The sequence below is a fragment of the Mobula hypostoma genome, chromosome 2 (genome assembly GCF_963921235.1).
Source record: "Mobula hypostoma chromosome 2, sMobHyp1.1, whole genome shotgun sequence".
Classification (NCBI taxonomy): domain Eukaryota; kingdom Metazoa; phylum Chordata; class Chondrichthyes; order Myliobatiformes; family Myliobatidae; genus Mobula; species Mobula hypostoma.
This window is the reverse complement of record NC_086098.1, coordinates 129,226,820-129,515,177: the sequence shown is the minus strand read 5'-3', so window position 1 is coordinate 129,515,177 and position 288,358 is coordinate 129,226,820. Positions and strand designations below refer to the sequence as shown.

At 43.1% G+C, this 288,358-nt stretch overlaps 1 protein-coding gene across 1 annotated transcript; it reads left to right on the top strand.

Annotated features, from left to right (window-relative positions):
- The first annotated feature begins 86,315 nt into the window (after nucleotides 1-86,315).
- LOC134342473 (leucine-rich repeat and fibronectin type-III domain-containing protein 2) lies at nucleotides 86,316-240,561 on the top strand. Its single transcript, XM_063040657.1, has 3 exons — nucleotides 86,316-87,049; nucleotides 212,055-213,447; nucleotides 235,363-240,561. The coding sequence occupies exons 2-3, from the start codon at nucleotides 212,075-212,077 to the stop codon at nucleotides 236,273-236,275; spliced, it is 2,286 nt and encodes a 761-aa protein (XP_062896727.1). The 5' UTR covers nucleotides 86,316-87,049; nucleotides 212,055-212,074; the 3' UTR covers nucleotides 236,276-240,561.
- Nucleotides 240,562-288,358: the final 47,797 nt, after the last annotated feature.

Genomic DNA, 288,358 nt, shown 5'->3' with positions numbered 1-288,358 from the left:
GCCTCATAAATCCAGTGGCCTGGGTTCAATCCTGTCATGTGCCCCATTCTGTGTGAGTTTGCACGTTCTCCCTGTCACTACATGGGTTTCCTTCAGGTGCTCCAACTTCCTCTCTGAATTGGCATCAGGGTCAGCACAGACATTGTGGGCCGAAAGGACTGTTTCTATGTTCTGTCCTGATGTAAATGGATGGTTGATACCATAAGCAGATTCAGAGGGCCAGAGGGCTTGCATACGCACTGAGTAACTGGATGAATAATCTGCCCAATCTTCTGTTTTAGAAGATATTGCCTTATTTCAGAAATAGACAAACCCTCATCCAGTAATGCATTGGGGTTAGGGTTAGGTTGACTCAGAATATCTGTGCCTAAGCAAGTCTCCTTGTGGAGATTATTGGAACTATCAACCTACAGATTCCTACAAGAACTGTGACCTCTTTTTGGGATTGTGTGCCACCGTTATCACACCCAGCACCCCCCCCCCCCCAGCAATTCTCACTGTCATTGACAGGGCCACTGATCACTGGAAGAGTGAAGGTTGCTGGGTACAGATTGTTGGGGTCCCTCAAGCCCCAAGAACACGGTGGAGCAGCCGTGAGCAATGTGAGGCTAGTGGTCGGGGTTACTGCAGGGAGTGGGTTCAGGCAGTGAGAAGATGATCTTGCAGGAAGGCGGTCTCCTTCATTCTTCTGAACTCCAGTCAATACAGGTCAAGAACCATCAAACACTTCTCATACATTATCCCTTCCATTCCTGAAATTCTTCTTGTGAATCTTCTCCAGACTCTCCCAAATGCCAGCACATCCTTTCTTAGATAAGAGGCCCCAAACTGCTCACAATAGCAATAGTGCGGTCTAACCAATGCCTTATAAAGCCTCAGCATTACGTTCTTGCTTTTGCATTCTAATGGGAGGAGGGAGGAGAAGATGGCGGCGTGACGTAGCGTGCGTGGCCGTTCCGAATGATATCGTATTTGTGAACTAGGATGCCGTGCACAATCCTGATTTGATCGAGACAGCCGAGAGAAGCATGGAGGAACACCTGGAGAAACTTCTGAAATGCCCGCTTCACTGCCGTTGCTACTGTGCGATCGAGAATCTGCAGAGGGGAAGGCCCCAAATCCTCAGCTTTGCCTATTGCCTATTGCCTTTTGCCGGGGCTGGGATTGAAGCGCTCAGCAGAGATGGTGCTTGGTGCTTGGTGTCAGAGAGCTGGTCAGAGGCTCGGAATTTTCGGACAGACTCAGAGTCGGACTGTGGTCGGATGCTTCCAGGATGCTGCATCGGCAAGTTAGCAGAGCTGGAGGTTCATCGCCTGCGTGAGATGATGGGGCTTTCGAGAGACTTTGAGACTTTTTACCATGCCTATGGTCTGTTCTTTATCAAATTACGGTATTGTTTTGCACTGTTGTAACTATATGTTATAATTATGTGATTTTTGTCAGTTTTTCAGTCGGTTTGTCTTGTGTTTCTGTGATATCATTCTGGAGAAACATTGTATCATTTCTTAATGCATGCATTACTAAATGACAATAAGAGAGGACTGCGTGTCCTCATAATCTAATCTATTCTAATCTAATTTGAAATGAATGCTAACATTGCAATAGCCTTCTTTGCCACGGACACAACCTACCACTGACTGTTGGGACATTGGTACCATAGATTACTGCAAGTCTGGTTCACTGGTTTATTAGTGAGGTCAACAGCAGGGGGCGCTGTGTGGCCTTAGTTGAAGTGCTGACCAGACCTCATGCCATGGTATCACCTGTCACAGCCACCCAGGAGAGGAGACGCAGCAAGCAGTGTGGCGTGGTGTCCATGTGGAATCGGAGACTGGCCCCTCCCATCGATGTTGCTCTCCAGTGTTCGCTCAGAGGAAGACAAGTTGGATTGCGTTCATCTATGGACTGCTGAGTGCTTGTTCAACATCCATGCACCTTCAATCTACAGGACATGATGCTCAGGGACTTGGGCTATGTACAGTATATATGTATGTTTACTGCTATCTTATATGTGCCTTGTACAGTGTATGTCTGTTGGTACAGTGTTTTGCACCTTGACCCAATGGAACGCTGTCTCATTGGCTGTTTACAAAGGTATTCATGTATGATTAAATGACAATTAAACTTGAACTTGAACTAATCAATCCCTGTCTATCCAAACATTTATATATCCAGTCCCTTAGAATTACTTTCCAATTACCTTCCAATTACTTGCGCACTACTGATGTCAGATTCACCAGCCTATAGTTTTCTGGCTTATGCTTAGAGCCTTTCTTCAAATACGGAACAACATTAGCTATCCTCCATTCCTCCAGCTCCTCACCAGTGGCTAATTATATTTTAAATATCCTTACTAGAACCCCTTTAATTTCTGCCCTGGCGTTCCACAGGGTCCGAGGGAACCCCTTGTCAGGTCTTGGGTATTTATCCTCCTGAATTTTTCTCGAGACGACAAACACCTCCTCCTCTGTAATCTGTGTATGCCCAATTACCTCACTGGTGCTTTGCCTCAATTCTATAGATGCTGTGTCAGTCTCCTGAGTAAATACAGATGCAAAAAATTCCATTTAAGACTGGGGTTCCCAACCTGATGTCTACGGCCTGCTCAGTTAATAGTAGGGGGTCCATGGCATTAAAAAGTTTGGAAAACCCTGATTTAAGATCAGCCCCATTTTTTTTTGTCCCCATGCATAGGTGACCATTTTGAACTTCCAGAGGACCTATTTCATCCCTTGCTATCCTTTTGCTCTTAATATATCTGTAGAAGCCCCTAGGTTCTCCTTCAGCTTGTTTACTAGAGCAACCCCCTGCATTCTTTTAGCCTTCCTTGATTTCCTTCTTAGGGTGGCAATGAGGAGATGCATACTATCAAAGGAGGTGTAAGGCACTCTTTCCCTCCTGGGCAAAATGTAGCACCCGCTTAGTCCCCCGATCAGGGTCACACGAAGCCATGGCAGCAAGTGGTGGATGGTCGTTTGAACAACAGGTGCATATCACAAGTCCTGGTTATGTGAACACTGACATCAGGCAGACAATCTCTGAAGAGTATTGATGATGGTTTGGATCACCCAGCTTATAAAGTCACTACCCAGTAAAAGGCAATGGCAAACTCTTCCGTCAAAAAATTTGTCAAGAACAATCATGGTCATGGAGAGATGGCACATAAAGAAGAAACAAACAATTTCCTTCTTAAGTATTCTCCTGCATTTCCTATACTCCTCAAGATCCTCAGTTGTTCCTTCTTGCCAATACCTGCTATGCAACTCCTTCTTTTTCTTAACACAGCCTCGACATTTCTCAAAAACCAAGACTTCCTAAACCTGTTATCAATGCCTTTTATTCTGACAGGAACATACAAACACCGTGCTCTGAAAATTTCACTTATGAAGGCCTCCCACTTACCAAGTGCACCTTTGCCAGAAAACATCCTGTCCCAATCCACACTTGCCAGATACTTTCTATTATCATCAAAATTGGTCATGCTCCAACTTAAAATCTCAGTCCGAGGAATAAACCTATCCTTTGCCGTAAATATTTTGAAACTAATGGCATTATGATCACGAGATGCAAAATGTTCAGCTACAAAAACGTCTGCCATCTGCCCTGCTCATTCTTTATTAGACAATCTAATATTACATTCCGTCTAGCTGGGAACTCTACATACTGATTAAGGAGACTTTATAGAACATAGAGTAGTACAGCACAGTACAGGCCCTTTGGCCCACAATGTTGTGCTGACCCTCAAACTCTGCCTCCCATATAAGCCCCCACCTTAAATTCCTCCATATACCTATCTAATAGTCTCTTAAACTTCGCTAGTGTATCTGCCTCCACCACTGACTCAGGCAGTGTATTCCACACACAAACCACTGTCTGAGTAAAATACCTTCCTCTAATATTCCCCTTGAACTTCCCACCCCTTACCTTAAAGCCATGTCCTCTTGTATTGAGCAGTGGTGCCCTGGGGAAGAGGCACTGGCTATCCACTCTATCTATTCCTCTTATTATCTTGTACACCTTTATCATGTCTCCTCTCATCCTCCTTCTCTCCAAAGAGTAAAGCCCTAGCTCCCTTAATCTCTGATCATAATGCATACTCTCTAAACCAGACAGCATCCTGGTAAATCTCCTCTGTACCCTTTCCAATGCTTCCACATCCTTCCTGTAGTGAGGCGACCAGAACTGGACACAGTTCTCCAAGTGTGGCCTAACCAGAGTTTTATAGAGCTGCATCATTACATCGCGATTCTTAAACTCTATCCCTCGACTTATGAAAGCTAACATAAGCTTTCTTAACTACCCTATCTACCTGTGAAGCAACTTTCAGGGATCTGTGGATATGTACCCCCAGATCCCTCTGCTCCTCCACACTACCAAGTATCCTGCCATTTACTTTGTACTCTGCCTTGGAGTTTGTCCTTCCAAAGTGTACCACCTCACACTTCTCTGGGTTGAACTCCATCTGTTACCTCTCAGCCCACTTCTGCATCCTATCAATGTCTCTCTGCAATCTTTGACAATCCTCTACACTATCTACAACACCACCAACCTTTGTGTCGTCTGCAAACTTGCCAACCCACCCTTCTACCGCCACATCCATGTCGTTAATAAAAATCATGAAAAGTAGAGGTCCCAGAACAGATCCTTGTGGGACACCACTAGTCACAATCCTCCAATCTGAATGTACTCCCTCCACCACCACCCTCTGCCTTCTGCAGACAAGCCAATTCTGAATCCACCTGGCCAACCTTCCCTGGATCCAAACAACAGGAATTCTGCAGATGCTGGAAATTCAAGCAACATACATCAAAGTTGCTGGTGAACGCAGCAGGCCAGGCAGCATCTATAGGAAGAGGCGCAGTCGACGTTTCAGGCCGAGACCCTTCGTCAGGACTAACTGAAGGAAGAGTGAGTAAGGGATTTGAAAGCTGGAGGGGGAGGGGGAGATGCAAAATGATAGGAGAAGACAGGAGGGGGAGGGATGGAGCCGAGAGCTGGACAGGTGATAGGCAGAAGGGGATACGAGAGGATCATGGGACAGGAGGTCCGGGAAGAAAGACGGGGGGGGGGTGACCCAGAGGATGGGCAAGAGGTATATTCAGAGGGACAGAGGGAGAAAAAGGAGAGTGAGAGAAAGAATGTGTGCATTAAAAAGAGTAACAGATGGGGTACGAGGGGGAGGTGGGGCCTAGCGGAAGTTAGAGAAGTCAATGTTCAAGCCATCAGGTTGGAGGCTACCCAGACGGAATATAAGGTGTTGTTCCTCCAACCTGAGTGTGGCTTCATCTTTACAGTAGATCTCTGGATCCCATGCCTTCTGACTTTCTGAATAAGCCTACCATGTGGAACCCTGTCAAATATCTTACTAAAATCCATGTAGATCACATCCACTGCACTACCCTCATCTATATGCCTGGTCACCTCCTCAAAGAACTCTATCAGGCTTGTTAGACACGATCTGCCCTTCACAAAGCCATGCTGACAGTCCCTGATCAGACCATGACTCTCTAAATGCCTATAGATCCTATCTCTAAGAATCTTTTCCAACAGCTTTCCTGGACATATTTGATGAACTCTATCCCATCCTTCTCTTTTACAGTTTGGGAGTCCCAGTTAATATGTGGAAATTTAAAATCACCTACTATCACATCCTTATGTTTCTTGCAACAGATTGTGACCTCTTTACAAATTTGCTTCTCTGAATCCCACAGAATGTTGGATGCTCTATAACACAATCCCATAAAGACCATAAGATATAGGAGCGAAATTAAGCCATCTGGCCCACAGAATCTCTCTGCCATTTCATCATGCTGATCGAATTTTCCTCTCAGCCCCAATCTCCTGACTTCTCCCCGTATCCTTTCATTCCCTGACCACCCAAGAAGCTATCAACCTCTGCCTTTGATATACATAAAGACTTGGCCTCCACAGCTGTCTGTGGCAAGGAATTCCACAGATTCACCACCCTCTAGCTAAAGAAATTCCTCCTCATCTCCATTCTAAAAGGAATCCCCTCTGTTCTGAAATTGTGTCCTCTGGTCCTAGACTTTCCTACCATAGGAAACAGCCTCTTCACATCTGCTCTGTCAAGGCCTTCCACCATTTGATAGGTTTCAATGAGGTCACACCTCATTCTTCTGAATTCTAGTGAATACAGGTCCAGAGCATCAAATGCCCACTATATGATATGCCTTTTAATACTGGAATAATTTTTGAAACTCCTTTGAACCCTCTCCAGTTTCACCACATCATTTATTGGATAAGAGGCCCAAAACTGCTCACAGTACTCCCAAGTGAGGCCTCACCAGTGCTTTATAAAGTCTCAAAATTTCATCCTTGCCTTTATATTCAAGTTCTCTTGAAATGAATGGTAACATTGCCTTGGCCCTCTTACCACAGACTTAATGGGCAAATGAGCCTTCATGGAATCTTGCACAAGGACTCCCAAATCACTCTGCACTTCAATTTTTTTGTATTTTCCCTCCATTTAGAAAATAGTCAACCCTTTCATTTCTTCTAGCCAAGTGCATGACCATATACGTCCTGACACTGTATTTTATCTGCCATCTCTTTTCCCATTCTCCTAATCTACTGGAGTCCATTTTTGCCTCTGTATTTCAGCAGAACTACTTGCCCCTCCACCTACCTTCATATCATCAGCAAACTTTGCAACAAAGCCATCAATTCCATCATCAAATTCATTGACGTATAACATAAGAAGAATTGGTCCAACTACAGACCCCTGTGGCACACCTCTGGCCACTGGCAGCCAGCCAGAGAAGGCTCCCTTTATTCCAACTCTTTACCTCCTTCCAATCAGCAACTGCTTTATCAATGCTAGAATCCTCCCTGGAATACCATGGGCTCATAGCTTTTTAAACAGCCTCATGTCTGGCACCTTGTCAAAGGCCTTCTGAAAATCAAAGTACACAACATCAACTAATACTCCTTTGTCTATCCCGCTTGTTAATTTTTCAAAGAATTCCTACAGATTTGTAAGACAAGGTTTTCCCTTGAGGAAATCATGCTGACTACAGCCTATTTTACAACATACCTCCAAATATTATGAGACTTCCTTCTTAATAATTGACCCCAACATCTTCCCAATTACTGACGTCAGACTAACTGGCCTATAGTTTCCTTTCTTCTGCCTCTCTCCCTTCTTGAAGAGAGGAGTGACAATTGCAATATTCGAGTCTTCCGAAACCATTCCAGAATCTAGTGATTCTTGGAAGGTTGTTTCTAATGCCTCCATGATCTCTTCAGCTTCCTCTTTCAGAACCCTGGGGTGTACACAATCTGGTCCAGGTGACTTATCTACCTTCAGCCCTTTCAGTTTCCCAAGAACCTTCTCTCTCATTATAGTAACTTCACACACTTCATGCCCCCTGACAACTGGAACTTCCGTCACACTGCTAGTGTCTTCCACAGTGAAGACTGACGCAATATCCTTATTCAGTTTCTCCGCCATTTCATTGTCCCCCATTACTACCTCTCTAGCATCATTTTCCAGTGGTCTGATATCCACTTTCACAGCTCCACTTTATGTATCTGAAACAACTTTTGGTATCCTCTTTAATATTATTGGCTAGCTTACTTTTGTATTCCATCTTTACCTTCTTAATAACATTTTTAGTTGCCTTCTGTTGGTTTTTAAAAGCTTTCCAATCCTCTAACTTCCCACTAATTTTAACTCTATTATATATCCTTTCTTTGGCATTTATGTTGGCGTTGACTTCTCTTGTTAGCCATGGTTGTGTCATCTTTCCTTTAGAATACTTCTTCCTCTTTGGGATGTATATATCCTGAGGCTTCCAAATTGCTTCCAGAAATTCCAGTAATTGCTGTTCTGCCGTCATCCCTGCCAGTGTTCTTTCCAAATCAATTCTGGCCAACTCCTCTCTTGTGCCTCTGTAATTCCCTTCACTCCATTGTTATACTGATATGTCTGACTGTAGCTTATCCTTCTCATATTTCAGGGTGAATTCAATCATATTATTATTACTTCCCCTAAGGGTTCTTTTATGTTAAGCTCTCTAATCAATTCAGGTTCATTGCACAATACCCAATCCAGAATAGCTATTCCCCTACTGGGCTCAAACATGAGCTGTTCTAAAAAGCCATTTCGTAGGCACTCTGGAAATTCCCCCTCCTGGAATCCAGCACCAACTGATTTTCCCAATCTCCCTGCATATTGAAGTCTCCCATGATTATTGTAACATTGCCCTCTTGGCATGCATTTTCTATATCCTGTTATAACTTATAGACCACATCCTTTCTACTGTTTTGGGGTCTGTGTACAACTCCCATTAGGGTCTTTTTATTCTTGCAGTTCCTTACCTCTGTCCACAATGATTCAACACCTTTCAACCCTATGTCACTTCTTTCTAATGATTTGATTTCATTGTTTACCAACAGAGCAACACCACCCCTTCTGCCTAACCTTTTGGTAGAATGTGTATCCTTGGTCATTAAGCTACCAGCTGTAATATTATTTCAGACATGATTCAGTGATACCTACAGCATCATACCTGCCAATTTGCAACTGTGCTGCAAGTTCATCTATCGTATTCCATATACTGCGCTTATTCAAATATAACACCTTCAGTCCTGTAGTCACCCTTTTCGATTTTGTCTGCCTTTTACATTACAACTCATCCTGTAGTCTGCAATTTTGCCTTATCAACAGCCTCTCCTCACTACACATTTCCTCTATTTGTAAACCATCTATCTCAGCTTCAGCACTATCATCCGTCTTTCCTACGATACTTCTTGAACTGAAGTATAGGCGGCTCAGGACACTAGTCGCACCATGCTTAACCCCTTGATTTCTAACTTTGTCTGAGGTCTTACCAATATCTGCCTCCACAAACTCTCCACTAACTGTTCTGGCAATCTGGTTCCCATCCCCCTGCAACTCTAGCTTAAACTCTACTGTGCAACATTAACAAACCATCCTGTTAGGATATTAGTCCACCTCCAGTTCAGGTGCAAACCATACCTTCTGTACAGCTCGCACCTTCTCTGGAAGCAAACTCAATGATCCAAAAAACTTATGCCATCTCTCCTACACCAAATTCTTCCTAGTTCAGGCCTCACTAACAAGTGGCAGGGGTAGCAATCCGGAGATCACAACCCTGAATGTCTTGCCCTTTAACTTAGCACCAAATTCGCTGAACTCCCCATGCAGAACCTCGTCACTTCTCCTACCCGTGTAATTGATACCTACGTGGACCATGACCTCTGGCTGTTCACCCTCCCATTTAAGAACGCTCAGTCTGAGATATCCCAGACCCTGGCATCCGGGAGGCAACATACCAAGCAGGAATCTTGTTTTCTTCCCCACAAAACCTCCTGTTCGTTTCCCTAACTAAACAATGTCCTATCATCACAGGGTACCTCTTCTTCTCCCTTCCCTTCTGAACCTCAGAACCAGAATCAGTGCCTGAGACCCGACCACTGTGACTTTCCTCTGATAGGTCACCACCCCCGCCCCCCCACGGACAGTATCCCAAGTGATATTCCTGTTGTTGAGGGGGATAACCAGAGGGTACTCTGCACTGGCCTCTTTCCCTTTCCTGACCGTCACCCAGTTTCCTGTGTCCTGCACCTTCGGTATAACTACCTTTCTATATTTCCTTCGTATCATCCCTTCGTCCTCCCAAATAATCCGGATTTCATTCAATTCAAGCTCCAACTCCTTAACGTGGATTGTTAGAAGCTACAGCTGGATGCACTTCTCACAGTTGTAGTCATCAGGTACACTAGAGGTCTCTCTTCCTTCCCACATGCCACAAAAGGAGCATTCAATTATCCTACCTGGCACCTCTACTCTCCTAGCTGAGCAGATATAAATTTGGCAAGGAGAAAAAAAACTTAACCTTGAGATTTTCTTTACTTTTGCTTCCTCTGATTGAAGCCCCTCTGTTCTGAAGCCCCAAAAAGCTAATGTGGTCATCGATTTTCTACTTCTCAGTTCCATCCATATTGCCTCAGTAGACACGCTCTGTCCTGTCTGAGCGTTGCCGTGACATTTTTCCTGAGTAGTAATACCACCGCTCCCCTTTTAATCCCTCTGGCTCTATCACATCTAAAACAGAGCCACGGAACATTGAGCTGCCAGTCCTGGCCCCTCCTCCAACCAAGTCTCACAAATGGCTACAATGTCTTACAGCGTTCTCCTAAGATCTTAAGGAATAAAGACCTAGCCTGCTCACCGTATCCATTTAACCCACTCATGGAAACACCTTCATTAGTCTTTTGTGCACTCTTCCCAAGTTAATGAAATCTTTCCTATAGCAGGGTGACCAGAACTGAACACAATACTCTAGGTACAGCCTCTCCAGTGTCTTGCAAAACTACATCATAACAGTCTAACTTCTACAGTATACTTAATACCCCGACTGACTGGGAATGCCAAACACCTTCTTTGCCATCCTGTACTTATAATCCTAAATCCTTCTGTTCTACATTACTTCCTAGGGCCATACAATTCACCATGAAAGTCCTGCACTGTGTTGTTTTCCCAAAATATAACACTTCATTCTTATCTCAAATAACTTCATTTGCCATTCCTTGGCCCACTTACTCAGCTGGTCAAGATCCTGCTCCATTCCTTTGTAACCTTTGTTCACTGACTTGTGAAGTTCGACCTGTTTTACCTGATGGAAACTGATCTTCACATAAAGAGGAAGTGGGACACTACCATTGAATCAAATAGTTGCCTTGGTACCTAGCAACATATCCTTTCTGAAGTGAACATTATCCTCTGGCCACATCCCAGTACTTATACTGGAAATTGGCATGCCTACACCCAGTTTAATATATGGAGAGAAAGCCAAGATTGCTTGAAGTTAACACCCACAGGAACATGTATTCAGGCACCAGACTATCAACTATCATGCAGGGAAAAATATTAGCAAAAATATTCCAGGTCATCAAGGAGAAGATGCCAGAAAAGTCCTGCATGGGAGTCACAGACTCAAAGAGTTAAGAAACACATTTACCACAGCCATACCTACCATTAAGTAACGGTCTACATTAATCCCATTTACCAACACTTGACGTGTTGCCATGACAATTCAAGAGCATGTCTAAATGGCTGTTAAATGACCATGGTAAATGTTGTCAGTCTCTGCCTCCATCACACCTCTAGATGAAGGAAGAGTTCATCAGATCCCTGCTAACCTTCTCACCTCTCACCCTAACCCTAGAGCTTCTGGTTTTAGACAGACTATTGGTTGTGCATGCAGGATTTATTGTGACGGTCGTGAGGTAAGATGTCCTTCTGGGCATTTCCCCAAGGATCTAAACACCTAATTGATGGAAAACCAAACAGAATGTTGCTTTGTGTAGAAGTCATTTCCAGAGATTTTCTCTTCAGATACTTGTAATCAGATAGAGAGGCGTCCTCAAAGACAACAGAATCAAAAACAGATTTTGTTCAATACTCAACTACACATCCTACCAGCCTTGCCACATCAACTATCAATGAGTTGCTCACTCAAACAGACCCCAATCAGTAAGGCTTGGTAACAACTTCTCCTCCTCACTGACAACCAACACAGATGCAACTGAAGGCAGAAGGCAGAGTTAGTGGCAGGATTCTTAATGCTGTGGTGGAACGGAAGGACTTCAGGGTCCGAATCTATCGATCCGTCAAAGTTGCCGCACAAATTATTAGAGTTGTTAAGAAGGCATATGGTATATTGACCTTCATTAGTCAAAGATCAAGCAGATAGCCAGCAACTTTTTATCAGGGCGGAAATCGGTAATACAAAGGGACATAATTTTAAGGTGATTGGAGGAAAGAATAGGAGGGATGTCAGAGATAGGTTTTGTACAGAGAGAGTGGTGGGTGTATGGAATGCTGGTGCACGGAGCGGTAGTAGAGGCATATTGGGATATTTAAGAAACCCTCAGACAGGCACATGGAATATAGAGAAATAAAGGAGAGAAGGGTTAGATTGATCTTAGAGTAGTTTAAAAGGCTGGCACACCGTAATGGGCCAAACAGTAGTGATCTATGTTCTATGAAGGATGCCTGCTTAGTCTCCTGCTCTACTCCATACACACGGCTGTATGGCTAAGCAGAGCACTGATACCATACACTAATTTGAAGATGATACCACTGTTATTGGACAAATCACGAGTGGTGACGAGTCATCGTACAAGAATGAGATAGGACACCCATCTTTAAATTCCTCGGCGTTAACATATCGGATGATGTGTCCGGGGCCCAGCACATAGATGCAATCACAAGAAAGGAGCACCAGTTTCTTTACTTCCTTAGAAAGTTAAGGAGATTTGGCTTCTCACCAAACACTCTCTGAAGCTTTTACAGATAAATACTGTTGAAAGTATCCAGACTGGTTACATCATTGTCTGGTATGGGAATTAGAAGGCACAGAATGTAAGAAGCTGCAGAAAGTAGTGGACTCAGACTAATACATCACGGGCATAACCCTTGGTACCATTAGTAGTATCTACAAGAGGCAATGCCTCAAGGCAACATCCATCATCAAAACTCCCCACCATCCAGGCCATCCTTTCTTCTCACAATTACTATTTGGCAGAAGATACAGAACCTTGAACTGTCACATCACCAAGTTCAAGAACAGCTGCTTCCTTTCAGCCAATGGAATAAATGTTACAACTTAATCACTTCCTTGATATAGCAACACTATGTCCGCATTGGTCATTTTGCACTTCAATGGACTAGTATTTTTTGTTCTAATTGTGTCTCTTTCTCATATAATGTTGATTAAGTTATGTTCTTAATTTATACTTTTTTTGAGAATTTTCAGGACCTGTGCCCCTGCTGCAAGTAATTTTTTTCTTTGCAGCTGGTTCTGCAGATACTAGCACATATGACAATAAACTTGAATTTGATGTGATGAGTCATTGATTGATTGAACAGTTAGCTCATTTGTCTGTGCAATATGTTGTTGTGAAGTCTGGGTGATATATTCTATAGGATGGGGACATACTGAGCAGCCCCAAAATACAAATGAAAGAAGTAAAAGTGGGAGAGGAATGGTGGACAAAATGGAGACATGGAGAGATTACAGATTTTAGAAATCTGGAGCCACACACAAAATGCTTGAGGAATTCAATGGGCCAGGCAGCATCTATGGAGGGAATGGACAGACAATGTTTCATAAGACCATAAGACCATAAGACATAGGAGCAGAATTAGGCCATTTGGTCCATTGAGTCTACTCCGCCATTCAGTCATGGCCGATCCTTTTTTTTCACTTCCTCAGCTCCACTCCCCAGCCTTCTCCCCGTAACCTTTGATGCTGTGTCCAATCAAGAACCTATCAAGCTCTTCCTTAAATACACCCAATGACCTGGCCTCCACAGCTGCATGTGATAACAACTTCCACAAATTCACCACCCTCTGGCTAAAGAAATTTCGATGCATCACTTTTAAATGGATACCCTTCTATCCTGGGCTGTGCCCTCTTGACTTAGACTTCCATACGATGGGAAATATCTTTTCCACATTCGAAAGGTTTCAATAAGGTCCCTCATCATCATTCCAAACCACTGAGTACAGACCCAGACCTACCAAACATTCCTCATATGATAACCTTTTAATTCCCAGAATCATCCTTGTGAACATCCTCTGAACCCTCTCCAATTTCAGCACATCTTTTCTTAGATAAGGAGCCAAAACTGTTCACAATACTCAAGGTGAAGCCTCACCAGTACATTATAAAGCCTTAGCATTACATCCCTGCGCATATATTCTAGACTTCTTGAAATGAACGCAAACACGGATGCTAATCATTGTTTTAGTTGCTCTCTGTAGGTTTTTAAAAGCTTCCCAATCTCTATCTTCCCACTAATTTTTGCTTTGGTATATGCCTTCTTTTTTGCTTTTACTTTAACTTTGACTTCCCTCACCAGCCATGGTTGTACTATTTTGCCATTTGAGTACAGTATTTCTTCATTTTTGGAATACATCTATCCTGAATCTTCCTTATTTTTCCCAGAAACTCATACCATTGCTGCTCTGCTGTCATCCGTGTCAGCATCTCCATCCAATTTACTGTGGCCAGCTCCTATCTCATACCCTGTAATTTCCTTTACTCCACTTAAATACTGTTACATCATACTTTACTTTCTTCCTATCAAGTTTCAAGTGGAACTCAATCATATTGTGATCCCTCCTTCCCCAGGGTTCTTTTATCTTAAGCTCCCTAATCGCCTCCGGTTCATTACATAACACCCAATCCATAATAGCTGATTCCCTAGTAGGCTCAACGACAAACTGCACTAAAAAGCCATCTCGCAGGCATTCAACAAACTCACTCGCATGATATCCATTACCAACCTGATTTTCCCAACCTACCAGCATGTTGAAATCTCCCACGAGTATCATAACATTGTTCTTTCGACACATTTTTTCTATTTCCCATTGTAATCTGTCGTCCGCATCCCAGCTACTGTTGGGAGGCTTGTATCGAACTGCTATCAGGGTCCATTTACCCTTGCCATTTCTTGACTCAACCCACAAGGATTCAACATCTTCTGATCCTATGTGATATCTTTCTACTGATTTGATAACGTTCTTTACCAGCAGAGCTGTGACTCCCCGTTTGTCTACCTTCCTATCCCTCTGATACAACATGTAACCTTGGACATTCAGCTCTCAACTAAACCATCCTTCAGCCACAATTTAGTGATGGCCACTGCATCATACCTGGCAATCTGCTATAGTGCAACAAGATCATCTATCTTATTTTTTATACTCTATGCATTGAGAGATAACACTTTGAGTTTCCTTGTTGATTCTACATCCCTAATGCACTGATACTCATCCTGCTGACTGCAATGATGTCCTATGATCTGCCTGCCCTTCTTGACAGTCTGACTGCACACTATCTTTGCTTTTTCACCATCCGTCCTATCCTGAGTCCCCTCACTCCTGTTCTCACTCCCCTGCCAAATTAGCTCAAGACCCTTTGGGATGAAGGCAAAAGTTGAGCAGGAAAAGATTTTGATATAAACAGAAATAAAAATGAGGTGTTGTTCTTAAGCTTAAGTTGGGACTTGTTATAATATTGCTGGAAGACACAGAAACAGAGGTCTGAGTGAGCATGGGATGGTACAGTTGTCCATTTCTATTGTCATTAATGGTGTCTTAAATGGTATTGATCTTCATTGCTGTTAATGTGCATAACTGGGATACAATTTCCTATAACTCAGTCAATATTTGGCCAAAATTCCTGGCACGAGTCTGCTTATTGACAATTGCAATGTGTTCAGTACTGCACTTCTCTTTTATTCTCATTCTGGGAACACTTTAAATGTGAGCTCAAAATACTTCTTTAAAATGTCCCAGGTCAGTTGATAATGCCTGCTGAGAATTATGAAATGGCTGTAATGCTACATTTGGATTTTTTACACACTGGTCCATCCATAAAACTATCACAGTTGGATTGTAGTCATGCTTTAGTATTCCACACAGAACATTCTGGAAACACACACAGATCATGCAAGATCAGTGGAAAGGGAAACAGTTAGTGTTTCATAACTGAGATATCTCAGCAGAATTATTCAGACTGGTGAAGGGTCTTTGACCTGAAGTGTTAATTTTGTCTCCGTTCACAATGCTGCTTTATCAGCTGAGCCTCTCCAGCATTTTCTGTTTGTTGTCCATATTTCTAGTGACTACACTTTTTGTTATGATTTTCCTTTGGTATTACATCTCGCTCAGTCACCTGATTACTCTTTCTGGCTGTAACCAGAAAGTGCTCATTAATTTGCGATCAAACGTGGAGTCATACAGCATGGAAATAAGTCATTCGGTGATGATAAAATGTCATCATTTTGGTCATCATGGAAGTCACAAAATTGAGGCATTAAGTGTCTAACAAATTCTATTGAAACCTACCTTAGGCCCCACATAAACCTGTCCTAAAACTCTCCAAAGGAACAATAGCTTGACAGGTATTTGTGGGTAATGATATAGATCGGTCTCTATTTTGCCCAGCTGTTGGTGTAAGTGTGTGACAGTCCTTTGTTGAAATGTCTGTGGCTGAAAGCCACAGGTTTCTGGGTGTCTACATTCTGGACTCACTAACCATGAAGAAGGCATGCCATTGTCTCCAGTCTCTTAGAAGCTTAAGGAGCTTTTGCTCCTTAGCTGACAAATTCTACAGACGGAGAATGGAAAGCATTCTGACAGGTCACATTATGGCTTGTTTTTAGACAATAGACAATAGGTGCAGGAGTAGGCCATTCAGTCCTTCGAGCCAGCACCACCATTCACTGTGATCATGGCTGATCATCCACAATCAGTATCCAGTTCCTGCCTTATCCCCATAATCTTTGATTCTGCTATCTTTAAGAGCTCTATCCATCTCTTTCTTGAAAGCATCCAGAGACTTGGCCTCCACAGCCTTCTGGGGCAGAGCATTCCATATATCCACCACTCTCTGAGTGAAAAAATTTTTCCTCAAATCCTTTCGAAATTGCCTACCCCTTATTCGTAAACTGTGGCCTCTGGTTCTGGGCTCACCCATCAGCGGGAACATGTTTCCTGCCTCCAGCGTGTCCAATCCCTTAATAATCTTATATGTTTCAATAAGATCCCCTCTCAGCCTTCTAAATTCCAGAGTATATAAGCCCAGTCACTCCAATCTTCCGACATATGACAGTCCCGCCATCCCAGGAATTAACCTTGTGAACCTCCGCTGCACTCCCTCAATAGCAGGAATGTCCTTCCTCAAATTTGGAGACCAAAACTGCACACAGTACTCCAGGTGTGGTCTCACCAGGGCCCTGTACAGCTGCAGAAGGACCTCTTTGCTCTTATACTTAATTCCCCTTGTTATGAAGGCCAGCATGCCATCAGCTTTCTTCACTGCCTGCTGTACTTGCATGCTTGCTTTCAGTGACTGATGTACAAGAACACCTAGACCTCGTTGTACTTCCCCTTTTCCTAACTTGACTCCATTTAGATAATAATCTGCCTTCCTGTTCTTACCACCAAAGTGGATAACCTCACATTTATCTACATTAAACTGCATCTGCCATGCATCTGCCCACTCACCCAGCCTGTCCAAGAAACCCTGCATTCTCATAACATCCTCCTCACATTTCACACTGCCACCCAGCTTTGTATCATTGGCAAATTCGCTAATTGTACTCTTAATTCACTCATCTAAATCATTAATATATATTGTAACCAGCTGCGGTCCCAGCACTGAACCCTGCAGTACCCCACCGGTCACCGCTTGCCATTCCGAAAGGGAGATGTTAATCGCTACTCTTTGTTTTCTATCAACCAGCCAATTTTCAATCCATGTCAGTACTCTGCTCCCAATACCATTTGCCCTAATTTTGCCCATTAATCTCCTATGTGGGACTTTATCAAAGGCTTTCTGAAAGTCCAGGTACACTACATCCACTGACTCTCCCTTGTCCATTTTCATAGTTACATCTTCAAAAAATTCCAGAAGATTAGTCAAGCACGATTTCCCCTTCGTAAATCCATGCTGACTCAGACCAATCCTGTTACTGCTATCCAGATGTGTCGTAATTTCATCTTTTATAATTGACTCCAGCATCTTTCCCACCACTGACGTCAGGCTAACTGGTCTATAATTCCCTGTTTTCTCTCTTCCTCCCTTCTTGAAGGGAGGAACAACATTAACCACCCTCCAATCCACAGGAACTGATCCTGCATCCACGATTTCTAAAGCCACTTCCTTAAGTACCCTGGGATGCACACAATCAGGTCCCGGGGACTTATCCACCTTCAGACCCAACAGTCTATCCAACACCATTTCCTGCCTAATATAAATTTCCTTCAGTTCATCCATTACTTTAGGTCCTTTGGCCACTGTTATATCTGGGAGATTGTTTGTGTCTTCCCTAGTGAAAACAGATCCAAAGTACCTGTTTAACTCGTCTGCCATTTCCTTGCTCCCCATAATAAATTCACCCGTTTCTGTCTTCAAGGGCCCAATTTTGGTCTTATCTATTTTTTTTTTCCTTTTCACATACCTAAAGAAGCTTTTACTATCCTCCTTTACATTCTTGGCTAGTTTACCTTCGTACCTCATTTTTTCTCCCCGTATTGCCTTTTTAGTTACATTCTGTTGTTCTTTAAAAGTTTTCCAATCCTCCGACTTCTCACTTGTCTTTGCTATGTTATACTTCTTCTCTTTTATTTTTATTCTGTCCATTACTTCCCTTGTCAGCTACGGCCTCCCCTTACTCCCCTTAGGATCTTTCTTCCTCTTTGGAACGAGCTGATCCTGCACCTTCCGCATTATTCCCAGAAACACTTGCCATTGCTGTTCCACTGTCATCCCTGCTAGGGTATTGTTCCATTGAACTTTGGCCAGCTCCTCCCTCGCAGCACCATAGTTCCCTTTGTTCAACTGTAATACTGACACTTCCAAGTTTCCCTTCTCCCTCTCAAATTGTAGATTAAAATTTATCATATTATGGTCACTACCTCCTAATGGCTCCTTTACCTCGAGATCCCTCATCAAATCCTGTTCATTGCACAACACTAAATCTAGAATTGCGTTCTCTCTGGTGGGCGCCAGTACAAGCTGTTCTAAGAATCAATCTTGGAGGGACTCCACAAACTCCCTTTCTTGGGGTCCAGCACCAACCTGATTTCTCCAGTCTACCTGCATGTCGAAGTCCCCCATAACAACTGTAGCATTACCTTTGCGATATGCCAATTTTAACTCTTGATTCAACTTAGACCCTACATTCAGACTACTGTTTGGGGGCCTGTAGATAACTCCCATTAGGGTCTTTCTACCCTTAGAATTTCTCAGTTCTATCCATACTGACTCTACATCTCCTGATTCTATGTCCCCCCTCGCAAGGGACTGAATATCATTCCTCACCAACACAGCTACCCCACCTCCTCTGCCCATCAGTCTGCCCTTTCGATAGGACGTATACCCTTGAATATTCATGTCCCAGGCCCTGTCCACTTTGAGCCATGTCTCTGTTATTCCCACAATATCATACTTACCAATTTCCAGCTGTGCCTCAAGCTCATCCACTTTATTTCTTATACTCTGTGCATTCATAAAATATGAATTTAAAATATGATTGCACAGAAACACAAGAGACTATAGAGCAGGGGTTCCCAACCTGGGGCCATGGCCCCCTTGGTTAATGATAGGGGACCATGGCATAAAAATGTTGGGAAACCCTACCTTTGAGAGTTATGGATAATACAGCTCTTACCAACACTAATCACATCTATAAATGGCAGTATCTCAGGAAGAAGCATCCCCTACCGCGCCCCCCCCCCCATCAGAGCCATGACCTTTTCTCAACGCTGCTGTCAAGTGGAAGTACAGGAGCCTGAAGACCCACACTTCAAGGTTCAGCAACAACTTGACTGAAGTATGTTTGACCTGAAATGTTAATTACTTCTCCCTCCACAGATGCTGCCTGATCTGCTGAGTCTTTCCAGCAATTTTTATTTCTATTCCAGATTTCCAGAGTTTGCAGTTTTTTTTTAATTCTTCTCCTATTACATCTTACTGAGTCACCTGATCACTCTTTCTGGCTGCAACCAGAAAATGCTGTGAGATTCTTGATGAGCTGTCCTGAAAAAAACCTAATTCTACCTTGGACTATATTGCTTTATCTCTCTCCCTTGTTCTAGTGCTGTATGTTTACTTATTCATTCACATTTTCTGTGCATTAACTTACATTTATCGAGCTTGTGATGAACTGTGCTGCTGACACAAAGAGCTAATTTTTGTGGCATTTATACCTTGTGCTGTATGCCAATAACAATACACGAGCTTGATGATATGTGTCAAATTTAGAGCTCTCTGCTATCTCAAATAGTGATGCATTAAAGTATTCTCCAATCTCTGAACTACTCCCGCAAACAAGATTACTGAAGCTTTCTGTGGAGCTTCTGAAATTTGTTAGTATGCAATTCACTTTGGAGCCAGTTATTTTCCTGGGTGACATGGTTATCTCTGTTCTCTCTCTGCTACGTTCAACCCATACCGTTCAGCACTCTCCTCAGCATCAGGAAAATTATTAGTCTGGAAAACATCCTCTTCAAATAGGACATGAACAATTCACATGCCAAGTTATACCCTCAGGCTGTCTAAAAATCTCTTGTTCTTGCATTATTACTTTCTTCCTTTTTTTGGTGAACACAACATCCAAGTAATTTAGTAATGAAGTTGGGGGAAGATTGGATAGGCTTGTTTTTGGAGTCTGAGGAGAGAAGTATATAAGATTAACAGGGGTATAGATAAAGTAAGTGGTCAAAATCTTTTTCTATTGGTTGGGGTGTTCTTTATTTCTTTGGCTATCCAAAGCTGGTTCTCCACACCCTTACTATCCTTGCTATTAATTGGAATATATTTTTGCTGAGCACTGTAAAAAAAAATTTTACAAGCCTTCTACTGTTCCTCAACCATCCCACCACAAAGCCTGTGTTCCCAGTCTATGCTAGCCAACTCCTCCCTATCCTGGTGTAGTCTCCCTTCTTTAGGCATAATACATTGAATTATTGCACCCTCCACATGTATGAGAAATTCAGTCATACTCTGGTCACTTTTGCCAAAAGCATGCTTCACCACAAGATCATTAATTTTACCTGTCTCATTGCACAGGACTAGATCTAAGATAACATTTTCCCTTGTAGATCCAATAGCACGGTGTTCAATAAAGCTAGCACAGATACATTCTATGAAGTCCTCTTCAAGACTGCCTTGATCAGCTTGATTCGCCAAATCTATATATGAGATAACGTCTCCAATGACAACTGCTGTTCCATTTCACATACATCAGAAAGTTCTTGGTTTATTATTTATGCCACTGTAAAGTTATTATTTGCTAGCCTACAGACAACTCATCTTTTCTATTCCCAAGTTATACCCAGAAGGACTCTATTTCCCGCTCCTTAGATCTCACATTTTCTTTCACTATCACCCTGATCGCATCCTTTTCAAAGAGTGCTATCCCACTTCCCTTACCTTCCTGCCTATCCTTCTGTATTACCTGATACCCTTGGATATTTAACTCCCAATCATCTCCACCATGCAATCACTCAATCATACAATTTTGAACTGAATTATGCCAGCAGTTCTCTGAGCTTGTTTTGAATACTACACACCTTCAGATAAAGAGCCCTTCCAATCATTGTCTGTTCAATATCTCGTATTATTTATGTCTTTCTCATTTGAATTTTCTGTACTCTTCTCACTTCTAACTTCAGCATTGGACTCTGCATTGTTTCCTCTCTCTTCTTGCATGAATTCTAAAACCCCTGCCATATTAGTGTAAACTTTCCCTGACAGCAGTAGTAAACAATCCCCTTAGGACATTGATCTCAGCTCTGCACAGGTGAAGACTATGAAAGAAACAACTGTGATTCATTTTCAATTTTGTCTTAAGTTTTCTGATTATTCTCATTATTTTTTATGTATCCTAAACTTGATACATTGATAATTACAGTAGACCAGAGCTTTGGACAAGTGTTTACTCTAACAGCAAGGAATTCAGTACATATGGGGAATACAACATAGGTGTATATTTATGTACAGATGGACTCATACAGTAACACAGCACGGAAACAGGTCCTTGGCCCAACCCTTTCATGCCAACTTATCTGTTAACTCTAAGCAAGTCCTATTTACCCATGTTTGCCTCATATCAGCATTTCCTATCAATGAATCTGTCCAGGTGTCATCCGTAAGGCCAGTGATGTTGTGGGGGTGGAACTGGACTCACTGACGGTGGTGTCTGAAAAGAGGATGCTGTCCAAATTGCATGCCATCTTGGACAATGTCTCCCATCCATTACATAATGTACTGGGTGGGCACAGGAGTACATTCAGCCAGAGACTCATTCCACCGAGATGCAGCACTGAGCATTATAGGAAGTCATTCCTGCCTGTGGCCATCAAACTTTACAACTCCTCCCTTGGAGGGTCAGACACCCTGAGCCAATAGGCTGGTCCTGGACTTATTTCCTGGCATAATTTACATATTACTATTTAATTATTTATGGTTTTATTACTATTTAATTATTTATGGTGCAACTGTAACGAAAATCAATTTCCCCCAGTATCAATAAAGTATGACTATGACTATGACTATGACTAAATGTTGAATTGGGGTGTAAGGGGTGTCTAGGGAAGGGTAGCACCTCTGGTATGGGGCTTGTCATGCCCATCCTGGGCAGTTCACTCTCTTCTGGTCCCCACCAGACACTCAGCTCTCATCTGTGGCCCCAGGTAGCTGCCTGAGTGTGACAGCATCCACACCCCGGTACACCACTTCATCAGGTGGACTAAACCAGGTGGGGATAGTTAGCAGCCTCATACCCCAGTGAAATAGAGACATGTCTGTCCCAGTATGTGAAGTCAGTTCTGGCAGACTGGGTAGATGAGACCCAATGGCTAGGAAAACAGTACTGCAACACTCCATGGAGAGCATAGGGCATGAAAAGGCACAGAAGACCATAAGACATAGGAGCAGAATTAGGCCATTTGGCCCATCATGTTGCTCCACCATTCAATCATGGCTAATCCTTTTTTCCCCTCATCAGCCCCACTCCTCAGCCTTCTCCCTGTAACCTTTGATGCCGTGGTCAAACAAGAATCTATCAATCTCCACCTTAAATACACCCAACCACCTGGCTTCTACAGCTGACTGTGGTAACAAATATGAAAAATTCACCACCTTCTGGGTAAAGAAATTTTGATGCATCTCTGGTTTAAATGTATGTTCCTCTATCCTGAAAGCTGTGCCTTCTTGTCCTAGAGTACCCATGATGGAAAACATCCTTTTCACATCTACTCTGTCTAGGCCTTTCAACATTCAAAATGTTTCAATGAGATCTGCCATCATCTTTCTAAATTCAAGCAACTAGAGGCCCAGAGTGATCAAACCTTCCTCATGTGATAAGCCTTTCATTCCCAGAATCATCCTTCTGAACCTCCTCTGAAACCTCTCCAAAGCCAGCACATCTTTTCTGAGATGAGGAGCCCTAAACTGTTCACAATACTCAAGGTGAGGCCTGTCCAGTGCCTTATAAAGCTTCAGCATCACATCTGTGCTGTTGTATTCTGGACCTCTTGAAATAAATGATAACATTGCATTTGCCTTCCTCACCGCTGACTCAACCTGCAAGTTAACCTTTAGGGTGTTCTGCACAAGGACTCCCAAGTCCCTTTGCATCTCAGTTTTTGGATTTTCTCCCCATTTAGAAAATAGTATGCACATTTATTTCTTCTACCAAAGTGTATAACCATGCATTTTCCAACATTGAATTTAATTTGCCACTTCCTAGACCATTCCCCTAATCTAAGTCCTTCTACAACATACCTGTTTCATTAATACTCCCTGCCCCTCTACCAATCATTGTATCATCTGCAAACTTGGCATTAGAGCCAACTATTCCATCATCTAAATCATTGACATACAGCATAAAATAAGAGGTCCCAACACCAAACCTTGTGGAGCACCATGAATTACCAACAGCCAACCAGAAAAAGATCATTTTATTCCCACTCGCTGCCTCCTACCAATCAGCCAATGCTCTAACCATGCAACCAACTTTCCTGTAATACCACGGGCTCTTAACTTGGTAAACAGCCTCCTGTATGGCACCTTGTCAAAGGCCTTCTGAAAATCCAAATATACAACATGCACTACATCCCCTTTATCTGTCCTACTTGTAATCTTCTCAAAGAATTCCAACAGGTTTGTCAGGCAAGATTTTCCCTAAAGGAAACCATGCTAACTTTGTCCTATTTTGTCCTGTGTCACCAAGTACTGCATGATTGCATCCTTAACAATTGACTCCAACATCTTCCCAGCCACTGAGGTCAAACTCACTGGTCTATAATTTCCTTTTTGCTGCCTCCCTCCTTTCTTAAAAGGTAAAGTGACATTTGCAATTTTCCAGTCCTTCAGAACCATGCCAGTGTCCACTGATTCTTGAAAGATCATTAGAATCTATAATCTATACCCTTACTTCTTTCAGAACCTAGAGTGCAGTTCATCTGGTCCTGGTGACTTATGCCTCTTTAAGTCTTTCAGCTTTTTGAGCACCTTCTCCTTTGTAATAGTAACTGCACTCATTCTTCCCTCGCACCTTTCAACATCTGGCACACTTCCCATGTCTTCTACAGTGAAAACTGGTGCAAGATACTCATTTAGTTCATCTGCCATCTCCTTGTCCCCCATTATTATTTCTCCAGCCTAGCAGTCCTATATCTACTATCATCTCTGTTTTATTTTTTATATACTTGAATAAGCTTTATCTATCCACCTTGATATTGTTTGCTAGATTGCTTTCATATTTCATCTTTTCCCTCCTAATGATTCTTTTAGTTGCTTTATGTAGGTTTTTAAAAGCTTCCCAATTCTCCACCTTCCCGTTAATTTTTGTCCTGTTGTATGCCTTCTCTTTTGCTTTTACATTCACTTTGACTTTCCTCATCAGCCACAGTTGTACTGTTTTTGCCATTTGAGGACTTCTTTGCTTTTGGAATACAACTATCCTGCACCTTCCTTATTTTCAAACCATTTCTGCTCTGCTGTCATCCCTGCCAGCATCTCTTTCCAGTTTACGTTGGCCAACTCCTCTCTCATACCACTGTAATTTCCTTTACTCCACTGAAATACTGCAATGTCAGACTTTACTTTCTACCCATCAAATTTCAAATTGAACTCAATCATATTATGATCACTCTCTCCTAAGGGTTCCTTTACCTTAAGCTTCCTAATCATCTCTGATTCATTACTTACCACCCAATTCAGTATAATTGACCCCTTAGTAGGCTCAACGGCAAGCTGCTCTAATAAGCCATCTCATAGGCATTCAACAAGTTCACTCTCTTGAGACCCATCACAAAGCCGATTTTCAGAATCTCCCTGCATGTTAAAATCTCCCATGACCATCATAACATTCCCCTTTTGACATGCCTTTTCTATTTCCCATTGTAATCTGTTGTCCGCATCCCAGCTACTTTTGGGAGGCTTGTATATAACTGCCATCAGTGTCCTTTTACCTTGTTGTTTCTTAACTCAACCCACAAGGATTCAACATCTTCTGATCCAACGTCACATCTTTCTACTGATTTGATGCCATTACTTATCAACAGAGGCACACCCACTACCCCTGCCTACAATGTCCCCTTGGGCATACAGCTCTCAACTACAACCATCTCTCAGCCACAATTCAGTGGTGGGCACAATATCATACTTGTCAATCTGTAATAGTGCAACAAGATCATCTACCTTATTTCTTACAGTCAATGCATTCAGTACCCTTGTTGATTCTACATCCCAAATGCACTGATACTCACCATGCTGACTGCAATGATGTCCTGTCATCTGCCTGCCCATCCTGACAGTCTGACTGCACACTACCTTTGTTTTTTCACCATCCGTCTTGTCCTGAGTCCCTTCTCTCTGATTCCCACCCCTCTGCCAAATTAGCTTAAACCCTCCCCAACAGCTCTAACAAACCTGCCCGCAAGAATATTGGTCCCCCTCGGGTTCAGGTACAAGCCTTCCTTTTTGTAGAGGTTATACCTCCCTGCAGAAGAGATCCCAATGATCCAAGAACCTGAAGTCCTGCCCCCTGCAGCAGCTTCCCAGCCTCATATTCATTTGCCGGATCATCCTATTTCTACTCTCACTGGTGCGTGGCACAGGTAGCAATCCAGAAATAACAACACTGGTGGTCCTGCTCCATGGCTTCTACCTAGCTCTCTAAATTCTCTCTTCAGGGCGACTTTGCATTTCCTTCCTATATCATTGGTTCCAATATGTACCAACACAGTTGGCCGTGCTCCCTCTCACTCTAAAGTGCTGTGGCCATGATCCAAGACCTCTGATCCTGGCACCTGGGAAGTAACATACCAACCGGTTGTCCCATTCACATCCGCAGAATCTCTTGTCTGTTACTTTACCTATTGAGTCCCCTATCACTACCACTCAGCACCATTCCACGCTCAGTGCCAGTAACCTGGTCTCTGTGGCATTCCCCTGGGAGGTCATCCCCCACAAGGATATCCAAAATGATGTACTTATTATTGAGGGGAATGGCCATGCAGTGCTTTGTGTTAACTGCCTATTCACCTTCCTGTTCTTTCTCCTGACAGTCACCTCGCTACCCGCCTCCTGTAACTCTGCTCAATGATCCCCTCAGCCTCATGTCATGGTAATCCACTGCAACCAATGAAGACCTCAGTTTGTGGCGCCGCACCTGGACTTCCGAGGTCGAGAGAGAGAGGAACTGCCCCAGTGCAAAGGCCTTTCCATCCTGCATAGGTTTCCTGTCATCATCAGACTCAAAGAGCAACCACCAAGACCAAGAACGTAGCTGTCTTAAGGATTTCCTCTGGCAGCCTGTTCCATTTGCAACACCCTCTGCGTAAAGAACTTGCGCCTTAGATATCTCGTTCTCATCCTAAGCCAGTGGTCCCTGAATTTGATGAGTTGGGCCAAAGGGCCTTTTCCAATGTTTATTACTCTATGACACTTTACCTAAAGCCCATGGATTGATATATCAGCAAGGATTTTGAGGGGAAAATAATCCACCCGGAACTGACGGCCCTTCAAACCTTGCGTTGACAGCTTAATCACGTTTAAGATGTGCCGGGATGCGTGTCTGAGAGAGCAAGGTCACGTTAAGGGGGATGGGAAGTGGGGAATGTACTAAATTATAACATTAATTGGCATTTGAACATGTCCATGAATAGGAAAGGTTCTGGGTGATATGGGCCAAACGCAGGCAAATGGGACTAGGTTAGATAGGCAACTTAGTCGGCACAGGTGAATTGGGCGAAAAGATCTGTTTCCATGCTCTACAGCTCTGACTACTCTTCCTCAGCCAATATGTCCCAAATGGACTCAGTGGCTTCCTGTTGTGCAGTAATTACTGATGACACAACTGATGCCAAGAAGGCATACAGGAGCAAGGTATATCAGCTAGTTGAGTGATGTTTCAGCAACAACCTTACACTCAGCATCAGTAAGGCCTAACAATTGATGATGGACTTCAGAAAGGATAAGACAAGGGAACACACAGCAGTCCTTACAGAGGGATCAGAAGTGGAGAGAGTGAGCAATTTCAAGTTGCTGGGTGTCAACATCTCTGGAGATCTATACTGGGCCCAGTATATGGATGCAATTACAAAGGGGGCATGGGAGTGGCTATATTTCATTAGGAGTTTGAGGAAATTTGGTAAGACACGAAAGACACTTGCAAGTTACTACAGATGTAGTGTGGAGAGCATTCTAACTGGCCACACCACCATCTGGTATGGGGGCAACTACAGCAGATTGAAATAAGCTGCAGAATGTTATAAACTCAGCTGCATCATGGGCACTAGCCTCCGCACTATCTTCAAGGAGTGATGCCTCAAAAAGGTGGCTTCTGTTATTAAGGACTCCCATCACCCAGGACATGCCCTCTTCTCACTTCCACCATCAGGGAGGTGATACAGGAGTCTGAAGCCAAGCACACAACAATTCAGGAACAGCTTCTTCCCCTCTGCCATCAGATTTTGGAATGGACATTGAACCGACAAACACTGCCTCACTACTTTTTTTTTGCTGGTGATGTTAAATGTGATTCTGATTATTTTTGTATGATTCTATAATACACAATCGAGCACTCAGTGTTCATATGATTTAACAAAATGCAGAGGCAGTTTACAGGGTCCTAAGAGGCAGGACTTCCTCTTGTCAAAGTTAACTGAGCATGAATGGCTTGAGAGTTATAGGATGACATAAAAGTGAAAGAAGAGCCATACAGAAGACAAAAAACAGGCTCTGATCCCAGTGATAGGATACCAAGACCAACAAATGACAATAAAATAAATAACAAGGATTATTACCAGAGAGTGTAGTTTAAAAATGTGATGTTCAAATAAAATATGTCTACAAGTGTGTTAAGAGGCTGAAATTATATCCAGCCTCTCTCCGGCTCTCAAGGTGGGGCTTGGAGGGATATGGGCCAAACACAGGAAATTGGAAGTAGCTAGGCAGACACTATGGTTGGCATGGTCTCATTAGGCTGCAGGGCCTGATCTGTGCTATATTAATCCGTGACTCTATATCTGTAGTTACCATGGACTTGCGGAGCCGAAGGGCATGTAGCCGTGCTGTAGTTCTCCATGAATCTATAACTGTGATCACCATGGATGTGATGGGCTGAAGGATCTGTCTCTGTGCTGTTAGACTATATGACAACCTTTTGTTAAGAGATCCCTGTGCACTTTGAGATATTTCAGGGGCTTGAACCCTAGGCTAGTCTCACACCATCAAAGCCAGTGTCAGCACAATCCATTGACTGGTCATGATAAGCAATAAAAAAGGAGCTGTTAAGTTAAGATACATATATATATAAAGCATTAACAAGATCAATTTCAATGCGATTCAAAACAACCTGAAGAGATTATGTATCCAAAGGCGGGTGCAATATTATTATTTCCCTATTGGGATTCCACAATGAATTCAGTCCTTGCCAATTGGATGGAGATTTCTTGGCTCTGGTGGCTAAGTTAAATAAATCTGCAACACTTTCAACTTCTTTCCTATTTAAACACAACTCCACATTACACAGCCCCCAATAACTCATCTCTTAATCGCTGACCTAACTCAGAGAGGTCACTGGATATGGCATAGGTGTCAAAATGACTTGCATGAATTCATGTTGCTTGTATATATAAATCTTCCCTTTTCCTTTGATATTGCTGCTACTGTCATTGCAGCGACCTGTATAAATCTCATCCAGTCTCTGAGAGAAGGTGCATAATGTGACTGACTGGCCCTCACACCCATAGACACTTCATAATTGTAACTTGACAGAAACATAAAACTTGCCTGAGTCATTCCCAGTGAGTCTTAGTCGCTTAACAATTTGTCATTTTCTTCCCATTTTCTCCAAGCTCAATTTTGGTTCCTCAGGTGCATGAAAATGAGTTATTTCCAAGAAGAATTCTTTTCAGCTATTAGCTCAACAAACAGTAATAAAAAAAAGTTGCTAATTTATTCACTAGTACAGACATTGCAGACCATCCATTCACTTATAAGGACAGAAGAAACAGGAGTAGGAATAGGCCACTCGGCCCCTCAAACTGATCCCACCTTTCAGTATGATCTTACCTAGGCTTCAACTTCTTTGCCCTCGGTTCATTGATCTGTTAACTCTTATTTACCACTTCTTCTAATACTTCCAATGATCCTGCTTCCTCAGCCCTTTGAGACATTAAGTTATATTACACAAAGGCAGGTCTTTCAGACCCGCTTGTCTGTGTCAATCTAGTTAGCTAATTCTATTTGTCTGCAATATGTCCCTCTCAGCCTTTTCTACCCATGGAACTCCCTAAGTGTCTTTTACACAATGTCATTGTAGATGCTTCTACCTCTTCCTCTAACTGCTTATTCCATATACCCTCTATGTGAAAAACTTGCCCCTTTGGGGCTGAGAATTCCAGAGATTCACTACCTTACAAATGGCTGCCCTCTCACCTTGTAACTAGATCTCGTTACTAAGACTTTTCAGGAGGCACTTTAGCTTCAGCTATTTTGCTCTGAGTCTGTGTTCACAGAGTAACTGGAAGGGGTAATGCAGTGGCACACAGCACTGGTAGAGCTCCAGTGACCAGGGTTCGATCCTGGCCTCCATTACTGTCTGTGTGGAATTTCCACCTTCCTCTGTGACTGGCAGGGCTTTCTCTGAGGTGCTCTGGTTTCTTCCCACATTCCAAAGACATGCAGATTGGTAGGTTAGCTGGCCACCATAAATTATCTTGAGCGTATAGGTGAAAGCCGGAATCTGGGAAATGTTGATGGGAATAAGGGGAGGATAAAATGGGATTAATATAGGAAAAGTGGAAATAGTGCTTGATGGTTAGCATTGGCTGAAGGGCCTACTTCTGAAGTGGTAAATTAGCTAGTTATCTTCACATGTACTGAGACACAGTGCAAAACTTTGTTTTGCAAGCCAACCACATGTACCATTGCATTACAACAGCGTATTGAGATAGTACAAGATAGTGCAATAACAAAACCCAGAATAAAGTGTTACAGTTACAGAAAGAGTGCAATGCAGGCAGGCCATAATGAGCAAGGTTCCAAAGAGGTAGATTGTGAGGATCAAGTGATGTTGTTTTAGGAACTGCCAGCCTCTCTTTCAAAACTAGCCACTTACTCTATCCCCAGTCCACTCCCCTCTGCAGATTCAAATCTGCATTTCACAGTCCCATGCAAATTGCTAATTATCTCACAACACATAAACATCATTCTCTCTGTTTGAACCATTCAAGGTCATGACATTTTGGACCACAAAATAAGGACCCTAATTATAACTTTCAACATGGTGTTGCAGCTGTATAAAACTCCCAGTAGGCTACATTTGGAGTATCAGGTGCAGCAGTTCTGGTCACCCCATTAAGGGAAGGATGCTCAGGCTTTTAGAAATGATGCAGAAATGGTATAAATGGTTTATAGAGATGCTGCCTAAGTAGAGGGCACGAGCTACAAGGGGAGGCTGGAAAAACTTTGATTGTTTTCTCCAACATGTCGGAGAATGAAGGGAGAACTGATAGAGGTTTATAAAATTATGAGATGATTAGATAGGTTGGACAGTCAGAATTTTATCCCTAGAGTAGAAATGGTAGAGGACACAATTTTAAAGTGAGAGAGAATATTTAACGGAAATGTGCAAATTTTAAGCGCCTGGAATGTGCTGCAAGAGGAAGTGGTGGAAGCAGACATGATAATAATGCTCAAGGCAATTAGACATGCAGCTGAAGTAGTTCTGGAAGCAGAGCTGGGTGTCTAGTTGATGATCTGGGGGGTTGTTCCATAAGCTGCTTGTCAATATGGAGAGACAGAGTGATAAGGATTTCGAGGTGGGCGAACATCTCCTGGGTAGACAGTTCATCTTTCAAGTGCTCTAAAAGGCCGTGGTGGTAATAGGCCAGCAGCGCTTCTGGATTCCAAGTACTCTCTGCCACGAAGGTCCTGACTTTCACAGTGTAATTCAGCACAAAGCATGAGCCTCGATGCAGATGAAGTATCATACCCGCTGTCTCCCTTAGACTTCCTGAATGGTCGAAAAACTGATGCATCTCAATGGTGTATTCCTCATATTTGTTGCAAATAGTGGCTTTATTGTCCCAGCTAGTCATGGTCCAGGTCAGAGCTGGGTCAACTGATGGTTCAGTCATCCTGTCAGGAAACGTAGAGGAGGCTTAATCCAAAAGCAGAGCAGTGGAGATAATTTAGCAGTGAACAATACCTTTAATAATAGACCAGAAAAATAACACAGCCATAGGGGGGCACAAAACAACAGAGAACAGAAACTGAACAAAACATGCAACAAGGTAAACTTTAGGCAGCCAGAGTGAAAGCTGGGAGCGATTGGTTGAAGCCGGCTGACTTGATGAGTGAACAAGGGCTGTGGGTGAGAACTGGATTAAATAGGCTGCAGGTGATGAGTCTGGGATGAGTGACAGGTGAATCATGTTAGCTGGAAGGAGATGGGTGGTGCCTACACGTGCAGGCCGCGGGGTGCCAGTGGGAGCAGGCCTGAAAAGAGGCTTCTGGATAGATACATAAAGGAGCAGAGAATAGAGGGATATGGACATTGCGTAGTGCTTAACTACTCATTTAATTAGTTCCCCCAACAGCATATTCCTGTGCTGTACTGGTCTATGTTTATGAAAAGACAGAGAATGAAGGAATATAGATCATGTTCAGACAGAGGTGCAGTTTAAGTTGGCATTATGGTTGGCATAGACATTACAGGCCAAAGAGCCTGTCCTTTGCTGTACTGCTGTTGGTTCTATGATCTATGACAATGTGACAACTTATACCTCACAGTCCTTGTAGTCCTTGCTCTGAGTTATTGTTAGCTGCAAGAAAATACCTTTTCCCTCCCCTCTTCTATGCCCTACTTGGCCCTCTTTCCTCTTCTTTCCTGCCTGTCACCTCCCACTGGTTCCTTTCCTCTTTCCCTTTTTCCTATGGTCCACTCTCCACTCCTATCAAATTCCTTCCTCTCTAGCCCATTAACTTTCCTACTCACCTGGCATCACCTATCATCTTCTAGCTCTCCTCCTTCCCCACCCCCACCTTTTTATTCTGGCATTTTCCCCCTTCATTTCTAGTCCTGAAGAAGGTGTCTCAGACCAAACCATCAACTGTTTATTCATTACCATAAATTTTGCCTGACATGCTGAGTTCCTCCAGTAATTTCTATGTGCCTTTTCTTTCATTGCCTCTTTTCACATTGTCGAACTCAAATGGGGAGCACTTGCCTTGTTCCATTATGACCTATTGGTGTAATCAACACTGGAGGAAGACATTTTGTTGTCTCCATTCTGGTTTGGATGAATGCAGCACCAGCAGTGCTTAAAAAGCTCCACGGGACAAGGTAGTCTGTTTCATTGGCATGCTCTTCACTTCCCTGAACAGTCATTCTGTCTACCATTGCACCACGGTGCACTCAGTATGTTACATCTACAAAATGCACTACAGTTACTCTTCCAGGATACTCTGGTAGAGTTATGAAGTCAGACCAACCCATGATTCAAGCCAGCTTTCCTCCCCAACTACACCTACACTTAATGCTGCATTGGGAAACCAGACAACATAATGAAGGACTATTCCCAACCCTCTCATTCTTTTTTCTCCCTTTTCTCCTAACAGGCAGAAAATACAAAAACCTGAGAGCATGAACATGCAGACTCAAAGCTCAAAGACAGTTTCTATCCTCCTGTTTTCAGATTCTTGAATAGACCTCATGTATGCCAAAGAAGAATTCTTGACTTATTGATTTCCTAATCTACATCATCATGGCCCTTACGCTTTATCTGTCTACCTGCATTTCACTTTTCCTGTAACTACAACACTATATTCTGCATTCTATTTTTTTAAAATCTTTAGTGCTACCTTGGTGTATTTTGATTAGAAAAATCTGCCTGAAATGCAGACAAAAACTTTTCACTATATCACAATCCACGAGACAATAATAAACTAATTGCCAATTATCTTCCCTATCTTCCATGCCCTAACATTGCTTATTTAGAATTCTCACCATTTTAAGCTCAGTCTCAGCCTGACCTCTTCATCCAACACTCTTCGAACAGTACTGAACCTCCCTTCCTGCCTCCACTAACTTGCATCAACCTTTCTCAAACCCCTCCACTGCAGACTGCACCCCTCACAGTCTACAGGTACACCCTGGCATTCCCTTACTAAACCGCCTACGTACCCTCTCCTTCAAGAAATTTTCTGTGCCCTACTATGATGAAGGTATGCCCCCTAATGCCACCTCTACATGACACATATTTTTGGCCTACAATTATTATGGTTCATCACACCCATTGACAGCATTGACCAAATATTTAAGGTGCAGAAACCCAATGGGTAAATCGGATCATTTGTTTCTAGGCAAATGCTAACTCATAAATGCAAGGTCCAGTAAATACAACAATACCAGACTGGGTCACACTACTTTATAATTATACAGAATGCCAATGTTTTACTACATATGCAGTGTAATACTGTTGACAATATAAAATATATCATTCACATTTATACATGGAAAAGGAATTTATCACCACAGAAAAAAGCAGCTGGAATTTCACCTGTTCTTCCTCCATATCGACTACTGCTCAGCATTCAATATGATCAACCCCTCAAAACTAATCAATAAGCTTCAAGACCTTGACCTCAATGCGACCTTGTGCAATTGGATCCTCAATATCCTCACTTGTAAACCCTAGTCAGTTCAGATTGCCAGCAACATCTCCTCCACAATTTTCATCAGCACAGGTGCACCACAAGGCTGTGTGCTGAGCCCCCTGCTCTACTCGCTTTATAGTTATGACTGTGTGGCTAAGCTCAGCTCCAATGCCACATTTGGGTTTGCTCATGGCACCACCGTTGTCGGCCAAATCAAAGGTGATGACGAATCAATGTACGGGAGGGTGAATCAAAATCTGCCTGAGTAGTGCCACAGCAACAAACTCGCACTCAAGGTTGGCGAGGCAAAGGAGCTGATTACTAACTTCAGAAGGAAGAAAGTAGAGGTCCATAAGTCAGACCTTATTGGAGGATCGGAGACGGAGAGGGTCAGCAACTTTAAATTCCTCGGTGTTATCATGTCAAAGGACCTGCCCTGGACCTAGCACGTAAGTGAAATTCTGAAGGAAAAACTGCAGTGCCCCTATTTCCTTAAAAGTTTGCAAAAATTCAGTGTGACATTTAATCTTTTGACAAATTTCTATAGATGTGTGGTGGAGAGTATATTGACTGGCTACATCACAGTCTAATATGGAAACACCAATGAACTTGAATGGAAAATCCTACAAAAAGTTGTGGATTCGGCCCAGTCCATCATGGGTAAAGCTCTCCCCACTACTGTGCACATCTACACAGAGTATTATCATACTGTATTTGTCTCTACACTTTCTCTGTAACTTTCACATTATATCTTCATTCTGTTTTTAATACGTAGATACACTTATATACAAAATAATCTGTCTGGATAGCATGCAAACAAAAGATTTTCACTGTATCTTGGCACATGTGAGAATGATAAATCAATTACAATCATCTTAGTTCCTGCCATATATTCTCCAGACATAGTGTCTCCATTTTCACATATCACATAGAAGGAAGATATTCAGGCCAGCAAATCTAACCTATCCTTTTAAGTAATCTCATTCTGCACTATTTTTCCTTGTAACTTATTCTCTCAACCTACCCAATTAGGGTCAACTACAGTGGACAACTAACTTACTAATCCTCATGCCTTTAGGATGTGGAGGAATCTGCAATTCCAGAGGAACGTCAAAGGAAGAATTTGTCATGATTCAGCACATCATGGAAACCAGCCTCCCCTCCATGGACTCTATCTGCACTTCTTGCTGCCAGAGTAAAGCAGCCAATGTAATCAAAGACCTCACCCATCCTGGATATTCCCTCTTCTCCCCTCTCTCATCAAGCTTGTTATGGCCCTGCCATCATATTGGCTTGCTTGCATGGCACTTTCTCTGTAACTGTAACAGTTTATTCTGCATTTGGTCATTGTTTTCCTTTGTATCACCTCAATGCACTGTTATAATGAAATCTTCTGTATGGGTGGCATGCAAAACAAAGTTTTTCACTATACCTCAGTATATGAAAGAATATTAAACCAATTTACCAATTTATCAAAATTCTAGGCAATTGGCACCGGAGGCTGGGATCAAACCCTGTTAACTGGAGCTGTGAGACAACAGCTCTGCCAGCAGCATCGTGTGCCACCCTCAGTGGAAGGTGCTAAACAATGTTTGCAGATTACCTCCTTTCCACCACCTGTGTGTACTATATACAGAATGTGTTACCCAAGCACACCCATCATTTGGCCTGGTTCAATTTACAAAATTAAGTTCTGTAAAATTATTTGCTTTGAAGCTGTCTCTTCCTTTGGTAATCAGATTGGCAAATTGCTGATTACAATCTGAAACATTATGTTGCCTATTGAGAGCAAATGCTTTTGTTGTACAAACAGAGCAAGAGCGCACAAAAGGTTAACTTCGTCATACCTCTCATCACTGGCAATGAAATAAAAGATGCTCATTCACAAGGAAATAGTTGACACACCAAATCAGTCAAACCAAAAAGATTGATTTCTTCGGTATAAGTAAAATGGATTTTGTTGATTCTTCTGGTAACATTTGTAATGAAGGGACTGATTGGCAGAACAGTTTAGATGCTAGCCTTTCTCTTCTGGGACTTACAGTCAAATTGAACTATGAACAATGGATGGGAAAATGTTCTCTGGCTGTCTTTGAGAAACCTATATGAAGCTAATTCTAGTTGTCATGGCAACATGAGAATGTACAGAATTGGAAAAGACTAACTGTAATCCACTTGGCTGGTTCAGAGTTTCAGCCATTTCAAATAGCTCTAAGGGGCATCAGTCTACAAACAATATTGACCTAAAATTGCACACTTTTTCATTCACTGTTTGGGATCTGCCCATCTTTCACTCAGCCAACATTTACTGTCTACGCTTAATTGCCCTTGAGAAGGTGATGATGAGCTGTCTTCTTGAACTGCTGTACTCCTTCAATGCTGATGGGAAAGAGTTCTAAGACCAAGAATATATTTCTAAGTCAAGAGGGTGTGTAACTTGGAAGGAACCCGCATATGGTAGTGAACCTGTTGCCCTTCAATTTCTTGGCTGGTAGGGATTGAGAAATTAGGAGATGCTATTATAATAACCTGGGCAAGTAATTGCAGTGCATTTTGTAAACAGGATACAAAGCAGCCACAGAGTGAAAGTGGTAAAGGGAAAGAATGTCTAGAGCTGCAGATGGATGTAAGTCTGAGGAACCATGTAAATATCTGTACTATATATGGTGATTGGCTAGCCTCCTAAAATAACCTAACTCCTCTTTTTGCTTTCAAAAGGATCAAAAGCTTCACATTTCTGGAGCGAACGTAAGACCATAAGATATAGGAGCAGAATTAGGCCGTTTGGTTCATTGAGTCTCCTCTGCTATTCCATCATGGCTGATTTATTACCTTCATCATGGCTGATTTATTATCCCCCTCAAACCCATTCTCCTGCTTTTTCCTTGTAGCCTTTGACACCCTTAATATCAAGAATTTATCAATGTCCACTTTAAATATACCCAATAACTTGTCATCCGCGGCTATTGGTGACAATGAATTCAACAGATTCACCACCCTCAGCTAATGAAATTCCTCCTGATCTCTATTCTAAAGGGACATCCTCTGTTCTGAGTCTGTACCCTCTGGTGCTAGACTCCCCAACTATAGGAAACATCCTCTCCATGTCCACTCTATCTTGGCCTTTCAATATTCGATAGGTTTCAATGAGATCCCACATCATTCTTCTAAACTCGAACAAGTACAGGCCATTTTACTGTCCGTATGAAGTTGTCATGTTCTCCCTGTGAACACGTTGGCTTTCTCCTTCACCCAAAGATATGCAAATTTTAAATGCTTTTCTTGCAAAAAACTCTTTGTGTGGACAAAGGAATCCATCCTTGTTTAACCATGTAGATGCTTTGCAAGAAAGCCCACCAGTGCCTCTACTTCCTCAAGAGGCTAAAGAAGCTTAGCCTTTGACCCTCGGGTTAACTTTATCAATGCAACATAGGGCACATCCCATTCCACATCTCATGGCTTCTTACGGGAACCGTTCTGCCTTAGACCATAGGAAACTGCAGAAGGTGTGGACGCAGCTCAGAACATCACAGAAACCAGCCTCCCTCTCATGGACTTTGTCTACACTTCTCATTGTCTCGGTAACACAGCCATCTTAATCAAAGTTGTCATCCACTCTGGATATTCTCTTTTTGTCCCATCCTATCAGGCAGAAGATACAGGAGCAGGAAAAATGAACCACCATGTTTAAGGACTGCTTCATTTCCACTGTTAAAAGATTATTGAATGGTTCCCTGGAGTTTTGCATTTAATATTTTGGTAACGTTTGGGTAGTTTTGTAAATATATTGTTTGATCAAACATTCTTGTTCATTTCAATAGTTCATTATGGGTTATACGTGTAAATGTGTGAATTGCATACATCATTATGTGCGTGCCTTACTTAAAGTAAAGAATGAAGTTAGATTCACATTGCAGACTCCTGTGTCTTCCTTTGAATACAATTAATGTTTTGATGTGGCGACAAGGTACTTTTAAAACAAACCTGAGATGGCTAGCGACCTGTTGAAGTGCAGTGAGCAACAACAAGTAAACACACAGTGCAACACATGCAGAAACTGTCAAGTTAAAAGAGTGGTACAACACAGAAGAATTTGTGGGTTCATAAACAATGAGAACCAGGTGACAATAATCATTAAGAGAAGCAGAAATGGCTGTCTACATTGGAAAGATCGACACTTTTGATTACACAACAGATAACTGGTTCACAGATAATGAGCTAATTGAACAGACCTTTGAAACAAATGAAATAGCCAATGAAAAATGAGTACACTTTTGCTAAGTGTGTTGGGTTTAAAGGCATACAGTTTGTTTTAGAGTTTAATTGCTCCAACCAAACCAGATCAAATGAGCTTTGCTCCTATTGTCAAAGTAATGCAGAATCATTTAGAACCAAAAGCATTGTTGATTGCAGAATGCTTTAGGTTTCATAAGTGCAATCAAAAGGAAGGGGAGTCTATTTCAGCATATGTGGCTGAATTGAAGAGATTATCTGAGTATTGTCAGTTCGGTAATGAGCTTAATGATGCACTGAGTATGTAGAATCTGACAAGAAAACATTCAAAAATGGGTTCTACTGAAGCACAACTTACATTTAAAAGAGCAGTTGACACAAAATTGCAAAGTCTAAACAAAAACCAAACAGGCTGAACAAATTGTGTTACCATCGTGGCAGGGACTCACATACACCACACCAATGCAGGTTTAAAGGCAAAAATTGCAAGAAATGCAACAAAATAGGACATGAACAAAGAGCATATTTGGCAGACCAAAATAAATGGACTGCACAGGGAAGAGAAAATTTTAAAAAGTCAGGTTGCCATTTCAAAAAGAGCACTAATCTGCATCTGCATGCAGTTGATGAAAAATCTGATAATGATGAGAGTGATGCAGGACTAGGCACCCTTGAGGTTTATGGTGAGAAAACTAACAATAAACAAGCAATATTGCTTATACCAGAAGTGACTGACAAATTAATTAAAATGAAATTGGACACTAGTTCAGCTGTTCCAGTCATTCCACAAATTGAGTTTGAGCAGCATTTTAGAGATACTAAATTGAAGGCTGCAGATATCCAACCAAAAACTTATACTGGAGAAAAAAGATATCAGCTGTGGGAATGACATTTCTAGCAGTGAAATACAGCAATGCACAAGACACATTGATCTTGTATGTGGTAAAAGCAGGAGGACCAGCATTGTGGGGCATGATTGGCTGAGTAAACCACAACTTCATTGGAGACTTGTTCGCCATTTGCATGCCACATCCCCTGCAATAGGGTCAACTGAAAGCAAAATAAGAAAGGCACTGGGTGATGCCATAACTGTTTTCATGGTGTATCCTGAACCGTTGGTCAACAGAGGGTAAACGGGTGCTACTGCCAACCTCTGTGTCTCTGGTTGGAAGCATGAAAGAACAATGCTGCTCAGAGGAATCATGAAAACAGTGACCCAGCTACAACAGTTTTCGTAGGCAATATATCTGAGCAAGCTTCTGATTTGTCACCATGGACTGTTACTTGTGAAATGTGGCTTGGTTTTAAGCTGGAAGAAAGTTCAAGGAGCTTCAAGAAAGTTGCAAGTAGTCATTCAGCTTTTGTGAGTATATAGAACCGGAATCTACTCTGCATGGATTCAGGTTAGTGCATGGAGTTCAAGAGGGAGACAAACAGCTGCTTGTAAAAGTCGATGCAAAGATCAAAGCCCAGCGGGATGAATGGAAGGCCAGAAAGAAAGGAGTCAATGGAGCTACGAAAACAGAGGATTCATCGGCTGATGCTGTGGATGAGGAAAACAAGTGGAGCAATCAGCTCGTAAAGGGGGCAATAGAAGGATTAATAAGAGAATAACTCCAGTGAACTGAATGTACCTTCCCAAGATCAAGATGCACAAACCAGAAGAAGAAAAAGGAAGGAGAAAGAAAAAGATGTCCAGAGCTGTCAGAACCATTTCCTGCAGTCTCAGAGTCAACTCCTACTGCCAAAGAGGAGGCCCCAGAATATGAGATAGTTTCACAGCTGCAAGTCTCACTTGCCAAGAAGAGTGATCCCCCTTGTCAAGAAAGACATTATCCCACAAGAGTAAGAAACCCTTCACAGCAATGGGACAATTCAAATGGGACAATTTAAAATTTACTATGCTGTGGATGTCTATATATGGTAGTTGTACTATACATTATATTGTGTATATAGCTGAGATGCATTCTCTATTGATTTGGAGTTTAAAGCCAAGCAGGGAGGAGTGTTGTGTATTTAATTGTTCAGTAATATTTGAGTAATCTTGTAAATATATTGTTTGATTAAGCTTTCTTGTTTGTTTCAATAATTCACTATGCATCATATGTATACGTCATGACGCTACCACAGGATATGTGCACGCCTCAGTTAAAATAAAGAACGAATTTAGACTCACATTTCAGACTCTCGTGTCTTCCTTTGAATTATTTTAATGTTTTGGAGTTACAAAAGAAACAACAAAATAAACTCCTGTCCTCACAATCTATCTCATTGTGCATTTTGGCCTTGCACCTTCTTGTCTATCTGCACACTTACTCTGTAACAATAATGCTTTATTTTGTATTCAGTTGCTACTTTTCTGTTGTACTCGTTTTACTGATGCAATGAAATTATCTGTGTGGATAGCATGCAAAACAAACCTTTTCACTGTACTGCAATGTATGTGACAGTAATTTACAATAAATAAAATAAATTCAAGAAATTCCTCAGGAAACTATAAACATAAGACATTCAATAAAGGCGAAGATAGCCTTCATTTGAAGCCATCATCAATAGTCAACAAAACTGTGCCAACCAGACAGCATAGATTACAGTAAAAATCAATCTGCTGGAGGAACACAGTGGTAGGGGTAATTGAGAGGGCAAGGCAGGGACTGGTAGGTGATGGGTGAAATCAGGTCTATTATATCGTTACAACACCTACAATCATTTGTTTTTCTGTTTTACAGCTCCACCGTGAACTCTTCAAGGTATGCCTGTTTATTCTTCCAGCTTTCAATCAGAATGCTTTAAACCTTCTCATGTTACTCCATCCTCTGTAGTTTCTACAGCTCTTCTACTCTTTGCCAATGTGTTCATTTCTGTCCTCACCCGGCTAGACCTATCGCCTATTAGGCGCTGCTTTACAACCACCCCACCCTCACTCCTTTAGAGCAATACAGTCATACTCCTCCCATCCTTCTACCTACCCAAATTTCTCTTAAATGTTGAAATCAACCCCACATCCATCACTTGGACTGGCAGCTTGTTCCACATTCTCACTGCCTGCAGATGAAGATGCTCCCCCTCATATTCCCCTTAAATATTTTGCTTAGCCCATGACCTCTAGATATAGTCTCACCCAACCTCAGTGGAAATAGCCCGCTTGCATTTATTCTATCTATATCACCTATAAATTTGTGTACCTCTATCAAATCTCCTCTCCATCTTTTACATTCCAGGGAATAAAGCTTTAACCTATTCAAATTTTCCCTATAACTCAGATCCTCATGTTCCGGCAAAATCCTTGTAACTTTTCTCTGCACTCTTTCAATCATATTTACATCGTTCCTGTAGGTAGGTGACCAAAACTACTCACAATACTCCAACTTAGGCCTCACCTACATCTTATACATTTTTAACATAACATCCCAACTCCTGTTCACAATACTTTGATCTATAAAGGCCAATGTGCCAAAAGCTTTCTTTAGGAACCTATCTACCTATGATGCCACTTTCAAGGAATTATTGATCCATATGCCCAGATCCTTCTGTTCTACTGCACTCCTCAGTGCCCAACCGCTCATGGTGTAAGACCTACCCTGGTTGGTCTTCCCAATCTACAAACAGTTGTAGGCAATAAATCCCACCTGCCATTTTTCAGCCCATTTTTCCAACTGGTCCAATCCATCTGCAATTGTTGAAAGCTTTCCTCGCTATCCACTACATCCCCTATCTTGGCGTCATCCACAAATTTGCTGATCCAGTTTACCATATTATCATCCAGATCAATGATACAGATGACAAACAATAATGGACTCAGCATTGATCCCTGTGGCACACCACTAGTCACAGTCTTCCAATCAGAGAAGCAGCCATCTACTACCAGTCTCTGGCTTCTCCCACGAAGCCAATGTCTAATGCAATTTACTATCTCATTCTGAATGCCGAGTGACTGAAACTTCTTGACCAACCTCCCATGTGGGGCCTTGTCAAAGGTCTTGCTAAATTCTATGGAGGCAACTTCCTCTGCTTTGCCTTCATCAATTTTTTTCTGGTAACTTCCTTGAAAAGCTCTATAAGATTGGTTAGACATGACCTACCAAGCACAAAGTCATGCTGACTGTCCCTAATCATTCCCTCGCCATCGAAATACTTACATATCCAACTCCAAGAATATCTTCTATTAACTTTCCCACTGTTGATGACAGGCTGACCAGCATATCATTTCTTGACTTATTCTTAGAGCCTTCTTTAAACAACAGAACAGCGTTAGCTATCCTCCCATCTTCCAGCAGCTTACCTGTGGCGAAGGATATTTTACGTATCTCTGCTAGGACTCCTGCAATTTCTGCACTAAAATGAGAAAAATCCCATCTGCCATTTTTTTGCACTACTTTCTGCCAATTTCTGCACTAGCCTCCCACAGGTTCTGAGAGAACACCTCTATCCACCCTAATTTTCCTCAAGACAGCAAACACCTCCTCCTCTGTAATTTGCAAAGGGCCCATGAGCTCACTGCTGCATTGGCTCAAATCTATAAACTCTCTCTATCTCTCGAGTAAATACAGAAGCAAAAAAATCCATTTAAGATCTTCCCCATCTCTTTTGGCTCCATGCATAGGTGATCACTCTGATCTTCCAGAGGATCAATTATATCCCTTGCTATCTTTTTGCTCTTTATATATCTGTAGAAGCCCTTAGGATTCTCCCTTACCTTGTCTGCTAGAGCAAACTTATACCTTCTTTTAGCTATCATGATGACCTTCTGAAGTGTCCTCTTGCATTTCTTATACTCCTCAAGTACCATATTTATTCCTACCTGCTATGCACTTCCTTCTTTTTCTGAACTAGGGTCTCAATATCTCTCAAAAACTAAGCCTCCCTGGAACCGGTTATCCTTGCTTTTTATTCTGACAGTAACATGCAAACTTTATTTCCCCTCTACACTTTTAGTCCTGATCCAAAGCATCGACTTTCCCTCTGCCTTCACAGATGCTATCTGACCCACCCAATTTCCTTCAGCTGTTTGCTTTTTGCTCCCAGATCCAGTATCTGCAGTATCTAGCATTGGAATGGATTGCAGTAATGGGTGAAAGATGACTGAGGGCAGCTGGGCAATGCTTTACACCCAAATTAGTAGGGATTTGTAACACACTGCCGAAAAGGGAGTTAGACTCACAGAGTTTACTTACATTTAAAGAGCACTTGAATGAGCACATCTTGTGGGGGTAATTTACAGACTACAGACTGAAGACTGGCAAGTGAAATCACTCTTGAGAGATTCCCATAGGGTGGGAAGGTCACAATGAATTGTCAATGAAGAAAAATTAGACAGACTAGGTTTGTATCTACTGGATTTCAGAAGACAGAGAGGTGACAACTGAAATTTCCAAAGGGAAAATCTAGAACTCAGAATTACTGTTTAAAAAAGGAATCATCCGCTTATGAGAGCTTTTCTTTCTCTAAGGGTTGTGATTCATTGAAACTTTTCCTCAAAGGGTGGTATTATGAGAGTCTTAAGGTTTTTGTGAAGGAAACGTCTGACAGATTTTTAATAAGCATGATGGTAGACAGGAGATGAAGTCGTACACAAGTCAGCAATGATGTTAAAGTATAGTGCAGACTCAAAAGGTTGAACTATTCCTGTTCTTAATCTGCACGTCGGTTTATCTGTATGGGGCCTGCTTTTAGACTTCAAACTTGGAATATAGAATGGGACGTTAAGTTGCAGTTGCATAAGCTGTTAGTGAGGCTGCACTTGAGATAGTGTGTACAGTTTCGGTCACCGTATTATAGGAAAATGTGCTTAAACTGGTAAGAGTGCAGAAAATATTTACTTTGCCAGCTCTAGTGAACCCGAGATATCAGGGGAGGTTGGCACGGCTAGATCTTTATTCCTTGGAATGCAGGGTGACTTTATAGAAACGTTTACAGTTCTGAGAGGCTCAGATAAGGTGGTTGTTAACAGTCTTTAGGAGTCCAAAACTAGGGGACATAGATTTAGGATGATGAGCATGTGGAATGAGTTGCCAGTGGAAGTGATTGAGGAAGCTACATTTACAGTAGGAAACACAGGGATAGGTACATGGAGGGTTGGGACTGATGGACTGAACACAGGAAATCGGGACTAGCTGGGTGACCATCGCGGTTGGCATGACATGGTTAGGATAAAGGACCTGAATCTGTGCAATGTTGCTTTATGACCCTATGATTCTAATTTTTTCCTTTACAGCTTGGGTTAAGATGAAGGAGAAAGGCTGACACTCTGGTGGGTATATTGACAGTGAAGTTTGGGGTCCATCCAGCAAAAAGCATCTACTCAAGTCCAGGACTGAGGGGACGTCAGGAACTTTAACGTGCATTGGCTCAGAACAGAAGTGGTGGTCCTGAATCAGAAGATTGTGGGTTTGAGCACCACATCAGAGGCTCGAGTAGTGAAACTTCGACTGTTAAAAAGAACTGATGCCATATACACGTCTGTCATGTTAAAGCAGAGGGAAATGCTTTGCATTGACATTAGTATGCAGAGGGGTATCATTGGGCCAAATAGTTTGCTTCTGTGCTGTATGTCTCTATGATAAAACTAAGTGCTAATTAGTGAGAATTTTTTGATGCAGTCAGATGCTGAATTTAAATTTCTTTTTCGTGGAGTCATAGATACAGCCACGGAAACAGGTCCTTCGGCCCACAGTGTGTCTATCATCAATGATCCAGTTACACTAATCCTCTGTTAATCCTGTTTAACTCTTTCCACTTTGCCATCAACTCCCCAGATTCTACCCTTCACCCACACAAGAGGGGCAATTTTCAGTGGCTAATTTACCTATAAATTTGCACATCTTTGGTATGAAGGAGGAAACCCACGTGTTCACAGGGAGGACATACCATCTCCACAGAGACAGCACCTGATCTCTGGCACTGTGAGGCAGCGGCTCTATCAGCTGCATGGCTTCACTACCTTCATCACAGTGCTGGCCTTGACGTGCTTCATGGTCATGCTGGGATGCCATGAAAGTATGAAAGGCAAGCGACAGGTGCAAAATCCACTCTTCCGCATCCAAAAGATGAGTGATATGTCAAAGAAGCTTCTTCTTGATGGAACCTTGATTTGTCCTTCAGCCCACAGTGAACTTTAATTCCTCAGTCTTATCATTTCAGAGGATCTGACCTGTGAAGAAGGCACATCAGCACATCTAAATCCTGAGAAGTTTTCAAAGATTCAGCATGTCATCCAAAACTTTGACGGACTTCTGTAGATGACAGTGGATAGTATACTGACTGGTGCCCCATGGAAACACCTATGCCCTAGAATGGAACAGCCGACAAAAAGTGGTGTATACAACCCAGTTCATCACAGGTCAAACCCTCCCCACCACTAAGCACATCCAAGGAGAACTGTCGTTGCAAAGCAGCATCCATCAGCAAGGACCCTTGCTGCTACCATCAGGATGGAGGTACAGGAGCCTTAGGTGCCAAACCACCAGCTTCAGGAGCAGTTATTACCCCTCATCCATCAGGCTCCTGAACCAGAAGGGATAACTTCACTCTCCCCAACACGGAACTGATTCCACAAAAAATAGGCTCACCTTCAAGGACTCTATAACACATGTTCTCAATATTTATTTATCTATTATTATTTAATACTAATATTAGATTAGATTATGGGGACACGCAGTCCTCTTTTATTGTCATTTAGTAATGCATGCATTAAGAAATGATACAATGATTTTCCAGAATGATATCACAGAAACACATGACAAACCGACTTAGACTAACAAAAACCACATAATTATAACATATAGTTACAACAGTGCAAAGCAATACCATAATTTGATAAGAACAGACCATGGCACGGTAAAAGTCTTAAAGTCTCTCGTAAGTCCCATCATCTCACGCAGACGGTGAACCGCTAGCGCCGCAAACTTGCCAATGCAGCATCCTGGAAGCATCCGACCACAGTCCGACTCCGAGTCCGTCCGAAAACTCTGAGCCTTCGACCAGCTCTCCGACATTGAGCACCGAGCACCATCTCTGCTGAGCGCTTCGACCCTGGCCCTGGCAACAGGCAATAGGCAAAGCCGAGGATTTGGGGCCTTCCCCTCCGGAGATTCTCGATCGCACAGTAGCAGCGGCAGCGAAGCGGGCATTTCAGAAGTTACTCCAGCTGTTCTTCCGTGCTTCTCACGGCTGTCTCCATCAATTCCGGATTGTGCACGGCCCCCTAGTTAACACATAAGATATTCATTCAGAGCGGCCGCGCGCACTGCGTCGCGCTGCAATCTTCTCCTCCCTATTTAGATTTTCTTTTTGCATTTGCACAATATGCCATCTTTTGTACATTGATTACTTGACCATCCTTGTGTGTAGTATCTCATGATTTTATTGTGTTTCTTTGTATTTACGGTGAATACTTGCAGGAAAGCCAATCTCAGTACAGTATATGGTGACAGATATGTACTTTGATGATAAATTTACTTTGAATTTAGTTTGGACATTGTCCATGCTTTGGTCAGGAACTCCCCTTGCAGCTGCTGGATTTACGGCACACCTTTAGACAAGAAATGGCACTAAATCTCAATAACAAGAGGGGCAAGGTTAATTAAATCTGGAATATCAGTCCTTTACCTCCTACAACTAATACAGAGCAAGTCTCTCTGTTTTAACATGGCAAATAGCAACACAGCATCAGCTTTCATTCTGGAGGACAGCTTTTCTTATTCCAAAAATAGATTTTATTCATGATAAAAAAAATATACAAAAGGAAAAAAAGAGAATAAATACCTTTTACATTCTTTGTCATTACATTACATAGTATAAACTTTAAAAAGAGATGGGGAAAAAACACAAACATAGCACCACCACCTTTTAATATGCAAGGGGCTTCCCCTCCCGACTCAGCTCCTCCCTATGTGATAGTGGCAGGAGTCTGTACTGTAGTCCTTCCCTACTAGGGTTGAGCATTGGCCTGTTGCCAATCTTGGTTGCACTGCTCAAGTCTCCGATGTGGTGTTTGAGCACACAATCTTCTGACTCAGAGCCTCCAGTTCTGAGCCAATGCACATTCAAGATTATGAAGTCCCCTCAGCCCTGAACTTGAGTTGCTGGATGGATCCACTGTACCAACCAGTGCATCTGCATTTCACTTATATCCTAACCCAAGCCACAGATTACACTCAGGCAAACTATTAGAGATATACATGGCAGGAAATGACCTCACAATCTACCTTATTATGATTTTGCACTTTATTATCTGCCTGCTCTGGCACTTTGTTTGTGGCAATTACACTTTACGCTGCATTGTTACTGTTTTACCTTGTTCTGCCACATGGCGCAGTGTAATGATTTGATCTGTGTGAACAGTACATCAGTCAAGCGCTTCACTGTATTTTGGTACATGTGACATTGCTGCTGCCATCAGGAAGTTGGTACAAGAACTTCATAACTCCCACCACCAGGTTCAGGAACAGTTATTACCCCTCAACCAGCAGGAATACTTCACTCAGCTTCACCAGACCCTACATAAAAATGATGGACTCACTTTCAAGGACTCTTCATCTCACGTTCATGATATTTATTGCTTATTTATTTCTTATTGTTTCTTTGTTTTTGTATTTGCATAGTTTGTTGTCTTTTGCACACTGGTTGAATACTCAACTTAGTGCAGTCTTTCATTGATTCTATTATGGTTATCATTCTGTTATGGATTTATTAAATATGAATCTCAGGATTGTAAATGGTGAAATATATGTACTTTGATAATAAATTTACTTTGAACTTTAATAAATCAATACTAATATTAATGCAGATAGCATACAAGCCCTTTCATGCATTTGAACATACAAATTACAAGAAGGCCGTTCAGTCCTCAAGCCTGCTTCACCATTTAAAAAAAATCATGCCTGATCACACATCTCACCACCATTTCCCAGTCATTTTCCTACATCCCTTTGTGTTTATCCTGTATTGGTGTTCTTAAGATTTGGAAGGTTGTGCGGAGTATGAGGGAATGAGAGCAGCTCTTTCACAGTGGCAGAGCATATGAAGGGCCTGCTGTGCTGTGTATTTCTGTGATTCCACCAGGAGCTGTTATATAACCCATCTGTTGCACCAAGAGTTACACAGAATTATCCTTCATTATGCACGAGATTTAGCCACAACCCCTACTCTTTTGCAGAGCTTGTAACTCCTGCCGCATATTTTTCGATCAAAGCCAGTCCATGGGGCCACATTGACCAGAGCTGGCTTACGATGACTCCATGGGCAATTCTTACTAATAGCCTGCACATTGAACACATCTGACCATTAGATGTTACAGATTATGCAAGATCCCAGCCACTCGTGGACCAATGGAACAGGACAATTACTGTCCATTAAATATTTCACAGAGTACTTTACATGCTCGGCTTATCCCAAAAACAGCTTAAAGCTGAGAGAGCATCTCCAGAGTATAGTCACTCTTATAATGCAGAAACACAGGATCAGTTGGCATGCAGCAAGCTCCCCCAGATCTGCATTGTAGGCACTATTTATTTATCTGTAGGATTAGAGTTTGTTGTCATGTCCTGCTTTTATCATACTTACCTAAATCCTTTCTTATTCAAAACTGTCAGAGGAAATCCTGCTGCTGTGAGACTGGAATCATAGACAGGGTACAGACAGTAGGCTTCTTCCCGCATGAGACTTTCGAAAACCAGCTAAGTTTTTTGCAATGGTGGATGAAAACCCCCCAAAACATGGCAGATGCTGGAAAACAGTCGATGCTGCTAACACTTAGAAGGGGAGGCAGCATAGTGCAGAGTGAGACAGTTAATACTTCACATCTGAGATTCTGAATGAGAACTGGAAAAGAGAAACAAAGTTAGATTAATTATTATTATCATCATCATTATTTAAGATGGAGATGCATTTGTCACAGCAGCTTCTACAGGCTCAACCAAAGGTGTTATTGTCCTTTTTAACTGTACTTTTATATGCTCACAAGACCCTGCTGGACATTAAGAACTTAAAGTACTGCTGGTCTACCCCATCAGCGAGCTGCTCATTGGCAGGGAAACTGAAGGAGCTGGACTTGGAGGGGATTGTGCGGCTGCCTACATCAGGGGCATCGGAGAAGTCAGTGCGCGAAGGGGGTGTAACGGTGAATGATCATTTAGTTGCTTTCCTTGTGACCACAAGACCCTTTTGAGACATCGTTAATGTGGAATGCTGCAAGTCCAGTTCACGAATTCATTGGGGGATGGCGGGGGATCTGTGTGGCACTGGTCATAGGAAGGACTAAGTCTCAAGACACAGCCTGTTTACAGCCACACAGGAGAGAGGCATCAGAGTTGGTGTGCTCCATTGGAGATGACATGGTGCAGCATCCATGCTGGAATTAATACTGACCCCAGTGTTTGCTCGGCTGAAGTCAAGCCGTATTGTGTTTGACTGCGTACTGCTGCAGCATTCATGGACTCGAGGACTTTGGACTATATATTTTTTGTGTGACTATCTGTCACTGATGTCATATATGCACTTGCTAACTTACAAGTGCTTTATATGCCTTGTGCTGTGTGTAACTGCTGGTGTTGTGTTTTCCACCTTGGCCCTGGAGTAACGCTGTTTCACCTGGCTGTATTGATTGGTACTACGTATGGTTGAATGACAAATAAACTTAAACTTGAGAAGGTGGGAGAATGGGTTTGAGAAAAAAAAATCAGCTATAATTGAATGGTGGAGAAAATTTGATGGGCAGAAAGGCCTAATTCTGTTCCTATATTAGTTCCTAGCCCTAGCAGAGGTATTTACTGACAGGTGAGGTACTGGGTGTTGGCACGTGGCCAAGTGGTTAAGGCGTTCGTCTGGTGATTTGAAGGTCGCTAGCTCAAGCCTTGGCTGAGGCAGCGTGTGTGTCCTTGAACAAGGTACTTAACCACACATTGCTCTGCGACGACATCGGTGCCAAGCTGTATGGGTCTTAATGCCCTTCCCTTGGACAACATTGGTGGCATGGAGAAGGGAGACTTGCAGCATGGGCAACTACTGGTCTTCCATACAACCTTGCCCAGGCCTGCGCCATGGAAACCTTCCAAGGCTCAAATCCATGGTCTCATGAGACTAAAGGATGCCTAAAAAGAGGTACTGGAAGATTGTAGGATAACTATTGTTGTTCTGTTGTTTAAGAAAGGCTCTGAGAATAAATCACGAAATTCTAGGCCAGAGAGCCTGATATCAGTAGTGGGAAAGTTATTGGAGGGTATTCTAAGGAACCAGATATATAAATATTTTGATAGACAGGGACTGATTAAGGATAGTCTGCATAGCTTTGTGCATGGTAGGTTATATCTAAACAATTTTACAGAGTTTTTTGAGAAAGTTACCAGGAAACGTGATGATGAAGGCAAGCTGGTGGATATTGTCTACATGGACTACAGCAAGGCATTTGACAAGGTCCCACACGGGAGCCTGGTCGAGGAGGATCAGTCACTCGGCATACAAGATGAGGTAGTAAATTAGATTAGACACTAGCTCTGTTGGGGAAACCAGGCAGGGGTGGTAGAAGGTTGCCTCTCTGACCGGAGGCCTGTGACTAGTGGAGTGCTACAGGGATTGGTGCTGGGCCCATTGTTGTTTGTCCTCTATATCAATGATCTGGATGATAATGTTGTTTACTGCATCAGCAAATTTGCGGATGATACATGATTACGGGTATAGTGGACAGCAAGTAAGACTATCAATGTTTTCAGTGGGATCTGAAACAGCTAGAAAAATGGCCTGAGAAAGGCAGGTGGAATTTAATGGAGACAAATGTAAAGTGTTGCACTTTGGGCAGACCAACCAGGATAGGTCTTAAACAGTGTGCGGTCAGGCACTGAGGAATGCAGCAGAACAAAGGGGTCTGGGAATACAGATCCATAATTCATTGAGAGTGGCTTCACAGGTAGATAGCATCATTAGCCTTTATTTCCTGTGGAGCATCAAGAAAGCTCACCTCTGTCCCAGGATACTGACGGACTTTTACCGCTGTACCGTTGAGAGCATACTCACCAACTGCATCTCAGTGTGGCATGGCAATTGTCCCGTATCAGACCACAAAGCACTCCAGCGTGTGGTGAAAACTGTCCAGCTGATTATCGGCACCCAATTGCCCACCATTGAAAACATCTACCATAAACGCTGCCTGGGCAGGGCGAAAAGCATTATCAAGGATGCATCTCACCCTAACCATGGTCTTTTTACTCTCCTCCCATCCAATAGGCACTACAGGAGCCTCCACTCCCACACCAGCAGGCACAGGAAGAGCTTCTTCCCTGAGGCTGTGACCCTGCTGAACCTCACATCACAGCGCTAAGCAGTATTGCGCCCATATTGTTCTGCCTCAGTACTTTTATATTTGCGTGCTGTAGCACTTACTTGTTGTTCACAGTTATTTTGTAAATAACACTATTCTTTGCATTTCTGGTTAGATGTTAACTGAATTTCATTAGCTTTGTATCTGTACTCGGCACAATGACAATAAAGTTGAATCTAATCTAATTAAGAAAGTTTCTGGCACATTGGTCTTCATAGACCAAAGTATTGATTACAGGAGTTGGGATGTTATGCTGAAGTTGTATGAGACATTGGTGAGGCCTAATTTGTAGTATTGTGTGCTGTTTTGCTCACCTATCTACAGGAAAGATATAATAAAAATTGAAAAAGTACAGCAGAAATTTACAAGGATGTGCTGAGACTGGAGGACCTGACTTACAAAGTTCAAATTTCAAAGTTCAAAGTACATTGATTATCAAAGTATGTATACATTATGCAACCTTAAGATTCATCTCCTTACAGGCAGCCACAAAGCAAAGAAATCCAAAAGGACCCATTAAAAAATATATCGTTAAACACTCAATGTGCAGAGAGAGAAAACAAAGCATGCAAACAATAAATGTGTTCTGAACTGAAGAGAGTCACAAAGAGAGTCCTTCCACAGACCTTTAGTTCAGTGCAGAGTGAAGCAGTGAGCTGAACCAGCCCATCCCTTGCTTCAGGCCCTGACACCCGGAACTTTACAATCTTTCTTTTTCAATCTTTTTATTAGTTTCATAAAAATAAACATAACATGGTAATGGTACGAAGTTATTGGGAATACATTGTTATAATTAACATAAGTGATTATAAAGCCAGTTAACACTTAAATGATAGAACTCCCAATCATATAGGATACAAATGAATAATATAAAACAAAGAAAAATATCTAAAAAAATCGTGAAAAAGGAACCCCCCCCCAAAAAAAACTAATCTAAACAGAATTAATCAACGAAACTAAAAAAAGACCTGGGCTGTTTTGTAACATCGTAAAAAAAAAAGAGAAAAGAAAAAACCTTAGTGTCAACGACTCTGTTCCTCTCAATCGACATTACAAAGAAGTAAAATATGAAAATATATATGAAAATGTTGAATAAATGGCCTCCAAGTCTTTTCCAATTTAATAGAGGGATCATAAACAACACTTCTAATTTTTTCCAAATTTAAACACAGCATAGCTTGAGAAAACCAATGAAATGTGGTAGGAGGATTGATCTCTTTCCAATTCAGCAAAATGGATCTTCTAGCCATTAAAGTAAGAAATGCAATCATCCGACGAGCTGAAGAGGTTAAATGATTTGATTCTATCACCGGTAACCGAAAAATAGCAGATTTAAATATTTTTCAGAAAGGTGTTGTAGCAATTATTTATAATATAATTATGAATTTATGTCCTGATGTATCTAATAAAATTAAAACTGATTGGGAAAGAGAACTTAAGATCACCGTACCGATTGAAAAATGGGAAAAAGTTCTTCAATTAGGTAACTCATCCTCTATATGTGCTAAACACGCATTGATACAGTTTAAAGTAGTGTACAGGGCTCATATGTCCAAAGATAAATTATCTCATTATTACTCTTATATAAATCCTATGCGTGATAGATGTCATTCTGAGATAGCTTCTTTAACTCACATGTTTTGGTCATGTCCTTTGTTGAAAAAATATTGGAAAGATATTTTTGGAACTTTACAATCTGATCTGGCACCTATATCGTCGTCCAAACACTGGATTCAATTGCTTTGATACTCTCTGGGGCTCGGCACTCGCCGCCTCAATTTGGCTCGCACCTGACCTTTCCAATTTGTCCCGGTGCTTAAATTGTCATCCAAACATCAGGTTTAGTCACTTCAGTACATTCTGTGGCCTAGGCCCCACCACCTCAATTAGACCTGAACCCGACCTTTGCAATTTGGCCCGGCACTTAATTTGATTGAACTTCAGCTTTGGGCCTGCTGCCACACTTTGCCTCGGCTCTGCAGCACTGTATTACCTCCAAGTCCAAAAGTAAGTTATAGGCTATTGTTAGAGATGATTGTTTACCAGAAAAAGAGTTATTAGCAAAGCATTTAGCTGTTTTCTTTGTTTCATTGACCACCAGTCAGAAGTCGCTGCGAGATTGAATAGTTTAGGAATTTATTCCCTAGAATGTAGAAGATTTGATGGAGGTATACAAAATTGAGCAGTATGGATAGAGTAAACACAAGCAGGCTTTTTCAATTGAGGTTGGGAGAGACTACAACTAGAGATTATGGATTAAGGATGAGAGGTGGAATGTTTAAGGAGAAAATGAGGGGAAATCTCTTCACTCAGAGGGTGATGAGAGTGTGGCATGAACTGCCAGCGCTTTCGATTTCAACATTTAAGAGAAGTTTAGATAGTTACATGGATGGGAGAGGTGCGGAGGGCTGTGAGACTATGCAGTTTAAATCATTCAGCATGGACCAAATTGGCCAAAGGGCCTGTTTCTGTGCTGTAGTTTTCTATGACTCTATGACTCTGTATCTTACTTCTTATGGTCTTATTATCTTTGAATTACCTTTTTTATTATTTTTTTGTAATTTATTTTTTATTGAATTTCATCATCAAACATTTAATTACTTGAACTTGAATGCTCAGTAGTCATGTTCCATCAGGAAAACCAGCCTCCTTTTCATTGACTCTGCCTATGCATCTCACTACCTCCAGAAAGCAACCAATATAATCAAGGATCTTTTCCTTCCCAGTTATTCTCCCTTCTCTCTCTGTCCTTTGGATAAGAGACACAAAATCTTGATAGGATGCACAACCAGGCTCAAGGACAGCTTCTATCCCACTTTCAAAAGATTCTTGAGAAGATCTCTGGTCCAAAAAAGAACCTCTGATATCTCCGTCCACACGTCATGACCCCTGCACTTCATTTAACCACCTGCACTGTACCTTCCCTGCAATTGTAACATTATATTTTACATTCTGTTATCGTTTTTCTTTTCCCTTTGTTCTACCTCAATGTACTTCTATATGGAACAATCTGTATAGGTGACATACAAAACAAAGCTTTTCACTGTAACGTGGTACATGTGACAATAATAAGCCAATTAACAATTGACCTTTGAACTAACCGTTTGAAATCGATATTATAGCCTTCTATGTATCAGTCTAATAATGGAACTAAAGTACGTTTTTCACTTGACATGGGTCTGGATACAAGGGATGATGTCCTTGAAGCACCATTTGATGATTTTAGGTTCAGACAAGACCTTCTACCTGAAACAAGCTGACCTTCTATAACCTCTCTACAGGGTGTGTGTATTTCCAACTGATATTTTGCTGGCATTGTTGTAGGATGTAGTCAGTTCCCGCTGGCTGCAGAGTGAAGTGGCAGCCAAGTTTGTCAAATCTAATTTAGAAACAGCATCCTTCAGTGTTTTGGAACCATTGCAAAATGGAAGGAGGCTATTTGTAGAACAATCCATACTATTTCCAACTTATTTCACCACAGAGGAGGCCATTTAACCCATTGTGTGTATGCTAGCTCTTAGCAAATAATTTCCATCATCCAATTGTTCCCCTGTGACAGGGCTATCAATCTTCCATTGGTTTCAATTTACTTATGGGGTACATAAGGGTAACTTACAGTAGGCAGTTAACCTGAAGTGTGCCAGTGCTAATGGCTTCCAGTGTGTAGATAAACAGCAGACTCTGGGGAGAGTTGATAGAAATGTCAGGTGTCTGAGTCCATCTCCCAGAGTGGAACTGTCAAAGCATAGCTTTAAGGTGAGAAGGGAAAAGATATAGGAGATTTATTGGACAGGTTTTCATAGAGAGAGAGAGAGAGAGGGCCTGGAACATGTTACCTGAGGTGGTAGTGCCAGCAATATTTAGGAGACAATTAGATAAGCACATGAATAGACAGGGAATGGAGGGGTGGTGCAGGCAAAAGGATTGCATCAGAGTCAGCATAGACACTGTGGGCCAAAGGGCCTGTTTCTGGGCTTATTTGTTCTATGTTCTATATTGTCCAATAAAATAGAATTCCTGTAAGATTAGTGGAAATGAATGCTTGATGGTCAGCACAGATTTAGTGAGTAAAGTGTTTGCTACTATGCTATATCTTCCTGTGACTCTATTAACTCAACAACACATTTTTATTTTGGGAGAGTGCAACATGTAAATTAACAACATAAACACAAGCAATTCTGCAGATACTGGAAGTGCAGAGTAACACACACAAAATGCTGGAGGAACTCAGCAGATCAGGTAGCATCCAAGAGGTCTCAGCATGAAATGCGGAATCTTTATTCCTTTCCTTAGATGCTGCTTGGCCTGCTGAGTTCCTCCAGCATTTTGTGTGCAAACTAGCCGCTCTGTTTGAATTATTCTAGCATGGAAACAGGTCCTTCAGCTCATCGAGACCACACTAGGGGATTGTTAGAGCTATTAAATATGTTCAAAAGTGTTTCAAGTTCTTTTAAAATGGTTTGTAGCACTTTTATTTGTTTAAGTGAATTTTTTTGAAATACTTTCTTTTTAATGTTTTACAACTTTCAAAGACATTCAGCAGATTTTAATGTTTTGACAGAGCAGATGCATTGGCAAGTAGCTGACTGGCTGCGAAAGTTGGTTTCACCATCTGACGGTTGGACATCTTTTACCCATGTCTTTGCAGTACTCATAATACAACATGAATCCTCTGTCAATACAGAGGGTCTGATCTCCCAAAATTTTTCACAACACTTTTGGCCAGAGATGCATAAGATGTCTGTGCTTACATCACAAATCTGTTTATACTACTCCTACACCAATCACATTCTACTCTCCTTACATTCCCATCAAATCATGGAGTCAGAGTGCCACAGAGTCCCTTTAGCTCAACAGGTCCGTGAGGACCAAAATTCCTCTCTAAACCTGCCCCACTTGCCCACATTTGGCCCATATTCCTCAAAACCTTTCCCCTGATTTTGGCACTGGTTTATTTTGGTCACAGGTACCAAGACTCAGTGAAAAGCTTGCACACTGTTCATACAGAAGAAATCATTGTGCAGTGAATTGAAGTAGAATAAAATAAAGCAATGACAATAATTCAAGTTTAATTGTCATTCAGCCATTTGCTGGTAGTTGTCCATTGTGTCCAACGATAAGAGTTTTTTAAAAGTGGAAAAGCCATTGCACTGGAGCAATCCCATTCTTTCGCCCGCAAAAATCCAGGTCCAGTGTTATGAAAAAGCATCACAAGCTGGGATCATGCTTGGTTGCAGTGGACGATCATGACGTACTCTATGCCTTGTCATGCTCTCCAGTCTCCACGGAGCGTTGCAGTACCTCCTGCTTAGCCATTGGCTATCACTGTAGATCTGATCCGCCCCGCCCGTTGGCACTGACTTCAGACGCCAGGGCAGGCAAGTCCCTATCTCACCAGGGTATGAGGCCCCTCGCTACCCTAACCTGGTTTAGCTCGTCTGTCGAAACAGTGTACCAGGATATGGCCGCTGTCGCATACTTGGGGCCACAGGTGAGAACTGTGTGTCCGGTGGGGACCACAAATGAGTGAACTGTCCCAGACTGGACATGACAAGCCTCTTCACCAGAGGCTTTATCTCTTCCTGGCCAGCCCTTACACTGAATACCCATGAATACAGTCATATAAAACGGTGTTACTCCAGGACCAAGATGCAAACCACAGTACCAACAGTCATACACAGCAGAAGGCACATACTGTATAGAACATATAAGATAGTAAGCAGATATAAGATATCAGTAAAACATACTTATGCAAAAAATATATAATCCAAGGCCCTGAATCCATGGATGTTGCACACTGCCAAGCGAACACTGGGGGGCAGCACTGACTCCAGCTTAAATGCTGTGCCACACCATCCCCAGCAGACCAGTGGAGTGCAGTGACTCCAATGCTACTTCCATGGGTGGCTATAAACAGGTGACAATGTGGCTTGTGGCCTAGCCTCACTGCAATGCAGAATGAAGTGTAAAAGCTACTGAAAAAAAATGAATGCAGGTAAAAGAAAAAGTAAGTGATCATAACTAGTTAGGTTGTGAGGCCAAGAGTCCATCTTAGCGTACAAGCGGTCTGTTCAAGAGTCTGACAATAACGGGATAGAAGCTGAGCCAGGTACATTAGTAACATTGAAATATACCTCTTAAGTGTTGCTAATGTACCTCCCTAAACCACTTCCTCTGGTAGTTCACTCCATATACTGACCATCCTCTGGATGAAATAAGTTGCCCCTCAGGTTCTTGTTAAGTGTCTCCCCTTTCTCTTTAAACGTATGCCCTCTAGTTCTTGATCCTCAACCCTGGAACCTTTCAGATTTTACCATTCACCACTGCTCCAGCTGCAATTTCTTCCACGTGACTTTGCAAATCCTATCCATCTACAACGCAGAAGTAGAGAATGTGATGGTATGCTCTCCGAGTGTGTGCAGCCCCAATACTCAGGATGCTCAACACCATCCAAATAAAGCAACACATTTGACTGGAGTGCACTCCATCCACCACTCTAAGCCTTTGTTCTCTCCACTTCTTTAAGCACAGTGGTCGTGATCTACAAAGTACATTGCACAGCCACACCCTGGTTAGTCCAACAACATCTCTCAACCCCACAACCGCTACCATCAAGGGAAGGGCAGCAAAGAAATGAAAACAACATCACCAGCAGTCTCCTTCCAAGTCACGTGCTATCCTGACTTGGAATTATTTCACCATTCTTTTATCTTCTAAATTTGGAAGATCTCTCCCTGACAGCACTAAAAGCCTTTCAAGAAGGAAGCTCATAACTCCCTTCACATTTGAGGAATCAGCATTAAATGTCACCCTTGCTAGAATTGTGTGCATTCACTATGCTGACTGGCACTGTGATAGTTTCCTGATAACTGGCGCTGTGATAGTTTCCTACTGACTGGCCAGTGATTCAGAGAGCCTTGACTTTCCCCGGTTGGACACACACATAATGGGAGTTCTAGAGTGATACAACATGGAAACAGGCGCTTAAGCTGACTTCATCTATTCAGACCAGGGTGCCCATATAAGCAAGTCTCATGTGCCTGCATTTGCCCCATATCCCCTTAAACCATCCTTGGCCATGTACCTGTCCAAATGTCTTTTAAATGTATATTGTACCTTCTTCAGCTACTTTCTCTAGTACCTTGTTCCATATAAATATCTGTATGAAGATGCCCTTCAAGTCCCTTTTAAATCTTTCCCCTCTCACCTTTGAACTATGCCCTCTAGCTCTTGATACCTTTTCTCTGGGAGAAAGGCTATGAGACCATCCTATCTATTCCTGTCGTAATTGCATCCAACTCTATAAGATCATGTCTCAGTCTCCTACATTGCAAGGATAAGTCCTTGCCTGCCAAACCACTCGTCTGATCCTCAGTAAGTATTGTGAAAGAGCAGATTATTACTTAAATGGTAAACATTTGCAGCATGCTGCTGTGCAGAAGGAGTTGGGAGTGCCTGTGCATGAATCGCAAAAAGTTGGTTTGGAGGTGCAGCAGGCTATCAAGAAGCCAAATGGAATGTTGCCTGCATTGCTAGAGGGATTGAATTTAAAAGCAGGGAGGTCATGCTGCAACTATGCTGGGTACTGGTGAGGCCTCACCTGGAGTACTGCATGCAGTTCTGGTCTACTTACTTGAGGAAGGATATACTGGCTTTGGAGGCAGTGCAGGTTGATTTCAGAGATGACAGGGTTAGACTATGAGGAGAGATTGAGTCGCCTGGAACTGTATTTGCTGGAATTCAGGAGAATGAGAGGATATCTTATAGAAACATATAAAATTATGAAAGGGGTAGATAAGATAGAGGCAGGAAAGTGAGACTAGAACTAGAGGACACAGCCTCAAGTTTCAGGGGAGTAGGCTTAGGATGGAGATGAGAGGGAACTGCTTTTCCCAGACAGTGGTGAATCTGGAATTCTCTTCCCAATGAAGCAGTGGAGGCTACCTCAGTAAATATATTTAAGACCAGTTTGGTTAGATTTTTGCATAGTAGGTGTATTAAGAGTTATGGGGAAAAGGCAGGTAGGTGCAGATAAGTCCGTGGCCAGATCAGCCATGATCTTATTGATGGCCTACTCCTGCTACAATTCTTATGTTATGTTCTTAAGTCTCAAGTTCCACTGGTGATATAACACCCTCGCCGATGGCCCCACTCTGATACTCTGAGCTCAGTCATCCTTTAATCTGTGAACTCACCAAATCCTAACCTGACCTGAGTCACCCACAGCCACCAAATGTGCAGAAAACTAATCCACCTCCTGAAATAACCCAGGTCCTGACCTCAACTTATGAAGCTTGAAAGCAATGATTTTGTTTGTGTGGGGCTCAGAAATGGAACAATGTAATGAGCTGGTTTCAAGAGTCACACACCTACAGGTGTTGCGTATGGAAGTTGTTACACAGGAGATGTTTATTCCAGTTGTTTAGATGGATGCTAAAGATGGAACTACTTTTTGAATTCTGGTGAATTTTTATGCTTCAGTCAGTACCACTGAAATGGAAATAGATTTTCTCTTTATTTATCCTATTTTTGCGTGTGGTAGCTTGCTGAATAACAATTGATTATCCAGTTTCTATTACTAATAATTGCTAAAAATCTGAAGAGTTACATTGGCTGCAAAGTACCTTGGAACACTGTGAATGCTGCTAATTAAATACTCTGATCAATATGTTTGATGATCTCCTCAAAAAATTCAATCAAATTAGTTGTCGGGATCTCCTATTAACAAAAACATGCTGAGTATTCCTGAACAATTACTGCCTCTCCAGGTTTAGATTAATCCCGTCCCTTGGAATATTTTCTAATTATTTCCCTACGACTGGCATTTGATTCATAATCTCCCCATAGAGGTGGAAGCAGAATCTGTCAGGTCTTTTCACAGGGAATTAAAGAAACGATTGAGAGGGAACAACTCACAGTGCCATAGAGAAATTGTTGAAGAATGAGCTCAATGGAGAGAGTTTACTAGGAGTCAGCATAAACTCAACAGGCTGAATATCCTCCTGCAGTGTGATAACAAATCAATGATCCTGTGTCATCTGCCTGAAACACTAATTCCTTTCTCTCTCCTCCACATGTACTGTCTGAGTCACTGAGTGCTTCTAATATATTTTATTTATACAGTCTATGATTACAATCATGTAATGATAGTGGTATAATCATTACCCCCAAGATCATTGTGTTTTGCTAATATCTACTTGGGTTTAAGTAGGTCGGAGCACACAATTATGTGAAGTGCTCAGACTGATTTGAACCAACATTGTGTCAGATTGTTTGAAATCGAATGTTGTGTGAAGCATGGAGACTCTGGTCACTTTGTTTTCAATATGCTGTGCCGAGAGGGTGCTGTAAGCTCTCTGGAGAGAGTTACAATAAATTATGTGGTGCCTTCAGCATGACCATGCCAGGTAAAAGAAGATCTAGAGATATGTTCACTCTGTGGCCACTTTATTAGATACCTCCTGTGCCTAATAAAGTGGCCACTGAGTGTATGTTCATAGTTTTCTGCAATTGTAGCCCGTCCACTTTATATTTTAACATCTTGTTCATTCAGAGGTGCCCTTCTGTATCTCTAATTCAATGTGGGATGCTTACTAATTTATTTACAAACTTACTAATTACCTTCTCATCTAACTAAGCACCTACACTCAGTGGCCACTATATTAAGTACCTCCTGTACCTCATAAAGTTACCTCTGAGTGTATGTTTATGATCTTCTTCTGCTGTAGCCTGTTTACTTTAAGGTTTAATGTTTTGTGCATTCAGGAACGTTCTTCTGCACACCACTGTCGTAACGTGTGGTTACTTAAGTTACTTTCACCTTCCTGTCATCTTGAATCAGTCTGGACATTTTCCTCTGATCTCTCTCACTAACAAGGCATTTTTGCCCACAGAACTCCCACTCAGTGATTTTTTTTTTTGTTTCTAGCACCATTCTCTGCAAACTCTAGAGACTGTTGTGCATGAAAATCACAGGATATCAGCAGTTGCTGAGATACTCAAAGAACCCTGTCTGGCATCAACAATCATTGGTCAAAGTCACTTAGATCACAGTTCTTGCCCCTTCTGATGTTTGCTCTGAACAATAACTAAACCTTTTAACCATGACTGCCTGTTTTTATGCAGTGATTTGCTGCCACATGACTGGCTGATCAGATATTTGCATTAACAGGCAGGTGTACAGATGTACCTGAAAGCATGGCCATTGAGTGTATGCTTATCTGGGTTCATGGGGAGGATTACTAGGGTAGCGGCCGGGAGTATAAAGTGCAGGGAGATTCGAGAGGAAAGCGAGAGTCCTTGGATCTGTTCCTCTGTATGTGCAGTTTCTGGGAGGTGATCTGTGCCTCATTTCAAGTAACTTAGTTCGATGTCCCAGGATTCTACCATGACCGGGAGGGATGACCGGGAGAAAGGTGGGATTACTAGTCACGGAATATGTCACAGCAGAGCTCAGACAGGACAGATATGAGGGCTCGTTATTGAGGTTGTATGTTGGAACTGAGGAATAAGAAAGGGATGACCACAATAATGGGATTGTATTATAGACCACCCAACAGTATGTGGGATTTACAGGCACAAGTTTGTAGAGATCACAGACCGTTGCAAGAAGCATAAAGCTGTGATAGTAGGTTATTTTAACTTTCCATGTATTGACTGAGGCTCCTATACTGTAAAAAGGCTCAGTGGGATATAGTTTTCCAAATGTGTTCAGGAAAGTTTCCTTAAATAATATATAGAGATCCCAACTGGAGAGAGTATGAAACTCGATCAGTGTTGTGCCCAGGATCCGCTGATCACTGAACACCAGACCTCGAACTGGACTCACCGATGATGAGATCCCAAACACTAGGCTTTAATATTGAGTCTGGCAGAATCATGAATCATAGTGTCATCTGACCTCGTTCCTCTTGCTTGCATGGAACTCCAACTCCAGAAACCACCAACGGTGGGGGTGGGCACCAGCACTTTTCCCGGACTTTGGGAATGAAGAACTAGAGGACATAGAGTTAAGGTTATAGGGGAGGGATTTAACGTGAAAGTGTCAGAAGACCTATTGGCCCAGAGGGTGCTCTTTGCATGGCATGAGCAGTTAGAGGAAGTGGTTGAGGTAGGTACATCAACAACATTTAAAACAGATTTGGACAGAAGCATGGATAGAAATGGTTTAGAGGATTACGGATCAAAATGAGTTAGTGGAACTAGCTTATTTGGGAAACTTGGACCAGCTACACCCAAGAGTCTCTTTCTGAACTGTATGGCACCATGATTTTAGAGGTTTAAGTCGTTCAGCTCTCTCTTTAGCATCACTATGAGAGCACCATCACTAGAAAATGCACATCCCAGTGTTCAATAAATAATGACACATTGTTGCTTACTTGTTGGGGCTAAAGACCCACCGACTGACTCCATAAAATTTTCCCACTGACCATCCAGCAGGCCTGTGAGAACCTTGATCTGTCTCAGCTGAACACACACACAAATGTGCCAAGCTCCACTGGTAAAAAAAAAACACCCTAACTGGTGGCCTCATACCTTCGGATGAATTATCCTTTAATCTGTGAACTCACCAAGCTCCAACCTGACCTAAGTCACCCACAGTCACCAACTGTACAGGAAGCTAATCTACATTGTAAAATAAGCCTGGTCCTGATGTAACTCAAGAAAGCCTCAAAGAAATTATTTTGCTTGTGTTTTTGGCTCAGAGTTCCATCTGCCCATCAACCCACATCCAGTTGTGCTTAATAGGCATCCGTTAGTCTCATGAGACCATGGATTTGCGCCTTGGAAGGTTTCCAGGGCACAGGCCTGGGCAAGGTTGTATGGAAGACCAGCAGTTGCCCATGCTGCAAGTCTCCCCTCTCCACGCCACCAATGTTGTCCAAGGGAAGGACATTAGAACTCATACAGCTTGGAATCAGTGTCGTTGCAGAGCAATGTATGGTTAAGTGTCTTGCTCAAGGACACGCACACTGCCTCAGCTAAGGCTTGAACTAGTGACCTTCAAATCACTAGACGAACGCCTTATCCACTTGGCCACACGCCAACACCTCATAACCTTCCTTACTTATTGAAATCTATCAGCCTCGTGTGTCTCTTCTTATCACCTTCTGGCCTTTTGTTTCTACCTTTACCATCACCTCTCCTCACCTGAATCCATCTGCTCATCACTCCCCCAAAGCTTGTTCAACCTTTTACTCTACAACTCTCTATACACACTCCACCGCATATTTCTATACAGCTTGTTTCCTCTGTACTCCCTCAGCCCTTATACAAAATTACAGTACAAAACATCGACCATCCCCCTGTCTCCACAGATGTTGCCTAACTTGATGAGATCCTCCAACGGTTTGTTTTGTGCTTATAAAAATAGTAGGTTTTGCTCCAACAAGACAGGATACTTAGTGGACTACACCTGGAGTACTGCATATGGTTTTGGTCCCCTGATTTAAGAAAGGTTGTACTCACATTGGAGAGAGTGATGAGAAAGTACACCAGGTGGTCTGGGTCCATTATCTTTGAACTTAAAAGAAAGCGTGTTAATATTACTACAAATTTCAGCTTTTAAGAGGGTTGACAAGGGAGTTGATGACTTAATATTTCCCATTTTGGTGAATGCAGTACCATGGAGGCATTATTTACGGATAAAGGGACAACCTTTTAAGACTGAAATTGTTTCTCTCATAGATTGTCCCAGACAGCTGTTGAGGTCAGGTCATTAAATATAGGCAACACACATCAAAGTTGCTGGTGAACACAGCAGGCCAGGCAGCATCTCTAGGAAGAGGTACAGTCGACGTTTCAGGCTGAGACCCTTCATCAGGACTCCTGACGAAGGGTCTTGGCCTGAAACGTCGACTGTACCTCTTCCTAGAGATGCTGCCTGGCCTGCTGTGTTCACCAGCAACTTTGATGTGTGTTGCTTGAATTTCCAGCATCTGCAGAATTCCTGTTGTTTGCGTCATTAAATATAGCCAAGGATGAGGAAGGTGTGTGGTGTATGGAGGAGTCAAGGGTTAAGGGAGCAGACAGGAATGAAGAGCAGGCTTCAGCAGCTTCATAAGACTATACGATATAGGAACAGAATGAGGTTATTTGGCCCATCAAGTCTGCTCCGCCATTTCATCATGGCAGATCCAATTTTCCTCTCAGCACCGATCTCCTGCCTTCTCCCGGTATTCCTTCATGCCCTGATCAATCAAGAATCTGTCAACTTCTGCCTTAAAAGTTCTGCTGGAGTGATGGAATGCTGAATAGGATGGATGGTAAAAAAGTAAAGATAGTGTACAGTTAGACTGCCAGGAAGGGCAGGCAGGTGATGGGACATAGTTGCAGCCAACAGGGTGAGTATCAGTGCATTAGGGGTGCAAAATCAAAAAGGTTAGCAAATACAGTACTCAAGGTGTTGTATCTCAATGCACGGAGTATAAGAAATAAGGTGGATGATCTTACTGCGCTATTACAGATTGCCAGGTATGATGTTGTAGCCATCACTAAATCGTGGCTGAAGGATGGTTATAGTTGGGAGCTAAATGTCCAGGGTTACACATTGTATTGGAGTGGTAGGAATATTGGCAGAGAGGTTGGCGTGGCTTTACTGGTAAAGAATGGCATCAAATCAATAGAAAGATGTGACATAGGATTGGAAGATGTTGAATCCCTATGCGTTGAGTTAAGAAACCGCAAGGGTAAAAAGACATTGATGGCAGATATATACAGGCTCCCAAACAGTGGCTGGGAGGTGAACCACATATTACAACAGGAAATAGAAAAGGCGAGTCAAAAGGGCAATCTTATGACAGTCATGGGAGATTTTAACATGCAGGTAGATTGGGAAAATCAGGCTGGTAATGGATCGCAAGAGAGTGAGTTTGTTGAATGCCTAAGAGAGGGCTTTTTAGAGCAGTTTGTCATTGAGCCTACTAGGGAATCGGCTAGACTGGATTGGGTGTTATGTAATGAACCGGAGGCAATTAGGGAGCTTACGGTAAAAGAACCCTTAGGAACCAGTGATCGCAATATGATTGAGCGCAACCTGAAATCTGATAGGGAGAAAGTAAAGTCTGATGCAGCAGTATTTCAGTGGAGTAAGGGAAATTCCAGTGGTATGACAGAGGAGTTGGCTGAAGTAAATTGGAAGGAGCTGCTGGCAGGAATGCCAGCAGGGCAGCAATGGTGTGTGTTTCTGGGAAAAATGAGGAAGTAGCAGGCCACGTGTATTCCAAAAATGCAGAAATACTCGAATGGCAAAATAGTACAACCGTGGCTGACAAGGGAAGTCAAAGCTAATGTAAAAGCAAAAGAGAGGGCATATAACAAAGTAAAAATTAGTGGGAAGATAGATGATTGGGAAGTTTTTAAAAACCTACAGAGAGCAACTAAAAGAATTATTAGAAGGGAAAAGATGAAATACAAAAGCAAGCTAGCAAATAATATCAAACTGCATAGTAAAAGCTTTTTCAAGTATGTTTTAGATGTTGAAATAGATAGCTTAATTGCCAAGTTTGCAGATGATACGAAGATTAGTGGAGGGGCAGGTAGTGTTGAGGAAACAGGTAGGATGCAGAAGGGCAGATTAGGAGAATGGAAAGAAAGTGACAAATGAAATACAGTATAATGTTGGAAAATGCATGGTCATGCACTTTGCTAGTAGAAACAAATGTGCAGACTATTTTCTAAACAGGGAGAAAATCCAAAAATCTGAGATGCAAAGGGACTTGGGAGTCCTTGTGCCGAATACCCTGAAGGTTAACTTGCAGGTTGAGTCAGTGGTGAGGAAGGCAAATGTAATGTTAACATTCATTTCAAGAGGTCCAGAATACAAGAGCAGGGATGTGATGCTGAGGTTTTATAAGGCACAGGACAGATGTCACCTTGAGTATTGTAAACAGTTTTGGGCTCCTCATCTTAGAAGAGATGTGCTGACATAGGAGAGGGTCCGAGGAGGCTCACAAGGATGATTCCAAGAATGAAGGGGTTATCAGACAAGGGACGTTTGATGGCTCTGGGTCTGTACTTGCTGGAATTTAGAAGGATGAGGAGGGATCTCATTGACATCTTTCGAATGTAGACAGTCCTAGACAGAGTAGACTTTCCCATGGTGGGAGAGTCTTGGACAAGAGGGCACAGCCTCAGGATAGAGGGGCATCAATTCAAAACAGAGATGCAGAGAAATTTCTTTTGCCAGAGGGTAGTGAATTGGTGGAATTTGTTGCCCCATGCAGCTGTGGAGGCCAAGTCATTGGGTATATTTAAGGCAGAGCTTGACAGGTTCTCGATTGGACATGGCATCAAAGGTTGCAGGGAGAAGGCCAGGAAATGGGGTTGAGAAGGAGAAAAAAGAAGGAGCAGCCAAGACTGAATGATGGAGCAGACTCGATGGGCCAAATGGCCTAATTCTGCTCCCATATCTTATTGTCTTATGGTCTTAGTTACATAAAGACTTGGTTTCCACAGCTGCCTGTGGCAAAGAATTCCACAGATTCACCACTCTCTGGCTAAAGAAATTCCTAATCACTATTCTAAATGGACACCCCTTGACTTTGAGGCTGTCTCCTCTGGTCATAGACCCTCCCAACATAGGAAACATCCTCTCTACATCCACTCTATCAAGGCCTTTCACCATTCGATAGGTTTCAATGAGGCCAACCCTTCATTGTTCATGGATGATACATGTTCTTGTTTCTTATGATGAGTTTACAACTATATTGTATTATGACTTTAATGGTTCTGAAACCACCTTGGATTGAGAGACATGAAGCATCTGATATAAATGCAACTCCTGCCTGCATTCATACCATGGTAGACTTTTCCTTGAAGACACAGAAATGTTGAGAGTGCATTTCATGCTGCCAGTAATGAACATGACAGCTTTGATCTCAAACATTCTGCAACTGGAAGCTGGGGCTGGTAAGATTCCCACATGCCTTCATGTTACAGCCGTCTAAAACTTTAGTTAGGGCCACACTTGCTGTATGGTATGCAATTCTGGTTGCCCCATTACAGAAAGGATGTGGAGGCTTTATAAATGGTACAGAAATGGTTCATGAGGAAGTGTCCAAAACTGTACACGGTACTTCAGGCATGATTTTACCAATGTAATGTATTGTGCAAGTATTCGTAGCGTCAGAGTGCGTATGATGTCAGGACGTAGAGAGGTAAAAATGGAAGTCTGTTGAATAAATGTGGTTGTTCAATCTACAGCAGTGTCTGAGTCACAACAATATTACATGGTGTCAGAAGAAATCACGAAGAAAAAAAAAGGAAGAGAAGACACGTAAAAGGTGTCACAGTTACAGCCAGCGTCAAGTTTAAGCCTACAAGGTAATCTTGCTGAGAACTGGAAAATATGGATCCAGAAGTTTGAGCAGTTTTGCACCGCTAGCGGCGTAGCTGAAAAGACGGAGAAAGTGCACTGTGGTACGTTTCTGTATGTGGCGGGGCAAGAGGCAATAAAGGTTGCAGCACATTTGTCTTCCAAGATGATGAGCAAGATAAAACTGATATGTTGAAAAAAAAGTTTCAAGATTATTGCAAACCGAGAAAAAACCTACCGTACATCCGACATATGTTTTTCACGAGGGCTCAAGGACCGATAGAGACCATAGACGCCTATGTAACAGTTTGAAGAACAAGGCAAAAGACTGTGAGTTCGGACAACTGCATGACTCTTTAATACGTGACAGGATTGTATGAGGCATACGAGATGATCAAGTGAGAGGCAGGCTATTGAGAGAGGCGGATCTGACATTAGGAAAGGCAATTGATGTTTGCCGTGCCAGCGAGATCATGTCAAGTCAGGTTAAAGTGCTCAATGAAGACACTGAAGTGCACAAAATAAAAACTGTGAAAACTGACAAGAGTAGGACAAAGCCAGCTCCACAGGATGATCAAAAGGAAGTTAACGGCAACAGATGTGGTTATAAACATGGATACAGAAAATGTCCAGCCTTTGGTCAGACATGCAAGTTATGCCAGAAAAGAAATCACTTTGCAAAGATGTGCAAATTGAAGGAACACGCAAAGAAAATGCATGCTGTGGAACACAGTGAGGGCAACAGTGACATGTTCATTGGCACAGTTGAAGTGGAACAGGAGGTACGCATCAAGAATATTGACAATGCAGAGATGGAGGATGAAGATAATTGGACTCAAGATCTGATAATAAAGAGGAGGAAAGTGACATTTAAGCTTGACACTGGGGCAAAGTGCAATGTAATGTCAGCAGAAACATTCAACTCACTGGACATCAGAGGAAGACTGAGAAAATCCACCTGCAAGCTTTTTGCATATTTTGGCCACAAGACGGCACCATTGGGCAAAAAAGCACTCACCTGTGTATACAAAGGACAAAAACACAAGATGGAGTTTGAAATAGTACAGCAACATGTTCCAGCAATACTGGGCAAAGCAACATGCACAAAGCTAGGCCTGGTGAAGTGAATCTATGGTGTTGAAAAAGAAAATGACATTCTCAAAAACGTTGATGACTTGTTTTCTGGATTAGGATGTTTACCAGGGAAACACCATATCCAGATTGATCCAACTATTGCACCAGTCATGCATGCCCCGAGAAAGACTCCAGTAACTCTCAGGGATCGAGTAGTGGAGGAGCTACACAGAATGAAACAGATGGGAGTCATAACAAGACAAATAGAACTGACCGACTGAGTGAATAGTATGGTGACAGTGGTCACAGAAAAAAGACGAGGATTTGCCTGGATCCACAAGATCTCAAACAAACCATCAAAGGAGAGCATTATCCATTGCTCACGGTTGAAGAGGTTGTCTCCTGCATGCCTAATGCGAAATACTTTTCAGTATTAGACGCAAATCGAGGTTTCTGGCAGATCAAGCTGGATGAGGAAAGTTCCAAATTATGCACTTCCAACATGCCCATAGGGAGATATCATTTCCTGCGTCTACCCTTTGGGATTTCTTCTGCATCAGAGGTATTCCAGAGATCCGTGGCACAAATGATTGAAGACCTGGACGGAGTGGTCAACATCAGTGATGATTTGCTGATATGGGGTGACACAATTGAGGAACATGATCAGAGACTGAAGAAGCTCCTAGAGAGAGCACGTGAGTACAACCTAAAACTGAACAAAAGTAAATGTAAGATCAGAACTACAGAGATCAAATACATAGGTCATGTACTCAGAGTTGATGGGCTAAAACCAGATGATGAAAAGGTCAGAGCTGTGGTACAGCTACCACCACCCGAAGACAAGCAAGAACTATTGAGGTTCATGGGCATGATACAGTATCTTGCCAAATTCATTCCCAACTTATCAGAGGTCAGCGCTCCACTCTGAAAGCTACTAGAGAGCAACACTGAATGACATTCGGAAGACAGACAAAAGAAAAGTTTTGACACATTGAAGCAGTTGGTTACCAATGCACCAGCACTCAAGTTCTATGATGTCAATAAACTGGTGACAATGTCTGTGGATGCCAGTTCGGAGGGAATAGGGGCTGTTATACTGCAGGATGGGAGGCCTGTGGCGTATGGATCACGAGCACTTACGGACTGTCAACGCCGATATGCTCAAATCGAGAAGGAATTACTGGCCATAGTTTATGGGTGTGAGAAATTCCACCAATATGTATATGGCAAAGAAATCCAGGTTGAGAGTGATCACAAACCACTTGAGAGCATCTTCGAAAAGCCACTCCACCAAGCTCCTATGAGGCTGCAAAGGATGCTTCTCAGGCTACAGAGGTACACTCTCACAGTCACCTACAAGCCAGGAAAAGAACTGTACATCGCTGATGCTTTGAGCCATGCTTACCTCAAAGAGCAAAAGGAAGAGATGCTAGGAAGAGAGCTGGAGGTCAACTGGGTTATGCCTCAGCTACCCATCTCTGAGGAGAAGTTGAACATGTTCAGGAAAGCGACTGCAGATGATCCTGAAATGCAAATGCTAAGAGCCATTACAATGAATGGAAGGCCAACAGAAAGAAAAGATGTTCCAAAGGAAATGCAGAAATACTGGACATTTAAAGAGGAAATCAGCTATGCATCAGAACTAATGTTTAAAACGGCAAAACTCATCATACCAAACCAAATGAGACAGGAAATGCTTAACAGAATTCATGAGTCACACCTGGGGATAATGAAATATAAAGAAAGAGCAAGGGACATTCTCTATTAGCCGGGCATGCCAACTCAGATAGAGGACATTGTGTCTCAGTGTGCTGTAAGTAATGAAAACAAAAACAGCAATCCAAGAGAGCCTCTACTTCCCCACCCACTACCAGGAAGACCATGGGAAAAGATTGGCACAGATCTCTTTCACTACAATGGTACAGAATATCTGCTTTGTGTGCTATTCAAAATATCCGGAGATCACCAAGTTAAGTGACACATCCAGATGAGGTGTCATTACCACAATGAAGTTGACATTCGCAAGTCATGGTATTCCAGATATTGTCGTTAGTGACAATGGTCCACAATATGCCAGTGATGAGTTCAGAGGGTTCTCAGAAAGCTGGGAATTTCAACATGTTACTTCCAGTCCAGGGCACGGTGAGTCTAATGGACAAGCAGAGAGAACTGTACAAACTGTCAAGAACATGCTCAAGAAGGCAAATAACATCAACAGTGACCCTTACATTGCTCTGCTTGAATACCGCAACACACCGATTGAGGGTGTGGGGTTTTCTCCCGCAGGGCTGTTGATGGGACGTCGTCTGAAGTCCAAACTGCCAACATCCACAACTCTACTGACCCCTGAAGGTAATGCTCAAGTACATGATGAGCAAAAGTACAAGCAAATAAAGCAAAAGAGCTACTATGACAGACATCCAAGACAGTTGCCAGATCTGCATACAGGTGAAAATGTCAGAATACAGAGAGAAGACACTTGGCAACCAGCTGTGGTTGTGAACAGACATCAGCAACCAAGATCCTTCATAGTTCGCACGCCGGATGGAAGAGTCTACAGGAGGAACAGGAAGCATCTGCTGAAGACAGGCGAGAGGGACTTTCCACGTACAGATGCACAGGACATTTCCACATATACAGACATGGAAACAAACGACACCAAGAGTGATGCAGACTGCAAAGACACAGAGGCCACTCGAGAGACTGACACAGATGAAGGACAAGCACAGTCACAGTTGTATCACACACGGTCTGGGAGACAAGTCAAACTTCCAGCTAGATACAGAGACTAGACATACGTACAGTCTCACACAGTTTGAGGCAAAGTCACACATGTCATAGGTTCCATGGTGTGAAATAAAAGGTTTATTAGTCTATGTTAGTAAAAGGAAATACACTGCTGTTAGTATTGTAAGATACAATGCAGAATACAGTACAAGAAGTTTGATTTTTTTTAGTTTATGTCATGGTTGTTGCACTGTAAGAAGGGCATACCTAGAGACATTGTTTTGGTAATTCACAGTCTTGTAAAAAACAATCTTGAGAAGGGGATGTAATGTATTGTGTGAGTATTCGTAGCGTCAGAGTGCGTATGACGTCAGGACGTAGAGAGGTAAAAATGGAAGGCTGTTGAATAAACGTGGCTGTTCAATCTACAGCGGTGTCCGAGTCACATCAATATTACAACCAATGCCTTATATAAAGGCAGCATAATATCCCAATTCTCAGATTGCCCCGACTGGTGAGGGGCATCACTTATCAAAGATGCTGTGTGAGCACAGCAGACAACCTGAAATGGGACATAACATTCCATACCACAGGTGCTAGGAGCCAAGGTCCCAGCAGAAGATGGAGCCAGAGAACACATTGGGATAATCAGCACAGCCAATAGGCAGCCACCTTGTGAGTTCAAGGCAATTATCGACCTGCCTCAATATATCCTGCAACATATTTGAAGTCACAAATACAAGTATATTATTTGCCTCATTTCTATTCAGTTTTCTACAAAGCTACTATTTAATATCCTTATTTAAAATTCAGAGAATTATGACTCGTGATACTGTGCTTTGGTGCTTGAAACAATTTTTCGACTTTATTAGTCCCAGAGTCTCAGTAATGTCTGGTCCAAGCAAAATCTCATTGATTTTAAAATCTTTCTTATTTTAAAATTCAACTTTAATTATTAAAATAATGCAAGTTAACCTCCCACCAACTCTGTGCTCATGACAGCATGACCACAAGTAAACAATCTTTAAGGGTGGAAGGCCTGCTGAGGTCCTCCAGCATTTTGTGTGTGTTGGTCAAGAGTTTCTAATTCAGCTATCAGAAAGTCTATTGACCCAAAGTCTGGGTCTAACTGATATGCAGAGTGTACAGGTGGTTTCTAGGAAGTTGACTAAGTTTAGACAGATCACCAGCTGTAGGCCACCAGATGTGGGCTGGAGCTTAACCAGTGTCAATCTTTTCCCCACAGATTAGTATCTTTCAAGCTGCAGTTCCAGACAGCAGGAAGATGTGTATTCATCCTGGCTACTGATCAAATACTTTTCCATTACTGATCAGATATAGTTCACGGGTTAGGCTGGGACCTCTCTGGGTATAACACGCGATTGGAGCTTGAAGTTCAGAATTGGAGAATTCCCTCTAACCATCGCATATGGAGCTGGTCCACATAAATTTCCTATAGCAGTGGCAAACCATGTCTCAGAACCTTCCCAGTCATCCCAAATCCTGACTCAAGGAAATTTCCAATAACAGCATTAACTTCATTATTCGGACATTCCATGATTGTCTGACTCCCTGACAGATGGAAATTCCCATTATCAGGGTTATATTCCAACCATTCCACGTTCCTTCCTTGACATATGGAAATTCCCATTCACAGCATCAGCACCTTGGCTCCAATCAGTGAACCAGTCTCGGATGATTATTAAAGATGAGGAACAAACTTTGCATGTGTTACTGGGTCAGTAAAGGTTGCAGCAGTGAATATCTGTAGACAGGTTTAACTAATCACAAGAAATGTTGGAGCTGGAGAAAGGTGTCAAGTTTCATAATAGCTGTTTCTTTTTCAGGAAGTTTATCCTGCTGCTAAAAAGGCAGCAACCACATGGAAAGAAAGCGAATTGGCCACTAAGTCGTTTTGTTTACTAAGTTTCACTGTTGTGCTTAAAGATCAGGTGCAGAGTTTTAATGAAGTTACTCATATGGGTATCTAAATATTTGGATTTCCATTATCTGCATCTTTGTTTTTGATTTCTACTTGATTCCCATTTGAATATGCTGCACTCCTCTGCTCTTTCTATCAGAGAAGGGATTATTCTCTTTTGAGCCAGCTTATTAATTTGCCTTTGAAGATCTGTTCATGGGAATTCCCTGCCTTTATGTTTCTTATGCAATCCCTTCAGAAGCACATTTATAGTGATGGTGCAGCCCTTAAACAATCAATCTAATGATCTGCAGGCCTGGGACCATTGTCAGAGATATGCATCAAGTCCCAATGTGATATCTTTGGAATATAAATTCAGCTTATGTTCTGGAGTTTAAAAACACATATTCATTAATAAGATGAATAATAGATACAGCAGTGCAACAAGCCGTTTGATTTGCCAAACTTCAAGCACTGATTTTTGGATCTTTGCAAAAATCCATCCACCAAAGTCTAACAAAGGAAGCCAGCTATACTTACCCAGGCTGGCATGTATGTGACTCCAAACCCAACAATTATATTGAATGGCCCAGAAGACCACTTGGTGTCCAAATGCAATTGGGAATGGATAATAACTGCTGGCTTTACCAGTGATGCACAGATCCCTAAAAATAAATATATATTTTTTTAAAAAGTAGGGACAGAGATTGATAGTGGATCAGAGAGAAATTGGAGCAACACACACAAAATACTGGAGGAACTCATCAGGCCAGGCAGCATCTATGGAAAAGAAATCAGTCAACATTTTGGCCTGAAATGTCGACTGTTCTCTTTTCCATAGATGTTGCCCGGCCTGCTGAGTTCCTCCAGCATCTTGCGTGTGTTGCTCGGATTTCCAGCATCTGCAGATTTTCTCTTGTTTGGGAGAGAAATTGGAGTCATCTTCCACCTAGAGAAGGAGAGGATGCTAGAATCAGATTTACTATCACTGCTTTATGTGATGTAGACTTTGTTGTTTTGTGGTAGCAGTACAGTGCAAAGAGCATGGTCTGGGTAGTGAGGATCTTTGATGATGGATGCTGCCTTTCTATGACAAGGTTTCACTTAGATGTGCTCAATGGTTGCGAGGGTTTTACCCATGATGTACTGGGCCAGATCCATTACCTTTTGTGGTATTTTCCACTCAAAGGTGTTGGTGTACCTATAACAGGCCGTAATGCAGCCAGTCGGCACACTTTCCACCACACAGCTACCAAAGTTTGCCAAGGTTTTTGATGACATGCCGCACCTCCACAGACTCATGAGGAAGTAGAAATGCCGTCATGCTTTCTTCGCAATTATACTTATATGATGGGTCCAAGACAGGTCCTCTGAGATAGTGACACCCAAGAATTTAAAGTTACTGACCATCTCCATCTCTGATCCTCTGATGATTACCGGCTCATAGACCTCTGGGTTTCCCTATCCTGAAGTCTACAATTAGTTCCTTGGTCTGATTGACATTGAGTGAGAGGCTGCGGTTACTACACCACTCAGCCAAGTGTTCAATATCCTGCCTGTATGCTGATTCATCACCCCCTTTGATACAGCCCATTACTGCGGTGTCATCAGCAAACTTGCATATGGTGTTGGAGTTGTACTTAATGTGACGACAAACCAAGTTATCAGAAGATTGATGCTAATGAGAAAGAGATAAGGGAGACAATGGAGGAATGTTCAAAATGTTAATGAGAGAGAAGAGAGAGATAACAGAAAAGAAACACAGTTCAGAATATTGACAGACCAGTTGCTGTGAACCTGAACTGTTTGAAGTTTGATGGACAGGCGATACCCCAGCAGGGGGATAAAAAAGAACAGGTTCGCTAAGGCACGACACACACCACGAGATCACGAGATAACGAGACCCTGGAAGAGCAGTGTGCCCCCACAAGTTGGTGGGAGTTTGGAGGTCCGGTTCGAGGGAACCGACCATAGACTGACAGGGTGAAAAGGTACGATCGGTGGGAACCTGGTGTGTGTGTCCGCCCTTGCCTGGGTGTCGGGTTCACCGCGGAAGAACGGTCGTATCCAGAATGGAGGGGTCACAGTCGGTGACACAGCAGGATAGAAGACATAAAAGGGTCCACCCGAAAGCCAACTGCAAAGAACATCAAAGGACTGCTGGAATCAAAATTTGCATTCTCTCTCTCTCTCTCTCTCTCTCGCTCTCTCTCTCTCTCTCTCTCTCTCCAATGGCACAACAAGCTGAACTGAACTCTGTGTCACTTAAGACTAATCATTTTACCCCTAGACTGCGATAGAGCTTGATTGATTCCTATTACCCTAGTCCATTTCTGCTGGTTTGGCGACCCAGTTACGGGGTACGTAACATTACCAACACAGTCATAGGTGTTATTTGAGTAGAGCAGGGAGCTAAGTGCACATCACTGTACTGATGGAGGTTGTGGAGGAGATGTTTTTGCCAGTCTGAACTGACTGAAGCCTATAAGTGCGGAAATCCAGGATCCAATTTCACAAGGAGGTATTGAGGCCCAGTTTGGAGTTTACTAATTAGTTTTGAGGGGATGATGGTGTTAAATACTGAGCTGTAATCGATAAAGAGCATTCTGATGTATGCGTATTTGCAGTTCAGATATTCAGCGTTGTATGAAGATCTGAGATAGTATCTGCTGTAGACCTGTTGCTTCGGTAGGCAAATTGGCATGGATCCAAGTTGCATTCAGACAGGAGGTGATCTACTTCAACATCAGCCTCTCAAAACACTTCATCACTGTGGGTGATTGTCATTTAGATAGGTTACCACACTTTTTTGGGCACTGGTATGATTGAAGCAGATGGATACCACACACTGCCGGAGCGAGAGGTTGAAGATATCCGTAAACACACCAGCCAGTTGTTCAGCACAGGTTTTCAGTACTCAGCCAAATACTCTGTCCAGACTGGTTGCTTTCCTTGGATTCACTCTCTTGAGGGCAGCCCGCATGTCATCTTCAGATACTGAGGCCAAAGAATCATCAGGGGACCTGAGGGTGCATGATGGTTCCTCCCTGTTCAGATGGTCAAAGCGAGTATAGAAGGCATTGAGCTTATCTGGAAGCGAACTCTACTATCCCCTATGTCACAAGATTCAACTTTGTAAGAGGTTATGGCATTTAAACCCTGCCACAGCTGTTGAGCATCCCTCATTGACTCCAGTCCAGTCTGGAATCTCCACTTACTTTGGATTTGAACCTTTGTCACTCTTACTAATCAAGGAACTATTAACCTCTGTTTTAAATATGCCCAATGACTTGGCCTCCTCAGCCATCTCTGTCAATGAATTCGACAGATTCACCATCTTCTGGCTAAGGAAATTTCTCCTTATCTCTGTCCTAAATGAATGTCCTTCCAGACTGAGTTGGTGCCCTCTGGTCCTAGACTCCCCCACTATATGGAACATCCTCTCTACATCCACTCTACCTTGGCCTTTCAATATTCAATAGGTTTCACTGAGATCCCCCCCACGTTCTTCTAAACTCCAGAGTGTACAGACACAGAGCTACCAAACACTCTCATACATTAATCCCTTCATTTGAGGAATGATTCTTGTGAATCTCCTCTGGACCCTCTCCAATGCCTGCATATCTTTTTATTAGATAAGGGATCAATGCCTTCTAAGGGCTCAGTATTATATCTTTTATATTCTAGTTCTCTTAAAAATGTATGCAAGCATTGCATTAAACTTCCTTACTACCAGAATTGATGGATTTATGGCCAAGTTGGCAGATGATACAAAGGTAAGTAGAGGGACAAGTAGTGTTGAGGAAGCAGGGTGTCTGTAGAAGGAATTCCAGACAGATTGGAGAATGGGCAAAAAGTGACATATAGAATATAGCGTTAAGAAGTGTATACTCATGTACTTAGTAGAAGGAATAAAGGTGTAGACTATTTTCTGAATGGTGAGAAAATCAGAGGTGCAAAGGGACTTTGAAGTCCTTATGCTGGTTTCCCTAAGTGTTAACTTACACATTAGGTTGCTGCTGAGGTAGGTAAATGGATTGTTAACATCCATTTCCAGTGACTGGAATATAAAAGCATAGATGTATTGCTGAGGCTTCAGAAGGCATTGGTCAGGCCAAACAGAGTATTATGAGCGTTTTTGGGCAACAAGCCTGAAAAAGGATGTGTTGGCTTTGTAGAGGGCCCATAGGATGTTTATGAGAATGATACTGGAATGAAAGGGTTACTGTATTAGGAGGATTTGATGGCCTTAGGCCTGTAGGCACGGGAGTTTAGAAGAGTGAGGGGAGATCTCTGTGAAGCTTATCAAATATTGAAAAGCTCAGAGAGAGTGGACATGAAGAGGAAGTTTTCAATAGTTCGAGAGTCTAGGCACACACTCAGGATAAAATTCCCTTTAGAACAGGAATGAGGAGGAATTCCATTAGCCAGAGCGTGGAGAATCTGTGGAATTTATTGCCACCGATAGCTGTGGAGGCCAAGTCATTGGGTATATTTGAAACAGCGGTTGATAGGTTCTTGATTAGAGTAGGTGTCAAAGGTTATGGGGAGAAGGCAGGAAAATGGAGTTGAGAGGGAAAATAATCCACCATGATCAAATGGTGAAGCAGACTCGATGGGCAGAAGGGTCTAATTCTGCTTCTATATCTTATAGTCTCATTCATCTCATCGCACCATCTTGCAACAACTCTATTCCTTTGATTCCTTTGGAATCGGTTAGAGTTTTGGGTACTCTCACAAAAATGCAGTGTGACTGGAATTTAAAACCTTGTAGGTGAAACATTCAAATAGTTCACTGTGCTCACTGTAAAGAAATTTTCTTTCATGTTTACCCTGAATCTCTGACTTTTTTTGAAAGTGACTGACACCCAGCTATTGGCTCCACTGCCACATCGTCCTTGAAATCTGATGTGATCAAGTTTTGTGTCATGTGCAAACTTTGAAAGTTTTTTGAAAAGTAAACATTCAGAAAATTGTATACAAGAAATATAAGGTGATGTAAGTCTTTCTTTATCTTTGTAGTATTGTCTAGTTCAATGGTACCAGTATTTACACTTCTGATATAACATTCTGATAAAGATGTGCTGGCATTGGACAGTGTTCAGAAGAGGTTCACAAGGATGATTCCAGGAATGAAAGGGTTATCATACAAGGAACATTTGATGGCTTTGGGTCTGTACTCACTGGAATTTGGAAGGATGAGGGGGGAGTCTCATTGAAACCTTTCAAATTTTGAAAGGCCTGGACAGAGCAGATGTGGAAAAGATGTGGGGGAGTCAAGGACAAGAGCGCACAGCCTCAGGATAGAGGGGCATCAACTTCAAACAGAGATGCAGAGAAATTTTGTTAGCCAGAGGGTGATGAATTTGTGGAATTTGTTACCATAGGCAGCTGTGGAGGCCAGGTCACTGGGTGTATTTAAGGCAAAGCTTGATAGGTTCTTGATTGGACGTGGCATCAAAGGTTATGGAGAGAAGGCCGGGGAGCAGGGTTGAAAAGGATCAGCCACAACTGAATGACAGACCAGACTTAATGGGGCGAATGGCCTAAATGTGCTCCTATGTCTTATAGTCTTATGGTCTTAGGCCATTTGGAATGGAGATACAAACAATAGGAAATCTGAAGATGCTGGAAATCCAAGCAATAAACACAAAATGCTGGAGGAACTCAGCAGTCCAGGTAACATCTATGAAAAAGAGTACAGCTGATGTTTCGGGTCTTGGCCGGAAATGTCGACTATACTCTTTTCTATAGTTGCTGCTTGGCCTGCTGAGTTCCTCCAGCATTTTGTGTGTGTTGGAATGGAGATAGTCCACTCTAAGCCTTGCAATCAGCTCAGATTGTTGTAGTTTGAGAGTTGGAATCTATATTTGAGGATGCAGATTACACAAGGTGAGGACAGGGACCCATTCCCAAAAGGACAAAACATAGAACATTGGTCTTTACAGTGCAGGAACAGGCTCTTTGGCCCACAATGCATGATGCCAAATTAAACTAAACCTAAACTCTGCCTGCAAATGATCCCCTAAATCCCTGCATGTTCAAGTGCCTGTCTAAATGGTTCTTCAATGCCACTGTCATATCTGCTTCCCCTGGCAGCGTGTTCCAGGAACCCAACACATCCTGCCTAAAAAAGTACTCCTCCTTTAATCTTTATCCCTCTCTGTTAAAGTTATGCCCTCAAGCACTTGACCTTCCTTCCCTGGTAAAAGTACCCTATCTGTGGTTCTCGTTATTTCATGGAGTCCTATCAGGTCTCCCCTCAGCTGTCTGATGCTCCAGAGAAAACAATCCAAGTTTATCCAATTTCTTCTTATAGTTAGTACTCGCTAATCCATTGAGCATTCTTTTGCAACCTCTCAAAAGCCTTCACATAGTTCCTGTGACAGGGTGACCGGATTGCACACAATACTCCAAATGGAGCCTAAACGAAGTCTTGTACATCTGCAATATGAATTCCTAACTCTTACACTTTATGCTCCTAGCGATGAAGGCAAGCATGACTAACACCTGTTTTATCACCATGCTTACTTCTGTGCCACATTTAGAGTGTTTTAGACTTGGCCCTAAGATCCTTCCTTACCTCAATGAGGCCTTCGGGTCCTGGTACTTTCCCCTTACCTTTGACCTCAAAAAGTTTCAACACCTCGTATTTCGCCAGATTAAACTCCACCTGCCATTTCTCCATCCATAACAGCAACTTTTCTTCTGTATGTCCTGCTGTAAGCTTTGGCAACCTTCTTCAAAATCCACAACTCCTGCAATCATTTGATGTCTTCAAACTTCTTCCTGTACAAGGGCAATCAATGTGGCAATTTAATATAGCAAACATGGAATAAGTGCAACCAATCAGTATTCCCCTTTCTCCTGTTTCTGATTCATGTAAATGTGCCTATGTGTCATTGGCAACACCCACAAGAAGTTTGTTGTGATAAAGCAGTGTGCACATTCTTGTTTCCTGCCATTCCCAGGGAACAGGTGGTCACCATGGGAACACAGGGCCTCGAATAATTGAACCAGATGATGGAGAAGTGGCGAAAAATTAATTCAAGAAGATGTCTCAACAAAATATATTATTAATCTGAGAGATTAGCACACAAGGAGTCTGAAATACTGTAAATACAATTAGACAAAGAAATTCTGTATATCATTTTTTCTTTTATGTGCTTCAAATATACTATTTGACTTGTAGAGAGACTCTTGGCAATATCTGATATATTTACAACAACAACAATCTGTATTTATGTGGCACCTTTAATAGAATAATGTGTACTGAAGTACTGTACTTCAGAAGAGCATTATAAATAAAGGATTTAATGCAGAGGACATGGAAAGAAAAAAAATTAGAGCTGATCTTAGTCAAAGATCAGGTGTTATGATTCAACTTAAGGAATGAGAGGGAGTGATGGGGAGGTAGAGAGACTTCAGAAAGGAGATCCAAGATTTAAGATTGTTTGTTGTCATTCTTCAGTACTTGAGTGTAAAGGAGAATGAAATGATTGTTACTCTGGATCTAATGCAGCATGAAAAAACACTATAAAAACACACAATAAATTTAAATGTAAAAGCAATTCTATAAAGCACAATGTACAAATAACTGTTAATATACATAGTCCGATTACATATAAATAAAGTGAAACTAGGTGATGCGTATGTAGCGGTGGTGGAAGATGGTGAGGTGGGATAATGTGCGGAGGTGTTGGTCAGCCTGATGGCTTGGGGGAGGTAACTGTTTTTGAGCCTAGCAGTCCTGATGTGGATGCTGGGCAGCCTCTTCTCTAATAGGAGTGGGACAAATAGTCCATAAGCAGGATGGGTGTGTCTAGAGCTTGGGACGGTAACAGCTGAAGATACTACCACCACTAGAGGAGCTGCTAAAGTCATTGCTGGTTAGAAGGACATTAGGAATGAGAGCAGGAATCAAGCACACAGTCCTGTTTTGTCAGTCACCAGGGTCATGGCCGATCTAATGATTGGCTTCAGCTTCACTTCTCTGCCTGTTATCTAATAATTGTTGACCTTACAGTAGTGCAGAACTTAATGTACCTCAACACTGAGTATATTTAATGATACATTCTCCATACCCTTGACCATTGAGAATTTTAGATTCTTAATCCTCTGAGAGAACAATTTTCTCCTTATCCCCACCCTAAGTGGATGACCCCCCACACCCACCTATTCTGAAACTAGCCTCCCTGGCTCCAGATCCATCCACCTGTAACATCCTCTCAGCAGCCACCTTTCCAAATCTCTTGGAATCTTGTATACTTGAATAAAGTCACTGCTCATTCGAACTCCAACCAGCACATACTGGAACCATGTAATTGTTCCGATAAGACAACTTCTTTACCTGATGAATCACCCTCACTGACCCTGAAGTGCCTTTGGTGCAAGTTTATGCATCCCAGTGTAACGAAAGGAGTTGGAGGAGCAAGTGGCAAGGGAAGAGAAGGCAGAAGTAAAAAGAGAATCAGCATTAGAGTGCCAGCCAAGAATAATAGTTTGTCCTTCTTATTTGGGCAAGTTGGCAGTGACAAGCATAACGAAATCCAAATTGATTGAGCAAGCACAATAGGAAGTCAAAGATGCAAATTAGATTCAATGTGATGAATCTGCAGGGCACAATAAGCATCTTATGGCATTATCAAACACAGCATGATACTCAGTTCAGATTTAACAACTCCCCCATCTGTAACCAGCCCCCAAATTTGGCCAGTTAGCTGTGGAAACAGAAGAGAAAATAATGAGCTGAATACAAAGAAGACCATGCAGCCCATTGAGAATATACTGACAATCAATGTGAAAATGGTCAAACTGTAAGCCTGCACTTGTGCATTCTTTGATACCTTTGGCCAACAGAAAGCAGCCTTATCATTTTATGTATGCATTTTTTTATTAATGAAGCTAAAATACAATCAATTTGAATGATGCATGGTGATTTGAATGAATGAAAGGTACTTCTCAACAGTGAGTGAGGCAACAATTTCCCTGTGCCGTATTTGAGACAAAAAAAGGAGAAATGGGATTATATAATCTTTTTATTTAATATTCATTTGTGAGACTTAGATGTTTCTGGCACGGCCAGCATTTATTGCCCATCCCTAATTGCACCTGAAAAGGTGGTGGTGAGTTGTCTCCATGAACTGCTTCAGTCCTTCTGCTGAAGGTGCTTCAATAGTGCTATTGGGGAGGGATTTTCAAGATTAAGACCCAGTGGTGATAAGGGAATGATGATGCATCAGTTAGATGGAGATCAGTTAGACCCAAATGGGAACACAGAGGCATCTTTCAATGTGCCTGATGCCCTCATCCTTCCATGATAGATGTTCTGGTTTGGCTGTGGGAGGAGTCTTGGTGAGTTGCTCCAAAGCGCTTTCTAGTTGCTTATTGCAAAGCGACAAGTAACTAAGCAAGGAAAGGACTCTTACAGGTCTTTCCCATTTTATTAATGGCTGAGATACATAGGCCATGTTTGACAGGTAGGTGGGATGAACCTGCCACCTGCTGGAGAGCAGCCAACACCTTCTGTTGGCTGGGAACCTGGACTGCAGCTACACTTTCCACTTGCAAACTCTTCAGCTACAAGAACGGAACCCTGACATAACCTGGGGAGAACTTGCATTAATACCATAATGAACAGTGAGCATCAGCAAAACAAATATGCTCCAGTTTAGATTAAGGATTTCTTCTATAGACCCAGGGAATATTAGCGCAGGCTGAACCTTATTCACATTTCTGTTTCTTTAATGCCTGCCTTCCCTTTCCAAATTGTGGAAGCATTCTTAATTTGCGAACAAGGATAATGGTTCACAACTTATATTATGGGTCATTTTTCCAGTGCTGTAGAAGGGCCTCATTGTTGGAATTCTCTTTTTTCCCTGGACACAGAACATACAACACTGCGACACTGGAAATGGCACTCATCCCATAGTGTCTCTGGTGATCATAATGTCATTTCCAACTATTTCCATCTACCTTTCTAGAGTCTGTATCCCTTTATCTCATATGAGTACCACTTAAACCTAAAATACTTCTTAACTAAGACCATAAGACATGGGAGCAGAATTAGGCCATTTGGCCCATCGAGTGTTCTCCACCATTCAATCATGGCTGGAACTTTTTCCTCTCCTCAAATCCCTTCCCCAGCCTTCTCCCCATAACCTTTTATGCCATGTCCAATCAAGAACCCTATCAATTTCTGCTTTAAATACACCCAGTGACCTGGCCTCCACAGTTACCTATAGCAACAAATTCCAGAAATTCACCATCCTCTATTATGTCTGCTTCCACCACACCCCCTGACAATGTGTCCAGCTGCAGACCACTCTGTGTAAAAATCTTGCCTTTCAACTTATGGTCTCTAGTATTTGACATTTAAACCCTGGGGTAAAGATTCTGGCTGCCTATCCTGTCTATGCCTCTGATAACTTTGTAACCTGCTATCAGCCTCTGATGCTCTGTAGAAAACAATTCAATATTGCCCACCTTCTCCTTATTGCCAATGCTCTTTAACCCAGGCAATATCCTGATGATCTTCTTAGGCACCCTCTCTGAAATCTTCACATCCTTCCTGTAATGTGCTGGCCAGAACTGCAGACTATAATCCAAATATGGTCTAACCAAAGTTTTATACAGTTGCAGCATGACTTCCAGACTTTTAGACTCAACACTCCAAATGATGAAGGGAAGTGTGCCATGTGCTTTCTTTACCACCCCGTCTACTTGTATTGGATAATCTGCATAACCCACAGCTGAGATTCATCTCCTCTACACAGCATGTAAACAACGTAGATCAAGTCTTCTGTGGAGAAGCTAGTGGAGGAACTGACTTACAAGTCAAGCCACACCTGTGTGATCCTGATCAATGCTCAGGATGTTCTCCCTGTGGTTAGGTGCATTGTCTCTGTGTGGTCTGGTGTGGGGTTCAGTGCTGGGACCACAGCTGTTTACAATATATATTAATGATTTAGATGAGGGAATTAAAAGTAACATTAGCAAATTTGCCGATGACACAAAGCTGGGTGGCAGTGTGAAATGTGAGGAGGATGTTATGAGAATACAGGGTGACCTGGACAGGCTGGGTGAGTGGGCAGATGCGTGGCAGATGCAGTTTAATGTGGATAAATGTGAGGTTATCCACTTTAGTGGTAAGAACAGGAAGGCAGATTATTATCTAAATGGAGTCAAGTTAGGAAAAGGGGAAGTACAATGAGATCTAGGTGTTCTTGTACATCAGTCACTGAAAGCAAGCATGCAAGTACAGCAGGCAGTGAAGAATGCTAATGGCATGCTGGCCTTCATAACAAGGGGAACTGAGTATAAGAGCAAAGAGGTCCTTCTGCAGCTGTACAGGGCCCTGGTGAGACCACACCTGGAGTACTGTGTGCAGTTTTGGTCTCCAAATTTGAGGAAGGACATTCTTGCTATTGAGGGAGTGCAGCATAGGTTCACAAGGTTAATTCCCGGAATGGAGAGACTGTCATATGTCGAAAGATTGGAGCGATTGGGCTTGTATACTCTGGAGTTTAGAAGGCTGAGAGGGGATCTTATTGAAACATATAAGAGAGGCAGGAAGCATGTTCCTGCTGATGGGTGAGTCCAGAACCAGAGGCCACAGTTTAAGTATAAGGGGTAGGCCATTTAGAACAGAGTTGAGGAAAAACTTTTTCACCCGGAGAGTGGTGGATATATGGAATGCTCTGCCCCAGAAGGCTGTGGAGGCTAAGTCTCTGGATGCTTTCAAGAAAGGGGTGGATAGAGCTCTTAAAGATAGTGGAATCAAAGGTTATGGGGATAAGGCAGGAACTGAATACTGATTGTGGACGATCAGCCATGATCACAGTGAATGGTGGTGCTGGCTCAAAGGGCCGAATGGCCTACTCCTGCATCTATTGTCTATTGTCTATTGTGTGGGTTAATAGATTGACTGGGCCACTTAAAATTATCTTTAATGCTTGTGATGTGAGTTGAGGACAATGGTGGAGAAGACAAATTGAGAATGTATTTCCGATTAATGTAAGTGAATGTCTAGGGTATGATGGGCCGAACGGTCTGCTTTCATGCTATATATCTCGATGACTCTTGCCCAGCATCACGTTTAAGGGTAAATACAAATACATTGCAAATACTAGTAATCTAAAATAAATGCAGAAAATGCTGAAAACACTCATCTGGTCGGGCAGCGTCGTTGGAGGAAGAAACAATTAACGTTTCAGGGTTTGGTTGCTTTCCCTTTTTTCCCCTCTTCTACACGAGTCGGTGTAGGAACCGACCTTCGGTAGCTTCAGCTTAGTCCGGCTTAGAAAGCTACTGACTCGTTGCATAAAGACACACAAATCCTCTTAAGGAAGGAGACTCCGACTGCTTTCAATGTCGGCACTCACAGCCCCTAAAAGGAAGACCCCCTTCTGCTTGCGTAGGGCCTCTCCGGGGGAGCCAGAGTGGTAGGAAAGGGTTGGGCGCCGAAAGCCCCTGGGTGGGGAGCTAAGTTAATTCCGCCACCCACAGCCAAGGCGATGAGGCGGTTTTAGGACCGCACTGTGTCTTCACCCCTCTTCTCCTGGTGTGTGTGCGTGTGTGTGTGTGTGTGTGTGTGTGTGTGTGTGTGTGTGTGGTGTGTGTGGTGTGTGTGTGTGTGTGTGTGTGTGTGTGTGTGTGTGTGTGTGTGTGTGTTTAAGAGAGAGGCAGGCAGAAAGGGATGTGCGGATGCTTCTTGGTTTCTTTCTCCGCGCTCCGCTCTGGAAAGCGAGGGAGAGTGCGTCGTTCTTCCTCTGGAACTGTGCCTCCGAGGGAAGAGTGAAGAAAGAGTGGGGGAGGGGAGTAAGGGAAATTGAAAGGGCGAGAAGGGGAGTGAGTGAGAGGGAGTGGGTGTGAGGAGGGATAAAGGGGTGAAAGAGGACCAGAGGGGTAAGGGCTTGGAAAGGGGAAGGAGGGAGGGGATTAGTGCGGAGGGAGTGGGGGCTGAGAGAGAGTGTGAGGAGAGAGAAAGGGAGGAATGGGAGATAAGTGGTGAACGAGTCTGTGTGTGTGAGTGAGAGAGAGAGAGAGAGAGAAAGCGTGAAAGAGAGGAAGTGAAACGGCGAGAAAGAGAAGGGAAAGGAGTTCGAAAGAGGAAAATAGGAGAGCGAAAAGAGGAAGAAAGTAAGAGAAGGGCGGGAGTCCGTGAGGCCAGCGAGTGGGTCAGCTTCTTTCTTCGTACGCTGTTTTTCTGGGAGAGAGATCGAGGGAAAGCGAAGGAGAGCGTGTCTCATAGCCTCTCCTCCGTGCACCGCTCAGGAGTCAGGACTTGAGGAGGAAGGTGTGTGTGTGTGTGTGTGTGTGTGTATCACGCTGGTTGCTTATTTTGTCAGTATGGAGAAGTGGATTCTTCAGAACCTCTCAGGTGCAGGCTTGAGTTACTCAAGACCTTTTTGACATACACAAGCACACAGACACACAGACACACACACACACACACACACACACACGCTAACGAGTCAGAGTGTGGGGGAGAAGGAAGACGGTCACAAGCAAACTACAAGAGGATATAAATGGAATCTCTGTGGTGAGGACGAGCAAGAGGAGACCGTGTAAGCGACAGCGTTGACTTCGCGGCACGGGAAGGATGAACGGCTCGGGCTTGCGGACTGCGCCTCCGTTGGACTACACGTGATGGGCAGTTTGAACACCAACTTGCACCCTGCCTTCGTATCCAGCTGCCAACTAAGGCTGCAGGTTCCCGTTTAAAGGTAAGGACTTCGTCTTCCTGGGCGGTGTACTGGCGATTTTAATCCCGGGTGCTGAAGGGTTCCGAAACTCAGACCGCCCCTAACCCCTGCAGTCTGGCACAAGGGCGGCAGCAGTGTCGCCGAGAGGTGGGGTGGGCAGGGCGCAAGGTATTTCAATGTGTGGAACCGTGTTAACTGTGAGAGGCGAGTGGCTCAGTTATCAGCGGCGTTATCTTCTTCCTACAAGAAACGTGAATGTGGCTCGTATACCAATTCAAGGGCTTCTGGTTGGCGCTTTGAAGTTTACATCAACCCTTCCATTCAACACTTTTAGGATTTGTAGCTGCGCCGGATGTTTTCTGTTTCCCTCGCACGCAAGGCTTCAGGACTTTTTCTCAGAAAAAGAATCCTAAACAACAGCTTGGGGATGATCTTAACTTAGAAGCACAATCGGATCAAATTGACTGCTCCGAGAGTGTCGGCGTGCGTGTGATGATTGCCATGTGTATAACGCCTCTCACCTGTGAGGACACTATGCAGTAGTCACAGAGCAGATCTCGATCACTCCGACCAGCTGCTCTGTGCCGTGTTTATGGTTGACACCAGTCTCCACCTACCTGCCTCCGTTTCACCCTATCACCACGTTCTTTTCCTTTTCCCTCTCTTTACAGACACTCGTTCTTTAACTGCGGTTATGCCATTGCTACAACTGCTTGTACGCTCCTATGTGAAGGACGCCCTGAAACTAATCCCCCCCCCCCCCACCACCACCACCACCCTTCTCTTTACTGGAGTTTCAATATTCATGGCCCGGGGTCTTGCTCTACCCACAAGGACCCACACTGTAGAAAGGAGGCGATTGCACTAGACAGCTTGAAGAGGAGGTTCGACAAGATGTTGCCAGGGGCGGAGTGTTTGATTTATGAGGATAAATGGACAGGCTGTAGTTGCCATGGAGGGAGGAGGCTGAGGGGCGTCAGTTCCCCGCAGTTGTGAGGGGAATAGATAGGTTAAATATTTGGATGTTCGTCTATAGAATGGTGGACCGAAGCAAGCCACGCCCACAAACTGCTTGAAGAAGTCAGCAAGTCAGGCAGCACTTATGGGGGAGAACAGTCGACGCATCGGGCCGAGACCCTTCATCAGCACTGGGAAGGAAGGAGTTCAGTGGCCCGATCAGGTGGGGGAGTGGGAAGAGTACAAGTTGGCAGGTGATAGATGAGAGCAGGTGAGGGGAAAGCTGGGTGGATGGGGGAGGGGTGGAAAGAAGTAAGAAGCTGGGGAGGGGGGTGATAGATAGAAGAGGTAAGGGGTTGAAAAGGAGTCGAACATAAGAAGGCAGTGGATCGTGGATTGAAGGGTAGGAGGAGGGAAACCAGAGGGAGATGAAGGGCAGTTGAGCAGAAGAGACGGGGTGAGAGGGGAACCAGAATGGGGAACGAAATAAATAAAAGTGGAGGGGAGAGTAATTGCCGGAATTAAGATAAATCGATGTGCGTGCCAAGTTGGAGGCTACCCAGACGGAACACGAGGTGTTGCTCTTCCACCCTGAGTTGGTGGCCATGGACAGGAATGGGAAGCTGAATTGAAATGGATAACCACCTGGAAATCCCGCCTTGTTTTGCCTGCGTGTGGCCCTTATCCCTCCAACGATTTCCTATTCATTAACCCGCCCAATTTTGGTTAAGTGTCGTTATTGTATCGGCCATTGCCACTTCCCCAGGTCGTTCGTTCCATAAAACCACCACCCTCTGTGTAAAGAACTTAACACTCGGGTCCCATTTATTTTTATCTCCTCTCACCTAAAACTTATACCGTTTAGTGACTGTTTCCCTTTTCTCGGGGACAAATAAGACTGTGTGTATTCACACTATCTATGTACCCTTCAAGATTTTATACAACTTTATGACATCATGCATGATTATAAGATATCTAACACTACCGCTTTTGGAGTGAGGCGTGAGAGGTTTAGATGGAATATGGAGGATTTTTATTTCACCCAGAGGGTGATTGTAATCTGGACCAGGACTATCATAACAGTTGAGGCATACTTAGGCAGGCAGTTAAGGCTCTGGGTCAAGTGTCAGAAATGGGATTAGTACAAAGGTCGGCATAGCGGTGATGGGCTGAAGGGCCTGTTTCTGGGCTGTATGCCTCTCTAAGACTCTATAAGCACGCTATCAAATGTCTGACTAACATCAGTTTGCTCGGTTGGCAGTGTGAGCTGTCTAGCCCTGGGTGAGAATCTCCCTCTTCTGTCACCAGTCTCGACAAACCCGTTATTCTTCGCTCTTGCAACAACAACAAAAAAGATTTAGGAGGATGGAATTATAATCGGCTCAGGCCCAGGAGAGACCAATAACAGGAACTTCTCCCGGTAAAGCTAATCGCTCTTGTTTCCCCACCTACTGTTAACCCTTCAGGTGCTTGCCCCGAGGCAATCCGAGCTCTCGTCTCTATAGCCAGCGCAAGCAGGAAGGAGAGGTGAGGGTAAAGTCTCGGAGTGGCCTTCGAAAGAAAAATATAGACCTAGTCTCCCATCAAACCCATTTTTGATCCTTCGGTCCTTTCTGACTAGGCTAGTCCTTCAAAGAAGACCTGTGCTGTATTTTTGTCAGTTGAAGTTCATAGATTTCAGCTCTGCCCAAACCTGCCTGCTGTTTTATGCGCTGAGTGCGGATGGAAATCTGCTTTACAAATTACGAGGAAAAGTTGACTGCTGTACACCGGAAGACAAATTTCTACTCAGAGTTGCTCAAATTAAACGGAGCACAAATCAATCGGAGACCGGAGCATCCGGAGGTAACATGCAGACTCGGACAGGGCCCGAGATCAGGATTAAACCTGGGACTCTGAAGAGGTGAGGAAGCAACTCTGCTACCTGGAGTATACTGTGGGACCCCGAGTTCTGGTGCTGCCTATGTGGAGTTCGCACGGTCTCTCATCGGGGTTGTCTTGATGCTCTGGTTTCTGGCGCGGGTTGGTAGTTTAATCGACCACTCTAATGTGTAGAAAAGAACTGAAGAGAGAATAGATTACAAGGACAGAATTGTGTGTGTGTGGAGGGGGAGGGGGTGAACCGGCATTGTCTGGATGGGCCGAATGATCTGTGTCGTATGGAAATGTGGATTTAAGTAGCTTTATAAATTACTTAAAAATTATGGTTCGGAACACCCGATCAAGTGGGTATTAATTCCAGAGAGGCTCCCCGAAGCACAAAACAGCCAACGGAAGTTGTAATCCCAGGTCTTCCTGAGAGCCAGCACGTGGGAATGACATCCAGGTCCACCCTCATCGGATGGGGCATCGTTGCCGGGAATTAACATCGGTTCAGTCGCGATAAGGAAATGAATCCAGCCCAGTTATCCACTGTAGAGATGCAAGCTGAAGAAACGAAGTGGCTTTGCAGTATTAGGACGGCGTGCTGCAAGACAGCAAAGCGATTTCCAAAACAGAAAGGTCCTCCCAGCGGCTGCGTTTGGTCGATTAGGTATCAGGGTTGTCAAAGGCGAATTGAGCATTGAACCGTTCGAACGCAGGAACAGGCCCTTCAACTCAACGTGCTTCAGTGAACTACTCTGCCCAATGAAACTAATTCCTTCTACCCCCACCCCCACCCCCCGTCATTCCCTGTATATTCATGTACTTGTCTAAAAGCATCTTAAGCCCACTGTGGTATCCTTTTCCACCTCTCCCCCATTCCAGGAACTCGCTATACTATGTAAAACACCTCCCACTATTATTTGACTCTTCCCCCCACCCTGGAGTGACCGTTTGAGCAGGTGCGTGTAGAGAGGGCGAAATATCTGACCAGATGGCTCTACTGGCTGTCGGCTAGAATCGATGGGGCGAACGGCTTCCTTCCGTGCACTATCCATTCTGTCCCCTCTCCTAACATTGCTGCCCCGCACTCTTCCGTCCCTTCAAATCCACTTATTGATTGTGCTCCCCATCAAACTCCCGGGTAGAAACCCGGGAGATCGCTAATACTAGGATACAGAGCAAAACACAACCTGCATGAGGAATTCGGCGGGTCGAGCAGCATCTGTGGGTCGGGAAGATTTGTCGACAAGTTTGGATGAGGACTGATGCAGACAAGGAAACTGCAAAAAAAAACACCCACTTGCTGCATTTAAAACATAACCCTCCTCTTCTCTCCCGTGTGCCAGAATCAGGTTTGATATCACTGGCATATGTCGTGAAGTTTGTTGTTTTGCAACCGCAGTATAGCAATACATATTAGTAAAAACTATAAATTACAATAAGTACAGTTAAAAAATAAATTAAATGAGTAGGGTACAAAGAAAGGAAGAATGCAGATGGTGTGTTCGTGGGTACATTGTCCATTCAGAAATGTGATGACGTAAGGGATGAAGTTGTTCCTGAAACATTGGATGTTTGGCTTCGGGCTCCTTTATAGTGGCATGTCCTGGACGACTGGGGTCCTTAATGATGGATGCTGCCTTTCTGAGGCACGCCTTTGAAGGTGTCCTCGATGCTGGGAAGGCTAGCACCTATGATAGAGCTGGACGTGTTTACAACTTTCTGCTGTTTTCTCCGATCCGTGCAGTGGACCCTCCATACCAGACGGTGATGGAATCAGTTAGAATACTCTCCTCTGTATGTCTGTAGAAATTTGTGAGTGTCTTTGGTGACATACCAATTCTCCTCAAATTGCTAATGAAATATAACCACTGTCGTGCCTTCTTTGTAATTGCATCAATATGTTGGGCCCAGAACAGATCCTCAGAGATGTCGACACCCAGGAACTTTTTAAATGCTCAGCGACGGCAGAGCACGGATAAAACTCCAGTCACTTCCCTCTTGCAATTGGAAGCAGTTTTAACTTACTCTAAGGAAACTGCCAGTTTCTAATCCTAACATCCGGGCTGCAGCCGCATCCCGACGTTCCAATACTCCTACTTAACGCGTATTGGTCGCGGTATGTAACGTTGTCAGGGCATAGCCGGAGTGAGGGGGAAGTGGGAAGGTACTCCGCAGTCTGCCTGCCTTCCAAGGTATACACTCCACTTCCTCCACCCTCAGCTCTAGCTACACCCGCTACCCCTCCCGTTAGTCAGCCACACGGGAAGATTTCGTCTGGCGCTTGCGCTGGTTCAGGCGGCCGGGGAACCGAGGGACTCCGGCGTACCCCCACTGATCCCTGCAAAAATCCTTGTTGGGTCAGACTTCACCATCAGTGACCAGTGATCACTAGCCTGCCCCAATGTCTTCCTTACACTCGGGAACGAGAGCTGAACGGGCTAAATGTTTCCATCTGGTCTACATTGATGTTCCTGATTTGGTCTCGGATTAGCACAGCATCCGGCTACGGGAGAGGGAATAATCATGTTCAGAAAGGGAGGGGTATTAGGGTTTACCTGGGTGGGAAATTTGAGGAGATCCTGAACTGCCCGATAGTTGAAAGCTAGATGGCAGTATGGATTGTAAGGAGGAATTGGAGCGTTTTCAAAGTTCAAAGTAATGTAAATCTATTATTAAAGTACATATATGTCACCATATACAACTCTGAGATCCATTTTCTTGCGGACATAATAAATCCAGTAACTATGACAGAATCAATAAAAGACCTTCCAGTGTGCAAAAGGCAACAACTGTGCAAATACAAAATGAAATTAAAAATAATAAATAATTAATAAATAAATAAACAATAAATATTGAGAACATGAGATGAAGAGTCCTTGAAAGTGAGTCCATAGATTTTGGGAACAGTTCAGTGATGGGGCAAGTGAAGTTATCCTCTCTGGTTCAAGAGCTGAGGGGTAATAACTGTTCCCGAATCTGGCGGTGTGAGTCCTGAGGCTCCTGTACCTTCTTCCTAATGGCAGTAGCGAGAAGAGAGTATGATCTGGATGGCAGAGAAATGGACAGGTAAAGCGAATGGGCACGGGCTGCTAGGTGGACTACAATGTCGAGGAATCTGAGATCATACTCTTTGACAAAAAATAAGAAAGGTGGTGTATTTTTAATGGCAAAAGACTGAATATGTCAGAAGACATGGGTTTCGATACTGCGATAACTGTGCTAACATGCAAGGTCTGACGAGCAATTAGGAAGACAGTCTCATTACTGCAGAGGAGACCACACCAAGAACACCGGATGCTGTACATAAAGCAGGGGATAGGAACGTAAAAGACTGCCACACCTGGAAATTTGGTTTAGGGCTTTATAGTGGAGGGGATGGGGTGTGGGGGTTTGGAGATAGGTGTAGGGACAGGTGTTACACGTCTTGTGGTTACAGGGCCAACCAGAGAGGGCGGGGAAGGATAGACGGGCTCCGGAGTCACACATAGGTGTGATCACGGTTCAAAGCGGAAAGGGGAGGGAAGGGTTGGTTGTCTATTTATACAGAACCCGGAAATAGATCTGGTTGCCCTGCCTAAGGAAGGGTATCATTGTGACAGGAGGAGTTCACAGGTCTATCAGATCTATTTATGAGATGGCGATTAAGGCAAGGCTTGGCAGACTACAACTGTACTCTCTGTTTGGCGATTGAGTCATATAGAATCGGCAGATGCGTCGAATATTTTCCCCTAGTTGGATTATCTGGAATCACGAAATGCGAAGATGTCCATTCATTCTGAGGTGAGGAGAAATTCCTTCATCCAGTGGTAGTGAAACTTTGGAATTCTTTACCAAGACGGCTGTGGAGGCTCGATGTATTTAAGCCAGTCATGACTGAATGTTTAAGTATTAAAGCCAATCGGCAAATTGAGGGTTAGTACAAGAGAGCGACGCTGACGTGAAATCTATGAGAGTGATGGATAAGGTACCAAAGACTGAAGAACCTATACCTGCTTCCCTTTCTTAATATTATTTCATGTCGCATTCTTACCTGGTAGTTCCGGACACAAGGACACAAACACACAAAAAAACCCACTGTGCACCGAGGAAGTGCTGGTGCCAAGACTGACTCTGCAAACCGAGTCCCCGAGTACCCACTCCGAGGATTGGAGAATTATGTCTGATATTTAACTTTTAATGGAGGCTTTCGTGGCGCCTGGGTCAACAATAACCTGCGTTCAAAGGCCTATAATTGGCCGTTGGATACTGGCAGTCGACATTATTCCAAAAGTATTTGACTGACTGTGAGGCACTTCAGCATAATCTGGGCTGCGAAAGGCGGATTGTAAAATGCAGGGTTTTTCTTTTGGCCAGACTTCCTGTCCGTTCTGGGGCAGAAAATTAAACCGTGATCTCTTCAGTTTATGATCATTAAATGCTTTTATTCAGTGAATAGAGAAATAGAGATTAGACATCACCCTGAACCTTGCTATTTATTAAACGGAGAGGAAATTCAAAACTCAGAGACGCAAAGGGACTTGGGAGTCCTCGTGCAAGATTCCCTAAAGGTCAACATGTAGGTTCAGTTGGTGATAATGAAGGCAAGTGCAATGTTCGCATTCATCTCGAGAGGACTAGAATATAAAAACTAGGATGTAATGCTGTGGCTTTATAAAGCATTGGTCAGACCGCACTTGAAGCATTCTGTGCAGTTTAGATAAGGATCTAAAAAGGGGATGACGGGGTGAAGATACATTCCTATCAAAGGGGGTGTAAGGCGCTCCTTCCCTCCGCTAGCCTGTAGGTCACCCTTGGGCAAGGTTAGTATCTGCTTAGACTCCCGCCCCCACCCGTGAAGCCATGGGAAGTCACGTGAAGCCATGGGAGCAGGTAATGGATGGTCGCATGTATAGCTGGTGCATTTCAAAAGTCCTGGTTATGTACCACTGACGCCAGGCAGACAATCTCTGAAGAGTATTAGCAATGGCTGGTGTAAACTGTCGTGTAAAGCAATGTAAACCCAGGAGAAAGCAATGTCGAACCACTTCTGTAGAAATATTTGCCAAGAACAATGATGGCCAGGGAAAGTCCATGACAGCTTACGTCATACGACTCGCCACATAACGAACGAACGATCTAAGAAAGGATTTGATGGCGATGGAGATGGGCTAGAGGAGGTTCACGAGAATGACCCTGGAAGTGAAAGGGTTTATTTATGAGGAGGGTTTAATTGTTCTGGGCCTGAATTCACCGGAGTTTAAAAGAATGAGGGGGGAAACCTATCGAACATTGAACGACCTAGTTAGAGTGGATGTGGATGTGGAGAGGATGTTCCCTATAGTGTCTGAGTCTGAGACCAGAGGGAACAATCTCACAACAGAAAGTCCTCCCTTTAGAACAGACATGAGGAGACACTTCTTTAGCCAGAGGGTGGTGAATCTGCGGAATTCAATGCCACTGATGGCGTTGAGGCATATTGGGTATATTTAAAGTGGAGGTTGATAGGTTCTTCGTTAGTAAGGGCGTCAAAGGTTACGGGGAGAAGGCAGGAGAACGGGATTGAGAGGGATAAAAAAAATACCCATGATGGAATGGCGGAATAGATTCGATAGGCCGAATGGCATACTTCTGCTAGTATGGATTACGTTTTAATCCTTGTCCCAGTTTTTATTAGAATATTTGGGTGTGGAATAACTGGGCACTATTCTTCATACCGGGAGATCCGGGATATTGTATTCCACCAGGGTTAGATATCAAGTAAAAATATGCAAATTAATCTTGAGATCCACAGTTAAATACAACAAAAAATTGAAATACTGTACTCGAGGTCAGGCGAGGTCTGTGGAGAGATCGCCAATATTTGGTATCGAACGCCCTTCTCGTTCCACACATGCCGTCTGACCTTTTGAGTGTGAATTTTCAGCATTTTCTGTTTTTATTTCAGGTTTCCACCACCTGCACGTTTGTTTCAATTTATTCCTGACAGATTTTGTGTTGACTGAGCCTTGCGAGGCGAGACAGTGGTTGGAGTTAAGGTGCAATCACGTGGTCTAATTGATAGCCCCCGCCTCGGTGGGCTAAATATCCTCCTCGGAAAGAGCTGCCTGCAATAAGCACACTAGCCTTATCTTGTTTTTCTCAACCTTACTTCCCCCACCCCTTCTATTTTGAGAATACTCAACAGGTTTTCATTCGGGAGTAGACGGGACACTTATTATACTTAACTGAATTTGTTTATTACTACATTCCCGATAGGATTAATTTTCTACACTTAAGTATTCATAAAGCATACCTTTAGGAATTTTGATAGAGTACGCGAGGAAGAAATATTGTCAAACAGTATAGGATTCGCATCACAGGCATTTATATAAACGTATTGGATTTCATGGGGCGAGGGATCTCGGCAAAGATCCCACACTTATAGCTTCAGGGAAAATAAATATCAAAAACAAAACAGTTTAGTTTCCAACATTATTCTTTTAACGACGATATTGCACCTGTTTTCCTATTTCTTCTGGTTTCAGCTCTCTAATTCTCATTCTCTCTCTCTCTCTCTCTCTCTCTCTCTCTCTCTCTCTCTCTCTCTCTCTCTCTCTCTCTCTCTCTCTCTCTCATTTGCAAGTGTTTTGACCCGATACATTTCGGGGTCCAGTTTGATGGGAAATATTAAGGCTCGGGCTACTTTAACATCCATCTTTCTATTCTAGGCTTTAGGTATCCTCCACTGTCCTGTAGGCTGCCAAGATCGGTCCGGCTAGGGGCCGCTGGAGAACTCTGCGTTTGCATGAGAGATTATCATGGGAAATATTTGGAGTTAACAATCTTTCAGACTTGCAACGCATTTTTTTTTCTGACGACGCCAGCGACCTAAAGGTTCTTTGGCGTTGCCTGGTTTACAGGGCTTAACGTGCACAGGGTGAGGAAGAGAGATCTGTAAGGGCAGCGACTGGGGGTATCTGCAGTATGCAGGACACAGAGCCGGCCTCGGACAGGGGCCGAGCATGCTGCACAGCGATAAACGGGGCACGACGTCTGCGGCCGTTACCTTGTCCGAGGAAATTGGTACCGGCTCCGTTCTGCGCGGGGATCTGAGCCGACCAGTCGGGGCAATAGAGTACAGAGAACTATTCACCCATCACCGGCTCTCCCCACGGCGCTGCGTTACAATCCCTCGCCTCTCATCTGCTCTTATCCACGTAGCCTCCCAGCCCAGCTACTGGTGCGGACAGCCCAGCGCATCTGTAGATGTGAACTTCCCACTATTCAGGGCATTTACAAAGACAAGTGTGTAAAAAGGGCCCGAAGGATCATTGGGGACCTGAGTCACCCCAACCACAAACTGTTCCAGCTGCTACCATCCGGGAAACGAACGGTACCGCAGCATAAAAGCCAGGACCAACAGCCTCCGGGACAGCTTCTTCCACCAGGGCATCAGACTACTTCATTCATGCTAACGCAACTGTATTTCTATGTTATATTGACTATCCCATTGTAATAAAGTTAATTCAATTCAATTCCCCCAGCCTCACGTCCCTCACCAGCTCCTCATCACCTTTCCTCCCCAGATCCCTCTCCCCATCCTCTCCCTTCCCCATCACCTCACTCCTCCCCATCTCTCTTTCCTCGTCATTCCCCCTCCCCATTTCCTCTGCCAATCACTCCCCCTTCTCATCCCATCCTCCCCTTATTAAACCCTCCCCAACAGTCCCTTCCCATCACCCACTCTTTCACTTTCCTTCTCATCATCAATACCACACCCCTCCCCTATGCTTCAATCTACAAATGACATCCCCACTCTCCAAAACTTCCCTGAGTGCAAGAGCACCACCTCATAACACTTCCCCCAATTCGTAATCATCCCCCTTTCCCCGTGCCATCCATTCCCCTTCCCCCAGCACTTCCTCTTTCACTTACCTCTCTTCATCTTTCCTTCCTCATCCTCCTTTCCCAATCTCCTTACCTGTCAATCCCACTTCATAAACTCTCTCGTCCCAAGCAGACCCCCTCACTCATCCACATCATCTCCCTCTCCTATTCCCTCAGCTTACCTCTCATCCCCATTCCACATGCTTTAAAAGGGTGACAATCGTACCAGTTCCCGAGAAGTGCAGGGTAAGTTGCTTGATAATTATCACCCTGGGGCGCTCACATCTACTGTGATGAAGTGCTTTGAGAGGTTGGCTAGAATCAACTCCTGCCTAAGCAAGGACCTGGACCAGCTGCAAGTTGCTTATAGTCACAATAGGTCTACTGCAGATCCAATCTCACTGGCTTTCCATCCGGCCTTGGATTACCTGGATAATAGTAGTTACTTGCATCAGGCTGCAGATTATTGACCACAGCTCAGCATTCAATGCAATCATGCCCTCAGTTCTAACCAGCAAGCTCCAAAACATGGGCCTCTGTACCTCTCTCTGCAACTGGATCTTTGACATCCTCATCAGGAGACCACAGTCACTGTGGAATGGAAATAACATCTCCTCCTACACCTCAAGAATGCATGCTTAGCCCACTGCTCTACTCTTTTTACACCCATAACTGTGTGGCTCAGCACAGCTCAAAATCCAACTATAAATTTGCCAATGACACAACTATTGTTGGCAGAATTTCAGATGGTGAAGGGAAAACATACAGGAGAGAGATAGATCAGTTGACTGAGTGGTGTCACAACAACAACCTTGCACTCAACATCAGTAAGATCAAGGAATTGATTGTGGACTTCAGGAAGGAGAAGTCAAGGGAACACACACTAGTTGTCATCGAGGGATCACCAGTGGAAAGAGTGAGCAGTTTCAAGTTCCTGGGTGTCACCATCTCTGAGGATCTAACTTGGGCCCAACATATTGACGCAATGACAAAGAAGGCATGACAGTGGCTATATTTCATTAGAAACTTGAGGAGAATAGGTGGGTCACCAAGCACACTCACAAATTTCTACAGATGTACCATGAAGAGCATTCTAACTGGTTGCATCACTGTTGGTATGGAGAGACCACTGCACAGGATCAGAACAAGCAGCAGAAAGTTGTAAACTCTGCCGGCTCTAACATGGGCACTAGCCTTCCCAGCATCAAGGACACCTTCAAAAGGTGATGCCTCATAAAGGCAGCATACATCATTAAGGACCCCCATGCTACCATCAAAGAGGAGGTACAGGCTCTGAAGACACACACTCAATGTTTCAGGAACAGCTGCTTCTCCTCTGCCATCAGATTTCTGAACGGACAATGATCCGATGAATACTTCCTCAGTATTTTTCCCTCTCTTTTTGCAGTACTTATTTTTTTACATAGTTACTGTAATTTATTGTTTTTATTACTATGTATAGCAATATACTGCTGCCGCAAAACAACAAATTTCATGGCATTCAGTATGCCGGTGATATTAATCCTGTTTCTAGTTCTGACATTCTATTCCTCATCATCACCTCCTACCATATTAGCAACCTAGTCCCCCACACCTCCTGCTCTGTCCCACTCCTTCCCATCCATCATATCTCCTCTCCTGTTTCATAAACTTTTTTCCTTTCACTCTGCATTGCTGAGATTATAGGTCAATCTTTATTTTAAACTTCCTGTATCAGTAGATGATATAGTCTGTTCTTAGGTTTAAAATATGCCTTCAGTCCCCGTCAAGAAACCCAGAACTAATGGCAACCATTTGAGAAAGAAAAGCCCAAAATTTGAACTTATAAAGCACTCTAGGACATTCTCATAACATATCTCACGCTGATTCCTCTTCTATCTCTTTATGACAAGCTCTCAATAATGGGAAAAGAATCTAATCTTCTGAATGGCAGAGACTATGCTTGGAGAATAACCCTCTTCAGTAAACAGTGATGTGTGTCTGAAAGAACCTGCAAGTAAAGAAATATTTCAATGACAGTTCTACATGTCTTCATCAGATCTGCACCATCCCCTTTAACCATGGTGCCTTCCGGGATGAGTGCCTAATATTTTTTGAACGCTGATCATAAGTAATTTATAAACTTGAACAAAGCCATTCTGTCCATTGAGTGAATCAATAAAAAAGTGACCCAACTTTTTTTTTCTTTTTTTTGAGTTCAATTTTGGTCACCCTGCTAGAGGAATAATGCCATTAAGATGAAAAGAGAGAGTGAAGGAAATTTATAAGGACTTTAGTAGAACTCAAGGATTGACTTATGGAGAGAGGCTGAGCAGGTTGGGACTTTGTTCACTGGAGCATAAGAAAATGAGGGGACGACCTTATAAAAATGTGTAAATTTACGAGGGGGAGAGGGAGGATGAATACACATAGTCTCTTTCCCAGGGGCAACAGCAATCTGTTGGAAGAGCAGCAAGTTAATCAACATCTGCAGGAGCAAAGGAATTACCAATGTCTTGGGTCAAAACCCAAGAACTAGAGGACATAGGTTATATGTGAGAGGGGAGAGATTTAATAGTAACTTATGGGCAGCCTTTTGAGGCAGGTACATTCACAACACTTAAAGAATACTTGACCAGGTGCACAGAGAGGAAAGATGTAGAGGGTTACGGACCAAACACAAGCAAATGGGACTAATTTAGATGGGAATCTTGGTCACCAGTTGGGCTGAATGGCCTGTTTCTGTGCTGTATGAACCTACGATTAGGACTGCAACCCTGCACACCACAGCAGTACTAATCCAAGTGCTGATTAAATGTTGAGAGGGCTTCTGCCTCCACCATCCTTACAGGCACTGAGCTACTGACTTTTACCACTCTCTGAGTGAATATCTTTGTCCTTACCTCCTTTTTTTTCTGTTTTGTTTGTTTTTAACTCCATGTCTCCTAGTTTATGATCCCCCTGCTAAGGAGGATGGTCCTTAGAATTTAGTCTGTCCAAGCCCCTCATAGATTTAAATGCCCAACCTTCTCTGCTCAACAGAAAATAACCCACATCAATCCAATAATTCCTTGGAGCTAAAACATCTACAACCTAGAAACTTCATTGTAAATCTCTGCAGCACAGTAGTAGTTTTCCTATAAAGAGGTGACCAACATGGGACATAGTTCTCAAGATTTGGCCTAACCAACATGGGAAAATGAGAGCTTCTCCACTGTGGTAGATAAAAGAGGAAACTGTCTTGTGTAAATGGTGACAGACTGGGTGACGTTAATGACCAATGAAACCTGAGTGCCATTGTACACAAGTCACTGTAAGCTAACTTGCATGTGCAGTAGGCAGTTAGAAGGCAAACAATATGTTAGTCTTACTGCACAAGAATTTGAGAACAAATGTAAAGATGTCTTATTATAATTATAGCATGGCTTGGTGAGATCAGACATGGAGTATTATGCATAGTTTTGGTCTTCTTCTCCAGAGAAAGGTGTGCCTTTATTTTCATTTTATTTTGTAGGTACAGTGTGAAATAGGCCCTTCTGCCCCTTCCAGCCGTGCCACCCAGCAACCCCCGGCAACCCTAAATTTAACCCTTACCTAATCACAGGACAATTTACAATGCCCATTTAACCTTCTAACTGCTGCTTCTTTGGACTGTGGGAGGAAACTGGAGCACCCCGAAGAAACCTATGCATCTCACAGGGAGAACATACAAACTCGTTACAGAAGGCACCAGGATTGAAGTCCAGACTCTGACACCCCAGGCTGTAACAGTGTTGCGCTCTAAGGGAGGAGTGGCTCCAGTGACCATAACCTCTGTGTGGAGTTTGCACATTCTCCCTGTGCTCTTGTGGGTTTTTTTCCTCCAGGTGCTTTGTTTTCCCACGCGGCAGAGATTTGCAGATTGGTCTGTTAGTTGACCACTGTAGGTTGCCCCCCCAGCACCCCTCCCCCACTCCCCGCCATCCCATGTGCAGATGAGTGGTAGAAAATGAGGGAGGAGAATCGACGAGAAATATTGTCACTCAGAAGGTGGTGAACTTCTGGGATTTTCTGCCCCAGTGAAGGCCCAATCCATTCAAAGCAGAGATTAATTGTTTTTTGTGGATATTTCAGGAACTGAGGGATATGGGGAATACTGTGGAAAAATGGTGTTGATATGGATGATAGACTACGATCATAGAAACATAGAAACATAGAAATCTACAGTACATTACAGGCCCTTCATCCCACAATGTTGTGCCGACCATGTAACCTACTCTAAAAACCACCTAGCCCTCTGCTTTTCTAAGCTCTATGTATCTATCTAAGTTTTTCTTAAAGGACTCTATTGTATCCGCCTCTACCACCTTTGCTGACTGTGCATTCCACACACCCACCACTCTCTGTATGAATAGCTGTGTGATAGCGTAACTCTTGACAAATAGCTGAGCAGAATCAGAGGCTAAATGGATTACTCCTGCTTTAACACCGCACTTGGATTTACATTCTATGCCTCAACTAATAACTATATTTTCTAACTGCTCTGCTACTTTTGAGGATTGACATAAAGTATACTTCATGGTATATGGTCCTGAACACTTCTCAATATCGTGCCAATTGATGAGCATTCCTTTGCCTTGTTACTCCTCACACTTCTCCAGATTAAATTCAATTTGTTTTTTTTTCTCTCTGCCCAGTTGACAAGAACACCTAAATCTTCCTGCATTTTAAACTTTCACGCTTCACTCTCTGCACAACTACCTGGTTCTTTCATTATCTGCAAAGTTCTCTTTTGAGTTTAAGTCCAAATCAATAAGAAGTACCACACAAAACAAGGGACTGAGTGTTGAGTTTTGAGGAACCTCTATGGTAACAGCCTTCCAGTCACAAAAATACTTGTCAAACAACCCCTGTTGTTTCCTGACACTAAGCTAAACCTGGATACCTGGATCACTTTTGTCCCACTTCCTGTGCTTTTTTTTATCAAGCTGTCATGTTGTATTCAGTGGCAGACCCTTTTAAGTGTATGCTCCTCAGAAATGTATGATTGTGTTCTTAACTATCTTATATACAGTTCTGTGCCTATCCTTGCTACCCAATACCTTTATTAGTGTTTGTTAAGTTCACTGTTCAATGAGGCAAACAAATGGGATAAAGTTTACCGAAATATCCTTTATTGATTGTTAGCATCACCCAACTACACGTAATGGCTGACGCATTAATTCATCAGCAGTGATGCCGCACAATACATATTGATCATAAATGCATGTCCACATGTGCTGCATTGCACTGCAGGGGATGCAATCCCTGTCCTTTCCCCTCTTCCCTTCTCATCACCTAGTCATCACCCAAGCAGTCCTTCCAGGAGAAGCAGGAATCTAGTGCACTGTATACAGTGTTCATGAAGTTTCTCCTCTACAATGGAGAAGGCGAATGCAGATTAGCAGTCACCCTGATCTTCCAGTTGCCTACCATTTTAATTCATCACCAAGCCCCACACTGACCTCTTTGTGGCTGCCTGCATTATTACAAAGAGGCCTATTTCAAATATGTTGAACAGAATTTCATCTTTTGTCTGGGCTAGTCTCAGCTTTCTGGACTCAATATCAATGCTTCTAACTTACACATTTCTTCAGGCTACATCAGGACTGAGAAGTTCTGCCTGTCATCATACTGGAGTGGTTATTTTTATTCTGTTAGTATAGTCAGCCTCACCATTTAGACAATAGAACAGCAATAGAAACAGGCCCTTCAGCCCACAAAGTCTGTGCTGACCATGGTGAAAATTTACAAGTCATTATGCAGATAAAGAAGCTAATTAACGCATTTGGTCTCGCCCTATCAGAGATATTCTCTGTGTTTCGCTCATCCTTTCTCCACCTCCTCTCTGACTGAAAAATACTTTATATAGAATATAGAACATAGTACACAGAAAATCAAATGTGGAACAGCACAAGTACAGGCCCATTGGCCCATGATATTGTGCAAACTAATTAAATTAGCATTTAAAATAACTATTATAGTAGCCCTTTTACTTCTTTTCCCGGTTCTAAGAAAACTGTTAACTGTTCCTCCCTACACAGATGCTGCCTGACCTGCTGAGTATTTTCTGGTTGCTCTTTTCAGATGTCCAGTGTGCACTGAAAACAAAATCATTTGCTGTGCTGTTTCCCCTTTGAGAAAAAAGTAACAAACCCATAACAATAGTTGCCTTTAAGTAGTTGTTTAATTAGTTACCTGTATAAAATTTATAATTATATAAATAATTATTTGTAGACATATTTGTACATAATGAATGACTATAAAAGTAATTATACATAAATGCATATAATTATTTAAATGATCATCAAATGAAATATAAACAAGCCTTAACAATTCAACAACAAGACTTGGTTAAAGAATTGTTTTATCATACATAATAATGAATACAACATTTCATAAAACTGTCTCAACACAAAAACAACTCTGACCAACAGCTCATTAACTATGACTAAAAACATTAAAATTCTGTTAAACTAGCATCTTTCTCCCTCTCCCTCTCTCTCCATTTCTCTCTCTTTCCTCCTCCTACTTTCTCCTCTCACTCTCCTTTACCTCACATCTCTCTCTCTATCTCTCTTTCTATCTTTATTTCTCTTTTCCAGCATTCATCTTTCCCTCTCTCCCCTTCTCTCTCTCCATCTCCCTCTTTCTCCACGCTCCCTCTCTCTTCTCTCACGGTCCTTTAGTCCTCCACCCTCATTCTGTCTGTCTCCTCTCTCTTTCTATCTGCTCCCCATGGTCACTGAACATCTTTGTTTCTCCCTTAATCCTTTTGAGGAATCCACACCTCTGACCTTGACCCTCTGAATATCTGCCTCTGAGCCATCATATTTCCCCGGTGCCTACTTAGCATCTGCACTGAGTAAACATTAGCACATCTAAGTCAGAAGTATCATTGTGCAAGGTATCATTTAAATCATCTCCAGGAGCAATGGAATTCCCACTCATAGTGTCCAATTTAATCTGAGCCGAGTTCCGGTCAAAGGTTTCATGAACACTTTCATCTCTTGCTCACACTTAGCGTCTCTCTTATTATCACCCTGTAGTAAGATCCCAAACTTGTACCGGCTTTCATGAAATAGGATCAGTGTAGGATCAGTGTTAGTAAGTGCTTGTTAGTCAGTATGGAATGGCCCATTTCCATGCTGTGGGGCTCTATGACTTCTAAAAATAGGCTAATGAAGAAAAACATTATGGAATTTTCTGTTAGTGTTTGCTTGCCATGACTGATTATTTCAAGTACTGATGAGATGCATGACATGAAAATAAAGAGGTTGGTTGGTAAGGGGTAAATGGGATTAATGTCCTGATATTGTCATTCTGGCTGCCAGTGGGCTGGAGGTGGATTAACCTGCACTCGACCTCCAGTAGAGAGAATGGTAGAGCACGCAGGTTAATCATCAGTTTCTGATGCTGCTGGAGTATCAGGCACAGTAATTTCCTGTAATGAGTTCCTCTAGCTCATAGTTTTAAAACAGATCGGAATAGCGTTGACAAAATTGGCTGAATGGGAAACAATTGACTTTTTACCATGTGTGTAAGGGAGGTCGGCATTTTGTAAGCAATATTTGTCAATGTCTCAGTGTTGTAATTGAAACTTTGAAGCAGGCCGACCACAGAGCAACCTGTCTTGCCTTTATCCCGGCAACAGCCAGCAGTCATGGTCCACGAGGAGAGGATCCCTATGTGATTTACATGAAATTAACAGTTCAGCAGAAGAGGACTCACTACACTCATCTCAATATAATATTTTGATGGTGCTTTTAAAATAATAAGTCATTGGAAGAAGATTTGAAGCAGGACCATTCAAGTCGTGGAGTTATACCACATGTAAACAGGCCCTTCCAAATCAATATTCCCATCTAAGCTAGTCCTATTAGCCTGTGTTCGGACCATATCCTTCTAAACCAGGGATTCCCAACCTGTTTTATGCCATGGACCTATACCATTAAGCAAGGGATCTATGAACCCCAGGTTGGGAACTCCTGCTCTAAACCTTTTCTATCATTTTATCTGTTCAAGTGCCTCTTAAATGTTATTAATGTACTAGTCTCAAACACTCTCTGTCAGCTCATTCCACACACTTACCACTCTGGCTGTTAAACTCGCCCCTCAATTTCCTATTAAACCTCTCCTGTCTCACCTTAAACCCTATGCCCTCTAGTACTTGATTCCCCAACACTAGGAGAAAGAATGTATCTGTGTACTGTATCACTATCTATGCCCCTCATAACTTTTGCATCTCTATAAAATCACTTCTCATTCTTCTACGTTCTAAGGGATAAGGTCCTAACCTGCTTAATCGGTCTCTATAACTCAGTTTCCTCACTCCTGGCAACACCTTCATAAATCTTTTCTGTATCCTTTCCAGCTCAGTGGTATCTTTCCTAAAGCAGGGTGACCCAAGCTAATACAATATCCCAAGTGTGGCCTCACCAATGCCTTATACAAATTACGTAATGTGATGTCATCATGGCTAAGTCCAGGCCATTAAAACATTAGACAAATAACATATTTTATTTATTCTCCATGGGCTGCTGATGCCACTGGCAATAGCACCAGTTTTATCACTCTCTAAAAGCCCTTTACCTGAAGGGCAGTGAAAAGGCACATTGGTGAGTCTGGAGTTTTAGTCCAAAAGAAGATGATGATAGCAATTCAGGCAGTTTCTGTCAGGAAAGAAACAGGATTAATGTTCTTTGTCAATAGCCGTTGACATGGAAAATTCATCTCATTTCTCTCTTAACACAGGCTGCCTCCACATATGTTGAGTATTTCCAACATCCTCTGTTTTTTATTCACATTTGCTGCATCTGCAGTATTTTACTTCTGCATTAAAAACTTGGTCAAAGGCCATCTGAAGATAAGCATCAAATCTGCTTCCACTATTCATACAGTCCAGTGTGTTCCAGGTCACAATAGGTGGTCTCTGATGTACACATGAAGAAGACTGCCAAAAATAAAAAGGGTTTAGGAAATGTCTTAAAGTGGTGCAATATGGTTTTAGAATGGAATTCCAGCACTTAGAGTCTTGGCAGATAAAGTGTGGCAACTCCACTGCCCAAGGCCATATAAGAAACTTCAGAGATGTGAATGCTGCCAAGTCCATTGTATAAACCAGAGGCTCCAACCTTTGTTATGCCAATGAGCCCTACCATTAATGAGAGGTCTATGGGCCCCAGGCTGGGAACCTCTGATGTAAACCAACCTCTACTCTATTGACTCTGCCAGCACTTTCCCTTGCCTCAGGAAAGCAGTCGACTTAAATAAGGACTCTCCCCATCCTGAGGATTAGTAAACCAATACCAATATCAATACCAATACCAATGCCATAGCCACTCACGGTGGAGAGATTTCCTTCCATCCAGGGTGAGGGTAGTTCTTGATCACATTTAACTGGCATTGAGAAGAGAATGTTCTTAAAATACTACCAACTTTGCAATTAAGTTCCTCCTACAGTGCTGTTCTGAATCCTGTACCCTAGTCATAAAACATAGAAGGGTATAGTAACTGAAACAGGCCATTCAGCCCGCAATGTCGTGACAATCCATTTAAGCTTATTTCCCCCTGACAGCACAAGGTCCATATCCTTCCATTTTCTGCATGTCCATGTTCCTATCTAAGAGCCTCTCAGATTCCGCTAGTGCACGTGCCTTCAGTAATACCACAGGCAGCGCATTCCAGAGGTCAACGCTGGCTGGCATTTACTAGTTGCATTCTGATTTTGGTAGGTTATACCAGCTATTTCACAAAGACAATCGCAGATTTAAGGCACTAGAGGAGAAGTGGGACCCTGAAAGAAAAATCAGAGGAGTAACATCGTGTGGATGTGGTGGGAGAATCAGCAAGGCCCTGATCAGGAGGAGCCTAGTGTTGGACCGTGATCAAGAAACCACTGACAGGGTAGATTCTCATGTTCAGGTTGGAATCCTGGATCCTTAGAGACAAGGGATTGGCTAATGCATTCTTATAGAAGAAGGGCCCTTCTACCTCTCACCTACGCACTTGGGGTAACTTAGCTAACTGGCCTACGAACCCTCGTGACTTTGAGATGTAGGGGGTGGGGGGGAACAGGATCACCTGTAGCAAACTTACATGATCAGAGAGAGAACTTGCAAACTCCACACCTGAGGTCAGGATTGAACCCCAGTCTCTGAAGCTGTAAGGCAGAGGCTCTGCCGGCTGCGCCACTGTAACCCTGTGCCTCTGCACCTCTTAGGATGCAGGAGTTATTTATTGACCCTTCTTGGTGGTAATACAATGGACATTGCCACTGGGACAATACCTTTAATCCCTCCACAGATGCAATGCAGAAACTTCTCCCGAAGCAATTGCCAGAGTCTTGTAGACACAACCAACGCTACTCCTACTTGTGTGAGACGGCTGCAGAAAATTGGCCGTTGCATTTTTCAACATAACAATAATCATTACATTTAAAGCAATTCATTGTGAATTGAAGCACCTCTGAGAGATATTGTAAGACACTGGGTAAATACAGTAGACCACTATCTTCCAGTAGCTAAAAGACATTAATCAAATTCACTTTACTTCAGGCAAATGCTTTGCGTGGATTTTATTTGTTATCTGGAGCTGAATATAAGATGAGTTAAAGTAATTGCTTATTAACTATCAAAAACGTTCTCCATTGACTGCTACAGGCTCTGGGATGTATCGGCGCCATACAAATAAGTCTTTCTTCTTTTTTTTTTGCTTTTTCCTTGCTGGCTGTTATTTATTTCACAACAGCTGTAAGATACCTAGGTCTCGCTCATAAAATATTCTGACTGCAGGTGAAGTCTGCCAAGCTGCTGACACTGATAGGCCACATGGGGTGGCTCGAGGGATTGCAAATTTGCCGATGTTTGACGCAAGGACTCCATTTTGCAAGGTTATATAATTTTGGAAGAGTTCACTAGAGCTTCCAGCAGGTATCAAAAAGCAGCTTTCATCTCTGTTTGCCCCCTCTCTTTCCAGCTAATAAAGGCAGGCACATTGACTTTAGACAACAGACTCATAACTCCCTGAAGAGCTGCATGTGAATAATTCAGCTGTTTAATAGCTCAAGCCAGATCTAGTTTATTGACAGACAAATCCCTCCATGGCTGGCACTATCATCAACAAAGTAAACACAATACCTGGAAGGTTTCACAGTGTAGCAGTTGTATGTTACTATATTACCTGTAGAGTCATAAAGTAATATAGCAAGGAAGTAAGCACTTCAGCCCAACTGGTCCATGCTAACCAAGGTGCCCATCTAAGCTAGACCCATTTGCTAGCCCGTGGCCAAAACCTTTCCTATCAATGTACTTATCCAAACATATTTTAAATGTTCTTATTGTATCTACCTCAACTACCTTCTCTGGTATTTCATTCCTTTAATGCAGTTCCACCTCAGTGAAACCCATAAGGCCACTTTAAAGTATTCTTCTCAGCTTAAATTTATGCTCGTGAGATTTTAGTTACCTCTCCCCAGGAATGACGGAATGCATTGACTCTATTTATACCTGTTCATGATCTTACACACCTATATAAGGTCATCTCACAGCCTCCTACACTCCAAGGAATAAACTCCCAGCCTGGTCAAACTCTCCCTAAAACTCAGGCCCTCAAGTGCAGGCAACAATCTTGTAAATCCTTCTAGCTTTATGACGGCCTTTCTATAACTGGGTGACCAAAACTCTACACAACACTCCAAGTGTGGTCTCACTGAAATTCTTTAGACTTTTATTTATTTATTCAGTGTTTATTGCCCAGTCCTAATTGCCTTAAGAAGGTGATGCTAAATTATCTTCTTGAATCACTACAGTGATTCTGGTGAAAATTCTCCCTTGAATTTTTTGGGGAGGTGACTTATGGATATTCAAAATTGAGGTGCATTGGAACATCTTGCAGAGGGTACTAAATCTCTGGAATTTTCTACACCATTGTGTTGTGAAAACTGGATCACTGGGGTTATTTAAAGAGGAGGTAAATGCATTTTTTGAGATTGCAGAATTGAGGACAATTGGTACAGATCTGCTTTGATCATATTGAATATTAGGGAGATTCTGAGGGACCAAGAGGCTTGAACTTCCTGGATGGCTCTTTAGATTCAACTACATCTTTGGGCCTGGAGTCACCTATTGACCTTTATTATACAGTAGCTGCACAAGGCATTGGTGTGGCTGCATTTAGGATATTGTATCCTGATTAGAGATGTTTAGAGGGATATGGGCCAAACACCGGCAAATGGAAGCAGCTTAAATGGGAATCTTGCCCAGCAAGGACCAGTTGGGCTGAAAGGCCTGTTTTCACACTGGATAATTTTATGATTCTGTGACTTTATGAGTATCTTGAGTGTAACTTTCAAGGAAGATTGAGCAAGGAAGAGCTGCACTGCTCTTGAATTGAGAGTAAGGAGCAACTTGATTGAAGTATTAAACATACTGAGTGGAACTGATGAGATAAATGGGGAGGAGCCATTCCCGCTGGTTGAAGTATGAGGTTCAGTGAAAGTAAGAAAAATTACAACATACAGCAATTATAGGAGATCAGGAGCATGCTGACAAATAATGTAACTCAGTTGTTACTTTGGAACCTGAAATAAAATTCCTGTTAACTAAAGAAGTGAAAAAAATACTGGGAAAAAGAAGCTGGGAAAGTGGAATTACAACACAGATTACCACCTGAACAGTGGAATGGGTCTAAGGAGCTAACTACGGGTCTCAGCGTCTTCTTTCTGATCTTCCAACGCTTTGAGAAGTGTCTGTAGCAAAGTATGAAATCCAAAACACTGCTCCCATGTCAATCCCTTCTGAAAAGGCTTTGTGTGTTGATTCTATATGAGGACTCTTACTCCATATAGTGAATCCAAGACAGTGGCCATCTTGACGGTAGTTTGGAGACACAAGAGACTGCAGATGCTGGAACCTGGAGCCACACACATACAGGTGGAGGAACTCAGCAGATCAGGCAGCATTTCTGGGAGAAATGGACCGCTGATGATGAGTGAAATGTCTCAACCCAAAACACCGACTGTCCATCTCCTTCTATGGAGGATGCCTGGCCTGCTGAGTGTTTTGTATGTGGCAATAGCAGTTTGGTTTGCTGTGATTTCTTAAGCCCCTCAGTGCTCAGAGGCTAGGGGACCTTTTTATTTTAAATCCTGGGAAATTCAATCCCATCCTGTTCAATTTCACCTTGATGTTTAACCTGTTTCTATGCAAATTTCACTGACCAGGTGCTGATAAATTTTGGGAACAGCACAGAGTAGGCACATTGCAATGACAAGGCACCTGGTAAGACCACATCTGGAATAGAGTAGAATTCTCTGCTATAACCAGTCATTAAATACATTCAGAAAAGAGGTAGATATATTTCTTATGCCAAAGAGTTCAAGACATATGGGAAACAGACAGAAACAAGATAATCAGCCACAATTATAACGGTGGTCCGGGCATGAAGTGGCTAATCCCATTCCTATTTTCTATCTTTCACTGAACCTCTATATTAATAGTATTTATCAATGTTCATATGTGATAAATTATGACAGGGATGTTCTCTTGAAATAAAGGACTGAATTACTGCTGTCCACCCTGACCTACATTCTCGACTGATGATGCACTGTCAGAACTGTGCTTATGGCCTTTTGTTGTACTAAGTGACTTCAGAGGGAATGACAAGTTAGCTGCTTGTTCTGGACTCCCATAAGAAGGGGAAACAAGGAAAAGTTTGAACAACTTGCTTCCTGGGAGGACAGTACTGAATGAGTTGAACTTTTATGGCAATCTGACTGCCTTAGTGGCCCTTACTTCAACGTCAAAAGAGAAAATAGTTTTCAACAATCTAGGACCAGTGTGGATTTAGGATAATCTCATATAATATAAAATACAATGTGGACATTTGGCTCATCAAGTCAATGCCAGCTCACTGAGTAATCCCATTCCTCCACTAATTTTTTTTTCCCTGGAACAACTCTCCTCTCATTCTGATCGACTCCACCCTATAGTTTAACATTTATCTGCAGCGGAGCAATTCACATTAGACAATTAACAGTCAAAAGCACATCTTCTGGATTTTGGAGGAGACCAAAGTACCTGGAACAAACCCATATGGCCACAAGACGACCTTGCAAACCCCACACAGTGTCATCTAAGGTCGGGATTGAACCCATTGTGCCAAAGCTGCGAGGCAGCCCACACCAGCCTGAACATTATGCCATTCAAAGGAGAAGTTATGATCTAGAAAGGGTTGTGTGAGGAGGTGGTGAGCAGATTCCCCTGTAAATACAGGCAAGTTTGTGGAATTAATTAGATATATCCCTCAAGGAGTCAATACAGATATATTAGACTGAGTGGTCACTTCATAAGCTGTAGAGTCATAGACATAAAATCATAGTGGGATACAGAATGGCTGACTGAATAAATTGACAAATTGGTTGTATGGTTTATTATTGCTATGTATAGTGAGGTACAGTAAAAATACTTGTTCTACATGCAATCTATACACACCATTCAATCACTTCAGAAGTTGAGGTAGATCAAGAAAATGCAGAATATAACATTACAGTTACATAGATAGTGCAGTACAGGCAGACAATTAGGTGAAAAAACATAAAAAGGTAGATTGTGAGGTCAAGAGTCCATTCTTATACTAGGCGAGCAATCAGTAGCAAGATAAGAAGATGTCCTTGAGCATGGTGGTATATTCTTTCAGGCTTTTGTATTTTCTACACAATTAAAATGTCTAAGGTGGGTGGTATCTTTGATATGTCTGCTTTACCTAGGCAATGAGAAGTCTAGAAGAGGGAATGGTTTCCATGATGCACAACTCTGCAGTGCCTTGTTGACTCAGGCAGAGCAGTTTCCATACCAAGCCGTGATGCATCTGGATAGGAGGTTTACTGTGGTGCACCAATAAAAGTGATGCTGGCGGGTGGCATAGTGGCATCCGCACCGGACCTCGAGGCGAGTGGTCCCAGGTTCAAATCTGGCTGGCGCCTTGCATGCTTTCTATTCGTGTTGGGTTGAGAGTCGAGTTAGCAATTCGACCTCATAAAAAGCAGATAAATGCTAAAGAAACTGCATGGTTGCTGGCTGATGTGCAACAAGGCAGAGAGAGGAACTCAAATGATGAAGCTTGGTCAAGGTTAAATGGGGCATGTCAAATTGCTTTAACACACAAATATAAAACATCCATCGTTACACTATCCCTTTCCTAAACAATTTTACTTTATTCTCTGGACAAACTTATTACTACTGGATAGTTAAACTATTACTACAGTTGGTGCACTGCCATTATATCTCATGCCCTCCAGTCCTCCTACAATAACTTCTATTAATCAAGAGTACAGAGTCAACTCCAACAAGCTTCATTGAGGTATTTGTCCAGGAATTTTGACAGCAAGTCATATGAGAAGGCATTGGTGTAAGAATTCTGTAAGGAACAATTTGAAGGCGGAGAGAAAGTCGGAGAGACAGAGAGATTCAAGGAGAGATTCCACAGGTTGGGAGCATGTTCAAAGTTCAAAGTAAATTCATTATTAAAATATATATATGTCATCGTATACAATGCAGAGATTCATTTTCTTGTGGGCATACTCAAAAAATCCAATATTCATATTAGAATCAATGAAAGACCACACCAATAAACTGTAAATACAAAAAGAAAGATAAAAAAAATAATAATAATAACAATAAATAAATAAATAAGCAATAAATATCACAAACATGTGAAGAAGAGACCTTGAAAGTGAGCTCATAGATTGTGAACAACGCACACAAAATACTGGAGGAAGTCAACAGGCCAGGCAGCATCTATGGAAAAAAGTATAGTCCATGTTTTGGGCCAAAACCCTTTGGAAGGACTTGACAGATTATGGGAACAGTTATCCCCTCTGGTTCAAAGGCCTGATGGTTGAGAGTTAATAGCTGTTCCTAAGCATGGTGGTGTGGATTCTGAGGATCCTGTACCTTCTTCCTGATGACAGCAGCGAGAAGAGAGCAAGAGCTGGATGGTAGGGGTCCCTGATCTCAGTCATTAGGTATGGGTTTTAGTCATACTCCTCAAATGCCCTTGGACAGTAACGGTAGTAAGGTGTCAACCATAATGGACAATCTGGACTTACATATACTTCAGACCCAAAGGATATGGTGAACCAGATGAATCTTTTCTAACAATCCAGGAATTTAATGATTGTCTTTATCGAGGCTACAAGGGTGGGATTTTAACCTTGGTTTCTAGATGAGTCATTCAAAGTTTAGTAGCATAGCCAATGTTATAAACAGTATCGATAACTCTGTACCCGCTGCTGAACAGGAGTGCAGTGGGACAGTCCAGATGTCTGGTGATTATGGAGATAAGTTGGGATAAATTCAGACAACATTATGGAGATAGAAATGATGACCTCGATGTCATCTATATGTGGCCTACATCCTGTTTTGAGGATGACTTAAGATTTGAGCATTTTCGGGCACAGATTTTTCCAGAGGCTACAAAGCTGAATCTTGGTATTTCAGTACTCTTGTCGCCATAAAAGATATTGTGGGAGATTGCCCTATTCATTGTACTGGGAGAGCACAGAAAGAGGCACTTTGTCCTACTGTATCCATGAAGAACTTTTTGCCCATCTACACTGATTTCATTTGCTGCTGTTAGAACCGTATCCTCCCATGCTTTCTCTGTTGTTGTAAATGTGTCATAAATGCAGTTATTTTATCCGGCTCAATCACCTCACATTCCAGATATCAACCACTCTCCGCACAAAAATTTTCATTAAATGTCCCTCAAAATCCTTCATCTCAGTCTCAATCTATTTCCCTTGCCTTTGACACCCTTACTAAGATGGAGTTTGATCCTATAGCATCAGTGCACATCCTTCATTCACACAGCCCTCCAGCTGTACTGTTTCCAACGAACAGCAGGAGGTTGGTAAAAACACCCACTGAAGTTCAGGTCGCACGTCTGAATAAGATGTCAGTTTGAGAATGAGACTAAAGTGATGACTGGAAACACCAAAAGCCCTAAGACAATGTCAGATGTATTGACAGTCAACAAAAACTGCAGATGTCAGAAATGTGAAATAAAACAGGAAATGCTTGAAACACTCAGAAGGCCACAGAGCAAGCGTGGAATGAAAGAAGGTCTTCAACTGAAATGTTAATTCTGTTTCTCCCTCCATAGATGCTGCCTGATCTGCTGAGTATTTCCAGCATTTCTTGATTTATTTCAGATTCTTTTCTGACCATAGTACAGGCTAACCATTTTACTCTGCTCGTATAGCTTCAGTCACACCATCTTCCCTTTGCTGATTTGAATTGTGGACTTCAGGAGTCTCCACACTGTGTGTCAATGGTGGGCTCCCTGCATCTGTTTCCCATTGGATCAAAGTTACAATATTTAAGAGGCATTTAGACAAACACTCAAGTAGGCAAGGCACAGCAGATATGGTCCTAATGTAGGCCAATCAGAATAATGTAGATAGGTTAAAGGGATAGTCTGGCCATGATGGGCCCAAGGGCCCATTTCTGTGCTGTGTGGCTCTGTGACTTCAATGACTATAGCTGTAAATGGTAAAAGTCTGGAAACACAAGAGACAGTAGGTGCTGAAGTCTGGAGGAAAAACTAAACTGCTAGATGAATTATAGTATATGTATATGGAATAGATTAAAAATTGTGCAAAAACAGAAACAATATATATTTAAAAAAGTGAGATAGTGTTCATGGGTTCAATGTCCATTTAGGGAGCAAATGGCAAAGTGGAAGAAGCTGTTCCTGAATCGCTGAGCGTGTGCCTTCAGGCTTCTGTACCTCCTACCTGCTGGTAAAAGTGAGAAAAGGGCATGGTCTGGGTGCTGAGGTGATCCTTAATAGTGGGTGCTGCCTTTCTGAGACACCGCTCCTTGAAGATGTCCTGGATACTTTGTAGGCTCGTACCCCAGGTGGAGCCGACTAAATTTACAAACCTGCGCAGCTTCTATCAGTTCTGTGCAATAGACCAACACCCCCCCCACACACACACTAGACAGTGATGCAGCCTGTCAAAATGCTCCCGAAGGTAAATCTATAGAAGTTTTTGAGTGTTTTTGTTGACATACCAAATCTCTTCAAACTCCTAATGAAGTATAGCTGCTGTCTTGCCTTCTTTATAGCTGCATCGATACGTTGGGACCAGGTTATCTGATATCTTGAGACCCAAGAACTTGAAACAGCTCACTCTCTCCACTTCTGATCCTTCTATGAGGATTGAGGTGTTCTTTTGTCTTACCCTTCCTGAAGTCCACATTCAGCTCTTTTGTCTTACTGACATTGAGTGCCAGGTTTTTGCTGAGACACCACTCCACTCATTGGTATATCTAGCTCCTGTATGTTCTCTCAATTCCATCTGAGATTCTACCAACAACAGTTGTATCATCAGCAAATTAATAGATGGTATTTGAGCTATGCCTAGCCACAGTCATTGGTATAGAGAGAGTAGAGCAGTGGGCAAAGCACACACCCCTGAGGTGCACCAGTGTTGATCGTCATCGAGGAGAAGAATTGATCACCAATTCACTCAGATTGTGGTCTTTTGGTTTGGAAGTCGAGGATCCAATTACAGAGAGAGGTACAAATGTCCAGGTTCTACAAGTTATCTATCAGGATTGTCAGGAATGATGGTGTTAAATGCTGAGCTATAGTCAATGAACAAGAAGCTTCTTCAGTCCTGATCCATGGTGGGCAGTTTACTGGCTTTTAAACTCTGTGAGTTGTTTGAAGGTATAGCAATCATATGAGGGTTGTTAAGAGTCATAGTGGTAATGAAAGGATCATTAGTCTTAACTTTGCATGAATGAAGGTGTGAACTGTTGTGGAGATGCTGAGGTAAAGATGTTTGGACTTAATTGTAAGTAGCTTATAGGTGGTTACATGTCATGTGATTGTTATACCTTTAAACAACTCACAGAGTTTATAAACCAGAAAACTAACCACCATGGATTAGAATTGAAGCAACCCCCCAGATGAGTGGCAAAATATCTTCTAGACAGCACAGCAAGTCCAGTTGCCTTGATATACTACTGCTTGATATACAATGACCTGGATGACTGAGAACCTTCATAGACTTAAGGAGACACTGGGCAGGCTGAGTATTCTGAGCAGAACATAGGATGCTGGGGATTGACCTTAGAGAAGTTTATAAAATATTGTAGATAAGACAGATAGTCAGAATCCTTTTTCCATGGCACAGACTTAATGTAAGAGGGGCGAAATGTATAAGGGTTCTGAGGGGCAAGTTTTTCACACAGAGGGTGGTGGGTATATGTAATAATCTACCAGAGGAAGTGGTAGAGGCAGAAATAGTTAACATACTTAAAAATAATTTGGATGGGTATCTGAATAGCAAAAATGTAGAGAGATTCAAGTTTAATGTGAGAGAGCAAATAAGATTATTTTTGATAGGAATCATGATAGGCATGGATGAGATGGGCTGTAATGGACCGTTTCTGAGCTGTATGTTTACAGTATATGGTTCTATGATTTATTGATTACATAGTCTCTCTGTATCTTCTCTCACTTGTTGACCTTTCTGTATCCTCCATTCATGTAGATGCTCTCCCTGTTGTAGATTTTCTTTCTTTATTGCCCTCTCTATTGTAGATGATCTCTCTTGTATCTTCCCTCTCTTGTATATGTTCTTTCACCTTCTGTCTTGTGGACTCTGTATTCCTCTCATTTGTAGAAACACCCTCTGCATCCTCCTTTTTCTTGTAGGTGGTGTCACAATGGGGGTGCTGGTAGCGGACCCAAATGCAAGACACAGACACTGAAGTACAAGGAACAGGACTTGACTAGAGTAGGGACATGACAGGATTCAGACAAAGAGCAGGGACAAGAATGCAGACTTGGGCTAGGATATGGACTAGACAGGGAACCCAGGCAAGGAACTATGCACTAGGAGCCTGGGCTTGGGCTCCAAGCCAGAGACTGGACAAGGACCCAGAACCTGGGTCTTGCTTCGGGCTTAGGCCCCAGAACCAGGCAAGGACATGACATGACTACAGGACAGGAGGCTGGGGTCTTGGGGCTTGAGCTTGGAGACAGGCTGGAGTCTTGGGGCTTGAGCTTGGAGACAGGCTGGGGTCTTGGGGCTTGAGCTTGGAGACAGGCTGGGGTCTTGGGGCTTGAGCTTGGAGACAGGCTGGGGTCTTGGGGCTTGAGCTTGGAGACAGGCTGGGGTCTTGGGGCTTGAGCTTGGAGACAGGCTGGGGTCTTGGGGCTTGAGCTTGGAGACAGGCTGGGGTCTTGGGGCTTGAGCTTGGAGACAGGCTGGGGTCTTGGGGCTTGAGCTTGGAGACAGGCTGGGGTCTTGGGGCTTGAGCTTGGAGACAGGCTGGGGTCTTGGGGCTTGAGCTTGGAGACAGGCTGGGGTCTTGGGGCTTGAGCTTGGAGACAGGCTGGGGTCTTGCGACTTGAGGCTGCAGCCTGGGATCTTGGGTCTTGAGGCTGCAGCCTGGGATCTTGGGTCTTGAGGCTGCAGCCTGGGATCTTGGGTCTTGAGGCTGCAGCCTGGGAGCTGCGGTCTTGGAATGCGGAGGCTGATAATTCGGAGGCTGAAGCTTGGAAACAAACTGGGAACTGTACATCAAAATAGAGCTGGGACTTATCCTTAGACAAGCCAGGGCTCAACTTTATCTCCACACCAAGGTGGGACAGGTCCATCCATTGAGTAATGGCAGAACAGCTAGACTTACCCAACAGAGGCAAAGACAAGACAAGACAGGTCCCCCTACAGGGCAATGGCAGAATGGCCTGACTTACCCCACAGAGTTGAGGACAAGACAAGACAGATACCGAAGAACAACAGAGAGTTCCATCTCCTCATCGGGGTTGCTCCGAGTCACAGTTATGGCCAGCAACCTAGGCTGGTTACAGAAACAGCCAGATCCCTACCTAGCTCAGAGTGGCTAACGGCCACCCAGCTGGCCCAGGAAACAGCCGAATCCATACCACAAAGACGGCTTCGACTACTGACAGCAAGGCTGCATGAAGTGATGGTTCTCTAACGCAGCCTAAAGATGGCAAGTGGCCGCTCTAGCCTTCCACCGCAGGCTGCTCCCAGGGAATCTTGACAAAACAAACCAGCAGCCCACACACAACCCCAAGGCCACTTATATTCCAAACTCCAAGATGGGAATCAGGTGCTTATGATTAACCCAACCAAAACAAAGGACAGCTGGAAGACCCGGAGTCCTGAGTCCACGGACCAGACCATGAACCGGAATGCAGAATTTACGGACCAGACCATGACAGGTGGCGTCTCCATATTCCACTTTCTCTTGTATATGTTCTCTCCCCCTCAGTCTTGCAGATGTCCTCTCTCTATCCTCTTCTCTCTTGTAGGCATCCTCTCTGCATTCTTCCTGTCTTGTAAATGTTCTATCTTCATCACCCTCTCTTTTGTAGGTGCTCTCTCAGGATTAATCACACCTCCATACATCTTTTTTAACTCTCTGCCAGTTTTGAGCCTCCTCCACTTTCTTTGTGCGTCAGCCATCTGTTATGTCTGCAGCTGAGAAGAAGAACTGCCACTTCCAAAGATTTCTACTAGGCTGATCTCCAACACGCCAACAATTTTCTCCTGACAGCTTTCTCTGACTAGAAGCTTCTGTCTATTGGTTCATTAAGTTCTCATGGCTGTGAAGTCAATCAGAGATCAGCTCAGGTACAAGATTAAAACCCAGTTTGGCCACAGCAAACCTAAACCCTTGCTTAGGATGTGCAATTTGCTTTTGTATCTGATCTGAACTTGATCACATACAACTAGCTCCCACTGGGCTCTAATCAGTGAGCTAAGTCCTATTAGAAATGATTAAAACTACTGGTAACTTTGAGGTGGTGGTGGAAATAGCAGCAGGTATTACCATTAAATACCAAAGAGAAATGTCTGGGGAATCTCCTACTCCAGGCAATTAAAAGCAAAACAGAGCAGATGGCAGAAAGCTGAATTCAAGTCAGAGAATTTTATAAACATTCAGTAGGTCAAAGGAAAGGGTAGAGAAGCCATATAGCATGTGTAACTTCATAAATCAAGGTACTTGATTTCAGAAGAATCAGAAAGATATTTTCTGGTTAGGCCCCTCCAGAGTACTGCTTTCAATTCTCATTGTTTTTCCTATTGGAAAGATGTGGAGATTATGGAGAGGGTACAGAAGAGGTTTACCAGGATGCTGCTTGGATTAGAGGGTATGATTTATAAGAAGAGGTTGTACCAGCTTACAGTAACACACACAAAATGCTGGAGGAACTCAGCAGCCCAGGGAACATCTATGGAAAAGAGTAAACAGTGGACGTTTCAAGCCGAGACCCTTCATCAGGACTGGAAAGGGAAAGGAGCAGTAAGAGTAAGAAGGTGGGGAGAAGGGAAGAAGTAGTACATGGTGGTAGGTGATAGGTGAAACCAGGAGAGGGGGAGGGGTGAAGTATAGAGCCTAGAATTTGATTGGTGAAAGAGATAAAGGACTGGAGAAGGGAGAATCTGATAGGAGAGGACGGAAGACCATGGAAGAAAGAGAAGGAAGAGGGGCACCAGAGGAAAGTGATGGGAAGGTAAGGGGATAAGGTGAGAGGGAGAAATAGGAATGAGGAAGGGAGGAGAGCAAATACCGGAAGTTCGAGAAATCAATGTTCATGCCATTAGGTTGGAAGCTACTCAGACGGAATATAAGATGTCACTCCTCCAATCTCAGTGTGGCGTCATCACAGCAGTAGAGGAGGCCTTGGACTGACATATTGGAATGTGAGTGGAAAGTAGAGTTGAAATGGATGGCTACCAGGAGATCCTGCTTTTTCTGGCGGATGGAGTGTAGGTGCTTGGCGAAGCAGTCTTCCAATCTACATCGGGACTCACTGATATACAGGAGACCAAACTGGGAGTAGCCATGTGTACTTGCATTGGTCCCAGTATTGGTTGCCCTTTGTCAGCTGCGTGGAACAGCCTGTGTTCCAAACTTACACAGGTATCACACTCCAACTCTTCCTACGCCATATCGATGACTGCATTAGTGCTGCTTCCTGCACCCACGCTGAACAAGTCAACTTGATCAACTTTACCCCTAACTTCCACCCTGCCCTCAAAATTACCTGGTCCGTTTCTGACACCCTGCTTTGGATTTCCAGCACCTGCTGATTTTCTTGTGTTTGTGGTTGTACCAGCTTAGATTGTTTCCTCAGCAGTGTCAGAGGCTAAGGGGAGACTTGATAGAAGTTTATAAAATTAAGAGACCCATAGACAGTGTAGGCAGCCGGGTATCTTTTTCTTGAGATCAATGTTTATTGGTGGAAGGCATGATTTAAGGTGACAGGGAAAAGTCCAAAAGAGGTGTGCAGGGTAAGTATTTTACACAGAGAGTGGTGGTTGCCTGGGTTGTGTTAGGAGATGTGGTGGTGGAGGCAGATTTGATAGAGGTGTTGAAGAAGTTCCTAGATAGGCACATGAATATGTAGAGAGTGGACAATATGACCATGTGCAGTTAGAAGAGATTAGGTGTCATTAGCTTAATTAGTTTCAACTGAGATCTCCATCAGCACAGGAACCTCACAAGGCTGTGTGCTTAGCTCCCTGTTCTACTTACTGTATACTTATGACTGTGTGGCTAAGCACAGCTCCAAAGCCATATTTGTTCGCTGATGACACCCCTTCATTGGCCAAATCAAAGGTGATGATGAATCAGCATATGGGGGGGGGGTGGGAATTGAAAATCTGGCTGAGGGGTGCCACAACAACAATCTCGCACTCAATATCAGCAAAATCAAGGAGCTAATTATTAACTTCAGGAGGAGGAAACCAGAAGTCCATGAGCCAGTCCTCATCAGGAGATCAGAGATGGAGAGGGTCAGCAACTTTAAATTCCTCAGTGTTATCCTTTCAGAAGATCTATCCAAGACCCAGCACGTAATTATGAAGAAAGCATGGTAGTGCCTCTATTTCCTTAGAAGTTTGCTAAGATTCAGCATATCATCTAAAACTTTGACAAACTTCTATAGATGTGTAGTGGACAGTATATTGACTGGCTGCATCACAGCCTGACATGGACACCAATCCCTTTGAATGGAAAATTTTACAAGAAGTAGTGGATATAGTCTAGTCCATCATGGGTAAAACCCTCCACACCATTGAACACATCCATGTGGACCACTGTCACAGGAAAACAGTATCCATCATCAGAGATCCCTACTGCCCAGGCCAAAGTCCCTTCTCACTGCTGCCATCTAGGAAGAAGGTACAGGAGTCTCAGGACTCACACCACCAGGTCCAGGAACAGTTATTACCCCTCAAACATCAGGTTCTTGAACCAGAGGGAATAACTTCACTGAACTTCACTTGCCCCATCACTGAACTGCTCCTATAACCTATGGACTCTTAATCTCAGGTTCTAGATATTTATTGCATATTTATTTATTTGTTTATTTACCTATTTATTTATTATTTTATATTTGCACAGTTTGTTGTCTTTTGAACATTAGTTGTTGTCCGTCCTGTTGTGTGTGGTCTCTCATTGAGTCTATTGTTTCTTGTATTTACTGTAAATGCAAAAAAATGAATTACAGAGTAGGATATGGAGACATATATGTAATTTGTAATAAATTTACTTTGATCTTTGAACTTTAGTTTGGAACAACATTGTTCCTGTGCTCTATTATACTGTGTTCTATATTCTATGTTCAATACTTAATGAAAGCGGAATTGGTTTATTATCATCACAAATATGAATATAGAGAGAAATTTTCCTCTTGGCATCCAGGCAGGTCATGACATATATCCAGCTAGTTCAAAAGAAACAGAATGCTGAATGTAGGGCGTCAGCTACATTGGAAGTGTGGTGCAGGTAGATAAATAAAGTGAAAGGCTCACAACAAAGTAGATTGGAAGGTTAACAGTTCATCTTTAAAGTATTGGGGATCTTTTTATGTGTCTGATAATATTTCAAGCTGCTGGCCTTTCTTCAGAACGGCTCTTTCATCACATCTTCATTTTTTTTCAAACTAGTGCCATAAGGCCAGGGTTTTAAGTCCATTCCAAAAGACAATGTTGTAGTTCAGCCTCTATTCTCCACTGAAAAAAGCTTTTTCGAAGTTAGGGAGGATTATAAAGTTATGAAGGAAAGGACATCATTCATGTAGATAGTCAGAGTCTTTTTCCCAGGTTAGGGGAGGGCATAGGTTAAAGTGAAAGGCCTTTTCCTCACCTCTTTATATTCCCCATCTCCCCTTTTTCTCTCAGTCCAGATGAAGGGTTTTGGTCCAAGACATTAACTGTCCATTTCCCTCCATAAATGCTGCCTGACTCTACCATTCATTTCAAGAGGACTAGAATACAAAGCAACGATGTAATGGTGAGGCTTTATAAGCCATTCGTTAGACTGCACTTGGAGTATTGTAAACAGTTTTGGGCCCCTTATCTCAGAAAAGAGGTACTGACATTGGAGAGGGCTCAGAGAAGGTTCACGAGAATGATCTCGGGAATGACAGGGTTAACATGTGAGGAGTGTTTGATGGCTCTGGGCCTGTTGCTGGAGTTTAGAACAATGTGGGGGGATCTCATCGACATCTATTGAATATTGAAAGGCCTAGATAGACTAGATGTGGAGAGGGTGTTTCCTATAGTGGGTGAGTCTAAGACCAGAGGGAACACCCTCAGAAAAGAGGAGACATCCATTTAGAACAGAGATAAGGAAACATTTGTTTAGCCAGAGGATGGTGAATCTGTGGGATTCATTGTCACAGGCAGCTGCGCATTCCAAGTCATTGGGTATACTTAAAGCAGAGGCTGATAGGTTCTTGATTAATCAAGATGTCAAATGTTACAAGGAGAAGGCAGGAGAATGGGGTTGACAGGGATAATAAATCAGCCAGGATGGGATAGTAGAGTAAGCTGAATTGGAATGGAATGGCCTAAGTTGGCTCCTATGCCTTGTGGTATTATGGCCTCATTTACTTTTATTGTTAGCACAATCTGTTTTTTTTTTCTGTGGACTTTGGGGTGTTTGATGGTCTTTTTTTTTAATAGGCTCTATTGGGTTTCTTTTTTTGGCTGCGTGTAAGGAGACAAATCTCAAGGTTGTAAAAAGTATACATACTTTGCAAATAAATGCGTATTGAACTTGGTATGACTTCCTCCAGCAGCTTGTGTTCTGCTCCTGATTGCAGCACCTTGTGTCTCTATTAGCATAGATAAGCATTTTGGTTGGCATCCATGAGTTATGTGAAGGGCCTTATCTGTTCTTTAACTCTCGGAATCTATGAAGCAGCAGCCTGGAGTTTGTGTTTTAGTGTTGGACTTAAATGTATTCCTTCTGACTCAGAAGCAAATGCACTCCCCACTGAGCAACAGCTGACATTTAGTTTTGATGTTGAGGAAGCTACTCTCTTGGCATTCTCAACCAGGTCTGAATCAGAACTGTAAGGAGTGAGCTGACTGAAAACAGCCGTGTTTAAAAGGAATGCCAGTGTCCCCCCACCACCACCGCCCACCACCTCCACCAAAATAAACTTCCTACTACCTGCCTGAATGATTGTAGCTACAATGACTTGAAGATGCTTGCCACTACTGACACCTGGCAGTGTCTTTGAGTCACACCCCATCCATGACACTTCCCAATCATTCCACAAGAAGGTAAGAAAACAGAAGCAGGAGCAAGCCACAAGACTCATCAAGCCGGTCCCACCATTCAAACTTAGCATGGCTGACCTCAAACCCTCTTTCTTGCTAGTTCCTCAGAACCTTCAAATCCTCTGTGGAGCATTGAACAGTACAGCATGGGAACCGGTCCAAAGGTACATCCTGAACACGATGCTGAATTACATCAAATTTTGTCTGTCTATACAAGGTCCATAATCCTTCATTTTTCTCATATTCATGAGTAAAAGCCCCTTACACAAAATAATCATATCTGCTTCCATCAAGAAAGGTTGCCATACCAGCTTTCCTTTAAACTCTTGCTCCAGAATATAAAACATGGAGCAGTACAGCATTGGCCCAGGCCCTTTGAAATTAAATGCCTAACTAAAGTAATCCCATATGTCTGCACAATGTCCAAATCTCCCCCATTGTCTGCACTTTCACGAGCCTATCGAAGAGCTCTTAAATGCCTCAACAATGTTTGCCTGCAGTACTGCTCCTGGAAGCCCATTCCAGGAACCCAATAGACTCTGCATAAAAAGCTTGCCCTGCTAATACTCAACTCAATTTAAATGTACACCCTCTAATAGTAGCTATTTTGGACCTGGGGAAAAATATTGGCTCTATCTATGCCTCTCTAAAGCTAATAAGTCACTATCAGGTCTCTCCTCAGTCTCTTCCACTCCGCATTTCCCCTTTCACCCCAAGTGCATGTCCTCTAGTACTTGACATTTCTACTCTAGTAAACAGATACTGACTGTCTATAAATCAATAGAAACATTGAAACATAGAAAACCTACACACAATACAGGCCTTTCAGCTCACAATGCTGTACCGAACATGTGCTTACTTTAGAAACTACATAGGGTTACCCATAGCCCTCTATTTTTCGAAGCTCCATGTACCTATCCAGGAGTCTCTTAAAGGATCCTATCAATCTGCCTCCACCATTGTTGCAGGCAGCCTATTCCACGCACTCACCAATCTCTGCGTAAAAAACCTGCCCCTGCCATCTCCTGTGTACCTACTTCAAAGCACCTTAAATCTGTGCCCTCTCATGATAGCCATTTCAGCCCTGGGATAAAGTCTCTGACTATCCATATGATCAATGCCTCTCATCATCTTGTACACCTCTATCAGGTCTCCTCTCATCCTCTGCCGCTCCAAGGAGAAAAGGCCAAGTTCACTCAACCTATTCTCATAAGGCATGCTCCCCAATCTCCTCTGAACCCTTTCTATAGTCTCCTCATCCTTCCTGTAGTGAGGTGACCAGAACTGAGCACAGTACTCCAAGTGGGATCTGTAACATTACCTCTCGGCTCTTAAACTCCAGCCCACAGTTGATGAAGGCCAATGCACCATATGCCTTCTTAACCACAGAGTCAACCTGCAGCAGCTTAAAGTGTTGTATGGACTTGGACCCCAAGGTCCCTCTGATCCTCCACATTGCTAAAAGTCTTACCATTAATACTATATTCTGCCATCATATTTGACCTACCAAAATGAACTACCTTACACTTATCTGGGTTGAACTCCATCTGCCACTTCTCAGCCCAGTTCTGCATCCTATCGATGTCCCACTGTAACCTCTGACAGCCCTCCACACTCTCCACAAAACCCGCAATTTTTGTGTCATCAGCAAATTTACTAACCCATCCCTTACTTCCTCATCCATGTCATTTATAAAAATTATGAAGAGAAGGGGTCCCAGAACAGATCCCTGAGGCACACCACTGGTCACCAACCTCCATGCAGAATATGACCCATCTACAACTCCTCTTTGCCTTCTGTGGGCAGGCCAATTCTGGATCCAGAAAGCAAGGTCCCCATGGACCCCATGCCTTCTTACTTTTTGTCCATATGGCCATACATGGTCTCCTCTACTTCCATGATGAGGCTAAACTCAGGTTGGAGGAGTAACACCTCATATACCGTCTAGGTAGTCTCCAGCCCCTTGGTATGAACATAGAATTCTCCAACTTCCGGTAATTCCCTCCCCCTCCCTTCCCCTATCCCTATGTCACTCTGCCCCCTCCCCCAGCTGCCTACCACCTCCCTCTTGGTTCCGCCTCCTTCTACTACCCATTGTGTTTTCCCCTATTCCTTCTTCACCTTTCCCGCCTATCACCTCCCTGCTTCCCTTCCCCCACCCCTTTATCTTTCCCCTCACTGGTTTTTCACCTGGAGCCTACCAGCCTTCTCCTTCCCACCCTCCCCCCACTTTCTTTATAGGGCCTCTGCCCCTTCCCCCTACAGTCCTGACGAAGGGTTACAGCCCAAAACGTCGACCGATCTTTTCCACGGATGCTGCCCGACCTGCTGAGTTCCTCCAGCGTGTTGTGAGTGTTCCTTACTTTCTCAATAAACCTTGCATGGGGTACCTTGTCAAATGCCTTGCTGAAATCCATATACACTCCATCTACTGCTCTACCTTCATCAATGTGCTTAGTCACATCCTCAAAAAATTCAATCAGGCTCGTAAGGCACGACCTGCCTTTCATAAAGCCATGTTGACTATTCCTAATCATATGCCTCTCTAAATGTTCATAACTCCTGCCTGTCACGATCTTTTCCATCAACTTACCAACCACTGAAGTAAGAATCACTAGTCTATAATTTCCTGGGCTATGTCTACTCCCTTTCTTGAAAAAGGGAACAACATCTGCAACCCTCCAATCCTATGGAACCTCTCCCACCCTCATTGATGACGCAAAGATTATCGCCAGAGGCTCAGCAATCTCCTCCCTCGCCTCCCACAGTAGCCTGGGGTATATTTCGTCTGGTTCTGACGACTTTTCCAACTTAATGCTTTCCAAATGCTCCAGCTCATCCTCGTCCTCTTGGCTGGAAGAGTCAGTGCCTCTAATAATTTTATGAACATCTGTTGGGTGTCCCGTCAGAATATTTACCTATCTCTAACTTGAACAACGTTCCCTCAATTTTGATCTTTACAGCTGCACAGACCAACTATTGCTCTGAGCAGGAACTTTTTACATAGCTTGAGAACTGCACCACACTTTGAATGTTTAAATATTAAGAAAATTCCAGTTGCTCAGCAACAAAGGCTGTGTGCACATGTGCATTTCAGTTACTGTGTGGCTGCACACCCATGCAGCTTAGAGGGAATAATGATCTGAAAGGTACTGTATTTAATGATCTGGCCTCCATTACCCTTGGGGATAGAGTATTACTGAGTTTTCTGAGACAATACATTGAAATAACTGGCTTCTTTCAACTGTATCTCCTTGTTCATGATTCTCCCATAAGTGCACAGTGATTGCAGCTTTTACCGTCTAGAAAATGCTCTGCAGTTATTCACTCAGCCTAACTCATGACCTCTACTGTCAAAAGGAACAAGCAGCAGAAACATACGGACTCCCCTCCACGTTGCATGCCTATCCTGACCTGGGAATGTATCCCAATCCCTTTTTGTCTCTGGGCCTAAAGTCTAGAAATCTCTCCCCAGCAATAATGTGGGAGTGCCATCATCAAGAGCAATTTCAACTCACCAACATCTTCTCAATTAAGGATGCAGTCTCCCTTCAAGAAGCCATCAGCTGAGTTGATTGGCAGGGAGACTCTCGATGCACGTCAGGCATCCAACCCAGTGTTGCTGTGACATCCAGGGAGGACCACAGCAATTATCACCCCGACACCTCTGCCCGGCAAACAAACAATGCTTATAAGATCACCAACTGTCAAAGCTGTCAGAAAGAAAATAAATTCTCACAACTATTACATTAAAAAAGCAATTCTTAATCTTGCTGAGAAATTATTGAAATTAAATACACACTGAAATGATAAACCACTAGAAATCTGAAAAAAATACAACAGCAAATGTTAGAAACACTCAGTATGTCAGACAGCAACTGTAGAGAAAGAAGAGGAGTCAACATTTCAGTTTGAAGCCTCTTATTTCTCATCATCCCACACCACAGAAACTAATTTCCTTGGAACAGGCCTACCTAATTAATGTTCCTGTCCATGGTCTTTTCTTCCAGTTGAAATCAGTAGGACATCTGGATCCTGACAGGTTCTATGGTTAAGTTTCCATTTGCATGGTAGCATAGCTTTACAGTACCAGCGACCTGGGTTCAATTCCTGCCACTGTCCATAAGGAGTTTGTACATTCTACTTGTGATGATGCTGAGGATGTTCTACGAGTCTGTGGTGGCCAGTGCTATCATGTTTGCTGTTGTGTGCAGGGGCAGCAGGCTGAGAGTAGCAGACACCAACAGAATCAACAAACTCATTCGTAAGGCCAGTGATGTTGTGGGGATGGAACTGGACTCTCTGACGGTGGTGTCTGAAAAGAGGATGCTGTCCAAGCTGCATGCCATCTTGGACAATGTCTCTCATCCACTACATAATGTACTGGTTGGGCACAGGAGTACATTCAGCCAGAGACTCATTCCACCGAGATGCAACACTGAGCGTCATAGGAAGTCATTCCTTCCTGTGGCCATCAAACTTTACAACTCCTCTCTTAGAGGGTCAGACACCCTGAGCCAACAGGCTGGTCCTGGACTTATTTCCTGGCATAATTTACATATTATTATTTAATTATTTAATTATTTATGGTTTTATATTGCTATATCTATACTCTATTCTTGGTTGGTGCAACTGTAACGAAACCCAATTTCCCTTGGGATCAATAAAGTATGACTATGATGTACCAGTTGGTAAGTTAATTGGTCCTTGTAAATTGTCCCATGATTAGTCTAGGGTTAAATCAAGGGATTGCTGGGTGGTGAGCTCAAAGAGCTGGAAGGGCCAATTCCAAGCTATAGCTCGATAAATAATAAATAAATCCTAGCTGTGGGAACACAGAGGAGATACAAAGTATTGCAGTTGTTGGAATCTGGAGCAATACATACAAGGATGAATAATCTCAACCCAGCGTGTCGACAGTCTGTTTTCCTCAATAGATCCTGCCTAACCTACTGAGGTTTTCCAGTGTGTTGTGTATGTCTTAGCTGTAGGAACTTTCACACCAGATTCCAGAATGAAAGTTCAACCCTCCGCAGATAACCAATCCTGAGAGAAATGCACTTCAATGGGGTGCATTGAGGAGCACAACAATTGTTCTCCCAGAATTGGTAGTGGGAGAAGTTGAGATCTCCTCTCTTTATTTGTGAACCATCGAATTTCTGAACAAAATGGCCAGTTTTTAAGCAGTTGGTGCAAACCAATGTTCCCCAAGGGCTTCTATGCATAATGGTTGGGATTAGGCATCTTCCTCCATGTTTCCATTCTGTCTGTTATTTCATAATCAGAGGGACACCTGGAATGACACCCATCACAATCCTTCTTCCCATATGCTGTGTTACTTTACCCAATTACTGCCCTTAAAAACACTTTGTTCAGCAAAGTTCAGAAAATATTTGCCAGCCTTTCCTATTCTGTGTGTATGTGATGTCAAACTATGTAATGTAATCACCACCTCAGCTTTTGGGGAGATAGATATGAGAATTCTTCTGAGTTTAAACATGGAACTTGTGGAGAAAGTGTACATTTAAATATTTATACAAATTCTAAAAAAAACCTAAACTGTCAATGAAGCAAGTCTTGGGAATTAATTGCGTTCCTAAGGATGGTTTGAATCAAAAGTGTTCTGAGGATATGATTGGCAGATGACATTTTCCTTTTCAATGATTGGAGGCAAGATTCACACTTTGCCTGGTTGGTTCATGATTCTGATGTATTGAACCATTCTGATTGGCAGGGCATTCCCTGCTGTGATGTCTTTAATACTGAAATAAAGATGTACAATATTTGGTGATATCACCATATACTGGTTCATGAGATAGCTGCAAAAAAACATGCAGGCACAGCAGGAACTTAGAAAAGTAAATGGTATGTTGCCCTTTGTTTCAATGAAGCTTGAGAATTAGAGGATATGATGGACTGAGTGGTCTCCTTTGGAGCTGTGACCAATCTGTTTCCTTAACATTGTATTGAGCTTTGACAAGATTATGAAAATTTTAAATAAACTGCTGAAATTTGGATAAAAGCAGAAAATGTGGGAAGCATTAAACTAATCAGTAAACTCCAAGAGCTTGGATTCAATACCTCCTTATGCAAATGGATCCTACATTTCCTCACTTGCAGACCTTAGTCAGTTCAGATTAACAACAATATCTCCTCTGTAATCTCCATCAGCATAGGTGCACCACAAGGTTCTGTGCTTTGTCCCCTGCTCTACTCGCTGTGCACAGTGTGGCCAAGCACAGCTCCAATGGCATATTCAAGTTTGCTGAAGACACCACTGTCATGGGTAGAAGCAAAGGTGGTGATGAATCAGGATATTGGAGGAAGATTGAAAATCTGTCTGAGTGGTGTCACAACAACAGCCTCTCACTCAGTATCAGCAAGACTAAGGAACTGATTTTAGACTTCAGGAGAAGCAAACCAGAGATTCATGAGTCAATCATCATTGGAGGATCAGAGGTAGAAAGGGTTCGGAACTTCAAATTCCTAGATGTTACTATTTCATAGGACCTGTCCTGCACTGATCACATAAGTACAATTGTGTGGCGCGTGGCCAAGTGGTTAAGGCGTTGGCCTAGTGATCTGAAGGTCACTAGTTTGAGCCTCAGCTGAGGCAGCGAGTTGTGTCCTTGAGCAAGGCACTTAACCACATATTGCTCTGCGATGACACCGGTGCCAAGCTGTATGGGTCCTAATACCCTTCCCTTGGACAACATCGGTGGTGTGGAGAGGGGAGACTTGCAGCATGGGCAACTGCCAGTCTTCCATACAACCTTGCCCAGGCCTCAGTCATCATTGGAAATCGATGGACAGCTGAAGAACAGAGAGAAGTACAATTTTGAAGAAAGCATGCCAATGCCCCTACTTTTTAGGAGTTTGCAGAGATTTGGCTGGCATCTAAAACTTTGGCAAACTTCTGTAGATATGTAGTCGAGAGTATATTGAGTGACTGCATCACAGCAGGGAATGGAAACACCAATGCCTTTGAATGGAAAATTCTACAAAAGGTAGTGGATTCGGCCCTCCATGGATAAAGCCCTCCCAACCACTGAGCACATCTACATGAAGTGCTGTCATATGAAAGCATCATCCATCATCAGGAATCCCCACCAGCCAGGTCATGCTCTCTTTTCGCTGGAAGGTACAGGTGCCTCAGGTCTCACATTACCAGGTTCAAGAAGAGTTACTGTAATTTGATATTAAATTTACTTTGAACTTTGAACTTTTTAGGTTAGGAAGCATTTGTGATAGGAGAAATAGAGTTATTTCAGATGGAAGAACCTTTGCCAGCATACCATGGTACAGAGAGGTATCATTTCAGTTACTCTCCCCACAGATGCCATTTGACTTGCTGAGCATTTCCTCATTCCATCATTTTCTGTTTTTTGTTTATGGCAAGATCACATACCGAATGCTATGTTGGTCTGTATACCTAAGGATGGATGTGCTTTAGAGTTCACGTGCTGCATATTCACCAGTTAATCTCAGGGCCAAGGAGGTTGTCCTACGACAAGAGTCTGTATACATTTGATGAGAAGATGAATGGTGATCTGATTGCACCAAGGTTCAGAGAGATCTGTCATGTAGCCGTTACATGGCTGCTTCCTAGAGATAATGAATTCTTTATGCTGAAGGTTATATGTTCTCTAGATCAGAGGGCTGTGGGTGTTTGGGGACTGAAGATGTTCAAGGCTGTGATTGAATGATCATTGGATAATCACAGGCGATGTGGAGAATATTGCTGAAAAATCATAGGTGGTCAGTGTACAGGAGCAAAATGGGACACCTGATTGAATAGTGTGACAACTACAAACTCATTCTCAATGTCAGTAAAACTAAAGATACAGCCGTGGTCTTTAAGAAGGGGATAGAGGACAAACACGTGCCTACATTGGGGAGAGAATCAGCAGCTTTAAATCCTAGTGTGCTAAAACATCAGATCACCTGTCCTGGGCCCACCACATAGGTGCAATCACAAGGGAGAAGTGCCCGCATCTTTATTTTCGTAGTTAGAAGGTCAAGGAGTTTCAGCAGATCACTGAACACTCAAACAACCTTCCACAGATGTACTGTTGAAAGTACCCTGACTGGTTGCATTATGCTCTGGCATGATAATTCAAATGTACAGGAATGTAAGCTACAGAGATTAGTGGACTCAGACCAATACATCACTGATATACTCCCCCCACCATTGAGGTATCTACTTGAGGAACTGCCTCAAGAAGGTGATGTCTGTCATCAAAGGCCCTCACCATCTGTTTTCTGCCATCATCTCACAGTTACCATGAGGCAGGAAATACAGAAGCCCGAAATCCTTCGGCACCGATTCCAGAATAGCTACCTCCCTTCAGCCATCTAGTTCTTGAAAAAATGTGGCACAACCCTAATCGCTACCTCTGTATAGCAACACTATGACCACTTTGATCCCTTTCCACTATGTCAGACTTTGCTTTATTTTAAACACGAGGAAGTCTGCAGATGCTGGAAACCCAAAGCAACACAAAGTGCTGGAGGAACTCGGCAGGTCAGGCAGCGTCTATGGAAATGAATAAACAGTCAATACTTTGGGCCAAGATGCCTCTTCAGGACTGAGAAGAAGTGGGGGTGGGGTCGGAAGACACCAGAATAAAAAGCTGGGGGGAGGGGAAGGAGGCTAGCTGGGAGGTGATAGGTGAGGCCAGGTGGGTGGGAAAGGTTAAGGGCTGGGGAAGAAGGAGTCTGATAGGAGAGAAGAGTGGAGCATAGGAGACAGGGAAGAAGGAGGAAACCCAGGGGGAAGTGATAGAAAGGAAGTAAAAGGTCAGAGTGGAAAATAGGGGAAGGGGAGGATTTTTTTTTACCAGAAGGGGAAATCGATATTCTTGCCATCAGGTTGGAGGCTACCCAGACGGAATATATGGTGTTGCTTCTCCACCCTGAGGGTGGTCTCATCTGGTCACAAGAGGAGACCACAGACTGACCTGTCAGAATGGGAATAGGAATCGGAATTGAAATGTTTGGTCACTGCGAGGTTCCGCTTATGGCGGATGGAGCGAAGGTGCTCGATGAAGAAGTCACCCAATTTAAGGTAGGTCTCACCAATGTAGAGGAGGTTGCATCAGAAGCACAAGACACAGAAAGACGACCTTGCCTCACCCGGAAAGTCTGCTTGGGCTCCTGAATGAAGGTGAAGGAGGAGTGGCCAGGTGTAGCACTTTGAGCACTTGCAGGGATTAGTGCTGTGGAGGGATGAAGGGACAAAGGCAGAGGGAGCAATCTCTGTGGAAAGCGGAGGGGGGAAGGTAAAGGTATGTTTAGTGATAGGATCTCTCTGGTTTATTTTGTTCTAATTGTATTCCTCTGGTATAATTTTTGCGTAAGTTATGTTTATCTTGCGCTTTACAGTATTTTTGTGAACGTGGTATATCTGATGATTTGTGCCTGTGATGCTCCTGCAAGTAAGCTTCTCATTACACCTGTCATAAACTTGACTTTGACTTTGAGTGGAGAAGTGCACGTGAATTTTTGGAAATTAAATTCTGGTAGAACCTGTCCAGTAAATGATAAGGATCTCATTCGAGCTGATGGAGAGATGTTGAGGTGCAAGGCCAGAGCTTGCTGGAAGTTGTACCACAGGTGGATAAGTAGTTAAGAAAGAATAGCCAAGAAACTGAATATAGGAACTAGGAGACCATGTTGCCGCTGCACAAATGTTGCTTAGTCTGCATTTGTAGTTTTGGTGTACACCTTTATAAACTAAGTAGAGCACAGCAAAAATTTAGTAGGATGTTACATAGACTCCAGAGTTATTAGGACAGCATTTTATTCCCTGGCATGTGGGATGTTTAACAATGATCTCATAGAGGTACATAAATCCATAGAGAGCGTAGACATGGTGAAAATATATATCCTGTTTTCCCCAGGGGAAGGGTACTAAAAACCAAAGGGCATACGCTTAAATTTAAAGGCAATATCAGGGACAGCTTGTACCCACAAAAGATGATATGTATTTGGAATGAGCTGCCAGAAATGGAGGTTCAGAGAGGCACATAAACGACATTTAAATCCATCTAGGTGAGTACATGGAAAATCGAGATTTGGAGGACTATGGGCCAAATGTTGGCAGATGGGATTAATTCACTGGGCAACACAGTTGACATGGACGAGTTGAGCTAAAAGGCTTGTTTCTACAGTATGTGATTCTTTGACTCTATTAGAGGATGGACAATGTAGCAACAGAATGCGGAAGAGATTCACTGAGGTGCTTAAAGATTAGATTAGATTAGATTTAACTTTATTGTCATTGTGCCGAGTACAGATGCAAAGCCAATGAAATGCAGTTAGCATCTGACCAGAAAAACAAAGAATAGTGTTATTTACAAAATAACTGCGAATAAAAAGTAAGTGCTACAGCACACAAATATAGAAGTACTGAGACAGTACAATATGGGTGCAATACTGCTTAGTGCTGTGATGAGAGGTTCAGCAGTGTCACAGCCTCAGGGAAGAAGCTCTTCCTGTGCCTGCTGGTGCGGGAGCGGAGGCTCCTGTAGCGCCTACCGGATGGGAGGAGAGTAAAAAGTCCATGGTTAGGGTGAGATACATCCTTGATAATGCTTTTCACCCTGCCCAGGCAGCGTTTATGGTAGATGTTCTCAATGGTGGGCTATTGGGTGCCGATAATCTGCTGGGCAGTTTTCACCACACGCTGGAGTGCTTTGCGGTCCGATACAGGACAATTGCCATACCACACTCAGATGCAGTTGGTGAGTATGCTCTCAATGGTACAGCAGTAAAGATCCGTCAGCTTTATTTGTCACAGTGAAATGTGTTGTTCGTGTCAAATCAAATCAGCGAGCACTGTGTTGGGCAGGCTCCCAGTGTCACCACAATTCTGCTGTCAACTCTGCATGCCCACAACTTACGAACCCTAACTGTATGTCTACGGAAAGAGGAGGAAGCTGGAGCACCCAGAGGAAACCCATGCGGTCACAGGGAGAATGTGCACAGGAACTGAACTCCAACCAGTGATCACTGGCACTGTAATAGTGTTACACTTACTGCTATGCACCCATGCTGCCCTGAATTTCAGGTGTTGCTTGAAATGGAGGAGTGTAATCTCTCCTTATGATTTAATAGGAAATGTTTATTCTCACTAGAACATTGAAGACCGAGGTGCGATATTATAAAGGTTAACAAATTTATGAGAGGCACGGATAAGTCAGATAGTCAGAATCTTTTCTCGGGGTAAGAAATCAAGAATGGGAAGTCATTGGTTTAAGGTGAGGGGGAGGAAAGTTAAAGGAATTTTTCACACAAAGGCTGGTAAGTATATGGAATAGATACCAGATGAGGTGATAGAGGCAGATATAATTACAATGTTTAAGAGACATGTAGACAGATGCTTATCCATGCTGGGAAAGACATAGACCAGGGGTTCTGAACTTTTTTTTTATGCCATGGACCAATTCCATGAAGCAAAGGGTATGTGGACCCCAGGGTGACATTGAAGGATATGGGCGTTTTACAGACAAATGGGATTAACATCGATACCTATCAATGATGGCATGGACGAGGCGGGGTGAAAGGGTCTGTTTCTGTGCTGTGAAGTTCTCTGGTTCAATGAGCCTACTCAGATTCTTACAGTGTCAGGGTTCCTAATCCTGCTTTTGTTGGCTGAGGTCTTCTTTCCTATGCTCCGTCAGTGGTGATATTCTCTCCACTGACGAATAAACTCTTCTCAGGCTTCCAGCCAGGTACAGGTGTAGATTTTAACCAACGTTTCGATGACAATCTCTGCTATCTTCATATATATAACCATATAACAATTACAGCACGGAAACAGGCCATCTTGGCCCTTCTAGTCCATGCCGAACTGTTACACTCACCTAGTCCCACTGACCTGCACTCAGTCCATAACCCTCCATTCCTTTCCTGTCCATATAGCTATCCAATTTAATTTTAAATGACAACATCGAACCTGCCTCAACCACTTCTGCTGGCAGCTCGTTCCACACAGCTACCACTCTCTGAGTAAAGAAGTTCCCCCTCATGATACCCCTAAACTTTTGCCCTTTAACTCTCAACTCATGTCCTCTTGTTTGAATCTCCCCTACTCTCAATGGAAAAAGCCTATCTACGTCAACTCTATCTAACCCCCTCATAATTTTAAATACCTCTATCAAGTCCCCCCTCAACCTTCTATGCTCCAAAGAATGAAGACCCAACTTGTTCAACCTTTCTCTGTACCCTAGGAGATGAAACCCAGGTAACATTTAGTAGCAAACAACAGGAATTCTGCAGATGCTGGAAATTCAAGCAACACACATCAAAGTTGCTGGTGAACGCAGCAGGCCAAGCAGCATCTATAGGAAGAGGCGCAGTCGACGTTTCAGGCCGAGACCCTTCGTCAGGACTAACTGAAGGAAGAGTGAGTAAGAGATTTGAAAGTTGGAGGGGGAGGAGGAGATCCAAAATGATAGGAGAAGACAGGAGGGGGAGGGATAGAGCCAAGAGCTGGACAGGTGATAGGCAAAAGGGGATACGAGAGGATCATGGGACAGGAGGTCCGGGAAGAAAGACGGGGGGGGGGTGACCCAGAGGATGGGCAAGAGGTATATTCAGAGGGACAGAGGGAGAAAAAGGAGAGTGAGAGAAAGAATGTGTGCATAAAAATGAGTAACAGATGGGGTACGAGGGGGAGGTGGGGCCTAGCGGAAGTTAGAGAAGTCAATGTTCATGCCATCAGGTTGGAGGCTACCCAGACGGAATATAAGGTGTTGTTCCTCCAACCTGAGTGTGGCTTCATCTTTACAGTAGAGGAGGCCGTGGATAGACATGTCAGAATGGGAATGGGATGTGGAATTAAAATGTGTGGCCACTGGGAGATCCTGCTTTCTCTGGTGGACAGGGCGTAGATGTTCAGCAAAGCGGTCTCCCAGTCTGCGTCGGGTCTCACCAATATATAAAAGGCCACATCGGGAGCACCGGACGCAGTATATCACCCCAGTCGACTCACAGGTGAAGTGATGCCTCACCTGGAAGGACTGTTTGGGGCCCTGAATGGTGGTAAGGGAGGAAGTGTAAGGGCATGTGTAGCACTTGTTCCACTTACACGGATAAGTGCCAGGAGGGAGATCAGTGGGGAGGGATGGGGGGGACGAATGGACAAGGGAGTTGTGTAGGGAGCGATCCCTGCGGAATGCAGAGAGAGGGGGGGAGGGAGAGATGTGCTTAGTGGTGGGATCCCGTTGGAGGTGGCGGAAGTTACGGAGAATAATATGTTGGACCCGGAGGCTGGTGGGGTGGTAGGTGAGGACCAGGGGAACCCTATTCCTAGTGGGGTGGTGGGAGGATGGAGTGAGAGCAGATGTACGTGAAATGGGGGAGATGCGTTTAAGAGCAGAGTTGATAGTGGAGGAAGGGAAGCCCCTTTCTTTAAAAAATGAAGACATCTCCCTCGTCCTAGAATGAAAAGCCTCATCCTGAGAGCAGATGCGGCGGAGACGGAGGAATTGCGAGAAGGGGATGGCGTTTTTGCAAGAGACAGGGTGAGAAGAGGAATAGTCCAGATAGCTGTGAGAGTCAGTAGGCTTATAGTAGACATCAGTGGATAAGCTGTCTCCAGAGACAGAGACAGAAAGATCTAGAAAGGGGAGGGAGGTGTCGGAAATGGACCAGGTAAACTTGAGGGCAGGGTGAAAGTTGGAGGCAAAGTTAATAAAGTCAACGAGTTCTGCATGCGTGCAGGAAGCAGCGCCAATGCAGTCGTCGATGTAGCGAAGGAAAAGTGGGGGACAGATACCAGAATAGGCACGGAACATAGATTGTTCCACAAACCCAACAAAAAGGCAGGCATAGCTAGGACCCATACGGGTGCCCATAGCTACACCTTTAGTTTGGAGGAAATGGGAGGAGCAAAAGGAGAAATTATTAAGAGTAAGGACTAATTCTGCTAGACGGAGCAGAGTGGTGGTAGAGGGGAACTGATTAGGTCTGGAATCCAAAAAGAAGCGTAGAGCTTTGAGACCTTCCTGATGGGGGATGGACGTATATAGGGACTGGACATCCATGGTGAAAATAAAGCGGTGGGGGCCAGGGAACTTAAAATCATCGAAAAGTTTAAGAGCGTGAGAAGTGTCACGAACATAGGTCGGAAGGGATTGAACAAGGGGTGATAAAACAGTGTCGAGGTATGCAGAAACGAGTTCGGTGGGGCAGGAGCAAGCTGAGACAATAGGTCGGCCAGGACAGGCAGGTTTGTGGATCTTGGGTAGGAGGTAGAAACGGGAAGTGCGGGGTGTGGGAACTATAAGGTTGGTAGCAGTGGATGGGAGATCCCCTGAGTGGATAAAGTCATTGATAGTGTGGGAGACAATGGCCTGGTGCTCCTTAGTGGGGTCACGATCGAGGGGTAAATAAGAGGAGGTATCCGCGAGTTGTCGCTGTGCCTCGGCAAGGTAGAGGTCAGTACGCCAGACTACAACAGCACCCCCCTTATCGGCGGGTTTAATAATAATGTTAGGATTAGTGCGGAGGGAGTGGAGAGCAGAGCGTTCCGAAGGAGTGAGGTTGGAATGGGGACAAGGTGCGGTGAAGTTGAGACGGTTGATGTCCCGTCGGTAGTTGGCAATAAAGAGATCCAGAGCAGGCAGAAGACCAGAGCGGGGTGTCCATGAAGAAGAGGAGGGTTGAAGACGGGAGAAGGGGTCATCGGTGGGGGTGGAAGAGTCCTTGCCGAAGAAGTAGGCTCGGAGACGGAGACGGCGGAAGAAAAGTTCCGCATTGTGGCGAACACGGAACTCGCTGAGGTGTGGGCGAAGGGGGACAAACGTGAGGCCCTTACCGAGAACAGAGCGTTCTGCCTCCGACAGTTGAAGGTCGGAGGGGATGGTAAAGACCCGGCACGGATGAGAGCTGGGATCAGAGGAGGGAGGGGGGAGGCTGGGGGTGTCAATGGAGAGGGGAGGGTTGGGGTGAGAGGAAGATGGAGCCTCTGAGGGCCCAGGAGCTGACGGTGGGATCTGAGAAAGACGGGGCTGCGGAGTGGTGGTTGGGGAAGGGGAGACGGGAGTCACAACAGCAGCATTTAGTAGATCTTCTCTGTACTCTCTGAATTTTGTTGACATCTTTCCTGTAATTTGGTGACCAGAACTGCACACAATACTCCAAATTTGGCCTTACCAATGCCTTGTACAATTTTAACATTACATCCCAACTCCTATACTCAATTCCCTGATTTATAAAGGCCAGCATACAAAAGGCTTTCTTCACCACCCTATCCATATGAGATTCCACCTTCAGGGAACTATGCATCTCCCTCTTGAGAATCTTCTCTAGCCACTCTGAGGCATCCTGGACTTTAGCACCTGGGAGGCAACACACTATCCTGGCCTCTCTTTCGTTCTCACGGAATCTCCGGTCCATCCCTCTAACAATTGTGTCTCCTACCACTATCACTCTGCCTGACTTTACACTTCCCTGCTGAGCCTCAGAGCCAGCCACAGTGCCACTGGCCTGGCTGCTGCTGCTGTGGCCTGATAGGTCATCCGTCCATGAAGAATACAAAGGGGTATACTTATCACTGAGGGGAATAGTCCTGCATGGACTGCTTACTCCCCTTACTCCTCCTAGTGGTTACCATCTACTTTCTGAAGCCTGCTCTCTGGTGTGACCACCTCAGCAAGATACTCATCTATGAATTTTTCAGACTCCCGGATGGTCCTGAGGTCATCCAGCTCCAGCTCCAGTTCTTTGACCTTTTTAGTCAGCAGCTGAAGTTGGGTGCCTTTCCTGCAGATGTAGTCATCAGGGAAATCATTTGGTGCTCTTAAATCCTACATGTCACAAGAGGAGAATTCCACTGCCTGAGCAAACATCCTGCCTTCACTTGTTATGCTCTAACTTCTCAAACTTAAGTTCTACCCTGAACCTGTTCTTGCCCAAGCCTGTTGAGCCAAAGCCTGACCACTCTAACATTGCCCACTCACACAATAGCTGCTTCACCAATATCTGCTTCGCTCAAATCCCACTTCTTTTTGCTCCTGGCTAATTAACACTAGTTACTATTAAACCAAGCAATCTCCGGCTCCACAGAATTGTCCTGACAGATCCCACTGGCTTTTTAAAACTGACGCATAAGGTCCATAAGGAACTGTATCCAACTCACTCCATGATCTCCCGTCCTACAGAAATTCCCAACAAGCCCCACTTGTGTTCAAAACTGGCGCATAAAGTTCGCAAGGAACTGTTTCCAACTCACTCCACAATCTTCCACTCAGCAAACACATCCCAACAGACCCGGTTCGTTTTTTGAAACTGGCGCATAACGTTCACAAAGAACTGTCTCCAACTACCCTGTGACCTTCTGCTCCACAGATATAAATCCATAGAAGTTTTTAACAAATGGAAAATCATCACATTAATATACAGTTGCAATTCCAGTTAGCCTTAAGCTCCCCCAATCTTTTAGTCTCTTCATGAATTGCACTTTCCAGAGCAACCTATATCAGGAAACTCTGAAGTATTCCACCCAAATACTGGCAATGCCACCCAAATACTGGCAATCCTCTATCTGGATTGCCTCCAAGACTTCCTGCCCCAACATGACTTTTTTCAGTCTGACTTGCTGCGCTATACTGGGATGACATTAGGCTGCCCATACCTGCTATGACAAGCCTCCAATACTCTTGAGTTTTTGACCTACATCAACATTGTTTTGCAGTCTTCTCAGAAAGCATTCAGCTCAATTTGGTGGGTCTGATTCTTGTAGTCACTGAACTCCTCCCTAGAAATGATGCCATTTCATTTTCTGTATTGATATCATATGGGTCTGATTCAATCAGTATCATTCACTCTGGCATCTCATCCAGCATGTACCTTTTATTTATCTTTCAACTTGTTCATAGACTCTTGTAATGACAAAGCTGTCATGGAATTGCAAAAGTGTACAGAGAAGTGAGTCATAGAGTCATACAGCACAGAAATGGGTTTCCTGGATAACATGGTTGATGTGCATCAAAATTCCATCTACCTTATTACCATTTGGCTCATATTTCTCTAAATCTTTCCAATCCACGCACCTGTCCATAGTTTATGTACTTGCTTCAGCTGTTTCCTCAGGCAGTTCATTCCATATGCAGACCACTCTCTGAGTGAAAACGTTGCCTCTTAGGTTCTTTAGGTTAAATCTCTCCCCTCCCAGTTTAAAATTATGCCCTCTTGCTCTTGATTTCCCAACAAAGTGCACTTTCATTCCATCTATGCCCCTCATAATTTTACACACCTCTATAAGGTCACAACTCATTCTCCTATGTACCAAGAAAAAAACATCCCAAACTTATTAACCTCTCTCCATAACTCAGTCCCTCAGGATCTGACAACAACCTTGTAAAAAGCCACTCACTCTTTACATCTTAATGCCATCTTTCCTGTAGCAGAGTGACCAAAACTGAATACAATATTACAGGAGTAGCCTTGTAAATATCTTGTACAAATCCAATATAATATGCCAACTTCTACACTCAATGGGGCAGCACAGTCACTTTACCAATATCTTGTACAACTACAGTATAACATCCCAACTTCTTACTCAATGGGGCGACAGAGCAGTGTAGTCATTCGCACGTTGCCTTACCACGATCGTGGATCACAGTTCACACCATGACTGTGTGGGTTTCCTTCTGGTGCCATGGTTTCCTGCCACATTCCTAAGATGTACGGTATAGGGTTAGTGAGTTATGGGCATGCTGTGTTGGTGCTCGGAACATGGTAAAATTTGTGGGCTGCACAGTACAATTCCTCGCTGACTTGATTTGACAGAAGTAATGCATTTCACTGTAGGTCTGGATGTACATATAACACATAAAACTAATTATCAACACTGACTGATGAAGGGCAATGTAACAAAAGTCTTCTTCATTACCCTATCTATGTGTGACACTACTTTCAAGGAACCATGTCTTCCTCAGTCTACAACAGTCTCCCATGTTTTTGCTGTGTACCTTTGATTTGGTAAGGAGAAATAAAAAAACCTAACAATACTATAGATATTGTCTTATATTCTCAAATTTTCTTGTAATGAAAGCCAACATAAAACTTGCCTTCTGGATTGCTGCACAAATTGTAAGTTTACAGTGACTTGTATACACTGATACCCAAGTACCTTTGAACACTAACATTTGACAATCTGTCACCATTTATAAAGATTTTTTTTGTATATTTTATGAACCAAAACTGGATGACCTCATATAGTTCCACATTATATTCCAACTGCCAGGCTCTCACCCACACAATTAGTTTGTCTACATCCTTTTGAAGCCTTTTTTCATCCTCCTCAGAACTTAATCCTACCTAGTTTTCTTTATCAACAGCAAATTGGGAAGTCTGACATTTGATTCCATCAGTTAAATTGCTGAGATAATTTATCAATAGCTGGTGCTGAAGTGCCAGTTCCTGTAGCTGTCAACCTGAGAAAGATCAGTTTATTCCCACTCTCTGCTTTCCATCTGTTAACTAATTCTCAATCTACGGCAGAACATTTCACCCATTTCCAACCTTAATAACCTCCTCTTTGGGCCTTCCCAAAAACTCTTCTGATAATGCACTACATCCATTGATTTGCTTTTATCTCTTCTGCTGTTTGCATCCATTTGTCAAACAGAATTTATATTTTGCAAATCCATGCAGACTCTTTACAACTCCATTGTCTTTTCATGGTTGTTCTGTCATTACATCCTTCATGATTGGTTCAGCAATTTCTCCCACTACTGATATTAATCTAATGGGTCAGTAGTTTCTTCTCTTCCAAAACAATGGATCAGGGCACATTTTCTTCCCCCCAAGCTGGAGAAACCATTCCAAAAACTATAGAATTTTAAAACAAGATAATGGAACATCCACATTCTATTATGATCTCTTTCATAGCTCTGAGATGCTGAATATCAGGTCTTTTGGATTGAGCCTTAGCATTTTTTTTATAACTCTTCACTTGACTAATGTGATGTTTTTCTGTTCCTGATTCTTTTCCGATCCTTGCTTCTGTAATAACTGCTAGTAGTTTCTTCTTTCTTCATAAAAACTGATGCAAAGCACTTGTTTATTCACCAAATTCATTTCTGCAAGCCCCACTGAACTCATTTCTGCCCCATTGTCTCAGCTTGCTCCTGCCCTACCGAACTCATTTCTGCATACCTCGACATGGTTTTATCCCTCTTTGTTCAATCCCTTCCTACTTATGTTCGTGACACTTCTCACGCTCTGAAACTTTTCGATGATTTTAAGTTCCCTGGCCCCCACCACTTTATTTTCACCCTGGATGTCCAGTCCCTATATACTTCCATCCCCCATCAGGAAGGTCTCAAAGCTCTCCGCTTCTTTTTGGATTCCGGACCTAACCAGCACCCCTCTACCACCACTCTGCTCCGTCTAGCGGAATTAGTCCTTATTCTTAATTATTTCTCCTTTGGCCCCTCCCACTTCCTCCAAACTAAAGGTGAAGCCATGGGCACCCGTATGGGTCCTAGCTATGCCTGCCTTTTTGTTGGCTTTGTGGAACAAACTATGTTCCAAACCTATTCTGGTATCTGTCCCCCACTTTCCCTTTGCTACATCGACGACTGCATTGGTGCTGCTTCTGTACGTATGCTGAGCTTGTTGACTTCCTTAACTTTGCCTCCAACTTTCACCCTGCCCTCAAGTTTACCTGGACCATTTCCGACACATCCCTCCCCTTTCTAGATCTTTCTGTCTCTATCTCTGGCTTATCTACTGATGTCTACTATAAGCCTACTGACTCTCACAGCTATCTGGACTATTCCTCTTCTCACCCTGTCTCTTGCAAAAATGCCATCCCCTTCTCGCAATTCCTCTGTCTCCACCGATTCTGCTCTCAAGATGAGGCTTTTCATTCCAGGACAAAGGAGATGTCCTCCTTTTTTAAAGAAAGGGCTTCCCTTCCTCCACTATCAACTCTGCTCTCAAGCGCATCTCCCCCATTTCACGCACATCTGCTCTCACTCCATCCTCCTGCCACCCCACTAGGAATAGGGTTCCCCTTGTCCTTACCTACCACCCCACCAGCCTCCGGGTCCAGCATATAATTCTCCGTAACTTCCGCCACCTCCAACGGGATCCCACCAGCAAGCACATCTTTCCATCCACCCCCCTCTACTTTTCACAGGGATCGCTCCCTACGCGACTCCCTTATCCATTCGTCCCCCCCATCCCTCCCCACCGACCTCCCTCCTGGCATTTATCCGTGTAAGCGGAACAAGTGCTACACATGCCCTTACACTTCCTCCCTCACCACCATTCAGGGCCCCAGTCAGTCCTTCCAGGTGAGGCGATACTTCACCTGTGAGTCAGCTGGGGTGATATACTGCGTCTGGCTCTCCCGATGCGGCCTTCTATATATTGGCGAGACCCGACGCAGACTGGGAGATTGTTTCGCTGAACACCTATGCTCTGTCCACCAGAGAAAGCAGGATCTCCCAGTGGCCACACATTTTAATTCCACGTCCCATTCCCATTCTGACATGTCTATCCACGGCCTCCTCTACTGTAAAGATGAAGCTACACTCAGCTTGGAGGAACAACACCTTATATTCCATCTGCATAGCCTCCAAATTGATGGGATGAATGTTGACTTCTCAAACTTCTGTTAATGCCCCACCTCCCCCTCGTACCCCATCCGTTATTTATTTATATACACACATTCTTTTTCTCTTTCCTTTTTCTCCCTCTGTCCCTCTCACTATACCCCTTGCCCATCCTCTGGGCTCCCCCTCCCCCTTTTCTTTCTCCCTAGGCCTCCTGTCCCATGATCCTCTCATTTCCCTTTTGCGAATCAACTGTCCAGCTCTTGGCTCCGTCCCTCCCCCTCCTGTCTTCTTCTATCATTTCGGATCTCCCCCCTACCCCTCCCACTTTCAAATCCCTTACCAGCTTTTCTTTCAGTTAATCCTGATGAAGGGTCTCGGCCCGAACCGTCGACTGTACCTCTTACTAGAGATGCTGCCTGGCCTGCTGCATTCACCAGCAACTTTTATGTGTGTTGTTTATTCACCTGCTGTTCCTTTATTTCCCATTTTAACTTCTCCCATCTCTGTCAGTACTGGACCCACATTTGCCCTCACTAATTGTTTCCTTTTAACATACATAGAGAAGATCTTGCAATCTGTTTCTTTTATGTTTCCTGCTAGTTTACTCTCGATATATCTCTGTTTCTTTTTCAATTGCTTGGTGTTCCTTTGCAGAGCTGTCAAATGCTCCCAGGTCTGTTAAATTTCTGACAGCATTAGAAGCCTTCTCCTTAAATCTGAATGCTAACTTGAAGTATTCCTGTCATCTGCTCATGGATCTTACTTCCTGTTCTAATTCTGTGCCCTGGAAGTATGTCATCCTTTCCGCAAATCGTGCAGTATTTCCTTTAGTGCCAGCTTCTGGCCTTCAAACTCAATATAAAATTTCCTTTTTCATTCCTTCACAATGATTATGGATTAACCCCTTCTCATTGCTCTAAAATTGTAGTTTTTTTCCAAATGATTTCCTCAGGTAGGAAATCATCTTGTAATTGAATATGCCCCTAATTTGGCATTCTAGTCAGTATAGACTGAAGCACCTGTCTGCATAATGATTGTATTACATGTTTACAAGAGCTTTTAATTTGCTGATTTATACCATACATGACATTACAACTTGTAGCTAGTGGCCTTGTTGCCTTTTGTTACCTCTGTCCAAACTGATTCTAATTCTACTTCATGTCTCATTGAGCCGTAAGAATTTCTCACCACTGCACTGATCAGATTAATATTCTACACCTCTTTCTTTCCCTTTTTGCTTCAGTGTCGGGTATCCTTAAACACACAGCTCCCAGCTTTATTCAACCTACAAATAAATCCCTAGTTACATCATTAATGCATCCACCTTACAAACAATTAGACATGACACCTTTAGTTTGCCCACTTATGATATTTCTGCACCTTAACCATGTTTGCTATTGCATTTTTTCCCTCTGCCTATTTATTTTGCTCTCCACTTTTCCAACTTTTACTTCCTACACCTGTGCCCTTGTATTTTAATGCCAGTATAATGTAAAAACTGCTTTACTTGACCAGAGATGACAGCAAGCACTGAGGACAAACTAGTCAGAAATTGGCAGGAGCTATGTTTGCAGTGAGACCCATATCTGTAAGGGGTTTTGAAGATACGATTAAGAAATAAATTTGACTCCCCCCCCCCCCACACCCGTCCATGCCTGCATTTTATTGTTGTATACCCAAGCAATTAAGTTATCTGTTAATGTTGTTGAAGGCATATCTTTGTTGGTGTTATCCACTGGTATTGCAATCCCACTTCCAGAGATATTGCATAAGAACCTAAGAACAAGAGTAGGCCACCTGGATCCTTAAGCCTGACCTGCCATTCAACATGATCAATGCTGAAGACTGAAAAATGGTAGATGAGGGTAGGACTGTTGGTGTCTATCTGGACTTCAGCAAAGCCTTTGATAGAGTCCCGGGTTTGGATAAGGAGACTGGTTTGGAATGTTAGGTCCCATAGGATCCAGGGAGAGCTAGTTAGATAGATTTGAAATTGGCTCAGAGGTCGGAAGCATAGAGCAGTGAATGAATGTTGTTGATCCAAATGGAGACTAGTAACGAGTTGTGCGTTCCACAGAAGATGTTTTTGGGATCTTTGTTGTTCACTCTTTACCGTATATAAATGATTTGAATGCAAATACACAAAGATGGGTCAGTAATTTTGCAGATCACATGTAATTAGGAAATGTTATTGATCATGAAGAAGGTTATCATAGATTACAGGGGGATCTTGATCATTTAGGGAAGTAGCCCAGGAATGACAAATAGATTTCCATCTAGATAAGGGTGAGGTGATGCTTTTTGCAAAGCCAATTCAGTGTGCGACTTTTACTGTGAATGGTAGAACCCTAGGGAATGTAATGGAACAGAGAGGACTAGGAATACAAGTATATAGATTGCTGAAAGAGGCGTCATGTAGACAGGGTGGTGAAAACTTGTGTCCACGCTGTATTCCTCTAAGACTCCATGACAAAATTCTGTGGTGTGTTGGGATCCAGGTGTCCTAATGCATAATTCATAATTTGCCTGAAGTTTCAGCAAATAGGAAAGCTAGCAGAATACTATAGTTTATGCTAGGAGAAGTGAATATAAAAATAGGAAGATTATGGTTCAAATATATTGGAAACTGTTACAGCATGTAGTGTGGAGGGCTGTCAGAGGTTACAGCGGGACATTGATAGGATGCAAAACTGGACTGAGAAGTGGCAGATGGAGTTCAACCCAGATAAGTGTGAAGTGGTTCATTTTGCTAGGTCAAATATGATGGCAGAATATAGTATTAATAGTAAGACTCTTGGTAGTGTGGAGCGATCTTGGGGTTCGCGTCCATAGGTCACTCAAAGCAGCTATGCAGTTGACTCTGTGGTTAAGAAGGCATACGATGTATTGGCCTTCATCAATTGTGGAATTCAATTTAGGAGCCGAGAGGTACTGTTGCAGCTATATAGGATCTTGGTCAGACCCCAGTTGGAGTACTGTGCTCACTTCTGGTCGCCTCACTACAGGAAGGATGTGGAAACCATAGAAAGGGTGCAGAGGAGATTTACAAGGATGTTGCCTGGATTGGGGAGCATGCCTTATGAGAATAGGTTGAGTGAACTCGGCATTTTCTCCTTGGAGCGACGGAGGATGAGAGGTGACTTAATAGAGGTGTATAAGATGATGAGAGGCATTGATCGTGTGGACAGTCAGAGGCTTTTTCCCAGGGATGAAATGGTTGCCACAAGAGGACACAGGTTTAAGGTGTTTGGGAGTAGGTACAGAGGAGATGTCAGGGGTAAGATTTTTATGCAGAGAGTGGGAGTTCGTGGAATGGGCTGCTGGCAATGGTGGTGGAGGTGGATATGATAGGGTCTTTTAAGAGACTCCTAGACAAGTATATGGAGCTCAGAAAAATAAAGAGCTATGGGTAACCTTAGGTAATTTCCCAGTAGGGACATGTTCGGCACAACTTTGTGGGCCAAAGGGCCTGTATTGTGCTGTACATTTTCTATGTTTCTATGTTTCATACCTGGAGAACTGTGTACATTCTTGGTCATCTTATTTAAAGAAGGATGTTATTGTGTTGAAAACAATTAAGAAACGGCGGTGTGGACTGAGATATGGAATGGGAGAGTTGTCCTATGAAGAAAGGTTGGACAGGCTACGCCTGGAATTGCTGGTGCAATACACAAAGAAACTGGCAAAAGATCAGACAGCATCTAGGCATATGGAGGAATTTCCAGCTTCTTCAGTGTCTTGTGTTTCTATTGGAACTGCTGTCATCAAGAAGAGTGAAAGAGGTCTTGATTGGAATTTTAAAGGTCCTGAGGGGTCTTGACAGGATGAACGGGGAGAGGGCATTTCCTCTTGGGGAAGAATGTAGAAAGAAGGCTCACTGTTTCAAAATAAAGAATTGACCGTTTAAGGCAGAGTAGAAGCAAGGCTTTTTTCTCTCATATGCATCTGAGGTTTTCTTCCTCAGAGACCAGTGGAGGATAAATTTACTTTAAGTAAAAGGGTGAAAAGTTATTAGGGGTTGGAAAGCAGAATAAAGGTCATAATCAGATCTGTATCAATCTTATAAAGGTATAGAACAGATATAAATATATATTAAATTACAGAACAGACATACAAGATAGGAACATATATATAACTTTCCTTCATTGTTCTAAGTATGCAACATCTGTATGCCTCAGTTAGACTGCTGTCTTACCTCTACCTGGTGCATTCTCACCTTTAAACGCATAGTTCTCCCCCCACAGACCAAACTTTACTATCCGCATTATCAATGGACCATGGAAATGCTCTCTTCTCTCCCCTCCCATAAGACAGAAAAGACAAAAGCTTGACAAGATGCATCACCAGGCCCAAGGACAACTTCTATTCACTGTTATAAGACTCTTGAATGGACACCTTGTATGATGAAGATGAAATCTATCCGTACCATCTTACTTTATTCTGCATTTTGTTACTGCTTTCTTTTTGTAGTACCTCAATGTATACCTGATAATTCGACAGACCAAGCGCTCTCTCTCTCTCTCTCTCTCCCTCCCTCCCTGATACGGAAAAAAGAGGTGTCCCTGTTTCACAGTGAGAGGGGAGACATAACAAACAATTTGCTGATTTACAATATTAAAAATTGTTGCATCGCTTTTTCTGAGCTCTGCGCCCAGAGAGTCAGCCCCAGAAAGGCGCAGCTCTCCGACCACACAACCCGCTGCTCCCGATGTTCCGTGTTCTTCCACAACGCTTCAATTAGGGGCACCAGCCTCGAATCAGCCCATTTCCAGAGCCATGAGAATCCAGAAACCTGAAGGCGTTCTCGCTCTCCAGCCCTGTCCTTGGGATATCAAAAAGCGGCTGGTCGTGAGGCCCTGACAACGGGTGCCATTCGCACTAAGAGTCAAAGTCAGAGTATAGCTTCAGGTCAGAGTCCTCAAAAGAACCTTGAAAAGGGAAAAAAGAGATGTCAAAAGATAGAATTAGAACCGTTTCTGAAGATGCAAGCAAAGGAGCTGCCGTTTAGTGCCATCATGACTTCGCACCGCCTCTTCATCCATCTTAAACCAATTACCAATTACAATCATCAAATTCCATCAGTACTAATGCCTGTATAACACTACTGATTCCGAATGTCAGGTCTTGACCCAAAATCCCAAATGTCCATTTCACCCCACAGATGGTATTTTACCTTTTGAGTTCTAATGTCTTGTTTGCTGTTCCATTTTGAGCATCTGCAGTTTCTTGTGTTTGCTCCAGCAGACTGTTCATTGCTCCATAAAACTATTATCCAGTTATACCAGGATGATTCTTCCTCACTCCTGATCTTCTTGAGGGTTCTTGTCTTTCCATCGGTGACTTGAACCCTTATGAACTATGAACCTCCTTATGACATTTAGAGTGTCAGCCATTCTGAGGTGAGGCACTTCCCTAACAAAGGCTGCTGACCTTTTGGTTTTCCCTGAAACACACTTGTTATGAAGCAGAAAGAGAGGACCACACTGCTATTACCATTTCTGCTGGCTCACTTCGGAACCATACTGTGAGAGAAAGTGCTGCACATTTATATGTACTGTTTCCATCCTAATCCATCTTATACCTTCCTTCAAAGGTTGATCTCCTTATTAAATAGTTCATAATGAATTCCCTTATCTGCCAATCTGCACACTGCAGTCCTCCAGACCTGAGTATTAAGAGTTTGGAAATTGTACATCTTTGTCAGGGTCTTCAACCTGTTTTATCATTATCAACATGTACCATGGTACAGTGAACAACTTGCCTTGCCTACAGTTCCTACAGATCAATTCATTGTGGATTGAGGTAAGACAAGGTAAGCAATAACAGAGTGCAGAATGAAGTGCTACATTTACAGAGAAAGTGCAGTGCTGGTTGACAGTAAGGTGCAAGACTGTAAGGAAGTAGATTTGTGAGGACGAGTCCATATTATTGTATTTGAGATCTGTTCAATTGTCATAAGAGCTGGATAGAATCTGTCCTCGACCTTGATGGAAAAAAAGATCTACAATAACTCTGCATTAAAATGCACCTTCCACATTTTCACCTCATTCTTGTATCAGAGTTCATCTATAGTTTGTGCTGTTGGCCTGTTGGCCTATTATGTCCATGTTGGGCATCAATTAACCTGCTATACTAATCCCATTTTCCAGTGCTATCCATATAAGATTGATTCAGTCTTCTTTATCGGGGTAGAATCAGACAGCATTACTGAGAACATCATACCAAACTAGGGGTTCTCAACCTGGGGTCCTTGGACTCCTTGCCTCATGGTATTGGAGCATGGCATAAAAAGTTTGGGAAACTATGTATTAAACAGTGTGGGGGAAGGCATTCAGGTTTGTTTCATACAACTGGGAATAAGTTTGAATACACCCTGTCATCCGTTACTCTTGCCTTCATACTGATATCTAAAGGGTTAGGGTAAGTTATAATTGTGATGAACTTTTTGGGACAATCATACTTTGACCTGATCTACCAACAACAGGCACTCTGGACAGTATGGAAAGCTTTAGTGAGGTTGAGAAAGGTAGCGACCAAGCTGCACTATTGTCCTTACTACTTGCCGTGAAGATCATGTCTACCGTCCACTGCCCTTCACAGACACCACACGGAGTTTCTGGAAGTAAGCTTCCACAACAGGAGTCAATCTGTTTATTGGAACTTGAATGAGGATACTATGGACAGTCGAGAATGAAGTGATCGCTTTGTGATGACAACGGACCTGATGGTTCCCCTTATGCTTATATACATGTATAAATGAGGCATCCTTGAAGTTTTTGAGTGCTCTTTGCTTGCTCCATAGCAGCCGAAGTAGCTCTGTCGGTTCCTTTGAAGCCTGTTGCCAGTGTATCACCCACTCCTAGTGCAGTTCCACATGAGAATTGTGACACTGTCTTTTGAACTTCTGCCAGGTTTGGGGATTTAGTGATAGCAAGGCTTGTTGGATGTTGTGGTTTGTGATCTATTGCTTCATCACTACTTGTAGATGGTCTATTTAGGACAGAGTTGAAATGCTAAGCCAAACTCTGTTTCTTTTTCAGTAACGAATGTCTACATATGTGCACTTAGGAAAGGAAGAACGACCAGATGGCCAAGAATCATTTACAGATTTCAGAGCAGCATAGAAATGTATCGGAGCCTTTTTGCTCAGCAAAGCTCTGTATTCATCTGCCTTATAACTGAGCTACATATGCAGAGCTTTTTGACGGACAATGCTGTGAATGCTGGAAAAAGCATCCATTTTAGCAATAGATGTAAGATCATTCTGGTATGCTCTGTGAAGTTGCAGGCAGAGACTAGATTTCCTCACAATTTTAATAAAACCTGTTGAGTTATTTCCATGTCTTTACCCCAAGACCACCATATTGTACATTGAGTTTGACTCTTGACCTCATAATTTACCTTGTCTTGGCCAATTGTCTAGCTGCACTGAACTTTCCCTATAACTATAACACTTCAATTTGCATTCTGTAATTGATTTACCTTGTGCTACCTCAATACACTAATGTGAAGAATTGATCTATAAAAGGCAAACAAAGCATTTTTCACTGTACCTCAGAACATGCAACAATAATAAACCCATTTACCAATTTAGGTAGATCTGTATTTGGTGTCTTGGAGTAGGGTCCAATCATCTGCTACATCAGCTGATGTTCTGGTTCAGATGAAGGGTTTCAACTTGAAATGTCTTCAGTTCACTTCCCTCCAGAGATGCTGACTGGTCTGCTGTTTAACTGCAGATTGTTTAATTGCAGATTTCAGCTTTTGCAGCCTCCTGTGTTTCCATCGTTTACGTCATCTAGACTGAGGTTCTTATTAGCAGCTGGTGGCCAAGTTCTGCCACTCCTTGAGTATCGTCCTTGAGCTTTGAGTTTGGAGATAATAAACCTGATATCTGTCCGGTAATTCATACACACAACCTTTGTTACTCTCACTTCTTGTTCATCAGTTTTCAATAATATTATGACATAAATATTATTACAAATTCTCCGGTGCTCCTGTTGCAGCCTTCTCTACAATGGTGAGACACGTCATAAATTGGGGAACCGCTTCGTCAAGCACTTCTGCTCCATTCGTCAAAAGCGGAAATTCCTGGTGGCCAAACATTTTAATTCCGTTCCCATTCTCATTCCAACTTGTTGGTCCATGGTCTCACCTTGTTCCATGATGAGGCCACCCTCAGGGTGGAGGAGCAACACCTTATATTCTGTCTGGGTCGCCTCCAACCTGATGGCATGAATATTGATTTCTCCTTCTGGTAAAGATATCCCTCCCCTCTCCTCTTTTCTACTCCCCACTTTGACCTCTTACCTCTTCTCACTTACCTCCCACCTCCCCCTGGGTCCCCTCCTCATTCCTTTTCTCCTGTGGTCCACTCTCGTCTCCTAGCAGATTTCTTCCTCTCTAACCCTTTATCTATTCAACCATCCGACTTTACCTATCACCTTTTAGCTACTCTCCTTTTTACTCTGGCATCTTCTCCCTTCCTTTCCAGTCCTGAAAAATGGCTTGGGCCCAGAAGTTAAACTGTTTATGAACGTCCATGGATGCTGCCTGACTTGCTGAGTTCCTCCAGCATTTTGTATGCGTTTCTTTGGATTTACAGCATCTGCAAACTTTCTTATGTTTATAGCAAGTACTGTCTTTCATCAACAAAACTTTCTTACATGAATCCATTATCCCAGGCAATATCCTGGACCATCTCCAGTGTAAGCACATCCTTCCTATAGTATAGCAGCAGGAAATGCACACAGTAACCCATTTGTGGCCTGACCAAAGCTTTTTAAGTACGTAGTATGGCCTTTCTGCTTTTATATCCTGTGCTCCAGCTAATGAAGACCAGCATTCCACGTGCCCTACTCCCAATGTATCCCTATATTTAGGGATCTATGGACTTGTAAAACAAGGTCTCTGTTCCACAATGTTCCCTATATCCCAATGATTGATAGCATACCTATGTCCTTCTGTTACTGAACTTCACAAAATTCATCACCACACACTTATTGGGATTAAATTCCATCTATGTTTGCTCCACCCAGTTTACCAGCTGTTCAATATTATTCAATAGTCTCAACACTTTGTTTCCAGCTGCATCCCAAAGACATGCTGGTCAGCAGCTTAACTGACCATCATAACATTCTCTTAGTGTGTCGGTGCAAGAATAGGTTACTGGGATAATTTATTCAGGACTGTGTTTGCTTTGTAGACTGGCATAGACTCAATGGGCCATGTTGTAATAAAAACAGTAAATGCCAATGACGGCTGCCAACTACTTCCCTAAATTTTCCACCTCTTTGCTCTCTCTTCTTTTAGTTGAAAAATAACAATAAATATTGAAAGTGCTGCAAAAGCATCTGCATATTCACCTAATAAGTTGGTATCAATCTCTTTCTCCGGTATTGCTCCTGGGTAACTCTCCACATCACAGATGCTACATAAATGCAAACTGCAGCATTATGCAGTTTCCGAATGATAATGCAATCTTGTACAATCACCTACAATGTGTATCAGCACTGGAAGGAGAGAGAGAGAGAGAGAGAGAGAGATAGAGAGAGAGAGAGAGCAGAAAACAGTGATGTAGAACCCACTACTGAAACACTACAACCTAATGGTTTGACATTACAGGAGAATTTGACCTAATTAAAGATTTCTCAACTGGTTGAATTAATGACATGCCTTCCCTTTGCATTCTCCAGTGCCAATTTGATAAATGATAGTGGAAACCTAGCTGAACAAAAAGATCATGTACTGAAGTAGCTGAATGAAGTTTTGCAGCGGATCTTTAACTCTTTCAGCTGCTGGATTTGAGATTGAAGGAAAGAACATTTACATAATTTTTTTGAAATTCTCTGCTTCTTTAAAAGGGCTTAACAGCATTTTCTCAAGAGCAATTGCAGTGGGAAAATCAATAAACAGAATAGAAGTAGCCTCTAATCAGTTGTTCAAGACTGGTGTCAAACAATTTTTTGGTTACTTAGGCGTAAGGATGTTGTTCTTGGACCCATACCGTAGTGTAGCATTAAGTTATCAGTATTGGTTTATTATTGTCATGTGTGCATTGAAAAGCATTTGTTTTGCAAGCTATCCATGATAGATCATGTCATTGTATAAATATAATAAGAAGCAGTATGCAGAATATAATGCTGGATTTACAGAGACATTGCAGTGTAGGCAGACAAGTAAGGTGCAGCAGTCACAACAAGGTAGATTGGGAGATGAAGAGTTCACCTTCTAGCAGATAAGAAATTCATTCAAGAGTCTGATAACAGCAGATTGGAAACTGTCCTTGAATCTGGAGGTTCATGCTCTCAGACTTTTGTATCTTTTTTACCGATTGAAGAGGAAGGAAAAGAGAATGGCTAGGTGGGAGAGGACCTTGATTATTTTGACTGCTTTCCCAAGATAGCAGGAAGTATGGGTGAGCTCAGTGGAGGGGAGGCTGGTTTGTGATGGACTGTGCTGTGTTCACAGCTCTCTGCAATTTCTTGCATTCTTGGGCAGAGGAGTTGCCAAACCCAGCTGTAAAGTATGCTGGACTGGTATCCAGCTTTCATTTAGAAACATATTCCAATCTCATCAAGACAGCTGGAGGATTTTAATTTCATTACAACGTGGAATTAAACAATATTGGCAAAACGTGATGTTGGAACAGTTGGATCATTGCAAAATTGCATTGGCTTCATTAATCAACTTGAGGAGAGGAAATCTACGTTCCTTCCTAGTCTGACTGGCATTTAACTCTAGACCCATGAATATAGTTTCCTCAGCTCACCGATAGTGGGGAGTGATGGCCACATCACTTCAATGAATGTAGAATATTAAGGAATGAGGAGGGGATCTGGGCATGGGATCACCTTTCACCTCGCTGAATGGCACAGGTGCTATAGCTACATGCATTATCTTGTGTTAGTGCTTGTGTTATTGCATTATTGTTATGACAGAGGTCAGGAGCACTTATAGTGGTGACTTCTGTAGGGTCACTACTGAACTTATGTACATCACCACAGATATTCACAGACTTGTAGAATTGCACAGCACAAGCTCCTCCACGCCAAATGTGATACCTATCGAGACTGATCTGATTTGGCTGTATTAGTCCCTCATCCCTGTACACACTTCCTATCTAAATACTTGTCTAAACGCCTTTTAATTATAGTATCGGCCTCTACCACATCCACTGGCAACTTATTCCAGGTAACCACCACAGTCTGTGTGACAAAGTTACGTCTCAGATCTCATTTAAATTTCTCCCTTAATCACGCCTCAATCCTCTACTCCTATTCTTGGCTCACCAAAAAACTGACCATCTATCCTATCTACCCCTGCCCTCATAATCTTATAAACCTCTATAGGGTCACCAACTGAACTTCTTATGTACCAGTGAGAATAAACTCACCTTATCTATTCAGTCCTTATAACTATAGGCCTCCATTGCAGCCAAGATGCAGGTAAATACTGTCTATACTGTATATGTGCAGGTGCTTATGTGTGGGTACATAGCATCACAGCATCAGATACACAACATTCACAAGAATGAGATTATTCATCATAAATTGTACACAATTTTACAACAAGGTCATTTGTAGTGCAGACTTCACATGTCACATGGATGGGACAGGAGGTTAGCATTGAACCCATATTCCTGAGCAGTGAGGCAGTGGCTTTACCAACTGTGGCTCTGTTGGTAAGCATTTGCCATTGAGCTAGAAAAGCAGGAGTTCGAAGCTGCACACTTGCCTTCAGCATTGAAGTTCAGGCATCTTCCTCTGCCATAGATGCCTTGAGTAGCAAATCCCATGAAAAATAAGGACTTGTCCAATTTCTAGTCTTAAAAACATATGAATATAAGAAAATAAGGTTAAAAACTGGTGATTTGGCCCCAATCCTCCTTCTCCCCCATTTGATATGATTAAGACTGATCTGGGACCTGAGATCAGCTCCTGTGGCAATTCCCTATATCTCTTGCTTTCCTGTTTTTTCAAATATTTGTCTCCTTCCTCTTTAAATATGCCCATAGTATTGTCCAGCCTCAACAATACTATGGTGTTGAAAATTCCAGAGATTCACCAACCTCTTCAAGAAGTTTTTATTCATCTCAGTTTTATATGACCGCCACTAAATCTTGTACCTGTGTTATTATGTTTGAGAGTCTCCCACTGCTGCAAAAACCCCATCACCAACCTATCATAACCTCTTTGTTCTGAACTTCAGGATTAAAGATCTCTTCCTTTCCACTCCTTTATCTTTCCCACCCACTCAGCTTCACCTATCACTTTCTTTCTCCTTCCCTCTCCCAATAATTTTATTCTGGTGTCTTCCCCCTTCCTGAAAAAGGGTCTTGGCCAGAAACATCAACTGTTTATTCCCCTCCATAGATGCTTCCTGACTTACTGAGTTCTTCCAGCATTTTGTGTGTGTTGCTTATAAATCTCATTTCTTTAGCCCTTTCATTTTCCCTATGACTCTCTTTTGAACTACCTCCATCACTCAATCATGACAGGATAAGCTCAAGTTCAAATTTACTGTCATATGCATATACATACAAGGTATAAATGTCATGAAAAGGCTTTTTGCAGCAGTATCACAGTATATATCAAACACAACAAAAACAAGTTAACATAAACTTAAATTAACATAAATTATATATAACTTACATGACAAAAATGATTATAATGACCCTATTTCAAATTGAGAGAGAGGGAAAAAGAAATATATAGTTGCCACTTTATTAGGTCTACTGTAAACCTGCTCATTAATGTAAATATCTAATCAGCCAATCATGTGGCAGCAACTCAATGCATAAAAACATGCAAACATGATCAAGATGTTGAGTTGTTGTTCAGACTAAACATCAGAATGGGGAAGAAATGTGATCTAAGTGACATGGACTGTGGCATGATTGTTGATGCCAGATGTGGTAGCTTGAGTATCTCAGAATCTGCTGATCTTCTGGGATTTTCACGCAGAACAGCCTCTAGAGTTTACAGAGAATGGTAAAACAAAACAAAATAAAAATCCAGTTAGAGGAAGTTCTGTGGGTGAAAATGCTTTGTTAATGGAAGATATCAGGGGAAAATGGCTACAGGAAGGAGAATTGCCCACTTTCTGAAACCAATGGACAAGCTCTTTTGTTTCACTGACATTGAAGGAAAGGTTGTTGTCATGACGCTATGTCACTAGCCTCTCTACCTCCTTCCTGTACTCCAAGTCATTGTTACTTGAGATACAGTCTGTTACAGTTGTATTATTTGCATGCTTGTAGATGGAGTCAGAGAAGGATCTGACCATGCAGTCGTGAGTGTAGAGAGTGTAGATTCGAGAGCTGAGGATACAGCCTTGTGGGCCACCAGCGCTGAGGATAATTGTGGCAGGGATGTCGATGCCTATCCTTACTGATTGTAGATCGTTAGTTCAGAAAGTCAAGGATATGTTTGCAAAGGGAGGATTTGAGTCCTTGGTCTTGGAATTTGGAGATGCGTTTTCCTGGAATTATAATATTGAATGGGAGCTGTTGTCAATAAACAATAATCCAATATAAAATCGACGACTGCATTGGCGCTGCTTCTTGCACGCATGCAGAACTCGTTGACTTTATTAACTTTGCCTCCAACTTTCACCCTGCCCTCAAGTTTACCTGGTCCATTTCCGACACCTCCCTCCCCTTTCTAGATCTTTCTGTCTCTGTCTCTGGAGACAGCTTATCCACTGATGTCTACTATAAGCCTACTGACTCTCACAGCTATCTGGACTATTCCTCTTCTCACCCTGTCTCTTGCAAAAACGCCATCCCCTTCTCACAATTCCTCCGTCTCCGCCGCATCTGCTCTCAGGATGAGGCTTTTCATTCTAGGACGAGGGAGATGTCTTCATTTTTTAAAGAAAGGGGCTTCCCTTCCTCCACTATCAACTCTGCTCTTAAACGCATCTCCCCCATTTCACGTACATCTGCTCTCACTCCATCCTCCCACCACCCCACTAGGAATAGGGTTCCCCTGGTCCTCACCTACCACCCCACCAGCCTCCGGGTCCAACATATTATTCTCCGTAACTTCCGCCACCTCCAACGGGATCCCACCACTAAGCACATCTTTCCCTCCCCCCCTGTCTCTGCATTCCGCAGGGATCGCTCCCTACACAACTCCCTTGTCCATTCGTCCCCCCCATCCCTCCCCACTGATCTCCCTCCTGGCACTTATCCGTGTAAGTGGAACAAGTGCTACACATGCCCTTACACTTCCTCCCTTACCACCATTCAGGGCCCCAAACAGTCCTTCCAGGTGAGGCATCACTTCACCTGTGAGTCGATTGGGGTGATATACTGCGTCCGGTGCTCCCGATGTGGCCTTTTATATATTGGTGAGACCCGACGCAGACTGGGAGACCGCTTTGCTGAACATCTACGCTCTGTCCACCAGAGAAAGCAGGATCTCCCAGTGGCCACACATTTTAATTCCACATCCCATTCCCATTCTGACATGTCTATCCACGGCCTCCTCTACTGTAAAGATGAAGCCACACTCAGGTTGGAGGAACAACACCTTATATTCCGTCTGGGTAGCCTCCAACCTGATGGCATGAACATTGACTTCTCTAACTTCCGCTAGGCCCCACCTCCCCCTCGTACCCCATCTGTTACTCATTTTTATGCACACATTCTTTCTCTCACTCTCCTTTTTCTCCCTCTGTCCCTCTGAATATACCTCTTGCCCATCCTCTGGGTCACCCCCCCCCCCGTCTTTCTTCCCGGACCTCCTGTCCCATGATCCTCTCGTATCCCCTTTTGCCTATCACCTGTCCAGCTCTTGGCTCTATCCCTCCCCCTCCTGTCTTCTCCTATCATTTTGCATCTCCCCCTCCCCCTCCAGCTTTCAAATCCCTTACTCACTCTTCCTTCAGTTAGTCCTGACGAAGGGTCTCGGCCTGAAACGTCGACTGCACCTCTTCCTAGAGATGCTGCCTGGCCTGCTGCGTTCACCAGCAACTTTGATGTATGTTGCTTGAATTTCCAGCATCTGCAGAATTCATGTTGTTTGCATCCAATATAAAGATTTTTTTACTGTCCAGATGCTGCAGAGATAGATGTAGGGTGAGGGAAATAGATCAATGGATTGTTTTAATGAAGTGAACTGTAGAGATGACACATAAAACAAAGTTTTCACTGTACTTCACTATAAGAACATAAGAAATAGGAGCAGGAGAAGGCCATTCGGCCCATTGAGCCTGCTCCACCATTCAATTAGATCATGGCTGATCTGACCATGGACTCATCTCCACCTACTTGCCTTTTCCCCATAACCCTTAATTACCCTACTGTGCAAAAATCTATTCAACCTTTCCTTAAATATATTTACTGAGCTACCACTGTTTCATTGGGCAGAGAATCCCACAGATTCAGCACTCTTTGGGAAAAGCTGTTCCTCCTTATCTCCATCCTAAATCTACTCCTCCAAATTTTGAAGCTATGTCCCCTAGTTCTTGTCTCACCTACCAGTAGAAACAACTTTCCTTCCTCTATCTTATCTATCCCTTTCATAATTTTATATGTTTCCATAAGATCTCATCTCATCCTTCTGAATTCCAGTGAGTATAGTCCCAGGCAACTCTATCTCTCCTCATAGTCTAACCCCATCATCTCTGGAATCAACCTGGTGAACCTTCTCTGTACCACCTCCAAAGCCAGTATATCCTTCCTCAAGTAAGGAGACCAGAACTGCATGCTGTTCTCCAGATGCGGCCTCACCAGTACCCTACACGGTGCTGCATAACCTCCCTGCTCTTAAATTCAATCCCTCTAGCAGCGAAGGCCAACATCCCATTTGCCTGCTGCACTTGTAAACCAGCCTTCTGCGATTCATGCACGAACACTCCCAAATCCCTCTGCACTGCAGCATGCTGCAATCTTTTTACCATTTAAATAATAATCTGATCTTCCATTTTTCCTTCCACTACATATGAGAATAATAAACCAATTTAGCAATTTATAGTATTGTGACCAAGGAAATGACTGACAAGCCTCTGCCAGCGCCTGCACCAGAGACCTTCCAGGTAGTGTTGGCCACTTTAGCAACTAAACTAAAACTAAAGAAAGCCAAAACTATCAAAGAGAATGCCTGAGGTTTTTTCACATATATAAAGAATAAAAGATAGGTGGGAGTGGATGCAGGACCACGAGAAAATGACACTGGAGATGTAGTAATGGGGGATAAAAAAATGGCGGATTAACTTAGTAAGTATTTTCTATCGTTCTCCACTGTGAAAGACACCAGCAGTATGCCAGAAATTCAGAAGAATCAGGGGGCAGAAGTGATTTTGTTGCTTTTACCAAGGTGAAGGTGAAATGTTTAATCCATTTGGTGGCTCTGGGCCTGTATTCACTAGAGTTTAGAAGAATGATGGAAGATCACATTGAAACATATCAAAAATTGAAATATCTTGGCAGAGTTAAAGTGAAGAGGATATCTCCCATTGTGGGTGAGTCTAGGATTAGAGGGCACAGCCTCAGAATAGAGGGACATACATTTAGAACGGAGATGAGAAGGAATTTCTTTAGCCAGGGGTCTTGAATCTGTGGAATTCATTGCCATGGACACCTGTGGCTGTCAAGTCACTGAGCATTTTTAAAGCAGAGGTTAATACGTTCTTGGGTAGCCAGGATATCAAAGGTTACAGGGAGAAGACAGGAGAATGGGGTTGAGAGGGATAATAATTCAGCCATGATGGAATGGTGGAGCAGACTCAATGGGCCGAATGGCCTAACCCTGCTCTTGTACGTTATGGTCTAAAACACAGGCCAAGTGATCAATGTAAAGGGCAATGCACAGAAACATTAGCCCCCAACACCGCACAGTAGGAGTTAAAAGGTAAACTAATGTAGAACTGAAAACAGAGCAGAACCATGCCAACATTCCCAAGATTCCTTGCGTCAAGGGATGCAACAGCAGCCTCCCACCATCGGAGGTGACAATGCGAGACTATGTAACACATTATACACGTGGTGGAATGTGGCAGTAAACATTTGTCAGAAGTTATAACACTTGGCAGAAGACTTCATTTGTGAGCAAGCTGTTGAGACTTACAGGTTTTTTTTTAGCCATGATATCTTGGCTGCAGATCTTCTTTTAAACTGAGTATTATTGCAACAGAAGTGGAAACAATCAGATGATGACAGGGCTTTCTTTCCCTCTTATCAGCGCTGTGTAATGGCAGCAGCTAAACTCGCCAGCCCGAGGTTGACTGCCCTACCTTGGTCTCCGGCAGTACCGGGAGGAAGCAGCTCTGATCGAAAAACCACACCTCATTTTGTTCTGAGAATGAAAATAAAAGCCTGTCAGAGATTAGAAGTGAAGACAGAAAACAGGAGAAATTCTAATTTGTGAAGGACGAGCAAGGGTCGATGTTTCAGGTCAAAGATCTGCTCCGTGTATTTTCCTCATTCAAAGGGTATGAGATTGCTGACAAGGCCATCATTTCTCATACATTCCTGAAGACCTCTGAGCTGATAGCCATCATAGAACCATTACAGAACTGGAGCTGGCAACATTGCAAGCTGCTTTCTACATATCTACAGATTACTTCTATTATAATGTTCTACTCTTTTTAAACAATTTTCTATAGCTCAAAGAATAACCAGATTGTGCATTGTTACTGCTTTTCCCTTGTAATACCTCAGTGCACTGAGGTTTTGGAAGGATCTGTATGGACGGCATGCAAAATAAAGCTTTTCACTTTACCTCAGTAATGTGACAATAACAAATCAATTCCGCATTTTACTGATATAGTCATACAGCACAGAAACAAGCCCTTTGGCCCATCTATTGTACTATATACAGTAATCCCACTTACCTGTATTAAATCTGAGTCTTCAAAGCGCCAGTTAAAAGCCAACCATGTTGCTCAGGCTGTGGAACCCCTGGAAAGCCAGATTAGGTAATGATATCAGGACTCTTTCCCCAAAGGATCTCAGTGAGCCAAAAGGGACTTGTTACTGATTCTATGTGCTAACTTTTTTCCCCCAGATTTATTTAAGTAACCATTCAAATTCCACAGCTGTTGTGGTAAGATTTGGTTTATATTTCCTGATTGATTATCCAGATGTCTAGAAGCTCCAGACAAGTAACATTGAAACTGTGATATCCTTGGTCTAAGTATACGACTGCAGCTGGATATTGGACTTCCAAATCAATCGACCACAGATAGTCAGGATTCACAATCGCTATTCATTCCCCACCATCCTTTACACAGGTGACCCAAAGGCTGTGCGCTGAGCCCATTGCTGTATGCGCTGCTCACACATGGCTGCATGGCTAAACACATTGTTAATCACATTGGCAAGTTTGCCAATGACACGACAGAGGTGGGGCTCATCACCAACAACAATGAGATGGCATACAGAGAGGAGGTGGAAGAGCCGAAGCCTGGTGCCAGGCAATTAACCTCTTCCTCAATGTCAACAAAATAGAGGAGATGGTTATCAACTTCAGGAGAGCTCACACCACTCACATCCCCCTTCACATTGGCGGCACAGCAGTGGAAACCGCGAGCAGTTTCAATCTCCTGGGAGAGCACATCTCATACAACCTCTAATGGGCCCAGAACACATCCTACACAATCAGGAAAGCTCACCAACGCTTCTACTTTCTGAGGAGGCTGAAGACAGTCAGACCTTGCACGTCAATACAGATGCATAGTAGAGAGCGTCCTAAGATGCTGCATCACTGCATGTTACAGAAACAGCACTGCGGCCGACAGGAAAGCTTGACAACGGAGAGTCAAAACTACCCAATGCATTACCAGCACCAACCCACACACCATCAAGGACATATATACAGAAAGGGGCCAGAAAGAGGCCAGCAATATCCTGAAGGATCCCACCCACTCTATCATTGACCCTCTCCCATCATGGAGGAGGTAACAAAGCATCCAACCAGGATCACAGACTCAAAAATGTCTACCTTCTCCAAGCAGTAATGCTGATAAACACCTCCACCCACTAACCTAGCCCACCAAACTCCCTACCACTACGACTTTATCATTTTCTGTCAGTGTCACCTTATGTACAGACATTCCTGTACTTAGCATCACTTTATTTAATACAATGAAGCTATGTATATAAATTATCTTATATATTTATATATATTGTCTTTTTATTATTTTGTTCTTTATCTTATTATGATTTACTTTTACTGCATTGGATCAGGAGTAACAATTACTTTATTTTCCTTTACACTTGTTTAATAGAAATGAGAGTGGTGGGTTGAAGATATGTCTCAGGCAAAGGAGGTGGAAGGCGCTCCTTCCCTCCGCTAGCATACAGGTAACCCTTAGGCAAGGTGTAGCACCTGCTTAGCTCCCGATCAGGTCACGTGAAACCATGGGAGCAGACTGTGGATGGTCATATGAGCAGCTACTGCATATCACAAGTCCTGGTTATGCACACTGGCACCAGGCAGCCAATCTCTGAAGAGTATTGATAATACTCTTATAGAGTAAGAGTTCGGCACGGACTAGAAGGGCCGAGATGGCCTGTTTCCGTGCTGTAATTGTTATATGGTTATATGGTTATATAATGGCTGGGGGTCACCCATCTTGTAAAGTCACTGCCCGGAAGAAGGCAATGACAAACCACTTCTGGAGAAAAATTTGGCAAGAACAATCATGGCCATGAATAGACCATAATCTCCTATGTCATACAAAGCGGCACATAACAAACGAATGAATAGAAATGACATTAAACAACCTTGAATCTTGATTCTTGAATGATTAGGACCAGCATGTTATTTCTATGAAATTGAAGGTCCAAGCCAGACCACTATAGTGCTGTGATATAAGCCAAAGCAGTCAGGCACTAGACCTGAGAGAGAAATGAAAGGCTGAACTGGGGTCATTGAAGCTGTAAGGCAGCTCTTCTACGAATCATGCTTCTGTTCTGTCTCTTACTTATTCAATGGATCAATAAAATACAAAAGCTCAGCTTTAAATTGACAGGTCTCATGACTTTGAAAGCTGGAAGCCACTGGAAAATGAAAAGATAGGAGAGAAAATTAGGTAATTAATTTGCGATGCTTAAATCAATAAAAGAAGTGTATGCATGACATCTTTGCGAAGCTCAGCACAACTCACGCACTTCAGTCAGCGAGGTACATTTATTTCACATTCACTTCTGGAATCAAGGGGAATCAGTATCCTGCTTGTGCAGAGGGAGATCCCACAATCAACAGAGAGTGAAGTTTGGTTTGCAGTGATGCTATCTGCAGAGCGTCATCGGCAGGGATGCAGGGGGAACCAAGTGCCTCAACACAAATAGGGCATGGGCAGAATAACTCCACGGTTGCTATCTGTTCCCAGCATGCTCTGCCTTGACTTGAGCAGTTCTGGTCACCTAGCAATAGGAAGGATGTCACTGAACTGGCACTTATGGACAAAAAGTTCATTGAAAATGTTACCAGGACTGGAGGACTGGAGTTAATAAGGAGAAGATGGATAAGTTGATACCGTTTTCCTGGGAGTGAAGGAAGCAGAGGGATGATCTCATATGGATGTTTATAAAATCATGAAAGACATAGATAAGGTGAATGGTCAGAGGGTGGAGGAATCCGAAACTAGAGAGCTTTGAAGGATGTAGGGAAAAGATTTAAAAGGAATCTGAAAGGGCAAATTTTTCACAGGAAAGATGGCAGGTATGTGGGACAAGCTGCCACAGGAAGTGGAAGAGGCAGGTACAATTACAATGTTTAGGAGACATTGGGACGGTACATGGATGGGAAACGTTTAAAGGCCCATGAGACAAATGTGGGCAAATGGAAATGGATTAGATAGGCACCTTGGTCAGCAGGGACTGGAAGGGCAGAAGGGCCTGACTCTATTTAACATGAAACTATTACTGTTGAATTTTCTTTTTCATTTCCTTTCTTGAGCTAGGTTGCAACTTTTCAACAAGCTGGCCTTCTGATCCATTGACAGCCCAGGGGCTTTCTGACACTGAACTTCAAACTCATCTCCTCTCATCCATGCCATAAATATTATGATGCGAAGTTAGTTTTGCTCGAAGGAACATTTTGCCACTTGCACGGGTACCAATTAACAACTATTTTACATGACGTATTTGGCCAGATGCAGCGAAGAGCAAGCAATTTGCATGCCTTTGATTGCCGTGGTAATGGCTTGGTGCAAAGCAGCGACACTGACTCAGCTTGCTGAATATAGCTGAGCTCCAAACTTGTGTACTGCCGTTAGAACTAACACTTCAGTCAGAAGGCTCGTGCTGTCAGGTTGTGATATTACTGAACAGACTCTGAGAGCCAGAGCCTCCCTCTTTGATTCATCCTGTTACCTAAGGAGCTGGCTCAGGGGGGTCAACTTTTAAGCAACCGTCCGACGGCACATGACTACATACACATCTGGTGCATTACCAGCCTCTGAGGTGCTGTCTCAGAGACACAGGAATTTCGGAGTTGGGCAGTACGGAGACAGGCCCTTCAGCACAATTTGTCCATGCTGACTGGTGTGATTACTTGTGCCTATCCCATATGCCTGAACTTGGCCCACATCTCTCAAAAGCAGGGGCTCCCACGTACCCCTTTCTTAATGGTATTGGTCCATGGCATAAAAAAAGGTTGGAGACCCTGCATTGTCCAAATGCCTTTTAAATGCTGTATTTGTATAGATCTCTCCCACCGGCAGTTTGTTCCACATATCTACTACACTCCGTATGGAAAACTCCCTCAGGTACGCACTAAATCATTTCTCTCTCACCATGAGCCTATGTCCTCTAGTTTCAGCCTCTCCTACCCTGGTAAAAAGGACCAGGAACATTCATTTTATCTATGGTCTTGTATGTCTCTGAGAGCACCCCTCAGCTTCTTTCACTCCAAAGGAAACAGCCCAGGCCTGTCCAATCTCTCCTAACAACTCAAGGTCTCCAGTACCAGCAACATTCTTGTGTATCTGTTCTGCACATCTTCTAGCTGAATCACATCCTTGATCACACCTACAGCTCAATCATGTGGTATTCACAGTTGGCAGGTTGTGAGATCAATCCCCGCACAAGTACTAAGAACGTAAGAAACAGAAGCAGTCCATTCTGATAACTCAGCTTGATCCACCACTCAGTGACATCCCAGCTGATCCAATCCAGGCCTCAACTCTACTTTGCTGCTCTCTCACCACACCCCTTGACGCTTTGTAGTTCAAATCTAAGCAAAATGTCAAGTGGTACCACAAGAAACTGTGTTGGTATAGGGTGTTGGTGAAACCCTGCCTGAAATTTCACTCTCCTTATCTAAGATAGAATAGAAGGGAGAGCAGCAAAGATCCACCCCAATAGTTCTAGGCCTGGTGGGATTCCTGAATGGTGAGAGATTACAGTGTCATGGAGCAATATGGCATGGAAAAAGAGGCTTTTCAGCCCAACCATGCTGACCAGAGTCCCGATGTCCTGCATTTGGCTCGTAGTTTTCCAAGCCCCACTCCTCCATACACCCATCCAGGTGTTCTTAAATGACACAGTTTTATTACCTCTACCACTTCTTCTGGAATACATTCCATATATTCACTCAACCACCTTCTGCATGTAAACGTTTCCTCTAAGATCCATTTTAAATCTTTCCCTTCACACTCTGACCCTATACCCCCTAGTTGTGGACTCCCCCAACCTGGGGAAAAGGCCGTTACCATTCGCCTTACCTATGAATCACCATTTTAAACATTTATATGCCATATTCTCCTATGTTCCAAGGAATAAAGACTAAAACTGGCCAGCCTCTCTCAAGATCTAGCAACGTCCTCAAAATTATTTTTTATGTACTCTTTCCAGTTTAACATCATCCTTTTCATAACAGGGTGACCAAAATAGTACGCAATACTCCAAATGTGGCCTCACTAGCAACTTATAAAACTGCAGCATAATGTCCCAACTCCTGTACTCATTGTTCAGACTGATGAAGACCAGTGTGCTAAATGCGTTTTTCATCACCATGACAACCTATGTTGTCATTTTCAATGAACTATGCACTTGTTCCATTATATTCCTGAGGAACCTACCATTCATTGTATAAGTCCAACACTTCCTTGACTTTCAAAACTGTATTAGAACAGGGCTACATTTTCCAGAGTCTAGAAGAATGTCAGGCGATCTCATCTGAATTTACAATATTCACCCAGAGCTCAGTAGGTTGAGTGCAGAGGGGCTGTTTCCCTTGTCTAAAGAGTCTAGTATCATGGGGTCACAGTCTCAGATTAAAGTATGGATGTTTAAGTCTGAGTTGAGGAGAAATTTCTTCACTCAGAAGATGGTAAGTCTTTGAAATACTCTATCCCGGAGGTCTGTGGAAGTTCAGTTACTGATTTCATTCAAAACACTAATCAATATCTGAAAGTATACAAAGTCATGGGAGGCAGACTGTAACTAGAGCCGACAAAAGAAAACCTACCCTGTAGTGAAGTGTTGAAAATTGGAAGGCATAGATTTGCGATAGAGCCTAAGAGATCCACTGAAGATCAGAGAAAGATTTTCTTTTCATTGTAAGTCTGTTTGGAATTTGGAACTCTTTGCCTGAAGGGCTGCTAAAGGCAGATACTCCCATAATATTTTAAAAAACTGTGTCTATACAAGCACTTGAATAGCCAGTCGTAGAAAGCACTTCTGCCTACTCCAAACCAATTATTGATACATTTAAGATCCTTAGGGGCTAGGAGATGGTTGTTGTGAATTTGTTACCACCATTGCGGGAGTCTTGAATGAAAGGCATTCAGTAGCTGCAAGACAAGGGGACAGTCATTTAAAACTCAGGAGCTTATGGACTTGATGGTATTGAATCTCGGAAAGTCTCTAACCCAGGGAAATACTGAAGAAAGTAAATAGGAAGGTTGATGAAGGCAGGGTGGAGATGTTGCTAAATGGACTTTAGTAAGGTACTTGACAAAATCCTATCAGGTTGGCAGTGCCAGAACTTTGGGGCAAATGGGATTCCAGGCAAGCTGGCAAATTGTAATGAAAATTGACCTGGTGATAAGAGGCAAATGTCTTAGGCGCATAGATAGTTAGGGTGCCTAAGACTTTTTGCACAGTACTGTATTTGTCAATGTGGAGTGGAGAGTGAGTTTGTAAATCTAGTGGGAGCAAAAGATGTTGGCAATGGTGAGGGTGAAGTGCAGCAGGAGGGGTATGGGACAGGTGGCAGAGGAGTGCCAGTGGCGGGTGGTGGCACGGGTACAGACATTCTCAGCCCTAAGACACCGGGCAAAGTCATTTGATTCCAAACAACTGGTTTATTGATCACTACAAAATGTCTCTCAGGGGCTTTCCACTCCTTCCCCTCTCCTTTCGCTTTTTCCCCTCTCCATACCTCCTTCCCACTCTCAGTCCACAATAGAGACCCATATCAGAGTCAGGTTTATAGTCACTCACATATATCATGATTTTTTTTTTGCAGCAGTACAGTATTGTGCCAAAAGTCTTTTATCCTATATGCACACATATATGTACAGTGCTGTATTAATGACTGAGATGTATGTAAGGGTTATGATTAGTAAGTTTGAGGATGATATGAAAGTTTGTTGTATTGTGGATAAAGAGTAAATTTGTGTAAGGTTGCAGTAGGATATAGATCACATGGAAAGCTAGGCAGAGGACCTGCACACAGAATTTAATCCTGATAAGTACAAGGTGATACATTCTGGGAAATTCAGATAGTGGTAGCAAATGGAAAATCAAATTGTGGGTTTCAAGACCATGGTTCCCTGAAAGTGGCAACATAGACAAGTAATGCATACAAAATGCTGGAGGAACTCAGCAGGTCAGAGATCATCTATGGAAAGGAATGAATAGTTGAAGTTTCGGGCTGGTAAGGAAGGGGGAGGAAACCAAAATAAGGTGGGGGAAGGGGACGGAGTACAAATTAGAAGGTGATCACGGAGACCAGGAGGGAGGGGGAGAGGAGGATAAAGTGAGAAGCTGGGAGCTGATGGTCGTAAAGGTAAAGGGCTGAAGAAGATGGAATCTGATAGGAGAGGAGAGTTGTCCATGGAAGAAAGGGAAGGCAGCATGGAAGAAGAGGGAAGGGGGAAAGGAAAAAAAAATACTAGAAGCTAGAGAAATGGATGTTCATGCTATTAGGTTGGAGATTATCCAAATGCAATATGAGATGTTGCCATCCAACCTGAGAGTGACTTCTCACCATGGCAGAAGAGCAGGCCTTCAACCAACAAGCCAGAATGGGAATGGGGATTAGAATTGAAATGGTTGGCAACTGGGGATTCATGCTCACTTCCTGTGGACTGAAGGTGCTCAACAAAGTGGTCCCCAAATCTACGTGGGGCCTCACCAATGTAGAGGAGCTAGCATCAAATACTGTAGACAACCCCAAAAGACTCACAGGTGAAATGCTGCCTAACCTGGAAGGACTGCTTGGGGCCCTGAATGGAGCCGAGGGAGGAGGTGAATGGATAGGTGTAGCTTTTCTTCTGTTTGCAGGGATAAGTACCTGGAGAGAGAGTAGTGGGGGGGGGGGTGGTATGGGTGGACAAGAGAACCAGAGAGAGAGCAATCGTTTCGGAAAGTGGAGAGCGGTGAGATACGTAAAGATGTGTTTGGTGGTAGGATCTCATTGAAGATGGCGGAAATTGCACAGAATGATGTCTGGATGCGAAAGCTCATGGAATGGTAGACAAGGACTAGAAGAACCCTATCTCTGTTAAGGCAAGTTGGAAGATGGGGTGAGAGTGAGTAGCTGGGAAATAGAGAAGATGTGGATGAGGGCATCATCAGTGGTGAAGGAAGGGAAACATGCATAGGTATAAAGAGTGGTGAAGAAGACAAATGGCATGCTTACTTCATAGGTTAGGGCATATAATATAAAATTTGGGACTTCATATTGCAAAATACTTTATGTAATGTGTGCATTTTGTAAGGAAAGATGTGATTGCAGTTGAGAGAATTCAGAGGAGATTCACCAGGATGTTGCTTGGATCAGAGGACTTTAGTAACAGAGAGTGACTGGATATACTGGGTTAGTTCTTTCTCAAGTGAAGGCAGCCAAGGTGTAACCTGTATAGTATTATGAGAGGCATAAATAGGGAAGATAGTCAGAATCATTTTTTCTTTTAGTTAGGGATGGCAAAAGCAAGAAGGCATAGTCTTAAGGTGAGAGAAAGAAGTTTTAAAGGGGAACTGAGGGTTAGCTTTCTTCTACACAGAGTATGACTAATGTCTGGAAAGTGCTGTCAGAGGGGTTGGAATCAGATACAACAATAGGTATTTCGACAGATAGTTAATCAGTCAAGACACAGAAAGATATGGAGCTAAATTGGTAAGTGAGATTAGTTGACATGGGCATGGACAAAGTCTTGTTTCTTCACGGCTCAACTCTACCACTTCATCTCCTCTGTATTTTTGCCTTAACATCTTAACTGGGGTTATTGTGGTAGTTAATAGTGGTATTCATATGCCACTCAGTTAGCCAGTCCCAGATGGGAGGAGTTCACATATTGCACAAGCAGCATTTTCAGTAAAGTACAGTTGAGTATCCTGCTGGTGCTTGCTCTGCGCTCTCCCTCTACAACAAACTCAACAGGGATATTCTTCTTTTGCCTATTATGCTGCTGGCATTTATGGCAGCAATGAAGGTCCTCCATCTCTGATGGTGATCATAGCTTCCTTTCGGTTTATGCAAGTCTCGGGTGGAGACTCAGGAGTACCACAGATGTAGAAGGATTCTTCACTGTTTTTTTTCTGTAATACTGTAGTTTTTTTTTCACCAGTCAGGGATGTTAGCTCTGAGCTGAACCCCTGAACCTGGAGGAACAACAGGGAACTTCCATAACACATTTTCATTTACTTTAAATTTAATCTTGAGCTGAGTCTCTGGCTTCACACAGCACTTTTTCAAGTCACATTGAGAGCCGGCCTGACCTGGTCTGAAGAAACGCCCTTGAACTACAATTGTGCACAGCAACTTGAGAGATTCTCACAATTAAGTGGATGTGGATAAATGTAAAGATCACCTCAGAATGAAGAGAGCAATTTCAGAGAAAGGATTTATTTATATAGTGCCCTTCCTGGTTTCAGAATGTTTCAATGCTCTACTCAACTGTTGCAATTAGAGCACTGTGTATTTTAGAAAGCAGAATTAATTTGTTCGCAAGTTCTAATATGTTGATGATTTTGAGGGATAGATATTGTTCAGGATCTTTGAGTACTCTGTAGAATACCTTGGAAAGTTTTACTTCTTAAGAAAGTAGATATGTTCTCTTAGTTTGAATGCATGTCTAATAATGCAAAGCTCCCATAGTAATTGGGATTTAATGATTGATTGTTTTCACTGGGATATTGGCCCACAAATTTTTGAGCCGGAGGGAAGAGCTCTGGCACATGAGATGTCATTGATGGTGAGGTGGTTCATTCCTGGGTTTTAATACAATCACCAACTCATTGACCAGACCAACAAGACTTCATTAATTCTATTGGATGAGAGCAGGGCAATGAACATTGAGTTGCTGTGGGCAAATGTCTAAGTTGATCAGAATGGTTTGGAGTAGTGAAGATTAACCTATATACATTAAATCCTTATTAAAACAGATAACTGCAGATCTGAGTCACAAGTCGGAGTTAATCCAAACTTGTCCTGTTCCTCACCAACAATCGGTGCGTGATGATCACATTACGTTAAGGAATGTGAGACTTTTGTCCTTTTGAACTCATCAGAAAATATAATTCAAGAATTCAGAAGCATTTCATAAAGCCTGTTCATCCCCAAATCGTCGTTTAGCATCAATGGGTACTTAAAGAAACATAGATAGCTAATTACAGACAGAAAATGGAAGAATATTTGGATGTAGAGATCCTATATTGTAACTGTTTAGTTACTATACAGTTACTACATAGTTAGAGAATGGCAAATTGGCAGTTACAAACAGAGTCCGTAGATAGAAAAACTGCCACTATAGACTCATTTTGTGAATTATGTTTTTCCCCACCATGGGGAGCAATCAAAATGTGATTGGTAACAGTAAGGTACACAGACTATAAGGAAATAGTTGCTGTTAGATAGACACATTAATTTTATGTTGCCTTATTACTAGAAATGTCAAAATAAAGTCAGGCAGGCAGACTCTCATTTTAGTGAAAAGAAAACAGATAGTTGGATCAATATATTAACAGTGAGATTGAAAAATCTCTGCTCTGTAGTATCTGAGCTTATGCCACAGTGGTGAGGCCAAAGTAATGAAAACAGACATTTTACCAATTTAATTTCGGGTGTGTGTCTTCCATGTTAAACCAGTTTCCTTACGTTTGCATTTGTGTGTCTACCCGTATCTTCCTGCACGTGTGGGGTTTGGTATGTGTGCAAAGGTTAATGCAATTCAGACATACGTGCATATTTGAGCGTCTGACACTCGCTTGTCGGTATGCTTTCCATGCTTTTTGTTTGTGCATATGATGCGTGTATGCACAGTCACGTGTGAACAAACACACTTACTTAAACCAAAGAGGATTTGTTCTGATGACAGCTTAAACTACAGGAAGAAGCAGTGTTAGATCACTTGCCGTCTGTACACATATGAAACAAAGCTCATTGCTGTTTTGCCGCCAATCATTTCATTGCTGCTTCTGCATGGAGCAATTGGGTAGATTGAACCAGAAACAGAATCAGATTTATTATCTCTGATTTAAATGGCATGAAATTTGTGTTTTTTGCAATAGCAGTGCAAAACATAAAATTACTATAAATTACAAAAAAATAGTTAAAAACAAAAGGTATAGTTGTCATGGGTTCATAAACCATTCATGAATCTAATGGGGGGGGGAGGGAATGCTATTTCTTAATTATTGAGTGTGGGTCTTCAGGCTCCTGCACCTCTTCCCCGACGGTAGTAATGAGAAGAGGGAACGTCCCGTACGGTGAGGGTCCTTAGTGATTGATTCTTTAGATGAATTTGATGTTTGAGAGGGTTGTGCCCGTGATGGACCTTGCTGAGTCTGTAACCCTCTGAAGCCTCTTGCGATCTGCACTGGAGGCTTCATACAGGGCTATGGTGAAACCAGTCAGAATGCTCTCCATTGTACATCTATAGAAATTTATAAGAGTCCTTCATTACATTCCAGATCTCCTCAAGCTCCTAATGAAGCAGAGCCACTGGTGTACCTTCTTCGTAATTGCATTGAGTTGACCCCAGGATAGGTCCTCCAGGATGTTGATGCACTGAAACTTGATGCTGCTCCCCTTTACACTATAGACACACCTAGTTCTTCTGACTTCCCTTTCCTAAAGGTCATTGGGTTTGCTGTTGTTGAGTGTGTTGGCGTTGATGTTGTTGCTGAGTTTGTTTTCCTTGGAGCAGAGAAGGCTGATGGGAAACCTGTTGAAGTTGTGCAGGCTGGGCAGCCATCTACGGAAAAGAGTAAACGTTTTATGATTCGGGCCAAGACCCTTCACCTGGTCTGGAAAAAAATGAGAAGTCAGAGCAAGTAGCTCAGGGGAGGGGAGGAAAAAGTACAAAGTAGTAGGTGATGGGTAAAACTGAGAGAGAGGGAGGGGTGAAGTAAAGAGCTGGGAAGTTGATTGATGACAGAATTAAAGGATGGGAGAAGGGGGAATCAGACAGGAGAAGGTGGAAGACCATGGGAGAAACGAAAGAGGGAGGAGCGCCAGAGGGAGGTGATGGGTAAGGAGGTAAGGTGAGAGAGGGAAACAGGAATGGGGAATGGTGAATGGTGAAGGAGAGGGAATCCAACATGTCAGTCCATGACCTTCACTGTGGCCTTGATGAGGTCACACTTAGGATTGAGGAGAACCACCTTATATTCCGTCTGGATGGCCTTCAACCTGATGGCATGAACAGTGATTTCTAGAACTTCTGGTAACTGCATCCCCCTCTCCGTCATTATTTCCCATTCCTGTTTCCCTCTCTCACCTTATCTCCAAACCTGTTCATCACCTCCCTCTGGTTTCTCCTCCTCCTTTCCTTTCTTCCATGGTCTTCTGTCCTCTCCTATCAGATTCCCCCTCCCCTAGTCCTTTATCTCTTTCACCAAACAACTTTGCAGCTCTTTAATTCACCCCTTCTCCCTCTCTTGGTTTCACCTATCACCTACCAGCTTGTACTTCTTTGTCCCCACCCCCCACCTTCTTACTGTGACTTCTCATCTTTATTCCAGTCCCGATGAAGGGTCTCAGCCCAAAACATCGACTGTTTACATTTTAAGCTGCCTGGCCTGCTGAGTTCCTCCAGCATTTTGTGCGTGTTGCTTGGATTTCCAGCATCTGCAGATTTTCTCTTGTTTCTCAAAGTTGTACAGGAGAAGGGTAAATTAAATAAAAAACATAGAAGGAAGAGTTATTAAGTATGCCACTGCCCCCCAGCCCATTTTGTTATATCTTTTTGTCACTGATATCGCAAAGAATACCCATATCCTCACCACTTGCCTGTATTTGGGCTATTCATCTCTAAACCTTTCCTATCCACTTACCTGTCTTTTAACAATTGCAATTGTATCCACCTTTACCACTTCCTCTGGCAGCTTGTTTTATAAACCTGCCAGCCTCTGCATGAAACTCTTGCTCCTCAGGGTCCCTCTAAATCTTTTCCCCTCTTCACCTTAAACCCATGCCCTCCAGATTTAGACTGCCTTACCCCGGGGGAAGACAGTGACCATTCACCTCACACATCCATCAAATCCTTCCTCTTCCTCTAGCTGAGTCTTAGCATGAGAAGAGGGCATCCATTTAAGGTGAGAGGAGAGACTCAGGGGGCAACATTTTTGCCAGACAATGTGTATATGCAGAATGAGATGCCAGTGGGAGTGGTAAAGACAGGTACATTAACAGCAATTAAAAAGACATTTGGATAGGTAGTTGAATACAAAAGGTTTAGAAGGCTACGGGCCAAATTCGGGTGCATGGGACTACCTTAGATGGGAATCTTAGTTGGCTTTGACCAGTTGGGCTGCAGATCCTATTTTCATGTGGTATGACTCTATGACTCAATCTCCAAGTGTCAAATTAGGACAGAAGGTAAACATTTCATTTTCTGTTCTTAAAGCTGGTCTTTATGTCTGGTACAATTTGCTATGGGTTTCCCACAGGGGGGAAACGATATTGAATATTAAGCTTTAAGGCCCTTTTTTGTCCTACATTAGCTGTAGTAGTGGGATAGTATCTCTAACAGTTCACACCCAGTCAGAGTTCTCTAAGACAGCCATGCTGAGCAATGAAAGACACAATCTCGCCACTTCTCTGATAATCAGTCAAAAGGGAGAAGACACTGAGACCCTAAGAGTCTATCAACACCAGCATACGAAAGCCCATTTCATCTCATTTTTTCTCGCTCTTTATCTTTCAACATCCTTTATCTCTGCATATGATTCTCTCACTCTTCTCTTTCTCTTTCTCTCCCTCTCCCCTTTTTTCTCTCCCTTCTTCCCTATCTCTGCCCTCTCTTGCTACTTTACTCTCTCCTTTCTCAGTCTACTCCACTCTCTCCTTTCTCTCACAACTCTCTTTCTCTCTCTTGTCTTCTCTATTCTCTCCTGATTTAATACTGCTGTTATTTTGTTACTTAATCCTGAATTCATTCTCTCTCTCCCCTCCCCCCTCTCCCTCACTCTCTCCCACCTCTCCCTCCCTCTCTCCCCCTCTCTCTCCCCCTCTCTCTCTCCCTCTCTCTCCCCCTCTCTCTCTCCCTCTCTCTCCCCCTCTCTCCCCCTCTCTCTCCCCCTCCCTCCCCCTCTCTCTCCCCCCTCTCTCCCCCCTTTTTCTCCCCTCTCTTTCTCTCTTTCTTGCTCACTCTCTCCTCTCTTTCATTTTAATTACCCCTGGTTCCTCCACTGTCTCTGTCTCTCTTAATGTATATCTCCCTGGGCGCTCAAACCCATGGGATTATTCCGAAGAAGAGAAGAGTTTCTGGCCAATATGTAATGCTCAGCTAACATCACAAAGACAGATTATCTGGATGATCAGTCTAAGACACGTGGGAGATAGTTTATGCAGATTGTCTCTATGCTGAGTTCTTGATATTCAGGGGCATGGCCTTCCTGCAGATAACACAAAACATCAATAGTATTAAGGCTTTTTCCTATGTACTCAATAGACCCTCCCAAATAAACATTAATATATTGATTGTATTGATCTCCAAAAGCAGTAATGGTAAGTTAATTGGCCTCTGTAAATTACCCTGAGTATTTAGGTGAGTGAAGGAATCAAATAGGAGTTAATGAGAATGGAGGGAGAATGTAAAATGGTATTAAAATAAGATTAATATAAATGAGTGGTTGATGGTCAGCATGGACTCAATGGGCTGAAGTGCCTGCCTGAAACCACTGCTCTATTAGCATTGCAAGTATATAACCATATAACAATTACAGCACAGAAACAGGCCATCTCGGCCCTTCTAGTCCATGCTGAACTCTTACTCCCACCTAGTCCCACTGACCTGCACTCAGCCCATAACCCTCCATTCCTTTCCTGTCCATATAGCTGTCCAATTTAACTTTAAATGACAACATCGAACCTGCCTCAACCACTTCTGCTGGAAGTTCGTTCCACACAGCTACCACTCTCTGAGTAAAGAAGTTCCCCCTCATGTTACCTCTAAACTTTTGCCCTTTAACTCTCAACTCATATCCTCTTGTTTGAATCTCCCCCACTCTCAATGGAAAAAGCCTATCCACGTCAACTCCATCTATCCCCCTCATAAGTTTAAATACCTCTATCAAGTTCCCCCTCAACCTTCTACGTTCCAAAGAATAAAGACCCAACTTGTTCAACCTTTCTCTGTAACTTAGGAGATGAAACCCAGGTAACATTCTAGTAAATCTTCTCTGTACTTTCTCAATTTTGGTGACATCTTTCCTATAATTCGGTGACCAGAACTGTACACAATACTCCAAATTTGGCCTTGTACAATTTTAATATTACGTCCCAACTCCTTTACTCAATACTCTGATTTATAAAGGCCAGCATACCAAAAGCTTTCTTCACCACCCTATACACATGAGATTCCACCTTCAGGGAACTATACACCATTAGTCCTAGATCCCTCTGTTCTACTGCATTCTTCAATGCCCTATCATTTACCATGTATGTCCTATTTTGATTAGTCCTACCAAAATGTAGCACCTCATATTTATCAGCATTAAACTCCATCTACCATCTTTCAGCCCACTCTTCTAACTGGTCTAAATCTCTCTGCAAGCTTTGAAAACCTACTTCATTATCCACAACGCCACCTATCTTAGTATCATCTGCATATTTGCTAATCCAATTTACCACCCCATCATCCAGATCATTAATATATATGACAAACAACATTGGACCCAGTACAGATCCCTGAGGCACACCACTAGTCACCAGCCTCCAATCTGACAAACAGTTATCCACCACTACGCTCTGGCATCTCCCATCCAGCCACTGCTGAATCCATTTTACTACTTCAATATTAATACCTAACGATTGAACCTTCCATGTGGAACCTTGTCAAATGCCTTAATGAAGTCCATATAGACAACATCCACTGTTTTACTCTCGTCAACTTTCCTAGTAACCTCTTCAAAAAATTCAATAAGATTTGTTAAACATGACTTTCCACGCACAAATCCATGTTGACTGTTCCTAATCAGACCCTATAGGGCACCACTTGACATAAGTGATCTGAAAGCTCATCACAGTGACTCTTTATGAAGGTTTATTTGGTCATTTATTGAAACCCATCAAAAGAAGAGGTAGTTTTCTATCTGTTAGATATACTTAAGATCTTTGTTATGCAACTAAGAGGCTCCAAGAACAATTCAGGGGTTAGAAACGCTCTACGTGATTAGTTGGGTTCATGGATCATGAATCAATAAATAGCAAGAATTGAATGTCCCTTCATTGGCTTGAAAGCACTTTGGGTCATCTTGAAAGAGGTGTGAATGGAAATTAAAATCATGCCGCAAAAACCACCCTCATACTAAACGGACTGTTGATTCATGTTGTATTCTGCCCCTGTAATTCAGAACCACATGCTGCCACAAATTTAATTGAAGGGCCTCATCCTGAAACGACAACTGTCCATTTCCCTCCACACAGTCCGCCTGACCCACTGAGTTCCTCCAGCTTCTTACTTGTTGCTAAAACATGTAAATGGGTCACTTGGAAATGTCATAGCAAGCTCCATCCTTGGAAACCCCTCTGGAAACTGATAGCTGGCAAAGTTGGTTCCCAATCTTGCAGTCTCAGAATGCTGACAGATCTTTCAACATTATTGAATGCCTCTGACAATCAGGAATTAGGGTGCCGAGAGGGATATAGGTCAAATGTGGGCAAATGGGGCTGGCCTGGTGGGCACCATCATCAGCATGGGCAAATTGGGCAAAGGGCCTAACTCCAAGCAGTATTACTCTATGACTCTGTGACTATAATAGGCTGCGTCCACTGCTCCTCAGTATAAGAGATCAAAGATGGTTTTTAAGGCATAGTCTTCCTTCTCACTAAGATAGAGACACAGCACAGAAACAAACACTTCAGCCTTCTGCGCCCACCATCGACCACCCATTTGCACAGGGGTTCCCAACCTTTTTATGCCATGGACCCCTACCATTAACCGAGGGGTCTGTGAACCCAAGGTTGGGAACCTCTGGGTGCTAATCCTACATTAATCTTGTTTCTTATTGTCCCTGCACTCTCATTAATCACATCACCCTCACCCCGCCCCAAACCCTTCCATATTCTACCACCCACCTATACACTATGGGCAACTTGCAGAGGGCAGTTCTTCTACCAACTACATGTCTTAGTGATATGGAAGGAAACCAAAATACCCAGAGGAATCCTGCAGTGCGGACCTAGTCCCACAAGACAGACAACAAGGTTCAGCATTGATCCTGGGTCTTCATCTGGGTCTATTAATATGACTGTGTTATCTCTATTCCTTCTCTTAGTCCCCCACACGCCTCAGTGTCCTGCAAGCACTTAAGCTTTAAAATTTTGCCCAATTCTCTTTACACTGCCCTGTAGAAACTGTCCCACCTCCCTTCTGTAACTGAGCATTGTAAATCACAACAACCGGCTGTGTTAAAAAATGGCTCCATTTATATTCCATAAGCTGCTTGGGATTGCCTCATTAATCCTTGCGTCATATGCACTCGGATCTCAGGAGGTTGGACGTTACTGACTTGGAAATGTTCACAGCACTTACCAATGTGGCCAGATATTTGATTAACTTTGTACAATAGGTGTACTAATGACAATTTCTTCCCTCCGTTCTCTCTGATGGCTAGGGAAGACAGGTTCTATGGGAGCTGTCCCAATACCCTGGCAGGATTTTGGCAAGAGAACCTCACAGCTCCCACCCTCAGAAGATAAAGCACTGAGCTGGTTAAAAAGCTTTAGGTAGACCTTTAACAGAATCTGTAAACCATTCTCTTGTCACAGAGTCATACAGCACAGAAACAGGCCAATCAGCATACCACATCCCTGTCAGCCATAGCCACCTATATGCACAACTCCATCTTCAAGCACTTGGCTCACAACCCTCCATGCCTGGACAATTCAAGTGCTTATCTATAAAAATGCTGTCTGCAACTTTTCTCCTTCAGATACTCAAAATTCCCTGGGTGAGAAAGGTTTCCCTTGGGTTCCCTCTTTATCTCCCTCCCCCACCAGCCTAAATCTATGTCTTTATCCACCACTAACATAGAGAAATGTTTCCTCTGTCTATCCTATCTATACCTCTCATAATTTTATATATGTCAATCATGTCCCTTCCTAACATCCTTACTCCAGAAAGAACAGACCAAGCTTCTCCAGTCTCTCCTCCACCCTAGGCAATATCCTAAAGTCGTCTCTTCAGTACATATTTCTATGTTTCCTTAGCACACAGAAGTAAGCCACTTAGCTCATCCAGTCTTTGCCATTCACAGAGTAATTCCACTCTTATTTCCCCTGTAAACTATTCTCCATAATGAGGGAGATTTAATTCTTATCCATATTTTGTGATCTTTGAGTTTCCTAACCAACAGATCTCAGATAGTCAGGATTCACAACTGCTCCTCTCTCCCCATCACCCTCAAGATGGCTGCCCCCACCCTCCACAAACACCCACAGGGCTGCATGCTGAGCCCATCGCTGTACATTCTGCTCACACGTGACTGCACAGCCAAACACCTGAGTCATCACATCATCAAGTTTGCCAGTGACACGAAGATGGTGGAGCTCTTCACTAACAATGGTGAGACAGCCTACAGGGAGGAGGTGGGTGAGCTCGAGGCCTGGTAACAGACAAATAGCCTCTCCCTATCAATGTCAACAAGACAAAGGAGATGGTTGTTGACTTCAGGAGAACCTGCACCACTCACACCCCTCCTTATATCAGTGACACAGCAGTGGAAACTCCGAGCGGTTTCAAACTTCTGGGAGTGCACATCCTGCATAATCTCTCATGGTCCCAGAGCACCCCCTACACAAACAGCAAAGCTCACCAGCATCTCTAAATTCTGAAAAGGCTGAAGGGAGCTGGACTATGCACATCTATACTCGCGTCCTTCTAGAGATGAGCAGTAGAGACCATCCTAAAAAGTTGCATCACTGCACGTTATGGAACCTGCATTGTGAGGCAGACAAGAAGGCTCTACAACGGGTAGACAAAATTGTCCAATGCATCACTGGCACCAGCCTACTGCCTTCAAAGATATATACACAGAAACTCGTAGGAAAGGGCCAGCAATATCATGAATGTTTCCACCCACCCTGCTGATGGACTGTTTGACCCACTCCCATCAGGGAGGTGGATACATAACATCCATGCCAGCATCACCAGACTCAAAGATAGTTACTTTCACCAATTAGTAAGGATAATTGAAGCCTCCACCCACTAACCCACCCCTCCACCACTACTTCATCCTTTCCTATCAGTCACCTTATGTACAGACACTCCTGTGCCTAGAATCAATTTAAGTACATACAGTACATCAGCTATCTTATGTATTTATATATTTATTGTGTTTTTTTATTGTTACATTCTTTATCTTATTGTGTTTTTTGTGCTGTATTGGATCTGGAGTAATAACTATTTTGTTATCCTTAACATTTGTGTACTGGAAATAACATTAAGCAATCTTGAATCTTGAGAGGAAGATGTATTGATATTGGTTTATTATTGTCACAGGTGCATATACAGAAAAAATCACATTTGCTTGTGTGCCATCCAGACAAATCATGCCATACATAATAAGTACATTGAGGTTGAAAAAGGAAAATAGATCACAGAATACAGTGTTGAAGATGCAGAGAATGTGCAGTGCAGGTAGAAGAAGTGCAATGACAATGTAGATTAGGAGATTAACAGTTCAACTGTATCATGTAAGAGATCCATTTAAGAAACTGCTGTTTGTGGGATAGGAACTGTACTTCAATCTGTTGGTACCTGCTTTCATGCCTTAAATATGGAGAGAGAGGTGGGGCTCATCACCAACAGCGATGCCATGGCTCACAGAGAGGAGGTGGAAGAGCTCGAGGCCTAGTCTCTTCTTCAATGTCAACAAGACAAAGGAGTTGGTTATCAACTTCAAGAGAGCTCGCACCACTCACACCCCCATTCACATCGGCTGCCCAGCAGTGGGAACTGCCAGCAGTTTCAAACTCTCGGGAGTGTACATCTTACACAATTATCATGGTCCTAGAATATATCCTACATAGTGAAGAAAGCTCACCAACATGATTACTTGCTGAAGACAGCTGGACTCTGCACATCTGTACTCACACTCTACTATGGATGCGCAGTGGAAAGCAGCATCAGTGCTTGTTACAGAAACTGTACTGCGGCAGACAAGATGGTTCTATGACGGGTAGTCAGAACTGCCCAACGCATCACTGGCACCAGTCTACCCACCATGAAGGACACATATACAGAAAGATGATGGAAAAAGGGCAGCAATACCATGTAGGATCCCACTTCCATCAGGGAGGACGATATATGGCATCCATGCCAGGATCACCACACTCAACAACAGTTTCTTTCCACAAGCAGTAAAGTTGATCAACACCTCTACCCGTTAACGCACCCCAGCACAACCTAACCATCTAGATTTCCCACAGTTTCTCTTGTTTCCTCTCACACCTAAAGACCTGTGGACTGGTTAAGTGGCCACTGTAAATTGCTTCTGGCATGGCTGGCTGGCTAAAGAATATGGGGGGTGGTTGATAATGGGCATGTGGAAGAGATAACCCCACCACCAGTACTTTATCACTTGCACTCAGAGTCACCTTATGTATAGACATTTCTGTACTTAGCTTCACTTTATGGACATATAATCAAACTGTTCCATGTTATAAGCTACAGCATCTTATGAATTTATATTTATTGTGTTTTTATTATTGTGTTCTTTATCTTATTGTGTTGTTTTCCATGCTGCATCAGATTGGGAGTAACCATTATTTTGCTCTCCTTTACACCTGTGTACTTGAAATGGCATGAAGCGATCTTGAACGTTGAATCTAGATTGTGTGGGTGGTTTGTGCGGATGTGTGTTCCTTATTTTTATGCAAAGCTTCTCTGTGTTCACAATGCATGGCCCTCTGGTCTTCAATATCAGGTGCAATGCCCTTCCCCACTTTGAGTGATGTAAAGTTGCATGGTTTTTGGTGGGGGTGTTGCTTTTCTCCAAGGAAGTATTGAGCACATTCTTGAATCTATCTCCCTTCGCACCAAAGAATCCATTGTCATGCTAAAGGTCAGAATGGACTCCCCATTCAATGAGTGACACAGTGGTTGAAGCCACTGCCTCACAGTTCCAAGTACCCAAGTCTGATCCTGACACCAGGTGCACACTTCACATGTTCTCCCGGTTACTGTCTGGGTTTTCCCAGATTCTCTTGTTTCCTCGCACATCTAAAGACCTTTTGATTGGTTCAGTGGCGATTGTAAATTTCTCCTGGCATAGGTGGCTTGCTGAAGAATTGGGGGTTGTGGTGGTCATTGGGCATGCGGAAGGGAATTGGTTGCAGAGAGCTAAGTAAAGTATTGGGAATATGAGAATGATGGATGAGTGCTGACATATTATACACCTCAAAGAGCCTGATGGCTTTTTCCTGTAGTATGAGGTTTTGAATTTTGGATACAACAGTGTATGTTTAGGAGCTCAGTACTGCAATGTTGGCCTGGGAGAAGACGTTGATGTTGATTCCATTATCCTGCTAACGGATGAGGAAAATATTTGATGATGTAACATCCTTTAAGGTGCATTATGTGTATGAAATTCATAGAATCACACAACACAGAAACAGGCCCTTCAGCCCATTATGATCCTCCTGACCATCACTGACCATCAAACACCCATTTTACACTTGAACTTATTAGGAATTGTCAGCGTGACTATGCAGACAGATCATGTCTTACAAGCTATTGATTCTGTTTTGGGGAAGTGCCAAAAGATAATTGATGAGGCACGAGCTTTAGTAAAGTATTAGAGAAGGTCTCTCCTGGTAGATTGATCCAGTTAGTAAACTGGATTCAAAGTTGGCTTGGACATAGAAGACAAAGTATGGTGATGGAGATACAGTCGACGTTTCAGGCCGAGAACCTTTGTCAGGACTAACTGAAGGAACAGTTAGTAAGAGATTTGAAAGTGGGAGGGGGAGGGGGAGATCCAAAGTGATAGGAGAAGACAGGAGGGGGAGGGATGGAGCCAAGGTGATTGGCAAAGGGGATATGAGAAGATCATGGGACAGGAGGTCCGAGGAGAAAGACAAGGGGGGAGGAGGAACCAGAGAATGAGCAAGGGGTATAGTCAGAGGGACAGAGAAAGAAAAAAGAGAGTGAGAGAAAGAATGTGTGTATATAAATAAATAACGGATGGGGTACGAGGGGGAGGTGGGGCATTAGCGGAAGTTAGAGAAGTCGATGTTCATGCCATCAGGTTGGAGGCTACCCTGACGGAATATAAGGTGTTGTTCCTCCAACCTGAGTGTGGCTTCATCTTTACAGTAGAGGAGGCCGTGGATAGACATGTCAGAATGGGAATGGGATGTGGAATTAAGATGTGTGGCCACTGGGAGATCCTGCTTTCTCTGGCTGTCAGAGCGTAGGTGTTCAGCAAAGCGGTCTCCCAGTCTGCGTCGGGTCTCACCAATATATAGAAGGCCACATCGGGAGCACCAGACGCAGTATATCACCCCAGCCGACTCACAGGTGAAGTGTCGCCTCACCTGGAAGGACTGTCTGGGGCCCTGAATGGTGGCGAGGGAGGAAGTGTAAGGGCATGTGTAGCACTTGTTCCGCTTACACGGATAAGTGCCAGGAGGGAGATCAGTGGGGAGGGATCGGGGGGACGAATGGACAATGGAGTCGCGTAGGGAGCGATCCCTGCGGAAAGCAGAGACGGGGGGGAGGGAAAGATGTGCTTAGTGGTGGGATCCCGTTGGAGGTGGCGGAAGTTACGGAGAATAATATGTTGGACCCGGAGGCTGGTGGGGTGGTAGGTGAGGACCAGGGGAACCCTATTCCTAGTGGGGTGGCGGGAGGATGGAGTGAGAGTCTTTCTCCTCGGACCTCCTGTCCCATGATCCTCTCATATCCGCTTTGCCAATCACCTGTCCAGCTCTTGGCTCCATCCCTCCCCCTCCTGTCTTCTCCTATCATTTTGGATCTCCCCCTCCCCCTCCCACTTTCAAATCTCTTACTCACTCTTCCTTCAGTTAGTCCTGACGAAGGGTCTCGGCCTGAAACATCGACTGTACCTCTTCCTAGAGATGCTGCCTGGCCTGCTGCGTTCACCAGCAACTTTGATGTGTGTTGCTTGAATTTCCAGCATCTGCAGAATTCCTGTTGTTTATGGTGATGGAGAGGTGGTTTTCTAGTTGGAGATCTGTAACCAGTGGAGATACATAAGGATCAGCGCTGGGATCTCTATTGTCTGTAATAAATATTAATGCTATGTATGAAAATGTAGATGATATAATTACTTATTTATTTAGTTTGCAAATTCATTGAAAGTGGTGGAGCTATAGGTAGCGAGAAAACAGACGGAAGCATGTGGATCAGGTGGAAATTTGGGCAGAGAAATGGCAGATAGAGTTTAATGTGGACAAGTGACTTAATTATTTACATCCTTCATATACATGAGGAGTAAAAATCTTTACATTACGTCTCAGTTCAAATGTGCAATTATAGTAATTGATAATAAATATTATGTATAACAAGATAGTCAACATAAGATAGAAATACAGTTGCGTCAGGATGAATTAATCAGTCTGATGGCCTGGTGGAAGAAGCTGTCCCGAAGCCCGTTGGTCCTGGCTTCTATGCTGCGGTTCTATTTCCCAGATGGTAGCAGCTGGAACAGTTTGTGGTGGGGGTGACTCGGGTCCCCAATGATCCTTCGGGCCCTTCTTACACACCTGTCTTTGTAAATGGCCTGAATAGTGGGAAGTTCACAACTACAGATGCGTTGGGCTGTCTGCACCACTCTCTGGAGAGTCCTGAACTGAGGGAAGTACAGTTCCCATACCAGGCAGTGATGCAGCCAGACAAGATGCTCTCAATCATGCCCCTTTAGAAAGTTCTTAGAATTTGGTGGGGTGGGGCATACCAAACCTCTTCAACTGTTTGAGATGAAAGAAGCACTGTTGTGCCTTTTTCACATTGAAGTCTATAGGGGCTAGCCTGTCTCCATTCCTCCTGTAGTCCACAATCGGCTCCTTTGTTTTTGCAACTTTGAGGGAGAGGTTGTTTTCTTAACATCAGTGTGTCAGGATGATGACTTCCTTTCTGTAGGCTGCCTCATCATGAATTGAGATTATGCCAATCAGTGTAGTATCATTAGAAAATTTAATTAGCAGATTGGAGCTATGGATGGCGACACAGTCGTGGGTATACAGAGAATAAAAGAGGGGACACTGATGTACGGGGGGATCTTGGAATTCAAGTCCATAGCTCCCTAAAAGTGGTAACACATGTGGAATGGGTGGTAAAGAAGGCATAGAAAATGCTTGCCTTCGTCAGTGGAGGCACTGAGTAAAAGATTGGGAAGATATGTAACAGTTTTATAAAATGTTGGTTACGTTGCATTTGTGGAAATATGTGCAGTTTTTTAGTTGCCTGGTAAGGATGCGAAGGTTTTAGAGAGAGTGCTGAAGAGGTTTGTCAGGATGTTGACTGGATAAGAGAGTATTAGCTGTTAGGAAAATTTGGGAAAAATTTAATTGTTTTCTCTGGAGTATTGGAGGCTGAGTGAAGACTTGACAAGAATTTATAAAATTATGGGGAATTAACACAGAAGAGGAGGTGTAGACAGGGTAATAGAGTCTTTATCCCAGGATGGAAATGCCATATACAAGATTTAAGGTGAGAGGGAAAATATTTAAAGGAGCTGTGCGAAGTGAATTTTTTTTACACAGAGTAGTAGGCGTCTGGAAAGCATTACCAGGATTGGTTTAGGAATCAGAAATCAGTGGTATTTAAGAGACTCTTAGTCAGGCATATGAACATGTAGGGTTCGAGGCAGGAGATAATGTACAGCCAGACAGTTTTCAGTTTAATTTGGTACCATGGTCAACAGAGACATGATGGGCTGAAGGGCCTGTTTCTGTGCTAAGCCATTCAATGTTTCATGTTTTAATTTCTCTCAGGGAATTGAAGAGGGGGTAAGTTCTGAAGAAGATCAGCCACATTGATATTGAATGGTAGGGCAGGTTTGAGCAGCTGATTAGCCTACACCTACTCATATTTTCTGGTGAGAAGAAGGGGCAATGACGGGAATAGAGGTGAACTTTCAATGTGGGCTTCTTCCTGCACAGCTACATTAATTTCTTCAATAACCTCCAACTGCACAGGATGGCTTGTTAACAGTTGTCAAGCCAAGCGTGAAAATAGCAGGTCAGCTGTGATGCTCCAGTGAGAAGTTATTATCAGCTCTATGCTTTCCTGTTTAACAAGACCAATGGGAGCTGTTTCCCAGAACACAGTTCTCTCTGATATAAGAACTGACAGCTCTAGGTACTCAAATGTGTGCATATGCCTACACATACATGTGTGTGTTTGTGTGCATATCTGTACAGTATGTACACATGAATGTACACATGAAAAATACTGCTGTTACTTATAAGTGGACAGAGGGAAAGAGAAAAGCACACAGGAGGTATTTGTTATCGAAGGCTTATATACAGTTCTGTCAGATCACCCCACAACTTCCTTCATTCCAAGCAAAACTAGCCTAGCCTCTCCAATTTTTCCCCAGGACTAAATTTCTCCAATCCTAGTGAATCCCTCTGCATCCTCCCCATTGCAATGTTTTCCCAGTTCTGATGAAGTGTCTAGGACCTCAAATTGGAATTCATTTTTTCTCTTCACAGATGCTGACAGACCTGCCAAGTGTTTCTTGCATTTTCTGTTTTGATCTCAGATTTCTAGTTTCTGCAGGGTTTTTTTTTTTGTTTTTCTTTTTCCCTCTCCTCAGATGTATACTCAAATTTGCAGGATGATATTTAGGGGCTTTGTGCCAAAATTTGTTGGCTATATTTTGGGTCAAAGTCTTTTATTGAGGATTTGGTGAAATATTCTTGGCCATGAGATTATTGGGGGAGGGAGTTACAGACAGTGCACATAATGACAGAAACAGTGTTTGCCTATTGTTGGCGAAATGGACCAATAACAAGAGGGGCCATTGACAGGTGGAGTGGGTTGGATGAAGATAAGAATAAAGGACCAAGGGTATGACCCTTGGCCACTCAAGCCTGCCTACTTGTTCAGTTCAGTGGATCATCACAAGAACATAGAAGAGCTAAGGAACAGTGCAACATATCTGTAATGACCGTGATACTAATTTAAATTAACCCTATCTGCTGGTCATGGTTTACCTCTCCCTACTCCCAGCCTTAATGCCTCTTAAACATTGCTATTGTATCTCCTTACACCACTTACTTTGCAGCACTTCCCATGCAACTACCACACTCTGTCTAAAATAAAAGCTTGCCTCATAATCTCCTTCAAACTTAACCCCTCTCACCTTAGATCTAGGCCTTCTAGAATCTGATATTTCCACAAAATGGAAAAATATTCTGAATTAGGCCATTCGGCTCATCAAGTCTGCTTGCCATTCTATCATTGATTTATCATCCTTCTCAACTCCATTTTCCTGCATTCTCTCCATAACCTTTGACGTTTTGACTAATCAAGAAACTATCAACCTATGGTTTAAATATAGCCAATGACTTGAACTCTGCAGCCACCTGTGCCAATGAATTCCATAGATTCACTACCCCCTGGCTAAAGAAAATCCTCTTCAACTCTGTTCTAAAAGGGGATGTCCCTCTGCTCTGAGGCTGTGGCCTCAGTCCTAGACTATAGAGAACTTCCTCACTACATCCACTGTATTCAGAACTTATAATAATCAATAACTTTCAATGAGATACTCCTCATTCTTCTAAACTCCAGCAAATACAGGCCCAGAAACATCAAACACTCTTCATACACTAACCCTTTCATTCCTAGAATTATTCTTATGAACTTCCTCTGAACTCCCTGATCTCAAAACTGCTCACAATACTTCAAGTGTAGTCTGACCAATGCCTTATAAAACCTTAGCATTACATCCCTGCTTTTATATTCTTGTCCTCTTGGAATGAATGCTAACATTACACTTGTCTTCCTTTCTACTGACTCAGCATGTAAGTTAACATTTCAGGAATCCTGCATAGGGACTCCAAAGTCCCTTTGATCTCTGATTTCTGAATTTTCTCCCCATTTGGAAACTAGTTCACCAAAAAGCATGATCGTTCAGTTCCCTACACTATTTTCCATCAGCTACTTCTCCCAATCTGCCACTCCCTCTTTCCTCAACACTTCTTGACCCTCCACCTGTCTTTATATCATCCTCAAAACTGACCACAATGCTATCAATTCTACCTTGTCAAAAACTATCTGACAGACCAAGTAAGCAACATCCACTGACTCTCCTTTGTCTATCTGTATTTTCCTAACAGAATTCCATCAAATTTGCCAGGCAAGATTTTCCCTGAAGGTAGCCATCCTGATTTTGGCCTATTTTATCATGTGCCCCCAAGTACCCTGAAACCTCATCCTTAATAATGGAGTCCAACCACTGATGTCAGTCGAACTGGCCTATGACTTATTTTCTTCTGCTTCCCTCCCTTCCTGAAGGGTGGAGTGACATTTGCAATTTTCCAGTTCTCCAGAACCATTCCAGAATCTAGTCATTCTTCAAAGTCCATTACTAATGCCTCTACAATCTCTACAGCTACTTCTTTCAGAACCCTAGGATGTAGACCATCTGGTCCAGTTGACTTATCTTTCTTCAGACCTTTCCTCTTTCCAACCTTTTTCCTGAGTAATAGCAACAACACTTCTTCCCCTCTCGAATTCCTGCCATGCTGCTGGTGAATTCCACAGTGAATACTGATGCAAAATACTCAGTGAATTTTTCTGCCATTTCTTTGTCCCCATTACTATCTCTCAAGTGTCATTTTCCACCAGTCTGATATCCAATCTTGCCTCTCTTTTACTCTTTATATATTTGAAAAAAACTCTTGGTATCCTCTTTGATGTTATTGGTTAGCTTCCCTTCATATTTCATCTTTTCTCTCCTTATACCTTTTTAGTTACTGTCTGCAGGTCTTTAAAAGCTTCCAGATCCTCTAACTTCTCAATAATTTTTGCCCTATTATCTGCCCTCCCCTTTGTTTTTATGCTATCTTTGATTTCTCTTGTCAGCCATGGTTGCCTCATCCTCCATTTAGAATACTTCTTCATCTTTTTGATGTATCTATCCTGCACCCTCCAAATTATCCCCAGAAACTCTAGCCATTGTTTTCCTGCCATTATACCTGCCAGTCAACTTTGGCCACTTCCTTGCTCATGCCTCTGTAATTTCCTTTACTCCACTGTAAAACTGATACTTCTTACTTTATCTTCTCCCTCTCAAACTGCAGGGAGAATTCTATCATATTATGATCACTGTTTCCAAAGGGTTCCTTTACCTGAAGCTCCCTAATCAAACTTGGTTCATTGCACAACACTCAATCCAGAATTGCCTCTCCCCTAGTAGGCTCAACCGCAAGATGCTCTGAAGAGCCATCTTGTAGGCATTCTACAAATTCTCCTCTTGGGATCCATCACCAACTTAATTTTCTCAATCGACCTGCATATTGAAAGTCTTCATGACTGGCAAAGCATTGTCTTTTCTATCTCCCATTGTAATTTGTACCTCACATCGGGAGGGTGGCCCTTGGGATCATCCCATCATTTTTCTGCACGTCATACCATCCCCAGAAGAGATCCCAGTGATCCAGAATTCAAGACCCTACCCTCTGCACCAGTTCCTCAGCTACTCTTCATCTGTCAAATCATCCTATTGTTACCCTCACTGGCATGTGTCACAGGTAGAAATCCACAGATAACGACCCCGGACTTCCCGCTTTACAGCTTTCTACCTATCTTCCTATATCCCCTCTACAGTTCCTACTCCCATTTCATATCTAAGTCGTTGTTACCAGAATATACCATGGCATCTGGCCATTCATCCTCCCACTTTAGAATGCTGTGGACATGATCCAAGATATCCCTGACCTTGCACCTGGGAGGGAAAATACCATCCTGGTGTTTATCACATCCACAGAATCTTCTGCCTGCTCCCGTAACTCTGAAATCCCCAATCTCTACTTCACTCCTCTCTCCCCGCTTCCCTTCTGGGTCACAGAGCTAGATTCAGTGCCAGGGATTTGCTCACTGTGGCGTCTCCCCCTTCTGACAGTCACCCTGAGGGGTGACTTCCTTCCTGTAGTTCATACCTATCACATCTTCATTCTCCCATATGGGTCAAAGGTCATCGAGCTGCAGCTTCAGTTCCTTAACGCAGTCTCTAAGGAGCTGTTGCTTGGTACACTCCATGCAGATGTACGTAGTTATCAGGGAAAGTAAGTCTCCAAAGTTCCCACATCTCCCACAAGGAACATGCCACTAAATTGAGACCCATTCTCAGCATACTAGGAGAAAATAAACTTGATACAAATTTCCTTAGAACCTTCATCTATGCTTACCCAAGTCTGTGGAGCCAAAGCCAGACCACTCTAACAGTGCCCCACTCACACAATCACCGCTTCACTTACACCTCCTGTCTTTTTATTGGCTCAAACAAGACTCACTCCTAATGAGACGCCACTTTCAAAATGCTCCCATTCTGCAAGATTCACTCTCTCATCCCCTCCTATTCACATTCAGTAAGGTAGAGGGAGGGGTTGTGAGAGTTAAAAAGTAAGACAGAAAGTACGTTTCACATATTTGAAACCTACAAAGCTAATTGCCTAGCTGAAGGGATGAGTCAATGACATTGTAATAATTCTCTTTATTGAAAGATGTTTATTGGAAGTCATTAATTAAACCATTAAAGAGAACTTAAGTTATTAATCACTAAGCTTCCCTTTTTGTGGCAGGTTTCATGGGTAGCTAATGTGCAAATCACAATAGTTTCTGGGGACCCCTGAAGGCATGATTGTCTGGCATGCAAGGTATCACCATTTCTCTTCATGTCAAAGTGTGGACAATGCATTGTACGCCAGTCATTCTGGATATTGTTTATTTTTTTGTTAGCAAGTTAAATTGTCAATTTGCTCCTTAAAATGCATTTTCAAGTGCTGATTCCCAATAAAACCAGGGAGACTGAATGTAGCTAGCATTTTCATTGGCAGGTTGGAAAGGTTGGGTACCAGCCAGATCAAGGTTCCCAGGTGCAGGAGTTTATCGAAGCAGCAGAGCCAATGTGTGAGTGTGAGGAACGACTGGCTGTTTGGTCAACTTAAGCGCCAGGTCACTTTGAAAAGGGCAGGGTGTTGGGGCCAGAGTTGGCGGGTGGGGGGGAGAGAGCCTGTGTTCCACTCGCTGTTCGCGAGGTTTTCTTGCCGCTGTGCTGAAATGAGGCTGTGGCCTGCAATTTCCAGGCCCCTGGATCGGCTGTGGCTGTGGACTCACTTCCGTGAACTTCAATCCTGAATGTTATTTGCTTACTTTTATTGTTTGCATTATTGATTTGTTTTTCTTTCTGCTCATTGGGTATTTGACGGTCTTCTTTTTTCAACGAGCTCTACTGGGTCTCTTAGTTTTGCATTTGCCTGTAAGGAAATGAACGGCAAGGTGGTGCGGTATATAGTAAACATACTTTGATAATAAATGTACTTTGAAGCTTGAACATCACAGAACCCCTCACCGCCCAGATCTCCCACGTACTGAGGGAGCACAGAGCTGTGGGAAATGTTGACTTTTGGATGAGGAAACAGCCCAAAAATATCTAAGAGATAGTAATGCTCCTTTTTTCCAAGCAGATGTGCAGCTCGGTCGATTGGATTAGTTCATTATTGTCACATCTACCGAGACACAGTGAAAAAGCACCTCGTCCGGATAGATCACACCAGTATAATTGCACCGAGATTGCATAGAGGAAGCAATGCAGGAGATAGTTACTGAGAAAGTGCTGTGCAGGTGGACAAATAAAATGCAAGGGGTATAATAATTTTGATTGGGGAATCCAGAGTTCATTTTTATATGAGAGGTTCATTCAAGGGTCTGATAAGAGTTGGGTAGGATCTGCCCTTGAATCTGGTGACGACTGCTTTGATAACCTTAAGTGTGGGAAGAACAGATTTGGTTACTGGGTGGTACCTGACAGTTTGGGTGATTGGACAGTTTGTGTGGTTGTGTACACCTGCTGTTTATATAAGCCTATTGAATGGACCTGTTGTATGATAGGATGGACTGCTGGGGAAGCCCACGTGTGTTGGGGAGACCATGCAAAGTTAAGTAAATTTTATTATCAAAGAACATAAATGTCACCCTATACAACCCTGAGATCCATTTTCCTCTGGGCATACTCAGCAAATCTATAGAATAGTAACTATAACAGGATCAACTTGAATGCAGAAGACAACAAACTGTGCAAATGCAAATATAAATACAATAAATAGCAATAAATAATGAAAACATGAAATAATGAGATAAAAAGTTGTTAAGGTGAGATCATTGGTTGTGGGAACATCTCAATGGATGGCCAAGTGAGTGTAGTTATCCCCTTTTGTCAAGAGCCTGATGATTAAGGGGTAATAACTTTTCTTGAACCTGGTGGTGTGAGTCCTGAGACTCTTGTATTTTCTACCTGATGGCAGCCATGAGAAAAGAGCATGGCCTGGGTGGTGAAAATCTCTGATGATGGATGCTGCTTTCCTACAAGAGCATTTCATGTCGATGTGCTCAGTGGTTGGGAGGAGTTCACCTGTGACAATGCTTGAGGTCAGGGTGGAACCCTTGTCTCTGGAGCTGTGAGACATTTGCCCTAAGTAGTCAGGTGGGTCAGAGAATAGTAGACCAGGGAGGTTATGCTATAACTTTATAAAACATTGGCTATGACACAGCTGGGTTACAGTATGTAGTATTGGTCCCCGTACAGTAGGCAAGAGAGTGAAGAGGAGATTCACAGGGATGTTACAGGTATGAGGAGAGGATGTGTTTGTTTTCCAAGGAGTGAAGGAGACTGTAAGGGACCTGACAGAGGTGTACAAAATTATAAGGAGCATGGACAGGGTAAATAGTAGGAAATATTTCCACACAGCAGAAATGTGTAAAGCTGAAACATGTAGGTTCAGTGTAAGGCTAAGTGGTAAAATGTTTAGAGGAAAAGTGAGGAAAAATTGTTTCACCCAGTTGGTGGTTGGAATCTGGAACACACTGCTCGGGGGAGTGTGGAAGGCGGGTATATTCTCACATTTAAAAAGTGTCTAAATGAACATTTGCATTGCCAAGAAATAGTAGGCTGTGATCCAAGTGCTGGTAAATGGGATTTGTATAGATGGAAACGATGGTGCGTATAGACTGGGTGTGCTGAAGGACCTGTTTCCAGGCCACATCTCTCTATGACTCTATTTAAATTCGCTGCCAGGATTCGCCGTCACAATTGAGGCTATGTTTAAAAAATGCAGGCAAGATTTACAAGAATATTGCCCACACTTGATGGTCTGAGGTTGGAGGAGAGGCTGGGCTTTAACTCTTCGATCATGGAACACTGACAGATGCCATTTTCGAGATGTATAGAATCAGGTGAGGCAAAGACAGGATGAGTGTGAGAAATCTTTTTCCCCGGGAAGGGGAACCAAAGTCCAAAGGATATAGGTTTACAGTGAGAGGGGGAAAGAAATTAAATGGCATCTTCTTCCTGCAGGGGTGGTGGGTATATGGAATGAGCTGCCAGAGAAAGTGTTTGAGGTCGTTCTAATAACAACATTCAAAGGACATTTGGATAAGTACATGGTAGGAGAGGTTTAGAGAGATAAGGATAAAATACAGGCGAATGGGACTAGCTTGGCTGGCACCATAGTTGGCATCGACAAGATAGGCTGAAGGGCCCTTTCCATGAAGTTTACGTTACGGATCTTGGGTTGATATATTTGACTCCAGAATATCATAAAGTTGTTCCAAATTGCTCTATCAGGTCAGGAACAATTAGGGATGGGAAATAAATGCTGGCATTACTAATTGCGTTCTGTGAGCAAAGAAACGTGAAGTTTTTTATCCTAAAATTTTTAAGGTGCAGTGGAAGGTCATTTGCCACATCACATCTCTGTTGACTACCAGTGTATCAACAACCACAAATGCCCTGCTCACCAGGATCCAGCCACTGGTGACCAGACCCGTTCATACTTGCCATCCTAAGCCAATAGGAAGGAGAAAAAGTTCTATCAGCATCCAACTGCTGACTTTTGACCTTTGACCAAATATCAATGGTTGAGTGAGCTTGGCCTTTTCTCCTTGGAGCAACGTAGGATGAGAGGTAACCTGATAGAGGTGTATAAGATGATGAGAGGCATTGATCATGTGGATAGTCAGAGGCTTTTTCCCAGGGCTGAAACGGCTGACATGAGGGGGCACAGTTTTAAGGTGCTTGGAAGAAGGTACAGAGGAGATGTCAGGGGTAAGTTTTTTACGCAGAGAGTGGTGAGTGCGTGGAATGGGCTGTCAGCAGCAGTGGTGGAGGCAGATACAATAGAGCCTTTTAAGAGACTCCTGGAACGGTACACGGAGCTTAGAAAAATAGAGGGCTGTGAGTAACCCTAGGTGATTTCTAAACTACCATGTTCAGTACAGCGTTGTGGACTGAAGAGCCTGTATTGTGCTGTAGGTTTTCTATGTTCTATCTTTTCTACTTGATCTTCTGCATTTTTGTAACTTGGAATAAAATAACTCAAAGAAAAACATACAGCTGTCTTCTAATTTCCCAATGATTCCCTGCCCATCCCATCCCAATGTCTTCAGTTCCAGGCTATTCCTGAACCCCAGTTATTCCTCAAACAGTGGACAGAGTAAAAATGAGGAATCCTGAATTTTCAGAAAAACAACTTGGGATAGTGAGATGCAATCCAATGCTTCTCTCCCCAGATCTGCTGGGAGAATGTCTGGCAGCGTGCAATGATAACAGAGAAGGAGGAGACTGCATATACTGGAGGAACTCAGCCCATTGAGCAGCATCTATGGGGTTGATAGTTAGGATTGATATCTTGTAATGGGACTGGGTGTGGAGAGGGAAGACAGCCAGTATAAAGAGGAGAGGTATAGCAGTGAGGGAGGATCTTGGTATTGACAGCAGAGAAGACCCCGTCTTATGGAAGTGTAAGAGTAAGGAAGCCTTGCAGCAGCAATATTAAACTTTGGTTAGGCTGCACTTGGAGTTTTGTGTGCGATTCTGGTTGCCCTATCATAGGAGGGATAGAATGAGCGTAGAACATTGAATATTACAACACAGTGCAGGTCCTTTGGCCCACGATATTGTGCTGATCTTTTAACCGATTCTAAGATTAATCTAACACTTCCCTCCTACATAACCCTCCTTTTTTTTCTGTCATCCATGTGCCTGTCTAGGAGTTTTTTAAAAGTCCCTATGTACCTGCCTCCACCACTACCCCTGGCAGTATGTTCCACGTACCCACCACTCTTTGTGTAAGAGAACTTACCTCTGACGTTCCCCTACACTTTCCTTTAATCACCTTAAAATTATGGCACTTTGTTTTAGCCACATCCACCCTGGGAAAAAGTCTCTGTCTGTCCACTAGGTCTATGCCTCTTATCATCTGGAGTCATCTCTCATTCTCCTTCACTTCAAAGAGAAAGGCCCTAGCTCACACATGTCTATACCCATCAGATATGCTCTCTAATCCAGCCAGCATCCAAAGAAGTGGAAGCTTTAGAAAGTGTACAGAAGAGGTATAGTAGAATGCTGTCTGGATTAGAAGGTATGAGCTGTAAGGAGGAGTTGGACAAACTTTAGTTGTTTTCCCAGAAGTTCAGGAGGCTGGGAGGAGATCTGATAAAGTTCATAAAATCATGAGAGGCATAGACAGGACAGACAGACAGACAGAATAATTTTCCCAAGGGTGAAGGTTTAAGGGAGATGTGCCAAGCTGCTTTTTTCACAGAGCAGTAGGTAGCTGGAACAAGCTGCCAGGAGTAGTGGTGAGAACAGATACGGTAGTGACATTTAAGAGGCTTTCAGATAGATACATGAATGGAATCATGTGGATCATACGCAGGCAGAAGAGATTTAGTTTAGTTTGGTAAAATATGTTGTGCAGCTATTGTCAGTCTGTCCCTGTGCGGTACTGTTCTGCATTCTATCAGTATTTCTAAGCTAGATACATTGGATGGGAAGACTTATGCAGCTCCACACACTCCCCTCCCCATCGCCACAGGTATGTAACCATCTCTAAGTTGAAAAGCAAGGAATTAAAAAGTGTGGCAATAATTTTTGTTGAGATCAAACCTACCTGCTCTCTTCTCCATTTAACCTATAGTCTCCAGCTCTTACCTACCCAAAGGCATCTATGTTCATTTGTAATTGAATTAGCCGCCCGCAGTTGTCAGAAAGGAAATGGTTGCTGTACCAAAAGTAAATTCAAATGACTGAAATGACTTCAGTCAGTACTTCAAGAGGCTGTTTCTAGCAGGCATGTCATTTCACGTGAAGAACCGATGATAATCCTGACTTTTGTCTGGATTGTGGATGAATTCAGACTTCAATTCAGAGAGGGAGGAGACAAGGCAAAAGATGCCAGAGGTACACAATGTCCACAAATAAGGTGCTGGTGTTGAAGTTACAGGATTTTTAATTGGATCCATGCATCACTGCTCCAATTGATCCAGGTTCAAAGCCTACTAGGAGAATTTAAATCCAATTACTTGTCAATCTGCAATGAAAATGGTAGCCTTGTTCATGGCGTGCAGATTGCAACCAACTGTCGTCTTTCTTTTGGAAGTCAAGTTACTGTTTATAATTTAAACAACTTATATTTCAGTTTTCATCAAAACTGACTCTGTAAATCTTTGCATAATCTACCTGGCATGTAGGTTATCATTGCAACAAGGCCTTATCCTCAATACATATTTTAAATAAATACAAGCAAATCTGGAATATATACACAGAAGAAACACAAGCTACCAATGTGTAGAGTTTATCACAAGAGTCCCCGTCATTGCTACATTTTTAGGTTAATGGACACAAATGCAACATGGAACATTTCTTACATGTTTAACTTAAATAGCCTGGTTTGAATGGGTGCTAATGCAGATTTCAGGAATACCCATTACTTTCACAGCAAATTTTCAGATCTCCATGATGGAATGTAGTGCACGTCTCTGTTATAGAGGCATGTAATACCATGAGAGGTAAGTGAGCACGGTCTTTTTCGCAGGATTGGGGAATCAGGAACTAGAGGGCCGAAAGTTTAAGCTGAGAGAAGAGAGATTTAATAGAAACCTGAGGGGAAACATTTTCACCAAGAGAGTGGTCAGTATATGGATGAACTGCCAGAGGGAGTGGTTGAGGAAGGTACATTAAGAACATTAAAAAAAACTTGGACAGGTAAATGGATAGGAAAGGTTTAGAAGGATATAGGGCAAATGTGGGTAAATGGGACTAGCTTAGGTGTGAATTTTGGTTGGCATGAACCAAGTGGGTTGAAGGGAGTGTTTCTATATTGTATGACTCTATGAATCCAGATGAATCATTATAAATGGAAGACAGAACAGTTAATGGTTCAGTTCTGAGGCCCTTTGTCAGTACTGTAATACCTTCTGCCGGTCAGTTGCCCGTGAGCATTGCCACAGTTGCGGGCTTGTAGAAAGGGAGTTTGCACATGCCCCCTCTAACTGCATGGATTTCCAATGCAGTGCACTGGTTTCTTCTCACATCCTGAAGACATACCGATTTGTAGGTTAATTAGCCGCTGTAAATTGCCCCTGGTATGGAGATGAGTGGCAGAATCTGGGGCGGGGGGGGAATGTGGGGAGAATGGAAACATGAGATTAATAAAGGATTAGTATAAATGAGAGGTTGATGGTCAGTGTGGATTTAATGGAAAAAAATTTTCTGCTTCAGTAATGTATCTCTCTATGATGCTCTGACATAGATATTGGACAATTTATTAATTATATTGAACATCCTAATCAGGAGCGAGAACTGGCATTGCCAACACAAAGTCGTTAATTCCAGCATTCTGACTGGGCCACTTGACATGACAAAATTAAATGGACCAATGCCCTTTACTTGGCTGATCTATATGTGACTCTAGTCCCACTCCAGTATAGTTGCCTTTTCACTGTGTTTTGAAGCACGGCGGCAAACCACCCAGTTGTATGAAACCTCCTGGGCATTAAGGTGGTGACAGCCTGCTTGGTAGTATTCTTAAGCTATTTTGAATTTCAGGCCTCATTTACAGCTCAAGGACTGAAGTGATTGGTCACTCAGGTGGGCTTAAGTTATGTCAGTAGCCCAAGAATTGAAACACAGATGGATCTGCTGCTGGGCTGTGCACCATAGCAGCAGTTAGAACATTCAGCCAGCATGGGGAAGCGATGAGCAAGTTCAACGAATGGCATATCAAAGCACTGGAGCAAATCTACTGCCCTGTGGTCACTGACTTGAATTTATTTATGTATTTAATTAACTATCTATCTATCTATTTATTTACTTGTTTAGTTATTGATATACAGTGCAGATTCAGCTCCTTGAGACATGCCATCCAGCAATCCCCCAATTTAAGCCTAACTTAATCATGGGACAAGTTAAAATGACCTATTAAGCTACCAACTGGTATGCCTTTGGACTATGGGAGGAAACTGAAGCACCTGAAAGAAACTCACATGGTCACAGGAAAAACATACAAACTTCTTACAGACACCGGCAGGAAAAAGAACTGTCTACGTATCCCAGGACAGTCAAGTTCTCTGCTTGTATGCACTATAGAATGACCCTGTCATAGAGCGATGCCTTTCAGTCCACTAAATCTGCGCTGAGAATCATCCACTCAATTACACAGAACCAGATTTATCCTCGCCATATTCTAACCAATTTCCTCAAGAGTCCATTTCTCATCTACAGACTCACAGTAACTTACAGCGGACAATCAACCTACCGACGTCTACATTTCTAGGATATGGGAGGACACTGGAACACTCAGAGATAACCTGTGAAGTCAATTTTTAATTGATAACTAGTTTATTATTAGCACATGTAGCAAGACCAGAGGGCACAGCCTCAGAATACAAGGATGTCCCTTTAGAATACAGATGAGGAGAACTTTCTTTAGCTAGAGGATGGTACACCGCACGCTGTCGGAGCAGTGCTGCCAGGATAATCAAAGATACGACCCACCCAGCCAACACACTTTTCTTCCCTCTTCCATCGGGGAGAAGGCTCAGGAGCTTGAAGACTAGTACAGACAGATTTGGAAACAGTTTCTTTCCAACTGTGATAAGACTGCTGAACAGATCTGGGCCGTACCCTCCAAATATCTGGGCCTGCCTCTTGGTTTTTTTTGCACTACCTTACTTTCCCTTTTCTATTTTCTATTTATGCTTTATAATTTAAATTTTTAATATTTACTATTGATTTGTAATCCAGGGAGCGCGAAGCGCAGAATCAAATATCGCTGTGATGATTGTACGTTTTAGTATCAATTGCTTGGCGACAATATAGTAAAGTAAAATAAAGTAAATCTGTGGAATTCATTGCCACAGACAGCTGTGGAGGCCAAGTCATTGAGTTTATTTAGAGCGGAAGTTGATAGGTTCTTGATTAATAAGGGTGTCAGATGTTACGGGGAAAAGGCAGGAGAATGGGGTTGACTGGGATCCGGGATCAGCCATGATGGAATGGTGGAGCAGACTTGATAGGCTGAATGGCCCAATTCTGCTCCTATGTCTTATGGTCTTATGCAGTGAAAAGCTTTGATCTACATGCCATCCACATAGATCATCCCATATGTAAGTACACCAGGGTTGTACAAAAGGAAAATTTACACTTACAGATTAACTGCAGTGCAAGTAGGCAAACTAAATGCAAAGACCATGACAAGGTAGAATAGGAGATGAAGAGTTCATCGTTATTTTGTGAACTCTATTCAAAAGGCTTGTAACAGCAGGATAGAAGCTGCCTTTTGAGTCTGATGGTACATATATGTTTTCAAATTTTTGTATCTTCTGCCTGATGGGGGTGGGGTGGGAGAAAATGTACAGCAAGGGAGGGGTCTTTGATTGTGTTGGCTGCTTTCCAGAGAGAGTGAAAATGCAGATGGAGGGGAAGCTGGTTTTCATGATTGACTGTCTACATCTCTGCAATTTCTTGTCTGCTTGGATGGAGCATTTGCCATACCAAGCTGAGATGCATCTGGACAGGGTGCTTTCTATGGTGCACCTGTTAAATTTGGTGAGGGTCATTGGGATCATGCCGAATTTCCTTAGCCTATGGAGGAACTAGAAGTGCTGGTATTCCTTCTTGGCCAATGCGTTTATGTGGCCGTAACAAGTTGCTGGTGATACCTTCACCTGGGATCTTGAAACTCCCAACTATCTCCACCTTGGCACCACTGATACAAGCAGCTGCATGTACTTTACCCCTCTTCCTGAAGTCAGTGACCAGCTCTGTTGTTCAGCTGACATTAACAGAAAGAATATGGAAATTCCACACGGATAGTGTTAGAGATCGGGATCAAACCTGGGTCCCCAGAGCTGTGAAGCAGCAAGTTTACCAGTCATATCACTGTGCCAGCTCTCAGACAACCAGCGAGGTCCAGCAGTGAAACATGCACACAAAATTAAAACCACTTCAACCTAGTTAATTAGGTCAATAAAATAAAATAGAAATCCATGCTTACATCTGAGTTGACCTCCCACTGATCATGGTTCGTTCACTGTCCTTAGGCTGGGTTAACCTGGCTCTGGTTCAGCAAGAATTTCACAGCCTGGGAGTCTTGTTAGACTCCCGAAGGAACCCACAAACACAAACCTAATCTCCCTGTTAAATGGAGGCTAATTTCCTGCCTCCACTTGGAATAACCCAGATAAGGGGTGATCTTAGCTTTAAGGAGAGATTGTTTTCTCTGAAATGTCAGAGGCATAAAATTATAAGAGGTATAGATGGTTCAAAGCATTTTTCCCAGGTTGAAAAAATTAAATGCTAGAGAGTAACGAGAGAGGGAAAGTTGAAAGGGGATATGCAGGGCAACTTTTTCACACAGAGAACAGTAGGTGTCTGGTAAGTTCTGTCAGGTGAAATGGTGGAAATAGATTCAGTAGTAATGTTTAAGAGCCATTTAGAGAAGCACATCAATAGGTAGTGTATGGAAGGATATAGACCACGTCCAGGTAAATGGCATTTGCTTAGTTTGGCATCATGGTTGGCAAAGGTGTCGCAGGCAAAAGAGTCTATTCCTGCCTGAGGCGGAATCCATTCATCTTCTGGAGAAACACATCCTATTATTCTCAAGCCAGTCAGACTATGAACACAGATGCCTCTGTGACTTGATGAAATGTCATTCTTAGCCACTGAACAATTGGGAATGATGCAAATACAAACGGAAGATACTGTAAACGTTCAGCAGATTGACACTCCAGGGTGAAGACTCTTCGGAAATGGGGAGGAGACTAAGGAAGCTGGTTAAGAAGAGTTAACTATAGATCTATTCAATGCTAATTGCTAATTTAATGGTGACTCTCTTGATTTACCCAATCTCGTATTCAAACCTACCCTCTGGTTAACTTGAGACACTCCATACCCCAACTTTGGCATCAAACGCACTAACAAGAGTGGTATTGTTGTGCAGAGATCTGACCTCTGCCTCACAGAGGCCAGGAGTCTATTTGACAAAGCAGTCCCCCAGTTTACCGCAGTTCTCACCAATGTAGAGGAAGCCACATGTAGAGCACCGGACGCAACCTACAACCCCAACAGATTCACAGGTGAAGTGTTGCCTCGCCTGGAAGTACTGCTTGGGGCCCTGAGTGGAGGTGAGGGAGGAGGTGTATGGACAGGTGCATTTTGGTAGCTTGCAGGAATAAGTGCCAGGAGGGAGATTAGTGGGGAGGAATGAATGCACATTCACAGAGGTGGAATCACAGAGGGAGGGATCCCCGTGGAAAGCGAAGGTGGTGGGGGGGGATGTGGATGTGTTTGGTGGTAGGATCCATTTGGAGATTGTGGATGTTGAAGAGAATGACATATTGGATTCAGAGGCTTATGGGGTGGTAGGTAAGTACAAGAGGAACTCTATCTGCCCTTTATTTTTCTCACCTACCTAGCTTCACGTATCAGCATCTTTCTATCCTCCCTCCCCTCTCCTCCCCTTTTTCATTCTGGCATCTTCCCCCTTCCTTTCCAGTCCTGAAGAAGGGTCTCAGCCTGAAACTTCAGCAGTTTGTTCATTTCCATAGATGCTGCCTGACCTGCTGAGTTCCTCCAGCATTTCGTGTGTGCTGCTCTGGATTTCCAGCAGCTGCAGAATTTCTCTTGTTTATGATCCTCTACAACCAGCGTTGCACAGCTAGCATCTAACTCCTGATGACATAAGCAAAGCTGCTTTAGGGCATGTTCTTCGCAATTTAACACACTTCTGGGTGTAAGCTGCAGAACTATGTCTAACCTACATAGCTTCTGTGTATTGCATGTGATGCTGCTACAAGCAAGTTTTCATGATATTTGTAACTCTCTGTACTGGTGTTATGACGATTAACACTTACCTTGAAACAAGGCTATCTTTTCTGTGAATAAATCCCCACTTCAGTCATTATGTCATGGCTACCCCAATTTTACCCTTTCAGCGACAACTCGCTCCACTTTCCCTACAGCTTCACAAGCTTCCTCTGCCCCCTTCCCAGTTGTGATGAAGGAACATTCACTCTGTTTCTCTTCTCACAGATATGGCCCAGCCTACTGTGTATATACTGTGTGTTCTGGTTTTTATTTTGGCCAATGAAATACCTCCATTGTAGGCCATTATATTCTAATGAAGGAAACAATAAATGAACAGCAAGCTCCCACTAAAGGCAAAACAATAGCAATTGGTTAATATGCTGCTTTGGTGTAGAATAAGGGATCAATATTAGTTAGGAATAAATAATGCATGTTTCTTTGAGATAGTAACATGGTGTTTTCCACAATAATCAAGCATATCTGCAGACTCTGCAAATCTGAGATAAAATCTATTGTGGGCCGAAGGGCCTGTTCCTGTGCTGTACTGTTCTAAAAAAAGCAGGAAATACCAGAAACACTCAACAAGACAAATAGCATCACAGAGGGATAATTCTAAGTTGCAGGGAAGGAATGGAAAGAATAACGGGAATATTTGTGACAGGGTGAAACAAGTCAAATGGATTAATTGGACAGCTAGAGGGTGATTATGAGTCTTTGACCATGCTGCGTTGCTTATAGCAGGGCTGTGGAATGTGCCCAGCAGGTGAGATGCACTAATGGAGAGAGAAAAACTGGGCCATCAGCACACATGGATAACTTAGAGCAGAAATAGTCAATTGTTATCCCGGCAGAGTAAGTGGATTACCTGAAGTCTGAGAATTCACTATTGAGCATGTATTGCATCCAGGGAGGAGATGAGGAGCTGTTTCTTAAGCTTGCATTGGGCCTCATTGCAACAGCGCAGAGTTCAGAGTGAGAATGAGTTGGAGAATTAAAATGGCCTGCAATAAAACACTCGGAGTAACTCTGACATACATGGCCTATACGTGGATTTGGGTAAAGCATTCAAAAAATACTGAGTGGTAGGCTCATACAGAAAATTTAGATACATGTGAGCACCGGTGACATGGCTGATTGGATCCAAATTTGGCTTGCTCATTGAAGACAGAGGCTAGTGCTGGATAAGACTTATTCTGGATGGAGGTCTGTAACTTGTAGTGTTCTGCAGGGATTCTGCACTATCGCCTCTGCTGTTTATCATATATATATTATTTGGATTAGAATATGATAGAGTGGGTGAGCAAGTTTATGGATGATACAATGATTGATAGAAGATTGCCAAAAGATAAAGTCAGATATGGATCAGTTACAGAAATGAGCAGATACAGTTTAGTCTGGTCAAGTTTGAGGCACTGCACTCTGGGAGATCCAACATAAAGGGAGAGTACACAATTAATGACAGGATATTTAACAGCGTTGATGAACAGAGGGATCTTGGGATCCAGGTGCATGGCTCCTTAAAAGTGGCTGCACAGGCTAATAGGGTGGTAAGGAAGATGTATGGCATGCCAGGCTTCATTAGTTGAGTCCAAGAGCCTGGAAGTTATGTTTCAGCTTCATAAAACTCTGGCTAAGCCACAGTAAGACTACTGTGTTCAATTTGTGTCACCTCATTACAGGAATGATATGAAGGTTTCGGAATGGTGCAGAGGAGATTTACCTGGTTTTGAGGATAGGTGCTATGAGGAGAGGTTGGGGCTGTTTTCTCTACAGCAGCAGAAGCTGAATAGGGAATTGACAGAAGTTTATACAATTATGCAAGGTAGCAGTAGGGCAGACAGCCAGTATGTTTCTCCCATGACTGAAATGTCCTGTACTAGAGATCGTGTATTTCAGGTGAGAGGAGGGAAGATACAGAGGAGGTGTGCCAGGCAGGTTATTTTTATACAGAGAGGAGTGGGTGACTGGAATGTGCTGTCAGGGGTGGTGGTGGAGGCAAATAGTATAGGAGCATTTAAGCAACTCTTAGATCAGCACATGACTATGGAGCGAAGTGAAGGTCAATATGCGGGAGAGAGAAATTAGATTAATTCAATTTCATTTGTTTAATTGGTTGGATGCAACATTATGGGCTGAAGGGTCTGTACTGTTCTGTGTTCTATGTTCTTAGTTTGAATCCCTGTGATCTACAGAACATTACCCAACTTGCGTTTGGGTCCTCCGTTGTAGAGGAGAATGCGTTGTGAACACTGAATGCAGAACACAAGTTTGGAAGTGCAAGTGGATCAATAGGTTGAATGTGTTGGGTTGGGAAGACATAGAAATCAGGTGATGCATCTGCAGTGGCAAGAGAAAGTGCTTTAATATGACAGAGAATCTTTATTGAAACATCAGGGGGTGATGCTTTTGAGATGCAGTAATTCAATAGTGAAGTATGTGCCTGGTGGTGAAATTTTGATGGAGGTGAGAAACAGGGAGCTTTATTCGATCTAAAAGAAACCTCCTCTGGCATTGCAGCACCACTTTGCAGTGCAGAACTAGCCTTTTTTAATGTTTAGGTCTTTGGAATGAATTTAAAACTTTGCTGAGAGAGGGACTGTCTCACACTAAGCATTCACTGTTGCTTAACAGAATCAGACAATTAGTTTTCCCTCATAGAATCGTTGAATGAATTAGCACAAAAGGAAGCTGTTACGTATGCGTGGAGCAAGAATGCCAACAGAGCACTATGATTAAACGTTTTTACTGGGCCGTGTCAGTAATGGTAAATACTGGGCAGCGTACACTGTGGGAGTGATGAACTGGGCATACTGAGATGAAAGACGTGCACTTGAAAGCCTGTTCCAAATGGTAGTGAGGCCATTTGGCCAGTTGAGCCTATGCTATCTTAATATTGCAAGGCCTGACCTTGTAGCTCATTACTGGGTAGACAAGGTTAAGGCCCTTATTTTCTTGCCAATTTAATTCACTGTTGCTTCATAAATTCCATACCCAGAGAAACTGTGTGGCAAACCTCTCAGAAGAAAACATTCAGATATGGTAATCTCTCAAAATAAGACCAAGTGGGCCTTGGATTGCCATGGTAACGGGTAAACCTCATTGAAGTCTGCCAGATATGATGGAGAGCTGCTAGCTTTGCCTTGAAAAGCATTATCATAAGCTGCAGGATGCACTCTTTTATAAATATGGCCCTGGTACTTACTTTAATTCTGTCTTTTTATGTTATTCCAAGACATCATTCAATTGCACTTCATGTCCAACTAATCACAGGAAACAGATAGCAAGGTGGAGAGAAATTGGCACCTGGTTCATGGCAACACAGACTATACTCCCACGAGCTCATGTGGTGCCAGAGGCCACTTTATGGAAGGGAATAAGAAAAGACATGGACATAAAGAGATGCATAGAGACATACTGCATTGAAGCAGGTCCTTCACACCACTCTGCACACCAAACATCCTTTTACACAAATCCCATATTTTAGTCTCCTTGCATTTCTATTAACTTCCTGCCAGATTTTACCCCTTATCCTCTCTGGAGATAACTTACAATGGCATATCAATCTGCATGTTTTTGGACATAAGAGAAAACTGAAGCATCCACAGATGGTTAATGCCGGGGCTCTAGGTGCTGGTAGTCCCAGTGAATGTCAAGACCAGGTGACAAACTTTAGTAAAACAAAAAAATAGACTTAGTTTTGAACAGCACCTCTTTCAACTCAAACGGTTGAAGAAGTTTGGTATGGCCCCCCAGATTCTAAGAACTTTCTACAGGGCACAGTTGAGAGCATCCTGACTGGCTGCATTACTGCCTGGTATGGGAACTGTACTTCCCTCAATCACAGGACTCTGCAGAGAGTGGTGCGGACAGCCCAGCGCATCTGTAGATTGAAACTTCCTACTATTCAGGATATTTACAAAGTCAGGTGTGTAAAAAGGGCCCGAAGGATCACTAAAGACCCGAGTCACCCCAACTACAAACTGTTCCAGCTGCTACCATCTGGGAAACGGTACGCAGCATAAAAGCCAGGACCAACAGGCTCCAGGACAGCTTCTTCCACGAGGCCATCGGACTGATTAATTCATGCTGACACAACTATATTTCTATGTTATATTGACTATCCTGTTGTACATTATATTTATTATAAATTACTATAATTGCACATTTGAACGGAGATGTAACTTAAATGATTTTTTACTCCTCATGTATTTGAAGGATGTAAGTAATAAAGTCAATTCAATTCAATTCAATATTTTATTTTCAATGGGAAACGGGAAGTGGTGGGGTGTGGGGAGAGGGGAGCCTGATGGGATGCTGGGAGAGGAAGGGCAGGCCACAAGGTATGTTTGAATCTGAGCATGAGGAAGACAATTTAGATCAATAATGAATAATAGCTGGTCGTGAAGAAGAAAACATCCAGGGCTGCAGAAAAGCATCAGTGAATTGGATGGACAAAAGTGGCTCATGAAATTTGGAAGAGTGTAATTGGAAACGACAAAATAAGATAGAAAAGTTCACAATAGCTGGTAGGGTAGCAAGAAGTGCAGGAGAAATCAGCCATCTTGAATGCTTATCTACAATTCTCAGAGTCAGAATCATATTTAATATCACTGGCATCTGACGTGAAATTTGTTAACTTTACGGCAGCAGGACAATGAAATACACAATAAATGAATATAGAGAAAAAACTGAGTTACATTAAATATATATATGTCTATTAAATAGTTGAAGTTAAAATAAGTAGTGCAAGATAACAGAAATAAAAAAAAGTAGAGAGGTAGTTTTCATGGTTTCAATGTCTGTTTAGAAATTGGATGCGGAGGGGAAGAAGTTATTCCTGAATCGCTGAGCGTGTGCCTTCAGGCTTCTGCACCTCCTTCCCAATGGTAATAATGAGAAGAAAGCATGTCCTGGGTGGTGGGGGTCCTTAATGATGGACGCCACCTTCCTAAGGCACCGCTCCTTGAAGATGTGTTGGATTCTACAGAGGCTGATACCCATGATAAAGCTGACTAATTTTACATGTTTCTGCTGCTTATTTCGATCTTGTGCAATAACACCCCCCCCCCCCCATACCAGGTGGTGATGCTTTCCATGGTACGTTTGTAGAAGTTGTCAACTATTTTAGATGACAAACCAAATCTCCTCAAACTCCTAACGAAATATAGCTGCTGTCTTGCCTTCTTTATAGCTGCGTCAATATGTTGCCTCCAGGTTAGATGCTCAGAGATACTGACACCCAGAAACTTGAAATTGCTCAGTCTCTCCACTTCTGATCCTACTATGAGGATTGGTTTGTGTTCCCTCATCTTACCCTTCCTGAACTCCACAGTCAGCTCTTTGGTCTTGCTGATGTTGAGTGCAAAGTTATTGCTGTGACACCACTTAACTAACTGGTATATCTCGCTCCTGTTCACCCTTCGTCACCATCTGAAATTCTGCCAACAATAGTCGTATCATCAGCAAATTTATCGATGCTATTTGAGCGAAGCCTATCCACACAGACGTGGGTGTAGAGAGACTAGAGCAGTGGGCCAAGCACACACCCCCATGGAGCGTCAGCGTTGATCGTCAGTGAGGTGGAGATGTTATTTCTTACCCGCACAGACTGTGGTATTACAGTTAGGAAGTGAGGGATCCGGTTGCCGAGGGAGGTATGGAGGCCTAGGTTGTGTAGCTTTTTGATCAGGATTGTAGGAATGATGGTGTTAAATGCTGAGCTATAATCAATAACCAATGTCCTGGCATAGGTATTTCCATTGTCCAGGTGATCCAAGGCTGCGTGGAGAGCCATTGAGATCGCGTCTATTGCAGACCTATTGTGGCAATAGGCAAATTCTAATGGGTCCAGGTCCTTCCTGAGACGGGTGTTGATTCCAGCTTTGACCAATCTCTCAAAGCATTTCATCACCACAGATGTGAGCACTACTGGATGATAGCCTTTAAGGCAGCGCGCCCTGCTCTTCTTGTTCATTGGTATATTTATTTCCCTTGCGAAGCAGGAGGAACTTCCAGCTGTAGCAGTGAGAGTGAAAATATCTTGGAATAGTCCCATCAGTTTGTTGGCACAGGTTTTCACACCCTTTCCAGGTACTCCATTGGGCCCTGCTGCCTTGCAAGGGTTCACCCTCTTGAAAGATAGCTTGACGTCAGCCTCTGAGAGAGAGATCACAGGGTCAAGAGATGCTTCAGGGATCCTCATAACTGTGGTTTTATTCTCCCTTTCAAAGCGAGCATAAAAGGTGTTCAGCTTCCCTCAGAAGGTGGATGAGGTTGTTAAAACAAACTTGGGATACCAACCTATACTGGTTAAAGGTAGAGACTTCATTCTGGAACTAAATAAAACATTGGTCAAGCCCCAACTAGAGTCCAGTGTACAGTGCTAGTCACCACACTGCAGGAACAATATGCAGGCACCAGGGACGATGCAGAGAAAGTTTATTAGGTTGGGTCCAGGACTGGACGATGTAACATCAAGGATAAATTGAATAGGCTGGGGTTGTTTTCTTTGGCAAGGGAGAGTGACTTAATTTGAGGTAAATAAAATAAAGAGAGAATTTGGCACGTTGAGCAGAAAGGATACATTTCCCTAAGCAGAGAGATCCCCAATTTTGAGTTGATGATTGAAGGACTGATGAAGAAAAAAATGCTTTTGCCTAGAAATAGGTGGGGTTCTGGAACTCTCTTTGAGTCACAGCGGGAGAGATAAAGCATTGAAACAGGCCCTTCAGCCCATCGAATCTGTGCTGATGATCATCATGCCCGTGCTGATCATCAACCATTCATCTAATTTAACCCTATATTAATCCCATTTTTTAAAATTCTCCGCACATTCCCATTAACTCTCCCCACTCACCAATGCACTGGGCCATGATTAATCTTAAACCCACATGTCTTTGGGATCTGGGAGGAAACCAAAGCACCGGGGAAAACTCAGATGATCATAAAGAGGGAGATCCATACTGATGCTAACCAGAGACCAGGATTGAACCGAAGTCCCAGGCACTGTGAGCCAGTCGCTCTCCTCGCTGTTCCATAACACTGCCTTGTTCCTGAGAATGTGGGCAAGCAGAAACCCTTATCACATTTAAAACAAATCTGTTAACCTGCAGAATGCAAAACAAGGGCAGGTAAGTGGAATCATTCAATTATTTCAGCAAAAACCAATTGCTCTGCCTGTCTTTATAAAGTGGATTGATAAAAATTTAAAAATAGTTGCAATGACAGAAGGAGGTTAAAAGTACAGATAAGGCATTGTTATTGGGCCAGACAACGGCTGATGGGATTGCACAAGATGTTGGTGGGGCCACATTTGGAATATTATGTTCAGTTTTGGTCACCCTGTTGTGGGGGGGGGGGGAATTGTCGACTCAGAGGCCAGTGTCAGGCATTTTCATGCCTTACAAGGCGCAGAACGAAAGGCTGTGTGGCGCACCACTCCTCACACAGATACTAGAGCAATGTGTGGTTAAGTGCCTTGCTCAAGGACACAATACGCTGCCTCAGCTAAGGCTCGAACTGGCGACCTTCAGATCACTAGACGAATGCCTTAACCACTTGGCCACGTGCCCTGCTGTAGGGAAAGTGATATTACACCAGAAAGAGTGCAAGGGAGAATCACAGAGACCCATTGCTGGGACTTGAGGGACTGGATTATGAAGAGAGGTTGAGCAAGCTAGGATTTTTTTTCCATTGGAGCCTAGAAGGATAAGAAATGGAAGAAGGAGAAGAAGAAGAAATTATGAGAGGTGCAGAAAAGGTGACAACACAGTCTTTTTCCCAGGACTGTGGAATCAAGAGCAAGAGGGAGTTGGTCTAAGATGGGAGGGAGAGACTGAATAGGAACTCCAGGGGCAATTTTTCCACCCCAGAGGGTGAGCCGTATATGAAATATTTAAAAAAGCACACGGACGGGTACATGGATAAGAAGGGTTTAGAACAAGGGTTCCCAACCTGGGGCCCACGGACCTCTTGGTTAATGGTAGGGGCCCATGACATAAGAAAGGTTGGAAACCCCTGATTTAGAAAGATATGGATTAAATGTGATTGTCTAAGGTAGGCGTTTAATCAACATGGCCTGGTTGGGATGAAGGACCTGGTTCCATACTGTATGACTCTTTGACTCAATAACTCCGTTCAGCAGAAGTTTCACGCTATCTGCCTCTCTTACAGGTACATCTACATGATCTACAATGGAAAGACTGCTCTGTAGCCTCCTGGTGATTGGAATGGCAACGTCAGTGTGCGCTTGTCCCAAGTACTGCGTATGTCAAAATCTCTCCGAGTCGCTGGGGACCCTCTGCCCCTCAAAAGGCCTTCTGTTTGTCCCTCCAGACATAGACCGGCGGACTGTTGAGCTGAGGCTGGGAGGCAATTTCATCATTGCTGTAAACCGGCAAGACTTTGCCAACATGAGTGGGCTTGTTGACCTGACTCTGTCCCGGAATACCATTGACTTCATCCAACCCTTCTCATTCATAGATCTAGAGAGCCTCCGCTCATTACACCTTGACGCCAACAGGTTGACGGAAATTGGGGAGAATGTTTTTCGGGGCTTGCTAAACCTGCAGCATCTGATCTTGAACAACAACCAGCTCCGCAGGGTGGAAGATGGAGCTTTGGACGATTTCTTGATGACTCTGGAGGATCTGGACTTTTCTTACAACAACCTGGCCCGCCTGCCATGGGAGGCCCTCAGCAAGATGATCAACCTCCACACGCTGAGCTTGGACCACAATCTCATTGACTACATCCCGGAGGGAACCTTCACCGACCTGCAGAAACTGGCCAGGCTGGATCTGATCTCCAACAGGCTGCAGAAACTGGCCCCAGACCCCATATTTGCCAGGTCAGAGTCGCTGCCCATGTCCACCACACCATTCTCCTCACGGCTCAGCTTGACCCTGGGTGGCAACCCCCTCCACTGCAACTGTGAGCTCCTCTGGTTCCGCCGGTTAAACAGGGAGGACGATATGGAGACTTGTGCCTCGCCACCGAACCTGAAAGGGAGGTACTTCTGGTACGTGTCGGAGGAGGAGTTTGTGTGTGAGCAGCCGCTGATCACCCAGCACAGCCTCAAGGTCCTAGTGCTGGAAGGGCAGATGGCATCACTGCGGTGCAAGGCCATTGGGGACCCTCGGCCTGTCATTCACTGGGTTGCCCCTGACGACAGGGTCCTGGGCAACTCCTCCAGGACTGTCATCTATGACAATGGCACCCTGGATATCCTCATCACCACCTCCCAGGACTATGGCACCTTCACCTGCATTGCGGCTAACGCGGCTGGGGAGTCCACTGCCCCTGTCGAGCTTTCTATCGTTCAGCTGCCCCACCTCAGCAACGGCACAGGCCGGGCCCTGCAGCCAGACTCCCGGCTGTCTGACATCACCAGCTCCAGCAAATCGCATCGGGGCGCAGCCAAAGTCAGGCCAGAGAAGAGAGTCACGGTGTCTCAGGTGACGGCCAGCACTGCCCTGGTCAGGTGGTCACTGGGACGGTCAGCGCCCAAGGTTAAAATGTACCAGCTGCAGTACAACAGCTCATCGGATGAAGTGCTGGTCTACAGGTGAGCTGGCAGCCAGAACAGAGAAAGTTCAGGGCTGGTGGAGAGGGAGAAAGGAATAGCATATCAATGATTTGGATGAGAGCATACAAGGCATGGTTAGTAAGTCTGCAGATGACACAAAGTTAGGTGGTTCCTGAGAAAGGGAAGAAGGCTGTCACAAATCAACAATTGCATAATGAATGGAGGGGTAGGACTCAGAGGAATATGGGTTGAATGTAGAAAATTGAGACTATAATTTCATTTAAAGTTCTGCTGTTTATGACAAAATAAGATTACTGCCTTTAAACTAAATTCAGAGTAAGTTCAAAAAGATAAGTACATTAGAGCAGAGGCATATTCCTGACCTACATTACATAGGGCTCCCTCTTTATGAAGCCATTCTGCCCCTACACTATCACTTGACTCACAACAGTTATTTTAATATTTGACTGCACGATGCAGGCAATTCTGAAAAGGACAATATTTATTTTACATTCTTAATTGTCCCTGACTGACAACTCCCACACACATCTCATTATTGGTTTTCTGCAGGCTGATGTACTCCAGCACCCAAATCTCTTTGCACCTCAGAGCTTTGTATCTCTCCCCATTTTGATAAGGTGTAATTCTTTTGTCTTCCCTGTGAAAACAGCTTTGCCCTTTTTCCACATTATATATTGTTTGCCAAAATCATTGCCCATTCACTTACCCAAATTATAATGCTTTTTAATCTTTAGTGTCCCAGTCATAACTTACTTTCTTACCTATCTTTATGTCAATAGCAAAATTAAAAGTGAGATTTTCAGTCCCTTCATCTAAGTCATTCACATAAGATAAAAATGTTCGTAAAAAGCATTATTTTGTTCAATTTAATTTTAAAAAACAGTGTAGCACAGAAACAGACCCTTCAGCCCACAGTGTCTGTGCTGAACATAATGCCAAATTAAACTCATCGCTTCCACCAGCATACGATCCAGATCTCCCTATTCTTTTCATGTTCATGTGTCTACCTAAAAGCCTCTTAAATGTCAGCATTGTATCTGACTTTTATTGAAAAATTCCCCAGTTTCCTTCCCTCCTGGTTAGTTTTAATGAATAATGATACTTAAAGCAGTGTGCTACCTGCCCGTAATAATTTACGTAGCATCTAATACATAGCAAGATATGCCAGGGTGCTTTCCAGGAGCAAAGAGTGTCTTATCAAATGAAGTGTTGCCAGACCAGATAAAATAATATTAAAGCAGGTAACAAAGAACTAGGCTAAAGGGACAGGTTTTAAGACTTTTTTTTAAGAGGAAGGAAATGTGGAGAGACCTGGAGGTTTGAAGAGGAAATTCCAGGCCTTGGGAACTTGACAGCTGAAGGCATGACTCCTATTGGCAGTGGGATGGAAATCAGACAGGAACAAAACGTCAGAATTAGAGAACCATAAAGGAAGCTGACAGAAGGAATTGGAGGGTCTGATAATAGGAATGAAATGTTAAGATCACAGTTGAAAACCAAGAATAAAGGCATGTGCTGATGCTGCCATCTCAAAGGCCATTGGAACAAGACAGAGAGAGGGATATCTAATTGAATAAAAAGATGATAAATTGATCTGCAGCTGGTAGGGAATGCAGAATTGAGGCTGCAATCTGATCAGTTCAAATCAGATCTTAATCCCACATAGTACCCAAGTTTGTGGTGTTGCAGGTAGCAATAGTAGGGACAAAAGATTGGTTGGCTAACAGTTGACAGGGCGGACACACAAATGGGTAAGGTAATAAGAATGACTACAGCAAACGAATATCTAACGAAGATGTCATGAACAGAGCAAACACAAAAAGAGAAATAACGTATGAGATCATGAAAAGGCAAAGTAACTTCATTGGACATGTGATTAGGAAAGAGGAGTTAGAATGCACTGTAATTATGGGAAAGATTGAAGGGAAGAAAGCAAGAGGAAGACAAAGACAAATGATGATGGAGACAGCAGTCAGAGAACTGGAAATAAATACCAATGAATTGATCCGCTTGACCCGATACAGGAGTGTGTGGGCCATGGCAGTAAAAGCTCAAACTGGGCATGACACCTGATGATGATGATGATGATGATGATGACAGCAATTGATGCTAAGGACTCTACTTTTTACAATTTCTTTAAATCATAATCAGATTTATTATCACTGATTCATATGGCAGGAAATGTGTTGTTTGGTGATAGCAGTACAGTACAGAGATCAAAGTGCTGTACATTGCAAAAATAAGTAAATAATACAAATAGTTAAGTGAAAGGGCTTTATAAGTACAGAGATAACAGAACTCTGAGAAATAGAGAGAACTAATTCATAAAAAACATTATGTATATTGTGCACATAAATAATAGAGCTTCTGGATACAGAGGTAACTGGATGTTCAGGTGTATGATTTTCAGGTACAGTAATTAATTAAGAAATCTAATAGAATGCTATCCATTATTGCTAGAGAAATTGAATATAATGTAGAGAGGTTATGTTTCACTTATACAGAGCATTCAGCTGAAGATACTAAGTACAGGTGTTGGGACATTATGTTACAGTCCCCAAGGTTTGGGGTACAGTGTACAATTCTGGTTGTCCTAAGAGGCTGGATAAGCTCAGTCTTTTTTCCCATGAAATGTTGGAGTCTGGGGAGTAAAATCATGACAGACGTAGGTCATGCGAATGACCACAGTCTTTTCCCAAGGGTAAGAGAGTCCAAAATTAAAGGGTATAGGTTTAAAAACTGAGAGAGGAAAGATTAGAAGGGACCTGAGGGGAGCCTTTTCACACAGCGGTGGTATCCTTTTAGAAAGGAGATGAGGAGGGATTTCTTTAGCGAGAGAGAGGTGAACTTGTTGCCACAGTCATTTGTGGAGGCCAAGTTTTTATGTATATTTAAGGCAGAGTTTGATAGATTCTTCATTGGACAGGGCATGAAGGGATATGGGGAAAGGTGGGAGATTTGGGTTGAGAGAAAAAATGGATTAGCCATGATGAAATGGTAGAGCAGACTTGATGAGCCAAATGGCCTAATTCTGCTCCTATATTTTATAGTCTTACTAACCGAGAGGCCTGTGGACCCCAGTTTGGGAACCCCAGGTTTAGAGGTTTATGGGCCAAATAAAAGTAAAGGGAGTAGCTCAGTTAGGTGACTTGTTTGATATGGATGAGTTGGGCTGAGTGGCTTGTTTCCATGCTGTAGAGCACTGAGATTCTGTGACTCTATAATAAGACCATATCTGGACTATTGTGTCTCCATAAATGTAACCGAATGCCTTGGAAGCAGTTCAGTGAAGGTGTCCTGGACTAATAATCTGGAGGAGTACACAAAATGTGCTGGAGAAGCTCAACAGGTCAGGCAGCATCTATGGTTGGAAATAAACAGACGACGTTTCAGGCCAAGACCCTTTATCAGGACTGTTTATTCCCATCTATAGATGCTGCCTGACCTGTTGAGCTCCTCAAGCACACTGTGTGCATTGCTCTAGATTTCCAGCATCTACCAGACCTCTTGCCTATAATGCCTGGAGAAAGCAGGTTATCTTATGAAGAAAGGACGGGCATGTTAGGCTTGTATTGACTGCTGTGTGAGAGAGTGAGAAGGGACTAAAACATATGAGATTGGAAGCTTCTTTGCAGGGTAGATGTGTAGGATATGTAAGAGATTCTAGAATCTGGGGTCAGATGATTAATGATTAGGTGATTATTTTTCTCTCTCAGAGTGTTATGCCTCTTTGAATCACTTCCTGAATGAACAATGAAGGTAAAGTCTTTGGATATTCATAAGGCAAAGGCAAATAGATTCTTACAAATGGCAAGTGAAACGTGACAATCATTGTTAATAGCAGAGCAGCTTCAAGGGCCCAAATGGTCCACTCTGTTCCTAATTCGTAAGTGCATAGGTTGGAAATCTGAAGAGAAAACAGAAAATGCTGGAGCTAACTCAGCAGGTGATGTCTTTCTTTCTCTAGATCCCCTCCCCATCTGATGCAAAACAGTGACTATTCCTTTTCCCCAGAAATACTCTTTGACCTGCTGAGTTCCTCCAGCAGATTAGCTCTAGATTCCAGCATCTGCAATCTCTTGCTATTACTGCAGTCCCAATGTAATTCCTGTGCTGGAGTCGCGAAATACCATAGAACCACTGACATTGGTTTGCTTATCCTGTCAGTGAATTTAGAGAACTTTTCAAGAACAATATTGCCGGTTTCACTGCAATGTCCTGAAGTACCAGCAATAAGCTCTCCATCTCTCAGAAATGTATGGAAGAGCAGGAATCACTGCAGTCCAGTAGATCATGAGCTTTCTGTAGGATTTGACTTTCAAACAACCTTTGCCCCAAATGGCCAAAGACATTGTTGGCAAAATAACAGCAATTTTTACTTTCAGTATTGACATATGCAGCTGTGTGGCTGGCTCCCAAGATATGATACTTTATCCATAGATCCCAGCACCTCCTCATAGATCCTGTTTTTTGTTGTTGAGGACTAGCATTATGCAGCAGGGGCATTTTACTTGAGGACCTGTGTTTTGTGGTTGCTGAGTGTAACACCAACTCTTATAATGAAGTATTGTGCATGCTGTAACGTGAACAAAGTCACCAGAGGGACACTGAAGCTAATGAAAGTGTTTTATTCAACAAAATTAGAGAAAGTGACATCTTGACCTAATATTGCATGGCATTTTGATATCCTAAAGATCAATTCCAGGACAGTACTGTAGTTACAATGTATCTACAGTGCTTCCAATGAACTACATATAGTTTCCACACACCTCCTTCTTCACACCCACACAACAGGCACATAAAATGAATGTTAGTCAGCATTTCTGGTTTGCAATGAACTCCAGTACACACCTCCAAGAAAATTATTGTTCACATTCATAACTGAAGATTGGTTGCGGGTTAAGTAAATAGCTGCTATAAACCCTAACTCCAGGGTACACCCTATCGATATACATATGCAAATGATGTCTGCTTCCTGCATCTGAATGACTCAAGTTATAGTGGTGACCTTGGTTCTGGGTCAGAGCACTGTGGAGACAATAACAACAGGAATGAAGGGGAGTAGTTTTGAAGTTATGACGGTAGGAACAAAGTCAAAAATTTTAAGGACAGCAAAAATCTTGACCCAAATAGGTTGCACCAACAAATTTATAGAAATATATAAAAGTACAGTGGAATATGATAGATGTCCAGAAACTCATCCAGGGCTGAGAGTGCTGAACACAGGTTCTCCTCTCCAACTGAAATCATTTGGTAGACTCCAATGAACGAAATTCAGTGATACTTGATGAAACTTAGCCTTATCAAAAGATTATGGATTTCCATGCATGAGTGCCAGAGGACAGGCATCATCCCCATGTTGAAATCAGGAAATAGAACTGTTCCAGTGAAGGACAGGCCCCACCGCTGATAGATCAGAAAGCAAATATCACAATATATTTTCCTTATGACATAAAGAAGGTCCTCAGCCCACTGAATCTATGGTTTTGGTCACTTAACTGCAGGAAATATTTAAATAAGGTTAAAAGAGTACAGAGAAAATTTACAAAGATGTTACTTGGTCTGGAGGACCAGAGTTATAAGAAAAGATTGAATAGGTTATGACTTTATTCCTTGGAACATAGAAGATTGAGAGACAGTTTGATAGAGGTATACAAAATCATGAGAGGTATAGATAGGATAAATGCTTTTTCCACTGTGGTTGAATGGGACTACAACTAGAGCTCATGGGTTAAGGAAGAAAGGTGAAAAGTTTAAAGGGAACATGAGGGGGATCTTCTTCACACAGAGGGTTGTGAGACTATAGAACAAGCTGTCAGTGCAAGTGGTGCATGCGAGCTTGATTTCAATTTTTAAGGGAAGTTGGATAGGTACTGTACATGGATGGGAAGGGTATGGAGGGCTCTGGTCCTGGTGCAGGTCAATGGGAGTAGGCAGTTTAAATGTTTCAGCATGGACTAGATGGGCCAAAGGACCTGTTTCTGTTTGTACTTTTCAATGAGTCTTTGTTAGCTCACAGAGGAATTTCTCCACTAATTTCCATTTCCATATTTTCTCAATACTTCCATTGAATCACCTACACAGGAGGGGCACTTTTGCAGCCATTTCACCTACCATCCCACACTTCTCAGGGATGAAGAAGGAGACTGGAGCACCCAGAGGAAATACTTGGTCACAGGAGGATCGCGCAGACTCCACGTGTATAGTACTGAAATTCAGAATTGCACCAGGGTTGCTGGAGCAAGTAGATAGCAGCTCTACTTGCTGCACTATAATGCAACACATTAAAAAAAACTTAGTAATCACTGAGGGGCAAGTTACATTTATGCCATTATTGAAGAAGCAACAGCAGGGGTAGGCAAGGACAGTTGGGCTTCAAGAAGACCCTTGACAAGTTTTAAAAAAGTCAATTTAAGTCAATTACGACTAAATGCAGAATGGATTGAAACAAAACTAGAAGAGCTTTAAATTTGTGGTTGATAACCAATCGGAGAATATGGTTAAAATTAGGGAGTAATGCTTCAAAACACTGACAGATAAAGAAGCTTAGCGAAGGTGCTGTAGATAAAATGGGAAACAGAATTTAACGTGGGAAAGAAATGGCATTTTTTTTAGTAAAAGGAGTAAGAGGCCTTATGAAATATAGGTAAATGAGATAGAGATGCTAAGATACAGAGAAATTAATGCATATTTAGATCTGAACGTGGGACAACAAATACAGGAATATTTTCAATAACTCAAGTTCACTAAGTTATAAAGACCAAAAACACTGGTACATCTCTTGTGCAATGTTGTTAAATTTACACTGAACCTTGCTTGTAATAGAGTGATTTGTGCAGCTCAGCTCTGTAAAATATTAAAAAGGATTTTGAATATTTAAAATTACACGAGGTCCGGCATGCATTTTGAAAGATGTTAATCATAACTGTGAGGATACAATGAACTAAATAGACTATAGCACTGCTGGTTCTAGGGAACGCCTGCAATAGAATATAATTTAAGCACAGGCTTTCTTCTTCACTGCTCATGATGAACAATATTTCACATGACGTTAGTCATTTACATTTTTAATTTTTTCCTGAGTAAATAAATGAGAGCATAATCAAATTAAATGGTAATGCAATAGAATGCATTGTACATTTACTGTGACAAGATTCATTTTCCTATGGAATGGAAAGGCTGCAGGCAACTGATGAATTCCAAAGTGTTTTATTTTACAGATGAGTGGCTATGACAATAAATTACATGCACTTTCTGTGTGTTTTGTCAGAAGGCAAAACTCAGGCTGGCAATTAAGAAGTGTGAATTGAAATCTACCTGCAAAGATGTAAGGGTGGTCAAGTGAAGGACTAGAAGTGTATCTTCCTTGGTTTGGATAATCACAGTCATTGTGAGTTCAAAATAACTTACGAACTTGTTTCACCTTAGGAGTTCATAAGAATATGCAACATATGAGAAAGTGTAGGTAGAACCCTATTCAATATAATTCGCATCTTAGCTCCATATACTGACTGATCCCAATTTGTTGATTCCTTTTAGATCTAAAACATACAGTGAAACAACCAGCACAGCTGAGTGGGAAAGAGAATCCCAAATATTCACGACTGAGAGAGAGAAAAAGCTCTTCCTTATTTCAGTTTTCCAGGTAGTTCAGATCCAACTAGCTCCACTTTATTAAGAAAGGTCCTTTATCAATTAAAGCTCCTGTGTGTCAGTGGTTCACCTGAGTCAGAAGATATACAAATGGTCTAGTTCACACTATTCCTTTCAACCATGATATACATTAACACCCAATCTCAAGGTTCCAAGAATTCTATCCACCTCTAAAGTTGGCAACCCCTTCCCATCCATTGCTGAATCCACCATTGTTGGCTGATCTTCAGCTGGTATGCCCTAAACTCTATAATTTCTTCCTAAATCTCTACTTACTTTCTTTTCATTCTTAATAACATCCAACTTCTCCTACCATGAAATTATAAAATCTCGTGGCAACTTGGAAAATTTTACAGCCTCATAATTTTTTACTGGTTCAAGACTGCATGGATTCAGCATACCCAATTATTATTCAAGAATTTTGACCTTGAGTCCTATCTCCTCGCTCTGTCTAAGGTTCTCATAATTTTATACAAAAAATAAACCTGTGGAAGAACTCAGTGGATCAGGCAGTATCTGTGGAGGGAAATAGACAATCTACATGTTATTTCAATACCATCTCAGTAGTCCTTTCTACACTTCTCATTGCAACCATCCGGGAGGAGGTACAGGAGCCTGAAGACACATACTCAAAGTTTTAGGAACAGCTTCTTGCCTTCCACTATCAGATTTCTGAATGATCAAGGAACACTTCATATTTCAAAGAAGAGAAAACCTGCAGAAATCCAATCAACATTCACAAAATGCCAGAGGAACTCAGCAGGCCAGGCAGCATCTATAGAAAAGAGTAAACAGTTGATGTTTCGGGCTGAGACCCTCCACTACATATTTATTTGTTTCTTTCTTTCTTTCTTCCTTTATTTATCTATTTATTTTCTTGTTGTAGCCTATAGTAATATTTGTTGTACCACTGCAGCAAAACAACAAATTTCACAACTATATCAGTGATAATATTCCTGATTCTCTAAGCTCAGTTCAAGACAAAATAGTAACTGTTCACTTCCATCCACAGATACTGCTTGACCCACTGGGTTTCATTAGCTGTCTGTGCTCCAGATTCAAGCACCTGCAGGGCACGTGTCTCAAGAATTTTACATAACTTAATTAAATAACCTCCTCTAATATCTTCTTCCAAAACTGGATGCTATCTTCTTTTACACTGCTGTTTGGGCAGCCATTTACTGCATTGAAACTGTAAATTAAATTAATTTTGACCCATAAAAAATGTAAAATCAAAGCAGCTATGTTGCAGAATTTTACTTTTGGATTAATCTTGGAAATTCAATCCCATAAGGAGAATATATATATATTTTTGGAATCCATTCGTTGGATTATTGGGAAAAGTAAATTGTCAGGCCTAAGTGACCCTGAGGAAGCTGTGTTGAGCCATTCTTTGAGGAAGTTTGGTGAGGGTGCTTTCAGGCATTGCTGAGTAAGGAAAACAACAGGAATTCTGCAGATGCTGGAAATTCAAGCAACACACATCAAAGTTGCTGGTGAACGCAGCAGGCCAGGCAGCGTCTCTAGGAAGAGGTGCAGTCGACATTTCCGGCCGAGACCCTTCGTCAGGACTAACTGAAGGAAGAGTGAGTAAGGGATTTAAAAGTTGGAGGGGGAGGGGGAGATCCAAAATGATAGGAGAAGACAGGAGGGGGAGGGGTGGAGCCGAGAGCTGGACAGGTGATTGGCAAAAGGGATATGAGAGGATCATGGGACAGGAGGTCTGGGAAGAAAGACAAGGGGGGGGGACCCAGAGGATGGGCAAGAGGTATATTCAGAGGGACAGTGGGAGAAAAAGGAGAGTGAGAGAAAGAATGTGTGCATAAAAATAAGTAACAGATGGGGCATGAGGGGGAGGTGGGGCATTAGCGGAAGTTAGAGAAGTCGATGCTCATGCCATCAGGTTGGAGGCTACCCAGACGGATTATAAGGTGTTGTTCCTCCAACCTGAGTGTGGCTTCATCTTTACAGTAGAGGAGGTCGTGGATAGACATGTCAGAATGGGAATGGGATGTGGAATTAAAATGTGTGGCCACTGGGAGATCCTGCTTTCTCTGGCGGACAGAGCGTAGATGTTCAGCAAAGCGGTCTCCTAGTCTGCGTCGGGTCTCGCCAATATATAAAAGGCCACATCGGGAGCACCGGACGCAGTATATCACCCCAGTCGACTCACAGGTGAAGTGTTGCCTCACCTGGAAGGACTTTTTGGGGCCCTGAATGGTGGTAAGGGAGGAAGTGTAAGGGCATGTGTAGCACTTGTTCCGCTTACACGGATAAGTGCCAGGAGGGAGATCAGTGGGGAGGGATGGGGGGGACGAATGGACAAGGGAGTTGCGTAGGGAGCGATCCCTGCGGAATGCAGAGAGAGAGGGGGAGGGAAAGACATGCTTAGTGGTGGGATCCTGTTGGAGGTGGCAGAAGTTACGGAGAATAATATGTTGGACCCGGAGGCTGGTGGGGTGGTAGGTGAGGACCAAGGGAACCCTATTCCTAGTGGGGTGGCGGGAGGATGGAGTGAGAGCAGATGTATGTGAAATGGGGGAGATGTGTTTAAGAGCAGAGTTGATAGTGGAGGAAGGGAAGCCCCTTTCTTTAAAAAAGGAAGACATCTCCCTCGTCCTGGAATGAAAAGCCTCATCCTGAGAGCAGATGCGGCGGAGACGGAGGAATTGCGAGAAGGGGATGGCGTTTTTGCAAGAGACAGGGTGAGAAGAGGAATAGTCCAGATAGCTGTGAGAGTCAGTAGGCTTTTAGTAGACATCAGTGGATAAGCTGTCTCCAGAGACAGAGACAGAAAGATCTAGAAAGGGGAGGGAGGTGTCAGAAATGGACCAGGTAAACTTGAGGGCAGGCTGAAAGTTGGAGGCAAAGTTAATAAAGTCAACGAGTTCTGCATGCGTGCAGGAAGCAGCGCCAATGCAGTCGTCGATGTAGCGAAGGAAAAGTGGGGGACAGATACCAGAATAGGCATGGAACATAGATTGTTCCACAAAGCCAACAAAAAGGCAGGCATAGCTAGGACCCATACGGGTGCCCATAGCTACACCTTTAGTTTGGAGGAAGTGGGAGGAGCCAAAGGAGAAATTATTAAGAGTAAGGACTAATTCCGCTAGATGGAGCAGAGTGGTGGTAGAGGGGAACTGATTAGGTCTGGAATCCAGAAAGAAGCGTAGAGCTTTGAGACCTTCCTGATGGGGGATGGAAGTATATAGGGACTGGACATCCATGGTGAAAATAAAGCGATGGGGGCCAGGGGCCACACATTTTAATTCCACATCCCATTCCCATTCTGACATGTCTATCCACGGCCTCATCTACTGTAAAGATGAAGCCACACTCAGGTTGGAGGAACAACACCTTATATTCCGTCTGGGTAGCCTCCAACCTGATGGCATGAACATCGACTTCTCTAAATTCCGCTAAGGCCCCACCTCCCCCTCATACCCCATCTGTTACTTATTTTTATGCACACATTCTTTCTCTCACTCCTTTTTCTCCCTCTCTCCCTCTGTTCCTCTGAATATACCTCTTGTCCATCCTCTGGGTCCCCCCCCCCCCGCCTTGTCTTTCTTCCCGGACCTCCTGTCCCATGATCCTCTCGTATCCCCTTTTGCCTATCACCTGTCCAGCTCTTGGCTCTATCCCTCCCCCTCCTGTCTTCTCCTATCATTTTGGATCTCCCCTTCCCCCTCCAGCTGAGTAAGGAAATCTGTTTTTCAGATTCAGCGGCGATGAAGGAGCATTCCAAATTTGAGCAAGTTAATACATGCAAATTGTCACCTATTTTTGACTCTTCTGTAGAAGTTGGAGGCAAACAAAAAAGAAGTTTCAGGGCTTTGTGGTGCGGTCTCAGTAATGGTGGGACAAATAGTGCTTTGCAAAGCTTTGATAAATTGTTTCTCCTGAGGTTGAGTGGAGAGGTTGATTGTTTTGTTGATGAGATACAATCCTACCTTGAGCCTTAAGACAAACACACATGAGTCCTCTTATCAACCCCAACCACCTCACTCTCTAGTCAAAAGAGAAGGGACATTCTGTGCTGACTTAGAAATAAATAGATGTATCTCAGTACAGAATGAAGACATTTATCCCAAGGTGATGTACAAACTTAGATATAAATTGCTACTTTAGATACCTCAATTTGAAATAAACTTATAGGCTTTCTTTTGCAATTAACCTCCCTAATTATTTAAGGACTGATGAAATTGCAGGTAGCTGGTGTGTTGAAGATCCCATGAAACAGAATAGAGAGTGTTAAATTTATGTGCCATGAAAGAATTAATTAGCACTATTATCTAAATTAGGGCTATTTAACCCTTAGTTGTTGTTAAATTGGTAAATTGGTTCATTTTTGTCTCATAGACCAAGGTATAGTAAAAAAAACCTGGACTCACCTCTCACTGACCAGTCCGTGCCTCTCTCCCGCCTTTCACCATTTTATTCTAGATTTTGCCCTATTTCTTTCCAGTCCTGTTGAAGGGTCTCCACCAGAAATGCTGACTGTTCATCTCCCTCCATAGATGCACCCTGACCTGCCCAGTTCCTCCCGCATTTTGTGTATGCTGCTACAGTGAAAATCTTGTATTGCGTCCCATCCACGCAGATCTATTCATTACAGCAGAGCATTGAGGTAGTACAAGGACACAGAATAAAGTGTTACAGAGGAAGTGTAGTGTAAATAGACAATAAAGTGAAAGTCATAATGAGGTAAATTGTGAGGCCAGGAGTCACTGGACTAAGGGAGTATTCAATAGTTTTATAACAGTAGGATGGAAGCTGTCCTTCGGCCGAATGGTACTATTTTCAAGCTTTTGTGTCTCTGGTGGGCATGTGGCCAAGTGGTTAAGGCATTGGAGTAGCGACCTGAAGGTCATGAGTTCGAGCCCCAGCCGAGGCAACGTGTTGTGTCCTTGAATAAGGCACTTAATCACACATTGCTCTGCGATGACACTGGTGCCAAGCTGTATGGGTCCTAATGTCCTTCCCTTGTTCAACATTGGTGTCATGGAGAGGGGAGACTTGCAGCATGGGCAACTGCCTCCATACAATCTTGCCCAGGCCTGCACCCTGGAGAGTGAAGACTTTCCAGGCACAGATCCATGGTCTCGCAAGACTAACGGATGCCTCTGGTCCAGTGGTAGGAAACAGAAGACAGAATGTCTGGGATAAGTGGGATCTTTGATCATGTCAGCTGCTTTACCATGGCAGCAAGAAATGTAGATGCATCCATACTGGGGAGGCCAGTTTTCATGACATGCTGAGTTATGTCCACAATTCTCTACTGTTTCTTGAGCTCATGGGCAGAGCAGCTGCCATACCAAACTGTGATGCATTCTGATAGGATGCTTTAGGTGCATAGATAAAATTTAATGCAGGTCAAAGGAGACATGTCAAATTTCTTTAGCTTCCTGGGGAAGTAGAAGAACTGGTGAGCTTTCTGTGCCTTGGTGTCTATGTAACACACACAAAATGCTGGAGGAACTCAGCAGGCCTGGCAACATCGATGGAAAAGAGTAAACAGTCGATGTTTTGGACCGAGATCCTTCACCAGTCCTCCGGTATTTTGTGTGTGTTAGTTGGTCTTCCGGCATCTGCAGATTTTATCGTCTTGGTGTCCACATGATTGGATCAGCACAGGCTATTGGTGATGTTCACTCCAAGGAATTGAGTCTCTAGAGCCACTAAAGCTCTGCAGGGTGGATGTAAACAAGATCTTGTGCCTCATACAACTCCCTTTCCAGAAGTCAATTAGCAGCTCTTATGTTTTGCCATCATTGAGAGAAAGGTCGTTATCATGACACTAGACTCTTGATATCCTTCCTATACTTTGATTTATCATTATTTGATATCTGACCCACCACAGTGCTATCATCTGCAAATTTGTAGGTAAAATCACAGCAGAATCTGGCCCACATTTGTGAGTGCGTAGGGAATAGTGCAGCGGGGGGGGATGCTGAGGATGCAGCTTTGTGGGGCATCAGGTAACATTGTTGAAATCTTGAAATCTGTGGCAGAATTGTGCCTGCAATTCCTTACTGACTGTGGTCTCTTGGTCAAATGTGAAGGATCCAGTTGCAAAGGGAAGCATTGTATCCCCAGTCTTGGAGTTTGGAGATGCATTTGTGGGGAAATACAGTATTGTAGGCAGAGTTGTAGTCAATGAACAATAGTTAAATATAGGTGCCCAGATGCAAAAGATGAGAGTAGGGCAGGGACCTTTCAACATATTAAGCCAAAAGAAAGACTTATAGACAGTAGACAATAGGTGCAGGAGAAGGCCATTCGGCCCTTCGAGCCAGCACCGCCATTCACTGTGATCATGGCTGATCATCCACTATCAGTATCCAGTTCCTGCCTTATCCTCATAACCTTTGATTCCACTATCTTTAAGAGCCCTATCCATCTCTTTTTTGAAAGCATCCAGAGACTTGGCCTCCACAGCCTTCTGGGGCAGAGCATTCCATATATCCACTACTCTCTGGGTGAAAAAGTTTTTCCTCAACTCCGTTCTAAATGACCTACCCCTAATTCTTAAACTGTGGCCTCTGGTTCTGGACTCACCCATCAGCGGGAACATGCTTCCTGCCTGCAGTGTGTCCAATCCCTTAATAATCTTATATGTTTCAATACGATCCCCTCTCAGCCTTCTAAATTCCAGAGTATACAAGCCCAGTTGCTCCAAACTTTCGACATATGACAGTCCCGCCAACCCGGGAATTAACCTTGTGAACCTACGCTGCACTCCCTCAATAGCAAGAATGTCCTTCCTCAAATTTGGAGACCAAAACTGCACACAATACTCCAGACAACAGGAATTCTGCAGATGCTGGAGTACTGTGCAACACACATCAAAGTTGCTGGTGAATGCAGCAGGCCAGGAAGCATCTCTAGGAAGAGGTACAGTCGACGTTTCAGGACGAAGGGTCTCGACCTGAAACGTCGACTGTACCTCTTCCTAGAGATGCTGCCTGGTCTGCTGCGTTCACCAGCATCTTTGATGTGTGTTGCACAGTATTCCAGGTGTGGTCTCACCAGGGCCCCGTACAGCTGCAGAAGGACCTCTTTGCTCTTATACTCAATTCCCCTTGTTATGAAGGTCAGCATACCATTAGCTTTTTTCACTACCTGCTGTACTTGCATACTTGCTTTCAGTGACTGATGTACAAGAACACCTAGATCTCATTGTGCTTCCCCTTTTCCTAACTTGACTCCATTTAGATAATAATCTGCCTTCCCGTTCTTACCACCAAAGTGGATAACCTCACATTTATCCACATTAAACTGCATCTGCCATGCATCTGCCCACTCACCCAGCCTGTCCAAGTCACCCTGCATTCTCATAACATTTATATAACACCTAATTTACATATCTGGGATGTCCCAAAGAACTTTGCAACAGTTAAAATACTTCAATAAAATGTGGTTATTATTTCAATGAAGTTAAAGTGATTATAATCTCCAACAAGACCTAGTCTAATAATCTATCATTAGACATTCAATTGAATTATTAGCATTCTTTCTCCACTAGTGACATTCTAGGATCACTATTGATCTGAAACATAACAAAACCAGCCACATAAATACTGTGGCCACAGAAGCAGGTCAGGATCTGGGTGTCTTGCAATGAGAGACTCACCTTCTGTTATTCCATGATCGTTCCACTAATTATAAGTGTAATGAAATATTCTTATGAGTAATTGCAATTTCAACTGTGGTCAAGAAGTTCAAGCTTTGTCATTGAGATTTTCCAATTTCTGAATTGGGAAAATATTCCTGGTGTTTTATTATGGATGGGTAAATTTCCAACAGCACAGTAGGATCACCTTTACTGATGGACTGCAGTGTGCAGGGAAATGGCTTGCAACCAATTTCTCAGGGGCATTTAGGCTTGGGAAATTGGAACTGAAGCTGGGTGAACTCCAGATTATTCAGGCAGCTGAGGGGTTGGTTGGTAGGCAATACAGGGAGGTAGGTTACACTTAAGGTTAGACAACCAGTGCAGAGTAACCCTGTGGCCGTTCCCCTCCATGACAGGTATACCACTTCGGATACTGTTGGGGAGGATGGCCTAGCAGAGGAAAGCCGCAGCAGTCTGGTCTCTGGCACTGAGTCTGGCTTTGTGGCTTAAGAAGGGAAGGGGGGGGTGGGTGAAGAGGCAAGAAGTAGTGGTACGGGATTCATTGGTTAGGGGAACAGACAGGAGGTTTTGTGGATGACATATTTTTCAGATGGTATATTGTTTCCCAGGTACCAGGGTCAGGGACATCTTGGACTAAGTCCACGGCATTCTTAAGAGGGAGGGTGAGCAGCCAGAGATTGTGATCCATGTTGGAATCAATGACATGGGTAGGAAGAGTGATGAGGTCCTTCAAAGTGAGGCTGTTAGCTGCTAAGTTAAAGGGCAGAACCTTCAGCGTTGTGATCTCTGGAATCCTACCTGTATCACATACTAGCGAGGCCAGAAGATCATACGGTTTAACATGTGGCTAAGGAGATGGTGCAGGACAGAAAGCTTCAGATTTTTGTATTATTGGTCTCTCTTCCAGGGTCTTCCAAAGAAGTTGGGACCTGTACAGACAGAAAAGTTTGCACGTGAACTAGAAGGGGAATAATACATTTGCGGGCCGTTTGCTCGTGCTGCGCTCAGGGATGGGGCGGTGGCAGGATGGGGTGGTTTAAATTAAAGTCGCAGGGGGATAGGAACCAGAATGTCAGAGAAGAATTAGAGCGGTTGTTGGGAAAGGAAAACTGTTGTTAAGCCTACATCAGGAATCAAAAGGTTGAGTTTTGGGTCGCTGATGTTCTGAGTTGTGTAAATTTCACTGCAAGAAGTATGGTAGGAAAGGCAGATGAGCTTTTGAAATTAGCACATGAAATTATGACATTGCAGCCTTAGCTACAGGAGGGGAAGGATTGGCAGTTCAATGTTCCGTTGTTTTAGACATGACAGTGCAGGAGGAATTTAAAGGGGGAGGGTCGGCATTACTGGTCAGGGAAAATGTGATGGCAGTGCTCAGGCAGGACAAGCTGGAGAGCTCATCTTGTGAGGCAATATGGGTGGAATTGAGGAATAGGAGGGGGATGATCAGCTAATGGGATTATATTATAAACCACCCAAAAGTCAACAAGATTTAGAGAAGCAAATTTGCCCAGAGATGTACATATATAGAACCAAAGATAAAAACGTTACTCTAGGTCATGGTGTACCCACAAGCATACACCACACACAGCACATAAACTAAAATATTACCATAAATAAGTTAATAAAACATCATTCAAGGTGCAAATGGTGTGCAGTACAGGTGAACAGTAAACAGGTCTGTGTCCTGGTGAGGAGAACTCGTGGTGGCAGCCTGTTCATTAGTTTCTCTAGTCTTGACTGGGAGTGCCATACTGCACAAAGGCTGGATGGGATAGAGTCTGGCCAATGTGTTCAGGAATGTTTTCTAATCAACAGACAGAGGTCCCAACTAGAAGGAGTGCGATACTAGATCTCCTAATAGGAATGAGACAGGGCAGGTGACAGAAGTTTGTGTAGGGAAACATTCTGCATTTAGTGATTGTAATGCCATTAGTTTCAAGATAATTATGGAGAAGGATAGACATGGTCCAATGGTTGAGATCCTAAATTGGAGAAAGGCCAATTTTGATAGCATCAGAAAGGATCTGGCAAGTGTGGATTGAGATAGGTTGTTTTCTGGAAAAGGTGTGTTTGGTTAATGGGATGCCTTCAAAAGTGAAATTTTGAGAGCACAGAGTTTGCATGTTAAACCATAAGACATAGGAGCAGAATTAGACCATTTGGCCCATGGAGTCTGCTCCAACATTCAATCATAGCTGATTCTTTTTCCCCTCCTCAGCCCCACTCCCTGGCCTTCTCCTGGTAACCTTTGATGCTATGTCCAATCAAGGACCTATCAATCTCTGCCTTAAGTACACCCAACATCCTAGCCTCCACAGCTGCCTGTGGTAACAAATTCCACAAATTCACCACCTTCTTGCTAAAGAAATGTCTCTGCATATCTGTTTTAAATGGATGCCCCTCTATCCTGAGACAGTGCCCTCTTGCCCTCGACTCCCCCACCATGGGAAACATCTTTTCCACATCTACTCTGTCTAAGCCTTGCAACATTCAAAAGGTTTCAATCCTTCTAAATTCGAGCGAGTACAGATCCAGAGCTATCAAGTGTTCCTCATATGACAGCCCTTTCATTCCTAGAATCATCTTTGTGAACCTCCTCTGAAAGCTCTCCAATGTTAGCACATCTTTTCTTAGATGGGAAGGCCCAAATCTGTTCACAATACCCAAGGTGAGGCCTCACCAGCGCCTTGTAAACCCTTAGCATCACATCCTTGCTCTTGTATTCAAGACCTCTAGAAATGAATACTGACATTGCATTTGCCTTCCTCACCATTGACTCAACCTACAAGTTAACCTTTAGGGTGTCTGCGCAAGAACTCCCAAGTCCCTTTGCATCTCAATTTGTATGTTCCTGTCAGAATAAAAGGCAAGTATAACAGGTTTAGGAAACCTTGTTTTTTGGAAGATATTGAGGACCTGGTTAAGAAGAAGGAGGTTCATAGAAGATATAGGCAGGAAGGAGCAAATGAGATACTTGAGGCATATAAGAAATGCAAGAAAACACTTAATAAGGAAATCAGGAGGGCTAAAAGAAGGCATACAGTTGCTCTAGCGGACAAGATGAAGGAGGATCCCAAAGAGTTTCTACAGATATACTGTATTAAGCACAAAAGGATAACAAGGGACAAAATTGGTCCTCTGGAAAATCAGAGTGTTTATCTATGCATGGAGCCAAATAAGAAGGGGAGATCTTAACTGGATTTCTTGCCTCTGTATTTGTTCAGGAGATGGACACAGAGTCTATAGAAGTGAGGCAAAGCAGCAGTGAGGTCATGGACTATGTACAGGATGCGGGGGAAGAGGTGTTTGCAGTCCTGAGGCAAATTAAGGTGGATGAATCCCCAGGGCCTATCAAGGTGTTCCCTTGGATCCTGTGGGAGTTGAACGCAGAAATTGCAAGGATATTTAAAACGTCTTCAGCCACAGTTGAGGTTCTGGAGAATTGGAGGATACTAATACTGTTTCATTGTTTAAGAAAAGCTCTAAGAATAAACTGATAAATTATAGACCAGTGAGGCTGAAATTAGTAGTGGTTAAGTTATTGAAAGCTTTTCTAAGAGACTGGATATATAAGTATTTGGTTAGACAGAGACTAATCAGGGATATTCAAACATGGCTTTGTGCACGGTAGGTCATGTCTAACCAATCCTGCAGAGTTTTTTGAGGAAGTTACCATCATGTTGATGCTGCTTTGCCTCACTTCTATAGAATCTTTGTCTATCTCTTGAGTAAATACAGATCCAATAAATCAATTTAAGATCTCCCCATTTCATTAGGTTCCATGCATAGGTAACCACTCTGATCTTCCAGAGGACCAATTTTGTCCCTTGCTATCCTATTGCACTTAGTATATCTGCAGAAACCCCTGGGATCCTCCTTCACCTCGTCTGCTACAGACATCTCATGTTATCTATGTAGACTTTAGCAAGGCCATTGACAAGGTCCCATATAAGACCATAAACCATAAGATATAGGATCAGAAGTAGGCCATTCAGCCCATCGAGTCTGCTCCGCCATTCAATCATGGGCTAATCCAATTCTTCCAGTCATTTTTGTATCATTGGCAAATTTAGCCACAAATCCATTAATACCGTAGTCCAAATCATTGACATAAATTGTAAAAAGCAGTGGTTTTATGAGATGTTAGTCTAAAAGTTCAGTCACTTAGCATTCAATATGAGGTAGGAAAATGGATTAGACATTAGCTTCACAGAAGAAGGCAAAGAGTAGTAGTAGATAGTTGCCTCTCTGACTGGGGGTCTGTGATGAGTGGTGTGCGACAGGGGTCTAATCTGTGTCCATTCCATTATTGCCATCCATATTAATAATCTGGACGATAATGTAGTACGTCATAAAAAAAGCTTTTGGCACATAGGCCTTCATAGATCAAAGTATTGACTACAGGACTTGGGATGTTATCTTGAAGTTGTATAAGACCTTGGTAAAGTTTAATTTGTAGTATTGTGTGCAGTTTTGGTTACCTAACTACAAGAGAGATATCATAGAGTCATAGAGTTATGTCAATATGACTGAAAGAATGCAGAGAAAATTTACAAAGCTATTGCTATAATGTGAGGACCAGAGTTATGGGAACGGTTGAATATATTAGTACTTTATTCCCTAGAGCATGGAAAATTGAGGGAGATTTGATAGAGGTATACAAAACTGAGAGGGGTATAGATATGGTAAATGCATTGGGCTTTTTCCACTGGGGTTGGGTGTGACTAGAACTAGAGATCATGGGACAAGGATGAAAGGTGAAATGTTTAAGGGGAAAATGAGGGGGAGCTTCTTCACTCAGGGCGGTAAGAGTGTGGAATGAGCAGTACAAGTGGTGGAAACGGGGTCGGTTTCAACAGTTAAGAGAAATTTAGGTAGGTACATGGATGGAAGAGGTATAGAGGGCTATGGTCCTGGTGTAGGTCGATGTGACTAGGAGATTAATAGTTCGGCATGGTCTAGGTAGGCCAAAGGGCCTGTTTCTGAACTGTAGATTTCTATGACTCTGTGACTCTATAACTAACTGTAGTAGAACAGACTATAGACCTTGTGCACAAGTTGTAGAGGGAATGAATAATTGGTGAGGTGTATTAGCATTAGTCAATCAGACTGCTTTATCCTGAATGACATCTGGGATTCTTGACATTTGTTGAACTGTACTTATTCAGCCAAGTGGAGAGTATTCCATTGGTCTTTTTACTTATGCCTTGTAGGTGGTAGAAAGTTTGTGACAAACAAACCCTGTTTCTCTACTCTAAATTCTTAGCTGTAATGCCTCATTCCTGAAACCTTTCCGGTAAATTTCATACATAAAATAAAAGCGAATACTCAGCAGTTCAAGCAGCATCTAGTGAGAGAGAAAATTAGTTGAGAAAAGTTAGAAACTGAATGTTCTAAGTGTCAGAGATGTAGAGTAATGCAATGCAGAAATAGGCCCTTCAGCCCATCTCATCCATGCCATGGTGTCCATCAAACTAGTCAATTTGGTCCGTATCCCTCTATAACCCTCCCATCAATGAACTTCTTTGAATGTCTTTTGAATGTTATTACTGTACCAGTCGCAAACACTTACTATGACAGCTTGTCTCATATACATACCACCTTCTGCATGAACTTACTTGTCAAGTCCCTGTTAAATCTTTCACCACTCACCTTAAACCTACATCTCTAGTTTCCAGCTCCCTTTTCCTGCAAAAGGGCCATGTGCTTTCATACTATTTCTGTCCCTCATGATTTTATACACCTCTATAAAGTCATTTGTCATTCTCCATCATTCCTGACAATAAAGTCCTAGACTGCCTTCAAATCCTTGTACATTTTCTCTGCACTGCCCCCAGTTCAATGATGTCTTTCCTAAAATAGGGTGACCAAAACTGTGCAGTATCACCAAGGTCTGGAACAACTGTGAGGTTATGTCCCAGCTGGAACAGACAACACCCTAACTGATGAAAACCTTTTCCCAAATTCCTCTTTCACCATTCTGTTTCATGTGGTACTGATTTTAGACAACTGTGTAATCTATACTCTTAGGTCTACAGTTCCCAGGTTTTAATCATTCACTCTGTAAGTCCAATCATAGTCTTATCTTCCCAAAGTGCAAAATTTCACATTTATCTGAATTGAAGACCACTTGTTACTCCTCTGCCCACTTACTCAGCTGATCAAGAACACCCTGCAATTTCTGATAACCATCTTCACTGTATATGATACCACTTGTTTTAGTATCATCCACAGACTTACTAACCATGCCTTGTACACGTGCACCATAATCCTTCATATAAATAAAGAACAAGGGTCCCAGCACTGACCCCTGTGGCACACCGGCAGTCACAGACATTCAGATCAAGAAATAAACTGTGGCTTTCATGCTCTTCTTCCTACTATTGAACAAATTATATAATCAATGAGCCATTTTTCCCTGTAATTTAACCTTCTAGACTAGACTACCATGCTGATCTTTGTTAAAGACCATGCTAATGTCCATACAGGCAAGATCCACCTCTTGGAAAACTCTAAGAGATTTATTAGACAGGAGTTTCAGGTGTGGTTTTATGTCAGAGTCCCATTCATTGGTGTCTGGATTTTGCTTCTGACCCATGACCTTGCAAACCGCTCTCCTTATCACTGTTCTCTTTCAGGATGATCCCGGCTACAAACAAAGGCTTCGTGGTGAAGAACCTCGTGGCAGGATCTGGCTATGACCTGTGCGTGCTGGCCATCTGGGATGACACGGCCACCACACTCACTGCCACCAACGTGGTGGGCTGCGTCCGCTTCGTGACGCCGGTGGACTACGGCCGCTGCGCCTCCTTCCACGGCCAGTTCCTAGGCGGCACCATGATCCTGGTGGTGGGTGGCATCATCGTGGCCTCCCTGCTCATCTTCATCGTGGTGCTAATGTTGAGGTACAAGCTGTGCCACGGCCAGCAGAAGATGTCTGATGTGAGTGACGTGTATTCCCAGACTCCTACTGCCTCCACCCAACCTGTCCACAATGGCGTCCTGCCCCAGTTAACACAAAAGCCGGGCCCTGCCCGGGATGCCACGGCAAATTTTGATTGCTCCTCTATACAGAGCAGCCTCTCCTCCTCAACGGCCTCCAGTCAAGACTGTTACAGCCTCCACAGCAACTCCAGCACCCTCTCCAAAAAGTGGAGGTCCACGTCCAGATCCCGACACAACATCGACCGGCTGATGGGAGCCTTCGCCTCCCTCGACCTGCGTTGCCAGAGGAAGGACGACAGTTATGAGTCCAGGGCTTCCACCCTGGCCCGCTACTCGGACAAGGAGCCGCTGCTGGGCCGGAGCGAGTCGCGGCTCAACAAGCTGCTGACGCTGCCCATGGAGGGGAAGGCTCGACGCAGCCAGTCCTTCGACATGGGCGACTTCTCCTCCAGCCACTGCTACAGCTACCCCCGGCGCATCACCAACATCTGGACTAAGAGGAGCCTGTCGGTCAACGGCGTCCTGGTGCAGTATGACGAGGACGGCTTGGAGATCACCCGGGGAGCGTGCTGCAGCTCGGACTGGGTGATGGAGAGCACAGTATAGAGGGAGCAGCCGAGTGCGGAGAGTGAGGGCGTTGGGGCGGGCTGGCAGGTAGAGGGGTGTCACCAAAGGCGGTGACGGCTGGCCGAAATCCGGCATGGAATTCAAGAGAGGCGGAAGGATTTCAGAGGGAAGCCTGCACTGTTTTGATCTTTGCCTAATGCCGTAAAGCTGGAGTAAAAGTGGAGAAATGTTGCAAAGACTCCACAGGCCTGGCATTATCTGTGGATCACGAGGACAGAACCTAGAACAAAGAACAATACAGGCCCTTCAGTCCATGATGCTGTGCCAGCCCTTTAACCTACTCCATGATCAATCTAACCCTTCCTGACAACATAGCCCTCCGTTTTCCTGTCATCCATGTGCCTATCTAAGAGTTTCTTAAATGTCCCTAATGCATCTGCCTTTACCACCACCCATGACAGTGCATTCCATGCACCTACCACTCTAGGTATAAAAAACCTAACTCTAACCTCCCCCACATGCTTTCCTCCCTACACGATAAAGTTATGTTCCTTGTATTAGCTATTTCTACTCTGGGAAAAAGTATCTGGCTGTGCACTTGATCGATGCCTCTTATCATCTTGTACACCTCCATCAGGTCACCTGTCATCCTCCTTCTCTCCAAAGAGAAAATCCCTATCGCCGTAAAACATGCTTTCTGATCCAGGCATCGTCCTGGCCATTCTCCTCTATACCCTCTCTAAAGCTTCCATATCTTTCCGATAATGAAGTGGCCAGAACTGAACAGAATACTCCAAATGTAGTCTAACTAGAGTTTTATCGACCTACAACATTACCTCATGGCTTTTGAACTCAGTTTCCCCGACTAATGAAGGCCAACACACTATATGCCTTCTTAACCATCCTATCAACTTGTGCTGCAGAGAAGAGAGAAAAGGGATGATAGTGGGTTGGATAGTAGAGGGGAGAATAGTTTTCCCTACACCAAACCCCTCTCCCCATCCCTTCTCTCTTATTTCTCTCCTCATTAGCCACCTGACTCAGATCAAATGTTTCAACTCAACCGCAAGTCCTCTCAGTTCAGAGGACAGGTCTTTTTGTGTCATTTAATCACGAGGTGCACCCTTCACCCTTCTCCCTCTTTACTTTTATTATTTTCTGGCCCACCACTGTCCTGGTGAGAAGTTGAACCTGTTTCTCTCTGAACATAAGCTGCCAGACCTTCTCTGGAAGCGCAAGGCAGGCAGCCCAGACAGCACACCAAAACTGGATCTCAGGTGCAGGCCCTGAACTGGGCCCTACTTTGACGCCACGGTAACATGCAATAGACACATTGAAAATGCACCACAGCTCCCAACCATGACTGCTACATCTCAGTCAGCTAGGGTGACTTCTGAGGGCATGGAGGCACCACCAAATGACACTGCCATGGGGAAAGGGATGCTCTCCTATCTCAAACTCTCTTTAATTTCTCTGAAAAGCATTGATGGGAGAGGGCTGTATGGCTCTTTCCATAGGACATGGGAGGATGAGAGCTGTGTAAAGTACTAGTGAGCCACAAGCCTGGTTAATACTCAAGGTACACATAAAAATCTGGAGGAACTCAATGGGTCAGGTAGTATCTACAGAGGGAAAGGCACTGTCAAGACCCTTCATCTGGACTGATTTCCTGGTTGCCAGATATTTTAATTCTCTTTCCTCACTCCTACACTAACATGTCTGTCCTTGGTCTCTTGCATTGCCAAGTGGAGGCTAAATATAACCATATAACTATATAACAATTACAGCATGGAAACAGTCCATCTCGGCCCTTCTAGCCTGTGCCGAACTCTTACTCTCGCCTAGTCCCACTGACCTGCACTCAGCCAATAACCCTCCATTCCTTTCCTGTCCATATATCTATCCAATTTAACTTTAAACGACAACATCGAACCTGCCTCAACCACTTCTGCTGGAAGCTCGTTCCACACAGTTACCACTCTCTGAGTAAAGAAGTTCCCCTTCATGTTGCCCCTAAACTTTTGCCCTTTAACTCTCAACTCATGTCCTGTTGTTTGAATCTCCCCACTCTCAATGGAAAAAGCCTATTCACGTCAACTCTATCTATCCCCCTCATAATTTTAAATACCTCTATCAAGTCCCCCCTCAACCTTCTTCGCTCCAAAGTATAAAGACCTAACTTGTTCAACCTTTCTCTGTAACTTAGGAGATGAAACCCAGGCAACATTTTAGTAAATCTTCTCTGTACTCTCTCAATTTGAACTAGGGGAACAGCATCTCATGTTTCCCCCCGCCCCCAGATAGTCTACAACTTAATAGCTTGAATATTGGATTATTCATCTTCCAGTAACTAGCTCCTCTCTGCCCCTTTCTTCATTTCTGTTTCTTCCTGATCTATCGATCTCCTATTACCATATTTCTTTCCCCTCCTCCATCCACTCTATCTGCCCATCTCTCTCTCTCTCACACACACATACACATATATATACACACACACACACACACACACACACGCACACACACACCTACACCCACACACACCTCCAAATAGTTCCTTCCCTCATCTCTGCCTTCTGCCATCTCCACCTTGGTCTCCTGTCAGATTCCATCATCTTCAGCACTTTGACATTTCCAGCTATCACCTGCCAGCTTCTGGCTCCATTCCCATTCAAAACCTTCCCCATCAACAGATCATTCCTCCTCATCATTTGGATCCACCTATCACCTGTCACCACTTTCTCTACTCCTTCCTGTTCTTTATTCTGTCTATCTCCCTCTGTCTTATAGTCCAGATAAAGAGTTTCAACCCAAAACATTGACTGTCCATTTTACTCCATGGACATAACCTGACTCACTGAATCATCCAACTTTTTGGGTGTTGTTTAATACTCTGGGGGTATGAGTTCAAATATCATTGTGATTGAATATATTAAGTAAGTAATTAGGAATTTACAAAAAGTATGGTGGTGGTGTTGGAAAAAGACATCTAGTTCATTAATACATTTCAAGAAAAATCTTCCTTTCTTTCAAGTTCTAGCCTCAGGTTCCTCAATAGTATGGTTGGATCTTGAGCAATCCCCATCCCTCAATGCCCATCCTTCTAAAATGTCTCAGCAAACCACCAAAGGCACCATTCACTGTGGGAGGTCCTTCATCAACAGCGGTTCAGGAAAGAGGCCTATCAATGACTTGGGAAGGCCAATACAGGTTGTCCTTACTCATTGTTACTTCTATTCTGGAGTAAATGGATATTTAAAACATACCCTCAATCGAGAAGCTATTCATTGTGTTATCCTCATCTGGTCAAGGGGCTATTTAACCAGTGGAGGTGCACTGCATCCCGGCTCTGGGAATTAAACGAGAATGTGGAGGCTAGCATGGAATTTCAGAAATAAGAAAGTTATACAAGGTGCTGCTTGGACTACAGCCAAACATACCACAGTGATGGCAGCAACACTGCAAAGAGGTTACCTCAAAGGTTCCCTTGATTACTAGCAGAAAATAGAAGCTATAGTAACCAGGAAGATCACAGCCATATTCACCAGGCACTCTCACTTTATTGAAAAAGTGTATGCTTCTGAGGGGAGTAAGCTAAATTGTGTTTGCAGAGCTAAATCAGGCCAGAAGTCATAGAATCATAGACTAATACCGCACGGAAATAGGCCCTACGGTCTAACTTGCCGTTTTACCAAGAAGCCCATCTAAGCTAGTTTGGCCCATATCCCTCTGAAACTTCCCTATCCATGTATCTGTCAAAATGTCCTTAAATATTGTTACGGTGCCTGCCTCAACCAATTCGTTTGACAAGTCGTTCCATATACCTGCCAACCTCTGAATGAAAGATTTGCACCTCAGGTCCATTTTAAATCTATACTCTCTCACCTTAACCTTCTGGATATTGATTCCCTTCTCTTGGGTAAAAGGCTGTGTGCATACAGTTCTGGTTGCTACCCTGAAGGAAGGATGTGACTACATTGAGCTGTACAAAGTGTAGACACAAATGTAGATTTCTAATGCTGATGGACAAATAGAAACATAGAAACATAGAAAATAGGTGCAGGAGTAGGCCATTCGGCCCTTCGAGCCTGCACCGCCATTTATTATGATCATGGCTGATCATCCAACTCAGAACCCAGCCTTCCCTCCATACCCCCTGACCCCTGTAGCCACAAGGGCCATATCTAACTTCCTTTTAAACATAGCTAATGAACTGGCCTCAACAGTTTGCTGTGGCAGAGAATTCCACAGATTCACCACTCTCTGTGTGAAGAAGTTTTTCCTAACCTCGGTCCTAAAAGGCTTCCCCTCTATCCTCAAACTGTGACCCCTCGTTCTAGACCTCCCCAACATCGGGAACAATCTTCCTGCATCTAGCCTGTCCAATCCCTTTAGGATCTTATACGTTTCAATCAGATCCCCCCTCAATCTTCTAAATTCCAACGAGTACAAGCCCAGTTCATCCAGTCTTTCTTCATATGAAAGACCTGCCATCCCAGGAATCAATCTGGTGAACCTTCTTTGTACTCCCTCTATGGCAAAGATGTCTTTCCTCAGATTAGGGAACCAAAACTGCACACAATACTCCAGGTGTGGTCTCACCAAGGCCTTGTACAACTGCAGTAGTACCTCCCTGCTCCTGTACTCGAATCCTCTCGCTATAAATGCCAGCATACCGTTCGCCTTTTTCACCGCCTGCTGTACCTGCATGCCCACTTTCAATGACTGGTGTATAATGACACCCAGGTCTCGTTGCACCTCCCCTTTTCCTAATCGGCCACCATTCAGATAATAATCTGTTTTCCTATTTTTGCCACCAAAGTGGATAACTTCACATTTATCCACATTAAATTGCATCTGCCATGAGTTTGCCCACTCACCCAACCTATCCAAGTCACCCTGCATCCTCTTAGCATCCTCCTCACTGCTAACACTGCCACCCAGCTTCGTGTCATCCGCAAACTTGGAGATGCTGCATTTAATTCCCTCATCCAAGTCATTAATATATATTGTAAACAACTGGGGTCCCAGCACTGAGCCTTGCGGTACCCCACTAGTCACCGCCTGCCATTCTGAAAAGGTCCCGTTTATTCCCACTCTTTGCTTCCTGTCTGCTAACCAATTCTCCACCCACACCAATACCTTACCCCCAATACCGTGTGCTTTAAGTTTGCATGTTTCTATGTTTCTATGTTTCTATGTTTCTATAATGGACTCCAACATCTTCCCAACCACTGAAGTCAGGCTAACTGGCGTATAAATTTCCTTTTTTTTACCTCCCTCCCTTGGAGGAATGGAGTGACATGAGGAGTTTAGACTATGAGGAGAGATTGAGTCACCTGGGACTGTACTCGCTGGAATTCTGAAGGATGAGAAATCTTATAGAAACACAATGGTTGCAAGAGAATGTAGGAGGAACAAGGGAAGGAATTACTAAAACTTTTTTGGGGAGGGTCATTGGGTGATGGACAAGCAAGTCCCAACTAAGACAGATTCTTGACCATTACCTCAAAGAGGATTACCCTCAGTGGCCACTTTATTAGGTACTTATGTTTAAGTTCAAGTTTATTGTCATCTGTCTGTACATATATGTAATTAAATAAAACAACATCCCTCCGGACCATGGTGCACCCACGAAGCATCTAACACACACAGCACATAAACCAAAATATTACCACAAATCAGTTAATAAAATGCAATTCAAAATGTATGTAGAACAAGTAAACAGTAAAGAGTACAGTAAACAACTCTCGGTCCTAGTGACAAGACCTTGGTGGTGGCAGGGTATTCATTAGTCTCACATCTTGGAGGAAGAAGCTGTTACGTAGTCTGGCAATCCTCGTCCTGATGCTTCGGTACCTCCTTCCTGATGGTAGTGGGTCGAAGGTTGTAAGATGGGTGGTTTAGGATCAACATTGCTTTAGGCTCGTGGTCTTCTTCTGCTGTAGCCCATCCACTTCAATGTTGAAAGTGTTGTGCATTCAGAGATGCTCTTCTGCACATTACCGTTGTGATGTGTGAATATTTCAGTTACTGTCCCCTTCCTGTCAGCTTGAACTCTTCTGATCATTGTCCTCTGACCTCTCTCATTAACAAAGTATTCTCATCCACAGAACTGCTGCTGACTGGATTTTTTCTTTGGTTTTCACATCATTTCTCTGTAAACTATAGAGACTGTTGTGCATGAAAATCCAAGAATATCAGTAGTTCCTGAGATACTCAAGCCACCCAGTCTGGCACCAACAATCATTCCACTTAGATCACAATCCTTCACTGTTCTGATGCTTGGACTGAACAACAACTGAACCTCTTAACTATGTCTGCATGCTTTTATGCATTGAGTTGCTGCCACATGATTGGCTGATTAGATATTTGCATTAACGAGCAGAATTAAGTGTACTGAATGTATATAAAGGTCCACTCAACGGTCTTGTTCCAGAGCTTTGTGGAAGACTGTCCTGACTGATATTGCTCTCTCTTCTCCAATTCATTGTTAAATCTAGGTCTCTTTATGATAGATGGATAGATAGATAGATAGATAGGTTTACTTTATTGATCCCGAGGGAAATTGGGTTTCGTAACAGCTGCACCAACCAAGAATAGAGCATAAATATAGCAATACAAAAACCACAAACAATCAAACAACAAAATGCAAACTATGCCAGATAGAAAAATGTCCAGGACCAGTGTATTGGCTCAGGGTGTCTGACCCTCCACGGAAGGAGCTGCAAGTTTGATGGCCACAGGCAGGAACAACCTCCCGTGTCACCCAGTGTTGAATCTCGGTGGAATGTGGCCGAAGTCCAACAGTAAAAAGTTCAATATCCCGTCTACAAACACGTCCCTCGATCGTAATATGACCCGGATTGCACCATCTGTTGTTAACCAGAACAGTAAGGAGTTAACTCCTTTACACTTACCGCTCTCAGTGCACTTCCGGTCAGCCGGAACGGTCTGGAAGCCGTCCATGGAGAAGTTTTGATCGGGTACGTCCTCGTGCAGCCCTGTTCCAGTGAAACACATAACATTGCGCTCCTGAAATGTTCTCTGACGCCTGACTAGCGCCGTGAACTCGTCCATTTTATTACCCACCGAACTCCTCTTCTCCATAAGTCTCTGTTGTCTCGATCCGGTCCTCTTTCCTCGACTTTGTGATCCCCCTCTGCATCCTCTACAGACCCAGGTTGCCCTACCAATAAAACCATTTATTGTTTCCAGAATGCTGTTTATACCCACCCCTTAGAAGTTAATGACCAAGTGTTGCCAGACAGAGAGAGGCTGCAGATTCTGGAATCTAGAGAAACATTTCCCTCCTCACATGATGCCTGATCCAAAATATCAACTATTTAGTTCCCTCCATAGTTGCTGAGTTCCTTTTTCTGTGTTCCTCAAGCAGTTTGCTTTCTGCATCAAATATCGCCAATTTGAAAGGGTTGGAAAAGGAAGGACAGTACCAGTCATTAGGCTATTCAGCCCCTCAAAACTTTGCTATATTTGTGATATATCTGCCTTTTATCTCCATTAGTTAATTGATGAGAACCTCCACCAACACAAGCATGTCCAAACAACAACTGCTCCCACAACCTTATTTGGTTTCAAGCTTTTTAGTATTATCAGCAACTTAACAGGAAGCTGGAGAGCAATTGTGCTTTGGCGTGGAACTGGGTCTGGTATCTGCAGGGCTAAGGTAAAAAACGCTCCTTCACATGGAAGTGTGGAAAAAAACAGAACTCTCTCCCAATGTACAGGTTGTGAGATGGTGCGAGCAATATCAGTTCAATGTGGCAATCGAATGATTTTGCTTAATAAGGCAAGCAGAAAGTTATTACAGAGAAAAAATCCTTGACAAAAAAGAAATGAATTTAAGTGAAAGGGATTTCCCAGCTCCTGGTGATCGTCAAGGCATAATTTAAATATGCTGAGGATATTTACTTACTTCACACTTTCAGACAGTGGGATCTAATCCCCACCACTCCTAAGGTGAGCTACTTTTTTTCTCTCATTTCTCCTCCAATCCTTTTATCTAATAACTCAAATCTGTGTTTCTGGGTTACTTCTAGGTGTTAATATGGAGTGAGATTCACCAATTGACGGGGAAACGCAAGCAGGCTTTTTCCACTGACATTGGGTCGGACTACAACTAGAGGTCATGGGTTAAGGGTGAAAGGTGAAAATTTTAAGGGGAACATGAGGGAAAACTTTTTTACTCAGAAGTCGTGAGAACATGGAACGAGCTGCCAGCAGAAATGGTGTATACGAGCTTGATTTCAACATTTAAGCAAAGGTTGGATAGGTACATGGATGGTAGGAGAATGGAGGTTGATGGAATAGGCTGTTTTAATGGTTTTGGCAGGGACTAGATGGGCTGAAGGGCCTGTTTTTGTGCTGTATTTTTCTATGACTCCATGACTCTAATTGAGCAGTACAGTTGTTTAGCTAGTAGAGCAGGTGCCTCACAGTCTCTGTGACCCCAGTTCAAACCTGCCGTCAGATGCTGCCTATATGGAGATTTCAAGTTGTGGGTTTCCTCTGCATGCTCTGACATTTCAGCCCAAGACCCTTCGTCAGAAATTAGAAGGAAGGGGGAATACACCAGAATAAAAGAGGTTGGGGAGGGGAAGGAAGCTAGCTAAAAGGTGATAGGTGAAGCCAGGTGGGTACGAAAGGTCAAGGACTGGAGGAGAACGAATCTGATAGGAGAGGAGAGTGGACCATAGGAGAAAGGGAAGGAGGAGGGGATCTGGGGTTAGTAATAGGCAGGTGAGGAGGAGTAAAAGGTCAGAGCAGAGAATAGAGGAAGAAGGTAGGGGGTAGGAACTTTTTTTTTACCAGAAGCCGAAACCGATGTTCATGCCATCAGGTTGGAGGCTAATCAGATAGAATGTAAGGTGTTACTCCTCCACCCAGAGGGCGGCCTCATCTTGGCACAGAAGGAGGCCATGGACCGACATGTTGGAACAGGAATTGGAATGAGAATTAAAATGTTTGGCCACCAGGAAGTTTTGCTTGTGGCACATGGAGCAGTGGTGCCCAATGAAGCAGTGACCCATTTCAGTATGGTCTTCTTGGTCTGAAGGGCTTGTTTTCAAGCTGTTTCACCCCCCAACATGCATGCACACTGTGCATCCCCCACCACACACACCACCTATACAGTACACACATGTGCAAACGTGGACAAATGGGACTAGCTTACGAGGGAATCTTGGTTGCTGCGGACCAGCTGGGCCAAAGGGCTCAGTTTGACTTTATAACACACACACACACACACACACACACACACGCACGCACGCACAAAACATGCACACACTTGTAGGCTCTGAAACAAGAAACAAGAACAGGATCTTCCCCACTGCTTCTGTCCTAGCTTCTCTCAGGATCTGGTGACCAGGTGAATCATAGCACTTGCATGTTCCAAGCCGTATCATCTAATTGAAAATCTATTGGCTTCAATGAGGTCACCACTGTCGAATTGGTAGAACACTCTTCAAACAGGTGGAGTTGGCCAGTGGTCCAGATGCTCATTTTGAAACCATGTGTTGCATCCTTAGCGTAAAATTAGCAAATATAAATTCAGAATGATTGACACTTTCTTTTAGTCAGACTGAGCTTTTTGGGTAAACAGAATTTACAAATGAGTTTTCATGTACTGCAGGTATTGGTGAGGAAGCACTTGTGTTTTTTTTAAATTAATTAAAACTCCAAAAAAACAAGCAAAACCCATGCATCCATTGTTGTTCAGCCTGGAGTATTCAATCAAACCTGATGCTGATTATTCTGCAAAGAATATACTATCATTGTAATCCTGATAAATCAGTTTCCTTTGCTCTTTTTTGACACTGCCAAAGATTCTAATGGATTTTAAGCATGGGCATTCAACTTGTTTTGTCGACAAACTAGTGTCTCAAAAGGTTGCTTGAAAGCTTTTATTTTAAGTGTTTTGGTTTCAAATCTGCAATATGTCACATCAACAAGACACTTTTATGAGATTCAGGAAGAGGGGATGTTAGCAGGTCCTTTCCTAACTGGGAGGATTGATTTGACTCCAAGACACACTGACACACAAGGGAGTCTAAAGTAAAAACAATCAAAAGAATTGATCCAAGGGGAAGCATGAGTTTGTTCCAACATTTATAAGTTCATGGCCAATGAGTTGCCTCATCCACTGTTTTGAGACATAAAAGACGGCACATGCTGTGAATCTGGAGCAACAACAATCTGCTAGTGTGGCTCAGTGGGTTCAACAGAATCTGAGGGAGGAAAGGAGATGTTGAAGCTTTTGGTCATAACCTTCATGGTTTCAACCCGAAACATTGACCACTTCTTTGTTCCCACAGATGCTGCTTGCATCTGAGCTGCTGAGTTCCTTGAGTAGATTGCTAGTAAGTCCACTTTATTGTCTAATGCCAAAATTGTCCTATTCCTTCTTCAACAAAGTTCATGGAATAAATTCAGAGGTAGGAAGAAGGTGTGGGTCAATTGTATAAATACCACTAAAAATGGTGTTGCTTCATAATTACACTTCCTATCTTATCATTTCAAGTGCTCAAAGGGCAGTACTGTATACAGCTGACAGAACTGTTACCTCATAGCTCCAATGGGCCATGTTAGACATAGACATAGAATAGTACAACACAGTACAGGCCCTTTGGCCCACAATGTTGTGCCGACCCTCAAATCCTGCCTCCCATATTACCCCCCCCCCACCTTAAATTCCTCCATCTACCTGTCTAGTAGTCTCCTAAATTTCACTAGTGTATTTTCCTCCACCACTGACTCAGGCAGTGCATTCCACGCACCAACCACTCTGAGTAAAAAACCTTCCTCTAATATCCCCCTTGAACTTCCCACCCCTTACCTTAAAGCCATGTCCTCTTGTATTCAGCAGTGGTGCCCTGGGGAAGAGGCACTGGCTATCCACTCTATCTATTCCTCTTAATATCTTGTATACCTCTATCATGTCTCCTCTCATCCTCCTTCTCTCCAAAGAGTAAAGCCCTAGCTCCCTTAATCTCTGATCATAATGCATACTCTCTGAACCAGGCAGCATCCTGGTAAATCTCCTCTGTACCCTTTCCAATGCTTCCACATCCTTCCTATAGTGAGGTGACCTGAACTGGACACAGTACTCCAAGTGTGGACTAACCAGGGTTTTATAGAGCTGCATCATTACCTTGCGACTCTTAAACTCTATCCCTTGACTTATGAAAGCTAACACCCCATAAGCTTTCTTAACTACCATATCTACCTGTGAGGCAACTTTCAGGGGTCTGTGGACATGTACCCCCATATCCCTCTGCTCCTCCACACTACCAAGTATCCTGCCATTTACTTTGTACTCTACCTTGGAGTTGTCCTTCCAAAGTGTACCACCTCACACTTCTTCGAGTTGAATTCTATCTGCCACTTCTCAGCCCACTTCTGAATCCTATCAATATCACTCTGCAATCTTTGACAATCCTCTACACTATCTACAACACCACCAACCTTTGTGTCGTCTGCAATCTTGCCAACCCACCCTTCTACCCCCACATCCAGGACGTTAATAAAACTCACGAAAAGCAGAGGTCCTAGAACCGATCCTTGTGGGACACCACTAGACACAACCCTCCAATCCGAATATTCGACTCTAATATTCAGTGCTGACTGTGTAGAGTTTGCACATTCTCTGGGTTACCAAATGAGCTTCCTCCGAATGCTCTGGTTTCCTCCCACATCTCAGTGACATGGGGATTAGCCGAGTGAATTGGACAAGGTAAAGAAAAGATGTCACTAAGCTGGAGAAAGAGAAGAAAAGATTCACAAGTTTGTTATTGGTACACAAGGGCTTCAGTTATATGGCTTGGGACACAGCGACTGTTTTGCCAGCAGTGTTGGAAGCTGGTTGGGGTAACCTGTAGATGTATAAAATCATGAAGGGGAGTGGGGTGCATAGATAAGATGAATTTTCGCTTCCCTGCTGTCAGGCCATCTAAAACTAGATAGCCTGACAGATGTTTTAACATGAGAGGGGAGGATTTGAAAGGGACATGAAGGGCTACTTTTTCACACAGAGGGTTGTGGGTATACAGAAGTCACTACTGGAGAAATTGTAAAATTACGATTGAACAATTACAGCATTCATAGTACATTTGGACAGGTACATGGATAGAAAAGGCTAATAGGCTTAATGTAGATAACTTGGTTAGGCACCTTGGTTGGGATGGATGAGCTAGGTTAAGAATGGGTGGATTCTTATTGAAAACTACCAAATGTTGAAAAGCCTAGCTAGACTGGATATAGACAGGATGCTTCCAATAGTGTGAGAGCTAGGATCAGACAGCACAATAGAAGGACATCCCTTTAGTATAGAGATGAGAAGAAATTTAATTTGCCAGAGAGTACCAAATCTGTGCATTTCATTGCCACAGACTGTTGTGGAGGCCAAGTCATTGGATATATTTAAAGCAGAGGTTGATAGGTTGTCAATTAATAAGGCCATCAATGGTTACATGGAGAAGATAGAAGAATGGGATTGAGAGGGAATATAATTTAATTGTGATCACAAAGTAGAGCAGATTCTGTGAGCCAAATGGCCTAATTCTACTCCAATGTCATATGGCCTTATGGTCTAAAATCTGGCAAGGGTTTCTGGCTCTATCATCCTTACTGGTAGTGAGTTCTAGATCTCTGCCACTCTCTGGGTGAAGAACTACGTCCCCATTTCAGCTCTAATGTACCTAAAATTATTTTATATCCCTGCCTACACTGCTAAGGGAAATAGATCCTTATCTACTCCCTCCTGGACAGGTACATGGATAGAAAGTGTTTAAATGGATATGGGCCAAATGCAGGCAAATGGCACAAGCTCAGGTGGGAATCCTGGTCAGCATGGACCAGCTTGGGCCAACAATCCTGGTCCTGTGGGGTATGACTCTATGGCTTTATCTGAGTTTCTCATCAGACACTTCAAACAAGTTACTGCACAACCTGATCTGTTCCCGAAAAAAAGACTATTGAATCATTCTTTTGCTACAATTGGAATAAGGACATGATAGTGATGCAGCCAGTAGAGATGATGCCTCAGTGCTCCGGAGACTCAGGCTCAGTCGTTATCTCAGGTGCCATCTGTGTGGAGCTTGCGGTTTCTCCCTGAGACTGTGTGGTGTTTCCTCCAGATGCTCTAGTTTCTCCCACATCCCAAGACGGGAAGGTTGACTGGTTAACTGGCCACTCCAAATTGGTTTAAACGGATGGCGGGATCTTGAGTTAGTTAATGGGAATATGGTGAGCGTAGGTCACATGGAAAATTACTGAGGCTTGCACTGTAAACCAAATGGTATCCATTTCAGGAAACACCCTTGACACCTTCCCTCCAGTGCAGTCCCATCAAATCCCCTCCTTCTTAGATAAAGAAGCAACAGCATCAAAGATGTCTGGTCACCCGTGATATGCCTGGTCAGTTCAGGGGGATGGAAGCCCACTGTGTCTGGTACATCTGCTGATGGCCTTTCCATACCTTTCCCTCCCTCAAAAGAAGTGGGGGAAACGCCATCAATATTGTCTGGCTGTGATATCAGTTGTATACATATTGTGTTATATAACTGCAAAAAAAGTTGTTTAATAATCATTACACACGTGGTGTACATAATATAAATACATATATATACATACATAATATATTATTTTTATCCTCAAGACTCACAGCCCTATGCCTTTGCTCCAACAACAAAGTAATAGGTGAGACTACTACACTCTGTAAGCTCCATTCATGGTCCCTTGGCACTGCTGCTCTAATGCTCCACAGTTGTCTCTCTGCAGCTGCTGTCTCTGGCCAGCCAAGGCTCTCCCAGCTCCTGGGGAGCTCAGTCCACTCCCTCCCTGTGTTTGGTGGTGGCGTCAGTGGAGAAATGTGTGTTTTGTCTCCATTTGTTTTATATCAGGAGACAAGAGGAAACGTATCACAGAACTTTGTCGTAATGTAGTTTGTCCCCTTTTTTTCTAAAAAAACATAAGGAAATAAAAGAGTATTAAATCCACTGTGAGTGACAAGAGCCAGTGCCGTGTTTTGCTTTTTGTCTAGTTGTGTTTTATTCCACTGTTGGTCCTTGCTGCTCTATCAGCATCTGAGTCATTTCGTTCTTCGGACCGGTAGTCGGCGTTCATCCTTTAAGCTGTTCTTTGTGGGATCACTCGTCTGCTGTCACTGAGGATCTTCAAAATAACTTCACGCTGCTGAAATTTCTGGAGCTCCCGCCTATGTTCATTCAGTGTCCCAGCTGGAGATCAGTGGGGAACCTGTGTGGCATGCTGGTACAGCTGGTGGAGTTGCTGCCTTGCAGTTCCACTGAGCCAAGTTCAATCCTGAGCTCCGGTGCTGCCTGTGTGAAGTATGAGCATTTTCCTTGAGTTCCCGCCAACATCTCAGAGAATTGTGGGTTAGTGGGCCATTGAAAAATTGTCTCAGGTCCAGGTGTTTTGGTGAATGGTAGAATCTGGGGGGGGGGAAGTTGATGGGGAATGTGGAGTGGATGTTGGCTTAAAACCAATGGGTAATGGGTGTGTGAGTTGTGGGTTGAAGGGTCTGATTTAGTGCTGTACTGTATGTCTCTATGTGAACATGGCAGCAAAACCATCTGTGCCACTGACATCATGAAGAGGGACAGGTAAAAGACAGCCACAACTTCAGATCTTCAAGATGTAACTTAGAGATTCGAGCACTTACTGTATAAAAAAATGGATGTCCTCTTTAAGTGGGTTGGCCTGGGAGTTTCCCTACCTACAAAGATGGGATATTAGACCATAAAACCATGAGATATAGGCACAGAATTATGCCATTTGGTCCATTGACTCTGCTCTTCTATTTCATCCATGGGTGATCCATTTCCCCCTCAACCCCAATTTCCTGCCTTCACCCTGTATCTCATCATGCTCTGACTATTCAAGAATCTATCAACCTCAGCCTTATTTATACCCGATGACTTGACTTCCACAGCTGCCTAGGGCAACAAGTTCCACAGATACATCATTCTCTGGCTAGAGAAATTACTACTCATCTCTGTTCTAAATGGATGTCCCCCACCATAGGAAACATCCTCTCCACATCCACTCTATCAAGGCCTTTCAAGAATCGATTGGTTTCAATGAGGGCACCCCTCATTCTTCTGAAATCCAGCGAGTAGAGGCCCACAGCCATCAAACGCTCTTCAAATGATAACCCTTTCAATCCCAGAATCACTTTCATGAACCTCCTTTGAACCCTCTCCAATGTCAGTGCATCCTTTCTTAGATAAAGGGCCAAAAATTGCTCACAATACTCCAAGTGAGGCCTCACCAGTGCCTTACTTTATGCTTGATTACACAATGGGCAAGAGAAGCCCATTTTTCACGTATTTTCACATTGTTTCCTGTTTTGGAAATTGGAAATTTGGAAATAAAGGAATGAAGTTTCAGAAACAGTCTGTAGTCCACAAAGTTAATATTTGAATTTTGCCCTCAACACAACCTGCCACCCGCTTGAGGAAGAATACTTCCCTTCTGCTTGTTGATAGAAAAAGGAACAAAGCAGATTGCTGGGGGAGTTGAGCAGACAAGCAGCATCTGTGGAGGCAAAGGTATGCTCAGTGTTTCAGGTCAGGACCGGTTCTGACGTAAGACATTCAACCTAAAACTTTGACCATCCGTCTGCCTCCACAGATGCTGCTTGACTTCCAGCAGCCTCTTGTTCTTTCATTCCTGGTTTCTGCATCTTGCACCTCAAGGATGAGAAAAAGATCTGCTGTATTGTTCCATTCCTCTGGAGTGTGGCCCATTGATTCCACCCTGACTGTCTTGTTGCATCATTTTTACTTTATGTTTCTCTCCACATTCCCCTCAACTCTCCCCAGCCTCTACCACTCGTACCCTCATTCGGGGCAAGTCATAGCCATCAGTTTACCTCCCACATATCCCAGGGACACGAGAGGAATCTGGAGCACCCAGAGGAAACCCATGTGGCCATGGCAGAAACACACTAATTCCAGACGGCACCAGAAAGCAGAATCGATCCTCATCATGCTATTAATTTTATATTAAAATGCGGAACTCAGCATAATGCAGAATCCTTTGTGAGTTCGAGAGGGTAGGAGAGCTTGCATTATTACAGATGTTAAGTGGAGCTAATTATTTAACTCCACAAGGCAGAAGTTTTGGGATTCTCCAACTAATCTTTATAATGAATTACAGCTGAGAAAACAATTTTTCACAAGCCATAAACATATTTAAAGCTTACATCTATTCCTTGCCTGTTGCTTGATTTATAAGGATAGAACATAGAACGTAGTACAGCACAGGATGGGCCCTTCAACCCACACTGTCTGAACCAAACACAATACCAAATTAAACTATGTTCTTTTACTGCACATGATCCATGTCTCTCCATTTCCTGCACAGACTTTTGTCTGTCTAACAGCCTCTTAAGAATGACTGTTCTAACTGCTTCCACCAGCCCCTCAGCAGGCAGTTCTAGTCACTTACCACTCTCTATGTAAAATAAAATTTGTCCTGCACATCTCATTTACACTTTCTGCTTCTTACCTCATATGGATATGCTTTAATATCTGATATTGTTACCCTGAGATAACATCTCTTAATGTCTACCCAACATATTCCTCTCTTAATGTTATGGACTTCTGTAAGATCTCCCATCAGCTTCCAGGGCCCCAGAGAAAACAACCCAAGTTTGCCCAAACTCTAATCATGCCAGAACAGCAGTACATTCCTTCTGCACCCTATCCAAAGCCTCCACATGCTTTCTGAGTTCAGAGAGATCAGAGTTGCACACAGCACTCCAAATGGGGCCTGAACAGTTTTATAAATCTGAAACATGACTTCCTGACTGTTACAATGGATGTCTCAGCCAATGAAGGCAAACGTGCCACAAGCCTTCTTCACCAGCCTATCCACTTACATGGCTACTTCCGGTGAGGTATGAACTTGGACTTCAATACCCCGTCGTACATCATTGCCTCTGAGACTGGCTCAGTGATTTGTTCTCACTGAGGTTGGTCAGTCTCTGGGATTCTCAGCTGCAGGGGTTTGTGGAAACTTGGGCACTTGTGCAGGAGGTAGATCAGTATTGAAAGACTTCGGAAGTACTGAGGGCAAGTGGCTTCTCCCATGCTTACTCTCACTTTTGAGTTTAAACAGCTTTACCCCAAGGAAACTCTGGCAACAGAAGGGCAAGAGAAGCCCATTTTTGTAGGGAGTCCTTGACACATCTTAATTGGCAATGTAAGATATCCCACTCTGCTACTCCAATATTTATTCCATTGGAACAGAATATCTGATCGTCATTGCATTGCTATCGTTATTTGCTGGAGTTTCTTGGGTGCAAGTTGGTTGCTGCATTTCCTCCATTATAAATACAAGCCTTTCTTTCAAACTTCTGAACTATTTACATGTTCTGTACAGTGAGCACTGTGATATTGGCAGCACGTAATAGAACAGAATTCATGTCTGAAGGCAAACCATGGTCTGTGTTAGACGTAGTCAGTGCTGGCAGAGATGCATGGTTAGTCAAAGCTCGAACTCAACACTAAGATAACAGGCTGAATCATGGCCTCAGCAACTTAAAGACTTTCCCACTGCACTTTTATCTTCTTAGATTGTCTTTATTGTCATATGTGCAGTATCATCAAAAATTGCAGAAGGAAACCAAACTGAAGATTAATAAATTGCTACATTAGTTTACTATTGTCACAGGTACCATTCATATAGATCATTTGATCACAACTGTACACAGAATTTGGACTAAAGTGTTACAGAGAAAGTGCAGTGTAGACAGACAGTAAGGTACAAGCAGATGTCAAGGTAGATTGTGAGGTTGAATTCATTTTAGCTACCTTTCAGTCAGGTCCATGTACGAGAATTAAAAGCAGAGTTTCATGCCAGTCTTTTCTGAGTTGGACAACCCATGTCAGGGCTGCGTAAAACTAGCTACATTTTAATCAGTAGGGCGATTGAGATTTCAAAGACAAAGTTCAGCGGCAGTTTACCTGAGCTCAAGAATGACCAGTTAGCAAGAGGGATTCATGTGAAAGGGTCAATAAGAATAATTCACGAACAAGCGGAGAGGCCATTCTGGTGAGTGTGTCAGTGTTTAGAGTGGCCTTGGTTCATCAAGCTTGAGTGAGGTTTATTGTCTTGTAAGTTACTCTCTGTCCTTACTTGGTCATTCCTCATCTGTTAGGGCATAGTAGATTACTGAGAATGGCTCCAGGGGCAGTACTTTGTACTCTGTGTGGGATGTGGGAAGTCTCGGAGACCTCCAGTCTCCTAGATAAACACAAGTGCACCAGGTGCACTGAGATGCAGCTCCTGAGAGAATGTATTAAGGTACTGGAGCTGCAGCTCGATGACCCTCGACGAAGAGAGAAGAATGAGGAGATGATAGACAGGAGCTACAGGGAGGTAGTCACCCCTAGGCTGCAGGAAACAGGTAACTGCGCGACTGCCAGCAGAAGGAGGGGAAATGCACAGCCAGTGCAGAGTACACCTGTGGCTCTTCCCCTCAATAGTAAGTTTGGATACTATAGAGGGGGACGAACTACCAGAGGGGAGCCACTGTGACCAGGTCTCTGGCATTGAGTCTGGTGCTGTGGTTCAGAAGAGCAGAGAGGTGAAGAGGATTGCTGGGTCGATAGGAGATGCCTTAGTCAGAGGAACAGAGACGAGGTTCTGTGGAAACATCCAGATGGGATGTGGCCTCACTGGTGCCAGGATCAGGTCCATGACATTCTTAAGGATGAGAGTGCCTTGGTACATATTAGCACCAATTACATATATAGACAAGGTGAGGAAGTCCAGAAAAGAGATTTTAGGGAACTAGGTAGGAAGTTAAGAAACAGGACCTCCAGGGTAGCAATCTCTGGAGGGCAGGAACAGGATGATTCTTGAACTACCAAAGGGAAGCCATGTGTGGTTGAGGAATCTGTGCAGGGGGAAAGGGTTCAGATTTATGGATCATTGGGATCTCTTCTGGGGAAGCTATGATCTGTACAAAAGGAACACATTACAACTGAACCTGGGGGGTGGGGGATGCAATATCCTTTCAGGCAGGTTATCTAGGATTGTTTGAGTGTGTTAAAACTAATTTATCAGGGAGTTGGTAACCGAAGTGAATAGTACTAAAGATGAGGTAGTTGGTTTACAAACAGAGACAATGTGTAGTGAGACTCCTAGCAGGGAGAGACTGATAATAGGGCAAAGTTGCAGTCAACACAATGAGTTGCAATGTAAAAGGTGGACAAAATTGAAAAAGGTGAATACACGATTGAAGTTATTATATTTGAATGCATGCAGTACATGGAATAAGGTAGATGAACTTATAGCACAGTTACCGATTGGCATGCATGATGTTGTAGACATCACCGAATCATGGCTGAAAGCGGATTATAGCAGGGAGCTTAATGTCCAAGGATACACAGTGAATTGAAAGGACAGGCAGGAAGGCAGAAGGGTTGGCATTGCTCTGTTGGCAAAACATTAAATCAAATCATTAGAATGAGGTGACACAGGGTCAGAAGGTGTTGAAACATTGTGGCTAGAGCTAAGGAACTGCAAGGGTAAAAGGACCCTGAAGGAAGTTGTACACAGATCCTCAAAGAGTAGTAAGGATGTGGTCTACAATTTACAAAGGGAGATAGAAAATGAATGCCAAAGGTTACAATAGTCATGGGGGATTCCAATATACAGGTACGATTGGGAAAATCATGTTGGTGCTCGATTCCATGAGGGGTAATTTCTAGAATGCTGACAGGATGGCTTTTTAGAGCAGCTTGCAGTTGAACCCATTAGGGGATCAGCTATTCTAGATTGGGCGTTGTGCAATGAACCAGAATTGGTTTGACAGCTTAAGGTAAAAGAACCCTTAGGGAAAAGTGATTATAATATGATCAATTTCACCCTTAATTTTGAGAAGGAGAATATGTATCAGTATTGCAATAGAGTAAAGGGAATTACAGAGGAAGGAGTTGACCAGAATGAAATGGAAAAGAACACTGGCAGGGATGATGGCAGAGCAGCAATGGCTGGATTTTCTGGAAGCAATTTGGCAGGTTAAAGATGAAGAAGAATTCTAAAGGAAAGATAGCACAACTGATGCTAACAAGAAAAGTCAAACCCAACATAAAAGCCAAAGACAGGGCACATAATACAGAAAAAAATAGTGGGAAATTAGAGGATTGGGAAGCTTTTAAAAACCAACAGAAGACAACTAAAAAAGTCATTAAGAAGGTAAAGATGGAACATGAAAGTAAGCTAGCCAGTAATATTAAAGAGAATACCAAAAGTTTCTTCAGATACATAAAGTACAAAAGATTGGCAAGAATGGATATTGAACCATTTGAAAATGATGCTGAAGACGTAGTAATACGGGACAAGGAAATGGCAGGCAAACTGAATAACTATTTGCATTCATCTTCACTGCACAAGACACTAGCAATATGGTGGAAGTTCCAGGTGTCAGGGGTCATTAAGTATGTGAAGTCACCATTACTAGGGAGAAGGTTCTTGGGAAACTGAAAGGTCTGAAGGTAGATAAGTCACCTGGACCAGATTGTGTACACCCCAGGGTTCTGAAAGAGGTGGCTGAAGAGATTGTGGAGACAGTAATGATAATCTTTCAAGAATCACTAGATTCTGGAATGTTTCCTGAAGACTGGTAAATTGCAAAATCTTCAAGAAGGAAGAGTGGCAGAAGAACAGAAATTATCGGCCAGTTAATCTGGCCTCAGTGGTTGGGAAAATGTTGGAGTCAATTATAAAGGATGTGGATTCAGGGTACTTGGAGGCACATGATAAAATAGGAGGTAGTCAGCATGGTTTCCTCAAGTGAAAATCTTGCCTGTCAAATCTGTTGGAATTCTTTGAAGAAATAACAAGCAGGATATCCAAAGGAAAATTAGTTGGTGTTATGTATTTGGGTTTTCTGAAGGCCTTTGGTAAGGTGCCATACATGAGGCTATTTAACAAGCTAAAAGCCCATGGTATCACAGGGAAGATTCTAACATGGATAAAGTGGTAGACGACTAGCAGGAGGCAAAGAGTGGGAATAAAAGAAGCCTTTTCTGGTTGGCTGCCAGTGACTGGTGGTGTTCCACAGGGGTATGTGCTGGAACCGATCCTTTATATATTATATGTTAAAGATTTGGATGGTGTAAAGTTTGCACACAATATGGAAATAGGTGGAGGGGTAGGTAGATTTGAGGAAGTAGAGAGGCTACAGAAGGACTCAGACAGATTAGGATAGTAGGCAAACAAGTGGCAGACAGGATACAGTGTCAGGTAATGTATGGTCATTCACTTTAGTAGAAGAAATGAAAGGGTTCACTATTTTCTGAATGGACAGAAAATAATAAAAACTGCGATGAAAACGAACTTTGGACACCTTGTGCAGGATTCCCTAAAGGTTAATTTGTAGGTTGAGTCTGTGGTGAGGAAGGCAAATGCAACGTTAGCATTTATTTCAAGAGGACTAGAATATAAAAGCAAGGATGTAGTGTCGAGACTTTATAGTGCACTGGTGAGGCCTCACTTGGAGTATTGTGAGCAGTTTTGGGTCCCTTATCTTAAAAAGAATGTGTTGAAACTGGAGAGGGTTCAAAGGGGGATCCCGAAAATCATTATTCCAGGATTAAATAGCTTGTCATATGAACAGCATTTGATGGCTCTGGGCCTGTATTCACTAGAATTCAGGAGAATGAGGGGTGACGTCATTGAAACCTATCGAATGATATAAAGCCTTGATAGAGTGGATGCGGAGAGGATGTTTCCTATGGTGGGAGAGCCTAAAACAAGAGAACACAATCTCAGAATAGAGGAGCAGCCTTTTATAATGGAGGTAAGGAGGAATTCCTTTAGCCAGAGAGTGGTGAATACGTGGAATTCTTCGCCACAGGCAGCTGTAGAGGCCAAGTCTTTATGTATATTTAAGGCAGAGGTTGATAGATTCTTGATTGGTCAAGGCGTGAAGGGATACAGGGAAAAGGCAGGAGATTGGGACACAGAGGAAAATTGGATCGGCCATGATGAAATGGTGGAGCAGACTCAATGGGCCAAATGGCCTAATTCTGCTCTTCTGTCTTATGGTCTTATGGTATAAGGAACCACTCAATCATCTTCTAACATTGGGATAGAAGTTGTGCTTGAGTCTTGTGGCTACAATCTTTCAGGCTTTTTTTAATCTTCTGCTTGATGGGAGGAATGAGAAGGGAGACTATCTGGGGTGGAGAGAATCTTTGATCATGTCTAATTCACTGAGGCAATGAAACATTTAGACCATGGACAGGAAGTTGGTTTCCATGATGTGATGAGCTATCTCTGTAGTTTCTTGTAGTCTTGTGTAGAGTAGATATTACATCAGACTGTGATGCATCTGGATAGGATGCATCTTATGGTGCTTCTATCTAAAAAATTTTTTCACCTCCTGAGGAAGTAGAGTCAGTGGTGTGCTTTTATGGCCATGGCGTTTACATGGTTAGTAAAAATGGGGTATTGGTGATTTTCACTCTTATGAACTTGAGGAATTATAAATTTTAAAGATGGTGTGAAACGAGGTCTGCGGAGGCAGGATGTGCAGATGCAACACAAACCTGACGAGGCTCAAGTCTGGAGCAAAAAAGCAAGCTGCTGGAGGAACTCAGTAGTTCAGGCAGCACCTGTGAGGGGAAATAGGCAGTCGACGTTCCAGGGCCAGACTCTCTATCCGAACTGACAGCACAGAAGTGAGGTAGGCTATATAAGGATGTGACGGGGAGAGTTGGGGAAAGAGCTGGTGAGTGATAGATGGATACAGATGAGGAGAGGTTGATTGGCAGATGATATCAGGTGGGGGAGGAAAGGGTAGAGTTCGTGACAGAAGCTGGGAGGTGACAGGAAGAGGCAACAAAGGGCTGCAAATGATGGATTCAGTTAGGAAAGGAAGGTAGACTATCTAAACAAATAAAGGAGGTAGCGTGTGTAGATAGGAATTTACTGGAGGAGAAAGTACACAGTGGGAGGAGTGTGTGGGTGATGGACAGACGGAGCAGAGGCAGGGGATGGGAAACAAACTGAGTAGGGGGTTGGGAATGGGATTGGAAAGAAGATTTGTATGTGAGAGGATCCAGGGAGATCAGAATAAGAAAGAAAGGGACAAAGGAGAAGAGGGATACAGGAAAATGGAGAATTCAATGCTCATTCTCTTACAGTAGGTTTTCGACTACCCAGGCAGAATATGACACTTCTATCAACACAAGTGTGAATCCCTTTTAAAAAGACATTTTCTATTTTTCAATATAGTCCATAGTGCTTCCTTAATCTGCCTTCCTTTCCCTTTCTTTTGTTGGTCTTTCTGGCATGATTATTAATTGATCAGCTAATGGAGAGGCTGAGCTAAAATCGAACACTGCACTTGATCCAGAGCATGCTTTCCATCTGAGTTACCAGCTCGTACAGGACTCACTTCATGCTCCATTTCACTTGGAGGCACACTGCTTTGGAGCAGTGAACCACCAAGCACTCCCTCAGAAAAGATACAACCTCATCACATGCTTTACGTTGTGCTGGTGGTACATCGCCTGTCATCGTCATTATGAGCCACGTCTGCAGACATGGTCTGTAGACTTCTTAAACATTGAATGATTCAAATAATAAGCACAGTCAGTGAACAGTAGTTCCTAATTAGCAATGCTTCTATTGTTCAAAAGGTCTAAACAGCTCAGGGCAAGCTTTAGAACTTGGGTGATAATTATACTGGATCCATTTATTGCAATGCATCAGGCTCGATTCAATAGTGACCTCTTGTGTAATTTCCATTCCCTTAAATTAAGAAATGTGACTACCTATTTTTATAATTGAGAGGCAGTGCTAGAGAGAGGGAGTCATCGATAGATACAGATTGAAAGCAGGCCCTTTGTCCCTTTAAGTGAAATCAAGCAAACTTTTACTCTCGGTGCTCCCAAACTATTTCATGCCATGAACCAATACCATTAAGCAAAGGGTCCAAGGGTCCAAGGACCCCAGGGTGGGATTCTCTGGTTTACACTAATCCCACAGTAAACTAATTTTATTCTCGTCACTCCCCCTAAATTCTACCTCTCACTTACACATCATATACCGTCTGGGTAGTCTCCAGCCCCTGGGCATGAACACTGAATTCTCCAATTTCTGGTAATTCCCTCCCCCTCCCTTCCCCCATCCCAGTTTCACTCTGCCCCCTCCTCCAGTTGCCTATCACCTCCCTCATAGTTCCACCTCCTACTACCCATTGTGCTTTCCCCTATTCCTTCTTCACCTTTCCTGCCTATTCCCTTCCCTACCCCTTTATCTTTCCCCTTACTGGTTTTTCACCTGGCACCTACCTGCCTTCTCCTTCCCACCTTGCCCCCACCTTCTTTATAGGGCCTCTGCCCCTCCCTCTTCAGTCCTGACGAAGGGTCTCGGCCCGAAACGTAGACTGTTCATTTCCACGGATGCTGCTCGACCTGCTGAGTTCCTCCAGCGTGTTGTGCGTGTTGCTTTGACCCCAGCATCTGCAGAGCATCTTGTGTTTACAAATACTAATTAACCTACAGACCTGCATGTCTTTGTAATGTGGGAGTAAACTGAGGCACTCAGAGGAATTCCACATAGTTACAGGGGGAATGTGCAAATTCCAGACAGTTCCTGCTGGGAGTCAGGTTCAAACTCGGGTTGCTGGAACTGTAAAGGCAACAGCTCTCCCAGCTGCGCCGCTGTGCCATCTGTGGGTTCAATTCCAGAATCCTAGAGCTGGAGTTTAAAGGAACTAACTTGAATGAGCTCACTTTCAGGTTGAGAAATTCTGTATCACCAATAGTACAAACTGGACAATGTAGACCAAGCAGAGTGGCCCTCATTACCCTTTACTCTGATCACATAGATCAAACGATGACTGAATTTCTGGTGATATTTAAATCAGAGACTAGACCTCTTACATGGGAGGTACACATTGACTGCAGCCAACCAGAAGTCAGGAAAGATGGCAGAAAACCTATTTGCTTTTGAAGCTTCATATGTACCTGATGTGCAGGAGGTCTCAATGGAGGAAGTTACTAGTTTTGGGTGGAGGTGTTCTCATCTCATCAACATTTGGGGTAATATGTTAGAGCCAAGGTTATTGCCCCAGATCATTGACTCTAGTGCAAGGCTGCTGAGGTAAAACTTCAGATACCTGTCATGCACCTGGTCAAGGTCCCACCTTTCACCCCTCCACTGACACCAGCGCTTTGCTTCATTCAGTGGTGCATACTTCTCCTTCTGCTGGCAATAATGTCTTTGAACCCAGAACTCTCATCACAACTAATGTTTTTTCCCCCTTCACACTTATGCAGTAGTACCCAGGTCCAACATTGACATGTAGCCCCAGAAGAATCTCAAAGGAATGAAGGGACGGTTAATATAGAGAGATTTCCTTTTCTTCCTTGGAAAAGAAAAAGGACATTCACCAGACATGCTTTAAATGTTGAAGTGTTTGAGAGAATACACAAGGAACAATGACCTACATTGGTAGGAAATCAAATAATCAAAGGACAGTTAGCAACAGAGTATTAATCATACAGCATGGAAACAGGACTTTTGGTTCAACTGGGCCACTTCGAACAAAATTCACATCTAAGCTAGTCCTATTTGTCCTTATTCAACAAATAACTCTCTAGACTATTCCTACTTATGGACCTTTCCATACTTCTTTCCAAGTACCTTAGAAATATTGTTAAATGAACTGCCTCAATCACTTCTTCTGGTAGCTCATTCCATAAAATGATCACTCTCTAGGTGAAAAAGTTGTCTCCCAGGTCCTACTAAATCTCTCCCCTCTCATCTTAAAGTTTTTCTGGTTCTTAAGTCCCCAACCTCGGGAAAAAGATTATGCACATTCATACTATCTATGGCCTTCATAATTTTATACACCTCTATATGATCACCTCTGTGGGCACATGGCCAAGTGGTTAAGGCGTTTGACTAGCGATCTGAGGGTCACGAGTTTGAGCCCCAGCCTAGGCAGCGTGTTGTGTCCTTGAGCAAGGCACTTAACCACTTAACCGCTCTGTGATGACACTGGTGCCAAGCTGTATCGGCCCTTGCCCTTCCCTTGGACAACATCGGTGTCGTGGAGAGGGGAGACTTGCAGCATGGGCAACTTCAGGTCTTCCATACAACCTTGCCCAGGCCTGCACCCTGGAGAGTGAAGACTTTCCAGGCACAGATCCATGGTCTCGCAAGACTAACGGATGCCTTTATTTATTATATGATCTGCGCTAATTATATGATCAAATTCAGCACGTCATCTCAAACTTTGACAAACTTCTATAGATTAATAGTGGAGAGTATCCTGACTGGTTGCTTCATTGCCGATGGCTGAACAGAAAAACATACAAAAAGTAGTCGATACGGCCCAGTCCATCACAGGTAAAACCCTCCTGCCATTGAGCACACTTACAAGGAGTGCTGTCACAGGAAAGCAGCATCCATCATCAAGGATCTCCAACATCCAGGCCATGCTCTCGTCTTGCTGTTGCAATCAGAAAGGAGGTACAGGAGCCCCAGGACCCACACCACCAAGCTTAGGAAAAGTTATTGCCCCTGAACCATTCGGCTCTTGATCCAGAGGGGAATCGCTTCACTCACCCCCACACTGAACTGATTCTACAACCTTTTAAGGGCTATAACTCATGTTCTCAATATTTATTGTTTATTTATTTTTTATTATTATTCTTTTCACATTTGTTGTTTATCCAACTCTGTTGTGTGTGGTTTCTCATTAATTCTATTGCGTTTCTTTGCTTTTACTATGAATGCCTGTAAGAAAATGAATTGCAAGGTAGTACACGGTGACATATATGCACACTGATAATAAATTTACTTTGAACTTTGAAATTTGAAATTTGATGGCATCAGAAAGGATCTGGCAAGTGTGGACTGGAATAAGTGGGAGACCTTCAAGAGTGAAATTTTGATAGTAGAGCGTTAGTATATGCTTTTTAGAATAAAATGCTAGGCTAACAGGTTCACCAGTGAAAAGGACCTTGGCAATTGTGGGGATGACTTACAGTGGACTGAAATGCTTAAGTGTACAGACATTAAGAAAGAGGATGTGCTGGAGCTTTTGAAAGGTATTAAATTAGATAAGTCACTGGGACCATACAAGATATACTCCAGACTACTGTGGGAAGCAAGGGAGGAGATTGTGGAGCCTCTGGCAATAATCTTTGCAGCATCAATAGGGACAGGAGAAGTGCTAGAGGATTGGAAGTTTGCAAATGTTGTTCCTCTGTTCAAGAAAGGGAGTAGAAATAACCCAGGAAGCTATAGACCAGTGAGTCTTATTTCAGTGGTGGGCAAGTTGTTGGAGAAGATCTTGAGAGGCAGGATTTCTGATCATTTGGAGAGACATAATCTGATTAGGGATAGTCAGCGTGACTTTGTCAAGGGCAGGTCGTGACTCATAAGCCTGATTGAATTATTTGAGGATGTAACAGAACACATTGATGAAGGTAGAGCAGCAGATATAGTGTATATGGATTTCAGTAAGGCATTTGATAAGGTTCCCCATGCAAGGCACATTCAGAAAATAATGAGGCATGGATCCAAGGAGATCTTGCTTTGTGGATCCAGAAGTTGCTTGCCCACAGAAGACAAAGGGTGGCTGTGGATGGTTCATATTCTGCATGGAGGTTGGTGAACAGTGGTGTTCCACAGGGATCTGTTCTGGGACCCGTCCTCTTTGTGATTTTTATAAATGACCTGGATGAGGAAGCAGAAGGATGGGTTAATAAGTTTGCTGATGTTGCAAAAGTTGGGGGTGTTGTGGATAGTCTGGAGAGTTGTCAAAGGTTACAGTGGGACATTGATAAGATGCAGAACAGGGCTGAGAAGTGGTAGATGGAGTTCAACCCAGATAAGTATAAAGCGATTCATTTTGGTAGGTCAAATTTGAAGACAGAATATAATATTAAAGGTAAGACACTTGGCAGTGTGGAGGATCAATGAGATCTTGGGGTCCATGTCCATAGGACATTCAAAGCTGCTACGCAGGTTAACAGTGTTGCTAAGAAGGCGTATGGTGTGTTGGCCTTCATCAACTGTGGGATTGAGTTCAAGAGTCATAAGCTAATATTACAGTTATATAAGGCTTTAGTTAGACCCCACTTAGAGTACTGTGTTCAGTTCTGGTCACCACACTACAGCAAGGATGTGGGTCCTACATAGAGAATGCAGAGGATACTTACAAGGATGTTGCCTGGATTGGAGAGCATGTCTTCTGAGAATAGGTTGAGTGAACTTCTCTCATTGGAGCAATGGAGGATGAGAGTTGACCTGATAGAGGTGTATGATGAGAGGCATTGATCGTGTGGATAGCCAGAGGCTTTTTCTGAGGGCTGAAATGGCTAACATGAGGGGATATAGTTTTAAGGTGCTTGGAATTAGGTACAAGAGGAATGTCAGAGGTATGTTTTCACACAGAGAGTGGTGGGTGTGTGGAATGCAGTGCCAGCGATCTTGGGAATGGAGAGGATGGAACACTCTGGGAGAGATGTGAGCCAGGTGGCAGAGGAGTGCCAGAGGTGGTGGTGAGGGGGGCATAGAATGGCACAGGTACAGACACTTCCACTCCTGATGCACCAGTGGTACGGTCATTTGATTCCTAACAATTGGTTTATTGATCATTACAGAATGCTATTCTGGTGCTTCCTACTCCCTCCTATCCCCTTTTCCATTTTCCCAACCATGACTCCTCACTCCTTGCCCCTTTCCTATTCCCAGTACACAATATAGACCCATATCAGATTAAGATTTATCATCACTTACAAATGTCATGAAATTTGTTTTTGTTTTGCAGAAGCAGTACGATGCAATACATAAAATTACTACATGCTGTGCAAAAGTCTTAGTCACCTGAGTTGTAAAGACTTTTGTACAATATTGTACATGCCACACTTTTTGTGAAAAAGTTGCCCCGCCAGATTCTACTAAATCTCTGGTCTCACACCCTAAAATAATGCTTTCTGGGTCTTGAGTTCCCCAAGCTTGGGAAATAGACTGTGCATATTCACCCTAACTATTCCCTTCAAGTTAAATCACTCACAGTACCTTGCCTATCTGAACGAAATAAGGATCAGGTATAGGCTATGCAGCCCATTTATCATTCAGAAGTGTTAACGTTTCTATTGACAGAGTGTCCAAAGCTTCTGGGGCAGAATTTTTGACCTTTGCACTTCGGCTAATTTTCAGAGGGAACTTGATCTTGAATTCTTTGTCGAGCTGCTTCTCATTCGGAACATTTCACCTGAGAACATTCAAAGAATTAAGGTCATGTTTATGTGTAATATTACAAATGTAGGTCCCCTGCAGACAGAAACAGGTGAATTGATTATGGGGAGCAAGGACATGGCAGACCAATTGAATAGTTACTTTGGTTCTGTCTTGACTAAGGAGGACATAAATAATCTTCCAGAAATAGTAAGGGACAGAGGGTCCAGTGGGATGGAGGAACTGAGCGAAATACATGTTAGTAGGGAAGTGGTGTTTGGTAAATTGAAGGGATTGAAGGCAGATAAATCCCCAGGGCCAGATGGTCTGCATCCTAGAGTGCTTAAGGAAGTAGCCCAAGAAATAGTGGATGCATTAGTGATAATTTTTCAAAACTCGTTAGATTCTGGACTAGTTCCTGAGGATTGGAGGGTGGCTAATGTAACCCCAATTTTTAAAAAAGGAGGGAGAGAGAAACCGGGGAATTATAGACCGGTTAGCCTAACGTCGGTGGTGGGGAAACTGCTGGAGTCAGTTATCAAGGATGTGATAACAGCACATTTGGAAAGCGGTGAAATGATCGGACAAAGTCAGCATGGATTTGTGAAAGGAAAATCATGTCTGACGAATCTCATAGAATTTTTTGAGGATGTAACTAGTAGAGTGGATAGGGGAGAACCAGTGGATGCGGTATATTTGGATTTTCAAAAGGCTTTTGACAAGGTCCCACACAGGAGATTAGTGTGCAAACTTAAAGCACACGGTATTGGGGGTAAGGTATTGGTGTGGGTGGAGAATTGGTTAGCAGACAGGAAGCAAAGAGTGGGAATAAACAGGACCTTTTCAGAATGGCAGGCGGTGACTAGTGGGGTACCGCAAGGCTCAGTGCTGGGACCCCAGTTGTTTACAATATATATTAATGACTCGGATGAGGGAATTCAATGCAGCATCTCCAAGTTTGCGGATGACACGAAGCTGGGTGGCAGTGTTAGCAGTGAGGAGGATGCTAAGAGGATGCAGGGTGACTTGGATAGGTTGGGTGAGTGGGCAAATTCATGGCAGATGCAATTTAATGTGGATAAATGTGAAGTTATCCACTTTGGTGGCAAAAATAGGAAAACAGATTATTATCTGAATGGTGGCCGATCAGGAAAAGGGGAGGTGCAACGAGACCTGGGTGTCATTATACACCAGTCATTGAAAGTGGGCATGCAGGTACAGCAGGCGGTGAAAAAGGCGAATGGTATGCTGGCATTTATAGCGAGAGGATTCGAGTACAGGAGCAGGGACGTACTACTGCAGTTGTACAAGGCCTTGGTGAGACCACACCTGGAGTATTGTGTGCAGTTTTGGTCCCCTAATCTGAGGAAAGACATCTTTGCCATAGAGGGAGTACAAAGAAGGTTCACCAGATTGATTCCTGGGATGGCGGGACTTTCATATGAAGAAAGACTGGATGAATTGGGCTTGTACTCGTTGGAATTTAGAAGATTGAGGGGGGATCTGATTGGAACGTATAAGATCCTAAAGGGATTGGACAGGCTAGATGCAGGAAGATTGTTTCCGATGTTGGGGAAGTCCAGAACGAGGGGTCACAGTTTGAGGATAGAGGGGAATCCTTTTAGGACTGAGATTAGGAAAAACTTCTTCACACAGAGAGTGGTGAATCTGTGGAATTCTCTGCCACAGGAAACTATTGAGGCCAGTTCATTGGCTATATTTAAGAGGGAGTTAGATATGGCCCTTGTGGCTACGGGGGTCAGGGGGTATGGAGGGAAGGCTGGGGCGGGGTTCTGAGTTGGATGATCAGCCATGATCATAATAAATGGTGGTGCAGGCTCGAAGGGCCGAATGGCCTACTCCTGCACCCATTTTCTATGTTTCTATATTCTCATGATTTATCTGCATAGTACAGCAAGGAACAGGTAAATCAGTGCATTAATTCTGTGCTCACCATGATGACAAATTAAACTAAATCTATCTCACTACATAAGTGGCGTAATGACATCCGCACCAGACTTCGAGACCAGTAGTCCGTGGTTTGAATCTGGCCAGCTCCTTGCACGCTCTCCATCCTTGCTGGGTTGAGTACCGAGCTAGCAACTCAGTCTCGTAAAAACATTCAAATGCTAAAAAGAAATGGCAGGTTGCTGCCCGATGTGCCACACAGCGCAGAGAGGAACAATAACAATCTCACTGCGGATCATCTCATATCTGTCCATCCACTGCATACTTACATGCTAGTCTAGATGCTTTTTAAATGCCACTATCATGTTTGCTTCTGACATTAGAGTTCAAAGTTCAAGGTACACTTATTATCAAAGTATGCATGCAGTATACACCTCGGAGATTTGTCACCAAACACATGAAACCCCAAACCTCCTCATGCACAAAACAAACAAACAAATCACACAAATGACAACAGGAAAGGACAGGAAAAAAAATATAAAACCATAAAACTGAAAGAGTCCAAGTCGACTACAGCCTAATCTATAAATCATAGATCCAGAATTTCGGTACCATCCTCCAGCAGCATTGAGTGAGAGAGAGCGACTTTTTGAACACAGGGGCCTTCTCTCAAGAGCAGTGAACAAGAGACCGTCACGTGCACTCGCCTCGATGTCTCAATCTTCCTCGATGCTCTAATTGGAGAGATTGGTGAGAAATAGAGTCGATCATGGGCTCACGCCCTGTCTCTAAGCATCTAGGCCTCAAGGCCACTTGCCTCCTACAATCTTCTCAGACAGCAAAATGCCAGATTGCTCAATTGATCTTGAAAATGTAGAGCACAGGCTCTAACAGACCCAGAAGCACATTTAAAATAAAAAGAAATGTAAAGAAGTGAAAGAAATAGTCTTGTGGACTATCTGGAAGATGTCCCCCTAGGTAGTTTTGTTTGTTGGCGCCAGCTTGACCAGAAAAAGTTTACCTGGCATTGTGTTCAGGCCATCTACCGCCATCTGACCAAAGAAAAACTTACTACTTCACATCTTCTTTAAACTTGCTCCCTCTTCCCTTAAAGCTATGCCTCTATCAATAGGCATATCTTCAATGCAAGCAAAATAAACAATGGACATCTGTCTTATCTATGCTACTCATAATTTTATGAACCTCATAAACACAAGAAAGTCTGCAGATGCTGGAAATCCAAAGCAACATATTGAATGCTGGAGGAGCTCAGCAAGTCAGGCAGGACCCTGAAGAAAGGTCTCAACCTGAAGCTTCAACTGTTTATTATTTTCCATAGATGCTGAGTTGCTGAGTTCCTCCAGCATTTTGTTTCATCAACCTCTATCAGGGTGTCTTCCTCTGCCCCTGACTCCCCAGAAAATACAACCCGAATCTGTTCAAGCTCCCCCTATAGTGACAGCTCTCTAATCCAGGCAGCATCCTAGCGAACCTGTTCCTCACCCTCTACATCCTTGCTTGCAATGGGTGAATATACCTGCATCATCTGTATTTGATGCGTCTTGACCCATCATCTTGCAAAGAAGGTAGCGAACAAGGACTAGGTTAAGGTATCAGTACAGAAAAGTGCCTATCGCTCAGTGAAGATGAGTTGGGCCCATGATCTGTTTCCATGATTTATAATCTGAAAATTCTGTCCCCAAACAGGCCTCAGAATGAATTTTGTTAATACTCCTTTCCCACTTTTGGTGATGAAAGGATCTGTACGGATTGTATGCAAAACAAAGATTATCACTATGACAATTGTAAAGCAATTGATCAGTTTACCAATTTAGTGGCTTACAGCTTCTCAGATTCCTATCCACGGATATTTCGGGGATTCTGCCTTAACCATCCCTTAAGGAAATCAGTTCTAGCTGTCCTCTGCTCAATGAATGAATTAAATTCTGCTCAACATTTTAATTCTTCCTCCAATTAACTTCAATTTATGACTACCCTGTTTAAAGAATGAAATCTTTGCTTTCCACTGTAACTAATTCTCTGCCCCTGACACCATCTCTCTAACACACTCTGTAGTGCGGTGATCAGACTTGTAGACCATATTTACATGGAACTCTGGGTGTTCAAAAGGAAGCTGATGTTTTCAAAACCTTTTAACAAATGCTGATCTATGATATTTGATCTCTTCCTTGACATCCACAGTGGCTTGAACACTGGGACCTATTATAGAGAGAGAATAATGAGAGTGCACTCAGTAGTTCCACATTGACAGGGGTTTATGAGTGGTAGGCCATGCTGATAACAATTTATTGGAATTCTTCAAGGCTGCAGCAGAATTGGTGATGAGAGCCTGGTCGATGAATCACCAAGTGACATTTAATACGGAGACATTTAAGATGATATGTAATGGCACTAAAAGCAGCAACTGTGATTGCAGAATGGAGAACAGGCTGTTAAAGAGTTAGTCAGGAGAGGATCTTGATGAAGCAGTCGAGAAAACATTCAGAGCTCTGTCACACTGCCCAAAATCCCAGGGTACCACAGCTTGTGATCACTCTGTTACTGGGCAGCACAGTGCCCAATGATGCCCTCCATCTTAATGGTCCTTCACTTGACCATGTCAACAGCCCATTATTGTCCCTCAGTGTAAATCCTGGAACTACCTTCTTGACACCTTTATGGGAGCACCCTCATTGTGAGGATTGCAGCAGTCTTAGATAATAATTCATCAACACTTTCTCATTTAGAAATGAACAATAAAAAGACTGACTTGTCAGATATGCCCAAACTTGTATATGAATTTTTAAACAATCAGGTTTTTCCAGCAGTCCAGGAGAACAGGTGATAACCATCCATTGCTACAAGTTACCTGCTCAATTCAGATTCCCATATCTTTCAAACATTTTTCCCAGAAATCAAAATGTCCAATACTAGAGGACATGCATTTATGTTCAGATGGGGTAAGTTCAAAGGAGAGGTATTGTCACAGGGTGCAGACGTCGCCCAAGTGCGGACTGAGAGACACTGAAGGGGGTCGATATTTCACAGACTTTAATGCGAACAATGCTAAAGGGAAAAGAAAACAATAAACTCTAGGCCAAACAGGACCATAAGTTAAAACTCTCAAATAGTGAACAAAGCCTACACTGCAGCTGAAAAGAACAGCTAAGAATAAAACGAATGCCGCTCGTCTTCAGAGTCAATTGACCTGACTGTCCCATTTCTCAGGCAAGGCAGAATGCAGGCAGTAAAGTGTTGCTGTGTCTGTGTCCAAGTCTCGACAAACACTATGATGGTATGAATGGAGTTAGATACTATCACAATGAAGTAATAATTAGCTGATATCTGCATATTCATGAGCACAATTGCTGTATCTGCTGCATTGCTGAATCCATGGTTGTGACATGTACAGGGAAAGCTTTTTGCACAGAGAGTGGTAGATGCAGAGACTATGCTGCTGGTGTTAGAGGTGAAAGTAAATGCTATAGAGCCACTTAAGACGTAAGAGTATCTGCAGGTGTTAGAAATCCAGAGCAACACACACAAAACGTTGGAGGAACTCAGCAGATCAGGCAGCATCTATGGAAATGAATAAAAAGTGAACTTCTGGTTCGAGACCCTTCATCGGGATTGGAAAGGAAGGGGGCAGCTGCCAGAATAAGAAGTGTGGGTGGGGAAAGAGGACAAGCTGGAAGGTGAAAGGTGAAGCCAGGTGTGTGGGGAAGGGGGGAACGAAGTCAGAAGCTCTTATGAAGCTCTTCAATAGTACATGGACATGCAGAAAATAAAAGGATATATATTGGCATTGTGTAGGCAGAAGGGATTAGTTTATATAGGCATTTAATTGCTAGTTTAATTAGTTTGTACAATGTCATTGGAAAAAGTATACATTTCTGTTTTATGTTCTATTACATAACTTTCTACTCATCTGGGTGACTTGTCAAACACAATGAATAACTGGTAATGAAGTTTTGGTCACCATGCCATAGGAAAAGTTTTATTAAGCTAGAGACGGTGCAGAATAGATTCACAAGGATATTACCAGGACTGGAGGGCTTGAGTTATAGGGTGATAGCGAGTAGGCTGGTCCTTTTCATTTAAGAAAGGAGTCCGAAGGGTGATCTTATAGCGACTTATAAATCATTAGGGACATAATGGTTGGTTGCAGTCTTCTTCCCAGGGACATAAGGTAAGAGGGAGAATATTTAAAGGGGAGTGAGAGGCAGGTTTTCCACACAGAAAGTTGTGGGTATACAGAACAAGCTACCAGATGAAGTGGTCTAGAGACAGATATAATTACAAAGTAGAAAATACATTTGGACAGGTACATAGATAAAAAAAAAATTTGGAGGGATATGGGCCAAATGCAGGCAAAAGGGACTTGCTCAAGGCAGTTTTGTCAGCATGGATGAGTTGGGCTGAAGGGCCTGCTTTCCATGCTATATAACTCTATAACTCTAATATCCATGAAGGGAGCTGCCTCACCAGCTGAGGGTGACTAGTCACAAGCACTTCTGTAAATGCCCTCTTACCCTGCGGAAACTGGAACTCATTGAGCTAACTGAGGTGAGGAAGCTTTCCTTTTCGCTTAGGGATCTCCTGAATACCTGGAAAAGTTCACCATCTTTCACTATTAAGAGGTCCTAATGTCATGTTGTGGAGGGTTCACACTTCAAGTAACAGCAGGAGTGAGGTTTCAGAGAGGTGGATAGGGCTAATAAAGACCATAAGACCATAAGACCATAAGACAAAGGCTGGCGGCCGGAGCTGGGGTCGAAGTGTTCAGCAGAGATGGTGCTCGGTGCTCGGTGTCGGAGGGCTGGTCGGAGGCTCGAAGTTTTCGGATGGACTGAGAGTCAGACTGTGGTTGGGTACATCCAGGGTGCTGCATCAGCAAGTTTACGGCACTGGAAGCTCATGGCAGGGAGAGTTTTCTTCCTTCTACCATCTGCGTGAGATGTTGGGACTTTCAAGAGACTTTGAGACGTTTTTTACCATGCCCATGGTCTGTTCTATCAAATTACAGTATTGTTTACACTGTTGTAACTATATGTTATAATTATGTTTTTTTTTTGTCAGTTTTTCAGCCTTGGTCTGTCTTGTGTTTCTGTGATATCACGCTGGAGGAACATTGTATCATTTCTTAATGCATGCATTACTAAATGACAATAAAAGAGGATTGCGGGTCCTCATAATCTAAAAAAAATCGTTGATACATAATGTAAAAAGAATTGGCCCCAACAGAGCCCCCTGTGGAACACCACTAGTCACCAGCAGCCAACTAGAATAGGCTCCCTTTATTCCCACTCTTTGCCACCTGCCATTCAGCCACTGCTTTATCCATGTTAGAAACTTTTCAGTAATACCATGGGCTGGTAGATTGTTAAGCAGCCTCATGTGTGGCACCTTGTCAAAAGCTTTTTGAAAATTCCAGTGCACAACATCAACCAATTCTCCTTTGTCCAGCTTTCTTTTATTTTTTCAAAGAGTTCCAACAGATTTGTCAGACAAGATTTTACCTTGCAGAAACCATGCTGAATATGGCCTATTTTATCATGTCCGTCCAAGTACCATGAAACTGCATACTTAATAATCAACTGTAAGTCTTCCCTACCACTGAGGTCAGACTAACTGGCCTAACTGCCCTTCCTTCTGCCTCTCTTCCTTCTTGAAGAGTGGAGTGACATTTGCAATTTTCCAGAGTTCCAGAACCATTCCCGAATCTAGTGATTACTAATGCCTCCTCAAGATCTTCAGCCACCCCTTTCAGAATTGTGGGCTGTACACTTACTCAGTTCGTTTGCCATTTCCTTGTTCCCCCATTACTGCCCCTCCAGCATTGCTTTCCAGTGGTCTGATATCCACTCTCACCTCTCTTTTATACTTCATGTGTCTGAAGACATTTTTGATATCTCTTTAATACTATTGGCTAGCTTACTTTCACATTCCATATTTACTTTCTTAAAGACTTTTTAGTTGCCTTCTGATGGTTTTTAAAAGCTTCCAAATCCTCTAACTTCCCACTAATTTTTTTCTATTATTTGACCTCTCTTTGGCTTTTATGTTGGACTTGACTTCTCTTGTTAACCATGGTTGTGTTACCTTGCCTTTAGAGTACTTCTTCCTCTTTGGGATATATATATCCAGTGCTTCAAATTGCTTCCTGAAATTCCAGCTATTGCTGCTTGGCTGTCATCTTTGCCAGTGTTCTAATCCAATCAATTCTCACCAACTCCCCTTTCATGCCTCTGTAATTCCCTTTACTCCACTATAACATGGATACATCTGACTTTAGCTTCTCCTCAAATTTCAGGGTGAATTTGATCACTTGCCCCAGTGATTATTTTATCTTAGGTTCTCTCACCATTTCTGGTTCATTACACAGCTCCCAATCCAGAATAACTGATCCCCTAGTGGGCTCAAACATGAACTGCTCTGAACAGCCATCTTGTAGGCATTGTAGAAATCCCCCACCAGAATCCAGCACCAACCTGATTCTCCCAATCTACCTGCATATTGAAAGCCCCATGACTATTGTAACATTGCCCATTTGGCATGCATTTTCTATCTCCCATTGCAATTTGTAGGCCACACATTCTTTCTACTGTTGGCAGTCTGTATACAACTTCCACTAGGGTCTTTTTACCTTTGCAGTTCCTTAACTCTATCCCCAATAACTCAATACCTTCCAACCTTATGTCACCTCTTCCTTCCGATTTGATTTAATATTTTACCAAAAGAGCAATGCTGCCTCCTCTGTAACTATGCCTGTCTTTCAATACAATGTGTATCCTTAGACATTAAGCTCCGAGCTCTCATCTTCTTTCAGCCCTGATTCACTGATGCCTACAACATCATACATGCCAACCTGTAACTGTGCTGCAAGTTCATCTACCTTATTCCGTTTACTACGTGCATTCAGGTGTAACACCTTCTGTCCTGTATTCACCCTTCTCGATGTTGTCCACCTTTTATGTTGCAACTCAACTTGTTGACTGCAATTTTTCCCTGTCAACAGCTTCTCCTCACTACACATTGCTTCCATTTGTAAACCTGCTACCCCATCTTCAACATTATCACCTGCCTTTCCTACGATGCTTCTTGCATTGAAATATATCGGCTCAGGACACTAGTCGCACCATGCTCAACCTTTGAATTCCTAATTTTGTCTGAAGTCTTACCAACGCCTGCCCCCACAACCTCTCCACTAGCTGTACAGTCATTTTGGTTCCCATCCCCCTCTAGTTTAAACCCCACTGTGCAGCAGTAACAAACCACCCTGCTGGGATACTAGTCCCCATCAAGTTCAAGTGCAAGTTGTCCCTTTTGTACAGGTCTCACCTTGCCGGGAAGAAAGCACAGTGATCCAAAAATCTTATGCCTTCTCTCCTACACCAACTGCTTAGCCATGTATTAGACTGTATAATCTTCCTAGTTCTGGCCTCACTAGCACGTGGCACAGGTAGCAATCCTGAGATCACAACGCTGGAGATCTTGCCCTTTAACTTAGCACCTAAGACTCTGAACTTCCTATGCAGAACTTCATCACTTGTCTTACCCATGTAATTGGTACCTACATTGTCTACAAGTTTTGGCTGTTCACCTTGTCATTTAAGAACGCTGAGGATTCAATTGGAGATATCCCAGGCCCTGGCAACCAGGAGGCAAGACACCATCCAGGAATCTCATTCTTGCCCACAGGATCTCCTGTCCATTCCCCTAACTAATGAATCCCCTATCATCACAGCGTGCTTCTCCTCCCCACTTCTCTTCTGCGTCACAAAGGCAGACTCAACCACTGTGACTTTCCTCTGTAACTCACCACCCCTCCCCCACAGCAGTATCCAAAGTGATATACCTGTTGTTGAGGGGGTAGCTACATTTACAGGGATACTCCACACTGCCTCCTTAACTCCTTTCTTCTTCCTGACTGTCACCCAGTTTCCTGCGTCCTGCACCCTGGTGTAAATACCTTTCTATACGTGGTAATTATCACCCCTTCAGCCTCCAGAATGATCTGGCATTCATCCAGTTCCAGTTCCAGCTCCTTAAAACTGATTGTTAGAAGCTGCAGCTGGATGCATTTATCGCAGTTGTAGTCATCAGAGACACTGGAGGTCTCCCTGCTTTCCCACATCCTGCAGGAGGAGCAATTAAATATCCTGCTTGGCACCTTTACTGTCCTAGCTGGGTGGACTGGACTGGAACAGCCTTGAATCGTGGCCAGGTGAACCAAAGGAGAAAGAGGGTGTACAAGAGAGGAGAGATGGTGGTGTTTAGGGAAATGTCTCCTTCACCATCAGTGAATCAGGATCAGAATCACCATTCAGGTTTGATATCACTGGCATATGTCATGAAATTTCTTGTTTTGCAGCAGCAGTATATTTCAATACATAATAATAAAATCTATAAATTACAATAGGAAGAATATATTAAAAATATTAAATTAAGTAAATCGTGCAAAAAGAGAAGAAATAAAGACCAAGGTCGTGTTCATGGGTTCATTCAAAAATCTGATGGCAGAAGGGAAGAAACTGTTTCTGAAACAATGTGCACATGATGTCTTCAGGCTCCTATACCTGATCCTTGATTGTAGCAATGGGAAGAGAGCATGTCCTGGGTAATGGGGGTCCTTAATAATGGACACTGTCTTTTTGTGTCATCCACTTGTTTGGGTGTCCTGTGTGCTGGGGAGGCTGGTGCCCTAGATGGAGCTGACAGAGTTTACAACTTTCTGCAAGTTTTTCCAAACCTGAGCAATGACCCCTTGTGTAATGCAACCAGTTAGAATTCTCTCCATGATACATCTGTAGAAATTTGTGAGAGCCTTCGGCAACATATTAATTTTCCTCAAATTCCTAATGAAATATAGCTGCTGCTGTGCCTTCTTCATAATTGCATCGATGTGTTTGGCCCAGGACAGATCCTCAGAGATATTAACATCCAGAAACTTGAAACTGCTCGCTCTTTCCACTACTAATCCCTCAATGAGGACTGGTGCATTTTCCCTCGACTTCCCCTTCCTAAACGCCACAATCAATTCCTTGGTCTTACTGACGTTGAAAGCAAGATTGTTGCTATGACACCACTCATCCAGCTGATCTATCTCACTCCTTTCCGCCTCCTCATCACCATCTGAAATTCTGCCAACAATAGTTGGCAATATATGATGAAGATCATATATTGACTTAGGCTGAAATATATCATCCCTGCTCACTGTGGCTACTCTCTCTCTTTCTCTCTCTCTCACTCTATCTCTCTCTCTCTATCTCTATCTCTATCTATCTCGTTCTATCTCTCTCTCTCTCTATATACATATTTTAGGATTTTAATATATTCCTGCCAATTCCAGCTAATAATTGTAAACTGAAACTTTACACTGGGTGTAGGTCTTATATTTGATATTTAAGTTGTTGTTGCCCTCTGTAGGCAGCCTTCCTCACAACTTACCCATTAGATACCTACAATGTTCATGCTCGCATTTTCTTAATTCATTTTTTTTCCTGATCTTTACACAATACCATAATAAATATTCCAACGAATGTGATGCATTTAAAAGTAGCACAGGAAATAGGGTCCTGGTGAGTTATAAAGGAGGCAGAGAAACAGGGGAGTGGAGAGTGCAGGAAGTGGTTCCCCACGGGTAATACCAGTGTTTGAAGCAGTACTGGGACTGGCTGTGAGGAGAGTCAATGGGCCAGCATGATAAAGAGAGTATATTACATAGAAAACCTACAGCACAATACAGGCCCTTCAGCCCACAAAGTTCTGCCGAACATGGCCCTACCTTAGAAATTACTAGGCTTACCTATAGCCCTCTATTTTTCTAAGCTCCATGTACCTATCCAAAAGTCTCTTAAAAGACCCTATTGTATCCACCTCCACCACCATTGCCGGCAGCCCATTCTACACACTCACCACTCTCTGAGTAAAAAACTTACCCCTGACATCTCCTCTGTACCTACTCCCCAGCACCTTAAATCTGTGTCCTCTTGTGGCAACCATTTCAGCCCTGGGAAAAAGCCTGTGACTATCCACATGATCAATGCTTCTCATCATCTTATACACCTCTATCGGGTCACCTCTCATCCTCCGTCGCTCCAAGGAGAAAAGGCCGAGTTCACTCAACCTGTTCTCATATGGCATGCTCCCCAATCCAGTCAACGTCTTTGTAAGTCTCCTCTGTATTCTTTCTATGGCTTCCTGCAGTGAGGTGACCAGGACTGAGCACAGTACTCCAAGTGTGGTCTGACCAGGGTCTTATATAGCTGCAACATTACGTCTCGGCTCCTAATATTGGTTTATTTTAAAATGTATCACTCCTGGTTCCTATGCCATGAAAAATTTAAGAAAAAATAACTTTAAAGTTTATTTTGATAAGTTGGCCAATCCCAGCTGGTAATTACAAACTGGGTGCCAGATTTTCATTTGGGCATTTATGTCATTATCCATCTGGTGCAGGCAGCTTTGCATAAAGAGAAACTGGATACCTGCATTGGGTTGAAGGGAGAATCGTTACGGCACAAAAAGGAACCATCTGGCCTATCAAGTCTGTTCATGCTCCTGGTAGAGAAACAATCCTCTGGAGGAACTCAATGTCAAGCAGCATCTGTGGGGGGGGTGGGGAGAGGTGGGGAGAGAAATTAGAGACAGTTTGGGTTCAAACCCTGCATCAGGACTGGTAGCAGATTGGGTGGTTGAGGGCGATACATTAACAATATTTAAACTGTACTTGGACAGCTACATGGGAGGGAAAATATTACAGGGGTACGTCAGCCCAGATAAAGAGTCCCAAGCCAGAACTTTGCCTGTCCATTTTCCTCCATAGATGCTGCCTCATGTTCTGAGTTCCTCCAGCATTTTGTGTGTTACTCTTTTTAAAATCCATTGTGTAATCTGTGAGTGTTTTCATTTCAGGCTGTGAATTGTAGATCAACAGACAATTTACAACAAAAAAAGTGGAAAGTCAGCCAACCTTGCTACCCAGACCATGTGCTAGTGAGGCCAGAACTAGAAAGCTTATGGTTTACAAGAGGAGAAGCTGTACTTGATCTGGTATTGGGAAATGAACCTGGTCAGGTGGCAGGTCTCTCAGTGGAGAGCATTTTGGAGATAGTGATCATAATTCTGTCTCCTTTACCATAATATTGGAGAGGGATAGGAACAGACAATTTAAGAAAACATTTAATTGGAGTAAGGGGAAATATGAAGCTATCAGGCAGGAACATGGAAGCATAAACTGGGAACAGATGTTCTCAGGGAAATGTATGGCAGAAATATGGCAAATGTTCAGGGAATATTTGCGTGGTGTTCTGCATAGGTACATTCCAATGAGACAGGGAAAGGGTGGTAGGGTACAGCAACCACAGTGTACAAAGGCTGTTGAAAATCTAGTCAATAAGAAAAAAAAAGCTTATGAAAGGTTCAAAAAAATAGGTAATAATAGAGATATAAAAAATTATAAGACTAGCAGGAAGGAGCTTAAAAATGAAATTAGGAGTGCCAGAAGGGGTTATGAGAAGGCCTTGGCGGACAGGATTAAGGAAAACTCGAAGGCATTCTACAAATATGTGAAGAGAAAAAGGATAAGACATGAGAGAATAGGACCAATCAAGTGTGACAGTGGAAAAGTGTGTATGGAACAGGAGGAAAAACGAAGGTACTTAATGAACACTTTGCTTCAGTATTCACTACAGAAAAGGATCTTGGCGATTGTAGGAATGACTTACAGCAGACTGAAAAGCTTGAGCATATAGACATTGAGAAAGAGGATGTGCTGGAGCTTTTGGAAAGCATTATTGATTATGGGGAGCAAGGACATGGCAGACCAATTGAATAATTACTTTGGTTCTGTCTTCACTAAGGAGGACATAAATAATTTTCCAGAAATAATAGGGGACAGAGGGTCCAGTGAGATGGAGGAACTGAGGGAAATACATGTTAGTAGAGAAGTGGTGTTAGGTGAATTGAAGGGATTAAAGGCAGATAAGTCCCCAGGGCCGGATGGTCTGCATCCCAGAGTGCTTAAGGAAGTAGCCCAAGAAATAGTGGATTCATTAGTGATAATTTTTCAAAACTCTTTAGATTCTGGACTAGTTCCTGAGGATTGGAGGGTGGCTAATGTAACCCCACTTTTTAAAAAAGGAGGGAGAGAGAAACCGGGGAATTATAGACCGGTTAGCCTGACATCGGTGGTGGGGAAAATGCTAGAGTCAGTTATCAAAGATGTGATAACAGCACATTTGGAAAGCGGTGAAATCATCGGATGAAGTCAGCCTGGATTTGTGAAAGGAAAATCATGTCTGACGAATCTCATAGAATTTTTTGAGGATGTAACTAGTAGAGTGGATAGGGGAGAACCAGTGGATGTGGTGTATTTGGATTTTCAAAAGGCTTTTGACAAGGTCCCACGCAGGAGATTAGTGTGCAAACTTAAAGCACACGGTATTGGGGGTAAGATATTGATGTGGATAGAGAATTGGTTGGCAGACAGGAAGCAAAGAGTGGGAATAAACGGGACCTTTTCAGAATGACAGGCAGCGACTAGTGGGGTACTGCAAGGTTCAGTGCTGGGACCCCAGTTGTTTACAATATATATTAATGACTTAGATGAGGGAATTAAATGCAGCATCTCCAAGTTTGCGGATGACACGAAGCTGGGTGGCAGTGTTAGCTGTGAGGAGGATGCTAAGAGGATGCAGGGCGACTTGGATAGGTTAGGTGAGTGGGCAAATTCATGGCAGATGCAATTTAATGTGGATAAATGTGAGGTTATCCACTTTGGTGGCAAAGACAGGAAAACAGATTATTATCTGAGTGGTGGCCGATTAGGAAAAGGGGAGGTGCAATGAGACCTGGGTGTCATTATACACCAATCATTGAAAGTGGGCATGCAGGTACAGCAGGCGGTGAAAAAGGCGAATGGTATGCTGGCATTCATAGCAAGAGGATTCGAGTACAGGAGCAGGGAGGTACTACTGCAGTTGTACAAGGCCTTGGTGAGACCACACCTGGAGTATTGTGTGCAGTTTTGGTCCCCTAATCTGAGGAAAGACATCCTTGCCATAGCAGGAGTACAAAGAAGGTTCACCAAATTGATTCCTGGGATGGCAGGACTTTCATATGATGAAAGACTGGATCAACTAGGCTTATACTCATTGGAATTTAGAAGATTGAGGGGGGATCTTATTGAAACATATAAAATCCTAAAGGGATTGGATAGGATAGATGCAGGAAGATTGTTCCCGATGTTGGGGAGGTCCAGAATGAGGGGTCACAGTTTGAGGATAAAGGGGAAGCCTTTTAGGACCGACATTAGAAAAAACTTCTTTACACAGAGAATGGTGAATCTGTGGAATTCTCTGCCACAGGAAACAGTTGAGGCCAGGTCATTGGCTATATTGGCTATATTTAAGAGGGAGTTAGATATGGCCCTTGTGGCTAAAGGGATCAGGGAGTATGGGGGGAAGGCTGGTACAGGGTTCTGAGTTGGATGATCAGCCATGATCATACTGAAAGGCGGTGCAGGCTCGAAGGGCTGAATGGCCTACTCCTGCAACTATTTTCTACATTTCTATCTATGTTTCTATCAAGTTGGATAAGTCATCGGGACCAGACGAGATGTACCCCAGGCTACTGTGGGAGGTGTGGGAGGTGAGGGAGGCTCTGGCAATGATCTTTGCATCATCAATGGGGATGGGAGACGTTCCAGAGGATCGGAGGGTTGCAGGTGTTTTTTTCTCCTTATTTAAGAGCGGGAGTAGAGCTAGCCCAAGAAATTATAGACCAGTGAGTCTTGCGTCTGTGGTTGGTAAGTTGATGGAGAAGATCCTTAGAGACAGAATTTATGAGCATTTGGAAAGGCATAATACGATTAAGAATAGTCAGCATGGCTTTGTTAAAGGCAGGTCTTGCCTTACGAGTCTGAACTTTTTGAGGATGTGACTAAACACTTTGATGAAGGTAGAGTAGTAGATATAGTGGATATGGATTTCAGCAAGGCATTTGATAAGGTACCCCTATGCAAGGTTTATCGATAAAGCAAGAAGGCATGGGATCCAAGGGGACCTTGCTTTGCGGATACCGCTATGGTTTGCTCACAGAAGGCAAAGAGTGGTTGCAGATGAGTCATATTCTGCATGGAGGTCAGTGACCAGTGGTGTGCCTCAGGGATCTGTTCTGGCACCCCTTCTGTTTGTGATTTTTATAAATGACCTGGATGAAGAGGTAGAGGATGGGTTAGTAAGTTTGCTGATGACACAAAGGTTGAGGGTGTTGTGGGTAGTGTGGATAGAGGTTACAGAATGACATTGACAGAATGCAAAACCTGGCTGAGAAGTGGCAGATGGAGTTCAAACCAGGTAAGTATGAGGTGGTTCATTTTGGTAGGTCAAATATGATGGCAGAATGTAGTATTAATAGTATGACTCCTGGCATTGCGGAGGATGAGAGAGATTTGGGGGTCTGAGTCCATCGGACACTCAAAGCTGTTGCGCAGGTTGACTCTGTTGTTAAGAAAGCATACGGTGCATTGGCCTTCATCAATCATGGGATTGAGTTTAGGAGCTGAGAGGTAATGTTGCAGCTATATAGGATCCTGGTTAGACCCCACTTGGAATACTGTGCTCAGTTCTGGTCGCTTCACTACAGAAGGGATGTGGAAACTATAGGAAATGTGCTAAGGACATTTACAATTGTAACCCTCAGGTTCGGCCAGCAGCTTAATCCAGCCAGGCCAAACTTGAGAAATCTCGTTTGGGTGGATGCCGTGTGATGTGTTCCCCTGTTACAGATCAGTACCACAAAATAACAAACAGTACACAATGTGGTATTAAGCGACTGAGCTTTATAATTCTTAATTTGACTCTAGGGTTAGTCAAGGGAAAAAAGGGACCATTCTCATGAAACAGTCTACTTCACAACGTTGGAGATCACGGTTTTCCTGTCGGTTCGTTCTCCTTCGATTTGATCCCCCGGCTTCAACTCCCGACCCCATTCCAAGTCCACTCCATTCTGCAGTCTATGACTTCCCTGCTCTGGCGTCTTCCCTCTCCATCTTCCACCGCACAAAAGACCGTGAAACCTTCTCTCAAACCCACAAGAAAGTAACAACATGCCTCTCATTGGATGGCACACATTTCAAAGCCCCCGTTATCTCTAGTCATAACCCAAACATTGCTGCTACAGAGAAACCATTACATTAGCAGTGAAGCATTACAGAGAGGCCATTACATTAGCAGCGAAACCTTACAGTACATTACAAAAGGATGTTGCCCGGATTGGGGAGCATGCCTTATGAAAACAGCTTGCGTGTACTTGGCTTTTTTTCTTTGGAGTGACAGAGGATGAGAGGTGACCTGATAGAGGCGTATAAAGTGATGAGACGCATTGATCATGTGAATAGTCAGAGGTTTTTTCCCAAGGCTGAAATGACTTACGTGAGAGGGCATAATTTTAAGACGCTTGGAAGTAGGTACAGAGGAGATGTCAGAGGTAAGTTTTTTCACACAGAGAGTGGTGAGTGCATGGAATGGGCCGCTGACGACAGTGGTGGAGATGGATACAATAGGGTCTTTTAAGAGACTCTTGGATAGGTAGATGGAGCTTTGAAAAATAGAGGACTATGGGTAGCCCAAGGTAATTTCTAAAGTAAGTACATGTTTGGCACAGCTTTGTGAACCGAAGGGCCTGTATTGTATTGTAGGATGAGATAGTTGGCTTACAAACAGAGGCAATCGTAATGAAGAGAGGCTGTTGATAGGGCAAAATATCAGTCAACAGGATGAGCTGCAATGTAAAATGCAGGCAAAATCAAAAAGAGTGAATACAGGACTGAAGGTGTTATATTTGAATGAACGCAGTATACAAAATAAGGTAGATGAACTTGTAGCTCAGTTGCAGATTGGCATATATGATGTTGTGGGCATCACTGAATCATGGTTGAAAGATTATAGATGGGAGATTAATGTCCAGGGGTAGTGTTGCTCTTCTGTTAAAAAATGAAATCAAAATTTTAGTAATAGGTGCATGGGGTCAGAAGGTGTTGAATCTTTATTGATAGAGCTAAGGAACTGCAAGGGCAAAAAGACCCTGATGGGAGTTGTATGCAGACACCAAAAGAGTAGTAAGGATGTGTTCTACAAATTACAATGGGGGATAGAAACTGCATTTCAAAAGAACAATGCTACAAAATGCAGGTAGACTGGGAAGATCAGATTGGCGCTGGACTCCAGGACAGGGTATTTCTCAAGATGGCATTTCAGAGCAGCTCATGGTGAGCCCACTAGGGGATCAGCTGTTCCATATTGGGTGTTGTGAAAGGAACCAGAACAGATTAGAGAGCTTAAGATAATAGAACACTTAGGAGCAGTGGTCATAATGTGATCAAGTTCACCCTGAAATTTGCGAAGTAGAAACTAAAGTCAGATGTATCAGTGTTACAATGGAATAAAGGGAATTACAGAAGCATGAGAGAGGTGTTGGCCAGAATTGATTGGAAAAGAATACTGGCAGAGATGATAGCAGCAATGGCTGGAATTCATGGGAAGAAATTGGAAGAACAGGATATATACATCCCAAAGATGATGGAGTATTCTAAAGGCAAGATGAAACAATCGTGGCTAACAAGAGAAGTTAAAGCCAAAAGAAATGCTAAAGAGAGGGCATATACTAGAGCAAAAATTAGTGGGAAGTTAGAGGAATGGGAAGCTTTTAAAAACCAACAGACAACAACTAAAAATGTCACTAAGAAGGTAAAGATAGAATACGAAAGTAAGCTAGCCAGTATTATTAAAGAAGATACCAAAAATTTCTTCAGATACTTAACGTGCCTGAGTGGATATTGGAGTGCTGGAAAATGATGCTGGAGAGGCAGTTAGAGGGGACAAGGAAATAGCGGACAAACTGAATAAGTACTTTCCATTGTACTTCACTTTGGAAGACACTAACAGTATGGTGGAAGTTCCATGTGTCAGGGGTCATGAAGTGTGTGAAGTTACCTTTACTAGAGAGAAGGTTCTTCGGAAACTGAAAGGCCTGAATGTAGATAAGTCACTTGGACCAGATGGTGTACGCCCCACAGTTCTGAAGGAGGTGGCTGAAGAAATTAATAAGGCATTAATAATAAACTTTGAAGAATCACTAAATCCTGGAATGGTTCTGGAAGACTGGAAAAATGCAAGTGTCATTCCACTCTTCAAGAAAAGAGAGAGGTTAAAGAAAATAAACTATAGGCCGGTTAGTCTAACCTCAGTAGATGGGAAGATGTTAGAGTTGATTATTAAAGATGAGGTTTCAGGATACTTGAAGGCAGATGATAAAATAGGCCAAATATGGTTTCCTCAAGGGAAAATCGTCCCTGAAAAATCTGTTGGAATTCGTTGAAGAAATAATAAGCAGGATAGGCAAAGGAGAAGTGATTGATGTTGTGTACTTGGATTTCCAGAAGGCCGTGACAAGGTGCCACACATGAGACTGCTTAACAAGTTACAAGCCCATGGTGTTACAGGAAAGGTTCTAGCATGGATAAAGCAGTGGTTGATTGGCAGGTGGCAAAGAGAGGGAATGAAAAAACCCTTTTCAGGTTGGCTGCTTGTGACTCGTGGTGTTCCACAGAGGTCTGTGTTCAGATACACAGACGATATGAAGATAGGTGAAGGGCAGGTAGTTTGGAGGAAGTAGAGAGGATACAGAAGGACTTAGACAGACCAGGAGAATAGGCAATGAAGTGGCAGATGGAATACAGTGTCAGGAAGTGTATGGTTATGCACTTTGGTAGAAGAAATGAAAGTGTAGATTATTCTCTAAATGGAGAGAAAATACAAAAAACTGAACTGAAAAGGGACTTAGGAGTCCTTGTATGGATTCCCTAAAGGTTAATTTGTAGGTTCTGTCTGTGGTGAGGAAAGCAAATGCGATGTTAACATTCACTTCAAGAGGACTAGAATATAAAAGCACAGATGTAATTTTGAAACTTTATAAAGCGCTGGTGAGGCTCAATTGGAGTATTGTGAGCGGTTGTGAGGCATTTATCTTAGAAAAGGTTTGCTGAAACTGGAGAAGGATCAAAGAAGTTTCACGGAAATAATTCCAGGATTGAATGACTTGCCATATGAAGAGTGTTTGTTTGCTCTGGACCTGTATTCACTGGAATTCAGAAGAATGAGGGTTTATCTTATTACAATCTATCGAATGGTGAAAGGTATCCTGATAGAGTGGATGTGGAGAGGATGTTTCCTATGGTGGGAGAGTCTAAGACTAGAGGATGAAACTTTAGAATAGAGGGGCATCCTTTTAGAACACCGATGAGGAGGAATTTTGTTAGCTACACTGTGGTGAACCTGTGGAATTGTTTGTCACTGGCAGCTGTGGGGGCCTAATCTTCATGTATACTTAAGGTAGAGTTTTGTAGATTCTTGATTGGTCAGGGCATGAAGCGATATGGAGAGAAGGCGGGAGATGGGGGCTGAGCGGAAAATTGAATCAGCCATGATGAAATGATTTGGAGCAGACTCGATTGACCAAATGGCTTAATTCTACTCCTATATCTTATCATCTTACAGTCTTTATGTACAAGCCAAAGGGATTAGTTAAATTGGAGTCAAGATCAGTATACTCTTGGTGGGCTGCAGGTTCCATTCCTGTGATGTACTGTTGTATTTTCTATGTCCATATCCTATGCCTATGTTCTATGTCAGGCAGCATCATGAAAGGAAAAGGCAGTTAACGTTTCAGGTGGGAGAGATTATTTTTTCAGGAAAGTAATTTCATTAAAACATTGAAACTTATTGTGAGGCCTGACAATTTGGATTTCGAATGTAGAAGCAGGGGAACAGGGCTCAGAACAAGGAACTAAAATTTCTTCAGGAGGTGGAGAATCTTTGGAATTTTCAATGCTGGATGGTTCTGGGGGCTCAGTCATTGAATTCAACAGCACAAAGAATGATAGATTTCTGGATATTAAAGAGATAAATTGATATTGGGGAAGGGAGGGAGTTAGCATTGAGGTGGAAGATAAGTCAAGTTTTTAATAAACAGCAGGGCAGGCTCGAAGGTCCGGATAGCTTATTCCTGCTCCTCTTCCTGATGTTCTTATTCTAAGATCAAATCTGCCGCGACCTTGTTGAATGGTGTAGCAGCCTTAAGGGCTCAATTGAACTGCCAATGCTCAGTGCTGAAAGTAATTAGGTGCCACTACAGTCACTCCTCCAGCATTGTGTGTGCTTGTTGCATATACTAACATTGCTCATTTAAGTCAGCTGTATTGCTGGTGTCAGCTACCTTATAATTGGTATAACTTATCGGCCTGAACTAGCTTAGCCTCACCACTGATCCTGCTCACACTTCCAATGGTTTTCCGTTCTTACCTGACCACTATGACTTTGGTCAACCTCCCAGTAAAATCCAAAGTGGTAAACCTTTTGTTGACGGGATTTAGGCACAGTGGTGTTCTGTACTTAACCCCTTTTCCCTTCCTGATTGTCACCCAGTCCTCTGTGTCCTGCACCTTGGGAGCAACTACCTCTCTATATGTCCTATCTATCATCCTTCCAGCCTCCCAGATAATCCAGAGTTCATCCAATCCAGCTCCAATTGCTTAATGCGGATTGTTAGAAACTGGAGCTGGATGCACTTCTCACAATTGTAGTCGTCAGGGACACCTGAGGTCTCCCTGCCTTTCCACATCCCGCTATCATGCCTGACATCTCTACTATTCTAACTGAGCAGATTATAAGAAAAAAAAATTCAGCTTGAGCTTTTCTGTTTTTTGCCTTCCCTAAATGAAGCCTCTCTTCACTGAAGCCTTGACAGGCCTCAAGATCACCATTCTGACTCTGTCCAGTCAAAGACGGTCGCTGTGACAATGGCTGCTGTGTCTGCCCCTGCCTTCCTTTAGTTTGCTGCTGCTAATCAATCTCAAGCTCGGATTGGGTGCTGGTCAACGCTCTATTCTGCTCATGTACATGATCCATAACCTGCCACTTCCTATACATTAGTGTGTCTATCCAAAAGCCTATTAAACACCACTGTCTTACCTGCTTCCACCACTACTCCTGGAAGTCAATTCCAGACACCATCCACTTTCTGTGTAAATATACTTACCCTACTTCTTCATTAAACTGAACAAACTGGCTGTGTGGTGAAAAATGTACAACAATGCCTCTTTCACCTCAGGTGGCTGAAGAAGTTCAGCATAAGGCCCCAAATCCTCAGGAGTTTCTATAAGGGTACCATTGAGAGCACCCTGACTGTGTCATCATTTGGTATGGGAACTGTACTACCCTCAATCGCAGGACACTACAGAGACTGGTGCGGACAGCCCAGCACATCTGAGGATGTGAACTTTCTTCTGTTCAGGACATCTACAGCGGCAGGTATGTAAAAAGGTCCTAGAGGATCATCAAGGACTTCAGCCACCCCAAACACAAACTGTTTCAGCTGCTACCATCTGGCAAATAGTACTGCAACATTAAGGCCAGGACCAACAGGCTCAGGGACAGATTCTTTCACCAGGCCATCAGATTTATCAATATACAATGAATTGACTGTACATTGATCTGATTGTGTATCTGACTGTACGTACATTTATACAAAACAATTACGTATACAATCTTAGTGTTTGGGCAATATCCTCCCACATTTCCCTTCCTTATTGTTTGTACATTGCGATGGAGACACAACATAAAAGATTTTTACTCCCTTGGATGTAAGAAATAAAATAAATACAAATACAACTACTTCCCCCTCTCACATTTTACAGTATACTTGTCCTCTAACTCTAGTACACACTATAGCAGAGATTTACTACATTAGGATTACATTTGCGGCTTGGCTTTCTGTGGGAACAGTTCTAGAATCATGGCTCTTCATACGGCTCTAGACCACCTAGACAACACAAACACTGACATCAGGATGCTGTTCATCGACTATAGCGCAGCATTTAATACCAACATTCCC

Excerpts from the sequence above, each read along its gene's own strand:
- LOC134342473 (XM_063040657.1), top strand. The coding sequence starts at position 212,075 with ATGGAAAGACTGCTCTGTAGCCTCCTGGTGATTGGAATGGCAACGTCA. Across the intron at positions 213,448-235,362 it reads GATGAAGTGCTGGTCTACAG|GATGATCCCGGCTACAAACA; the intron begins GTGAGCTGGCAG and ends GTTCTCTTTCAG.